The sequence below is a fragment of the Clupea harengus genome, chromosome 6, assembly GCF_900700415.2.
Source record: "Clupea harengus chromosome 6, Ch_v2.0.2, whole genome shotgun sequence".
NCBI lineage: Eukaryota > Metazoa > Chordata > Actinopteri > Clupeiformes > Clupeidae > Clupea > Clupea harengus.
Window position 1 is genome coordinate 22,336,339 of NC_045157.1, and position 288,358 is coordinate 22,624,696.

The window sequence follows — 288,358 nt, forward strand, 5'->3', positions numbered from 1 at the left end:
GCCAGGATGGCGTGTTGTCGTTAACAACTGTGAAACTAACCTTTGCTGAACTACAGGGATGTGTAGATGTCTCTGAAATTAAGTAATAGCCATTTGATACTCTATACTCTATACTGACAATTAGTGTTCAGACAAAATGCCATAAACAGTACAGTAGACGACTGTTGTCGTAGCTCAGTGAAGCAAGTGTTCTGTTGTTTCCCATTCTGATTCTAGTTACATCATTAGATCGAGAAGTTGTGAGATCATATTTTAACACAGTTTCTAAACCCTACTGTAGAATGCATTCCACAACAATACTAACTTTGCAGCACACTTAAGTCTGCAAAAAAACAATATACCACATAACACACATTGATTAAAAACACAACACAATATGTTTTTATTGTCCTCTGTGAGTGTAGTGTGTAATGTAATCAAGCTCATGCATTTTTTATCAAATTTGTATGACACTGTATACCTGAGAAACAACTACAAATAATGTGGCGCTAAACAGATGTCTCAGTCTGTGTGGGAGTATGCATGCTGATAGCAATATATTGACCTGCTTCTTAGATCTAATGGCAGAGTGCTGTACTTGTGATAGCTGTAATGTGGACACTCACTGTGAAACAGCTATGTATATTTAAGTGAATACTTGTGAGAGACCTAGATTTAGTGTCCATATCTGCCTTGAGTGCCGGCATGCTTTATTCTTTTATTCTTTATGTTTCCTGCAGTATTCTTTTAAAGGGAAGTGTGTGAACCGTGTTGCTAGGTGTTGGTTTGTGCTGGCTGTGCTAGTGCCCTCTCTGTGTGGCTCTCTATGTGACTCTCTCTGTCTCTGTCTGTCTGCAGAGGCTGAAGCTAGTGTGTTCCCCTCAGCCCGACTGGGGCCCCTTCCTGCTCAAGCACCGCGGCGAGCGCTACAAGAACATGATCGACCCGCTGGGCACCAACTCCCTGGGGATCAAACTCCCTCCCAAGGACTTCCAGCTGTCCGCCAAATAGCAGTAACGCCACCCCCCGCTGCGCTCCATTTGGGATTTTGGGTGAGAGCTTGATAGCCCCCACCCCACTTTTTTCCCCTAACCTCCTCCCTCTTTACCATTCATTCTCTTCCTCTTCCTCAACACCCCCCCCCCCCACCCACACCCCGCCATTTGCTCCCCCTGAGGAGGGTGGCATTCCAAAATCCCACTCCCACCAACCCCACAGTTCCAACTCCTGGCTTTGCTTCCCTTCCCCTGGTGAGCACCCTTACTCTCCTCCAGCACGGAGCGTCTCTGCCTCCCTTTACACAGGCACACCGTTCACAGCAGAGCCCTCTCGGAGGGAGGGAGGTTTCTCACTGAGGCAATATGACAGATCACCTGAGGAGGCAGCTGAGACTGCACAGGCAATATTCGACTGCAGAGACAGTCGGCTGCCGAGCTGTTGGTTCTTTTGTTTTTGTTTTTGTTTTTGTGTGTGTGTGTGTGTGTTTTTATTGTCTTTTGTCTGTGCATGAGTGATAAGGAAACCACCCACTGATACATTGACAAAATGAACACTGACAGACAGCCGGGCGCTGGTGTTCATCCCATGCCAACCAGATGGAGATGTTTGATAGTATTCCACCTCAAACCTGATTTGGCAAATATAGATCCAGTAGACGTAGAGTGTGCAGTTAACACTGGTTTATTTTTATGGCAAATATTAGCTATGTACCTATATCCTCTGATATCTGTAACTTGTGCCTCTGGACTCCTATAGATATGCTATATTGCATAGTGCTAATTGTTTTTCAATTCTTTCCTTGATGGAGAAATGGGTACATCTTCGCTCTGTCTGCCAGGGGTAATATATATCAACTTGTTTATGAGCTATCAGAGAAAAAAAAAAGCACACTTGTAGCGTAGGAAGCACTAGCGTCGATTCATTCTTTAATCTTTAAAGCAAATAGATGCACAGGCAGCCATACAAAGTTGTAAGTATAGTTTTAAATGTTTAAAGTAATTTTCTGTAGCCAAGTAGCATTGGTGCATTAATGTATAGACAAAAGTTATTGCTTAAAAATATATACTGTGATCTCATCATCCAATCTGTCAATCCTTCTGATATACGCAGCTTGAAATCAGAAAAAAAACTATCTATATAGTATATATATATATATGAGTGATGTGAGATGTGTATGACAAACAATTTTTCTTATCAGCTGTTGTGGCTGTTTCTTGAAAAATGTACACTTTTAAAAAGAGTTATGTGTGTTGACGTAATGTGTGCTAGTGATGTTGAATCCCAGCAATGTTATGAGCAGTTGCTAAAGGTTAGTTGAGTAGAGTAGAGTAGAGTAAAATAGGATTAGAAAAAAAAAATAGTTTTGTCTGAAATCCTGTGGTAGATGTATGGGGACCACTTCTCCATTTGAACTCTTTGTCTCTTGTACTATGTATCTTCATGCAACAGGGTCTCAGGTATACTTGATTTAATTGGCCTTATTTTCATAGTTGTACAATAGACATCAATATTTGGGAACCTGGGTGTGCCTCCAGGTGCTCTTAAATCTGAATAATCAAACCACAAAAAAGCTGAGATCTGAGATGTAACATGATTCTGTGTGATGTCTGTGTAGATCTTAAAAATAGCACCCAAATATGTTATTTGATTAGACACAAGATATTGATAATGGTTGGCTACATATATAGAAAGTCCTTTTTCCCTTTAATGTTTTAAAGCTGGTGGGAAAATGCATTGAAATGCATTCAGAAATCTTATGCTCATTATGCGCGTTAGTGGCCATGGACGTTGAGTTACAATCACTGCTCAGCATCCAGTTGTTGTGGGAGGTTGTGATTACTGCGAGCAGAAGGACCTCTTTCTGTGTCTGGCTTTGGTCTTCTCTGGTCAGATTCTTCCCTGTGCGCTGACATCATCCCGCACCAATCACGGGGAGCATTCCCACATTCCAAAGCAATCGGAGTGATTTGTTTAAACAGCAGACAAGGGAAATGAGCTTGCCTTCGCAAAACGTAAACAGGTCTTGATTAAAATGGCCCACTGTTGATTCATGGGACCGAGAGTCCTGGAGGCATGAGCCTACCGAACGGGCTGTGGAGTTAATTGGAGTCTGCGTATACAATGCAAGCAATATGGCAGCCGTAACACTGAGATTTACGGGTCCGCTCGGGCCGATGCATGCGTTTTCATAGCCATGAAATGAAGGGCAACGCACAAGCGTGTTCCACTAATCATGGCTTAACAGTGCAGTGACATACACATGAACCTTGAGGGACAAGAGGGACAAAAAATCGCTTTATTATATGTGCAAAAATGTTGCTTTTCCCAGTGATGTTTAGTGTTCTTTATCTGTGTTTTGTTTTGATTGTCTGTATATGTGTGTGTGTGTGTGTGTGTGTGTGTTTGTATGTCTGCGTGTGTATGTTTGTGTGTGTGTGCAGCTTTAGACGTATCTAACTGATTTCATCAATACTTAACCAGCCAACCAGCTCCGGGCATGGTCCGATGCAGGCCGGTGTGTTGGGAAAAAAAAGGATGGAAGCTGTAATGTATCTGCAATGGAAGTTCACAGCATATCTGTGAACTGTTCTTTATATAGTACAGTATTACTTATTTAAATGGTTGCCTTTCAGACCACCCTTGTGGATCTGACCTGAAAATAAATTCTGTGACAGATGCCAGAGGGCTGGATGACTGAAGCAGCAATTCAGCTTCTTTACTTATTCATCAGTCTTCGAAAACACCAGTGTGTTCCAGGGCTGCTCCAGTTGTTCCAATGCAACTGGTTTAACTGGGACCTGATCAACCTAAAATTCATACTTAAAACAGTTTACCAAGGTCAATTCTTAAGGATTGTGTTATCGGCATCGGCCAATAGTTTAAAAGTTACCATAGGTGCTGGTTGGAATGCGTTTATCAGTCCTTGTGTTCATATATTTTGTCATTAGGGCCTATTCAGTAATGCTAATCAAATACTCTGAGCAAATAGTTATCTGGCTTGCATGCGCTGTTTGTGTTGCTGTGTTCCTTTGTCCATGTGTGGTTGTGCCCAGCCCTTCCCCACTGCCCTTGCATGTGTGCTCTCACCAGCCGCTTGAGCTGAGCTTCCCATCACTTCCGTCCATGAATGAGTGAGGGGATGATGGTGTGATCCGATTTTTCCCTTCACAGCGATGAAAGTCATCACTTTAATGCCTATGGGACAACACTGGGCAGTAGGTAACCAAAGAAGGAGAATGTCATGAAGCGTTCTAATGGAAGACGAATGTGAATGGAAATGGAACAAATATATTCCATGTGTTTAGGAGACTGAGATACTGCCACTCATGTTCCATTTAGTGGTCATTAATCTTTGCCAATACGTTACAACACATCTTCAGGTAACCATTGGCCTTATAGATGTCCTCTGATATTAAACTATTGTATGTATTTCCAACATAAAGATACAGAGTAGCTTATAGCTGTCATATATATCAAAACTCAAATGTAATGTATGTTGTGTCTTTTGGCACTTTATTGTGGACCTATCACTGCATAGGTTAAATTTCTAATTACTTGGGTAATGTCATAAATTTCTGTGTTCTATGTGAGGTACACCTGCCTATGGATACAGACATGTACCTCAAACAGACCATGACATTCTTTGGTTTTAAAATAGAGTATAAATATATAATGAAAAAAAGTTTTAAATTCTGTGCCAGAAAAAAAGAGAAAGTTATCATATATGTGAAATGCATAGTTTATTTTAAATGTCATTAATTATTGAGGCCCTACCTCAGATTTTGTATTTATGTATAGAGATGCAATTAAAGTATAGTATCTTTGCCAATAATATAATAATAAAAATACCATAATTATCATGAAATGTATAACCTCTAAATCAATAAATAAATGTCAATGTTTTCAACTTAAATTGTGTTGGTATTGGTCTTCTTGAATGTTTACTCAGTTGTTCACCACGACTCCAACATGACCATAATGCACAGTGTGCAGTAAAGCGAACTTCATTTAGGTTTCAGAGCACTCCTCTAAAGTCAAAAGACCAGCAGATTCTTCTCCATGCTGGAGATGGGTCAAAGAACGGATTTTATTCTCAAACTGTCTGAAACTTCCAAAGGCAGGTAAGGTGAAACTCAGCTCTGATCGAATATGCCAGCAAACTGTCATGAAATATTTTCCCTTACCATGGCGGTGGGTCGACATGTACTTCTCCGATAGTTCTTAGTAAAAGTGTGTAGCTCATGTGAAGTTTCCCATCTACTGCATTATACAAACCATGTTATGGTTTTAAAATCTGATACACTGGTCCCACATTTACAACACTAGCCTTTGTAGTTGTTAACACTACATCATGTTCGCAGGCACAAAAATGTTCTGTAACATACACACACACATACAATATAACAGTGTCTCCTTCGTCGGCTAGGTATATCATAGGAGCTTGTGTTTGCATTGCACAGGTTTGTTGCATGTCAACAGGATAATATCTCTTGGGAAGCGGTTCCCAACACAAAGCTGAGTGCCACCGCTGTGATGGTTTATCAAGTCCTCATTATGCAGAATGCTCTACTCCAGGCGTTGGGGGAGCAGAAGGAGTTGTTTGGAACATCTGGAATGCCCATAATTTTAATGATGCACTCCCTGTCTACACGATCATTCATGCAGATCCTACAGTATATAGCATCAGACAACTTTTAATTTCTTTCGTCTTGCACACTGAATGCGGCATAGAAATTAGGCCTAGAGTACTACAGTTATATTTGATAAGATGACGGCGTTGCCCCAGCCATGAACCCCTTCTGAAGTTAATTTTTAACACAGCATCTGCAATGCATTTCTGATTTAGCTTTCTTGTGATGTCTTTTCGTCAGTCTTAGTGAGTGAGCGTGGAGTGACGGAGCGCTGCTTAACAGTCTCCGCATGTTCTTCGCTCGCAAGCTCCTGGTGTTTGTCTTGTCTGGACGGGCTGAACTCCACCACGTGGGCATCACTCTGACCACGTCCGTGGACCACGGCACTTGTTTGTTGTCAGTCTTCTCTTGACAAGGACGTCACTAATCACTGATGCCTTCACATCATGGAGCTCCCTGACCTTTGCCAGAAAGACTGTCTGTGAAATGATCACCTGGAATGGAAGATGGAATCTGGTCAATTCAGGGAAGGGCAGTCATTGTTCTAGGAGGTGGACCATTTTCCACAAATTATTTATTTTGCCTTTCAATGCAAAAAGTAAATAATAAATCACCATTTGTTCAAACGAAAGATAGGAATAGTTTCTTAATTAACATTAACTTAATAACAGTCAGTACTTAATACAAATACATTATATTACCCTATAGACTCATATAGTGGACTGTTTCGAACATCCCACCTACATATGTACAGCTAAGTTGTAGCTTAGTATTGCAGATGTATTTTTAATGTACGGTAAGATAAATGAAATTGGTATTCTGCTCTGGTCGGCAGAGATAGAGTTGTAGGGGGAATTAAAGAAGGGAGATGAGGGCCAGACAGACTTGATGCTCATGGCTTCCCTCCGGAGAGGAAGCTCCCTTTGATCTGTGCATCTAGGAAGACTGGCCTGTAAGTCTGTGCATCATCTCTGGCCCACGGTTCTGCAATACATGTTTTGTACATTCCCAGTATAACAAAACACAGGGCCTACCAAAACAGAAGGTTTCAGATGTACTATTTATTGGAATTGCCTAAGTCTGTATATATATATATATATATATATATATATATGAAGAGGGAGGATGGGAGATATATATATATATATATATGTGTGTGTGTGTGTGTGTGTGTGTGTGTGTGTGTGTCTATCTCCCATCCTCCCTCTTCAGTTTGGCCATCTGGTCATTAAATAGTGTTGTCATCTGTAAATAAGTACCTTCCCGTGAATGCTAATGCTTCGGGAACAGCTGGTTTAGATGGCATGCATTGTAACAATCAAAGCCTAAAATTCTCTCTCCATTAACCCATAATAATGATAGCCTTTCTGTATGTTGTGCCTCAGCTGTTGATCATAATATGTTAATCCGGTGTGATATTAAAGTGCCATTAGTTGAGCCTCACCTGTGAGTGGCTGCCGTCAAGCCACTGAGCCGTGCTGATGTGAAACAATGTGGTGTCAGTTTGTCACCTCCCCTGGAAGCTGTCACTAGCCGCTTTACCATTTTGAGCATATCTGCGAGCTGTCGGCTGTGTGTGCCGCACTGAAGGAGTGTGCTGGTAAACAGGTGTCCACTGAGCTGCTGCCCTTTCTCCTGAGTTCACAGAGGTGATTGAGGATCCCTGTGAAGGGAGACAGGTCCATGTAACTCTTAAGAATTTGAAAAGCCCTGGGAACGGTCTTAAAATTCAATGCAATGCCATTTTCTCTCTCTCTGTCTCTCTCTCTGTCTCTCTCTCTGTCTCTCTCTCTTTTTCTCTTGAGCAGTCCTAGCTCTTTACTCAGTTCATGTGTGGACTTGAAAGTACAGGGACGCTTTTTTTCTTTACTCCCCACCTCCGGAATATGGCCAGTTTTCGTCACACCAGAGACTGGAATGAAATAATCAAGGTGAGCATGTGGGAAGGTCTGAGGTCTAAATCACTGTCTGAATGTTAAAAGCAAATGAAGCTGCCTCTACTGGCGCAGCAGGTGCTGTGTTTCCAACAGCAACCTCCCTTAACGTCTCCACATGGATGCCTCTTTGATGGTCTTTGTCTTCCCCAGTCCCATTCTGTTGTGCTTTATTATATTTGAATGGATTTATTTCAGGTATTTGAGTACCACAGGAATTATTCTCATTCACGCATGTATAGTGAGGTAAGAATTAAGAGTATGCTGTAGAGGTAACGTGGGATATATATATAATTATAATATAATCTATATGATTATTGTTAGCAACAGTGCTGTGATAGAAGCTAGCATTTTCCCATCAAACTCTTCATTCTAAAGGATTTGCCAATCAATTTTATGGATCACAAAAAAGATCAATTTCAGATTATTCCTGGCAGGGGCTGTTTGGCTTTTCTGTGTGAAAGTAAGTGCCATTCCATTTGCTTTGCACTTTGCAAAAACATTTCTAATTAACCTTTTGCATTACCATTCTACATTACATTCTTAGGATTACCTTTATAGTATGCCACACCAGAGTTTACAGGCAGAGTTTGCATATGTGGTTTATATACCAATGACTGTCTTTTAAGCATGCTTTTGTGAGACTGGATGAATGTACAGACCCTGTTCAGGTTCACAAGAGAGGAGATGACCATGTGTATTGGACACTAATATCATAAGGAGCCCAGGCATTAATGGTTTATAATTTGATGCAACAGTATAAAAAAACATCTAGTAAATAGTGGTTAAACATAATTCTCACCATTATGTGTAGCTGAGGTGAAACCGGGTTGCAGAAAAGTATGACACATGCACAAAAATGATACACAAAATGTATGTCCCCTAATGAACAGTTTTCAGTTATATGCAGGAAAAGATGGTAAAATTATTCATGCTTTTGGCTGGGCACCTCCCACAGCGGCCAAACCTCTCACTGTCACATGCGAGTACTCATCCCCAAAAACCTAGCGTAAGTATGATAACAACAGGGTGCACTACAACCATCATACCACAATACTCAACCATACTTAACAACAACAACAACCACAACAACAACAACAAAGATACCTTCATGAGCATTTCACTGGACACCTCCAAAAGGTCTGGCATCCCAGATCCACCCACCTCTATACTCATGATAGGTTAGGACACATGTCAGTACCAGGGACAACAACACCTCTAGCTACACCTTGAAAATATTTCACATGTACATCTCAGTGTCTGAATGATTCACCGCCTAATTGTCTAAACATTAAGAATACCATGGCATTCATGTATGTTTATTTCCCATAGGGTATACTGACCAACATTGAGTAAGTTGTAACTTTGAGGTGGAATCTAGAGTAATACAGTATAAACTCCCTTTGGAAATATTGCTTATATGCATTCTAGTGGGATCTAGTCATTTATGAAGTATGTTCTAGTGGTTTTGGAAAGCTGGGGACATAAAGGATAGAGCCCAGCTCTAACTTATTATGTCTGCACTGAAAAGAATGGGGATTGTAAGAAACAGCCCCCTGTTCATTAAAGATAATGAAACACACATACATCCTAAAGAGCCTTTCAACAAAGACAGACTTGGGTGGACACACTGAGGGTGCTGGTTTCATGGGTCTGTATGTGTGCTACGGCGTGCTCTGTGATAACATCAGACCAAGAAGCCACTCTGAGGGTGTTACCTCACCAGCTTCAAAAGGAGAAGCAGCTGTGGATGAATCAATGACATTCCTCTCAGGGAATAGAAGAGGAGGGGGTATATATATCGTGGGCAAAAGGGTAGGGGGGCAGTTTTAAAGAGGGTAATTAATCAGAGCAGGGAGCTGAAGATTGCGCGCATTCTGAAGGAAACCCAGGAGCATCCTCACAGTTATTGTAAAAGTGATTTATTTGCTCGTGCCAATGTGAGTGTGTGACGTAGTGATATGGCAACAATACACTGCATTATGCAGTTGCCACGGTGCTCACTACGCTGTATGTAGGGCTGATGGAGTAAGTGGTGCTTGGGAGGAAAACACCCCTGGCCATGGAAGATTATGTTTCGCTCTTGTGCTGCATATCAAATGATAGGAAAGGCCTGCTTTAAATGTTCCTTCCCCTTCTGAACTAAGAACAGGAGTGTGAGGTACCCATTGAACCGCCATCTCTTTCAGTCTTTTCCCCATCTGGCCCATGATGCATTGTGTTTGTCTATTACACCCACTTGAGATAACAGATTATTTGTGGCCTGAAATCAATGGGTGCCGAGGACAACAAAACCTCCATAAATGAGGGTGTCTGTCTAAGGTTGCAATACACAGGCAATCCCTCTCCTGATAATTACTCTGTTTCTTCTATGGAGCCTAATGAAGGAAAACTTTAAATGTCAATGAATGGTAAATTGAAATCCTTTCCTGCCATTGATCCCGTGTTGGGGGGTGTCGCGTAGCAGTCGGCTGCGCCCAGTTCCCTGCAGGCCTGGTTATTGATGAGTCCTGGTACACAGGATCATTTTAAAACAGGAGAACATTCGCCTTCCCCACAATGCGCTTTTGTGCACAACATCATACTTCAATCGCTGCTTTTTAGGATTCAAACATCAGGGGTTGAATTTTCATGAGACTGTTTTCTCGACCGTGGTGCCTTTTGTATGAAACGTGATTGTGTTTAGTTTTAAATGTGCTTGTAATACTAAATAGTACTGGGATTCTGCCATGAGCGTTTGTAACATAAAAAATCACGTCATATCACATTCATCAGAACTTCAGTATTTAAGTGTATGGGGAATTGTGTCTGTAAATGGCTCCTGTGAAGGCAAAAAGAAGAATTACCCTGTCTCTCTCACACTATTACATTATACAAGACATCTGTTGAGTCAAACAGTTTTGTCATAAGAACCATTCCTCATTCCCTGTCTTTGTGCTCGTGCGGTGCAGTGAGCTGTATAATTTGTGATTGGTCTCTGTCTATCTCTCCACCTGTTCACAGGAAATGTTACAGCACAGAACTGAAGAAATATCAAAGGTTTGTAGTTTCATGCTGGTCTAATGTCTTTAGAAACAGCTGGATGCATTAAAGCTCAAAAAGATAGAACTTTAAACTGAATAACTTAGCAAAGACGCAGATGAGTTTGTTTTTGAGTGATTACAATGTGTGTGGCAAGAGAAGAGGATTTGGATTTTCTACATGTTTTTGTCATTCATGATTGTATGAGCAGGATTGATCAGAGTTCACATAATCTATAATGTTATGCTGTTAATCAGTTGCCACTTAATATTTGGAACTTTTTTCAACAGCTTCTATTGTACAAACATTCAATCAAATTGTGAGCTTGGACAAAGTTTGGGAGTCATGGACCAAGGCTGGTATAATACAAGGTATTACACAACAAGATTGTTTATATATATATACTCATCACTGTATCTTCACTTGTCTTATCCTCACACAGATGCTGAGTGTAATCTTGCTCTAAAGGCTAAAGGGTTAAACTTGGGATACCTTTGTCAGAGCTGAATTCTTATTTTATTTGCTGGGCGTTTGCATCATGGACTATGATTAGATACCTCCACTGCTCTACTCTACTGTCATACTTTGCTAACACCTCTCCCAGAAGGGTGGCAGGTGTAAATGAATCGACCTTTGTATACAAATGAGAAGCAAATGCTATGCTTGCGTGAACCTGTCTGGTCGTTTCAGAGCTAGAGAACAAAGAGTAATACAGCTATTGGAATTTCATTTCTAAAATGTCAGATTGAAGACCTGCAAGTAACTCCTTCTCATCTCCTCTCCTACCCCAAAAGAGGACGAATCATTCTTCTTCAGTGATCAATTTACACCTAGAATGGTTAAGCCCCTAAACTATGTGTACTGATGAATTAGCCAAACATGGTGATTCATTGCCTCCTATTGTTTGTCTGCATATTACTGTATTTCTGGATATTCCCCTATATCCCCAAAGGCCATCCCAATAAGCCAGTGCTCTATTTTTGCATTGTTTATTCTCCTTTGTCTCTTTAAAACCTTCAGAAATGAATTCTGAGAGCTGATTGAACAATAGCAGAAATAAGAAATCAACATCCATTGTGCTGTCATTTAGTCATCACTGCACTTTACACAGGGGCGACATAACATCCCCATATTCTCTTCATTACTGAGACCACTGCCCATTAATATAGCTCTTATTGTCCTCTGTAGTCCTTTCTTCTGTCTGAAGGCTTATGTTGACAGGGAATGGGGCCAGTTGTGTGTAATATGACCAGCCTGTTTACAGCATCCTCCCCTAATTCACTGATGCTCCAAGTGTCGTGCTCTGAAACGTCATATGTCAGCGGTGCTAGATTAGCTCCCTAATTGGCATCTCATCTCTCATTTTCCCCATGCTGGCAGAGGAGATGAGACTCTAATTCTCAGAGCCAGGTCTTGGGGTAAAGCCTGGTGAACTACACTCCCCGCTCAGTGTGAGCCTCTTATCTCCTCCTGGAGTGTTGCACCCCGTCACCAGGGCAGTGCTGCTTTCTTCTCAGTACAAGTGAGGTCAGTTCTGAGAACTGCATACGCATTATGCTTCTCAATAACAGGAAACAGGTTGTTTTTAGATCATAGTAATTCCATGAGCATGAACTTGGTCATCAAAACATGCACAACATTACAAGTAAATAGACAGCTTTCCCTAAAACTGTTCACATACCTTATTTGAGTGCACTCTTGGAGAGGTAAAAAACACAAGGGGGAAAAGGGCATACCCTTAATATCCATGCATACAACAGTACTATAAGGGCTACTTTTTTTTAAGGCAGTGAATGCAATGAGTAACAAATTAGGAAAATAATCATTGTCAGAATATGCAAACTAATATAGTACAGGTTGTACAGAAACTCAACAGTCCTCCCTCTATGCAGCATTTTAATTGAGACCAACGTTTGCAAGACCTTCTCATTTGTTTATTGCTTGCGGCAGCAAAGACGTCTTCACTTGTGCTTATTTGTATTAATGTATGTAGCCCATGGGCTTTATTACACTTGCAAACTGTACTCTTTTGAGTGTCTAGTGCATTAAGATTTCCGGCACCACTGGTAAAAACGGAAACTTCATCATGCAAGGCTTATTTTAAGTTATCTCTTTGATTTGTTGTTACTATCACCTCACTTGTAATTTGCTTGGATAAAAATGTCAATGCAAATTTTTATCTTTGCTGTTATGCAAAATGATGAGATTTAACACACAAGAAAAGTTTTGTTTTGTGATAATACAGGTGCTTTCAGAAATAATCCGTGTTCTGAAGAAAGCTGGGTTGCACAGAAGGATTCTAAAAATGGCAGCTAACTAGTTCTGAGGATTTCAGATGGGCAATGGATCAACTCTGTAGACTGTGACTGTCATGCATGAGGAGGAGAATTTCTTTGCTTCAGAATAGCTCTCACACAGTGTGTGTGTGTGTGTGTGTGTGTGTGTGTGTGTGTGTGTGTGTGTGTGTGTGTGTGTGTGTGTGTGTGTGTGTGTGTGTGTGTGTGTGTGTTTGTGTGAGAGAGAAGGAGACATGGGCATGTGCACATATTCCCATCCCCATTTTTTTAACTATTATATTTACACTTAGAATTGTGTGTTCCTCCCAGATATGAAGGTTTACACACGCACAAGCAAGGTAAAGTGAAGACCATTTAGGGCAAATAGGTAGTATATTATATTATACTTGAATGCTCTCTCCTTATCCAATATCAATTAATGAATATGTATCATGTATATACCATGTTATGTTTGTATGTACTGTATACATTTACCACATGTATGCTAGCATGCTTATCCTGATACGTGTATGAATTCATCTGCCATGTTTCTGATTTCTACCTCTCTCTCCGGCTGGCTCCAAGCAGATGGGCCCCCCCTTATGAACTGAGGTTCTGCTCAAGGTTTCTTCCTGTTAACAGGGAGTTGTTGGGCCATTGTGTTTGCTCCAGAGGGGTTCAGGCCCTGGGTTCTGTAAAGCGACTTGAGACAATTTTATTGTTTTGGTGCTATATAAATACAATTTAATTGAATTATATTATATATATTGTTGTTCGCCTCCCCCTCCAGAGTGGAGCGTAGGCCATCGATAGCGAGTTTCCACCGGATTTGGTATCCACTTGTTCTTGATGTTTCAATAATCCAGTAAATCCACTGAGCGAGGTATTGCCCCCCCCCCCGCCTATATTATATATATTGTATAGTAGAGTATACTATATACTGTATATAGTACTGTATATTTGGCTTCAATATGGTTTGCTATTTCACTGAATCTGCATCAAGAGCACAAAGTAAACACTGGCAATGCAATTCTTGCAGTTTATGTCTTGTCACTGAGTTTGCACTGCATTTTAACTAAAGGTGTGTTTCACAAAAAGAAAAAGAACAAATTATGTCATTTCAGGCAAGTGAGGGGTATTTTGTCTCCACTCAAAGCCTCCCGCAATGAAAGAGCTCTTGTATGTGTGAAAAAGGAATAAGTAAACTAGTAGTAATTTATTTCTGTCGCTGTGGGGAGATACTCAAAGACGTTATAAATAAAGCAAGACCAATGGTAGTGCTATGCAGTGATGTTCTTCCAGCCATAACAAGTCCACCAGTCCCATTTGAAATGAGAAGTCTAACAATAAATTACCTTTATCTGGAATTGATTTGTACCCCAGGTAATGGATTTTTCCCAGGGCAACCTTGTAAAAGAATTCCATTTCAACGCGAGCTCCGGCCTGTGTTGGAAGTAAGTGATTCTATGTGTGCTGGGAGTTTTGAAAGAAGCCCATCGAATCAAGTAGTCCCAGTGTTGTTAATCAGCTCATTCACAGGGCGCGCTCTGATGATGGGCTCCTGCCCCAAGTCTCTGCACGACCCCCCCCCCCCCCATAACAGATGTCTAATCTCAAAGTGGCATTCATTATTAATGAAATATCATCATTTTCATCATTTCATCCAAGTGGACATTTCTATTGTACTGGCTGGACGTGAAGGTTTGCTTCCAGTGTTTATTCATATATTCATGCAGAGAAAATGCATAGTCATACTCAAAATTTGGATTTTCAAAGGTATCTTACATTTCTACTCCCATTTTCTTTCTATTTGTGTAAAAGTGTGTGATAGTCATAGTGGTGACTAGAGTTCACACCTTTGCGTGTCAAGTGTATTGCTATCGAAGACAAACATTTATCACATACACATCATCATCAGTCTTTTCTTGCATGTAGTCTACATTGCTTTAAATGGAGGTCAATCTGATGGGCCATTGCTTCGAAACTTCCTGCCTTAGCCAATGTCAGGTCTGAAAGACTTCTGGCTGGTCTTGTTTTGCTTTGTTGGTATTTGATTACCCCCTGAGAGAATCCTGTGTTGTGCTCCTGACTTTTAGCAAAGGTGGTAAAGGTGAATTAATTTGGTTCATACAACCAAAACAGAGGGGGAAGTAGAGGGGAGCAATATAATCTTGGCTTTCTAACCAGCAGTGAATGAACAATGAACAATGAACAATGAATGAACATTATAACTGTCTGCAGAGTAAATGAATGCAATAAAAAAATGCATCACAAGGATTCTGACCCAGCAGCAGCATTTGTCTTTCTTGCACATCCAAAATGAGTTGTGTGATTAGAGTTTGCCCTTCCTAATCTGATCCCAGTGCTGAGCCCAGTGGTGTGTCTGTCACTGTCTGCGGATCATCAGATACACCCTCCATTTACAAATGATATAATTTCCAGCCCATTATCACACAGCATTGAAATGATCCCTTTGTTCCCTTGGTAGAGAGTTCTCACTTTGCTCTTCATGCCTACGTTGGCTGTGATTAGGCCCTTGTAAAAGAGGATAAGGGAAATGGGCTGATTAGATTGCACCTTTTGTGCTTCGTTAACGGGTACTTGCACTTTGTGTCTCCATATTCAGAATGAACACAACGGATCTGAGTTCATCTGGCCCTGATGACTGGACACTGTTCTGGTCACTTCTCGGGCCAGGCTTTTCATTTGGAAATTAATTTCAAGGAAGGTTATATGGTAGTAGATACCAGGGTTGTACAGTGGCCAACACTAAAAGTTAGGATGGCTCGTGGAAAAGCTTCTTAGGCTATAGCCTAGCACTGAACCAGAGTAGTGAAGGGCTGTGGCACCACAGCTGATACCCTGTTTTTTTGGCACTATCCGCACCAAAAAAGGAGGATTTCCAAATGATCTCATTCTGTCTGTGCCTACCAAGAGACAGGCTAAACAAGCTTAGTGAAGATTTGAACTCGTTCCCGCCGACCCTGGCCATGGGAAATAAATCTGCACCATGGACTTGGGTTTGTTCCATCAGTTACCACTCTTCGGATGTGTTATTAAAACTTTGCATGCCCTCTGTATGAACTACTTACCTCACAGAGGCCTGAGTCTGGCTGCTCCGCTCATTTGCATACATCAGACTAATGGGTTTGAACACTCGAAAATGGGTCTCCCACGATACCAGCAACCCCCTAGATACACTTCATGAAGATCTCAAGGAAAGACAGCCATTTATTCATTTTTACTCAGTCCACATTAGTCCCACATCCTTTCCTACTCAAAACCATTGCTTGGAATGTTGCAGACAAAAGAATGCTATCGTCTGAGCTGGAACTCTCTCATCTTAAAACGGCAGGGAGGAAATCACTGCTAAGGGGCACTGAGTTTCCCTCTGAAGCCTCTGAGGGGTTTGTGAAGTGCATGTGAAGGGGGCTGTGCGTTGCAATGGTGATTTGTGTATATTTTTACCCTCCACATCCACTGTGTTCAGTGACTCTCATACAACATACTGTCATGGTAGATCGGCGTAAGCCGATTATGTGTTGCGATTTTGAGCTGAAGCATGCAAGTTGATTTGTGGTGAAAGCACGGTATTACCATTATGGATGCTCAGCAGAACTAAAGTGACTTAGAATTATCCACCAGTCTTGGGAATGGGTGTTACCAGTGCTACCTCGTGATTATGGTTTACATTAAGGTGAGCATGAAACAGATAGATACATTAGAAAAGAGACTACTTTTTGGAAGTTCAACACATACGGCAGCAAAATTTAAGTTCTTAACTGGATGCTTCTGTTCTCTCAGTTTAAAACCACTTATTTGTTTTTACTAACTAACGTTCTATACAGAGTTCAGTGACAATAAACAGAAAACAAACAAAACAATACACTTTCACTGTTTATGTGCACATTATTATGCATGTTACTTCACATGTACAAGCCACCTACTTTAGCAAGCATAAACAAGAAGAGATAGTGCTGTGAAGCAATCTTACAAACAATGGCAGTCGGTGCCTTTTTTTTTACAAACTGGAACTTGCTAATGCTTGAAAATGCTAATCCGCTGCATACAAAATGACAACGGTCCCTTGCACACTGTATAGTGTAGAGATAATTAGGTTAACATGTTGTCTATGAAGGTTAAATTGTGTTAATGTATCAGGTTTAACTTTCATTGTAGCAATGCATTTCCCATTGTTAGCAGTAATATTCCTTTTAGAACAATTAGTTAAAGACTTTAGTTATTGATGTAATTTACCATTTGCTCTGTCTTGCCTGATTTCATGTAATATCTTTTCTCCTGCTTAAAGCACACAAACCACTCAAAAACTACATTCATGTTCACCAACATAGATGTACTGAGGAGAAAGATGCCTCTTCAAGAACAACTTCTTGCAACAGATGTGTAATTTGCTGATGTGTCTTGCCACCTATTAGAGGAAGGAGGGAATTAGAGCAAGGAAAAGCATCTTGTGGTAGAGCTAATATGTATATGCTAATCCAGCTAATCTTACAAATAGGGTTGTTGATTCTGCACCGACCTTGGTGACCTCACTCTCTGCATTTTAGAGTGGCATGCTTGCTTACGCTTTGATTTTGAGAATATGCTTTGGTGATAAAATTTGATGGCCGAGACCCTGATGCTGATTTCATACACAGTCAGCAAGTTGCGACAAAAAGGCTTGAACCCAACAACAGGGAACATGATGTATGAAGCACTATGTGTGTGTGTGTGTGTGTGTGTGTGTGTGTGTGTGTGCGTGTGTGTGTGCGTGCGCGCACGTATCCCTCCACTCTGATTGTGTGCTAATGCACAAAAAGTGTTTGGGGGAGTTAGCACGGTCATCCATCTTGATAACAGTGTTGTTCTCACTCTCACTATCTCAAAAAGCAAGGTATTGCAGATATGAGGGTTCATCCATTTTGGACTCTTTGCAGAGTGAAATGGCACTGACAGCATTTTACCTGGGATTGTGTAAGTAAGGTGCACCCAAACAGAGAAGTACTGCAACCGCCTGTAAACGATACAAACTGTTTTGTCAGTTTCTTAACAGAAATCAACTTAGTGAACTTCTGACTGCAAATGTTTCTTTGTAGGTTACTGGTTTATCTTTGATGAATTTCCATTTAAAGTATGACACACCTATCTCCTCTTCTTTCTTGAGTCCGATCATCTTGAGCTGTATCCTTTTATGAATCAATACATTTCTTGTTTGATTCATAACAGGAGAGTTTGTGTATTTTTTTTTATCTCTGTTTGCATAAATTCCTGATTCATTTCCGTTAAGATTGCATTTTTCACATACAGAAAACAAAAATAAAAGATAGTGCCCCAATACTCTGCAAAGTCAGTTGTCCCTGATCTTATATCATGCTGAATGGAGTTGCTTCGATAGTGCTGATCTGTGGGCCGCACTGCAGCACAGGCAGTTCCTCTCATGGCAGAGACCCCCTGCTGCGTCCTCCCCATGCAGCAACCCTGGGGAGACGCTGTCTAATCCTGCACACAGTCACCGCTGCTACTGATGGCTCGTCTCAACACCCTTCAAAAGGCTATGAGACACAGGGCCCTTTGCGAAGGCTATACCAGACCAAGTCAAGATTAAATAGCACAATGACCCGTTTTTCTTTTCCTCCGAAGATGTGCATGGAGTGATGAGATGTGTCTAATAACCTCAGCCATGGTCTCTTGTTGTGATATTTCTTGCCATTATCCTCTGTAACTAATCTGAGAGGCTCTGCTTACATGGTTGGCTTGGTGTTCATGTGAGATATGATGTGCAGTCTTCTTTCACTTTTTTTACTTTTTAGACAGAAATCTAATTCCTGAACAAGCATACAGAAGACAGACAATTAATAATTATTGTATTAGTGAATGTATAAATTAAATAATTATTGCAATTAATAATAATTAATAATAATGTAAGGGCCGAAAAGGCCTATACTAAGATTTACCACTAGGGAATAGTGAAGTAGCCGACTACGCCAGCCCAGAAGGGCAGTTATTAAATATGAATTAAGTTCACACAGGTTCGTTAAAGCTTGTGGCTGGCTAAAACACACACAATAGGCAATAGTCTAATAAATTGCAATTTAATGTCACAAACAGTAAAAACAGATACAAGAATACCAACAAGGGACAGTGGGCAGTCCACTAGTCCCCAATAAATAAGTACAGGCAATAAATAGTATAAATAACAGCGGTGTTCTAAATAGCAGCTAAACTCAATGTTTGGCAACCATTGGTAAACTGCCAATGCGACTAAGGAGGATCAGTCACAAACCTGGCAACCACACAGGCTACTCACGGAAACCGGCAGCGTCAATGACGCCCGAACAACAACAGCTAGGCCGGTTCCGATGCTCAGTTACACATACATAGTACCTTCGGAGGTCGAAGCCCGCAACAGGCGAGGAAGCACAGGAACCTTGCGTGCCTGATAGAGAAACTCTCCAGGCGGAATACAAGCCTGTAGCAGAGCTGGCTTGGGAGGCGCAATCGCCACGGAGGAAAACTGCTTTATACCAACATCAAAGATGTAGCCACTCAATTGCAACCAGGCCGCTCGTGGATTCCGGTGCTCCCTTCACAAAACGCCTCTCCTATGGATAAGTTCCCGTCTGCATTAAGTACTGCGTTCAATCACGTCTGAGGTTTACGGATTGGTGGAGCTAAAACGGAGGGAGAGGACAGCAATCAGTGGACAGCAGACCGAGAGAGAAAGAAAACAAGGCAATGGGGCAGTCCTACTACACGTCACATCAAACACCTGTGAATTACGGTAACACTACAGCTCATTGGTTACGTTTGTACACACAATCACAGCACTCTTATATTATACCACTACAACACTGTTTACATCCACAAAACTTGTGATACTGCACACTTAAGTTTACAAAGGCTACCCATTACAATAACACACAATGTGTCTACATCAATGAAAGGCTTAGTTTTCCAAGAACATTGTTTGTATGTCCACTGTATTTTTCTAAGAACCCCCTAAAGAATACTACATTTTTGATCCATCACTGTGCATCAAAGTGCTCTATACTGATGAGTCAGCTAATTACCCATTTAATTCAATTTTCACACAATAAACATAATGAATCAAATGGGTTATCTCAATTAATCATGTAACATATGAGAGCACAACAGTACCTGGTGATCAAACAGTAAAAAGGATAATACTTAGTATGGATAAGTACGAGCATCCCTCTCTTCCTGGAGAAAGCTTCTCCTTGGGTTAGACCCTACCAAAGCTATTTATTTGTATTCACTTTGTTGTTGGCCGCCTGTGGCTGTGCTTTGATTAGAGAATGTGTCTGTGGGGCCCCGGGGCACAGGGTCTCCCAGCAGCTCGTCTCTCCCGCCGTGCAGGCTGTCCTCCCTTTAGCGCGTAGCGCTGCGTTGGGTTTTCCTCCTCAGCGTTTGTCTGTGTGGAACGAAACAATGGGATTACAGAGACTCTTCTCCGAGGGCCCTCACTCGCTCACCAACAGACCATGTCCGGGGAACTTAAAAGCCCACCTAGTGTACTTGGTGGTTTGATGTGGAAATCAAGTAAATTCAATTTTGATGACAACTGTAGAAAATGTAGGCCGTGGGTCAAGATAGGTCACGCCGATGAAGCTATTGTATGTATTGTATGTGTATTTAAAATATGTAACAGAAAAACACGACATGGCCAGAAACTCCTGTGCACACTGTACTGGTGTACTCGTCTGTGCCTCTGTGCGCTTTAGCATTTACTCACAGGTTAAATAACCTTGTTTCAGAGGAGTCCCCTTTTAATGCAGCCCTTGGGCTCCATTACTCTGACTATTGTCTCTTTTCAGGGAAATTCTTACTGGCATAAAAATGCACTGGAGACTCTCTCCGTTGACGTGGCCTACTGCTCCCATTAATGAAACAAAAGAACAATAAAGACATCTATAGCTTCTTGTTATGCACAATTGTGCTAGGTGCATCATAATGGTGTCCAGAAACCCAATAACTACAACAAAAACAGCATTTGCGCCTTCCCTGAATGGTATTTCCCCCTGCCATTGGCTACGCTTTGACCATTAGTGACTGATAAACCAGACTAACAGCACAGATGCTTTAAGGTGGCGTAGGAGGACAGGGATCTGCATCAACAACAGCTAACTGTTGAGCTCCCATGTGTCTCATTTTCATTGTATGAGGAGAGGATTGGAAAAGTGATGCTGGGAGGCACATGTCCACTGAGGACAGGTAGGAAGTCCTTGTTTAATAGTGTTTTTGTGAGGTGTGTGTGTGTGTGTGGACTGGGTAGGGAGGTTGAGTTGTGTTTGTTGGATCTGTGTTTGAGTGTGTGTGTGTGTGTGTGTGTGTGTGTGTGTGTGTGTGTGTGTGTGTGTGTGTGTGTGTGTGTGTGTGTGTGTGTGTGTGTGTGTGTGTGTGTGTGTGTGTGTGTGTGTGTATGTGTCGGTTTGTGTGTGTGTGTGTGTGTGTGTGTGTGTGTGTGTGTGTGTGTGTGTGTGTGTGTGTTCATACTCCTAGTGCATTTACACTGAATAGGAGGCCAGGGCTGCAGCTGTGACAGTGGGGATGCAGACATGTCTGTACACACTGATAAGAGTCAGCAGTCCTGGTCGTCTGCAGCTCATAAACAATACAAATGCTAATGTCCCTCTGTAGACCTGAGGTGGCCTGTGTAAGACAGAGATGGGATTTGATTGGGTTCTGTCCGATCACAATCCTTTCTAGAATAGTGTGCATTGTTATGTCGCATTACATCAGACATTTTAATTGGATTCAGTGTTGTTTTTGAGAAATTTAGAAGAATCCTGATGCAGTTGACAGTGAGAAATCTTTGACAACCACATTTTATGTGTTTCTATGAGGAAAATGTACTATGTATACTACAGAAGTAAAAAAGAACTACTATTAATTATTCTGCCAGATGAACTGATCAATTAATGTTGTGCCAAAATGAGATAGGTACAACAGGAACAAAACAAGATATGCGTAACTGGCAGTGCTTCTGAGATATTACAGTAAGTATCTTTGGGATTCGGTGAGAAGGGAGATTTATTGTTTTGCTTACATGCAGGGGAAGGTCCAATGAAGAGGAAAACAACTTCTTCACAGCTGAGCCAGACTGCTTACTAAAGTACTTGACAAAAATATCCAACGTGACACGTAAGCTGTATTTGAGTAAAGGTACTACTGTAACTAAAGTACCTTTTCCATTTTTCACTCGTGAGTCTTGCATCAGTCAGATGTGATAATTACTGATCTGATTTTAGACCAGGGCGTCGGGTTAATTGCAACCATCTTGCCTCAGAACAATGCCAATTAGTTCTGTTTATGTAATTATGAGGACATGATGTGACAGCGGGTCACATTGCAGCTCCCTCTTGGTAATCACGGCTAATAATAGAGCAGATATCAGCTTCATAGAGGTCTGCTCACAGCGTTTTTTCCTCATGGATAATAATTCTGAATGTCACACTTGCTTTTCACACGAAATGTAGTACAAACTGCAAACGGTTAAACAGTGTGCAGTGGTAAAGTAAAGATGAGTAACAAATAAAAAAAAACTGATAATGAGACAGGTTGTAAATTTACGTTCATGAAAAATCGAATGTTTTTAGCGACTCCACTACATATATTGTTGAGGGTGACAGTGAACTTGTGAAATTATGTCAGTTCTTATTCTGCTAAAAACATTTAATACAGCATTTTCACAGTCAGTGCTTGGCTGCAATAATGGGAGCACCAGGACCAATGCCCCTGATGAGATCATTAATAAATCACACAGAATACAGAATGCAAGGCAGATGTATTACGATTTGCCTCCATGATCTTCAGATGCTTCATTAGCTGTTGAGCTGTTGCCAGAAAAGACCTTGGAAGGTGCATAAGAAAGTGTTCAAGTATTTTAAGCCTTAGTTTCCATGGTTTCCAGTACCTTCAGAGTAGAAGTCTTACTCAGATAATGTCACTTTAAAAAAAAAAGTACGAACAAAAGCCAAAGTCAAAATTGTTTTCAGAGCTATTATTTTTAATGTGGTGGTGTCGATAGCTTTTTCTGACAGAATTAATGAGAAAATGATTTACATAGTCACCTTTCACCATTGTTAAATTGCTGGGTGTGTGAGTTAATTTAACAGGCTGACCTTTAACCCCTTTTCTCCAGTACTCTCCATTGGTTTTGAAGTTCTGTAGATTCAATTTTCATTGGATACATCACCAAACAAACGACCACCTTTCTGCTGAAACAGAAGTATGTTGGTTTACTGAGTTCGATTCTATTATATTCTAATCTATTTATTCAGTTAGAGATACACACAGTCCATGAATAGGGCATTCTTTACAAATGTTCTGGTTATAGGCTGGAATGAAACATTAACCTTTGGTGTTTGTAACGTAATTGTCTTAAAATAAAAAAAATAAACATATGGCTTTCATCTCAAATGGATTGATTAGTTTCAGGAAAACAAGCTTTGAAAATGTCAACCCATCAAAGGTCATTAGTTTGACATTTCAAAACTAACAGTCCTAGTAATTGATTAATCAGATGGCTACACTTGTATTTCTTTAACCAGCACAAATGATTCTGTCAAGAATGTAAGGATTTGTTATCTAATCCCGTAGCTTTACAGACACACACATACACATGTAGCATTGATTGTGTGGGTTGGGTTATGTCATTGTCCAACTTCACATGAAGACATGGAAGTATTAATTTGACAGGTTGAGGATCAGGTCATGAGAACCCATTGAGGTGCTCTGTGAACAAGTCAGGAGGTCACCATATGTTACTGATGTTAGACTGGATCCTAGATGAAAAAAGCCAGGGAGCCAGGAAGACAGCAGGGTCTTGCTCTACACCTGGAACTAAAGCTCGCAAAAAGGTGCGCTGAGGTGGGTGAAGGTTGTGGCATCAGTCACCCTCTATCATGCTATGGAATGATTTCCCTTTTACCGTCTACTCAGTCATCAGTCATCAGTAAGATAGCAAATTGTTACATGTGATTGCAGCAGGAATGGTAACACAACAGCACTCACATTAGTGGTCCAGATATGACAATGTCTGTAAATAAGAAATTCCAAAAGAAAGTAACATGTAGACATGTGGTTTTGTTGCAGTGGTGGTTCTAGCTTGTATGGAACCCTGGGTGAAACCCACGTTCAGTGCCAAAATAAAAGCAGCAGTAGGTAACCCGTATGAAAATAACCTTTTGTCATATTTGTCACTGTGTATTGACAGTAGTACAGCAGACAGACAATCTGTGAAAAAATCAGGCTCCTCTTGTTCCACACAGTGCTCCTAATGCCAATTGCAAGAATCCACCGCGACCAAATCAAAACAACCAATCAGAGCCAGGAGGAGTGTCTGATGGAGTGTCAATCACTGCCTGTGAACACACTGTGGGCAGCCCCCCTCGACCCTCATACTCTCACTTTGTCAAGCTCAGTATCTTCAGTGAGTGGCTTCAGGAGCAAACGCAATGACTGATAAACAACCACCATTAATGAAAAAACTGCCCACCCCTCCTTTGCCAACAACAACTTACATGGCAAAGACAAGTGAACAGAAGAAGACCAATGAAGAAAAGCAAGCTGAAAAGAAAGAATTATACAGAGCCTGAGATAAAACAAGGGTAAACCACAGAAGTCCAAAGGCGATAAGGACAAAAGGGGTCACAAGCCAGGGTTCAGTAAAAGCACCCACCACAGGGACAGGAATCCAGGCACTTCTTGGTTTATAGTTGATGGTGTGATATAAGAAACTATAACCTAGCTCGTCAACCCAACACAGCTCCAGAAGAGAAGGATGGCGACAACTGAGGGAGTTGAAAGGCCTGAAATGTGATGCCATGGTTGCTGTATGTCTGTTGGACAGGTAATTATTCTTTGGTTTGTTTAGGGGGAATTTGCTATTTTACTGAGCTAGCTACTTACAGTGCCGCCCACAATTATTGGCACCCCTAGTGAATATGAGCTTTGCTGTTTATCCTCTTGGTCTTCCACTCAAAATATTCATAAAAATCTTATCTTTTCATTGAGGTAAAATAATTGAAAGAAAAAAAAAATGTTGACATTAAATAAATGTGTGCCACAGTTATTGGCACCCCTTAATTAAATGTTTTGTGCAGCCTTCCTTTGCAAAGATAACAGCTCTGAGTCTTCTCCTATAATGCGTGATGAGGTGATGGCACGGGATCTGAGACCATTCCTACATACAGTATCTCTCCAGATCCTTCAGATTCTGAGGTCAACGCTTGTAGACTCGGCTTCAGCTCATCCCACAGATTTTCCATGTTTAGGTCGGGGGACTGTGATGGCCATGGCAAAACCTTTATTCTGCGGTCGGTGAACCATTTTTGTGTTGATTTTGAGGTATGCTTCGGATCATTGTCCTGCTGGAAGGTCCAACCACGGGCCATTTTTAAGCTTACTGGAGGGGGCTGTTAGGTTTTCATTTAATATCTGCTGGTATTTGATGGAGTCCATGATACCATGTATCCTAACAAGATGTCCAGGGCCTTTGGAAGAAAAACAGCCCCACCACATCAAAGATCCGCCACCATACTTCACAGTGGGTATGAGGTGCTTTTCTGTATGGCTATCTTTCTGTCTACGCCAAACCCACCTTTGTTGTTTGTTGCCAAAAAGCTTTATTTTGGTCTCATCTGACCATATATCTCAGTCCCATTGAAAGTCTGACTTACATTTGGCAAACTGTAGGCACTTTAGTTTGTTGTTGATTGACAGCAGAGGCTTTTTTCTGGTAACCCCCCAGAAAATGTAGGTGGCGTCTGATGGTAGTTTTGGAGACTTTCTGACCCCAGGACTCAACTAATGTCTGCAATTCTCCAGCTGTGATCCTAGGAGATTATTTTGCCAGTCGAACCATCCTCCTCACGGTTTTTTTTTCTTTCAATAATTTGACTTACAGTTAAGATTGTTGTGAATATTTTGAGTGAAAGACCAAGAGGATAAACAGCAAAGACATATTTTTTCATAGCCTGTTTGCTCATATTCACTTGGGGTGCCAATAATTGTGGGCGGCACTGTATGTAGCCTGTGTATTTCCCAACGCTAACACTTGTAGACTGTAGCTATGTGGACACGTACCTTGTATGTAACCAGCTGTCCGCATTGTAGTTGTGAGCAACTGTCATTTAAGGATTCTTTATTTTTTTGGTTGAATACTTTGAAAATCTATCTTACACTTGCTGGTTTCTCCAAAATCACCTAACTTAGCTTTACCGGTTTCACTCACATCAGGAAAAATGGAACAACATGTCTGAAACTATGTTATTTGGTAGCATTCCGTAGTGTGAACAGGTTTTACTAATTGGACGGTACTGTACAAAATTAGATGTGTGCTATTTGATAGATTCCTCCGCTCGACCTGAGGTCAACCTACCCCTGACCCCTCCCCATCCTGTACCTCTGAAAGGGGGACCTTCCCAGGCAGTAGCTCACAAACTAGAATCAATGCAGCCACTCTGACAAGACTAATTAACCCACACATTGACGAAATCATTGATGTGATGTGCAAATAAGAGATAGAAAACCAATTGGGCAAATGTCATTACTTTTTTTTTGTGTGCGGGCGCCCCATGCCACCCCAGCAAGCTGCCACCCCGGGGTGCCTTTGTAGTAAGCGTTGTTGTCTAACCACCATTGCAATCTTGGTGGTTACAACTGTCGTTCAGCGTTTTGGTGTTTCTCTAAAGCATAATTCCCCCAATCAATCGCAAATATGGTTGCAAAGTTGGGTGGGTGGAGTGACTGCTCGAGACCAGTCATTTGAAAAACCACTAACTGAGAATTTCACTTATCATACATTTTAAAATGACATTCATTCATGTTGAGTCAAACATTGAACCACAGTGGTTAGAGAACAACGCTTTCGAGAAACACATCATTAGGCCACTGGATCTTCTTACCACGGATCCACTGCCCATATGTAGGCAGCTGATAGGCCGTGACAGGCTGTGATTAATAAAATGATGGGACCCTGGGTGGCTGCTCTTGTTGTCCATACCTCGTTCTGCCACTCTTTAGTTGTCAAACATGTGCTGCTCATGTACCTCATAGGCAGTGGCGGCGCCAGACATTTTTTTCTGCAGGTGCTATGGAGGAGCTCGGCGTTTTAGTGAGGGTGCTATGAAATGAGGATGATAGCCTATGTGTCACATGGTTCTCTACTACAACAACTTTACATGTTTGCTCTCTGAAGCGTCTTTGGGGTCCATGAAAAGCGCTAAACAAACCGATTGTATTATTACTATCATCTAGGCTTCTTCCGACAGACGCGCACATCTGCGACGGTCACTGACAAAAGGCATACAGCATGTTATAGAGTCCGCAATCCCAAATACTTAACTTACTTTAAAACACTTGTGGTAGTGAGGATTAAAGTTGGGCGACAGATGACCACTACCATGTCAAATAGAGTGAAATTAATCTTGGAATAGCAGATAGAATTAACTAAAACAGTCAAAGAGTCAGAAATGCTTTAAAAAGGTATATATTATTTCAGTTCACAATCATCAGTAATGATAGATCACATAATCACGTAATCACATAGAACCGTATGTTGTATGTACAGACTGCTTGTCTTAGGCTAAAGAGTCTCTGATTTTTTTAAGGCGGCTCCAAAAAAAAAGGCAAAAAGTTAAAATCTTCGGCAAAAAAGGGCATCTTCGTTGCTAATCAACCGAAACGAGTCTTCAGCGACACAGGGCAATCAATGCATGCAACAAATCAGACCGCTTTCATTAATGTTACACAGCTAACAATACCTTAGTTGCATTGTACTCCAACCACGCAAACTGTCCCAACTAGCTTTTACAAAAACTCCTTTGTTGGACTCCAAACATGCCAGGTGGATATTTCTGGAGTTTTGGTCTTCTCGGACCATCCTGAGCGTTCATGCTAATGTCACTGATGCTGCTAGCACCATGGTTAGCACCCTCAGTAGTGGTGGAGGGTTGACCTCCTTGACCACAACGTTCCTCTCCTTAAAAATCCACACCAGATACCCCTGGCATTTCTTCTTCTTCTACGTCACTCTTGTTTCTTAATCGTTCTTCCAAACATGGACATTTAGGTAGCAAAAACCGATGCATTGTTGATATTCACTTGAAACTACCACGCACTAGCTCGCTTTCTCCTTCAACTGTCCGGTAACGTCAACATTCAAGAGTGCAACGTGAAAGTTGGGTCAAAGGTTATGACAGAATGATTGCTCTTTGTCTAAAACAATCTGTTCATTTCAACCTGTTATTATTTTCTTTTGTGAGTTAAATATTATTATCACACAATAAATGACGCAGAATGAAATTAAATAACAATAATAAATAAACCATTATTTTCTTGGGGGTGCTATGGCTAATCCAGGGGGAGCTAGAGCACCCCCTAGCCCCCCCCTGGCGCCGCCCCTGCTCATAGGGAATGGTATTAGATAGTGTATTTGATGTTTAATTATTTATTTATGTGTATTAAGATTAATGCAGTGACTACTAAGCATGTGTGTATTGTAGTAACAACACAATTGTAGTCATGCCTTTTTATTGTCTGCTAAATGACTAAATGTAAATGTAAATGTATTGTAAAGACTAGTATCTTAGAGGCCCCTTTAATATGTTCCTTTAGAAGCTCAATGCCATTTTCCCTTAAATCTTCAATTAATTTCTTTCAACAGTACTGCACGATAATTTTGTGATATTGTGATGCATTCTGATATTTGTATCATGTATCTTATCATGGGGTCGGTGGTCATACCAAGCCTTTGATTTGAGGTCTTAAGTGACCTGTGGAAATGGTAAACTTGCCAATTCTGAAACTTCACAAACATAGTGTGAAGCTATTTCATTGCTCTGACATTCTTACACAATATGTACATACGACTATCTCTACACCTTTGCCTTGTGCAAGACCCTTCATTTGCCAGATCTCTTCAAGTTACTGATTGTGGTCACAAACTTGAACATTTCCATAAAATAATGTGACAAATGAAATGCATGAAAAGCAACAGCAACAGATGATGAGAATAGAAAACAGAGCACCGCAGTATCAACCCATTGGATGTAACCAGGCTGTGGCGCCTATTTTCAAAATAGTGACAGGAGTTTGTAAAGAGTACTTGCACAAATGTGAGGATCCAGTGATCCATAATGTGCTCAGACAGTCTTGCCTTAGTGATGGCACGATTTTGAATTGAAAAGGACCCTTTTATAATCCTCTAGGAGATTTTAATCACAGAAAATGCTAGATCAAAGACTAAAAGACCATTCTATTAGCCCCACAGCCTCTGGAGGCATTTGACCGGAGCACGGTTTAGAAAAGCAGGAGGATTAATGCTGAGAGGAGGAGGTCAGCTTGGCAGCATATTAAAAAGCCTTTATCATTCCCCACCCCTCTTTCAACTAACCTGAGTCATCAGTTGCGACTCCTTTTCAAGTGTTGTTGACTGTATTGTCTTGATGGATTTGCCTGTTGTGTGTGGATAATAGGAGGTTTGGGATAAGAGTTGTCAAATATGTGTATTAATGTTTCTTCAAAGAAAGGTTTCATTGCATTCAAAAGTCGAGATAGAAATTGTATTTATTTTCATTGCTTTTTCTTTCAAAGAATTTTGAATAGGAGATTTCTTCTTTGAATGTGATGTTTCCACAGGGCTGAGACTGTCGTCTAGGTAGCCTGCAAATCCCCAATGCGTTGTTCTCCTCCAGGTCAGCACAGAATGTCCTTGTAAGCCCTGCTGTGAGAGGGTTATTAGAGCACACCCAGGAATCGCACCACTGACAAGTGTCCCAGCAACCTTACACCTGTGGCTTCATCAGAAATGTATGGACTTGCTCCCAGAAATGTGTCATCAAATGAAATACAAGGACATGGTCTGTTGACCTGTGATGTCCCTGAGGAATTATCTGGGACGACAGACTTGAGGATCAGTCTGATGACTGGACTACTTCTCTGATCGCCAGGACATACATTAAACACATACATTGAACACCACTGCCTTGTAATCACCCCTCTGCTGTACAGTTCTAATTCAAACATGACTTTACAAAATACTTTGGTAAGAGATTTGAAGTATTTTGACAAGTTTCCAAATAATCTTATTATCATATTTAAACAGGAATATAGAAAAAAATAATAACCTCATAGTTGCACTGTCAGCACATTTACCCTAACCATTAATCAGATTCAGTCAGTAACCATTAATCAGATTCACTCAGAAATGTCAGTTTTGTTGCTTTTTCCTCAGGGACTCATTGGCGCCTGCCATTAGGAAGCTGTGCACAATACCAATAGATGCTTGGAGTGTGCACTCCTCCTGTAAACATTCTGGTCCTTTGGTGCCTTTTGGTATTTTTGGATTCATCTGGTTAGCAGTCTTCATGTTTTCTTTTCCTTTCCTTTTTTTCGCTTGGATGGTTGAAAAGTTAGTTCCAAAGGGGCTTTCAAAGCCGTGAAGAGCTGTGATTGGCATACCAAAGAAATGCATGTTCATTTTCAGATAGTGCCATCGACAGATGAGAGATGCTTCCAGTGACAGTTAATTTTCATTTAAGTGTTGTGGATGGCAGTTCCTTATCACTACTCCACCAAACTTGGCACTAAGTATCGTGTCTTTAATTGCGTGTACATCAGTATATAGATGGAGTGAAACTTTTCTTGGTGTCACATATCAATGCAGTTCAGCCACTTCCTCAACAGTGCCTGTACAGCCTTTCTTTGAAGGCCAATCTTCTCTTGAATGTCCATAGCACTCAGTCCGTATCACTCAGTTTCCAATTTAAAAAATAATTACTCACAATTTATCATTGCACTGAGAACATCTATGTGGATGTAGAGGACATAAAGTCAGAATCACATAAAGTTGTTGGAATAAAAAGACACAAAAGAGGTAAGGGCACAGAAAAAAAAACCATTAAAAGGATCTTGGACCCTGTCTTTGATACAAATGTTTAAAAAGTTTCTGCAAGACCTTTTTGCTCTCTTGTATGCTTTCCATAAGAGACTGTAATATATGAGAACTGGAAAAGATAAAGACTATCCATTTTCGGAAACTGTCATGTACATACAATTATTTATGTATGCCTTACAGGAACTTAGTTCAGGAAAAGGGTGGTTGTGCATGTACAGGAACCGGTTTCTATGACTCATGGCCTGAGACTGGACTTCAGTGACTGTCACTTTGTGACTTTGGGATGTGGATGATGGGTACATAGTTCAATGGCATGTCATATGTTTCATATGGATTTCTTAGAACAGACCGAAAGCACTTGCTAGTTTTATTGAAGATCATACTGTGGGTAACTGAGGTGAAAGGTTGTATTCACCAATTCCCCCACATTTGATAGCAAATTGGTGCACAACAAATTCTATTGCTTACTCATGCCGAGGTGATCATGCAAGTCATCATCCAGGGTTGTAGCATTATGCAAGTGTACAAAACACTTACACTCAAGCTGTTCTGAAATACATTTTATGTTGTTTACATGTTTACATACTGCATGTATTTGTCAGGGCTCTTTTGGATGCCCTGCAGGACATTATGTGGGTTGTCAATATAGTTGATGATGTGCTGTCCTGCTGTAATAGATCAGAGAAGAGAACATGCCGTGATTGAATATAAGTATATAAGGGGGGGTGTATGATGTCTTTGCTTAGGGGGATGGATGGGATGTCAATGAGATGATGTGAGATATAGTGATGTCTTTGTTTGGATGCTTGGATAGTAGGAGAAAGTGATCTGGAAAATAGGTAGATAGATTGTTTTTAGATATATTGATTATTAACAGCAGGTTACTAACCTACGCTGAAGTATTATTAAGGATTACATGTGGGCTACAATTGCAACTTTACAACATGCTCACGCTTGAAAGTAAATATTCTAATTTGAAAACAGGGGCTTCTGGGGGTATCGCTTTACGGTATAGGTTTAAACGCATACTTTTCAAGCATTTTGAGATTTAAAGGACCACAGAAATACATGGTTCAGCCTACTACTGCTAGATTGAATCCATATTTCTTGCATACCTAAGAGGCTACCCTATCTTTACTCAAGTAACATTCTACAACTTAACAAGATTACTATCAAACCAATGGCACTAAATGACGGGATAAATACTCTAAATCCTGTATTTGTCAACATCGGCAAACCGTGGTTAGGGCGAACAGAGGTGAAGTGAAGTGATTTAGGCTACTTTCCCTGTTTAAGGCTGCTAGCATTTACTGTCGGAATAGTATATAGCTTTGGCTGCTGATGTTTCAGATAGATTACAAAATACAGATGCTATTTTATTTTACAGATTGATTGGTCAGTGTCACCATGATGTGTCAACATTAGATGAACTATTCACCAACACTACTGAAGATTAGGGGGACTGAACTGAACTGAATAACTGAAGCAAACATAGCGTAAGCTAGCCTACTGTAAGACTTAGCACACAACCACATAATTTCTGCTATTGACAAACCATTACAATATGTTTAAAATGATTGTCAAAAATCAAACCAAACACATTTTTATTCAGGAGTTATGTATCCTGTACACAGAACTGTAATGGTGGTTGGCGGAAAGTGGGGTTGGTGACGCAGACAGGCCCGTTCACGGGGGGGGGGGGGGGGGGGGGGGGGGGCACTAGTGACTCCCGCGGCTGGCCAGGCCCCCCAGTGGCACCAGGACTGGTAATGTAAATTAATGTTTGACATTTTTAGAAATACATCATTCCTACATTGACTGACAAAAAGCCCAAGGCAACTGTGTTCCAACTGAGAAGTCAACCACTTGACAGCATCAGCAACTTTCGATAGAATCATTGCATCAGACTTTTGACCCCCCCCCCAACCCCCCTCTCCCCCACCCAATCCGTGTCTGCCTGCAAACCTGAGGCTCACTGTAAACAAGAATTCAGGTCCAATATGCATCATTCTTTCTGTATCTATTTTAATAAATCAACATGGCTGAAAAGATGACAGAGATTCAGATCCATTTCCCTCCTGCGGGCATGGAAATTAGCAAATCGTTGATGTCCCAGACTCTCAACTGATTTGTTTTTGAGGGTTCTGTGGAGCACTATGGAGAGATGAGTATCCTTTGGTGACAAACCAAGTGGTCTCTGTTTGAGAAAGGCAGCTGAATTTTAGAGACAGTTGTGTGTATGGCCTTCCATACAAAAATGTGCTTTGAAGACAAAATGTATTTTCCTTGACAGTGCATTGTTTTCACGCCTTACATAAAAGACACACATGCTCACATACATGTACATACACACACACATGCACACAGACACACACTTGGATGTACATAGGCTAACTACTTCAGTGTTGTTTACATATTACAGAAATATTTTTTAAAAGAGAAAAGCTTTAATATTCACTAACTTGAAATATGGCAGAAGCACCACAATTGCATGCATTTATTCATAAATTACTAAATTATACTGAAGGAACCTATTATTTTTTTCAAGGACAATTGACTACACTGCTCTGTGTAAGATGTGTAAAACATTCTATTGTAATGAGGTCTTTGAAATGTTGCAATGTTTGTAAAGATTACATTAAAAATGCATCACATATCGAGAGAGTCTCTACTTGGTTTGATTCCTTTCTCAGCTCATATGAAACATGTATATGGAATAGTATAATAGGGTGCCATGTATGGTGTGGCTAAGATTAGGTGGCTGTGGCTGTGGCTGCAGTCTGCTCTGCCATTAGCCATGAAAGGAGGCCATGTGCTCTGTGGAGAATTCTCTCCTCCTGAGTTACACCAAGTCTGATAATGGCATGTCACATTGCACCAGCCTCTCCTAGGTTACCGCCTCTCCTCTGTGTACAACAAAGCTGCCTCCATTACAGGGAGCCGCATCCCTTCTCTGCCTGCCCCACCCAACTTGTGTGTCTTCTTTTTTTCACATCTGCCGCACACAGCAGCGACCAACGCCTATAAGGAGCGATGGTGAATAACATGTGATCTGTAAGATCTGTTGCACCGACATTCATGACAGCTCAAAGGGGAAATGGGCTTTGGTGCAGCACGCACAGAATAAGCTTCAGTATCAATTGCCAAGATATGGAGCTTTTATCAGTGCAAACTGTGTTGTTGACATTTGCAAAGCATGTCTGTTGGTTGTTAGGGTGCTGGCTTGTTAGATAATAATAAATAAAAATAAAATAAAAATAGTAAATAATCATTCACTACATTACATTTCCTCCTACCCTTTTTTTTTACAATATGAAAGATGTCGCCTATGTAAATGCTGTCGTAATCCTAGTGTATGCTTCACTACATATTCAGCTGCTCTTCGAACAGGAATTGTTTACAAGACCAGAAATAATTGTTGGTTACAGCCGTTGAGCCAAACCAGGGAAACCCACAGGGCCGGCCCAGTGAACCACGGAAGGAGGATAAACAATTAGTCTGTGACACTTCACCTCGGGCACACTTTCACCCTGGAGAAGCACTCAGCAATTGTTTCCTCGACAGCAACATCTACTGCAGGTGAACAATTGCTGAAATTTTGTATGGGTGCTGTTGTATTTTTTTGGTCAGTACCACTGCATGGAAAAGTGGTATTTAATTAGCTGAGAGTTGGCAGCACGGCAGAAACGCATGTCCGTGGGAAATCGATCCATTCTGATGGGTTTAAACTGTTTGGGCGGCTGCCGTGGGATCTGCACTAGTGAGAGAAATTAGTTCAGTCCAGAAGGGACCGATGAGCACTAGAACTGCACAGTGTGTGCTATTGTTAAAGGTGTACACCAAGGTGTCATGCATGTTTCTTTGTTTCTTAGTAATTTAGTAGACATTTGGGATAATTTCCCATGTCATTGCTCTTTGTCTCACTCCAGTAGTTTTTGGCTGAACAAACTCTCTAATGGCTAGTTGTTTTAGCTCTGGCCAGGGCATGGTAGACTGTTTTGCAGTCTTGCCAAATAAAATCCCAGAGCTTCCCTGGACAGCAGAGAGACTGTAATAGCATACATGTGATGCCTTTTGTCTGTAATTACACTGTAACGTCTCCATCCAAAACAATGTAGCTTTGCTCATCACCTCAGACCCTGACCAGAGATTCTCTTCACAGTTTATGGAAATATTAAGGAGTGAGTTGGCAGATAATATGGCAGATTTGACACCATAAGGAACATTTTCAACACACAGTGAAACATGTCATCAGGGAAATGTGTCATTACCCTCCACACATATGTCACTGTCCATTACAAGTAACACTAGAATAATTTATCGGAAATATTAGACATTAGGCACGCATCAAATGTCACTGTGGTACACTGTGTCACAAGTGCCCTTTACTTATTTCTACCACCTCAGTTTGGCACTGTGTCACCACCACAAGTGTTGGGCATCATAGCTGTCAATCCTTCCAGGAGTCATGTTGCCTTTCACTGCCTACTTCTTTAAGGCAGTTATAGAAGAGCTCTTCAACAGGACACACAATAGGCTATATATCTGGTTTGGTTAGATGCTTTCCTATGAGATTACTACTTTTTATAATATGAAAATTATATTCAAAGAGAATATTCATAGAGAAAATCAATCATGCCTTTGATGCTGAAGGAATGTTGAGAGGATATGAAATTACAGCTGAAAGGATTTTTTTTCCTGGCCTAAAACATAGAAAGGCACAAAGGAATTATATTCATTGCATATAAAGTTTGCCTGTCTTTCAGATGCATTTTAAAGTTTTGGCGTAAGGGGCATTATTTTTTTTCTAAAAGGCGCCCTCTATTTTCATATTTACAAGTTGCCTTTAAGCACAGGAGTTATGAGTATTAATCACATGATTAGTGCCCCTCGGCCTGAGAGGCATATTTCACTAATAAAAAGGCATATTGGCACGCCGAGGTAAGAAGAGGAATAACTTTGACTTTACACTTAAGACGAAATCCACACAATTGTGCAGAACATTTTAAAATGATTTGAACAGGAAAAAACAATTATTATTTTTTCAAACTCTAAACTCGTTACAGAGGGCAACGGGGGAAAGCCATACATACAGCAGTGCGCATCTGTGTATTTCTGAGACTATGCCCTTTGTAGTTGTAACGCTACATCCTACCACCTGAGCCCCACATTGTCTTGTGATTCTAATGTCAAGATTAGGGAAAACCTTTAGCTGTGTTTACCACTGACACCACTGTGGGCTTCATACCTTGCAAACATATGTCACCTGATTTACCAGAAACATATGGACACTGACCGCGGTGCCCCTCCTCCCCTCAGAGCATGCTATGTGCCATTGACCAGGGCTCTTCTGATGGTGATGCCATCTGCGCCAACATCACCCAGGACCACCTGCACACCTGAAACCCCATGCCATTTGGGCCCTGGTACCATCTGTGGAGAAAAGGGTCATAGACCCATCAGACACAGTGTTATGCCAGGATCAGACTACACGAATGCACCCCGGTTTTTGACATGATTGTCACTGCCGACAAATTTCCAGCATCAGGCCTGAATATGAACTGAACTATTGTCTGCAACAATGCCGAACCACGAACGGGCCATTGTTGCGTGACATACTAGAAGAACAACTACGAGGCGCCTGGGACGTCCCACTACAGCCTGATGAAAAGTCTAGCATATCAGAATGTTTTGACACCTCCTACGCCGTGTTCCAATGTCGACAAATAGGATGACTGAGTACCCTCTAGCAGTGCATCTGTAAACATGGCGAAGAGAAAGAGGAATGCTGCTGTTGCAGCTGTCTGGTGTATTTACTGCTGTCTTGATTTCAGTGATAATGATCCTCATTTACCAGAGTATACAATTTCCAAAACCCAATAATTTTTTCCCTCCTCGAGACCTTCTGTGTACATACTGCAGTCATGATAGCTAGCTACATTAATGTAATGTTCTTGACAGAACACATTTGTTACCTCAAGTTGTCTTTGAAGGATAGACAGCACGCACTGTCCTCTTTGTGATACTCAGGAACGGGTCCACATTTGTTTTTTCTTTTTCTTTTCTGAATATTACATTAACATTAAGACCGCCAGCATCCCACTTAACACTTCTGTAGCCATGATTGACAACCCTCCTTCCCAAACGACATGCAAGAACGAGAATGATGATTGGTCAGGGTCAAACTTGTGGTGTTCCCAGTCTCCCAACCAATCTGACATGGTGACTATTGTGAAAGACAAAAAAGACTGTGAAGTCTGATTCTAGCATTAGGGGTTAGGGGTTGTCTGACAGGCACACAACAGTAGTGTGAATGAATATGTTTTATTATTTTTTTATTTCAGAGTTTTTATCTGATAGGGAACGGGTTGCCCACTAGGTGTGTTTACTTTACTGATGAATGTGAGAAGTTCTTGTTTTATCTGTCTTGGCAGTATTCCTTCCTTGGGTTTATTATGGTCATTATCTGACGTGGAGAGAAGGTGGGCATTGATGGGCCATGGGAGAATGCTCCCCTAGTGGAACAGCCACTGGAGGTTTATGCAGGTCAATAGCAGTCAATGAACGTGTAGAGGCTTCACATTATGAGACTCATTAAAAGCAGAGAGTGATGGCTTGGTGAATACATAATTAAATTCACTTGAGATAAAAGGCAGACAAAGCTTTATGAGACCTGCCAACACCTTGTAAAAATGCTTGAGATTTATACTACAGAGTAAAAGTAATAATTCACATAAGACAGGTCTGGTGCCTTTAATGGTGGTTCTTATTCCTGCTATAAATATTTTGAAGGGGAAAAAAATGAAGCACTGTGCTTTGTCCATGAGTGCCTAATATTTGTGTGGACTTCCTGGCAGGTAAACAAATCCACTTGAACATAATTAGAACAACGAGTGGCCCTTACTGTGTTTGTAGGCTAATTTGTGGTGTAGCGTGAGCTTTATGGGAGCTGAGAACAAAAAAAGAGTTTAACGCAGTAGAAGCTCATCTGAAGCCTGATTCGTCCTCTTTCCATGGATGCCACTGCACAACGCTGGTCCAGGCCGGCGCGGGGAACTCACATTAGCATGGGTGGCAGGTGGAAGGCAGGTCTTCAGAGAGATCAATGCAATTTGCAAAGTGCCTTCCAGACAATTTCTGTGCTGGATTGTTTCCAGTGCTCCGAGCACATGGGCACACGGCTCCAGAAAAATGGTTTTCAGCGCTGCTAATACATTTTTCTCTCATGCTCACTTCATATGTCACGGAAAATGCAGCTTAATCTGCAATTTCGGGTGGCTGCTGCAGTCTACTCACAGATGCTTGTGAGCATAGGAAATAGAGATCCAATCAGCTGTCTGGATAAGATTCATGGTGGCCACTTGGACCCCAGAGTATTCAGTAATACATAGGCGGCAGAACAGGTACTTGTTTTGTACTTTTGTCCCTATTTTCTGCCGTGGTCACCTCTGAACCACACACATATCATTAAGCTCTTTATTGACACAGCGGGGATTTCAGGTGACAAATGAAACAAATAAGGGTACTGTCTAGCAAAGATGCATGATTTATGTTTTTTCGACGGGCTGAGGTTATGCAGGAAATATCTTCTGAAAAGGCAACACCCTTCTTTATCCTGTTGTGAGGTAGGCCAGCCAGCTCATCTTTTGAGAAGCAGGTGGCCCAGAATTCAAATCTCGAGGGGGCATGTCTCACTGTAATTATATGCCGCAGCATTCCCAGGAGCAGGGCATGCGCTCAGACACTGACACGGCTCCGAATAGAATGTCATAGATGTGTGAAAAGGAAAAACCATTGGAATCTCACCGGAGGAAGACTTCTCCTGTGTTTGGAAGGCAACAGTGTGAACTGCCTTGTTTTTTTTTTCAGGCTCCCCCTCCCTTTGGTGCGCGGATATGGCCTTTTGCCTTCAGAAATCTCAAGGGAGAGTGTTAAAGCCCAGAGTCTCTCACTAAATAAAGTGACTGCATTTCACCACCCATTTGTCTGCCTCCATTGCCCCAATTTCCCTTCTGGTGAGAGAACAGTGATTAAGTCTCCTTTTAAAAAGAGAGTTCAGAATCAGTGTTTTAGACTAGTTCAAGGCTGACAATTTATTAAGGATTCTATAATCTTAAAAATCCTGATTGTATTTTATCATAGTCACTTAATAAATCTATGTATAAGTACTTAAAGTGCCAGTTTCAACGTTAAAATCAAGTATCTACAGAATGGGGCCAGTGAAATCACAATATATTACCAAAACTGAATCAGCTAGGAATGGAATTCTAATGAAATTATGTCAAGTATGACTGCGGTTCCCTTTTCATGCTGTGCGCCTTCTTTTGACACACTCGCCTACCACAATTTTGGAGAAAAGAGCGGAGCTTGTAGAAAGATGAGAAAGGGATTGGAAATATGGTCACTCTGGACACCACAGCAGAATTACACAACACTGTGTAACGCAACACTGTTGTAAAATGTGAAAGACCTGACAATGGCCCATTACCACCTCATTGCAGCGCTGGTCCTGGATCAGCACTTTATCACCATTAGTGCCATCCGCCCTCGCGCAATAAGACCCTAATCCGTGTAATGCCCGTAAACACAGTTATCTTTTCCTCATCTACCAGCAGGACTGGCTAAACCTTCCCCCCACCGGCGCAGTGGCACATTCCAGCTGGTCTCGGGCCTCTGCTGTGTGTATCTGTCCAGGCTGTTTTGGCCTGTGGCTCTGAAAGTTCATTACAGGTTTAGCCAGTCCAGGTTATGGCTGATTTATCTTTGCCTCAGTGCCTGTAGCTGTCCATTTATACTGTGTGTTGCCGTGAAAAGTGCCCCTTTTCATTTCTGCAGCTAATAACAGCAAGCATCGGGGGATCGCCTCTCTCTTCTGGAGTCTGCTGCTCCCTTGCAAGCAGCTCATTCCCTTCTAATCAACAGCAATACTGGTTCATTTCATGCATCATAACATTATTCCTTGTCCTTCAATTTAATACAAGCTTCTGTTGGAGCATCCTGAAGGATACCTTTTTCTTCACCTCTTCTATTATCATCTAGTGCAAATTGTCGACAGATGAAACATGAGAGCCAGACGTGGTCCCTTTTGACCGCTACGAATAGAAACAAATAATAAAGCTGTCAATTTATTTTCATGCTGAACTGAGGGGAAAAACAATCTTTATTATATGTGCATGCAAACATTGTGAATGTATGATGTTTGATATTGGTCTGTTAGATCCTGTCTGAATGACTTGAGAATAGAGTATGAATGATGCCTCATGATTGCTTTATTTCACCATTATTTTCTTTCATTACAGAAGTGCTTACATGAGGCATTAGAAAGGAAAGCAGAGCCATTATTTCAATTTCAATCCTGGGCCAAAGACTGCAAATTGGCTGAAGACTGAGGCTGGCTGGAGTTCAGAGCCTTCAAGGTAAATCATGATGTGGCTCATGGCTTATTTGTAGAGGATGTGATTTCTTTCCCCCCTGATTATTTGGACAAAGTCTGCACCCTCTCTTCAGCAGAGCTGCTTTGGAAGTCTGTGAGACCTTTTTCTCTTGTCATTATTTGTTATGTCCCCGGCGGTATGTGACTTTTTGTGAAGGCAGGAAGTAGAATGTTGTGCTTGTTGCTAGTAAACATTCCAGAGAACCAACATACCCCTTGTAAGTGTAATTGGGTGACTGCCTTCATCTAGCAATGGAGGCTTTGCAGTCACATACAGGATGTGTTAAGTGAGCTAGATAGAGAGCAACAGCTGTTTGGTTTTAAGCTAACATTATATTTTTTCATGGCCAAACATATAAAAACACTGATTTCAAAACAAAAGAGTCATGTTTGCAGTGCAGGAGCGATCTTTAGCAATTAGTGTTGTTGTTTTCTTGCCCAAAGCCAAATGTCAGTCTGTCTCGCTATTTCTTCAAATGAATCGTACTTTATATAAACCACCTAAAAATGTAGATGTGTGGAAGCTTATGGGAGTTGTAGAAATAGCATTGCACACTGTGAGCCAAGCACTATTTTGGGAAGCACTTAGAACTCAATCCCCTTTCCTTAGTGTCCCATCTACAGTTTGCTCACTTAGGGGAGCGTCTCATCTACATACCAAGGACATTCAAATGCTGCCGTTACATAATTTAAACACTGAGCTCTGCTATGAATATTAAGCACTGTGTTTTTTTTTGTAATTCCTTTACTTCTATAGGTTTTCATAGCGTGAGAATACAGAACGTCCTCTGTCAGATAAATGTCATTCCACATTCAAGTAAATACATGAAAAAAACCCCCGTAATTATTCATTCATTTCCATCAGTTCAAGGAAGGAAGAAATGCAGTCCTCATTTTAAGTAGATGTGAAGGCCTTGCACTGTGTGCGATTATACAGTATTGACACGAAAACCTGCAATTCTGCAGTTTATGTAGGTGTCTCAGCTGGAGGACACATCCAGTATTGTCAAATCTTCAACAATGAAGCATCAATGTGTGTAGTTCTCAAATAGATTTAATCTTTAAGATAAGATTGGCCCAAACGAGAGTGATGTCAGCACATGGACCCCAGATGCTCTTGGTGTGTCAGAATAATGGCTTCACAGAGAAAATGTTGCCAAAGGCAATGAAAGTCCCTCACATACAGCTGCCAAGGGCATCTCAACACGACTCCTTTATGACTGCACTGTGACTGTGTTGGTTTTACCTATTTATTGACAGCAGAGACTGATGGTGCTCATCACACCACTGGTAACCACCTCAGCCATGAACCTAGTGTACTCAAAGGAGATTTGCTGTCTTAGCTGAGAGCCATTATTATGTCCAATTGAAGGATTTTATCATGAGGTCCACTCTTTGAGTATACATTTGAGTTAACTTTTGAAAGATTTGATTGGATTGGATAGCACTTTTAACAGCAGTGTGGATTTCAGTTGTTAAAGGTAGAATTGGCAGAACATTCTGTTGTCTCAGTGCTCCTAGGTATCTCTAAGGCTCTCAGTGCAGTTAAAGGGCTAACTTCACAAATATGTGCTGGGCTGAAAAAGGAGCTCTGTGGGTATTATCTACATGCCCCTGAGATAGCATTCCATTTTGCTCAGTCACTGTATTTGTCTTCCAGTTCATTGTCTGTTTTCTTCTTACTAATCTTGCTCAGCCTAAACTCTGAGTTCAAACCTGCCCACCAGCACACTGTAAAGAGAACGTGAGATATTTACCTTAGTTTGGACCATGGTGTGCTGTGGGCATCAGTGAGTTTATGTGAAGGGTATTAGCAATCTCTGTGGGTCACAGGAAGAGTAGTGGTGGCTCAAGAGTGGGCTGATGTTCTCTGTGGGTGGTGACACTTAGGGAAGATGAGGGAAAACACTGCCCAGTCCTTCAGGACAAGCGATCTGGAGCATCATTTGGCACTGAAGTAATATACCATAACTTAAAAATGTCTCCGCTGTGGGGAGTTTAATGTACTGTATTTAATATTCAGTATTTCCTTCATTCAAATGCTGTTGTGTAACAGAAGGGGCATATAAGACACAATGATTCATTGCACCTTCATATGTTGGGTTTGCCTAATACACCTCTAGTCTAAGGTGAAACACTTGCATGGTCAATGAGAGTTTTAATTTGCATTGGAGGAAGTCAATTTGTGGAAGACACATTTGCTTCCAATAAAGTATCTTGGAGCAATGGGTGATACACTATTGAGGTGCTCCCAGAAGAGTCAAGTCATCACAGCTGCATAGTGGAGTTAAATCTCTGAGCTTGAAAGAGCTGGGATTCCATTATGCTTTTATATGTTGAGTAATCAGGCTGGGTGGTCAAACTGTCAAATTGCCATATGTCATTTTGTCTGATATCAGTGAAGAGGTGATAAAATGAAAGGAAGTAATGCTGATTCTGTCACAAGCCAGAACAAGAAATACCACCAGCCTGCTGAACACTTCAATAAGAAAATTACTCTTCTCAATTGAATCCATAAATGGATAATTAAATTGTATTAGATGCCACAGATGTTGCTAACCATGTTTTGATAACGCTCTTAGTAGCACTTTCAAACATTAACGAGTGTGTACCTGTTGGCTCGGAACAGTAAACAAGATCGCATTGTACATTTAGAGGAACAATTACAGCGACTCTCCATTTGTTGTCCCAAGATGCTGCTGGGTTTTGCACAATACATGCCTGTGGATTTTTACAGACTCTCCTAGTCGTATTGCTTGCCGAGTTCGGCATGGCACAGCACCCACTTGCATCAGCCTTACCTGGTGTCATGCAGAGATAAGTATATCTGCTGATGCAGAGAAAGGCTGACAGAAATATCGGTCACACGGACCACAACAAATAAGCTCCCACTCGTTTGTGTGGTATGCTGGATGTACAGAGGTGTGCATTCCATCTTGAGCAGGTTCTCTGATATGATCATTGAAGAATGTTGCAGGATCAGCACAAACTAATGGATATTTTTTTTTTTATCTGCGACAATGGCCTGACCAACCTGTGTGCACTTTCACCCAACAACCTTATCTTGGGTAATGCAGTCACAAAATATACATATACCTTTCCATATCCTTTTTCCGAGACATGCTCCAGGATTGTTAAAGCATACATTTAGCATTGCTAGGGCCATCAGTTTATCAGCTGTACAGAGACAATCATGTGTAACACTTTAAAATTGGTAACTGAAATTGTGGCCATAAAGCACCGTGGGCATATAACATGGAAGGGCAACAACAGGAAACCAGCACACTCTCACAAGTAAGTGAGTACTGATGTCAGCACTTTCTTTCATTGCCTAGAAGTGCTTACATTGGCCTGTCATGCTTCCTGCCCAGCTACTGATCTCTGTCGGAGAGAAGAGGTCCATGGACATGTCTCTCTCCTGTCTGGAGGAACAAAGATTTATTTCCTCTTGCTCTTGACTACCTCTTTGTGTAGCAATTGCATTTTCCTTCTTCAACAAATATAAGCAGCAGTGATTTTGGGGTTCTATCAGAGCAGAGGACAAAACATAAATCCTTCAGCTGCATTACTGAATCCCAGTTCTCATTGGTGTACTTGAAAGTATTCTTCACATCCTGACGTGCCATGCGAAGCGATGCATAAACAAAAGGACCACCATGCATCTGCTGCCCTTCAATCTGAATGTGAAGGAATGTCAGCCTTCACACCTAACCCCTGAGCTGCACTTTTTTTTCCTTTGCCGAAGCTCAAAATGTCAGTCTTCACATCATGCCTATAACGAGTCATTTATATGTGAAAAGCTCCTTAGGCCTCTCAAAATCTCACACCCTAGGTCACAGTCCTGACAATTACATGGTCCCTGAAAAGGTTGCCATAGATTAAGGTAGATGCAGAATGATGGGAGTCCAGGCTACTCCGAAAGGTTGCATTTACATTTAGGCAACAAAAGAAATAAATTGGTGGCTTGAGCCAGGAGGTGAGCCAGGAATCAACCTGGCTTGGGAATGGGCTATTTGAATTTGTTGATATTACAACAGAAGTCTCAGGTGGCCCTAATGGCATGAATGTGGAAAACTAAAAGATCATGTGCGTTATATTGATTTATAGCGATAACATGCTTGGTTGTTACACAAATAATTCAGACCACACGTATATGAAAAGATATCTCAGGCTACACTAATGGAGCCAACTGCAGCGGGGTGATTTCAGATCCTTTGTGCTAAAAGAGGCCAAGGCTGAGCAAGGAGCCGAGGGTTTCCTCGTCCCTCTGACAGATCAGTTTAACCTGCGGCACAGAGCAGATTCTGGTGCATCAGAAGATGATCATCACTGAGAGACTGAATTCTGCTTTAACGGCTGTTACTGCCGAAATGAGGTCCAGAGGGAGTGAAAACAACCTCGAATGTGAGTGTGTGTGAGTGAGTGTGCGGATGTGTTTCTGTGTCCGTGAAGGCTATAAACTGTATTATTATAACTCAAGTCTCCAGTACTGTAAATGTACTCCTCATGAGGTACTTGCAGAGAAACATCCAGAGATACTTGACCACACCGAAACCAATGGAAACTTGCTATCTATGAATTCTTTCATGTTTCCCCTTGCCTGATTATAAATTCAGGTCAGATGTTTAAACCGATATCAAAAGCCTCTCCTAAATAAAAGCTATCTGGCTTAGCACTATCCAGAGTTTGTTGCACCCTTTGGACCCTACTGAACCTTAATGATTAGCACTCAGATCAGCGCAGTGCTGCAGTTAAACTACATCATGTAATACTGGTCTTGAAGCTTCAAATCCTTGCCACTGGTATTTTAGATGGATTGAAGATGGGTATTGCGGCTGGTAGAAAAGAGACCTGCACAAAAGAGCATGAATACATTCTTTCAGTTTTTTGGTTTCAACATGCTAAATACTTCACTAAAATTCACTAAAAGTTTTAAAAGTCAAGCTGTATTGATTAAAGTCAGATTCTTATGGCATAGCAACCCATTTCAGTGGACTCCTTCAGTTTTCCTTCAGGACTCTATCAGTTTTTATGGCTTTTCAAATACAAAGGGTACATTTAGTTTGGAGAGCTATCCGAATGCTTCATAATGATGCAGTCCCTCAGAATTCATATTTAAGTACAAATGTAACAATGTTTTAAAAGCTTGGTACATCCCACACCATGGTTGTTCATAGTTTTTGATACCTCAGTAGTTTGTTTGCACTCTTACTGTAGGTCAAGAGTCATAATTATATGTGTATGGCTAGTGGAATAAAGGTGAAGGTAAAATGTTTCAATGACGAATGTTCAAGGAGCTTTTCTTGTGCACTTCTGAATAGAGAGAGCAGATTCATCACAACTTCCGTATGACTGCGCAATTTCCTGAGAAATATGTTGACTCGTTGAAATGTGGGAAGTTGAAATGCTTCTTGTGTTCTTGATGTCAGACATTCAACATTTGTGGTCAGTAAGTATCCTCTACGTATAAGCAGCTCGGTGTAATATTGCTCTTTGATAACATACATTGAATTGCTGGAGTCAGACGGAGCATTACTTGAGTGTCGAAGTTCAACTTTTTAAGCCAACTTTGTGATGTGGTGTCTCCCAGGCAGACCTTCTGTGTAGGTGTTGGAGATAGAACTCAATAACAAGCTCTTAGAGGAGCATATGGGGAGAAGAAGTGTTTCCGTTTCACCATCTCAGGGGTGACAGGGCTCTAATTGATGATATTCTTGTCCCTCAAATGTCACATTTGCATGTGGTTGCACACACATACGCATGCTTAATTGTACAAATTAATACAATTGTTCACCTACACGCACACACACACACAGACACACACACACACACACACACACACACACACACATACACATACACACACAAGAATGTTTAGACACACAAATGAGTCACTTGACCCTATGAAGGTGGGAGGATTAGCCTTCCATCACTGCACTTAGCAAATTACATAATTACACAAGCAATTATAAAAAGAGACATAATCACATGAAAAGATTTTTTTATGAACAATTCAGCATTGAAAAACATTGGTAATTTTTTTTTATGTTTAGCCTTGAATGCAACTACTAATCACGAGAAATTCTCTTGAAGTCTCAAGTGTATTTTCACTGATGACTAATATTTCATCTGATTACTGGTTTATCTTTGCGACACCCCTTGTTGACAACAAAGGGTGCTGGATAAAGCAAGGGTTCTTCTCCAGATGCCAAACAAAACAACACAAAAACGTGGTAAATGGGCTCCTTTTGTTTTTGACAGACAGCTTAGCATGGCACCCACCCTGGCCTAAAGTTCCATTCAACACCGCAGCCGTAACAGGTTGGCATGCAGTTAAAAATGGTCTTTGTCTGTTCAATTTTCAATTTTCTGTTCAAAACAGAGATCAGCTGTTACAACTACTGCTGACAACCCCCCTGTTTAAGCTAAGAAGTGATAACAAAGTTGGCTGAAGCGACAAATTATAGTTAAGACTCACGTAGCTACCCAGCATCCCAGTCAGGCAAGCTCTCTCTGGGCAGCCAGAGGCACTTATTTATACCCCACGGCTAGCAACTGCACCACGCAGACAGAAGCAGAGCGCAGGTGGAGTAGTAATTAATCGATGGCCACTGCGGAAAGCCCATTTGAAGCCAGGCAACACAAACAAAGCACAGCCAGGGTGACAGACCACCGAAAAAACACCCCAGTGGTGTTCAGTGGGGAAACGACAGACAGGCCTTATTGCAGTTTTACAGTGGAGCTACGGTGCACATCCCCCCCACCACATATCCCCTCTGAGCCCGACATGACAGCTGTGGTGCTCAGTAGGGCTATCTATGTATGTAATTTCAGCATTTTCATCTACCAGACAACTCTGAAAGACTATAATGATGAACATTGAACCTGTTGAACAGATTTCATCTCCAAGATCTCCAAGATCTGGAGAAGAGTTCATAATTTGTTTTTATTCTCTGTGCTGGCTAACAAGGCAAGATATGTTTAAGCCACTGAACATTGGTCATTTTCCTGTGCAGAGGCTGGCCCACACAGCTGCAGGTCAGTAATGATGGGTTAGTTGGTTGGGCTTTTTGACACAAGGGCTCAACAAGGAAGTAGGTTCAGGAAATAGTTATAGCAGAAAAATGATTCAAACAAGGCAGATTCATTTACACAAACTGTGTCATGGCAACTGACGTCATTATTTCCATGTTATTCCTACATGCATTTAATATCAGCCATTTTGCAAGCTTGAGCATTAACAAGAAAACTGTGAAGAAGCATTACACAAAATGGTGGCCGTAAACCTTAAGCTGCACCACCATTAACCTAGATAACATCACATGTCATAATTTGTAGGAAGACATGGGAACCCAACATAATAGTGGCAAGTTGCCAAGGGGATGTTGTTACCTAATGCTAGACCATGCTCAATGTGACATACGAAAATGGGAGATAAACTATTGGGAGGCTCTCCATGGATAGCCTCCCTTTGTTGATCTTCAATAAAGGCATTCCTACTCAACTAATCTCCGAACTCAGAATCTTCTTAAAGAAACTTCAAGAACCACTAATTAGAAACTAATTAGTTGATGAAATTATCCACAACACAAACCATTCAGAAAGAGTCAAACATATGGCATACTACAGTTAACACATATTGTCATTATACAGTCTACTCTGGCAAGACAGGATTTCTGTTCTGTTGAGCTGATTTAATACTTGCCAAAAACAAACAATTACACTATCAGGAACAGAGAGGAACAATGGCTCAGTATTTACTACTGGATTCCATCCTTAGTTTAACAAAACTACTAAACCTAAAGAATTAAAAATGCACATGGCAAGTGTGTTTAAAACAATGAATTCACAATGAATATAAACAGTATACTTACCAGTACTCTTTCTGCAGGAATGAAATCAAAATAAAAAGAGTGGCGTTGATTGTGTGGATGTAGTGGTAGACTGGTAGTGTTGTCGCAGCTGAGACATTTGCTCTGGGGAGGGTGATGCTCGTTCTCGCTGTGCCTGAGATAAACACCACCGGGAGTCAGCTGACACCCCTGTGGGACGCTCAAGCTCACCCTGGGCCTCCAGTCGCACATTCAGAGCTGGATACACCAGAGACACAAGAGCCATACTCACAGCAGCCAGCCTAGAGATGTACTGAGCCAGACTCACAGCAGCCAGCCCAGAGATGTACTGCGAGGAGCCATAAGGATCCTTTTCATGAAAAATTATAGGCTTTATGGTCCAGTAAGTGCACGTTGTTAAGAACACCGCCATGAGATGTTTGTGAAGTCGCTTATTATCATGTCTTTGTCACAGAGTATGTAGGTCTACAGAAACTCAGTTTCCCAAGAGAAGCACCATGCCCAGCTCAGGGAGTGAAGACAGCACTACTCCCCATCATCACTAGGTGTCCCTGATACCATGTCAGTTTCTCTTGCAGAGATGGAGAGATTCTCCATTGAAATGAATGCAAGGGTTTCCTTTTTGTGTGAATGAGGTAACCAATTTAGAATGTCTTGTGAGAATGTCTTGTGTCTGGTACCATGTGAGAATATGTGTACAACAAACAAAACTGTAATTACATGCACATAATGTTGTCCTATTGGTTTTTCTGGAGTACTATCCCATAGTTGTATCCCATAGCACATTGTAGTATATTTTGAACTGTCATTGAGCTCAGGAGAAAGTAGGTCGTGCTTTAGATGGGTGATGTTTCCAGTTAAAAGAAAAGAATGTGTGATCAAATAAAATGTAAAACATCTGACCGAATAAGTCCACAGTACTGCATATTTATCCCGTTGTGATTTTCACTGTGTTATAAAATAGAGAAGAGTTTTGTCAGAACAAATTTATCTTCATAATTGTTTGACAAGATGCTCACCTAACTAAATCTTTACCTCACAATCACTTTTGCGAAGAGTCAAGCAGTATGTTGGCATTAAATTCAGTGGAGCAATACATTTCAGGGGGACGTTTTTATGGCTCAGCCCAGGTCTTTCTCTCTGAAGGACAACATTAATCATTAGCTGTGGAAGTGACAGTCACTGACTTTCTAACTGTCGGTGACAAACACAAGTTAAACTATTGATCCCTATGGATGTCATTACGTCCACCTCTGGAGTGGTGCCTAGGTTTTTGGTACTGCCCTTGGAACTCACCCTCTTAAATGCTTATGGGAAGGGAGCTGCCAGGTCACTCTGTCACATTGACCTACAGTATTGTATTCTTGAATTCGGGATTTTGCTTTTTTGTACCACTGCCAAAGCAGCCCAGTGTGAGACATCCTATAGTGTGTGCTATGAAAACATGGCAGCGAATATGAACTTGCCCTGGCAGTGATTTGTTGTTTTAGAGTTTGATATTAAATCATGAATATCTAGGTTTATGCTTTTACGAAGTCCAATGACTATGTGCAGTAAAGCACTTAGATTTTTTTGATCAATAAATCCTTTCCCCACATGTAGTGCGGCTTCACTTTTAATGATCTCAAAAGCACTTTATAGCTCCAAAACAGAATTTAATGTCATTAGCATCTTCTAATTCCCTCAAATTCCAGCCGGTCATCTGTCACCTGTGTGTCCATGTGAATGAGTCCTTTTTCTGGTGCTGATGAGAGCAAAGGGTCCCCACCCCCAATGTTTGTTCTTGTCCTTTCACAATCAGGCTTGCAATATGAGTGGGTTAAAACACACTGTTTCATTAGACTGTGTTTAGTGAACACTGTGTAAAATGTCTGTGGCGGAATGCTAAATCACTTGAAACTGGGTAAACAAGTACCAATTAATAGCATGTGGTAGTAAAGGAGATGCAGAGAATTCTGAGGCCTTTGATTTTTCCCAAATGTCTATTCATTTTTTGTAATATTTTCCTTCATTTATCAACTAGAAAACTTCATAAACTTTTTAGTTGACAATGCTTTCATGTCAACACCATTTCCTATCCACTTTTTCCCCTGATATTTGCTTCAATTATCTAACAAAAATATGTATTCACATTCATTCTTATGACCCTTCTGGTAAAAAAGATGTTATACCTTTGTAAAATGTGTCAAACCATAAGCCAAATGAGAGAAGGTCTTTATAAGTATTTAACTCGTCTGGCCACAAATGACTGCTAAGTCTCAGTTCTGTTCACTTCTACTGCTTTTGAGAACAACCACAGCACATCTATGGTTGTATAGTTGTATGTATGTATGGTTGGTTCTACTGTATATAATACTGACAATCTTACCAATTTCCAGGTTCCTCCAGGGACAATATGGGAAAGAGAGGATTTACTTGTATGATTGGATGACCTACTTGACCTTGAGACTGTGCTTGTTGGCATAGTGATTTTTCCTTTCTGTAGAGTCCTGCTGCATTTCTCTGTGTTCTGACAGTCAGTACTGTTTGAACATAGGGGGCGTATATCTGGCATCTCTACGTGTTTGAATGTATTGAATCTTTGAGTTCTAGCTATACCAAAGAATTCCTCGGCACATCAAGTTTGCGCTGCATTGGTTTTGCAATGCATTGGCTGCTTCTCTTGTAATTCGCACTGACTAGGCGGGAGCTACTTCAACAAAAAAAAAATACAGATCCTCGCCATCTGCTCCATCACAGATTTCAACAAATGCTCTGCCTGCTTTTCAACAGCCAGCACTGTTTAATGACATAATTCTCAGTGGAGCTCTGATGGGAATAGTCACATCTCCTTTGTGATGCTTGGTCCAATTCAAATAATTTCTTTTTCCCTCCTGTGAAAGCTGCACTTTCAAAAGGTTGATTTGGTATCATACTGGAAGGTAATATTGATGATTGCTGCAGCTTTTTAATATAAGATATCTGATGTGATATCAGATGTATCTGCAAATGGAGTTCATTGCATACAATTTCTACTTTTATGCTGATACAGACAGATACAGATGATTGACCGAATCGACCAAATCAAAACCAAGACAGGCTTCTTTTGCTTTTGTGGCCTGTGATAGACAGTATTCACAGTGATCATATAGATTGATGAGCCCTATTTTTACCAAGGAAAAGAGTGATGAGGGACTTCCTCCTATGATCTATCCCACTGAGAAATCTGGCACAAAAAATGTATGGGAGCAGCTATTCTCAGTCTCAGCAGTCATGAAGTGAAATGTCATTGTTTTCAATGTCAGCTCTCTGTGAGCGGGTGCTCTTGTGAGGCATGTAACCTAGACAACATGACAATGCACACAAATTAACCGTGCAGTCGAGGATAGCAGCATGATTAATATGATCCTACAAGGACAGATCCCAGGAGGAAAAGCCTCGGAGTACCTGTGCTTATAAAAAGCCCTGAGATTCCCAGGAGTCAGGAGGAGATGGAGACAGACACTGATTGAGTTAGAGAGGGAGAAATGGGTCTGAGGGGGAGGCAAGACAACTGCCACACTGCTGGCAGCTCTCAATGAATTATTTTGTACTTACACGTGCAATAGGCATGTGCACTGTCCCTGTGTCTTTTGTGAATATACCACCACACAGAGAGAGAGAATGTCCTTGGTCAATGATGATATGATTGATCCATGTTTCAGAGGCAGAGGAAGCCACTGAGAGATAAAGCTATACTTTGACGTTACAAGTCTATGAAGCACATATCTGTAAATCTTCTGGTAGTTCATCGACTTGAAAATGAAATTTGGTCACCTATTGAAATGGGTTTGACTATTTTGTACAAAGGGGAAATAGTTTGATGTGAGCTCTGCATACAACGTCCAGAAAAGTCCTTTCATAGACTATATATGATACAGTTGAATTCATGACCAGATTCGAGGGACTGTTCATAACAGTAAAACTGCAGCCTTTCGGTGATGCTACATTATTACTTTACGCTCCAACGAATCCCCTATTTTAGGGGCGTGGAATGCTCCAAGTAGCAACATCCACAACCGGTGAGCGCAGAGGAGCTTCAGACAGAAGCAGGTCAAGTTTGGATATCGGCGAGACTAGACGCGCATCTTTTGGGTATTTTGTGGAACTCTATCGCATTTCAAACATTGGCAAATGGCTCATTTCGTTGTACTTTTCCCCGTCCTGCTTATAGCGAAACCAGGTACGTGTTTATATATTGGTGCTAAGGGTAACGTCAAAGAAGGGCAGATGCGTTGTGGATGGAATTAGAGGTTTTTTCGGACACTCAAGCACCTCGTCATTCCGTCTCACATTATTAGATTGTGGCGTCTTTCCTAATTTCCAACGGCACAGCTTTCTCACTGAATACATTTTCAAGCATCTAAACTTAAATGCAATCCTATTCGACATTTTTTTGTTTGTTTTAAAGATAAGACAGGACTCCTGATACTTGCGTGTGAAATTAGTCCAAGTGCAGTATCCATCATGAATTTTAATACTCATTACTTTTGAATCACTTGGGTTTCCCTTGTGAGTTTGAATGTAATAATTTCCTTTCCCTCTCAGCCAGAGAAAAGAGTGCTTGTAAAGTTCATACCTCTGTTACATATCTCAATACTATACGAATATAACCTGTTCGCCTCAGAGATAATATCGGAGGCTATGCTTGTCAGTTAAGATATAAGACATTGCGTTCCTTTAAGCCCCCTTTCACGTATATAGAGATGCAATGTATGTCAAGACAAAATCATATTCATTGAAGAATTAATCATATTTATTGCATGGTCTGCCTCAGTTTTAGGCTTTGGAATAGATCCTGACATTCAAATTGATATCATCAATGAGCTGGACACGGCAAACGCAACATTTGGAATAACCCAAGTTGCAGGTCTTTACAACCACAGCAAAGCTTTCGTATTTCGAGGTACGTATCAATTTTCTCCTGACTGCTTTCATGTGTATCTTCATGAACTAGAATGTAGTAATAGGTCTCAAATTATTTCATGTGTTGATCACCATAGAGCTCCGTTAAACGCATTATAGTTTCAGGTGAGGACTTCTTGTAAAACACGGGAGCCCATTTGGAGTGCGTGGTGTTGGTTCGATTAACTATGAGTTTTAATACACATGTAGTAGCAATGCATCAGTGTCTGATCTAAGTCAAGTGTCACTGAATTGCGCTGCCTGATTAGTTGAGAACGACACCAGAAGAAGGCTATTTTCTGTGTAGTGAAACAGTGGTGCAGGTGTTTAGAAAATGCTGGCAATGCTTATGTCGTGATGACAAGTCATACCTAAAATATAACTTTGGTTTCAGCTCTTGGGATTTTAGCTTGATGTAGTAAGTTTAAGACTAGCATACAATGCTAGTTTCATTATAGAACATAAGTTCAATGTGATAATATCCCAGAAAAAAAAACAACCTCTGAAGTCTTTACTGACACCGATAGGAAATTTGCTGGGCTTACACTTTGGACTCACCACCGCATGGTGAGCTAGATGTTAGAATGTGATTATAATCACCATTATTTGATATTTTAGAATGTATGGGATTGTGCAATGCTTTATGATGTCTTGGCAATAAGAGTTATTATAAGGTGCATCTTGTTGAAATGCATATATTTAAAATCACACCATATAGTCTGATCCATAGACGCTTTCTAAGTGATGGGCTAATAGAAAATATTCTCATCTTCATTCATCAAGGATGCCTATAAATGCCTCCCTCTCCTCTAATTTGGCTGTGGTCATGTGTGGTGTCTTTCTTAAGCCAACCACCTTGCACCAAACATCTGTTTGACCTCCTTTCTACTTTAGTACTTCCTCTCTGGTGGTATGGTATAGCTTGTGGTACCTCTCTGCAGACAGGGGGGGAATCTGATCTCAAAAGAGGCAAAGCTGTGGGGAAATCCATCAGCCTTACTGGCCATTGATTAAGTGCTGCCAGGATCCATACTCGCCTTTTCTTGGCTGAAGGGCTGAGAGCCAGGCCAGAGGATCCAGGCAGCCTCATTACAGCAGCCACTGCACAGGAGCAACCTTTAACCACTCCGGCTGGGTCTAAAAAAAAGTCCCTTTACTGCCCTTTTACTCTTCCCAGCACCTGGTATGCTCTCACGGGATGGTGGCTGCATTATGGGGCATTCTTGTCTCTGAAGCCGAAGAATTGTGGAAGCCGTCACGGCACACATGGGGATAGAAGAGGAAATGTCAGCCGCTTTAAATACTCGCCTTCAGCGTGCAATGCTTCCACTTGATGCTATCTGTGGTGCTGGGCTGCCCGCAATATAACAGTGTCAAGCGGGAGGACATTTTTGAGAAGCACACAGCTTAAAACACCTGCCATGGGGAGCGTGGACCACTCCACAGGCTATGTGTTGACATCTAAACAATGAATCCAATTCCTGAGTATCCAGAAGTGTAAGTGGACTGACAGGATATCCTGACAAGATAGTGGCAAATATTGGCTGATCTGTGGCAGGTTGTGGATAGTAATTGCCCTTCCATATACCATTATTGTTAGCAAGTGATTTATAAACAGCAGATGGTCAGTGCTTGGCAGAAAATGAGGGTTTTTATGAGCCCACTATATATTTGATTTAGGCATAAAGTTGTCATCTGTGGGTAATCAGTGAGAACCCAAATGAACGGGTAGATGCCGTGTGGCATATTCTCTTTGAAATTAGAATGTATTTCTGCAGAGAAGGATTGACTCACCCAACTGTAACTTTAAATACATTTCCGTGAAGTTAATTGAACAAATCTGTTGTACTATACTTGAATACTAATCGAATGTGCAATTTATCAGTACTGTATCAGCATTTTATTCTTAGCACCTCCTTGCTGAATAAGTCCTGTGTTCACTGAGCTAAACCAAAAATGCTCAGTTAGCATTTTATGGAAGTTAATTGATGAGCACACATTTTTTTTTACAATTTTCTTGGTGGATATATATTTGTGCTCGCACACACTGGAACTCATTGTGGTATATGACATTAGCGTCCGTACCATGGTGTCATGTTTTGAGTGTTCCCTTTTCAATTTACAATTGGAATCAAACCATTTTAAATGTGGAAATAGTAGGTCTCCATTTGGTGCATTTTTAGTACTGACAGCCTGACAGTTATGACGGTTCTTATTGTAAGTTGGTGTCAACCTGTCTACAGACCTGGTGCTACAGAGGAGCCTTCTACTGGAAAAAGGTAGACAGCTTGACAGACTGACTGCACATTCTTGACATTATTCCTTATTAAACATCTGGATCAGGACTTTGGCTTTTATGTTCTAAGCAGAAAATGGTTTTAAATTTGCTGAAATTCCATTCTCTATTGTTATCATTGTTATTAGCAATAATAATCATTTCAGAAGTCATTTTTTCATGGGTATGGAGCTTCGTGCTGACTTCAGTGCCACACAGTGTTTTGACATGTTGCCTGGAAGTAGTTGTCTGCCCTGAATTGGGATTGACTATGCGGGCCACTGCTGAAAGCTGATAACCATGTTTATGGAACCGTCCCCGTGGTAGTGCTGGTATTGTGCCATGGGACATTGTGTTACACAAGAATTCCAGCCACAAATATATAAATAGTCACTGATACCATGAAGGAAAGCAACAGACAGGCAGTGAAATTCATTTATTCTATTTTGGGATATTTCAGCTTGGATTTACCCGTATCAACCGTCCCAACTCTGCTGTCACTGTTGATAAAACAGATGATCAGTTCACATTTCAGTGATTTACTGTACATCTTTGTGACTGCATGACTGAGACTGAGGTTCATCACAGAAGGCAATGCTATTCCAGTCCTTCAGTGTCCAGCATAGTCATTTGTAAGTCAGCTATAAATGCGGTCCCTTGTCTCTGGTTGAAATGAGGGGAGACTCTAAGTAATCAGTGGATGCGGATTTGTGAATTCCTGCTGTTGCACTTGATTGCTAGTACCCCATCTGTTTCTGTGCAACGTTTGTTAATGATATAACAATGATACACGTGGGAGATAGAAGGGAATTCCTCAGTTTAAATGAATACACTTTCATAGCTCTCATGTTGAACCGGCCAGTCAAAGGAAGGCAATGGCATTATTTTATGGCATAATACCAATTGAGAGATAATTCTAATTTATAGCTCTTTTGCCCACTCATGCAGACATAGAAGCACACTTCATCTCTCTTATCCTGCACCATATGACTTTGAGGAGAGTTTTCAGGAGGCTCTTATCAACAACGACATCTGCTTTGTAGCCTTTAATTCTGTCCGTGTCTGGGATGCTCCCCAGAAGTACAGATTTCTCATGCATAGTTGGGCAATGTTGAAAGATTCACAACACTCTGGATGCCTGAAGTGAGTGGCATGCCTATTCAAAGAGATGTGGTGATGTCTGATGGACTGTGCTCTCTTGCACTCTGTGAGTTATGAGTTTTTGCAATCTATTTATTAGGACAGTTCTCAGAGGCTTGCTAGCCCGTCTGCTCAGCTAGGGAGGGCAATCAAAGTGTGGCATGAATTCTAAGATGGAATACAAACAGAATTGACTGTGACTCTTATCGCGCTTGCAATCTGTGTCACTCCTCTGCTGATGAAGGCAAGACAGCAGTGAAATCTTTCAGGCTGACACTTGTTTACCGAATTAACTTCGGACTACAGTTTCTTTCACAGAGTAGATAATCTTCACTTCTCATGAGATTTAAAAAATGTACCCTCCCATGCCTCTTGGCAAATGTATCATATCATGAGTTTTTTTTTTTTTAAAGTCAGAATGCACAAGGGTGTCTTTCGTAAATCTACGTCTCATGGTGAATAGAGTCATCCGACCAGAAATAAGAATAATCATCCTGTCCATGTCACTGCAAATGCCCCAGCAATTAGCTCTAATGTGAGTTTGTATTGAAATAGTTCCCTCAAACCATACATCCCTGGGTTACACTCATTATCTGTGTGGCTCTCAGTAAGAAAAATGTCAGCACTTGCTTATCTTGCTGCCAGTCCTGCATATGGAAATGAGAACACAAAAGCCTATTACACAGCAATTAAACTGCTTTTATTTAGTCAGTACTCAAAGGTTTGCATGATGGATTCATAAATTAGTTTCATATTCTTATCTTCATCGCCACCAAGATGTATTATTTTGGTATTGCTTTTTTTCCTGTTGGCCTTTGTTCTTTTCATTTGATTTTATCGGTCTTGTATTGGTCCTCATTGTGTTCCTGGTACAGCAGATACGTTTTAGTGATGTGGGCTTTATAAGAGATTATTTTTCGAGCAAATAGCCATGAATTACAAGTTGTGAACCTGCTGATTCAAGAACAAGCCATGGCGTAGGATCATTGTGTCTCTAACGTTGACAAGGGTAGATTACTAAGGAGCTCTGCCTACTGGGAGTGCCTTGTATACACAGATTTGAGAAATGTTGATCCTAATATACTAGAAATTTGCATTGAAAGGAAAAAATATTCTGTTACAAGTTGCTACAAGAAGAACTGAGTAAATTAATAATTAGGCAACAGTCTTAGATTTGAGATCCTCCAGATACATGGAGCAAGCAGCTATGCAGTCAGTAACAAAGCTACCAAACACATGACCGTTATTTATCACATTATTGAACTGATTTAGCTTTTCTAACTTTTTTTTAAATGTATGAAATCAGTTTCATGTATAGCATAAAACATAATCTGTGCCATAGATTCATTTTCACATTAATGACAGAGTGTGTTCAACATTTTCAAGGTTTATCCAGGGCCGGCCCTAGCACATTTGGCGCCCTAGGCAAGCTTCACTCCTTGCGACGTAACGTAGTTCCTCTGAGGGGCGCCCTAGGCAACCGCCTATGTCGCCAATAGGAAGGACCAGCCCTGGGTTTATCCATCACTGAATTTATAAAAAAAAAACGGTCAATATGAATGAAACATAGTGTGAAATAGCAAAAATATAAATCTGGTTTAGGTGTGGATCATGTTCCGCTGTATATACCTCACTATATTTACATTGGATTTATTGGAACGTAATGCAACAGGAGACCAAAGAATAGATTGAGACCATACCCCAATCAAAAGAGATTGATAGTGTGTTGTCAGAAAGTCTGCTCAGACAGAATGTCGGATAGCTCACCTAATATGCACTATACAACAAACCCCTATGACAGTGAGAGAGCTGTTTCAGATACACAAAATATATTGAATATGTGTTGAATGTACACTTATGATGTGAGTATTTATTTTAAAGTAACTTACCTTCATATGCCTTGTCCTACTTTCATTAGCATTTAGGTTTGTACTAATTAGCCATGGAGTTATCATGAATGCCTTGTCCTCTTCGTATGTATGCATTGGCTTTAGATACTACAGATATGAAAAAGAGGATGAAATACCTCATCTATTTTACTTAAATACTCAAAACCATACTTGAATTGTGATTAGTCATCTTCAGTTTTTGGTAAGTTCACAGGACTGTTATCTGTTAAGTGCCATTTTTTTGTTCTGAGGGCATAGTACAGTAGGTGGCTATTGATTGAAAGAAAAGGTCTCCACTTATTCATACCAGAGAGGGAAATGTTCTCTGAATGTTTGACCAAACACTATTGAGTTTTAGATTGGATTGCAAGCCACATTTTACATTTGTAGGTGCCACATGTTATTCAGAATTCATTTGTTGCCATTTTCCCCCCTTGACATCACATCGCTGATAGACATGCATGAGGAAAGAGGTATTGTGCACAACTGAGTTAAATTTTTTTCAGCATTCGCTTCCATTGTCATTGTGATTAATGCAATATTGTGCTGTTTGTCATTCAGTCTGTTTCTCACTTCACTTGTCTGCCTGACGGGTGGGTGAGAACTCTCTGCTGTTGCTCACCCTATCAGACCTCTGCTACTGCAGTCATGGCATTTTGCCCCCTTTTAGTCTCAGGTCGTTTGCAAAGGCTGAGCAGATGCCCCCACTATAACTGGCACGCTGAAAGCTAAAGCTTGCAAGAGGGGAGACCACAGCTGTTAGCACCGCTGCTTTATGCAGACTGTGACGCTGTGTCGTCTCCGAGCGTACTGCAGTGTTTGGTAAGTCGCTGATCTCCTCAAAACATCAAAGGCAGGGCAAGAAACACTCTGATTTGATTGCTCCTCCAGGCTATGTGCTATTTTGTTGGTATGGATAGTGTGAGGCAAGGAAATGCTGCTGCTGAACAGAATCATTTGTTACAACTCAGCTAACACTAGCTATTGAGCACATGATGTCAATATAGAACTTTGGATGAGAGAAACCTTAATCTTACACAGCTTTCATCTCTTTGACCTACACCATTGCATGTATGTCTGCAGGGGTGTGTATTTATGCGTATGGGTTTATGTATCTGTTTTTCACGAGGAAGCATTTCCTGTTGCCATCTGTGGCTTATCAGAACAGTAGCAGTACTGCAGCGTGTTGTGTTGTTGAGGATGTTGTGTGTATTGCATCGCTTAGGGAGTGCTGTATGCTAACTGTATCGCCTGAGATGCATAGCTAGAAGTAAAGGAGCCATTTGAGGTTTCCAGACCCTCGTTATGCAGAGCGCATATCTCCAGGCGTTTGAAAAAGTGAAGGAAGTTGTTTGTCAAAAAGCAGGAAAACATCTGGAGTGCCATGCAGTTTAATAATTCATTCTCTGTCTTGGTAATCAGCTATGCAGAGAATATGAATCACTGAACTCCTCGGCTTCCTCCCCTAAATTCAGTCCCATGTGAATAATCTGGAGGCGAGACGTGGAAGTTACCGACGCTGCCGAGTGCACCACCACGCTCTGTTTTGCATTTTTAGTCCTCTGTGTCAGATGTTTGTGTCTGTGTAGTTATGCCTCTTTTCTACTCAAACAAGTGCGCTGAACCTTTCCTCTCCTTGTCAGACAGACTTGTCTCGCTGCACTTTTTAACTTGCGTAAAAAAAAAAAAAAAACAGTGAAGGAATTACCAGGTTTTTTTTGTCAAGGTTTAAGGGCAGTGAATAGTGTGCCTCCTAGTATTCTCTGGCTGTGTCCTTGAAACATTCACCTCCGCTGTCACTGGCACATTATTTTTCTGTCAGCGTGCGTCTCATTGTGCTGTATGTTTATCGGCTTACGTGTCCGTAATGCACTAATGGTAGTTCCCTCAGCCACCATTTTCGTCACCACCACTGAAGGACATTCTTGGGTATCCAGAGATTAGATCAGAGAGCAGTTTGCTCAAGTCATTGCTGCCATGCCATGTTGGAAAACCAATGAAACGTGACATAATTATTAACGCAGTCTCATTACTGTACATTTATACACATGTACAAAGCCAACTTTCAAGTAACATAATGCACTCTAATAATCCTTTGTAATATCACCCTGTCTGTAGAGGCCTAATATAGTGTTGTTAATTGCAACTCTATAGCAAAACCACTCATAGAAGTGCATAACTTCTTTTATGCTGACTGTCAGCATAGCTTGTGAAAAGGAAGTGTGGGCATGTGTTGTGACATAGAGAGCATACAGGGTGTAATGATGTATGAGTAAAGGAGCAATGACTGATGCCCTGTGTGTCATGTGTGTGAAGTGGGTGCAACCAGCTGGGGCGGGTCTGGGGGGGGGGGTGTGGGTAATAATAAACTGTACAATATTAATAACCAAACTGTTTATTTTGTGTAAAAAGGAATGCAAAATAATCAATTTGACATGTGATATGAAGTGGCAATAGCAAATAACGCAATAATAACTAATAAAGAGTATTAGTGTAGTAGAAATTGGGTCTTGATCCCAGTGAGAATCTGTAGTAGTGTTTATTCCTCATTTCTACAGCTAAATTAGCAATCAAAGTGTTTCCCAACATAAAAATATGAAACACTACTACTAGAACATAAAACATTCAAATATGAAACACTACTACTAGCAGGTACCTTGTATAAATTATGATAGGCGGTATTCACAATTGAACACATAGCACAGGCAAGAAAGTGTGGTTAACCTAAAAGGATAAGTTCTAAAACTGTTCATCTTACCCTTACACAAAATGTCCATTTGTATGAGAAGTTGTATACGGTCCTCATTATAGGAGTTTTAAAGTTGATCTATTCTTATAACAGTTCAACTGTTATCAGTAAAACACTACAATGCTCATACATTTGTTTCTCTTTCTCTTTTTTGTGTTCATTTTATGTGAATAAACATTTTTAAAGGTGAAACATTGACCAATTACATGTTTTTCATTAAAATATCTGACTGGTCACTACCAGGTCCATTACTTCATGTCTGGTCACACAATGGAATATTCCATTATTGCATTAAATGGTTAGACAATAATTGTTTTCTTTTCTTTTTTTAGCACACATACAGTATTAAATATAATATAATGTATTAATTACTTTTCTTACTATTGTAGCAGTATTTCTTACTACTACTTACTATTGTTTGGAAAATAAGACAGCTGCACCTTAACATACCCTGACCTAAGGTGAGCCCAGCCATGGTTTGGCATTTTGGTCCCTCGCCTGCTCTTACAGTCCAAGCTTGCAACACATTTTCACCAAGATGTACCATATTGATTTCCCTGAAAGCCGGTTGAGGCAGCACTAACGTGTAATAACAGACCGGTCATATAACAGCATGTCAGGCATCATTTGTGCGTATCAGCTCTATGGAAACAAAATGCAGGAGGACCCAGGCATCATTTTGGGCTCCCTCCACTGAGCGAAGTGGGTCTGATTGAGATGCTAATGCAGCTGCTCCGCTGGGCGCTGAGGAGTCTGTAAGAGTGTAACCATAGGAGAGCTCCAGGCTCCCACTGATGGGCCTCTGGTGAAGCCTGGGACTCACTTCACAGGCAGAGATCCACCTCCCAGCCTACTGATGGGCGAGAGCAGGGGGAGCCTGGAGAGCTGCTACGAAGCGCCTTGCAAATCACTTCCCCCTTTTTATGTGAGCGCGGCAGAGCTTCATCAAGCCTGCCTATAGCAGGGGCCTGTCATTATCAATGTAGCCCCATATCGGGATTCCCTCTCATCATCTTGGGCAGCCAGAGGGACCCGTAAGCAGCAGCACAGTGTATGTGCCATAGGGGCCCCTTTTCAGTTGATTACAGCTCAGCGTGAGCTGTTTAAATGAAATGAGAAGTATGTCATGTGTACAGACACACACACACACACACACACATACACACACACACACACACACACACACACACACACACACACACACACACACACACACACACACACACACACACACACACACACACACACACACACACACACACACACACACACACACACACACACACACACACACAAGGTGCATTCAAACAAATACACACACAGTCACATGGACACACCCACACACAAGCACAAATAGGCAATATGGGGTGAGCTGTTCAATATCTTTTGAAATCTTTGAAGGATATGCTTCTGCAGAGGGCAAACAGTATGAGTCTCCTGTTGACTTAACTGTGAAACCAGTCACCATATGATGCCTCTCCCTGGTGCTGCGGATCTGGGGGCCATTTTAGGTGAATGTCAAGTCATCTTGCTACAATGTTGTCATCATGAGAACTATGTCATTTAAGCATAATTTCTTTTTTTTCTTCAAAATCTGAAGATTCAAAAGAACTCATCATTTTTTTATTGGCTTAAGTCACATTAATTTTGCAGTAGTTACAGAGTTTGTCACACAGAGCCATCTCCTGCCTGAATGACATTTCAGTTTAATTTAAATTAAAAATGTTTTTACTGGCAAGCCTGTTTTTGCATTCTCATTACCCAGTGGCAGACACAAAATAGAACGATGAACTAAAAACATACAGAATTGAAGTCAAAATTTCGATCTATGTTGTGATTATAGTCACCAGCCTTCACACAAAGACACCATGATCCACATGTTGCATATGGTGCATACAACCACAGCCATAGCACCACGTTAGCAACACTTGAATGGATTGATTAGCATCCTGGACAGGTACCGCTGTCCTCAGCGCGATACTCAGAATCTCGTTCAAAAATCGGACTAATCCTCTGGCCCAGACACTCTCCCAGCTGCAGTCCTGCCCCAGTGTCTGAGCCCAGAAATGCAGCCCCAGCCGAGCACATGTTAATGATCGGGTACCTGGCCGGCGAGGGCTGCACGCTGCCAGGAGTAGCTGAAATTAGGGCAGCTCCTCTGGGCTCTGCTGATAAGCAGGCATTGAGAGGAGCTTCCCTGGGCTGCGGAACTTACGCTCAAGTCACCACAGGCTACAGAGCTAAGTCCATTTATCAATACTACCCTGGAAGAAAACAGTGTTTTTTCCAAAGGTGAGGGACATTGGAAAGGAGCTCAGACACTATATCAGATTTTTGTTCTGGATCATTAATTGTTTCATCACTGGTCTGTATGTGATGACATAAATAGATACCTTTGCTTCATCAGCAAACTGGTTAAAAGTAAAAGGTTAAAAAACATCTGCTTATTGACCCTTTTATGCACAAAAATAAATGAAATAGACCTAAAAGAGTAAGAGTGTAGTAATAATCAATAATGTCCATCCAAAAGAATCTAACTATATACAGGTCAAAATGTGTTCTGTTAAACTATGCTGTTGATGAGCACATTTGGCCAATTTCCATTATAATGACAAGTTGGTAGAGTAGTGTACATGCTACAATTATGATCAGGTATGGCTAGATTGTCTTTCTTTCACAGTGTATCTGACATCCTTTCAGACATTTCCAGAATTTCAGTCTTAGATTAAACAGATAAGAACACCCATAGGATTTTTAAACGTTTCACCTGATTTCATTACTAGTAGTATTTCTCAAAGCATTAATGTATAGAATTTGAGTATGTTTGACAGTATATCCCAAGAGTGGCATATATATGTGCCTTTTTTTCTGTGACTGATGGTTTGGGCTGCAGAGTCAGTCATTGGGCAGAATACCAATGTTCTTAAAGGCAGAGAAAATGTAACACTCCAGATGCTGTGCTGCTTGACCTTCTAAGACAGCTTGGCAAACCAGTTCATGAGTGGAATAATCAGAATATTTCCTTGGTCATCTGATGTTGTGTGTGATTTTGCATAGGAAATAATAAACCCTTTCCCTTTATACACAGTGGACTAAACTACAATCTTAGAAAGCACCATACTGTTTATACTGTTTGCTGTGTCCTACAGATGGTGTGAGCCGTTTTTAGGTTTAAGTATCCCATGCTGTCCCGACTTCTACTGTTGAGTTAGCCCTTGGACCCTCTTCAAGAAATGTTGTTGACAGCTGGTGCAGATTCTAGAAGAAGTCCCATTGATCATGGGCCAAGGTACAGATGAAGTAGATGAAGACTCTAGGCACCAGAGAAGCAATCCACTGTCTGCGCAGAGCATCCCATTCAAATCTCTCGAGGGGTTTCCAGTCCTTTGTGTCCAATATGGGATATGGCATAATACACAGTCTGTGATATTGATTTATTACCTAATAGCTTAGACCAATTTGAGCTGCCACATGCTAAACATGGGCTATGATCATGTCAGTAGATTACAACAGCAGAAGCAGAATAGTAGTTAAGAGTTGGGACCTGCCCTTGTGTTGTCTTCCTGTGCCTTAGAATTCTGTGTTAGTATGTTGTCTCAGTTTTCCTGATACTTTTAATGGGTCTCTTGGGCAATGCAGAGTACAAGTTTGTATTACATGTGCTGCCATAAGCCCTCTGCCAGTCTGATGAGTTTGAACATTTGCAGACTTGTCTCTGTGATGTCTGGATAATATTCAAGTGTGTGATATGTAAATACTTGCCCCGTGTGCTTCTTTTAGATTGCCACCAGTTTGGGGCAAAAAAAGCATCTGTAGAACATGCTGTGTCACTCAAACTCATAAAATCCAGCAGCACATAACAGCTCCTTCTGCCTATGTGTGGATTCTTTTTTAGGGGTTTTAGCACAGGTTTTTTATGTAAGGGTTGGGTCTTCACTTCTCCTCTTCTCATTGGACACACATGACTGAGTGTCACGCCGTGCCTGTGTATGAGCATGCAAGTGACACAACGCCGGGAGTGCTGGAATTAGAGAGTGGTGAAAGTTTAGAGAGGCACTGGGTATCCTGAGGGTGACTGGTGCTGTTCTAAAACTTTAACTTAAACAGAAACTTAAAAGCTGGTGCATGTTTAACTTCTGCAGTAGTGGGAAAGCAGCTCTTCCACTGACCATCAAGGGTCAGTAAGTGGTATGGATGGACAGCTTTCACCGCCTTGGAACACCAATTCTCTCTCCAAAATGAGAGGAGAGTTTCTTGGACCCTTCCGGTTTTGAAAAACTACCAACTAAGAGTCTTCTTTGTTTTTGAGTGTCAGGGATATGGATTTGTAGAGAGCTCTTAGTGTGGCCTTCTTACTCTCTCAACCACATGGCAGCCCTGGAGTCAAACAAAGGGAACTCTCAGACAGAGGGGTGCACTCAGCCTCTAGAATCATTGTCTGACTCCATCCTCTTATATCTATGAAACCCACAATCAGCACAAAGGAATATTCCGGGCTTGTGCTTGTTCTCAACTCCCACCTACTATAGCTGTAAGTAAAAGAGTGAGAACTTGAATTTTCTGAACAGGCCCTCTGAACGTCTATCCAGAAACTGAACAACTAATGTAACTTTCATCAGCACCTTGTAAAAATCGACTAGACAGTCCTCCGTGTACTGCAACTATCACCTTATTTTTATACTGCGGTTCTGTTGTTACGCATTTGCATATGGATTATGCACAGTGTCCCTGCACACTAGTTTTGACTGTCCATCATTTATTTAGAGTGTATGCTCTTACAGAATGTTATTTTTTTTGTCATAACTGTTCTTCTGGTTTTATGGCTAGTGTGGTTTAGCACACTGAAGCTAAATATGAGATGTGGCTATAAAAAAAATGCAGTTCAGATGCAGACAAATGCAGTAATTGTAATAAAGAAAACGTATTATACTTGTATAACTGTAAAAACAGTCTCGTTATTTAATAGCCACACCTCCTATACATATGCTTAATTTGACTTATATAAAATATTAAATTTGAATCCTAATCTTTGTGTCGACCTTGATCTCACAGGTAGACCTATCAGTGAACAGACCTACCCAACCCCTGAAATCATGTCTAATTCAAAAGTTGTATCCTAACTAGGACATTTGCTGTGAAGTTAGAAATGACAAATACTTATTACATTTACAGCCAAACACAAAATATGTCAAAGTAATGTCCAAGAGGAAATAATTGCATTTTTAGTATGTCAAAAGGAAGATGTCTGTGTGCTGAGCTGTTCTGAGAAGAGAGTCCCTAAACTGTGAGATGCAGAGCGGTCCTCTAACAAATGTGCTTAAACCTACATTTCCTATCTGTTGGAAGACAGTACTGTTGCCCTACCTTACGATGCAGACTGAAACACATATCCTGATATTGACCAGTATTTTTAACTGAACCAATACTGTATGGATTGGATTCATCCAATGACAGTATTATTAGGGAGGGAAACAGCTTGGCTTGGTTGAAGTGTCTGGCCCATGAGGCCAGTGTGGGTACTGAGGCTTCCCAGTGCAAAATAGACATCTGTAGCACTATTGATTGATAGTTACACTGTGTGCAGAGGATTGTGCAGGTCCTTTCGAAGCATAGATTCCTGTGCCATGGCTGAAAGTGCCATCGTGTCGATATTGTGTTGAATGCTTGTAGTGGAGCCGATAGATAAGACCAAAATCAAACCCTCTTGGAGGAAATGCTGTAAACCTATGTTAGTGCTTAACACTGGTCATGTTGAGCAAGCAGACAAGCTGATTGAGCAGCACGGGTGCCCATACCTTGCTTTTTAAGTCTTCTACAGCGACCATATCTATATTTGTGTCATTTGCATGTAAGGGGAAACTGCATTTCACTTGTATTTTCAAGCAAAACATGAATTACTTTATGAATTAATTTACTGATAAAAGTGTCAACAAATTATAGTGTTGGAAACGTAATGCATACTGAACGTATTATGCTTTTTGCTTTCTTATGAAATGTTAGCAAGCTAACTACACATAGACTAACTTAAATGATTCCAACATTAATCCATTTTAGAATCAAAATCAGCTTTATTGGCCAAGTATGTCGACACACACAAGAAAATTGGCTCTTGTCATTGGAAAATGTCAATGAAAATATACAGGTTATATACAGACACAAACAGACAATATGCAGGCAATATACAGATAATATATAAACAAACCATTTATAGAAAGTGCAATTGTTTGTGACAATTTGAACAACAACAGGATTCATTGGTATGGGAGTGTAATGCTATTAAAGCAAGGTGTAATAAATAAAGAGAGCTACAAGAATTACAAATAGAAGAATGTATAGCTGCTGATTTACTGTGTAGATTAATGGGTAACTATGGCGACTAAGCTTTTTTCCCGACATGATACTTTGTTTGTGGCAGCCGAGACACTCAGTGTTACCAGACCATCTGCTAATGACCATAGGTTACTGTGTCAAGAAGGCCTGAACAGCGCTTTATGAGAGCAGTATGAAGAAATGCTGTTAACGTTTCATGTCAGTTTGTGTCATGTAGTAGGGGACACTTAAGATGCTAGAGAAGGATGGAAGTGTATAGGTATGATGAAATCATATGGAGTAGGGGGGGTTCACTTGTCAGAGCTTAGAAACCTACCAGTGTCATGGTAATATGGATCGCTGCGAGACAACAGTGAGAACATATTACTAATTTCATTTTCCTCATTGTATATACTGTACATAAAAACAACTTACCACACAAGTCAATGGGGACAAACATTTCTTGTTCTACGTTTATAAATGGCCGGATAGAAAAAAAGAAAAAAAAATGAACAAACATGGTGTGTACACCGTGTCATTCTTACACACATGCTATATGCAAAGGCTATTTAACAGTAAGTTGTTGAACAACATTTGGGCAATAAAACAGAGATTTTGATCAACGGTAAATTAATGTGTTCAGTGAAATGTTTGGCATGGTGTCAGCAATAAGTGTGCGCCCCTACGCACCCACACAAGATGAACCAGTTTATAGAGTTATGTGGGGATGTACTAGCCTGGATGCCAGACGAACTTAGCCACGCCCACAATTTTTTTGGTCGGGAAGTTCGGTCTGGTGTCGCTCCGTTGGGGAGAAATTATCTCCTCTCAAAAATCTGTGAGGAGATAGATAGACCAATCAAATTGTCAGGGCGGGCTTTATACGATGATGGACAGATGATCAACCCTAACGTAATCAACCACGTCACCAAAGAGCTTTTGGGGTGAATTCGTTTTCAACAAACATGGCTGCCGTTGGAGAGCTGAAATGTGGAAATTCGAGTCTGTTTAAGAAGACATTGACAGCACATTCATTTTGAAAGAGGAACAGAGAAACGCGATCAAGGCATTTGTCGATCGAAAAGATGTTTTTGCCGTCCTTCCTACGGGATCCGGTAAAAGTTTAATGTATCAGCTGGCCCCATGGTCTACGTTATGGTCATACTACGTTGCTCTGATTGGTTCTAGATATATCCAATTGAGCGAAGAGGCATTTTTTTTCCTGGTTCGGTTGAAACACGCCCCATAATCACAGTCCAACGGAGCGGTATCAGACTCATATTCTGACTAGAATTATGAGTATGACATCGTCAGGCTAGGGATGTACAATAAGGACTGTAGAATTCTCCGTTGGCGTTTAAAAGTATGATGAAAGTCCGGCGCGTCCGCCACTAGGTTGATTGCTAAGTGTTGTTTTAGTTTAAGGAGACTCTTGCCAGACAAAAGATTGTTTTGCTACTCCTCTAGACGGCAACTTAAATTCTAGGCAAAGCCTTTCTTTGATCATTCAGCTCTGAACAGACCATCTACTTAGTTTCAGTTGAGCAAGAGGCTTATTTTCTATCAAAATCACTCTCTCATTCAAGCATAAAACCAAAGGGAAAAATACTTGTCTGACCTATGCTTCCACGTTGATGGAATCTCAATATAGACGACAAACTTTAGACAAAGGACCACGAGGTGAATCAAAGGGTTCTGGAGGTGTATTTCAAGGCACTCCTGCAGGGAGTCAATTCCAACATCAAGGTAGAGGCAGGGAAAAGACTAAAGAGCATCACATTGTTACAGTTTATATACAAGTCAATCATGGGAGGTTACAGTGGGGTCATGAGTCAACATTGGGGGATGTGTTTACAGGTGAAGGTGGGAGAGGGGCATGTGAGTGGGTGGGGAGGGGAGGTGACCTTTCTTCGGAAGGTTCCGGAACACACACAAAGGCAAAATGGTGGATTGGTGATGTGTATTCCATCACCTGGGGCAGGCAAGATGTCATGAACATTGGTTCCTGTGGCCTACTTAGCAGAGGCCATGGATGTGGCTTTCCAAGGGTGTGCCCAGACCAGGGGCGGCCCTAGCACATTTGGCGCTCTAGGCGAGCTTCACTCCTGGCGCCCCCCCCAATACAAAAAAAAAATGTCCCCCACGAAAACGGAATTGCAACTTTCAAACGCTATTTTGCCCTGTAAGACTGAATTTCTTTCACATAAACACAACAACGATGGCGACGATGAACAAACAGTAATTCAAGAACAAATCACTGAGAAAATGTCACGCCTGTGCTGGACTACGCTCGAGCCACGCCCCCTGTTCAACTGTTTATGGACACACACATCTCCACGTCATCTTCCCAATAGCCTGCAAATAATGTTTTCTTAGTCTTCTAAAAGTGAATCTAAAATGATTTAACAAAAGTATGTATTATCATAATTTGTTAAATGTAGCTATTATGTAGTTATTAAGCATGTTGGTGTATTTGGACAGCCTGACATTTTTTATTCCAAGATGCATAGCTCTTGAATAGTTGAATCATGTCTAATTACTGGCTAGCTCGCTCCACCAAAACTAAAGCTGTCCAAATTTGATTACTCAATTTTTTATGACGCAAAATGACGCAAATTGCGGTACAGCTGAACTTGAACTGATGTTTCGACTAAATGGCAATAACAAGGAACGTCACAAGTCACTGGCTAGCTAGCGTTAGCTAACTAGCAAGATTACGTACAATCCATTCGCTAAAGTTGACAATTCATACTTGGATTTTTACCAGTATTCCTCACTTGTGGATCAAGTTGCCGTGTTTGGCTTCCTTAATGGGTGTGCTATGCAACGAGTAAGATATGTGTAGTGTTGTTGCACTGGCTATTGGCTTTATATGTGCGCCCCTATTTTAATCATGTGTTTTTTTTTATAATGTAGAATAAATGGACATATCATTTTTTATATACCCGCCTCTGTAAAATCCTTAAAGAACTATGTGACAGGGAGTAGGAAAACTTTCAATGATAAGGTACATCTTTTCTTCTTAACTCCACTAAAGTGCCGGGGGCAATTCACGCATTCGTCAACGTTTTCTTATCTGGAATTCATTCTAGGCTAGAACAGGATTTAAGGATTTACCTTTCTCTTTGGCACGTTTCTCTTCTTCTTCCTTTCTTTTCTTCTTAAATTGCGCCCAGGATGGCTTTTGCCTCTTCATTATTTTGTTCTTCAAAGTTTCTTGAACACACACACACTCTAACCAAACGCCTCACTGTGCTAGCATGTTCTGATAACACCAAGGACGTACAGTATGTACCCCTTCCGTTTTCGATTTTTGGCTCATTTTACCCTAATGTTAGATTTTTTTTTATGTCAAAATATTGGTTGGAGATATAGAAGGGGGCGCAAAAAAACCTCTGTCCAGCAAAAAAAAACCCACAATTCTTGTTTTTTTTTTTTTTTTGCTGGGCGCAGTTTTTTGCGCCCCCCTCTGAGTGGCGCCCTAGGCGACCGCCTATACCGCCTGTAGGAAAAACCGCCCCTGGCCCAGACTATCAATACACATGGCACACACACACACACACACACACACACACACACACACACACACACACACACACACACACACACACACACACACAGGAGAACATGTCACCTGACATTTGTCACCTGACAGCAGCATTCATAAACCTCAATTAATATTCAGCAAAAAACTTGAATGTCACCTGTGCTTCTGTAAATGTTCTTATAAATGGCGACGAGTCGAAGAGAAGCTTGAGCAAATGCTAGAATCTTACCACGACGTCTGCTCTACTAAGACAGGCCTGCCTGAGCTCAGCTTCAGGTTGTGTAAAGACCTATGGCTCACTCCCCCACAGCTCCATGTGGATTCTGTATAATGCAGCATCTGCTGTCAATTGAATGACTGATTTACCCTCAATGGGCTTTCTGGAGCGAGGGAAAGGGACAAACAGAAAATCTATGGTTGTGTGGTCGCTGGCTTTCTTAAGGACGTTTTTTTTCTCGTCACCCATTGGATTTGAGGACACGCTTACATAAATTGTTGTTCACTGACTGCATTTCCACAGCTCTAGTTTGGCTGTCAAGTCGTAAATGCACTTCTCGTGTAACCTGTGACAAATGTTGTCGAAAGACCGAAGCTGTTGACACTGGATGGGTAAAAAAAACACATCCAGGAGTGCTAAATCTGGAAGCTAATAGCTTGCACCTTCTGCTGGTTGTGTGTCTCTGTGCTTCATAGGGGTTGGACCTGGTAACTCAGATGTCAGATGCTTCTGGCTGTCTAAGCTGCTCAGAGATTTGCCACGCTTTGGAGTGGGTAGACAACTTCTCTATCCCATACTCATTTCAGAGTTTTTGCCAGCTTAACCATGACACAAGGTTGGAAATACTGTGACTAATGCAGACTGGATTGATGCTGACCCCATTGGTGATGCCATCATCAGGGATTTCTTGCAATTGCTCTAGCTGACATATAGAAGTGGGTGGAGGGGCCACTCATGGTTTAGTGTGCCACCCTGGGGAGCATTAAGGGCCCGGTGACAGAAACACAGAGACAGACTGCTGTCCTTTCTCAGTAGCCTGTCTGTCACACAACAGTGCATGTGTGAAGACTGGGGATACAGTATGTGCACACTATGCAGCAACACACAAATGAACACACACACACACACACACACGCACACACACACACACACACACACACACACACACACACACACACACACACACACACACACACACACACACACACACACACACACACACACACACCCACACCCACACCCACCCACAGGCACACACAATACATAGACCATGACATACATGAATATCAACACACATAAATCTGAGAGGTCTGAGAGTTCCCAATGTTATTTCCAAACTGTAGTTTTGGTATGTGAGGCTTGGTATTTTCTGAAACAACACTGTTTATATGTTGGTCTAATGATCAGTGTCACATCACCATTCATGAAAAAAATGTCATGCAGACCAGGTATTCTGAGGCAGGATGTTTTCTTTTGAATGAAATACGTAGCTCTCATTTAAAGCTGAATAAATGTTCTCCGTCTTTCACTGAAGCCTTGCACACAGTGAGTGTAGAAGAAATGATTACTTCACAGAGTAATCTCTGACCCAGAGGTCCACAGCCAATTAAGCTCCTGGGGATACCAGGGCTTTGAAAAGGCCAGCTCGGGCACCAGCATGTGATTTTGAGACACACCTTTGTAATCTCAGGCTGCGCCACCATGGTTCCCTGTTGGCATTTTAATGGCTTCTCCAACCTGCATGCACAATATAGCCCGAATCCAAAAGAGTATTCTTCCATCTGTCTCTGGTCAGCCTTGTTGACGTTGCATTCTTATGTCCTGTCATTGTTTGATTTCAGATGCGGGGAGAGCGGTTCATGCGCCAGTACGCATCACAGACAAGCTGCTTGAGCTCTTTAGGAGTAAAACAGAGTTCACCTTCATGGCCACCATACAACAGAAGCCTTCAACATCAGGAGTCCTGTTCTCCATTCACGAGTCTGAGCACAGGTAGGGTTACATCACCAATGAATTTTGTCATAACAAAAACAGATGTCTTTTTCTGTGATTAATGTTTGTCATGGTCTCCAACCTTGAAAGTGGATCTAGAGAGAAGTCCTTTTTTACTTAATGGGGCTCTGACTGTTTGTCTGGCTTTTCTCTGTCCTCATTCAGTATAGCTTGATGAAAGTGCGAGTATGTGGATGTTTGCAATCCTTTTTCAACTGTAGGATTTAGAGAAATAAACAGAGTCAATTAAAGTTCATAAACATGATGCCAAGCTAAATGTTTTTGTTGTCAGCAATATTCATAGCAAATTAGGTTTTAGAGGTTCAGGCAGACAATTTACTGCTTATCAAGAAAATGTTTTTTTGTTTTTTTATGTTGTCATTGGATTCAACATGAATTTATAATACTGTTATGACATGGTCAATTATAGCCCACATTCAGTTCTACCAATTTGTATTAATTTCAGTTGTCTGTATCCACTAAACAGAATTGTAGACCTAATGTCCAGCTGGTAAACAGTAAAGGAAATTATTACTCTGACGACATTTTCAAAATGAGCAAAAGCGATCAGTCTGAGTTTTACTATCCAGACGAAAACGAAAACATCAACAGCCATGAGGAAATACAGAAGAAGCAAAGATTTGTTATTGAAAGTGATGATGAAGACTAGAAACTATAGTTTGAATCACTTGTGTTTTTGCTTTACTGTTAGCAAGTAATTGGTTGCTAGGCCTGCTATCAAACTTCGGCTTTGGCGTATCAACCTGGCTGTCGCTCGGTCGATACGTTAAAGCCTCAGTTTGATATTTCCCGGCATGACCTCACTCTCGGTTAGTAAGTAGTTAGTAATTATATGAAGTACCTGCGTTTCTGCTTAGCCACCACAGACAGAAATGCCAGGGAAATGTTAAGCTTGGAGTGTTTAAGAAAAAGCTTTGTGTTGCGATAGTTACCACTCTGTTTGAAAAGAGTGAATTATCTTCTGTCCCGTCATTTGAAGCAAACCTTTGAGCTCCCGCATTGGTCTCCCATCATTGGTCTCCCATCATGGTCTCCCATCATCCTAGGTGAGGCACTGCCTCCCCTGTCTCCCATAGACATATATATGCTGCCTCCCCTGACCGCACGTCCCTCGCTTTCTCCCGTCTATTTGAACAGGACATGCGCAAATTCAGCGTTTTTGATTATAAAAATGCTCGAAATGATTGGAATCATGCAGAAATTACACCTATACCACAGATTAGAAGAGAAATATGAATATTTATTTTATTTTATAATTTTTTATTTTTTTTTACTTTTCAAGATGACAGGTGGCTCTGCCTCCCCTGCCTCCTCTGACCGCACGCCCCTGAGTTACAGTAATAGTGATACTGTCTGTCTTGTATTTTTGCTGAAGAATATAGTAATTCGACATTCTTTCCCAAATGGAGAATATCTCTAGGATTTTGGTTACAGTCAATACTGATTTTGATCTCCAAATTGGTAATGAGCATGGTTTCACTGTGAACTGTATGGTTTGTAGAAATCATTTTTCCTATTGGCGTGCCTGAACTTGGAGCTACATATTCACAAGCATCTGGTTAATAGTGTATAAGGATGGTATTATAATTATAATGGCTTTCTTTTCTAGGTAGGTATCAGCCTAGTGTTTAAATTGAAACATATTTCAGCAGATTTAGTGTGACACTTCGGTAGCTTTGAATGCAACTATTGTTAAATGAGCCAAGAATGTTCATCACTGAAACAACTATTTGTAGCAGAATGAAATATTCTAAAAGCCCAACAACTGTTATCTTTTTATCTATTTTAAGCAGATATGAGATTGCCAAACTTGTCAGCCAACAAGACAGCAAATCAATCTTGACTTACTTGCGTGACCTTGTTTAATTTTGGAACAAGCTGATGCAATGCATCACTAATCTTCATACAGAACTGGAAATGCTGAGGAATGAGCACAGTCTAACAAGACTGATTACCATTATCTCTGCTGACAGTGTCAACTGAAAAAGTCAAGTGCTGGGTTGATTTGGAATTGCCAGTGAAGCTTTGGAAGCCTGCAGTCTTTCACACATCAGTCAGTTTGTCTCTCAAACTCAACAGGGCTTGATTGACACTCACTGGCCGACACCGTACATAACAATAATGGAAAGGTTCAAAAGGTTTAAAAGGTTCAAAGCAAAGATGCACATTCCAAGAAAATAGCAAACTGCCTTGCATGTTTTTGTCCAAATTGACTCAAACGAGGAATCTCTGTCTGAGATGTTGTGTATGCTATGGAAGTACCAAACTGATTTTGCTCAGATGAATTAGTGATTGCTGCTTGTGGGCGGACCTTGCATTTGCAACCTTTGCAACCTTTGCAACTTGCAGGCCAATAAAATTATGCCCCACAAAGGTTTAAGGTTAGCAAAGGTTTGTAAATAGCTCAAAGGGATGCAGGTGTTTTCACCACATGACCTAAACCTTCGCACCCAGCATGTGTTAAGTTTGTAGTAGGATCATGGGGGGTGGTGATGAAGCATAAAGGGTTTGGATTATATGTACATGCAAATGTGCCCCCCTACCTACCACTGTAGTCTTACTCTGTTGATAGCAGTGCTACGTGCACCACAAGAGATCCCTTACATTTCACAGTGGTGTTCTGGAGCACACCACTGTTACAAGTACAGCCAGATCTTAAGTGAAATGCACACATTCTCCCCTCTGGCGCGTACTATTATTATTCTGTACGTTTAACACAGTGTGAGCAGTGTGCTCAGGTCGCAGTGTGGAGGCACACGCCTCTGCCACCGACGGCTCAGGAGAACAAAGGGCCGTTCCTTGCTCAGGCAACATTTTGTAGCTCTGCTCTGCTCTGCTCCGCTCTGCTCTCCAAGGAACGAACGGAAGTGCCTCTGATGATCCGCCTTTAAAAGCGCCTCCACCACTCGCCTCTGCTTCACAGAGGTGTGAGGACTTCACAGGGACTGGGGAGACTACAAAGAGAGACACAAGTGTTTTCTGATCATGTCTATGGCCCTCTCTGCTCTACACGCTCACTGTTTGGCGTTCAGTGTTCCGTCCCTCCAGGCTCTGTCGCGAGGTCATTCCCCTTTGAACTGTTGCTGTCTCACACAAAAATAAAGCCTGTTAATTTAGATGTTTCAGGCAATGGCTGATAAGAGAGTACAATGAAGCAGGTTTTTGGGAAAGTGTTTTGGAATTTGTAACACTAAAATGTAGGATTAAGCAAATGGGATACATGGCCATTTGTAATGATTTTTGAAGTTGAGTTATGTGGAATGTCGATTGTATATTAGAAATAATTCTGTGCAAATTCCTAAAACATCCTGTTTATAAGAGCAAATAACATCCAAGCCATGCCTACTAGTGAATAGTATATATCCATGTTCAGTCTCTGAATTTTGGAGAGCTCTGTGGATTTTCTATATCCTTCTGAGCTAAAATGAGATTGAGTTAGCACCCTTTGATGTACTTTATGTACTTATAATTTAATGTCTCTTGAAAAAAACACGTTCCCAGAGATCCCTGCTAATTTCCAGTGTTAATTGTTTAATATGAATGTAATATCAGCACAGGAGGGTGCCTTGGTTACTATGGAAACTGTTGAAAAAGAACAGGGGTCATTTGGTTGGGTGAAACATTTAAATTGAGCTTCACTCAACTCAACTGCACTCTAGGCGTTTATGAGTACAGACAGAATCACAGAATCACTGTTCATTTTGTCAACTGGAAATAAGATGGAGATACATAAATCATTTAGTCCATGAAATTACTTTTGATGCAATTTTTGTGTTCACTTTAATGTGAATCGTAAAATCCGAAATGAAACCTTTAATTAGTTTGTCCTTAAAAGACATTTTTGGTAAGGTTCCCAGAACTCCTCACCTGATGTACGTAACTGTAATCATCTAAGGCAGGCTTTGCGAATTGCAATACCATTTTTCAGTGGACTGTCTGATGGTATGTGTCTCTGCAGGCTGAGGTCTCACAGTAAGTGGCACCCTTGTTGTCCTCCTGGAGTGATTAAAAAAAAGATTGATATTCGAAAGCCTCAGCACAGCCGTGCTGCTATTCTTGGCCATCCCAGCAGGAGCAAAAAAAAAAAAAAACAGGAAAAAAAACGAAGGAGGCCATAGCTCTTAGGATGGATGGTAGATGTGTACTTGAGACATGCCTCTGTAGTCCAGTTGTAGTTCAGATGGGCTGGCTCCCATGACGGTCCTCCTCTGATCACCCTGTCGGTGGCACAGCTTTCTGCAGCGTGCGGGACTAAAGGCACTTGATGGTGCTCTCCCCTTTTTGATACTCTTGGCCTCGTTTTTCAGTAGCCAGGCTGCATTTCTCGTGGACTTTTTGTAATTATGTGTGAAATAGTTTCTATTTTCTGGGTCAATTACTTTGGTTTATATTTCTTTGCAAATAGAGAAATATGCCAAAGATAAATGTAATTTTCTAAAGCTTCCCGTGGTATTTTGCTGCCACGTTCTTCTGTGTGACCATAAATATGGATGAGCGATGTTTGGAGGTGCACCAATACACCATGATCGAGTGGTGGTAAAAAAATGATCCCTTGTGCACAGCTGATTAGTAGAGATTCTGTCTGTGGTTCTTCATTTTCAACACACACACAAACATACGTGATAACACATGCATCTTTGTCTCTATTTGTCACTGATGTACTTGGAAGCCTCTGTAATATTTTACCACAGGAAATGCTGGATGCCTTTTATGTTTCTTTTATCCTCTGAAGTCACTCAATCCCATTTCTGACTTTTTCTTATCCGCAGCTACTTTGAGCTGGAAAGCAGTGGAGTGAGGGAGGAGATTCGCTACCATTACCGTTTCAAAGGGAAGCCGCGATCCGAGTCCTTCCCCTACCGGCTGGCTGACGGGCAGTGGCACAAGATTGCCTTGTCCATTAGTGCCTCCCATCTCATGATCCATGTTGACTGTAACAGGTAATGGCAAAATTGTCTATTGAAACGTGTTTGAAAGATGCACAATACAGATTCAGAGGGTTTTACCCCCTCCTCCCAAATCTTCACTTGAGCTGAATGAATGACTTGGTCCTCCCCATTGCTTTGGGGATGCACAGTTGAAAAATAGCAAGTGGCAGTACTTTGCAAAAAGGTGATTTATTTGATGCCCCAGGAAGATTAGTAATGGATGTTTTTTTTTTGCTGGCTCTCATTGTATGACTGCAGCAGTATTCCTAGGGTCATTTAGTTAATTGCAGTATTGTATTGCCAAGTGTAACACACCTTATTCCGTATACAGAACACATTTTGAGCTAGAACAGGCATTTATTTGTTATAAAACCATGTAACACCATAATGTACCATTTGTTCACGAAAAACACAAGCGTGTTAGTATTGTGTCCACAAAATATTGAAGAGAGCAGACTTTTGTGCACAGAATACAAAACAGATGATTCATGTCTTATACAGAATTGAATGTTGTGCTTCGCTTTTTGTGGACAAAAGGTTGAATGCACTTTTCACTTTGTGCACAAAATGAACTCATTTTCATAGACAAAGGTAGGTCTGTCCACACAATAGATATCCTAGGCCACCGAATCTTCATTCGGTGGACAGAACACATTCTGTGACCCTTTTGTGCACATCATACTTTCCGTAATTTTGTAGAACTGTTATGTGGACAAAATGAACATTCGATGGCCTAGGATATCTATTATGTGGACAGAATTAGTTTAGTCTATAAAAATACGTTTATTTTGTCTACAAAGTGAGTAGTGCATTCAGCCTTTGGTCTCTGATTTGAAAAAAAGCTTTTTTTTTGTAGAGGCTTTTGTTGGCACAGAAGGTTTGTTCCTTTGTTCCAAAGCAATGAAAGTAGATGTTAAATCACGTGCCTCATCGTCTAGCATGGAGATTTTCTGAGAGTCATGGATGTTTTTATGCATGCGAACAGGCACGCTGCACTTTGTAAATGTGACCCGTATGAGTACAGGAATACCGATAGCAGTTTTAATGAATACTGAATCAGCCAGGAGCTTGCTTTGAAACTAATCGCTCACATTTCCAAGATTGTTTCAAGCCACCCATCAGCCTCTAATTTTTTCCTCCCATTTTTTTGCCCCCTTTAAATACACCTTTGGTTGAGGATTCCAGTGCTAGTGTCAATTGGTGGTTCAAAATGGGAATACAAAGGGCTGGATTTGTGCTGCATCGCCTCCTCTGCCTGCTATTGAACTGCCCGCGCAGGGGCAACAGTGATGTTACCGCCATAGCTGCACACTTTTATGGTTCGATAATCCCTCCCATGCTAAGCCTGTGACGCAGAGTCTTTTCAGGTGGAGTGACATAAGCCTTGACACAAAAGGGGTGTGATATTTTGAGTGTTCCTTGCCTGCCAGGTTTATCAGCGGAGGAGCATGTGTCGCTGTGACTTGAGAAAACTGATTAGCCGCGTGGTGTTACGATGGGAAATATTTGTGTTCAGGATCATTTGCGTTTGTCAGACACTGACAGCCTGCAGACAGTTTTAGTGCACTGCTTCATGGCATGTTTCTGTAGGTGTTTGTGAACAACACCTGCGCTGGTCTTGAACTCTCACTCCCTCTGCCCCCTATATGTTCAACCCACGTGTTAATTGATGCATGCTAAGAACTGATCCAATGGCTACATTGATTTGAAGCGTTGTTATTAAACAGTGTTAAGCATCAAATAGGGATTTTAAACGTGTTTATCAATGTTTATGGTTGCAGCTAGTAAGTACAAAAGCAATTTGAAGTTGCTCTCTATTTGCCATATCCTTGCCATTCAAAGGAGGTTTCTTTGTGGAAAGGATATAGCAAACCTCTTTAGCCCAGCAAAGCATAGAGATAGATTGCAATTTGTTGTGGTGTTTTCCCTAAATCAGTTCAGATACATTACATGCATGTGAATGGTGCTTGAAATACCTTACAACTAGAGTGGTGCTGTCTCATTTATTCATCCTTACATTCATATGTTACATATTAGACAACAATTGGCCTAAATTGTTATTTGTAAAGGTATGTTAATTGTTTGGTAACTGTCTCCATGGCTACATAGCATACATAGCATGCCTTTTCTAGTTTCATAACTGCAGGCCCATAGCAAAAAGGAAAACTATAATTTGACCTCCTTAGTCCCCCGGCGGGGAACAGAGAATGTACCATGCTGATTCCATGATTCTGCAGGTAATGTTACAAAACAATGAGCTTTTCATCGAAAAGTGAGCCTTTCTTTTGAAAAGCAAGGTCTGTTGTAATTCATACATTCATAACTTTTTTGGGATATTTCTGTAACAACTCAACAACTCACCTTGAAATGTAGTGCAAATGGCCCTAAGGTCTATATTGTGACTTTAGGGCTGATAATGCTTCAACACTTGACAGATATATTGAATGATAGCTTTAAGTGTTTAAAATGACATACCCTTCCCCATAACAAGTTTAGAGGAGTTAAGACCTGTATACATGTATATACAGACAGTATGCATTTATAATTCCTCCCAGAACCTGTATGTACGGTGTGCATGTTGTATGTATTTATATATCCCTCAAAACTCCTGTTCAAAGGCATAATACGTTGTTGTTGTTGTTGCATTTTTTGTTGATCGCTTGCCAAGTGTCATGTTATGATTTCATTATAATTCTGACTAATTATGAACATTTAGTTAAGTGCATCATAACTCATCTGTCGCAGATTTCTAAGCATCCAGTTTCTTCCTCCGCAACATTTTCCTGCTCCAGCAAAGCTATTTCAGTAGCAGTTCTCACGTCCTCTATATTATATTCTCTCTCACTGTTTCTTTCATTTGGGGATTTAGACAAAATAAACCTACAACAATCGCTCTCTATACATACACTCTTTTTTATGCTCTCTGAAGTTAGTAGCAAATATGGATAAGTGAATATACCTTAGAGAAAACTTGCATTTCTATTGACAGAAGGACAAAAGAAGATTATTCTCTAAATCCTCTTAAGTCCCAGGTAGTCTCCCACATGGATATTTATAAATGTTAAAGTAAACAAACCCACGTAGGCTTGTGGTGGTGATTGTAATTTGCTAAAATGGTCTGGAATGCAATTATTGTAATTTTGATGGATTTTAATATATTTTATATTAGATATTATACACATGATAAATATGGTAATTGTATGCATATCTCATGCTGCAGGCTCTTTAATTACCTGAAGATTCAGCCACTGTGGGACTCAATCCCATCTCTCTCAGCTTCATGTATAGGAGATTCCATAATCCACCATCTCATTTTTCTTTATTTGCACAGTGAAGATAGGTATCAGATAGCAGAGAGTTTGGATTATGTCAACATGTCCTACATGTTATGAAAAAATGCATGTAACTGAAATGAGGCATGGCATAGGCAATATTCACATACATTTGACTGTTTGGACTATACAAATTATGGACTGTAGTAGCAGTTTAGAATGACCTTATGCTAACACTCTAGATGAAGAAGAGGTCTAAAAGACTCAAAGCTAAAGCAAAACTGTTGGCCGTGCTTTTCAAGAGATGAACACTTATGTGTTTTTCAGAAGGCTAGGCCAGCAAAGTGTTCTTCAAAGTGAGCATTTCAAACAGTTTTATTTTTCATTACAGTAATTTGGATGGAGTTTAGGTTATTATAATGTCATTTGAGCATTTCAGAAGTTTATTTACAATATATATAACCTTTTGAAATATGAAATTTGAGTCAGCTGCTCATGAAAGATTTTTCTTGTATCTTGGCAACCAGGAATACATTACCATTCTTTTGTCTATCTATGGTAGAAAAAAGAATGTCCAATAAATATATTGGACTATCTTACACAGTGGAAATTGACATTAGCCATTTAAACAATTGTCTGTTTTGTCCTATACACATAATGTGATGGAAAGATATTCTGAAAAAGCTGAGTAGCTGCATACAAACTTTCATTCAGTGGCATTATGTGTAGAGAGTGGGCATTGAATAACATCCTTTGAAGGTGACACGTATAAATACACACTAAATAAGCTTAAATGACTGTTTTGTATGAGAAACAGCCTGTAATACATACATTTCTCTTGATCCTGTGCTCTTTTAGTAGTCACAGTTTCAACCCCCATTTGTGTTTGTATTGACTCCGCAGGTCTAAACTTTCAGTCTTTCTAACCCGGCGTACTTGTGCGTGGGTGTTCCGAAGCTGAGTGCCAATGTGCGAGATGATAAAATATTGTGGAAATATAATGAATCACGCCGCAGTAATCTGCCATTCTCATGCTGATTGCTGCGCATTGATCTGCAGCGTGGCACTCTGCAGTTTGTGGCTGTGGGCCTGTGGAGAAGCAGGAACTGTGGTGGGTGACATGTACAATAAAGGCTTGCGCTGCTTAAGCTTAAAACGCCCTGATGGCTTCATGCACAACTCTTGATCATCCCTTGCACAAAGACCAATTTCTGATCTGTCCTAGAGCCAAGCACTGAGTCAAAGTTCTGGGGGATGAATAGAGTTTTGGAGTGCTTAACAGTGTTTAAAATTTTAAGGGTTATATAACACCGTAAGCAAGCTCTCCCCCTCATGTTGTGGTCTCTTGGGTATCACAGCATTCATTTGAACAGTTTTCCCAGTCTGACTTGTAAAATAGATACTTTTAGAGTTAATTAATACTGTGTGTGTGTGTTTGTGTGTGTGTGTGTTTGTACTCTGCAGGGTCAGTGAGTGTATGGTCATTTCTCTGTGTATTTGTTATCTGTGAACATCTTGATAAAGCACACAGCTCCGTGTGAAATGGTTATCTCCCAGCTCAGCCTCAAGTCTCCATTACCCAGGCCTCCATGGGAATCACCCTGCATTGTGGTCAAAATTTCAGATTGTTAATTAGAGTAATAGCATTTGCTATGCCTGTCACATGCATTGCCAGTTTTAGCAGGAGGCCCCTGCATAGGAGCTCTCTTAGGGAAGCCTCTGCAGGGAGCTGAGCTGCAGGCTAGCAACGTCTATGGAAGGAAATAAGCCGGGCGCTCTATTGAACCCAAATATAACCCTATGAATTGCCTGGCAGGCAGGCATGCCTTTTTGGGAAGATTGTTTTGCCCATAAACAATGGGCAAATGGAGAAGTAATATAACATGAAGCAGTGACTGCGGATCTGTCCAGAGGAGAAGAGGAGCTTCTCTTTCATAGTGATGTGTTTCCCTCAGGGCTCTTTTTAAGTGGGCTCACAGCAATCATTTGTTTGCCCCTTGTGTAACTACTAGCTGCGTCTCCTAGTGTGCCGTGCAGTATACTGTAAACAAATCCCCTTTTTTCATCCAGTGTCTGTTTACAAATCCCAAAAACAACTTTATTGTGAACATTATTAGTTCGAATTGCAAGATTTGGGTTTCATCAAACCATTTTCTGTTTTCTGTTTGAGACATATTGACATAAGATGTATAGCCTTACATAACACCTGTGTGGACAGTGTTTCAAACGTAAATGCTTGCCAGTTGCCAGGCGCTACATTCAATGGCGAACAGCATGGATGTTTAAAGTAATCAGTGTAACTATCTGCCAGGCATATTTTTGCAAACATTCTGTGGGAAGATACCTGAGGAAGATCCATTCCTATCACCTGTGTTTAGTGGAGGAATTGATCTGAAATTCAAATGAGATGTCTGAGTCACGGGCCTTTGCTCTCTCTGCTCCCCCACGTCCTCGTCCGAAAAACACCCCTCGCGATTCCGAGAGAGTCTCCGCGCAGTCCTCGACTCCAGTGGGAGGTAAATGGACGAGGCAACCTCACTTGAACTGTGAGACAGCACTCTGTACACAGTTCATGTACATAAGAGGCTGTTTAGAATAATCAATGCAGGCACTTCGCTGATGGATAGGTGTGTTGGTGGTGGTGGTGGTGGTGGTGGTGGGGGGGGGGGGGGGGGGCAGTTGTGTGAGAGCATACAGCAGCCCAAATGATTTCCCATGTTGGATAATTTACTCACCGAGCCTCAGAGGTAATGAGGAATTATTGACCGCTCACGTCAACGATTCTGTCTCACCACCATTAACGCTTTTAATGTCTTTAAATTATGTTTTTTTTATTTTAAGGAGTGTATCCACAGGTTGGCAGTACATGCATTGCTTGTAAGAAAACCCGACAGTTAAGAAGCGATGATGTTTGAACACCACAATAGTGACTGCCAATAATAGTCAGTTATATTTCTTTAATTATTAATGGGCTTGACTCACAATACAAGGAGTCATACATTATTGATACTGTGCAACATGTTGACTGTAATTAACTGTCTTCCTGATCATGTACAGAGCTGCCACTTTAAAGTCAATTAGCAGCAACCTAGAATAGAATATGTCTGACTAGCACCATAGTATAGTATTTGCACATAGTATTTACAAAGCTCGATAGATCACACCATGTTGCTCTACCCCTTGAGAAACCCCATTACACAGCAAGAACAAACCTTATACCCAAGCTAAAAAAAATTCTCACAGGTAATGCGAGGTGTGTTGTTCTTTAGTGTTTAAGTTGTTTTACCACCTACCTTTTTATTTGAGTCTGCGAGTGTGCTAACATGTGGGTTGGAGAAAGCTTTACTCTGCCTGCAGGGTGTGTGGTAGGGTCAGGTCACAGTGTTATTACACTGAATTACCATCCATTACGCACATGGCTGCTCGTGGCCCGACTTCCCAGTATCAGCATGCAGGACGACACGGCCCGCTCGTGATGTGGGAATTACACCCATTAAGCCTCCGTGAGCAAGTTCGACAATATCCCTGGCTTGGCCACGAGGCACGTTTTTTCCCCCAGATAACTTTCTCGTCGGGACCAAACACGCGTGTTATGATCGTTCAGAAGTAGATTCGGCACTGCATTGTTGCCTAAGAAAGGCATTATCCATTGTTCATTGCTCAAAGCAGTGGGATATATAAACGTTCTCTTCACTTCCCTAACCAGGCTAACAGAGAGGAACAAGCGGCAGTCACAACTCCTGTGGATGGACATAATTAGGTGAAGAGGAGACTCATTATGGGATAATGGAGCATTAAATGAAATGAAAGCTCTGAAGTGAAGACAGACCTGAGTTTGCACATATCTCATCACTTTATCTCTCTCTCTCTCATCTCTTGCCAGCCCCCCTACACACACCGCCAAACGACTTTTATGACAGCTCAATCAAGGGGCATAGAGCTTAGCTAGGGGAAAAAAAGAAGCTCTGCTTTAAATAATATGGTGTAACGGACAATATCACCACAATTGTCTGTACTTTCCTGATTTCTGTCGTATGAGAATGTGAATAGATGTGAAAATACTTTTTGTGTTGAAGGCTGATACCAAAACCTGGACACTGCTCTCAAACGTTAACATGATGTACCTTTGGATCTCAACCTAAATACCTCTGTTGCATCACTCCTTTTGGGATGAGGTTTGTGGGTAGTTCTTCATTAACCTTCCCGTAATTGTTATTGTTCAACTAATTGCTGACATACAGTATGTTCCTATAGTTCTGCCAGTAGAGCAAGATGCCAGTAACAAGGTCATGGGTTAGATACCCAGACTCCAGGAAGCATACATACTGATAAGAATGTCTAACTGTACAATACTGCAAGTTGCTTTGGATAAGAGGTCCTGCTAATGGAATATACATTTATTTGTAGTGAATTGGAATGGGCCACCGATGTCTCTGAAATTGTTTTTAAATGGATCCCTTATCCTTTTCATTTCATGATCCTTTCCTTATCATGCTCTTGTATTATCAGAGATGCATCAACATAGCTAAAATTATTAGATTTAAAACATTTTGAGCATGTGTTATATGAGACAGAGGGAGAGAGAGAGAGAGAGAGAGTATTCTATTCACGGCAGAGTTATTAAGTAATGCAAAACTGGGTCCCCACCAATTATTGTTCAAGAAGTCTGAACTCTGCATTCCTTACCTTGAAATACCCATCAGTGCCTGTTTTGCCAGTGTCCCTTTGGTTCATGCATCATGCATGAGCTCCAAACCAGCAAATTAGGTGTGGCCCTGAGGCCTCACGATCAATAGAAAGACTCAGCAGAACAACTAAAACCGGATAAATGACTTTGGCCTACAGATAAAAAGAAGCCACAAATTTGTCCCTTGATAAATGCCCTTCTCAATGATAGCGCTTAATAAAGGAAAACTTTAAATGTCAATGAAGGGTAAATTGAAATCCTTTCCTGCAATTGATTGTCTTTTGCTGAGACTGTAAGGAGGGCAGAAAGGGGCTCCTGACCCTTTGAGCTTCTAGCTAGTTATTTTACAAGTCAAGGGTAACCAACCAGTCCCAAGGATTACTTAGAGTTCCATGCATGGTAATAGTTGTTTCTTATTATTCTCATTGGAAAAGACCATTCATTAAATAACAGTAACATGTGGTTTTATATTGGCTCCATAACACATGTAAATATGTAATACAGACTGACTCTCTTTTGACACCTGTTTAAGTCGTAAGCTCTGATAATCCATATGCAGGAGCTGATGTTAAAAAGCTAGGTTCAGATCCCTATAGCCTGGACTATATAGGGTGATATAAGGTCAGTCATTGGCTTCCCTGGGGCCACGCAGCATGTTTCTGCAGTCAGAATCAAAAGCCTTGTATATTTTATCCTCCTTATTAGCCTGAAGTCTATATCCTAAAGATTGTTCAAGGCTCAGCTGAATAGACCCAGAATGTTTAATCAGTTGTAGGCTGTCAGACCAGTAGGAGACAGGATGGTTAAAGCAGGATTCATTTTGAGAACATTTTATTTTCTGTCTTTTGGATTGCAATTTGAATTATACTATTGTCTTCTCATTTGACAGGCTATTGTGGTTGTTTTCCACTCAGCTCTGAACTTTATCTGTACAGGTGAATAGGGAGAGAATCATTTTAGTGAATATGAGCGTCAAAAAAAGTCAGAAAGTCATTTTTCTTAAAATGACTGCTTTCCCATTTGATTTTATCGAGTCATTCATTTCGGAGGCTGTCTGTGAACATCCTGGATTATGTTTTCGGTTCTGCACTGCTGTGTTTTTTTTTTTGCAATCAGGATCAGCAAGGGAAGTGACAATGTGTTTTAGAGCAAAAGGAAATTCAGCCACAGAAAGAAATTATGCCGATTCTGAGGCTGCACTTTCCCAGTGTGTGTGTGTGTGGCTTCAGTCGACACCATTGCCAGGTCTGTCAGCCTCCTTTTTGTTCATGAGCTGATAAAAGCCTTTCATGATAACGGCACGCTTGCATTTCTGGTGGCGTTACAGAGAGATTGGCAGATGTCCTTTAGCGAGATGTGATTGCACGCCGACTCTTAAGTGTGTTCTAAAGTTGCCATCCACTGCTGGAGGGCAGGATAAGAAGAGTGCTTGGAGTGGCGAGAGAAAAAGATTCATTTGATGTGTGTTTTACTAGTCAGGCACCTGTTTTATGGGCAACATTTCTGTCCAGCACTGGTGCACTTTTCTTTGTTTTCTGGGTAGATTATTTTTGTCTTGGCATTGTATGACATGATGGCAGTGCTACTTTGGCACAAAGGTGACTTATGATAGGATGTGGTCACGTAAACAGCCGATCTCAGCATCTCTGTGTGGCAAGTGTTATTTCTCTCAGCCGTGTTGCTTTCCCATCCTACAAGCATCCAGAAAGATAGCAGCCACCAGAATATGCCAAAATGAAATGGAAATATCCTGCAGCCAGCAGATGATCAGGTCAGCTCATATTTGTCATCCCCTGCAGACACTTTTCTCCACATTATTCATGTTCACACACATAAATTATGTCACTTTAGGCCAGACCATTTCTTTTTTTGTTCGCCATTGCTGTCTTCAAAGCAGCTCTGACTCACACCATGGCATTCTGGAACCTGGAAGTGATATGGATTTTGCACAGAGTGTGGGGATGGCGGTGGGGGGCGGGGGGAGTGGTGTGTGTGTGTGTGTGTGTGTGTGTGTGTGTGTGTGTGTGTGTGTGTGTGTGTGTGTGTGTGTGTGTGTGTGTGTGTGTGTGTGTGTGTGTGTGTGTGTGTGTGTAATTACAACCCAACAGACTTTAGGGAGATCAGTCAGAGCTGAGCTCAAAAGTGCTGCTCTCCAGACACACTATGGTCATGTGAATAACCGTACGGAGGATCAACATCACACTGGTGTTGGTTGCTAGAGGAAAATGAGGATTATGCGAAGCAACAAGTGTGGAAAATCCAGTGTTATCTCCCTTGTTGTCAGGCGCCTGTTGCATTTCTAATTGTTACAGTAGCTAGAGGAGAGACATGCTGTTGGAAGTTGGAACCAAATTAGCAGGAACAATTTTAGGCTTCAGAATGTGTTCTCATGTGTGCTGTTGAGCTGGCCCCTCTGGGCCCGTGCACACACTGTGTAAAAGCAATCACAGTTGTGTGTCTCTTCCTTTCCCCTCTCCCATGAGCTCCATCTGTATCCAGGGGGCTTTTATTATTCACAGCCATAAGTGTTATTTCCAGTGGCAAGATGGAGATTTATTCCTCCGTAACATGCTGTACCAGCTCTCCGGATCCATTTGTGCCCTAATGCAGCATTGTCGGCAGTGCCGTTCTTTATTATTCCTGCCGCCCGCTCCATTCCCTCCATTTTCATTTCAAGAGGGATATGATGCCATCGCAACCTTTCTCTATCACTCACTGGGAATCTAGGTCCAAAGCAGGCTCCACGAAAGGTTAACTGGAGGAATGTTAAAATAGACTTGGCCCCATTTCAGGAGTTATGAATGAAACTCCTGCTGCCTCTCTCTCTCTCTCTCTCTCTCTCTCTCTCTCTCTCTCTCTCTCTCCCTCTCTCTCTCCCCCTCCCTCTTTCTTCTCCCTCTTGCACTGTTTGTTTTGGCCCCGGTCTTTAATTCTCCCATGGTCTGTCCTCTCCCACTTTCCACATCTGATGGAGTGTGGCACTCTTGACCTTACCAGCGCATTGTTGTTTCTCCTAATTTGTTACCTGCTTATTAAACAGGAAGTAACACTGTGGAACAGGAGCCTCTCATGGATGCAGGTTTTGTTCAGGGCTTCACTGAGTAAACAACGAGTTGGACTGAGCATAGTAAACACTGAGAAGTGCCTTGCCATAGGCCTGCTAATATTATGCATTGTTAATGTTTGCCACCATCTCTTTGTTGTAAACCTAATGAAAGGCTGCTGATGTATGCAGTTATGTAGATATGAAAGTACGCAACGCATCGTTTGATGACCATGGGCAGAGTTTGCTGTATACTTCAGCAAATAGTCTAGTGTTAATTAGCATACAGACAGCCTTTTTTTAAAATAGTACGTCTCTCACAGTGCATTTACTGGTGGTTTGATGAGAGGTGTGGAACAGGTATGGAAAATGGACATGCAGAAAAAGATTCTATCGATGTTTAGAGAGTGTCTGTCGCTTCAGAACACACTCACTGATGACCACCACCATGTTTTTAAGCCTGTATCCAGGGGTTGTAGTTGAGGTTAAATGCTGTTTACTCACCTTTTTAATTACAAAACAGTGTTTACTAACCTTTCCTTGACCATTTACTCACTTGTGCATTATGCAGTTTAAGTAAGTCAGGAGTCAAAAATTCCAACAATTCCAACAAACTGGCACACACCCCCTCTCTCCCCCGTCTTTCCTCAGCAACAACGCAGTCACCGCTCGCAAGCAAGCAAATGAAGTTGCTGCGGCGTGCATGCAGACAAACACACTCGGACATCAGACAGACATTCCTAAAAAAGCATGGATAGGGGTTGTAAATGGTAAATGGGCAGGGTAGTTCTTTATTTTTCAGTAAATAAGATACAATTTGTTATTATCGAATAATGTAGCCTGATGCTCAAGCATGCTTTTTACAATTTAGTTAGCCGGCTAACATAACATTAACTAGGAAACTTATCTGAGTCAATGGAAACGTGTACATTGAACTCCCATTTCCATTTGAGCTCGCTGGATAAGAACTGATCTATTTCCACACTGAATGTACTTTGTGTACAGAGAGGGAGGCAGACAATAGACAAAGACAGAGACACAGCAAGTTGAAATTGAGAGGAACAGTGAAGGCACCGAAAAAGGTTTGTGTAGCACACAACACGCTAGCCTACCTGGTGGGTTGATGAGAGGTTACATTGTGTGTTTTTAAACATTCAAATATCACAATGTAGGCCCAATTTTAGATTGAATAAAGCAGGTGGAACTGGGAAAAGTTAGAGGCTTAACATCACTTTTGTTGCAATAATGGAAGTGAACAGAGGGCATTCTCCTTGGGAGATGGGGGAGCGGTGGCGCCGAGCGTGCAAGTGCAACTGTGTAGGTAGGCAGTGGGTACGCTACTGTGAAACTGCGTGGGTCAGGTAGTTCAGTTCATAACACAAAATTATAGACCATATGATGACAGAACAGTCCAAATAGTTAAACTGCAGAAAGCACTTCAGCCAGTAGGCAGGTACAATAACACTGAGCAAACATCAAGCTGCCAAATGCGCTCACGGAGAGAGTGTAGCATTATCGTCGCCTACCAATCCACCTTTGCCATAACTGTTGAAACTTCTACCCCGTGGGTAATATAGACAGATATATACAGGCTCCAACTACCTGGCCTGAGATCAGTTGTTTCTCCAGAACAATTTCACTGTTGAATTCTGAATGACTTTACTGAATACACTCTGTGTTTTACACTATGCTGCCCATAGTCATCATTTGTCTTCTTCCTATTATTATTGACTTGAACATACATTGGAATAGTCACTGTTGACTGATTACTCAGCCATAATCACATTTATAAGCCCATCCTACTACTACTACTACTACTACTACTAATACGTAATAATAACAATAATAATGATAATGATAATGATAATACTGTGATAAAAGATTGAAGATTTGGTTTGCTGTGGTATTTCAGTCTTGCACAGAGGCTAGGTAGTTTATCCACTTTTTAATGGTGCGTAAGAGTGTGTCCACTGACATTTATAGTTTACCCCACCCCACCCATTCTATACAGCAAGGATATATATATGGTAACATCAGCAGCACTTCAGAAAAACAGTTCAGTATGATGCATTTACTCCCAGGAGAAACACATGGTGTGCTAACACTCGTATACTTGAGCTTGATGTATAGATTCTCTGTGTCCATCATTCTGAAGTTTCACACTCAGAATGCACCATCATGTCAAATCGTTCCCCCTGTGTGAACAAACAAAAGTTTAACAGTGTTCATTTCAGTGCAGGAACAACAGCAGACTCTCAGAGATGAGTGCCTAGGCACTGACAACTGAAAAAGCTATTTTCTTTTTGTTGTTGTTGCGGTAGCTGTGTAGGAAACCACCACGATGGAGATATCAATACCACTGGCCAGTGTTATTCTTTAAGGGGAGTGTGAGACTGTCATGCTTGAGGAGACGTGCTTGGCCTTCACATCCCATTTCTTCGGGGGGAAGAAGAACAATTTGACATGCACACACTCTCCAGACCCTCTATTGGATTTGCTTACTATTATTTACACTTATTGGATCTCTGTTCCTGCCAGCCCCTTTTTGTATAGGAGATGACCGGTCTCTCAGTCCACAGATTGGATCTGTCAACAAGGAAATGTAATTTTTGGCACTCCACATCATTTGTTGTTTTCATAAATCATTCTTATAGAAAGGTAATATGTCGGTCTTGCTGTGAACATGGTTGTTAACTATGGTTGGATATCAGTTCATGTGTGTGTGTGTGTGTGTGTGTGTGTGTGTGTGTGTGTGTGTGTGTGTGTGTGTTTTTAAAGGCTTTCTATTTTTGTTTTCTTACAGGATATATGAGCGAGTGATAGATCCTCCCCAGATGAACCTGACTCCTGGTAGTGGAGTGTGGCTTGGACAGCATAGTCACAAACATGGCCTGTTCAAGGTAAATACACTATATTTTATTTATTGTATTTCTCCTTCTGTCACATTTTGACATTTATGTGAGTAAGTTAAGCAGGAGTACATGAAGGGAAGTGCTATGTTACAAGTAAGGTCACGGCCAAAGTTCAAAGGTTAAAGTTGTTTGTGACAATGCACAGCCTTGAGTGATCTATTGCTTTTAAAAGTTAGGCGTACAAGGTACAGTTTTCTTTTAATACTGCTGCCTTATTGTGCCACCAGTTGTTAGTATTTTCTGTGCAAATTCTCTTTCCTGAACTCGAGCCAAACATGTAAATATCTGTTTCAGTGTCTCCTTGCAAAACACATTTTTTTTTAATGCAATCTGCCTAATAATATACTTATATGAAAGACTGAGGCTAAATAAATCATTTATTGTGTAGACAGTGCATTAACTACATGTCAGGCCTCTTATTTCTGCGTGATACATTACACATGTTTATGAGACCAAATGTGCATGGCTGAAAGTAGGCACAAAAGGCCAAGAACATATGACCCTCTGTGTGGCTTAATGTGGACCAATAATACCAATGTCACAGATGTAAACGTTACCAGCAATTCTACAAGAAGGACCACAATCCCTGACGTTTGTGGATCCCAGCTGTTCAGGTTGACCTGGCAGACCACCCCCATCAACCACTGAATTAGCCTGGTTATTCATCTTCGTGGAGAACCATATTGATTCTCCCCCTCGCTGCAGCATGCCATGGATCAATGTGTGCTTCTGAAACACTGTGTCCTGAAAGGCTCCAGTCTTCTCTCTGTACTCACTACCACACCCCACACGGTGACATTAAGGGCTGTTGCCTTGCTCATCCTTTAATAATGAGGGCCCTTCTCAAAAGCCCTCAATAAGCAGCCCCTTCTCTCAGGTGAAAACACGAGGCTGTGAAAACACTGTGTGTGTGTGTGTGTGTGTGTGTGTGTGTGTGTGTGTGTGTGTGTGTGTGTGAGTGTGTGTGTGTGTGTGTGTCCACTGCGATCCTGTTTACCAGCAGTGTTTGCTCTTCATTTGGCGGGGTTCACCTTTGGTGCATTATGTACAACAGCCAGATGGTGTAAAACACCCAGAGACTACTGAAGGGTTTCATGTGTGAAAGAAAGAGGAGCGAGGCTCGTGGCTTGGGAACTGTAATTGTTATGATAATTAATCTGCAACTTCATAGGCGCCGCTATTAAAACAATAAGGCTCAATCTGTGTGCAACATGTGGAGCAATCAGTACCAAAATAATTTACATTACCGCTAATGGTCTTTACTAATGCTGGCAGAGGATGTGCTGTGGGTGCCCTGAAAGAAATGCTTCTGTCCTCTGGAAGTTTTGCATTTACTGTTATTCTGTCCTCATACTCATGCCTGTTAAAATAACTAGTCATATGTTCAAGAGAGAGAGAGAATGATTCTCGGAAGGATGAGGAGGCCTGTAGGAGCCTGCTGCCAAGAGCTTGACAGGGAGAGGGATGTGCAGTGTTGTACATCCGTTGTAAGATCAAGTCAATTGCTTAGTAAGGAGAGTTAATAAAGACAAGCTTAAGAGACTTTGAATAAAACTATGACTTTGGGCTGTGAGGTAGCCCATACTTTTCTATAAGCAGTCAAATCTTGCTGGGTGCTGCTGTTTGAAAAAAAGAGGATTGTAATAAATTATCCTTATCTTGGAATGATTATACCAAGGACCTAGAGCAGACAAGAAACATTGTATGCATTTTACAATGGCACTGGACAAGATAATGTTCCATTCTGTGGTAATATTATTCCTTTTGTAGATCATTGACATCTGTAGTAGACAAAGGATTAAAGTAAGAAGGAACTGTTTTCGTGGAAAAGCTTTAATTAGAATAAAACCAGAGGGGACCCTGTGACTTGGTTTTCTTTGTACTTTGCCTGTCTTTTCTGCTCTCTGCTTTTTTCCCTGCTATCTCTTAAGCCCTCTCTCCCCCTTTCTCTCTGTCTCTCTCTCTCTCTCTCTCTCCCTCTCTCTCTCTCTTTCTGCTGTTCTCTCCATCACTTGGTGGAGAGCTTGTAATTAGAGCTGGTGGAGCTGCTATGACTATTCCTATACTATAGAGTGTGTTTGTATTTAATGGGAAGGCAATAATGAAATAATGTTTCTCTTACCCTTCCATCCAGCACTGCCTTTGTAAAGTTCTGGGTTACTGGATCTGCTGCAGCCATCTGATTTATTGCATCTTTGCCCCTGAGAAAGTGTCTGTTCTCAGGTGGTGCTCTGAATTCAGGGTGTTCATCACAGTGCCCCACTGACTATATGTTGTTGAAAAGCAATAAAATGACTTGGTGCAATAAAGTACAATAATTACTATAAAAAACTCGATCCCCATTGCTGAATGACCTTGTTCCAGTTACACATGAATAAGGCTGTTATGTGAGCTGATGTTTTCCTCACTGACAGACACACACGCACACACATGCACACGCACACACACGCACACACACACACACACACACACACACACACACACACACACACACACACACACACACACACACACACTCACACACTCACACACTCACACACACACACACACTCTCACACTCTCACACACACACACACACACGCATGGATACACAAAGACATAAAAAGACAATTACATATTACACATAGTCACACCATAAGTCAGTGAGTGAAAGCAGTCTGCAATTGTTGCTTACAGTCATTCTCAGTAGACTGTGCAGGGTTTGCCACCCATGAGAAGAGCTGTCCTGTTTGCTCCTTTCCACTGTTATTTCTCTGGACTTGGCAAGACTGGAGAAAATGGGCTGTTTTTGTTCCTCTGTTGTCTGGGGACCAAACTGCCTCCTAAACATCAGAACAGATGCCCAGTCATGAGCCCCATATAGCATAATATGACCGCCATCACTCCTCACCTACCATTCAAAATAAGACTCCCCACACATTTCCTGTGGCACAGCAGACAGCCCAGGCCTTGCCTTCGATTCTCCCAAGGTGTCTCTCATAAAGTATTATTCTTTTTTTTTTTTATCTCCACACAGTGAACCACAAAGTCTTATGTATGAGACTTCTGGTCCAAGCTCACCAACACACACCCTCCCCCCAACCTACCCCAATAACTGCTTTCCACATATCTCTAAAGACCAAGTTTGGACAATAAATTTAGCATTGCATCCATCCAATGTGAAAGCACCAGATCACATTTCTCAGGCGCGTGTGTCTGCCTGACATCCAGGCGGAGAGGGAATGAGGTCGAGACTGAGAACGCTCACGAGCCCAGTGTCACTAATGCATGCGAGGCTGGAGAGCAGGCTTGCTTTAAAGAACAAACACACCTTTGCCGGGGGACCCGCTGCTCATGATTTCATTTCTCCTTATCTTCAGGGGATTATGCAAGATGTCAAATTCATTTTCGCTCCAAACGGATACATAACTCAGTGCCCAAGCCTCAACCGCAGTAAGTAAAAGAGAACCTTGGCTGTGTTCAAAATGCATGTCACTCACTCATATTTGGAATAATAACGTACTATTACAAAATGCATTTAGGTTATAATTAGTTTATTACATAGTTACTACTACATTAAGTTCTTCGTTATTCCACAGGTATTTGTAAGATTTGATTAAGGTAATTGTTTTTCTGGCACAGGCACAGATGGTGTAAATGTCTATGTGATGAAAGTCTGCCTTTAAAGTGACAAATTAAAGGCTGGGAGGTTTGTGAAAATCGCAGGCATGTTGACCTTGCCAAATGGCAAGCCCCTCCCCCCAGGTTTAGACAGCTGTGCTCTCTTCTCAGTTAGATATGGGCTCTCGAGCACGGCAATTAAATCCACACTGATTCCTTGTGGTATTCGAGGAGCTCTTGTTAGAGAGAAATCAACAACACAAAATTAATATAGTCTAGTCATATATATCTTAGAGCTAAAGTGTACCCCTGACATCTTCAGTTCTTCAGTTGTCTTATCTATAAACACTTGCTTTTGTTTGCTAGTTCACTATACAGTATCCTATTTTGCCAAACATTAACAATAGCACCAATTGTTACAGCAAGGTATTGTTAAAGCATTTGACCACATCCAGTCATGTTCCAGTTCATTTAGCCCATGTTCTGTACTCCCTCACTGTTTCCAGTACTCAGCACAGTTGCTCTACGTGTGTTGTTGTAATCATACATTCTTAATGTGGTGCCGTCTCATCCTGCATTAAGGTCTAGCCCAGGGGTACACAAGCTGTAGGACAGCTACAGGGCTCTTTCCCAGCCCACACAGCTACATGCACCTGACTTTTAATCAACTGATCAGAGTCATCAGCCAATTGATTAGTTGTGTCTGGTTTACATGCAACTTTTGACCATTTGTAAAGTAACTGTTAAGACATCATGAAGTGAAAGGGCATTACCCTGATACCTTGGCCTAATTGGAGGTGTTGTCATTCGAACACGATGGATTTCATTTTATAACTCTATGTTCTCTCTTTTTTCCCCTGCTTTATTCTCTCTGTCCCCTCTCCCTCTCTCTGTGTCTGTCTCTTTGCCGTCACCCTTCTCCTTTCCTTTTATCCTATTGAGCCTGTCCGACATGTAGTGATTTCTTAAGCCTCGTGCAAGGCATCATGGATTTGCAGGAGCTTTTGGCCAAAATGACACTGAAGGTAAGTGTGTTTCATACCTATCTCTCTCCACACACACACACACACACACACACACACACACACACACACACACACACACACACACACACACTCACACACACACAGAAATAGCTCTCCATTGGGACCCACTCTGCAGCCGGTCTCCAAGCGTTCTCATATACAGTATTCTCTGAAGAGGGTGAGAGACACAGAACCCAACCCAACCCAACCGCTGTCATCCACACACTCAGTTTTAATGAATGCCCCCACCCTCTCAGCCCTTATGCAGCAGAAGGAAGGCTCCCGTCCCCCATGTTCTGGGCTAGCCCATTCCCACCTCCCCCCTAGAGTGTTTGTAGAAAGGGTGGAGGTGATAGAGACAATGAATAATTGCTAAGCTCGTCTCTGTTCATGTTGTCTGATATGCAGTATGATGGAAATGGTGTTAGCCCATGCATAAATTAGCTAACTCTTCCCTACTCACATTCCTTGGGTGCATCGCTTTATCTTGGTCTTGTAATTGGAAAGTATCCGTTTTGGAAGATGGCATCTTCATTGCTAACTAGGTTGATAAACACTGATTTTATTAAACATAAGCTGTGGCAAACCAAAAAAAGCAAACACAATATTTCTTTAATTCTACAGAATGAATTTGAGGGCTTTAGTCAGGGGTTTCTAACACACTTCTTTCCTCTTTCTTCATTCCTTACGAGGATTCACAAAGGATCCTATTTATAGTTTCCTCTCATTAATGAATACCTTAGACTAGCCTGTTCCATGACTCTTCCTGGACAAACAACTGCTGATTGTAGCATTTTTCTCTGGCCTCTCTTATGTTAAGACAAGGAGAGACTGTATTCTGTATTGTGAATAAAGTCGTCTGATGTGTGCGAGCGTGCGAGTTCCTGTCATGTCAGGGATAAATATTTATTTTTAAAGCTGTCGCCAATCAAACATTTATCTCAGGCAACCTGCAGCAGCCTGTCTCAGATGTTGCGTTCTGTTGGGTCTCTATCACAGATCTCCTTCAGTTCTCTCTCTCTCTCTCTCTCTCTCTCTCTCTCTATCTCTCTCTCTCTCTCTCTTTCATTGTGTGCGTGATTTGGGAGCCCTTGAAATAAAATCATAAGCCTCAGCAGCTCACGGCAGTTCAGTCCTCCCTAAAAGCTCTATCATGAACACGGACATTTGCATTCAGGAGCAGCACACACATCTCAGAGGGCCTATGGGGACCAGGCCTATCACAGGGATTTTTCATGTAACCTTGATTCCTGTGTAGGGTCAGGAGCTCTGTCAAAATCAGTGAGGAAACACTCCACTCCTAAATCCTTATTTTTATGGTCAATAAAAAAACAAATCTGTGACTGCACAGAAAGCTTTGTCTGTGTGTGTGTGTGTGTGTGTGCGTGTGTGTGTGTGTGTGTGTGTGTGTGTGTGTGTGTGTGTGTGTGTGTGTGTGTGTCTGTTTTTGTGTATTTGTTTGTGTGCACCTTTGCTTTGTGTATGAAGTATGTACATATGTGTGTGCGTGAGTGTTTGTGTTTGCGCACACACCTTTGCCTGTGTGTGCGTGTGTGTGTGTTTGGAATGCAACCTGTGCCGTTCGAATGAAGGTCACATCCTTTACCATGCATCATCCCCAGCCATGTTTGCGGTGACATCTGTGTCCCAGAATTACAGCCAGTTCAGGGCAAGTGTTTGATCACCTTGGTGTCAGACCTTAATTTGCTCATCCATATTAGATTAGTAAGGGTTCAGTGCGAGCGCTCAAGGGGAATAATAAACAGTGTTTGTCATGAAGCCCTTTGATTAAGTCCCATCCACCCCTGTTGTTGTGTCTGTGATGCGTGCATGGCAGCTGAATTATGCAGAGTCCAGACTCACCCAGCTGGAGAGCTGCCACTGCGAGAGGACCTGCAGCATCAACGGGGTGGTGTACCGCGACAAAGAGCTTTGGGTGGAGCCGGAGAACTGCAGGAACTGCGTCTGCAAGGTAGGCGGCCAGCGGAACCGTTGGGGCCCGCGAGAGGCCCAGGATGGAGAGGGTACTGTATGTCCCTATTTGCTTATGTAAGCAGATCTAATTTGTGGGCTCTAGGAAAAACTGCTTAAAGGGTACTTTCTCAAAGATATGTCTTTGTTATTTTTTATTTTTGTCCCGCAGTAAAACTGCGCAGTGAGACTTTTGGAGAATATTTAAGAGAATATTCACTGCTGACCCAAAAGATCAATCTGTGCTATTCATTTGATATGCCTTGTGAAGAGCTCGTTCTTCGAGTAGATCTTCCATATGCCTTCTGCAGAATAACCACAGTAGTAGCTGTGCAGAAGACGAGTCAGATATTCCACATCCCGATATGCTGATGCAGGCACGACACCTTTGTCATTGTGTTATCTGAACAAGGTTTGTGTGTGGGTGTATGTGTGTGTGTGTGTGTGTGTGTGTGTGTGTGTGTGTGTGTGTGTGTGTGTGTGTGTGTGTGTGTGTGTGTGTGTCTGTGCTGAGCACTCATGTATGCTTGCACATCATTTGCAGAATGGCGTGGTTGAATGCCGAAGAATCTTCTGCCCCCCGTCAAACTGTTCAGAGGACTCCCTTCCCGTGCACGTGGAGGGAAACTGCTGCAGGAAATGCAGACGTAAGGGAAACAAAGAGGCCTCCCTCCCTTCCTCCCTCCCTCTCGCTCACCTTCTCTCCCCGCCGTGAACGCTTGCCATAGATGCACACTTTCAGGAGGCAGCTGGAATCTGTAGAAGCGAAGGGTTGTTTCATTATGCATTTCTCCCCTTTTCGCTAAAATGGCTGTAATTGCTATGGGCTCTGATGAAGCCTAATCAATCTTAGTCCATTAGCCAGGCCAGTGAGACACACATGCACCCACACACACACACACACACGCACACACTTATGCGCACACACGCCCACACACACACACACACACCACCACCACCACACACACAGAAAGACATGTGTAAGTACCTTTCTGGTTGATTAGTGCCAGTATCAGTGAAAGGAGCCATCTCAACAGGTGCCCAATGGAGAGGGCAGATCACCACCCAGTGTGCCCAGCGGGGGAAGCTCTCTGCTCGGAGAGAGAAGGGCGACGCTTCCTACCCCCATCACTCAACTCTCTCTCTCTCTCTTTCTCTCGCACTGCTCCCTCCGAAACTAAATTTTTCCTGATGCAAGCCAGCCCCATTTAGCTCAATCTTTTTCGGCAGATTCTCATCACTTTCTCCAGAATGAGCTTATTCTTGCTCTGCTGATTTCTGTTTCTTCTTTTACTTTGGGTTTCTCCGACCTGATCCTTTCACTGCTGATTGCTATTGTATTAGGGGTGCAGTGTCCTTTCAGAATGGTTTGGAAAATGTATCACATTTGAACAGTCACAGAATAATCACCGCTCTATAAAAACTCTCATGGTTACAAAGTTAGTCAGTTAAAACACAAAATAACAGTCGAATTTGTAGAACAGTAGAAGTTTTGCAAACTTTCTACCATTACTTATTAATGTAAAAATATTCCTGTACTGATTTATCAGTTGCTGTGTTTCATGAGTCCATTTCCCTTTCTTCTGGCAGCTACGTGCAGCTTCATGGGAGACATCTTGTCGGAAGGGCAGCGAGTTTTGACAAAGAGCTGCAAAGAATGCAAGGTAATTCATTTTCTCTTCTCCCTGCGTTGCGTCGGGAATGGGTCTGTGTGCTACCGAATTAGCCTGACGTCAGGTTTTTATAGTGGCAAGGCATCTTTAATCACTCCAATCTTTTGTTAACCGTGTTGATATGAACATAATTGAGTTATGTGCGGACATGGACAGTGCCACTCAGATAGATTGGTAAATCAGTACAAATCAGGGACGCAGAGAGGGCATCCTAGAGTGGACTGTAATTAAAGTCATTATTCTGCAAAGAAGTGCATTTTGCCTCTCAGTATCCATTTATCAATTATGTTTCACTGGGTGAAGAAATGAACGTTGGAATATAGAACCGAAAACCGACTGAAGACCTTTAGCACACATAGATATTTGAAACACTCTGATGCTGTTAATCAAGGCCACGTGTGCCTATGCTAATTAGCAGAGAATTCAGCAGGGTTGTTGTCTTATATTTTTCCTCTCTCTCTGTGTAATATATTTGGGAAAAAACTCCATTCAACATAATTGGATTGAGTGGGAATAATTGATAATTGAGACAGAGGGAGTTTAACCTGCCTAGGTGTGAGAGGTTGAACTCAGCGAGTCCCACTTACTAAGAGCTGCTGAATGATGGAGCATGTCCTCTATGTGCTGATTATGTCCCTGACCTTCAAGAGGCTCTCTCTCTCTCTTTCTTTCTCTCTTTCTCTTTTTCTCTCTCTCTCTCTCTCTCTCACACACGCACACACGCGCACACACACACACACACACACACACACACACACACACACACACACACACACACACACACACACACACACACACACACACACACATACACACACACACACACACACACACTCCCACACCTTGAGGTGTGAGGGGGAAACAGAACCACCACCATGCTCAATAAATCAGCCACCAGTGTTGAATACTGCATTGCACTGTCTGAATCATCAAACCAAGACATATTCATATTGGAGAAGCAATCAGCCCCCTTCCAGTGTTCCATGTCTACCCTGGCCTCATTTCTCCACTGAAGCTACAAGCCAAGCACCGGCCGAGGCCCCCTAAATGGTAGCTGGTTGGCAGAGGCTGGCCGAGGTGGGGGGGGGATGCGAGGGTCTGGGGAGCGAACCTGTAGACATTCAATTAAGATCAGAGGAGCATCAGCGGCTAGGGCTGCCGAGGCCGGGCCCTGGCTCCACTGTACAGCTCACTCGGGCTGCCAAACATCAAGCCTGCAGGCTGCACCAAAATCACCCCAGCAGCGGGTGAAAGATTGGGTTCTCACCGGCTGAGCAGGACCGGGTCCAGTCATATAGATGGAGGATTGTAAAGAGAGTGAAGGCGAAAAACGGTGTGTGTTTGGGGACGGGAGGTGGGAAACAACATCAATCGACAGCCGTAACTGGTAGCTGTTTCCAGGCTGCGCAGTCTCCAGCGGCCTTGCCTGTGTTGTGATGTTCTTCTTTATGCACGCTTGGAGTACGCTACAGAAAGTTGACAGAGACGTAGATTGCTTTAGCCTCGCATTAAAGAGATAAGGACTGTTATCATACGGGAGGAATTGTCCCTGGAGGAATCAAGGCACTTAAAAGTAGGAGGAAGCATCATTAACGCCGCATCTCATCATATCACGGGACAGAGAGTGGAGAAGAAAGGGGAAAAAAACAAGAGTGTCGCAGCACCAGATTGGGACATGCTGTCATACTTGCTGTTGTGTACACTGTGTTCTTCATTCCTATAAGCCCCCCAGGGAAAGCTAACGACACGCGTCTTTGCTGCCTTTTGTGTTTATCTCTGTCTTTCTTCCTCTCTCTATCCTTCTCTCTCTCGCTCTCTGTAGAACGGCTTGATGATAAAAGTTGCTGAGAGCTGTCCCATCCTCAACTGCTCGTCGGCGGAGCAGGTTCTGCCGGAGAACAGGTGCTGCAACGTCTGCAGAGGTGAGATCTTATGCCGTGCCGTCCACTCATCACTTGGCTGACAGCGCGCTGTCAGAACCCAGGCGTGATGGGCCTCGCTCACGCAGACCACAGTGGAGGCCTGTCTCTCTCTTCACTCTGTTTCAAAGCTGTCAATTTTTATATTTTTGTCAGATGGGGTCTTTCATCAAATTTTGGCTGCTGCTGCATGGAGCAGATTGGCCTCTTTTTGCGCTAATAATTTTGCACTGATGGTTTAAATTGTGCACTCTTGTTTTTGCTAAATTACTGGATCTATGGGTGTTCAAAATTTTGGGTACTTTTCAGAGGGACTGAAGAACGTACATTGAGAGAGTAAGGATTATATAGGGAGTATGTTTTTTATTCAGGTGATTCAGTTTTGAAGTTACATACCTTTTAGCAGGTTACTTTTGTGTTTATTCTTACCTTGCAAGGTGTGTGTGTGTGTGTGTGTGTGTGTGTGTGTTGTGTGTGTGTGTGTGTGATAAAGAGAGAGAAAAAAAAAGTCAAGAAGTGGGTTTGCCTGTGTATACACAGCTGGACATGGTGTGCCCTTCTTGCATTCTTCCACAATAGTAAACAGCAGTTCCGCTCAAAGGTGTGAAAAACAGCAGTTCTGCTCAAATGTGTGAAAAACAGCAGTTCTGCTCAAATGTGTGAAAGCACCACAGCTGCTGCAGCATACTCGTCCATTCACTCCCCCCTCCATACATTCTGTTTTGGCTGAGCAGTCAGGCAGGGCCACTGAATGAAGCGTCCAGAGGTTGGAGGCTTTCTGCTGGGCTGTGTCCGTGTGCTCTCCGTGCTCTGAAGCCTTGGGCACAAAGCCTGCAGGCGGCAGTAATTAGCCTGCCACTAATCTTTCCCCAGCCCGGTGTGCACATGTCTGTGCCGCTTGCTTTCATTCCGCGGCCCCTTTCTACCCACCCAGTCCTCCCTCCGCAATATTCCCCAGCCCTGTTTATTGTCAGACATTATCTCCTCACGGACAGGGCAGCCCTCCTTAAATTGGTTATTACCCACAAGTCATTAAATCGGCACATTCTTGCATTCGGCTTAAAAGTGGGGTTTAAAGGCTCCGCTGCTCAGCTGTCGTGACACCAGGGCGCCCAGTTCTCTCTCTTTCTCTCTCTCTCTCTGCCTTCATCTGCTGCATCAGTCAAAGATGAAGCCTGTCATTCCACCAGCCAGCACAGCTTTTCTCCATCAGGACTTTCATGTCTGTATGTGAGTGTGTGTGTGTGTGCCTTTGGGACAGAGAGAGTAAGAGAGAGAAAGATAGAGAGCGAGAGAGAGAGAGTGAGAGAGAGAGAGAGTGTGTGCACGTCTCACTTTTTTCTGTCCCTGATTTTGGAGGAAGAGAAGTTTGAGAAACACGCAGGAGGTGTGATATCTCCAGTTCTCTTTGCTTCTCAGCATCATTAGTCTTAAAGGAGCAGGGAGTCATTAAAGGGAATGAGAGAGATTGATCAGGCAGACCACTTAACATCTTGGACTGAGAAAAGAAAGAAGTATATGCTACAAATCACGTCTTTCAGAACATAGGCCTCAGTTCTTCTGTCTCGAAGTTATGATTCATGTCCTGTGGAACTTCTTTGACCCCTGCCGAGGACTCTGCTATCTGAAATAATAAGGAATGATGGCTGCCGCAAACACATACTTTTAAGGACACTAATGGAAAATAGCCTTGAGACTTGAGATGAAGTCCCTGTGTGCTCAGAAGCCTTCCACAGACGTGAAGGCCTATCCTTTCTCACATGGCACAATCATTTCTCCCGTTTCCTTGGCGCATTCTTTCATTGTTGAGTCACAAAGAATTTTTTTTGTCGTGAGACTGAGGAAAATATTAGCTACTCGACAAATGTCAATCCGAAAGAGACCTGAATGTTCACTGTATTTTCTTTTCAGGCTACGACTTCTGTGCTGAAGGAGTAATTTGTGGGGATAATTCCGTGTGTAAGAATCGCGACACCAAAGCCGAGTGTGAATGCAGGAGCGGCTTCGCCTCCATCCATGGGGACTCCACGTACTGTGAAGGTAAGACGAGTGGAACTTCTTAATATTCATCCTATGGAGTCCGGGTTACGTGACGTTTCCGTTGGCTGCAGTAAAGTTGTAATCATTTTCTCGTGGTACTCTTTATTGGATTTGCACACACAGTCACACAAATCTAATCGTTTTATACGCTTTGACAGCACAGCGTAGATTAATCTAGTTAAGAGTAAATAAGGAACTTGTGTAGTCGAGGTAAAATTTGCAAGCCATGGATATTGAAATATTAATAGTGCTTATACCTTGACTTGGATCTATCAGTCATTTTTAATACTGAAAGGCTGTCTGAAGCTCCATGGCAAATAAAAGGAAATGCACGGTTGAGCCATCATATCATTAATTTCATTAATTTTAATTGTTTAACTTTTATTGCTTATGTATGCTCAGCTTGTGATTTTCAAGTGTGCTCCTTTAAAGAGACAGTCTTATTGATATTATCAGCATACATCTGAAAAAGGTGCTGTGAGGACAAGATGAATATTATCAGATTTCCCTGAGAGTCCCTCTGAAGGGAGCTCCAGGTTAAAATGTGCTCTAGCAGGCTTTAAGGGTTTTAACGTGCAATGGTCTCCCACAAATGTAATGGCCCGTAGATTGAGTGCTCCTGGAGGCCTCCAGTAATATTGGTCATTGAGCACGGCATTGATGTTGAACAGGGCAAAAGAGAAAAGGTGGCTATATATGCAATAAATGTTACATTCTTTATTTCATTTCCATGTCCTATTCACATCCTATTGTGCTTGGTTATGTGGTGCACCTGAGGTATTTGGCCTTTTATGGGGTCTACACTTCCATTTCCAATCATCCAATCATCTTCTGGCTCCTTTTTCAATGCAGTGGAACACATAGCTATTATTTCACGAAGATAATTGGTTATGAAAATGAAAAATGTCCTTGGGTAAATATATACCGGTATTTTAATTAAACCAAGGTTTACATTTGTTACCAAGCACAGTCCCACACCAGACTTGAACTCACAACCTTGGGCATGGCAGGAAATACATAGGTGCTAGCGTATGTCGCTAGCACGTCCCTTAAGATGTCTGGGTGTGAAGTTTACTCACTGCACAGCACTGTTCCTGCTGTCTACTGATACACATTCAGAATACCCCAGTGCTGCACACCACAGCTCTGTCATTATTGCTGCTTATATTTCCCAGTAAAGCTTGCTCATTGGTAGACGGGCAACATACTGTTTTATTTCATTTCCATGTCCTATTCACATCCTATTGTGCTTGGTTATGTGGTGCACCTGAGGTATTTGGCCTTTTATGGGGTCTACACTTCCATTTCCAATCATCCAATCATCTTCTGGCTCCTTTTTCAATGCAGTGGAACACATAGCTATTATTTCACGAAGATAATTGGTTATGAAAATGAAAAATGTCCTTGGGTAAATATATACCGGGTATTTTAATTAAACCAAGGTTTACATTTGTTACCAAGCACAGTCCCACACCAGACTTGAACTCACAACCTTGGGCATGGCAGGAAATACATAGGTGCTAGCGTATGTCGCTAGCACGTCCCTTAAGATGTCTGGGTGTGAAGTTTACTCACTGCACAGCACTGTTCCTGCTGTCTACTGATACACATTCAGAATACCCCAGTGCTGCACACCACAGCTCTGTCATTATTGCTGCTTATATTTCCCAGTAAAGCTTGCTCATTGGTAGACGGGCAACATACTGTTTTTTCCCCTGACAGTTATGCCTTATTGCTCTCATGACCTCAGACAGTCGCTCACAGATACTGAGGTCAAATTGTCGCTCAAAGCTGGCTGGAGTTGATCTTGCATGATTGATGTTCTTCTGCATCATTTTGGATGTGGCCATCTACGTGCTGTACAAATCTAGGTGGGGTTCAGCAATGCTAGTGCTAGCTGCTCTGTTGGCTGAACTGCAGCACATGTAGTGCCTCTCATGGCAGGGACTTCCTGCTGCATCCCCCCCCCCCATGCAGCAACCCCTCGCTGATCCTGGGGAGACGCTGTCTAATCCTGCACGCAGTCACCGCGGCCACTGATGGCTCGTGTCAACACCCTTCAAAGGGATCCCAGACAAGGCACAGCGTCCACGCGTGTTAAGCTTCACCGACAGCCGAGACAGGTGTATCAAGATAGAGGCAACAGCCCATGAATGTTTCCCCTCCCTTTCATGAAAAAAATAAATAAAAAATAACACAAAAAAGCAGAGATAAGAAACCCTTGGCATATCCTCTCCATATTACTTTCCCCTCTGCTCCGGGGACGTCACCTGGACATGTGTCCTGCGCGCTACTACCTGAGCTTGGAGTTGTTTAGCATATATCCCTGCGAGCCTTCAACAGCATCACACCTGCAGAGCGAGCCCAAAAACGTCCCTGGCTCGGCTTAACGGAGCAGCCCAATCCAATTACTTTGGGCTAGTCCACAGGTGGATTTACCTGCCGCCTCAGGCCCCTCACAGGGGGACATGCCTTTTTCACAGGAGCTTGATTAGCCACACTGACACTGCATCAGGAAACAAAACTAAGGGATTACCGAGCCTCTTTTGCTACGGGGTCTTCAGATGAACAAGAGACGCCGAGGCCCAGCAGCGCCCTGGCATTCGCTATCGGTTTTCATACGAGCGCTGGAATGAGACAAGCTGAATCTAATTTACACAGTCTGGCATGATGGGTCAAAAATGGATTGCGTTCTTGGGGGCTATGTGCTCTGTTTATGCGTCCACAAAAGCCAACATTTTACAGTGCCTTTTAATGTGTACTTAAGTGTCATTTGAAAAAGCATAAGCTGAATTTATAATACCCATCGCCTTTAATGGCAAACAGAGCACTTGCCAAAAGCTGTTATCTCATGGGGTTTGCACTGGAGGAAAGTAGCCATTATTTCCATAAAACCTCATTCTCATCATGCTTTTGTGTCCTTGGAGTCATGATACTTAGAGAAGAGGTTATGTCGGTATGTCACTTTTGGCAGTAGTTACCATAATTCTTTTGTGAAAGTGGGTGTGCTACTCTTTTCTAATGCTGTTCTGGATGCTAATTCTGATCAAACTTGCTTTAGAGACGCCATATTCCCTAGGCTCTTTTACAGTGCTTTTCAGTCTTCTCTAATGTGGTACGGTCTGTGATAGGTCGTAAAGGCTTCACTTTGCCAATTTGAAATTAAAATGATGATGCAAGTTGCAGTTTGGGTTGCATAATGGAGCGCAAGTATGAAACACAATAACTGTTTGTCAAAGAACATAAGACACTGGAAATCGCTTCCCATATTCAATGTTCATTTTCTCTGTATGCCAAGTGACTCGTAGTTGGACTACCATATCACTATACTGTTAAGTGTATGAGTCATCATTATCTATTGATGACCTGTATAGCCTAATGCAAATGCACAGTCTAGCACAGAAAGTGCTGATACAGAGGTGGCCTAAATATAAGAAGAAGACTCAATAAGACTTAAGAATGTGCCGTGTGTTGATCTACATCTGTAAAACACTTGGAAGATTTTGCATTTGATTGTTGAATCTGCAGTTGTGTTTCTGATCAAAATCCCCCTGTCTGTGTCCTCACTTCACAGTAAAGTTGCAGGGTCAGGACGACTCATTACGACCATTTCTTTGAACTCATCTTAACTCTCTTCATGTTCTAATTGGCCCAATCAGTCAGGACCCTAATGAGATCTTCCATCATGAGAAAGAGAGGACAGAGAGCATGTGGTCATCACTCATTCGCTCTTCAGATTAACTAGATCTTGGCTCCATGCACTCCCACTGCACATTTCATAAGCGCTCAGCTGAAACTCAGGGAAAAGCCTATTTCCTGGTATTATTGGACGAAATTGCCCGATTACAGAGTGCCTCTGAAAGGTTGGAACTGCATATTGTTGAAGAAAACAAAAAAGGAAACTGATGTTAATAAAGACAAAAGAGAAAGTTATGAGATGGTCGTTACATGGCGAAGAAAAATAAGCATGAGAGATTAAAAATGTTAAATGGAAAGACATGTTAAAAGAAATGAAGGATAACCGTAGCTTGTTTTTGCATAAAACCACTGTGTTTTAAACCTTTTCAGCCAGATTTTCTTTGGTCGTGCTATCTAGATGGTTGGCAGTGCCTTCACGTGCATCTAGTCATGTTTGTGCTAGTGCATTCTCATATGCGATTGTGTGTCTATAGTTAGGCGCCTGCTGTTTCCCTACCAACTGTGTGTGCATATCAGTGTTGCAGAGGCTTACTGAGGAGGCTCAGCTCACTGTGCTGCATGCATGTCATATTTCAGTGGTGACAATTAAGTCTGGCAGTCTCCTCTGAGGCCAGCTGCTGCAACAGTAGTGATTTAATGTCTCACAAGAACTAAGACAAATTGTGGCATTACAGTGCCAAAGTAAAGAGTAAATCACTGTTCAGACCATGCCAATATTTTAAGGTCTTTCTTTTCCCCCTTAAACAGCTCTTTATGTGTGTAGGCAAGGGATGATTAAAAGAGCCACTGTATTTCTACCATCCCTCAGTCCTCTCAGGCTCCGTACAAAAAAAACTGTCATGCTCTGGCTAATACTTGATGCCCACACGCAAGCAAGGCTCACAGCGTTGTCAAGGAAGAGCTGAGTAAATCCCATAACTAGACGGAGCATTTTATAAGTAAGCTTTTATTTTCTGCGAAACATTTATTTGGATGTCAAGCGCAAGCAACGGAGCTGGCTTTTTGCCTTGTGAAGTAGCTTTTACAGCTGGTCTGTGCTGTGGAGATACTGTATGTGGATCTCACTGCAGTATATTCTCATGCCTTCCATCCCCTGCATAAGCCTTTGAGGGGAGAGGATGCATTGTGGACGCTTTACGCATTCAGGTCTCACAAGATATCAACCTGGTTTTGGCCAAATGTGCATTGATTTACACTGGCTTTAGCCCATCTAAGCTGTGAGCACAGCTCTGTGATCATTCATAATTTAGTGGGGTTTTTTTGTTGTTTTTTTTTGCCAGCACTGCAATCTTGAGGTGGGAAAGTAATGGGTAGAAAGTCAGTGTCCATTCCTTGGGAGATGCTTCATTGCAGTCTCGGGATGGTGATAAGGGCAAGCAGTGTGCTGAGCTGTTGTATTACAAACAGTAGAAGCAGGGATTGCGTTTGAGCATAGCCTTGGCACGTTCCCCTTTCCAAAAGCTGTAAATATTCAACTTGACCTTGACATGACCTGGGGCAATCTATTTCATCTCAGATCGCCACAATTACTGAGAATTTGTTCTAACCGTGACCTGCCGGAGACTGGACTCAATCCAGATGGGTTTTTAAAAAAAGAAGACTTTTTGTCTTCATAAGCGTAATGGGTAAATCACTAAATGTCAGGCGGAAGTGGTGGGATTGATTCCCCAAGGGCTTCAGAAGTCTGGCCATCTCATGTGAGCATTGTGTGGCTGTCTTTCCCTGGCACACCAGTGAAAGGCCGCTCTATTGTATTGTTATTCTACAAAGTATGTTGTCATGGGGATATTTAAATCACCCATGTAACCAAAGGAGATTATATACCAGAAGCTGAAAGCAGAATGGCAAAATATTGTGTATGTCAGCCATGTCAACATGTTACTATTAACAGTAATGATAGGGTGTAAAGGTATAATGAGCGACATGATCACTACAATGTTGAAACAGAGTCATTAAACTCATTATCCTGTCCCTGTTGACATGACAAATACCTTTAGCCGGGGCTGTATGACTTGAGCCTTAAATTACCTTTAAACCTTCAGTAGAAAATGCAGAGCTCTTTATTATATCTGTGTCGAGGGGAGTTTTAATCATTGAATTATACAATGGTTTCATGAGTCAATGTTGCATTGAATTTATTTTAATCCATTTAGATTCCATGATCCTCATTCCCATCCCCATCTTCAAGGCGATCAATTTAAGATGAAATTAGATCTCTGGTTTATAATTTGGGTCATAATGAAGCAAGCATATATTACTATTATACATTCTTGCCTCAGAAGAAATATTTCTTTTCATTGCATTAGATTGATCTTGATTGGTGCTTTGCAAATATAGTTATGTTGACTTTGTCTATATAATTAGTTATGACATGCATTGTAATTACACCCTCCTGTCAATTGGCCAGATTAGTCCTACAGAAACACTTCCTGATATATTTTAGGAAACCACTCATTTCCACTTGCTGGAGGGGGGAAGTGAGATGCTACTCAAAAAAAACAAAAAACATAAATTATATTTTAAATCCATATTGAGTTTTGGGTGTTCAAGCATCCAAATGTGGATTTCGGCTGCGTGGTGATTGGCAGAAGGTTAACCAGTTTCTTATCTGCAGGGCACACGGACGTAGTACTCATGCAAGGGACTGTCACACCCTCCCTCGAGGGAGTCAGCTGTGTCCACCAAGGCCTCAGCGAGGATCTCTATCTGGCTATTAATCGCCAGGAAAACAATGCGTGGCCTGTCTTCCTTCTGCTAATGCCTAAATGCAATTCCCTTATCGCGGGCAGCACCTCAAAGAGCCAGGCCACAGGACAGCCAAGGTCAGCGCTGCCGCTCGCCTCGCCTCGTCCCCCTGACCCTGACAGATTAATTCACCTGACTCATAAAGCATCAGCACTGGGGGGGAGTCACAGACATCAGGACAGCCGTCCGATCGCTTAAAAGGGATACAGTGGCTTTGCGAAGGAGAAGAAAAAACAGTAACATAAACCAACATGCTTCAAGTAAACACCACAGTTTTTAAGAGCCTGACTGAAAAGTGCCTGCATCTTCTGATTGCATAAGTGTGTGTGTGTGTGTGTGTATGGGAGAGTGTTTTCTTCTTGTGCTTGTTGTCAAGAACATGCTGATCCTCTTGCCAGTTTACTTGATTTACATAAAGCTTTTTTGATATTGGTTTTAATCCACCTTCAAGCCTATCGTCGACAATCAAGCATGGGAGTGGATTGCCAGCCTTCGCCTGTCTCTTTGATTCCTCCATTTTGAGGAGGATTTGGGACGGGGGCTGAGTGCGCCTCTGATGTGCTCGCCGCCACTCCCCCTCTCTCGGAGAGGAGGGCTTTGTGGAGACTCGGCTCCAGGCCCTTGAGTGCTGGAGCGCCGGCTGGCCTGGACATGGAGCTGCATGCATCCCCTCCCTTCCTCAATATCATTAGCTGCCTATTCAACGGGATTCAAACACATGTTTCATCTCTCTCATGATGTTGAGATTGTTTTGACATCTATGTTCTCTCCAACCCTCTCAAATCCAAATTCAAAAAGAGCTTTGTTGGCGTGGCGGTAATGCATGAAACTGTTATTAAAAGCACTGAGTATGAAAAAAAAAGAGATTTCTCGCAGCAGACTGGTGATTTGTGCCTGGGAAGTGTGTGGAGTTGAAGATGATGAAAGCTCAGGGTTTAGTTACATATTGTACTTTCTAACGTTGAGTGGAGTGCCCCTTTGGAGCGATGTAGTTCTCTCCAGTGTGTAGGCGTAACAATACTCAAAGGAACATGTTGGCAAGCTGTACTGCCAAAGTGGGTTGGCTGTATTCTAAATGCAGTCATTAACTCTTCCCCCATCGTGAGACTGTTGTTTTCCATGTAGCACAGTATTATCTAATCTAGGGATTTTTGGGGATTTTCCCCTGTTGTCCTATCTTGAACTCTTAGGTTTTGTATTTTGCAACTGAAATCAATATATACAGTTGACACTGACTACACAAATACTATGTGTGTGTGTGTGTGTGTGTGTGTGTGTGTGTGTGTGTGTGTGTGTCTGAATGAAAAATAGTGTAATGGCATTTGAGTGGGCATTAGTTGGTCCCAGGTGACACCTACAGCATCTGGCAACCTTAGCAAATGTACGCAATACAGCACAGTACTTTTACTGTTTTATTTCTGTCTTGTTAACTTTTTTGGATTGTGTTAGTATTCTATGGAACACATATATACTATACAATGTTAAAGGCTGTCAATAAAATCAGTAAAACAATGTGTCCTTAGAAACTGAGATGAGCGCTAATGGCTTAGCGACCGGTGTTAAAATGAAGCACAAGCTGTGCGTGTGCTTCCATCACCATTTTTTTTTGCTGCAGAGCCAGTTGACTGAGGAGGAAAGAATGGCACTTGTCATCTGCCCACTCCTCAGAGACCTGCCTCTTTCTTTCTTAAGCTCTGAATTTAAAATCTTCCTAAATGTTTAATTTCCCCAGCTGGATTCACCTTGAACCCAGCCAAGGAACCCTGAGCTGAAATTGGGCATATCAAAAAGTGCAGTTGAGATCTCAGCTCCGCACAGAGATAGGTCTCTACAACCTTCTGCAGACCCCATGGAACGCTCGCTTTAAAAAATGTAGATATGCTGTTGTAAATAGAGACATGAGGGCTGTTGCATAATCCAAGAGCTCTGCTCCAGCCTGGTAGCTTATTGCAAGCTTGCCCTGACATAGCTACTGCAATGAGAAACCACAGTTCCCGTGGAGGTGGTGAAATTTTAATACTTCTAGGCTTCCAGGTGTTGGATCCTGTGCGGACTCCTGTAGGAATTGTTCCACAGGGAGCCGAACGGAGGAAGGAAGGTAGAGACAGAAAAAGAGAGAAAGACCTTAGTGACAGAGAGCTCATTTCCGCCTCGACACTATATCCTGAATTTGTGTCCATAAAAACTAAAAGAGGATAAATGATTCACAGGTTAGGCCTGCTCGCTGCTCTATCCCCTCTCCTTCACTGATGTGCCACGAGTGCTGCCATACTTCCAGTGCGAGAGAGAGGAGAGAAGCTATGGCTCTAGGGGCATGCTAGTCTCCCCAGGTAACCAGCCAACCGGTTTCCACGGTTCCCGTGTCAGGCTCGGGAGCTCATTTCTTCCTATGTGACAATCGCATATGAAAAATGTCTCTCCTGTTTTTTCCGCGGAAAGACAGAATAATTGTGAGCTGGTTCTCTCATATCACACTGTGCTGCTTGCAGAAGTATCTTAGTGCGCCCCACACCAGCAGAAATGCATATGTTTTTCTGCACTGCTTGTTACTGCATTATTGATGGAGGCTGTGTAGTGTTTGTTGTGTAGTCTGTTGCTGTCTGCCTACTTGTAAAGCAGATTGTTAGATTAAAGAGTTTTTTGGTTTCATCAGAAAGAAACAAATGTCCAGAGAATTAAATTGTGCTGTGGTGAATCTTTTTGTGTTTGTATTCTGTGTCCAACACTGAGTCAAAACAGTTGACTGTTGTGATGGAAGACACACTGTGGTTAGAAATGGTTATTAATACTTAACCTTAATTGTAGTATTATGCGGATATTTTCCAATGGCCTTTACAAAACTAGGCATTAGAAGGCATTAGGAATTCACTGGATGTGGGGCTCTGGATTAGGGAATGAAAGGCTACAATCCAAGCCTTTGTGATACTCTTAATATGCTCTCAGTATGAAATAATGCTAACTGAGATGACTAAGATGATGGAGTGCTAATGAACCATTCAGCAAGGGCAATGGAAATGGAGATGCACCAGAAACAATTGCTGTCATCATGTTTTGTTTGTGGGAAGGAGTTGGGGGGGAGGAAGACCGAACACTGAACTGTAAATATCCTACTGGTGAGTGCCTTTCTGCTCATGGGGGGTTTCAGATAAAACGGTATAAAAGAACAGCACGAGTTAGGAAGCTGAAACAGCCTTAAAGGAAGGGCTGGGGAAGGGAAAAGCACGCCCCAGTTTCAATCCACAAGAGGCGACCATGGTGCATTTTATTTGAAAACAATGAAAGGGGACCAAATTAGACTGCAAGCCAGAGTGCAAACCTCCAGCAATCAATAACATGCCTGGGATGGCTGGGTACCTGTGATAGAATGGTTTCAAGGAAAGCAGATCGCCGTAATCCTCAGGAAGATTTATTTTTTTAATCGAAGGAAATGGTACATCAAAGACAACAAAGGCCACAAGAATCCCATGCAAGTTAAAAGACGGCAATCCGCTCAGAAAAGCATCAGGGATAATGAAGTGGAGGTCCAGGAAAAAGGGGAGGAGGAAAACGTCTTACGTGGTCCTGTACACCACTGCATTTAGGATTAATACCCTATTTTGGTGCCATATGATACGTTTTAGCATGCTAGCGACAGGAGGTGATTCCATTTGGACATCCAATCCAGATGTGAGGCAGTGAAGCGGAAATCCGTGTGGATTTCACTGCATGGCACATGGTTCCACACGGCCCCTTTGTCAGCTGGTTCATTAAGAACCTTTTATTGAATACATCAGCTGGATCAACCTAGACGCCGCACTGGGGCTCTGTTGCATTGTCACATAGAGGTTCCTTGAGCTATGACAGTGATCATTATATGCTCTGAGACTCTGTGTGTTTGTGTGTGTGTGTGTGTGTGTGTGTGTGTGTGTGTGTGTGTGTGTGTGTGTGTGTGTGTGTGTGTGTGTGTGTGTGTGTGTGTGTGTGTGTGTGTGTGTGTGTGTGTGTGTGTGCGTTTGTGTGTGTGTGTGTGTGTGTGCAAAAGACACAAAAGAGCATAAAGGGAAAGAAAGGAATATAGACAGACATGCAACACAGAAATGAAGAACAGAAAGGAAAAAGAGCGAAAGGCAAGGAAAGGATCAAACACCGCAGTCGATAGCGAGAGCGTCACGAGCTTGAGGCCACAATCAATCCTCCGCTGGATTCTCTCCTCTCCTCTGCACTCATTTTGCTGTTTTGTTGAAACAATGTTGTTGAGATCCAGATATTGTTTTTATTGTTGTTGACCTCAGGAGTCCACAGTGAGATTTGTGTCATGCATTGTCGCACCCCTCTTTCAAAGGTGAGCCGAATGATCAGTGTGAGCTCTTTATTGTCTGTTGAAGGCGACGGGGCTCTCCACCACTTTAGAAGCTTCTAATAAGCTTTCTTTAGATCTTGTCAGTTTCATTCAGTCAGATAAACGCATGTAGCCTGTGCTCTGTCCCGGTTTTACCTGAATACTGTGGGTTTTCTCAGCTTATTCAGGCGTCAATGTTGGGCTGAAAACAGCCCAGCAGCCCCCTTTATCCACTTGGCTTTGACTGTTGCTGTTTTTCTGCCTGAGCCGCCTATGAAATAACCACCTTTCCTGAGGGCCAGTCCTGGACCTCCGTGTAAGCTGTGTGATGAGAAGGTGTACGTTATTAGTGCACACCGAGGATCAGTCGGTCTTCGACAAGTGTCCTCCCAACCTCTCTCCCCGCTTCATCAGATATTTATGAGTACTTTAATAGTTCCTTCCACTCTCTGTTATCCGAGGTGAGCGCTGTCATGCTGCATTATGTTGAGTTGTGTGCCTTTTCTTTCATAATAATCTCAGATGGCACCGACTCACGTGGATGTCTTTATTTATATTCAATTAGGTGTCTCTGAATAATGAATTGGCTAACATGCAAAGATTTGCAAAAGACCTCCTTTGCTTCTCAGCTTTCATTGAACTTCCGAATGAAATATCTGGTAGTTCTATAGATCTGCATTTTTCTTATTACATTACTACACCATTTAGTACTGAGTAACACACTGCTTGTCTATGCGTGTTTGCACATCAATACTGTTTCAGAATCCTAGCACTTAGCTAGTTTATGTTGCTACAAAAGATATAATTGTGCTGCTTCTCCTTTTTACTCAAAATAGTATGCTGTTCTTAGCAATGAATGCTCACTTTCACAAGGAGGGTGAAATTAAAGTGTGACCAAATGTATAAAATTAGAGGTTTCTTATTTAAGTTGAAGTCTGAAATAGAAAGGAGGCCTGTTTGTTCTATGATTGACACTGCAGGAACATCAAGAGGAGCAGACCCACAGGCGTAGTTAGGATTAGCCTTTAAAACATCCTTTTTCTCCTCACTCTCATTTTCTCAGCGTGTTTGTGTGTGTGTGTGTGTGTGTGTGTGTGTGTGTGTGTGTGTGTGTGCGTGTGTGCGTGCGCGTGTGTGTGTGGTGCAGATAGACTGCCGTCGCAAATGGGTTTTTGCCACCACCGGTGAAAGATGGATCCACAAACGCAGAGTAAATGAGGTGATCTCCATCATGAAATAGAGCAATAAGTCTGAAGTGTGTGGAGAATGATGTCTCCGCTCTGCTGTACTGAGACCTTATTCATCAAGGCCTGAGAATGATGGAACATGGCCGCATACAGCCCTTTGCATAGCCTTCAGCACAGGAGAGGATAGCCTGCCAGCCATCTCTCTGTCAGGTCCCTGTAAGAACGCAGCTACAATCATCCAGTTCCAATTATTTTACTCATCACAATATACCACTAGAGCAGACACCAGGCCGTGTATCTGTGGTGGATGTGACCGTAAGCACTAGATTTGTAAATGTTCTTAATAAGAGTTGCAAAAACACCATAGATATCAATAGACATCGATTTGTTTGGGATTGTCATCATCATGACGTTCCATTATATGTTAAAATCAAAGAATTCCACACACTCACACTCCCCAGTCATCTGGCTATCTCCAGCGGAATACCCTGATGTCATTCTGATCATTTCCTGTTTGACAGAGTTGCTGCTACCTGCCGTGCAGTCTAGCCCTGGACCACTGCTAATGGCTTTCGGTACTAAAGTATCTTAGTGACTGCGCTCACTACAACTGCCTTTAACATTATATCGACTCTGGTAATACTCCCCTACCTGAATTCTCTATCTATTCTCTGTCATTACCCACTGAGTGGCCAGCTAACTGTTTCTATATACCTGGAAAGGACATCAAATCAAACCTTTTAAGGAAAGATTTTAATATCCACATGGACAATGGAATTAATAGCTTTGCAATTGCATGACTCTATTTGGTTTCCCCAACATGTAAACATGCCAACTCATTACCACAACCACATCATTGACCTTGTATCAACATATGGCTTAGAAATTGACCACCCTATAGTTTTACCTCAAAATACTGCCCTTTCAGATCATCACCCAATTACATTCAACATGTAATTAGAACTCTGCTCAGCATTGCAATTAACCCACTTCTAAGACTACAACAGAACTCCTGTCAATACTACCAGCCGCACTTGCCTCAGCTCTTACTCCTGGCACTGAAAGTGTCGTTAGTACATCCCCACCTCATATCGACCTACTAACAGATGGCGACACAAAGTGTGCTTTGCTCAACCCTTGACACTGTTGTACCACTGAAAACAACAGAAAAGACTTGCCCCATGGTACACTGACCAGACTCCTGCACGTAATCAAATTGCTCGGGAACTAAAAAAAAGGTATTTTACCTGGCATGGAAGGATAATCATGGAAAGAGCACTTTCTGATACGAAATCAGCTTACTGTTCTTCATTGATTGAAAACCCATTTATAGGATAACAAAAAAAACACAATACAATCGAACATTCTGTTTATACGACCTGTAGCAGTAACAAATTCATGAACTTTTTCAATAACAAAACTTTAACAATAAGAGAAGAAATTCACCCTCCATGACCCTATAGCCCTTCCAGGATGCACTATGACTAGACTAGAATCCTTCACACCCATTGACCACCCTGAGCTCAATTCCCTTAAGTCATCATCTTAATCCTCAACGTGCCTACTAGACCCTATCCCTAAAAAACGACTGGTTCTTCTAGGCCTTAGTACTGCACACGACACCAAAGATCATCATATTTTGCAACAGAGGCTTGAACAACATGTTGGCATCAAAGGCTGTGCCCTCTCCTGGTTTAGGCCTTACCTTTCTGATCGTCATTAATTTGTTTGTGTCCATAATAAGTCATCTAATCACACCATAAGTTATGGTGTTCCCCAAAGCTCTGTACTTGGACCCTTGCTATTGTCCTTGTACAAGCTATCCTTAGGTACATGGCATTAACTTTCATTGCTATGCTGATGACACCCAACTTTACCTATCCATGAAACGTGATGAAATTGTACAGCTAGCCAAGATAGAAGCCTGCCTGCAAGATGTAAAAGCTTGAATGACTAACAACTTCCCGCTCCTCAACTCAGATTATGCTTGTAGGCCCAAAAGTGTAATTACCAACCAAGACCTCCAACTTCACTCACACATTAAACAGATCTTAAAGACATAATTTTTTTCATCTACGCAATATTGACAAAATCAGAAAAGTCCTAAAAACGTATCCATGCTTTATGTTGCGACTAAACTACTGCAATGCTCTCCTGTCCGGATGTAGCAACAACTCAATAGAGCCTCCAACTTATACAGAATGCTGCTGCTCGCACACTTACTAGAACAAAAAAATATGAACATATCTCACCGGAATTTGCCTCTCTGCACTGGCTCCCTGTTGATTTCAAAGTATTCCTAACATACAAAGCCCTAAATGGTTTAGCTCCAAATAACCTCAAGGAATTAGTTGTCCCCTATTGCCCACCGAGAGCACTTTGTTCCCAGAGTGCAGGTCTCCTTGTAATTCCAAGATTAATAAAATGCACAATAGGAGGCAGAGCCTTATGCTATCAAGCCCCTCTCCTAGGGAATAATCTTCCTGCTTCCATTTGAGATGCAGACACCCTTTCCATATTCAGATCAAGTCTAAAGCCATTCCTCTTTAGTGCATCCCATAGTCATTAATAATGCATCAAAAACCCGTCACCTGTCGCAACGCTCTTAACTTCTTCTTGTTAGCCATGTTGTTGTGTTTAGCAGGAGTGAGCTACAGACAGCGCATGTTGTGCTGTGAAGGAGGGCCTTAATGGATCACAGGTACAGCATGTGGCTCTTGTTGCGGCAGTTGCCAGCTAGTTGTGCACTGCTATTGTATCCTACCACCCTTACTATGCATGTATAACTAAAAAAACACCTAGACAGCAAACCTAACTAAACATAACTCATCACAACTAAACACATACAATTCCCAACATCAATAAAACTGGGCTACAGACACAGTTGTACTGTAAAGGAACATTTTTATGGATCCAATTGTTCCTCATCACCATATCCATTAAGCACATTTACGCATATTGGCATTGAACTCTAAACCTTTCACTTGGTCTGTTGACCACTAAGCTGGTCTACAATACTTAAATGCTCTCTCCCCATCTTATCCTCTATCACCGTGTTATTTTTGTATTTTATTGTGTACATTTATCACATGTATGCTGTTTACATTTACCCTTCTTTTTCTATCTCTACCCGGCTGGCTTCAAGTAGATGGGCCCCCCCTTATGTGCCGCAGTTCTGCTTAAGGTTTCTTCCCGATTAACAGGGAGTTTTTCCTTGCCCCTGTTGCCATTGTGCCAGCTCTAAGGGTGTTCAGGCCCTGGGCGCTGGTAAGCGCCTTGACAATTTTATTGTTTTGACGCTATATAAATACAATAAAATTCAATTCAATTAAATTCAATTTAATCTTGATTCAAGCATGTTCTGTAGCACTGATAGCCATGCTGAAAATAAACATGAATGGCCAGTGGCAACTGTGCAATCTCTCGCCTAATGGCTTCAGCAGCCTCCTTTTGACAGGCAACACAGATGTATATTACATGCTGAAGGCGAGACAAGGGAGAATCTTTTGACAGCGCTCATTCGCTCCCCGCAACCAGTGTAGTTGCAAAATAATGCCTGCAAGGCTTCTATCAACCTGAATTGTTTGAGGTCCTCTACCAGCCCTAGCACTAAGATGGTCTTCATTTTGTAACTGTTTCAATTACATAATTGATGTTTTCACTAAGGGTGTCAGGAAAGACAAAAGGAGAGAGAGAGGGGGAATGAGAAAGAGAGATAGAAGGGGGGTGGGGTGAGTGACAATGACTCTTAAGTGCTCTTTTCCACAGAGAAACAGCGGGTAATGGTGGGAGGGATCAAATTAGATCACGAGAAAAATAGTATCATCTGAAGCCTGCCTCAGACACCATTCAAAATCAGTCTTCCATGGAGGAAAGTCTCATAATGTGATTTTAAATATTCAGGAGCAGAAACATAATCTAATAGATAATGATTCAGTAATTACAGTAGCACCATACTTACACTTCATCACAGTAGCTCAAATGGGTCTGATGGTGAGGAAAATGTCAATTTGGCTGCTTTTTCCCTTAGAGAATCTCTCACTGTTTCAGGGGGGGGGGGGCATAATTTAATTGATAGCACTGCTTTCTCTGTGGGAGAGAGGCAATCTTTCGTTCCCTCTCTCAGTTTCACTTTTACCCTCTTGATTGTGTGACTGTGCGTCTGTGTGTGTGTGAGACACTGTGTGTGTGTGTGTGTGTACTCCCAAGTGTCTTCTCCCCTCACTGTTTGTAAAAGTGAGCAGACCTCCCCCTCATTAATCTCTGTCTGATTCCCCTGTACTCTTTGTCCTTGTGTAGGGATATAGGCCATAGGGGTGGTGTGCTTCTAGCATTGACGATGGATTTTGGTCTGCACTCCCACATTTCCTTTCCCCTCGTCTCCACTCCACTCAACTCCTCCTCCTCTCTCTCTCCCCTCACTTTTGTAAAAAGGTGCTAAATGGCAGCTTCTCCATCCAGTCAAATACACAGGGCCATGCATCAACCGGTGTTTGTCGAATCACACTGTGAGTGACATGTAATTTCCCTCTGGCTGGATGGACTGAATGTTATCAGTGCTTGGCATTGAGCACCACTCCTTTAATTGCACTTAATATTTAAGAGGTTTGACAGATTGCAATACGGCCTGCGCTTTTGCAGTTTGGCCCCGTGATGAATTAAATTATATTCAAGTCATTTTCCTGCATGTCCTTCCGAGGCTCCTCAATGTCGTCCACCACTGGCTCACGGATTCTCTATCAGTTACATGGTCAGCTTGTGTGTTGCCAGAAGATAGTGTTCTGAAATTACCAGGAGGAGAACAAGATCAGATCAGTGTCAATCAGGGAAGAGACCAAGAGAGAGAGAGAGAGAGAGAGAGAGAGAGAGAGAGAGAGAGCAGGGAGAGAATAGTGCCCACTGGGTCACTAATCATTGCAGATGCATTGGCCTGGACAGAATGCAGATGTACATTATGAGCACTATAATTTTAGGCCCAAGACAGGAGTTTTAATAGTTTTAATAGTTGAACAGGAAATGGCTGTAATTTGCATCATTTCAAGCATCCCAATGATTACTTCTTCTGACAGATCACCAAAAATATTTGCCATTTTATCAGCATTCCATTAGACTCTGGCTGATAAGTGGACACAATGATAGAAGGCTTTCTTAAAGGTATTTGTCATTTTGACAGGGGGAGGCATTGTTTGTCTGTCAGGCTCCCTGAAACAACATCTATTTTAATTTGGCTCTTACTTGAATTCACACGAACACGATGATGAGAATGATTAAGCAGTCAATCATTTTTCACATTTAGGGTAAAAAACAATATGACAGTATATGTAGTGCTGTGGATTGGATTATGGTGTTTAAATTGAGAATACTGGAAAGAACATGTATTTGGCTCTTACTTGAATTCACACGAACACGATGATGAGAATGATGAAGCAGTCAATCATTTTTCACATTTAGGGTAAAAAACAATATGACAGTATATGTAGTGCTGTGGATTGGATTATGGTGTTTAAATTGAGAATACTGGAAAGAACATGCCGGAAACATATTGCTAGACTCGATATAGCTAGATTCTGATAATCCATCAGACAGTGCTTTGTGCTGTATGAGCACACACAAAATGACAGCAGTGTTTTGCAGCTATGGGAAAGAGAGCTACAGTGATACAGCCAAAGAACTTAAAGTTCCCCAATCTGTCAGTGCTGTGGCGAGTGGAGTGCCTTGCTAGGCATGACTGTCGCACTCTGGGCTGCGGCTGCATGCTGAAGCATGGATTTGAGCTCTGCCCATCTCCCCTCTCTCCTCGCCTCTCCTCTCTTCCAGCTGCTCTTTGCTCAAGCGAAACTCAAAGGGCCCTGCTTTAATTAGAGGGTTTGTTTAATTAAAGGGAAACTGTTTGATGTGTGCGCGCCATTTGCATTTGCTGTCCCAAAAGCCCGAGCGACCAGCGGAGAGATGTTGAGGGTGCTCCTTTGCTCCCTGCTCCGGCTTTGCCCTTTATGTGTCACAACACTACACGGCCATCTGCTTCCCCTCTCCAACTCCACCCCAGCCAAACGCACACACACAGACACACAGACACACACACACTTGGTCCATTGTGTGTGTGTGTGTGTGTGTGTGTGTCTGCCTCTCTCCCTCTCTCTGTATGCATGTGTGTGTGTGTGTGTGTGTGTGAGAGAGAGAGAGAGTGTGAGTGTGTGCGCATATGTCTTTGTGTGTGTGCGCGTGTGTGTGTGTCTATACGCGTGAACATTGATGCTTAGTGACCCTTCAAGGTCGGCGTCTCCACAGTGTGTTGACGAGAGTGGCCCTGACCAGGCGTTCACCTTTCAGACCTCCGGCCCACTGTAGCTGCAGCTGCATCGATTGCCCTAAACTCCCACACTGCTCCACTGCGCTGATAGTGGGACAGGAGCCCTGTTTCTAGGCCACCTCAGCAGCTCCCCTCCAGCTCCCTCTGAGCACCTCCTCACCATGCATATTCATTTCAGACATCACTTTCACACCGTGGATCACGTCTGTGAATGCCTGAGCTCATTTAAGCTAAATACATCTCACACTGCAGAGCAGTACAGCCCTATTAAATGTTTGCACTGTACACACACACAGTGAACACCAATTAAGAGATCAGATAAATGGGCTCTGTCATTTGCTTTGGTTGATATTAATCATCCCTATAGATTTATGTTCAAATGCTGTTGTGGTAATACATTATTGGATTTTTGTTTGCTATTTTCTTAGTTGCTGTTGTTGGTATCTCTAATTATCTGAGAGAAATAAAGGCAGGATTTCATTATCAGGATATGCGATATTCAAACTCTGTGTTTATTGTAAACAGCAAGGTAAGCCAAGTGACAAGCAAGGCAAGTGTCGGGGATTCCAATCAGACTTCAAGGCGCCCGGGCAATGAAATGGCATGGTTGCATAGCAACCCCTCTCTAATGGGCAGGTGAACATAATCATTGAGGTGGGGGAGGCTCTGAATAGTTTTAATGAGCCTCCTTGAATACAGAAAAAAGCAGGTGTGATGAAATGACTCGAAATCGGTGGCCGAAGCGGATGGGCCTCACTCCTGAAAGGAGTTATTGTGGAAACAAAAAGTTTCATTAGGATGTACTCTTTGCACATGAATGGCAAGAGAACAAGTGTTATGCTGCCATCTGCGCTTTATTAAGGGAGGCTTGGCACATCACCAGGCTCTAGTGCTGTTTTTAATTGATTGTCCTTCCTCTTCTCTCTCACGCTCTCTCCATTTCCCCACAACCACCACTCACACGCACTCTCGCTTTATCCTCAACTCTCTCTTCCCCCCTCTACCTCACTCTCTCTCTGTCTTCCTCTTTCTTCGAGTCCCCTGTTCTGCCAGGAGACGTGTACTCACTGGCAGTTGGCATCGCACTGACATGGCACTTGTCAGAGCTGTGTACCCGAGCTGGTTGCGCTATCAGAGCTTCTCATCATGGAGATCCAGCGTCTCCATACCTGAGAGGAGCTGTCATTGTCACCAGCCTGCCGCCGCCGCCGCCGCCTCCTCCCATCTCCCTTCTCACTGCCTCCGTCTGCGTCTCCTCACATGTGCTGCCTCCTTCTCCTTCATGCTCTGAATAGTACGCTGATGTGATGAGGCCTTTTTAAATGGGCTGCTTCAGTGGTCATGAAAGGCATTGTGTGACACAGAGGCTTAATGACAGCAGGAACATGCTTTAATGTAAAGCAGGGCTATAAACACAGGGTGCTGATCATCTAGGCCACATTTGGAAAGCTTTGTCTGGAAGAAATTATACCATTTCAAAGTTTTAAGGTGGTTGAGACAGCCAATACATGTCACAATATAAATACTTTCTTAGAAAATTCATGAATGGATAGATTGATGAAAGCAAATTGGATTACTGAATGAGGATGTTTAAAGGTGCTATATGTAAGGATTTAAGTTTAAAACATTCAAAACTTAACTAGAAATAGCGACAAATAGAGTTGCTATGAAGAAGAAATAACTATTTTGACGTAATGTCAGAAAAGCTTATGCACTGTGTTGCCCAGATATCTTCTAAAGTTAGCATGCTAACCAGAGCTGCTCCAGCCCCTCTCATAATACCATTTTGTACCTTAAGAAGCACTATTTAGTCACTGTAGTGAAAACAGTAAGGCGAAGCAAGAGTGCCATAACAGGCATAAGCCCACACTGTCAGGAATGGTGTTTTCAATTGCTAAAATTACATTTCAGGGGCTAAAATAATGACATTTAAAGTGTTAATTCATGGAGAAATGGAATGCTCCATTTTTTAACTACAGATCCTCAATTCATTTTCAGAGAGCTGGTTTGAATTTATGAACAGACCATATATTAAGCATGTACAACAGACCATAAAGTAAGCATGGCAGTAAGCATCCTGTTAGTATCAACAAGTAGCTCAGTTGGCCCATCAGTTAACATTAAAGGTTAGACTATCAGCTAGCTCAAAAGCTTGAGTGCTAAAATGTAGAACTGCAGGGTCTGTTTGCCTTGACTAAGTTAATGTAATTTATAAATATGAAATGATGTTGATGGAAACACTAATGTTAGACTAGATATCTTTCGATCATAAAATATTCAATCCCCAATCTTGGCCAAACTTTGTGTTTACTTTTGCAAAGGGAAAGGAGGTATTGGTGTACAAACATATTAATACCTTGCCCCCAATCTGCTTGGGGAGGAGAGTATCAAATAATTTAGCTTGCTAGCTATTGGTTAGACAGACATACACATAGTCCCCCTAACAGTGCTGTCAGTATATTTGTGTAAAGATGAAATGCTTGTAGACCTTAAAATAATGACTTATACATCAAGGACAATATTGGTCTCAGATAAGTAAACGCATATGTAAAAAGGAACAGAAAGACAAAAAGAAAGTGCACTATTTTATCATGCCTGAAGAGTCGTCGTTATTACAGCCATTAGCATTTTCATTTTTTGTCAACAAAACCCTCTTAGAGCACCTTTAAGAAAGCTTTTATCAAAATAAAAGTTCCCATACACAATACTAGTCTCCATGACATTCCCCATTGTTGAACAACCACAAAATGACATGGCCTTGACCCTTCGCTACAGGAGTATAAGTGATGCAAGTGTTGGAAAGCATATAACACCAAAACATTTTCATTTGTTTAATTCATTAATTGTGGCGGTTCAACCTTACGGATTGTTTATGAGGATAACTATTTTGAAGCTTTCTTGAATAAACTCATACAGTTCCCCATATTGCTTCATTGCCAAGCACATGGATGCTCTATACATATTGATTTATGCATTTCTGAATGCATTGTGAAGTGTTTGTATAAGGTTATGGGGCCTTTTCTGACTTCTCGTCTCCCTGCCCTTTGTAATATTGTAGAGCTGCTGTCCTCGGTGGAACGTGGAGGCTGAGTGGCCTAGTTTGCCCGAGTCTAGCCAGGGTCTGAAGCTCATCTGCTTTCATCACTCTGGGGACTCGGCACAGACAGCCTTTGTATTAGACCCCAGACACAGCTATAAGCCTTTATCATGCCTCTTCTCTGCAGAGGGACTAGGCATTTAGCTGGTCAGACTTTTTGGAGCAGATGCATCTCATGTGTAAATCTGTAGACCTGTGACCTCAGTAGGTAGTACCTGCAAGCAAAAATAATAACTTGCCTGATGCCTGAGCACATGTGTGAAATATTACATACAAGCTCATTGTTTAAATGGCTATTGGTAAGTTCACTTACTGATTAATTTACAATGGCCTCTGCAACCAATTCCAATAGCTGTAATTATACATACCTATTCACTCTTGTGTAGATAATAGATAGCAAAGACTGTATGTTGTCATGTTGCCTTAAATCCAGTCCAGATGTTAATTGTGCCCTCGTCTGCATGGTTTGCTGGAGTTTATATGTATGTTCTTGTTTGTGCCAAGATACTGAACTACTCTACATATAGATGGAGAGGATATCATACATCAACCAGCCTGTTGATCTCCAGCCACCATTTTGAGTCTGGGGTTTGAAGTGTACCAGCCATGGTGGGAGTATATCCTGTGGGCCCAGGATCAGGCATTCAAAAGAAACATTGTATTTTGACATTCAGTTATAACTATAATGGCACTGGAGAGTGGTTATTGGTTGAAGACTGATCCAAACACATGAAATGTAATCATGGTCTACACTTATTGCCAACTCTAGGGATGGAAACGGATCCCTCTGGAGCATTTTCAGGCCACAAATAATCTAGTGAAGCACACTGAATATGCGTCTGGCAATAGAAAGCCAGGCAATGTAAAGTCAACCTGAACATTTGTATTACTGAAGTACTATCCCTCTAAAAGGCATTTCGTGAAACAGGTTACGACATGAAAAACACGACTGATGTTTTAGTAGCTGCAGCTAATGATGCAACATCTTACAGGCTACTATGCAATCATGGAATTTTTTTTTGATGTAGCCAACCGCATAATAGTGCAGAAAGTGAGAGAAGGAGCAAGATTTAACTGAAACTAGGAAATAAAAACGTTGAAAAACATTGAAAAATGTATAAAAAGAGAGAATATATATATAAAACTGTAACCCTGTAAAGACAGACACAGCCAGTCCATTTTTTTAAGTTGATGTTTTTATTGGACCTTTTGACAAAATGCAACAACAACAAAATAAACATTGTCATTTACATATATGTTTTTTTTTGTATCATATTTGAGACAGCAGGCCTTTATGGAAATGTATTAATCACAATAGAATTTCAAAGAGGACCCTTTTACCTTGTCATAGGCACACACAAAAATTCGCAACACTCCCTAGTGGTGAAATGTGGCAACATTTGTGCACCACCTCAGGAAGGGGTCCTGAGTCCATGTACCAAGTTTCATGTCATCAAAGAGTTGCTGAGATAGGATCTTTCTGTCAGCATTTTGATTGATTTGCAATACAAAGCCAAATGTCCAGTACAAAGACAGATCAATTAAAATACGGCCTTTATTCTCAAGAATTGAAAAATACTAAATAAGATGTATTTGTTAAGCGATATTTAACCGTTCTGTGAAGACAAAATAAATAATAGTTTTAAAGTGATGTGCAGTTACTTACCTTTCCCACATTTTGACTCCAATATATTCCAGACCCTACCAATCTATTGAATCAATAAACCAAGGTTATTGACTGAAACAGATGTAAATAGGAAAGATCCCTAGGTTTAAAACCTTTAAGGAACTGTACTTTGTGATTGTATTGGCTGTAAACTAAAAGGGTGTGAAGCAGTAACACAATATGACTGCCTGTGCATGCGCAGGACAGGGGTCATAAAGTGAAATGTGAAATTTGTCAGTTGCAGCACCCCTTATGGACAAAATTTAACAAAATGTGGCATACATCCAGAGAATGTAGCCAAGTATAAGCATACCAAATTTAAAAACTTTAGCTGAAGCCGTTCTTGAGCTATTGAAATTTGCCAGTTTTAGCGCCCCCTATGGACAAAATTTGACATGCGAATGCACGTGTAAAATTGTATTAACTTTAAATCCTTACAAATGGGTTGTAATGAGCTAGGGTCATGTGCCTCCTAGGAGCCGACTTGTCATAGATTTGTATTGAGCATACCCCACTTCAGGGGGCTAACACGAAGGAACACAAAGCTTATATTCTGTTTCCGCAATGTAGGGCTACATTCATGCAAAGTTTCATGAGGATTTGTGAAGTGTAAGACCAAAAATTGGTGGGAAGAAAAGGAAAAACCTTTCACAAACTATATGGCCGCCTTGCAGGTCGTCTCCTGAAATCCATACAATAAAACATGAATTTTACTGGATGAGACAGATGTTGAAATCCCCTCAGGATTCAGTCCTGCAGTTCCATAGTTGAATGACTTGGTCTTGAACTGTTATGTCGATTTGGTCACTATGACCACTTGATTCTGCTGTAGTACATACAGTACATTTTGCTGCCACTGACAAGCTGAACAAATACAGATTTCTTTACATTACTCAGCATTGGGTAAAATAGAATTTTTTTTTATATTTACACGATCAGGTTGAATAGTCACTTGGCTATTTTTCATTTTTTCATTTTTTCAGCATCTGGTTAGATGGGAATTTCATTATTTTGAGAAATGGTGTGTGGTGTGATAGTTATTCAGAAGAAGAAAAAAATGCAAGCAAGAAAGAAATAAAGAAAAAATGGAAAGACAGAAAAAAATCTTTATTTTCAGATCAGTTTGTTTTCAGGCTGTATATAAGTGTTGTTTTTTTCTGTTAGTTTGCTTCACTGCAGACTAATCTTCCTAAATGAAATTCAGTTTGATTTCCTGTCTAAATCTGTAGCATTGCTTTGTGTCACACCACAGTGATGCGCAGTCACTGTCTTTCAGCAGAGAAATTGAATTTGCATTCTGGGCTTTACTTAGGAAGTGTTACAACAATATCATACCTTAGAGAGAATAATCCCCTCCAGCTTCTGGAGCCACACTGAAATCACACATTCAGAAATATGGAGGGGATTTGTCAACTTAACGGTCCCAGATGGCGTTTGTCGACCCAGGAAGCACGGTTGATAAAAGTCCATGTAGCAGTGCTAACCCCCCCGAAGCAGATGACTGCCCCACACCTCCCTCTGTCATGTCTGGCCATCAGTCTGCATTATGGCCTGGTAGATGAGCTCCGTTACAGAGCCACTGTTCCTCTCCTCGTCTCCCCAGAGGATGGCTGATCGCCGTGCCCAGCAGCTGGCTCCATTTCTTTCCTTTTGAGACCCAGAAGGAAGGGGCGAAGTCTCAGCACACCAGCTAGTGTACCGTGGCTCTTTGTGAGCGGCATTTATTCCCTTATCAGAGGGTGACTCACATTGTGCTCTTAGTCAATGGCAGAATTACAGTTTTTTATTGCAATGAATCATTGGCGGGAAATGAAGATAAGATTCTGAAATGGAGCAAACAAGGTGCAGCCAACGTCTTAAGAAAAGGCTAACCTTCGCATTTTGCTGCAATATTGAAGTGTCTCCTCTACAAGAAAAATAAGATAAGGGGTGGGACTGAAGTCAAAGTAATGAAATTCATGTACAGTATCACATGCTTAGAATAGCAAAGGAGAATGCTGGTGTGTTTGTGAGCAACTGTATGAGAACTGTGTGTGTGGAACTCAATGCAGTATTCACCGCATGAGAGACTAAGCGCCTCTGATCTAATCAAGTATTCATTATAGTCAGATTGTGTTTGGAAAACGTATTTCACATATCCTCTTTCTCTGTGAAAGGGCAGTGTACTTGCATATCTGCTTCTGGGTATCAGTCTCTTGGAGCCTGTGAAGTATACAATTCTGTGTGAGTTGAGTTGAAACACCTATAATGCTTTGTGCAACAACTAGGCATACTCGAGAGATGATATTGGTGAATGAGTTGGTCAGATCAGTAATAAAAAGAGGGAATAACCTGCTGCCAGTTTTCAGTATCAGTAAAAAAAAAAAGCCTTGTAATGCCTGCAAAGGATATAGTGTGCCAAAAGGTCCACAATTGGATCCTTATTTTGACAGAGAAGCATTTTGCCTTACTTTAGTTCACATTGTTGGTCAGATAATTGTTTGACCCAGGTTAGTAGTCTCTGAGCAAGGAATGGTACAACATTTGCCTTTGGGTCTCTTGAGCAGTGATTTACCCTTACAGCTGTGTTTTCTAGTAGAAGTATCCCATCGAAAACTAAATGCAATTACAAATCAATGTGTGTCGCTCACAATCCAAAGGAATTTATTCTCCACTAGTAATTATAGAGGATTCTGATTACATACTGGGCAAAATGGAGACTGATGAATACACATTTTTTTTGCTGCTGATTTTAATTTAGAAATGGCCAGCAGCTGCAGAATAATGCAGCTTTCCCAATCAAAGGAATACATTGATGTGTGTCATACCTACAGGTGTAATGCAGTACTTGTACTCAAACTCAACTCACTCACTCCTTTAAACCACATGCAACCCTACCACCTGAGATGAATGTTATTTGTAGTTATTGCCCTAACGTGACCCCATTCAGTTGTAAGCCGCGCCTATTTTTCGTTATCCTTTTCGCAAGCAATTGTCTTCCTTGGCCCTTCTCTCAGTTGTGTTCAAAGCAGTGGCCACACAGAGAGGTGAGTGCTAGCTGGTGTGGGAGTAGGGGAGCGCTGGCTGGCTGTAGTCATACAGGGGATGAGGGGGATGTGCCCGGGTCTTTCTGGCACACTCACGATTGACTATGGCTGCTTCGCGCCGCTCTATTCTAGGAATGGTGCCCCGTGTCACGTGCGCCCCTCTCTGCCGCCGGGGGTGCGGCCGGACACACACGGACCTCTCAGCCTCCGCTGCGCACTGTAATGAGTTTTTCTGCCTCAGACCTCAATCTCACACCTGCACTCCGCCTGCCAGTACAGCCGGGATCGAGAAATGACCCCGTGAAAAGCAATGATGGAAGCGTTCCCTCTCCTCCTCTAAATTCCCAGCAGGTGTCATCACATTTGCCCAGGCCCCATGGAGCAAATAATAACAGACCCAGCGCAAGTGGCCAAAGAGGTATAATTTATTAAAGTAAATAACTGTCAGTCTTTTGAGCCTTTTGTTTACAAGTGGAGCAGCGTTTCTGTCAGATAGAGCTGCTTTCCCTTTAACCCCTTCACAGCGGAGATTGCAGCAGCACAGCACTCATTGAGATGCATGTCCAGGACAAGTGCGTGCTGTGAGTCGAACGCAGCCTTTTATGTGGGTCTGAGACTCTGAGTCTCTAAGGACTGGGGGTAAAAACAGGGAAAAAAAGATTCTCCAGGCTGCTTGACTGAGCCTGGTGCAGAATGGCATTCCAGTTGGATCTAGTTTGGGAAATTTACTGTCTGCATTTAGTACGAAGCTTCATATAATGACCGTCTGAGTAATTCCCTATAAATGGAAAACTATTTAAGTCATGCCACCAAATGTCATGAGTCACAAATGGAATGTAAAAGACATTTGGGATTTTCAAAGGGAGGTGGGTTTATTACCGTACCTGGTTCAAAGTAATGGCCCTATATATTTCTAACTATATTGTGTCAGATGAAGTGAATCCCATGCACATACATGGCTGGGAGTTGTCCCTCTTAAGGTATCAGTGACAGCACTATTCTCAGGGAGAAATGTGCAACTTGCAGGATTAGATCAAGGCTGTGCGGCAGAAGCGTAGATATGAATCCAATATTTTACCTTGTAGTCATAGATGATATTACATGTCATACAGTATCGAAATAAATATGCTGACTGTATTCACCAACATCTTTCGTGCACTGCAGTAGAACCTAGATGAATCTGATGCCTGCAGATAAACACTTGCCATCTATGTATAAACGGACCCCAAGAACTGAGCCACGTATGCAGTATCTATATCTAATCTGTGCAGTAAATGAAGGGAATGACATTTCATTTGAGACAGTTTCTCTATTCAGCCGTCCACTCTAGAGGAATACCTCAGAGAGGAAATGCTTAACCTTCAAGAAATGATGTATGGATCTCTTTTGCTACTCTGTCTGACCTGATTCGATCACCAGTCGACTCACTCGTACAATGTCTCGCTTAATATGATTTGCAGTTAAACACTTATAAGGATGACTTTCAGGGTACATTAGCACTGGAATGCAGGGATTTTGAGAGCAGCGGCCTGGCTGATGTGGCCCGACCCACTGGAGACAGGGGGTGTGGTTCTCTGACAGAATCTCTACTTCATCGGGTGTCTCAAAAACAAGGCCATGCACTCTGCTGAGGATTCTTAGCTGGGTCACTCACTCTGTATCTGACCAAAATGCTGTGCCTCTCTCTCTCTCTCTCTCTCTCTTTCTCTCTCTCTCTCTATCTCTCTATCTCTATCTCTATCGCTATCTCGCTGTCTTTCTCTCCCGTGAATAAAAAAGACACAACTCTACACATGATGTCCAGTGAGCTGAGGAACATGTCACTCTGCATTAGAGCCTCAACAACGATCAGCCCAATTACAGGAATGCTATGCAACAATTGGGAACAGCACACAAATGATGCACTCGGTGGAGACATTCTGCCATTACTCAGTAGAACAAATCACCTTCTTCTTGATTTCAAACAGAGAGGAAGTAAGCATGCCAATTATTCTTAAAGCCCGACCGATAAGGAAGTGGACAAAGCTGCAGCAGCCATATATTTCTCACCGACAGCATAATCACATGGAAGGCTAATTTTATTGGTTCTCATAATGGAGTGCTTTTAATGTTAGTAATCGCATGCTACTGCAGGTCTTTTCAAGGGCACTTCAATTTTAAAGTACCTCATGACAGTCAAAGTGACTGTAACTGTTGAGTGCCTCAAGTAGCTTTTTTCCGGTACATACTTTTACTGCTGTTGCAAAGACAGCTGGAGATGATGTTTTGAAACTGTGATGTTCGTGTGACTCTCTGTATTGGTCTATGTGGTCTGGCCATTTACACTGTTTAAAATGCAGGCCTTACATTCTGCATTGTCGCTGACATTTGCAGATAATGTACAGGAGGAGTGGTTGGACAAACTGAATTTCCATGTTCAGCCATTTCAGAATTCATCGAGCTACTGTATGTAAAATGCTTAAAACATGAATAATTCATTGACGTCTCCATAACATTAACATTTTGTGGTCCTTAGCCAGAAATAGTGCTTCAAGTTCTCCTCCCAATCCTGGAAATTAAGTGGAATAATCACAACACTAATAACATAACTAAAACTTCAGCTAACACTTAACTTTAGTGCACTGTAAGCTTGGCATCTGTTGGCATACATGCCATCTATGACATTAATATATAATAATTAATTTACATGGATATTTGTAAAGGCAGATTTCAACTACTGTCATGAAGTACTAAGTGTCATGAATGCATCTGAAGCCCTAAAGTAATGTGGTACTAATTTTTTAAAGATATCTCGGATCCCTTAATACTTGAAGAACAATTTCATTTGGTGGTGTGTGCACATTTCAGGGAGTGCAGCTTTGACTTTTAGCAGAAGTGACTCTTTCGTGTGCCGTTGTCTCCTCAGATATAGATGAGTGTGCAACCCAGATGCATTACTGCCAGGCGAACACTGTGTGCGTGAATCTCCCCGGAGGCCATCGCTGCGACTGCCTGCCAGGCTTCATCAGAGTGGATGACTACTCCTGCACAGGTAGGCCACACTGGCTTCTTACCTTAGGGTCTGTCCACTGCATTTTTGTTCATGATAAGAAAGGTAGTAGAGCATCCAGGAGGAATATTTTGAAGTGATCTCACTCCCCCACTCTGCCATTCCCCTGCTTGCCTGTATTGGGAGTCTGAGAGTTGTTGAGTGCCATTTGCCAGAAGAGTGCAAGATGCTGCACAAGCCCCCTCGAACTCTTGTAAAAACACTTTGTACATCAGAAGTGCCAGACACATACCCTTCAAACTGGTAGAGACAAGTGTAAGTCAAATCTCTGAAAAGTGCTACTAAATCTTCATTCTGGAGAGCTGATAAGTAACCGAAGATTTATGAACCATCCAATCTGGATGTGTTCTTCTACTGAGTTCCATAGGACAGATTGCTGGAACGCAACCAAAGGTCATCATGTCCTCAGAATGTCCACACAATATGCATATACATACAGTACATACATGTCACTGAGCTTATATTTTTGTGGCAATATGGACACAGGTCAGTATGTGTGTGCTGCAAAATGGTCCAACCAGTGTTGGAATACAGATGTGTTAGCAATTCCTCTGTGGCATCTGTTTCTGTTGTTCTCTGTTTCAAGTTAATTGACAGTTATCATTACTATAAACTGATGCACAGTGTGAATACTTGAGGCACTTTAATGAAGATCGGAGTAACAGTTAAGAAAGTCTGGTGTATATAATTAGTTCTCACACTCATTTTGTGAACTCACTTAAATAGCATTCGGTATGTGTGTTTTCTTCAGTTGGTTTCTTACTAATTTGGTGTAACTGCTAATTGCACCAGCTATTGGATTTGGCCACAAAATGCTGACAGTGACAGTTGGTTACAACTGCAAATGTGATTAATGGTCAGAAAAAGCTTAGTAAAAAAGAACCACTCAACCCATGCAATATGGGTTGGGATTCAATTAAATTGATTCCTGTCTGAATGTCTGAAGTCAGTTCAGTATGAATTGAAATAGCATGTGGAAGCCAGATTCTTAGAGCTCCCAGACTTTATTTCCATCTCTGTGTGGAGAAAGCACACAGCAGATTGGATACTATTGGATGGTAAGATGTCTCAATTTACTTGTTCAGGCAAACACAAAATTGTTTTACAGCAGCTAGAAGCAACTTTCACATGCTCAACAAAGTCCTTCTTGTGTACCACGATAGAATATGGCTGAAGGAATCACATTGTTTTGCAGCTACATGAAGAATAAGTGTTATTTAATTAGCTAATACTTGACAGCTAAAAAGAAAAGGTTGACCAGAAAAGATCCATGTTGACGGGTTTAAACGGTTTGGGTAGACCATCGCTCGCTCAGGTTTAATCCAGATGACAGATTATTAGTCTCATTGCCTCCTTCAGGTGTGTGTGTGTGTGTGTGTGTGTGTGTGTGTGTGTGTGTGTGTGTGTGTGTGTGTGTGTGTGTGTGTGTGTGTGAAATACTTTATAGTGCCTTTAGCAGTTGTCGCAAATTTCTAGCTTAGCATTAAGGGCATTAATATTTCACCACGTCACCTTTTTATTCTTCTGTATGGGCAGGAAGCACTTTGTGCAATTGGAAGTGAGGCTGTTGGAAGTGATGGCCATCACCTTTACCTCCACCATTAATCTGACTATAATACAACCCATTGTAGTATCATAAAAGAAAAAGTAGATTTCTATAGTAGGAGTAATGGGCATAGTGATTTACGACATTATGGCAGAGAAAAATGAAAGGTGACTTGTTCTGGACCCAGCATTAAGAAAATACCACCAGGAGTCAGGGGAGCCTACTTTTCCCGACGTTTGAAATTGAGGCGAGTGACACTCAAAGCACCATCTAATTATATGGCAGTCAGTGTCCTTCATATTGTACTCTACTCAAATCTCTCTTACACAGGCCAGTTCTGAGGAGAGGGCACAGATAGCAATCATATTTAAGAAAAGGCACCCCCAGAGGGGCTAAATCCACACGCTTATTTAGTACAAGAAGCCTCCCTCCATGCAACTGGCCTTGACATGCCAGGGAGGTGTATCGTTTTTTTATTAAAACAGACACACACAAAAAAACAGTGTCTGCAAAGAAGAAGGCTGTCACAAAGGGTGTTGGAACATTTAAAACCGAAGAGTGGGAGTTCATATTTGCTAGTGCCATGTTTCTACACTTCTACACAAGTTTTGCGCAATGAAATTGTGACAATATGAAATATCCATTGATTTTAGAATGCAGAGATGGCAAGAAATCTCTCCAGTGTGCTGACCCACAAGTACATCTTGTATGATGCTGTCAATTGATCTCACAGATGAATATCTTCAAAATCGTTCCAGATAGAGACAGGCTGCAGGCGGCAGATAGCAATGTTTTTCCTTTTAAATTAATTTTTAATGGAATCGTATGCCCCACCTGCATTGGTCTCTGAGGGTAACTACAGCACAAATCACTTGTAGAGAGAAAGAAAATAGTGTAGAAAGGGTTTTTAAGTTGTCTAGATTGGGCTGGGCAGCCTTATCCACAAGGGACTGGTGTGGCTGCAACTCTTCAATCCAGTGAAACAAGTACTTGAAAAGGCTAATCAAGCATCTGAAGACTAAGATCATTTGTTTTGAGAGCTTCAGTCAGATGGCTGTAAAACCTGCAGTTACATGTCCCTTTGCAGTCACCCCCCCCCCCCCCCCCTCCCCTGCTTTGTTATGCACATTTTTAAAACAAAAGGTCAGAGAACATTAACTACAGAATTTATTTACATATAAACATCGTTTAATTCTACCTGATTCTACATATTACATATCGGTTGACTGAACCTTGCCCGCTTCTAAGCATTTCTCAAAATGATGCAGTGGGTGGAGCTGAGGGTGAACTAACACTTTAACTGGAGACACAGGCTAATATTATATACCTCTCATTGTTGATGTGACAGAAACTCAGTAGCCACATGGAGTTATCTCACAACGTATGTTAGTAGCCTACTTCTCTATGTGCAAGTCATGACGTACACAACCTCCAGACCAACTCCAGGACAGCGGATCATAGATTCCTCTCATCCTGTCACTCTATACGAACCCTTCAAAATGTCTTCAGGGGCAATGTGCAGCAGAGGCTACGGCTACACGTAACAATAGACAGATTTCATTGGCTTTACCTCAGCATCTGAGCAGAAGAGTGACACAACTGTAATCTTAAATTGTCGTTTTCATATAATTTCATATTTTTGTTTTCAGTGTTAGAGGGACTTTACAAAGTTTAGTAATTGCAGTGTACTGAAGAGCTAAGACTTATAAGACATGGGTGTGTGAGACAGACTTCAGTTTATATTCATAATGTGAAAATGTTTGTTCATACAGTAAATCATTTTTTGTTTAACTGTGTCTACTGAAAAAGTAACACAATTCTGAAATGATAGGCTACAGGCTCTTTTTTAAAATATATCTATTTGAAGGTAAGCATTGGCACTTTTATAGAATTGGCTTATTTGAATTTATGATGGAGAATGAATACGAATGAATATATAGATCAGATTGCATCGTATTACATCACATCGAATCGCGCCAATTTGTTCCATATTAAAATGTATCGTAGTCCACGTATCTAGATACATATTGCATCATCTTATAAGGGACAGATACACACCACAGTCTGTTACATATTCAGACAGCAGCTTTTCAGACTGAGCACAGCTTCTTCCAAGAGTTACTGTCTGTTGAAACCATGGAATAATTCTTGGCATTTGTGTGTTTGCACAGCTTATGTGAGAATCCTCTGACACTCAGCAATCTAAACAGCTCATGTTCCCAATGCTCTATGAACTGTGTGTGTGTGTGTGTGTGTATGTGTGTGTGTGTGTGTGTGTGTGTGTGTGTGTCTGTGTGTGTGTGTGTGTGTGTGTGTGTGTGTGTGTGTGTGTGTGTGTGTGTGTGTATTGGGCTGTAGCCGTGTGCTGTTTCTCCATGTTCCCAATGCTCTCTGAACTGTGTGAGTGTGTGTGTGTGTGTGTGTGTGTGTGTGTGTGTGTGTGTGTGTGTGTGTTGGGCTGTGGACATGTGCTGTTTCTCCATGTTTTGGTGAATACTGAGAGGTCTCAGTAATTGTAGTCATGCCTCACTGGCCTCCTGTTGAATGCCATCCCAAGTGGAACTGAGAACGTGCCTGGGAGACCATATCCTTGCAGTGATCCAAATTCATACCCGCTAATCCAAGGCAAGCGAAAAAGGCACACTATCTCTCAACAGGTTTCACAATTGAAAACGCTCAATAGCCAGATACAGCAGACTGAGATTGGTTTCAGGGACAATGTTATATATATACCCTCTTGGCATGGTTCAGTTGTGTGCTGGAAATGTTTTTGGCGCAGTGTTCCAAGTGTTTTCTATCAATATCACAGAAGTAGGGCCAAAGTAGACTTTTGTAAAAGAAGACTTAAGTAACTTGAAAAATGTAAACAAGTTTTGTATTTTATAATGGTTGACTAGATTAATTTGTTTGTTCAGAATGACCAATATTCTGGGGAAGGATTCTGATTCTAAAAACCATATCTGTACTGCAAAATATAATGAAATTGAATTTTCAAAAGTGAGAAGTCCATTTGAAATGTCTCAAATCCCACCAAATCGATTCAAGCTTTCAGGGTTATCATGTCACAGGTGTATTGGATCATCACTCTGTGCATTAAGTTGATTATCCCTCACCAAACAAGCATGAAATCAACACTCTGAAAGCAAGTTCTGCATGAAATTGTCTTCCAAGTAGTCCTACAACAGTGCACTGGGGGCAAAATCCAGAGTTCACTTGACAGATAGCCAATGTATCGTAACAGGTACAGAGATTAGTGTGTCCGTCGTCTTCAACTGGACACCGAGGACCAGGGCTTTTCATAGTCTGAGACATGGCTTTAATGATGTGTTTTTGCTGAGCAGTCACTTTATTGGGTATATAGTGTAGTCCCCCCGGCCAAGGAGAGCTTTCTGCGGTCCCTCATCGCATACTGTAACAAGCGATTACAAAGGCCACACTGAATATGCTGAAACTGCAGTCCGGTCCATGCGCCTAGATTATAATAGTCAAAGCTCTGAGGACCACGCTTGTTGTTGCTTACAAAGCAAGTATTGATGGGTTTTGAACATGAGTGGTTTTCAGTGCTAACCAACCAGTCTCAGGAAAGCCACGAGATTCATTTCATGCAACAGTTAGCACATAATTTGAAGCAGTGCCGGTTAGGAAGAAAATGCTTATTTTCCCCCAGATATATGTATAATGAAAGTTTAATTAGATCCAATTCCAATTAAGCAAGTAATAAATGTGTGAATGCAAGGTGTAAAGAAGACTTGAATCTTTTCCTGGCCCTGTAGGACTGACTGTGTGTCCCTGGAGCTATGTGCATTAAATCCTTCAAAATGAAGGTCACAGTAACTGCATTGTACTGTATGTGCTCAGAAAATAAATGAAGTATGAAAATTTGTGTTAAGATGTTATGCCCCTCTTTTTGCCCCTCTCCATCTGAGAAATATTCACAGTATTTATATTATGAATTGTGCTTGGTGACGTATAGTCCTTTACTGTCTTGTTTTTATATTCAACATAGTTGCTGTAACTATGGCAATGTTAGACACAGATACATGTAGGATAATGGAATAATGTTCCACAGGTACAAGGTGCTGCACAAAACTGCACAACAGCTTAACATCATAGACCTGGCGTGTTGAGGTCTAATGCTGTGAATTAGGGGATAGAAAACCCCAAACCAGCAGTGGTCTCTGAACAAGCCAGGCAATTGTATTGCTGAATATAAAGAAGATGGGGTATCCTGTTGAGAGAATAGACAGGTTGTTGAAAAAGATCCCGTAGCGGAGAAGGGAGGACAGCTGTTACAGCAAAAGTGAGGGCAAATTGATCCAGAGCATCCCCCCCCCCCAGGCCCAACCAAAGACTTGGCAACAGAGGGTTCCAGGGAAGGCAGAAGGTGTGGCAGGTCTCATTCCCTGTCAAGACCAGGAATGACCATTGGCAGTAACGCACCCTCTCCCCCGACCTTTTCCTCATTCATCTTACAGCCACATACATTGTCAGAGAGTCCCACAGAAATCCATGAAACGGAAAAGGAAAATCGTGGATTTGTATTTCACAATTTTATTCTTACATCTACTCCTCTTTATATGCACATATCAGAGGGAGAGAATTGCATTTTGCTTCAGAGTAAAATTGAAAAGGATGCGAATCCCATAACGGTGAGTAATTATGCAGGGTAATGCGACATCACGATTATTATCAGCCTTAGTTTTCAGGGATATTACTCCATGATCCACTACAGCAGCCGTACAATGTGGCAGCACTTCACTGAACTGAAAATGATTCATATGGTTAGGATTTTCTTTATAAATAGAACTGACTGCTAGGGACCTTAAGATTAAAAGCGTACATTTTCACAAAAATAGGAGATATTCGCCTTGCGTTTCTTATACAGGAAAACTCATTTTGATACACTGACACTCTGACACATTCAATTCCTTATGAACAGCATGAGAATGCTGAATTGACTTTATCCTGTTACAACAATAGTGTTACCTTGTGTACAGTCCTTGCACCTGCTGATGATTGTTTTGCGACGTTGAAAATATGGCTCAGGAATTAATCACTGGAATTTGCAGCCACAGCATTTTCCACTTTCAGTGGAGGGTTTCCCTCTATTTGACAGTTGTAAGACGTGATTTCCTAAACCAATGGCGGAATTGGTGTCCTTAATGTTTTAGCGGGTGTGTCTCTCTTCGCTTTGCTGAAAACATAGCATTTACTAAAGCACCCTTCTTGATATGACCATAATTCATTTGACTCAATTTTTTTTCTATTGTCCGTTGCAGCTTGTTCGATCGACTTGGTTCAGGGAAAGGCGCCAGGCTGCTGTACGATCTCTGTATGACCATTCGATCCAGTGCAGAGGCTGGTCGGCAATGATACCGCTGTATAATACAATTAACAGTTCTGCTGTAGCATGTCTAGCCCAGTTGAGTTAGCCAGGAACCTCAAGTCTTACACTTTATGCCGCTTTTGGTCTGAAACTAATCCTAGTCAGTCATTGCGGAAACACCGTTACCTACGTACTTCTCTAGTTAAGAATTTCTTAAGACGCCACAGTGGGTCAGAGTTTAACAATTTATTTTGTCAGGTACAAGTTACTAATACAGTTACATATTCAACAAGTATAATATGAATAATCTAAGGCTACAAGTATAAAAGGAACATACGAAACATCCAAACACTCAGAGAATATGAACAACATACTTGGCTGCTCAGCAGATGACTAGTCCTGTTTCCAAGATTTTTGACTATCTTCCCCTTAAGTAACCATTTAGTCCTGGTCTAATAACTCACAGAGATCAGAATTCTCATGTCTCTGAAATCCATGTTAAGACTAATCTATGCAGCTGTAGGACTGAGACCACTCAGACTGAGACCATTCAAATAAGTCCCAAACATGACAAAGAAATCATCTTCCAATGCAATTTTTCACTTAGCACTCTTAAATTAATTTCTCTGCCCCTAGCTTCACCCTGGCATAGAAAAGCACAGGGAGAAAGCCAGAGATAGAGGATAGAGATACGAGTCTCAGCAGGAGGGTGGGAAGATCAACAACTGGCACAGTGCATTCCTGGAATGTTTGTTAGGGGCACCATAAACCAACACCTAACCCACACCAAATGAGTAGTTCCAATCCAAAGATTTCCTTCCTGCCTTACACAGTCAATGAGTCTTGTCATGATGAGTTTTTGTACAGTGAAAAAGGGAGGACCAAATTAACTATACAAATAATAAAGCTTGGGATGAACATGCATAAACTATTTTTTTTGGCCAGATAGATTCTGCAGGCTGAACAGACTGCTTTGAATTGTTTCTTCAGCACATCCCCCCTGCTGTTCCCTCGGCACTCTGTGCTGGTCAGTGCTGACCTGTGGGCCTGCCTCTTCCTTTGTGGGAGCTTCTGGACTCCTCCTGTGGAATCTCCTGTGAAAAGGTCTCCAGTGATGGTCTGCTGAGTCTGTCCTTTGACTGATAAAGATCTTGACAGGTGGTCAGCACAGCCCATGAACTGAGGAGGAGCAGCGTGCCGGAGCAGCGTGCCGGAGCAGCGTGCCAGAGCAGCGCGCTGCAGTCTGCAGCTGAGCCTGTGCATATGCTAGCGCTGCTCCACAAACATGGCAGCCTGCCATCTCTTTTTCATCAGCTTGTCACCGGCCATTACATTTCAAATTATCAAGCTGCACTCTATGGTTTTTTAGACTGGTTCTGTTGGAAAAGAATACGGAGGCGATTTACTGGGAAGCCAGATGAAAATTAATCATGAACCGCCCGTCAGTGAGTTCTGTGTGAAAAAATAACTATAGTAGCAATATCTTTTTTTTTATTTATACAGTATATCTATCTCTCTTCCTCGTGCAATCAATAAATCAATCAATTAAGCAAATCAACCTGTATCTATCTATCTATCTATCTTTATATCTACCTATCTATCAAGCTTCAAGCTATCAAGCTTCTTTACTTTTAGTAGGTCAGTTGTATAACTCACACCTGAGGCCGGGCTGATTTGCAGACCAGATTGCCAAAGGGATGTATAGGGAGAATTCAGTTCATGTAATAAGGTGTTTAGCAGGAAATTGCCAATAGCAAGCCCAAATCCTTCCATTATGCTGCATTCATACCGGACAGTGACTGACTGCTCTCATTTGGGCTGCTGATGACCTGCCATTATGCATCATTACGGTTGGCTATCTCTGGACTGATAGTGCTCAATCTGCCCTGACACGGGCACAGCACTCCTCTAATTGCCGTGGGCTGATCAGAAATCAGCCACAGATTGTGGGAGTATAATGGTGTACATCTAACCAGGTCTGACTCATGTCCTCAGAGTCCAGGATTATCCTGTCATTAGCCACCCTTCTGTGACCCCTGACCTTCACTCTGAGATCTTTCAAGACCTCTTTCTGTTTCTAAATCAAGACCCACGTGTGGTCGTGACCCTCATTCAGTGGCTTGCCTTGGTATGGTGTTCTGAGAAAGCAAGCATTAACCATTTTGAGGTGATGGCATAGACTATTGCATGAATGATTACCTTTGACCAGAGATGTGCTGCACAATCATGAGTGATTCTGAAATGAATCACTGTTATCATTCTTTTGAATATTCATTATCTCAACTCGTAAATCATTCAGGTCAAACTCTTCCAGATTTGTCATACAAATTCCGAAATCTCATCGCCCCTGTTGACATTCAGCCTTTCTGCTCGGCATCAAAGAAATCCTTGAAAAACAGTTGAACAATGTACTCAACCCGCTTAAGGGCTCAATAAGCACAACTCATTAATTAGGGAGGAAATGTATTAGTCGTTATTAAGATGGCTGGTGCATATTGATGAACAGTGTGGTGCTGCTCTCTCTCTCTCTCTCTCTATCTCTCTCTCTCTCTCTCTCCCTCCCTCTCTCTCCCTTTCTCTCTCTCCCTCCTTCTCTCTCTGAGAGGAGAAGCCTCCAGCCATGAAATGAGTGTCTGGGGGGTGGGGGTGGGGGTAGGGGGGGGGGGAGGTACCGTGTCTAATTTGAGCCCAACAGATGAACATGGCTGGAGCCCTGACTTTGGTTTTAATAAAGCAGATGGTCTCCTGTGGGCTCACCTTTAGAGAACTTGCCGTGTTGCCTTATCTACACTAATTAAGCTGTGATGAGCTGGAGAGAGATTATACAAACAAAATCAACAACGTAGCAATGGTGGGAAGACAAAAGGCCTTATTGAGGAGGTATCCATGCTCAAGCGTGCAATGATTATTTTATGGTTTAGGAAATGTGACTGAAACTTTAATGACACTGATTTCCATGATTAGTCATCTGTAACACTTACAGGGACTCACATGAGTTTGTCAGTTAATTAAACTGGCTGAGGGGGTATGTCTTTATGTGGGAGACCTCAGGTAAAGAAGGGCAGAGAGACAGTGCAGATAGACTTCATGGCGTCATATTCGTCAGGTGAAGTGTTCCAGTGCCATGCTGATTTGAGAGCATAGTGGTATGGATAGGTGAGGAGGGGAGTCTGCTCCTCACATTTCCAGGATAGATGCAGGTTGTCTTTCCAACTGATCAGCAGCACATCTGGTTCCATCTGGCCCAGCCCTCTGCACACCTCTGATTAGTTGTATCAGCCGGATGAGACGCCCACTGTCTCCCTCAGCGGATTGGATCGCTCAGCCCTGGTGTACACTCTCCGATTTGCTAGGGTGCCCTGACAGCTTTTTCAGAGAACAAAGGCTGAAATAGGAGGGTCTTTTCAGTGTTGGTAAACAGTGGAACTGATCGTGTTTTATCACTGACAGCCACCAGTGTCTATTATTTCTGTGGAGAGGAGAGAAGCTGACTGCGGTGTTCCAGCTCAGTTGGGATGTTGGGTACACAAACCACTTGGGAAAGATGACTCACCAGAGCCAAAACAGTGCATTATATCCCACTCAAAAATAGTTTCCCTCTGTCTCACTTCTCCCCCCTTTTCCCTACCTGTCACTCATGCTGTCTCTCACAGGTCCAGAAACACATCGCTCTTGCGTGCGCTGACCTCTTTTCTTTCTTCTGTCTGTCTATCTCTCTTTTTTCCTCTCCCCTGTCTTCCTCAGAGCATGATGAGTGTGCCAGTGAACAGAGCTCCTGCGATGACAATGCCATCTGTACCAACACCATCAGGGGCCACCTGTGCACCTGCAAACCAGGTTATGTGGGCAACGGCACCATCTGCAGAGGTAAGGTCTCACCCCCCCGGCCCCTACAAGTCACTCTCTCTTTCCCGGGGCCTCTCTGGCCAAACACTCAAGCCTTCCGTTTCCTCTTCACTGCCTCACATCCTGCTTCTCTTATCCAGCACTTATTGGTATAGAGATGATGAGAAGGCAGCGATAGTGACCTATTCTCTCTCACTCACTGTGAAATCTGTGTGAAATCTGCACTTTTTATCTGTGATTTGTATAGTATATTATTGTGTAACTGCTTTGTAGTACATTACTGTAAATCACAAATGCATTGTGGGAAATTGTTAATCACGCTAACTGCATGTAAGGCTGTGCGCTTATCGGTTGTTTTCTTTGTTTTGCTTGCCATCAGAATGCTAACGAGCTGCAGACCTTACACATCGGGTGTACAAATCGTCTCATACTTTAATTACTTACTGTTTTTGTCTCGCAACATGCTACCTTATCATCAAACCACGGATATAAACTTGCACCGCTACAAGGGAACAATGTGCGTTCCTGAATGGCTTTGCGATTGTCATCGCAGGCAGTTTTCATGCCAGGAACATCCACCAATAAGCATAGGCAACACATATTTTAGTGCCTGTGGCCATCTGTTATGTGGTTCCTAATTGCTTTTTCATATGAATGGTGCCGGAAGTTAGCACTCATGGGACAATATTTTTAGAAACGTCGCCAGGCAATATCATACTTCTTGGGCTGGAGTAGCTAGCATAGCATCGGCTATAATTAATCTTGTGGATCTTCCTCACGCTCACTAGGTCTATGTTATACCTACATGGACAAAATCAATATAGCCACAACATGAGATATACCATGATGTGCTGAAGTAAAGTGTGATGGCTGTGATTATTTTTTAAGTTTACCAGTAAATGTGTGAGCTGTCTAGCTGAATAGTTATGATGGCCAACCAAAGCAGTTCTGCACAATGGATGGGTTCGAGATTTGTTTAAGGTGTTTGTTGAATAGTAAAAACACATAAGTAAGTAAAAAAAGTAAGTTGTGTTGGAAACCAAAAACTGGCTTTGATACGCTCCACCCTATAACTGCAGTTTCTCTGAGGTGAGTGCACTGAGAAGCAACCACTTGGAGGTCTAATGCTTGGAAGTGTAATTGTTTTCAGCCTTCATTGGTACATATTGGTATAATATATTAAACAGTATATCACTCTAAAACAACATTACAATAATTTTCTGGCCAATAGCAGCTGCTGTTTGTTTTTTATAGTAGGCAAATCAAGTAAACAACTAAACTGTGTTCAATAGCTGCCAGTAACTTACTGTAGTATTCACAGGAAATGTTTGAAAAAGAAGTGTTCTCTTATTCTTTCTTTTTTCTTTCCTTCTTTCTTTCTTTCTTTCTTTCTTTCTTTGTCTGTCTCTTTCTCTATCTCTCTTTCTCGCTGTGTGTACTGTAGAGTCAATTCTCTAACACCTTGCCTTTGCTGAAAGACTCTTACCACCCAGCCAAAAGGAACAAGCGAGGTGTTTTACGCAGCAGAAAGCCAATCCCCTCTGGCCGCTGCCACTATTAGTGGAGGGGAAGCAGCATTTCCTGCAGAGCCACCGTAGCGTAGATGGGTTTGGCAAAGTGGAATAGCTCCATTGGGAAATAGGCCAAGAGCATATAGCATACATGAGGTCAGTCAATAGCACTCCATGAGCTCTACTTTGGTAGCAGGCATGTTTCAGCAATGGCCAACAATGCCTTGAGGGGGTGGTCTTTTAGTGCCAGGCCTTCACTGTTGGGGTTTCAGGTTACCACCGCAAAGCTCTGATGACAAAGGTCTTATGACACAAAGCAAAGAGTTTTATTCATTGTCAGGAAAAGTGTTGCAGCCTCCGGGCATAACAAAGTTTTTAGTACTGAAACAAATAGGGTGAATCCAAATGTTGAGAACATCCCGATTGCACCTGCCAGTACAGCTAGCCATTACCACCCTTAAAGTAACACTATGGAGTTTCTGAAGCCGCCAGATAGGGGGCTACTTTCTGCTGGACTGTTCAGTAACTTATTTGCTTTCTTGCTTTGTCTTTTGTTGCACTTGCTTGATGCTTGACTGTGTTAGGAAAGTTGTTGCTAGTTTGTCATAAAAAAAGTAAGCAAATTTCAACAGGTTTCGCTAAGTTTAGCCGCTAGCAAGACATCTCGTTAGCGATGTTAGCAAGCTTGTTATAACACGCTTGGACATTGATGCTAGTAATAGGTGCTCTCTTTGTAATTGTATTGTGAGAGCTATGTTGGCTAGCTTGCCAAGAACTTTCCTAACACAGTCAAACATCAAGCAAGTGCAACACAAGACAAAGCAAGACAGCACATAACTTACTGAATAGTCCAGCAGAAAGTAGCCCCCTACCTGGCGGCTCCAGAAACTCCATAGTGTTACTTTAACATACAGTCATGGCTCAAAGTTCTCTGGCACTGTGCTGCAGGGCTGGGGCGGTTTTAGGCAGATAATTATATGTCTATGGAAAATATTCTTCACATTTAGAAATTATTAGATTTGATGCTCTTCTCTTTGTAAAACGGGTCACGGTATGCGCCACAGCCGTCATCCATTTGCCTTGTAGCCTACCGCTTGCTAGGCTATGTTTTTAGCATCTTATACCACCAAGTATCTCTAATATCTTTTTTGTGTTTTGTTTGAGCGAGTATACTTTGTATGTAACACGCACAAGATGAAATTTTTATCAGTTGTGGTAATAAACATTATTTATTAATTACTTTATTGGAGGAATGTTCCTTGCTTCAAGCCCTGTACAGTGCAATAAGAACACATGGCCTGTAGAACCCAACAGTGAAGGCCTGTTGAGACTCATTAAGTGAACTAATATGCTCACAGACTGGTTTATGTAAGGTTAAGCTAGGCTGAGCACTGTGGGTGATTTCTTTGTGCAGGGGTGGCCTCCGGCTTAATAAGTATGTTTGGGGAGAGGGGCACATCCGATCGTAGACTCGTGAATTACGTAGCTCAGTGAGTCCGTACAGCTGTTCATTCACAAACTAATAGCCAAAGCAAACAGTGTCCTCACGGAAGTCAGGAATTCAGTGCTGTGTCTTGCGCTGCTTCACACTGAGCGCTAATGTAAACAGATCAGTCTTTAATTAGATCTGGAGGACAAGGACCACTCTGTAATCCATACCATTAATTCTCTGGAGAACCACAGACCATGGAAGTGTTTGTGTGTGTGTGTGTGTGTGTGTGTGTGTGTGTGTGTGTGTGTGTGTGTGTGTGTGTGTGTGTGTGTGTGTGTGTGTGTGTGTGTGTGTGTGTGTGTGTGTGTGTGTGTGTGTGTGTGTGTGTGTACGTTTGTATTTTCACCCCAGCTCCCTCACGCACACGCACACGCACACACACACACACACACACACACACACACACACACACCCACACACACACACTCCCTGTTCTGTAGTCGCGTCTGCAGCTGCCTCTCTGGCCTTCTGTAATAGAGATATGCACTAAAATTTGTAGCAGGTGGAAGCCAGGTCTTCGGAGAGATCAATGCAATTTGCAAAGTGCCTTTCAGACAATCTCTACTTTGGATCGTTTCCAGTGCAGAAAACACAAGGCATACAGCTGCAAAGAGGCGACACTTACCTTTCCTGCCACACTCACATGTCCCACTCTTTATACCACAGTAACTACTTAAATGAGACGAGAAAAGGCACATTGTTAATTCATTTCTACACTAACTGGTTGAGACACAGAATTAAGTTCCACAGATGACAGGCAAGGCAGTGCTCTTTGCAGCTACTCTCTTCACAGTCAGATTGTGTGATGCATTCATTCATTATGTAGTGTGTGTATGATTGGATGCATTTAGGTTTAGACATATTTCACTGAGATCGAGACCTCATGTGACAGCCAGTCAAAGAAAGAAGGTCGTTTCCAGTTGCCAAGCTTCTTTAATTCTTCTGTTCCCTGTGAATTCATGTACAGAACACGCAGACAGTCTGCATCGTATTGAGTTTTCTTTATGCAGCGTCTTAATTCAGGCTCTCCAAGTCCTCACATATAAGAATGGTAGTTTCTGGAAGAGTAATAGAGACGGATGTAAACAGGGATATGGTCATGCTGGATGATCAGGCCTGGTTCTGCTCAACCCCTCTGAGATCTCATTAGGTCATGGACCACTGCGCCAAATACTGACCAATTGATCTAAGAGTCACACCAAAGCTGTTTCTGAGGCATTGCTCTGCTGGTAGAAATACAGACGAGCATGTTGAGTTAGGGGAAAGGGTGCGTGTGTGCGTGTGTGCGTGTGTGTGTGTGTGTGTGTGTGTGCGCGTGTGTGTGCGTGTGTGTGTGTCTGTGCGCGCTCCTGTAAGCAAATACACTTGTAATGAATGCAGGTGGGGGACTGGTTAAACCTGCTTGCCACTTGTATTCCAACACCTTGTGCTCTCTGGGAGTAAAGCCCCCAGTCCAATATAATATATCAGCAAGAGCTGCATGCTCTCTGTTTTTCCATCTCTTCACATCATGGGTAATTATCTGAACTGTATGCCATGAGTCCAAGGGAGCCATTTCCAGGAAAAGGGCTGGCACCGTGTGTGTGTGTGTGTGTGTGTGTGTGTGTGTGTGTGTGTGTGTGTGTGTGTGTGTGTGTGTGTGTGACGTGTGTGTGTGTGACGTGTGTGTGTGTGTGTGTGTGTGTGTGTGTTTGCACTTGAAGGGCAATGTGTTGTGAGTGTGGCTGTGTCTGTCTGGAAGTGTGTGTATGTGTGTGAAGGGCAATGTGGTCCTCTCTCTCTCTGCTCTGTTGTAGCCATTTGCTTTTGTGATCTCTAGGGACTGAGGCGCGGAGTTCCTCAATAAATAGGGCAGATGCTCTAGTCTACATTTCTCCTTCCACTGCCCTGCTTTACCTCTGCCTTGCTTTGGAATTATTTTTAGTATTTCTAAAGATTCTTGAGCAACTAAACGATTGCAGATAACCCCTCAAATCTTGTTTTCGTCTAATTTGAGCAGGCACAATTTGATGACACTGTCATCAGTTGCATTGTTTCATGGTATTGTCTGCACTGAGCATCTGAACTGACAAACTTAGTTTCTAAAATTTAGCAATATCTTCTACAATTGTGGTGTTGTTGGTCAAACATTACCTGCCAAAATAAGTAGGTCAGACTGAGACTGAATTTTCAGATAAGCGAAGCCAGTTGACACAGAATTAGAGAAATATACAGCACATACCAGTAACTGGGAATGCTGGTTTAAAAATGTTAAAACATCAGTTGATAATTGCTGTTTTATAATACAGTTGTAAACCATTACTGACCATTTATTTTGAGGTGAGAACATACAGTAAAAGATGGTCAGAACAGGAAGAATCAGTTTGTCAAAATGACCTGCCACAACCCATTTCAACATTTTCAGTATAGGCTGACATCATTTACACTTGGTTTACTAGGCTTTCGACTCATATCCTGACATTACTTGCTCGTTTTTTTAACTATAAATTCCTCTTTTGTTTGTTGGCCAATTTGCTGATATTTCATTGCTATTCACTGTGGCCACACAGATGTGGAGCATTGTGGGCAGATCACGAGACAGACCCCTCAAGAGACACACGAGAAGTGATGGTAGCCAGCACCGCCCACCCCCCACCCCCCCGTCTCCACACAGAGCATAATGAGCCCACTAGTGCTCGGTAAATCCTTGGTGTAGTGCAGAACAAGCCAGCTAATCTCATTAATCGTCCTTTTCTGCTGGCTGGTGTACGTAACAAAGGGGTTATATAAAAAATTGAGGGATTTCAGGGGGGGGCTAAAGAGCGGCTTTATTGAAGGATGGGGCTTCTGTCTCATTTGACTGTTAGAACTAATATTGCTGGCCTCTTGGATGAGAGGGTAATGGCACTGTTACACTCAGGCTAATAATGTAATGGTGCTGATGTGAGCCTGAGAGAAGGGGGGTAACGTGTGTGTCTGTACACGCGTGTGTGTCTGTTCGTATGTGTGTGTGTGTGTGTGTGTGTGTGTGTGTGTGTGTGTGTGTCTGTTCATATGTGTGTGTGTCTGTGTGTGTGTGTGTGTGTGTGTGTGTGTGTGTGTGTGTCTGTGTGTGTGTGTGTGTGTGTGTGTGTGTGTGTGTGTGTGTGTGTGTGTGTGTGTGTGTGTGTGTGTCTGTGTGTGTTTGTGTGTGTGTGGAGATGTGCTTTGCTTGCCTGCTAATGTTCGACACTAATACTTCCCTGTCCACTGTTTTTCTGCAGTGCTGTTTTGTTTTCTTCTGGGAGGGCTTGTGGAGGAAATCCATACCAGGGGCAATGTTTTTTTCATAACGTATTGCCCGCAATTGTGTTAACATTACAAGATGAGAGATGCTGATTAATTGAAAATGTAAAACTTGTTTTCGTATGCTGTACCAATTATCAAACTAATTATCTCCATCTTAAGGCTGCAGTCATATTTGCAGATGCTGAATCCTTGCAAAAAGAAACCCTGGACATTAAATTTGACTGTTTCCCAAACTAGCATTTGCCTCTCACTAAGAGAAACATCTCTTCATAGATAACAGACATTTCTTTGTGGATGCCTCCCTTTATCTTTATTCCGCCTGTGAATAAATTTGCATTGATATATGAATAACTCATTTAATCTTTCCCCCTGTGATGACAAGTCCCACCCTGACCAAAACAATGCACTCGGAGAAAGAAAAAAAAAAGAACCTTCTAGTCCCAGTAGGACAGCTTGGGCACAGATTAATTTGGATGTCATGCCGCTGAAATATTTATCTTGCTGAATCAGAGATATGGCAAGTCCTTCAGCTCAGAGCAGATAGATCAGCTGTTTTGATCTGTGCCCACTGATGGGTTCTGGAATGCCTCCTGCAAGTAGGCCACATGCAGTTGCAGATAAGAGGGGACCACCGTGGGAGACCAGTTAAAATGACATGGCCTTTTTTCAATTTCTCTGTCTGGACATGTGAGGCAGTTTTCACATGAAGCAGGCTGGTTTTTTTTATATGGTGGTGGAGGAATGTCTTGTTTCTCTTGCTTTGAGCAGAAGTAGACGAGGACAAGTTTAAGACAAGCTGATGGAATTCCATTTGAAGGTGCATTGGAAATCTAAAAAAATAAACTAAATTCCTGACACTATACTGTAAAAGCACGATAGCATCTTAGTGTTCCATTTAGGGAAACATATCAATTAACCTTGCGTCACAAAACATTCAGTGTTAATTCACTGTCGTCCCAATTTTAGAAATCTCAGACAGTGACCATCTTTGTATCTCTTTCTCAGTTGTCAAGTTATATTCACACTAGTTTAGCCCGTGTCTCTTGTCTCATTTGCTCATCTCCTTTCTGCAGTTTCTCTTTTGTAAACCTTGCTCCATTTAGACTTGATAGGGCATCCTAGCAACAAACTGCAATAATGTTTTCAGTTATATTGGTATTGCATTAAGGTGCATGTAGTTGCTTAGATACACTTGTATCCATTCCAGTTGTAGTTGTATGTGTGTACTGTGCAACAGCAATCAATTTGAGCTCTGAGGTCAAGCGGATCTTTTTTTGCTAATCACTGAATATACAAAAACCCTGTCCAATTATTGTGGAATCAATTTCTGAATTAAATGCAATTAAATTATTTCTCTTGGTACCATCTCCCCAATGCAATCAGGAAATATTCAGACTTGGGCAACTCTACTCTGAAATGTAATCATAGCAAAGTGCAATGAGCAATGTTTCATTCCATCTTGGATTTTTGAAGGGGTTGTTAGCTGTTTTGCTTTCGTCATCTAGTATGATTTGATCAGCCCGTCTACCATTGTGGAGCTCTCACTCTATGTAGACTTGGCAGAAGAATGCACAAGGACCAGCCAGTGCTCTAGAGGTAGAACAAGCCGCCTGCCCTTGAAAATTAAACTGAAATAGTGTTTACACAGAAAACCAGCGGGTCTGATTTCAAAGAGGCCATACATGACTGTGGTAAATCCAGAAATATGTCCAACTCTCTGTGTGAGAGGATATTCTTTACTTTCTCACTAGTAATGTGTTTAAACTCAGTAGCAATTGCTCTGCGTGTAAAAATGTAAGGATGTTGAAGAGGTGCTCACTCAAGCACTTCATTTATGTGCACACTTAGAATAATTAAGTGAATACATTATAACATGCCATATTTGAAACGGGCCATATACAAAGTAGAACTCGTATCAGCCTTGTCCAATGCTTGCCTAGAAAGTAGGCTGTAATTATTAATGCAGGGAAAGTTGAAGGTTGAAGTCTACAGTCAGAGGCTAATTTAGTGAGCAGAATACCATGGTCTTCCTCCACACCTTTGTCAACCACTCCATTCACACCAGCCACATTGTCGTAGCAAAGGGCTAATTATTGTCCATGTGGTTGTAAAAACTAGTAACCAGTTATTTTACAGTTTTGAGTCTTGTCTTTCCTACTTGGCCCTCCTACAAACATATTTTTGTCTTATGTTCTTCAGTAGTCTTATAGTCTTCTCAGACCCACATGTCCAACTTGTGACAGTTTAAGAACTTTGGTCAAACGTCTAAAGGTACAAAAAAGCTGCATCTTTCCTGAATTCTGCCAGTCGCGTCCTGTTTAGTTCCATGGCACCACACCGACTCACTCTGACTAATTCATCCTGCCCTGAGCTCTCTAGCCGTGCATCAGTCCATCAACTTACATCATGGTGCATTAGGCCAGATTAGACCAACAGAGACAACTCATTCAGACTGAGAGACTGATGGAGGGTACTGGGCTATTATTGTAGAGAATAAAATTGAGGTATTAAAGGGCTTAGCGAGAGAACAACACAGCATGTCTGATAAGTATAGTGCTTTCCAACCATTCTTTCATTACAGAACAGTGGCGACTCTAATGAAAATGATAGGAAAGCTCCTAGATATGGAGTAAACATATGGAATAAGAAGATTGACAGGAGTCAGACAAGCTTATTTGTTTTGTGTATTTCAGAATGCATGGGCTTATACAACAACAGACTGCAAAATAAAATGTTATAAGGTATTGTATATGAGGTGTGCAGAGCTAACTTGATATTGTCATTATTGGCAAGATCCTAGCAGGACAGCAACATTTTTAAATGCTGAAAACATAACAAAATGTGTATGTTGCCATTTATTTGTGGTTAATCCAGTGGTGGTTAGAGTTTTTGGCTGTGAATCATAGAGTTGCAGGACAGGATTTTTGCAGTTGTCCCTTGTTAACGCCAAAGTATATATATTAGACTACCAACTGAATAATATGGGATGCAGAGCAGAACTATACCTAAATAATGTCCCAGACGTGGGCTTACTATAATGCTCTAAGGTTCCAGTGGCTTGGATAAATGTAGTAATCAACTTTGATGATGTGATTGATATGTGTTAATGCAGTTGTTCATTTTTAATATTATTCAATCAATTAGTCCTGGGTTATTTATTAGTTACCAACTAACTAATCAATTTACTTATAGTACTTAATGGACCCTTGAAAGGGCTAAATCTGACTGGCTATTGGCTAGCGAGCTGAACATGGATTGAGGCTCTGTAGTTCAAAAATCAAGCATTCAACAACTCCAGCAATTAACAAACACTGTGCATAGGCGTGTATTACGTCAAAACGGTTATTTCTTCACATTCTGTTGCTCTTTTAAGTTCATTTTGAAACGTTTTAACTAAAATTCTTACATATAGCACCTTCAAAATACTACCTGTTGTAATTGTACTAGCATCTGGTTCAGTTACCACTGACATGTTTTTAATGGTACTATGAGTACTAATTAGATGCATGTGTAATTCAGGGATTAAAAACAAACAAAGAGCAACAAACAAACAACATTAAAAAACATAGAGCAAAGATTCATTCTTACAGTGTAATCTGAAATGCACAAAGTGTGTGGCATCTTGAGACTCACTGATGCAAGCTAATTAGTATTCTCTACAAATGCTTCCCAACAGTAAACCTAATCTTATCTCTCAAGTACAATCTGTCCCAGACAATAGTGTTGTCAGCACACAGATTCCAGATGCTCTTGGTGTGTCGGAATAATTCATAGAGTGCTGCCTATGGTACACTGCCCTCAGTTATGAAAGCCCCTCACACACGACTGCCAAGGGCATCTCAACATGACACCTTTATGACTGCAATGAGATGGCCCTTTCATGCTATATGACATGCAAACGCATTCAGTGCTAAATGATGTGTCGCATATCAACTAATGTGTTCCATCATCTGCACTCCTCAGAGAAATTGGTAGATAATTCTGATAGCTCTGGTGGCAAAGGCCTTTGTCTATATTCAAAAGGTACTGCATTCATTTCGGCCTAGGTGGATTTGCAGTTATCTGTGGAAGGTGGAGCAGTTTATTGTGTTCATTAAGGGTCGCTCCCCACGCAGTGTGACATTACACTGTCTTGGTCAGGCACTGGTAAATGGCATTCTGCAGTCATAGCAGATTGACCTGAAAGTGGGGTGACGCAATGTGTGAGAAGGACTCTCGAACAGATAAACATTCCAAGGTCAAGGAAGCAGAAGTTTCCAGAGGGTGAGAAGTTGACAGCATCTAAGCTAATACTTTCTGTATGAAACTTTCTTGCATGGCATTTGTTTTCCATTCCAAAGTCTTCATTGTACAGCACCTTAAAGAAATTCTGTAAATGTCGGAAAGGGAAATGAACCTTTCTGCTGTTTGAAAATAGTAAGGGATTGTAGATGGACTGCATTGATATAGTGCTTTTCTACTCATAGAGCACTCAAAGCACTTTACAGGTTATTGCCTCAGACATCTACCTATTCACACACACACTGATGGTGGAGGCTACTATCTAAGGTGCCAACCTGCACATCGGGAGCGGTTGGGGGTTCAGTGTCTTGCTTAAGAACACTTCGACACTTGGTGAGGAGAAGTCAGTATCGAACTAGCAACCTTCCAACCAAATAGTTACATTTCAAGAAAATGATCTATCTACTCCTCCACTGCATTGTGTTTGAACTTGGTTAACGACACTGATTTTTGTCACATTTATAATGTTGTGTATTGATGATGAATTTAATCACCTATGGTTTAATTTTCATCATAAAATTCACACTAGAATGGCAGTGGTTGTAAGTGTCCCTGCCATGGCGACAATATCCGAGTACTTTGTGATGAGTAAAGATAATTATTCTTGTTATGTTATTCCTCATGTTACAGATTAATTGCAGTGTTGTAGTGTTTGCAACGACCTGCTTAAACGTTACTATATTGTAATGGAACAATATACTATATTGTGTGTTCAATGGCCCTGCATGTTTCTGGAGTGATAACCGTGAAATTAAATGATATATGATGTGTTAGAGAAGGACAAGCTATTATTGTTATTTTCTATACTGGTTCAGATTGTACCGTGCAGTATGCATCCAGCATACGGTGACAGGTGTACTGTTGAGCGAAGGTGATGAGAGAGTCTTCCACAACTTTCACACGCTCAGCTGGGAGTGATAATGTAAAGTGATTGAATGTCTAACCTTGTGCTTACTGCTGCAAACAGTTTGTGTCACCTGCATCTGAAGGCATTTGTGCTATGACAATCTTGTCAAAATCACACAGTGCCTCGCTTTGCAATTAAAGGCTGTAAACAATGCAGTGTAACACAAAGCATAGTGTTACGAAAGTTGTTAACGTGAAATTGCTCGGTTAGCAGGATTTGCAGGGTTGAACGCCAGACCATACATTTGCATAAGTAGTGAAGCGAATGTTTTCAACACAGTAGTGCTTGTTGTTGAAGCAGAGTTTATCTGACAGTCACCCATCCATCTTCCATATGCCACCGCTGTATGTGGCCACAGTCATCTGAGAAGTTATTAAGATGCTAAACGCAATGTTTGCATATCTTGCTAAACTCTGCAAGCTTCAGCTACTGTAGCAGTTCAAGCTTTCCTCTGGTTCACAGGCAAAATTATTATCAGAAATGTTTGACTTCTTGTTAATACAGCTAAACCATACAGAGATGTTATGCTCCTGATTACGAAGCCCATGTGACTCATAGACATGTTCTTTTCCTCAACTCATTTTTTTTTTTAGATGCAGCATTGATCACAGTGTACAGGTAGACAGCTTACATATTTGCCCACAGCAGATTTAAATCCTCTGGCAGTGTTTAAGTAAGCGGTGTTTAAGAAGAAGTCAGTTGCCACCAGGGGAATTTAGACACTGGAGTTAACAGAAAGAGCTTGATGGCCATTATCTAAGTGACAACCTGATTAAAATCCATTAGGTTTGATGACTGTATTTATGCTAATTCAGTCATTACCACTATATAATCTACATTAACATCATTGGCATTACATTATTTATTTTTTGTTTTTACAGCAAGCCCATTGAGATCCTCTGCTTTGTGTCCTAATTAGATTTGTTTCTTCAATTAGAAGTTTGATCTCCCTCTGAGAGAATGGTTCTATGTTGATCCATCATATTGTGAAATAAATGGCCGTATCAGGCATGAATAATTCAGATTAATTCCAGAATTGCGTCTATTCGACGCTGCCTTTTTTCATCCTCTGAATTAATTCATTTTTATTTGGACTGCCTCTCGGTCGTCATGTTTCCTAATGTGGGGAATAGGCCCATGGATGTTCAACAGCTCATGAAGATTGCTATTAGTTGTACTCATGTGATTCTTAACCCAGATTTGGAAGATTAATTTGGGATCTTCTGCTGGCGTCATGTAACTCAGTGTTGGGGTTCAGAGAAGCATTAGCTCTTCTCTCACACGAAGGTCACCTGAGCTTCCACTGAGCTCCTCCGTCTCATTGAAGGATCTATCAGTGCGAGTGCAGGTCCCCAAAGTGCCCCACTGACAAGTCCCCACCCTCTCCTTCCCGACTCCTTTCTTTCATCTCGCCGAGGCTGCCACTGCTGCAGCTTTTGCCTCTGCCTCCACCTCTGCTGCTCCTCTTCCCCTCCATCATATCTCACAGGGTTGATGTGACGTGACAGATAAGGAGGGGAGAGTCTGTGCATCATCTGGGGACAGCACTGTGCACTTACATGCTGACCTCTGGCCCAGAGAGAGCATATGGGGCAGGTAAAGCCCTCCCATTGGGCGGCTCAGGCAGGCTCTAGTCCTTTTCCTCACTGTCTCATCTCCCATCAGACTCATGCCAGTAGCCTAGCCCAGCTTTGTGCTAATGGCTATAGTATGATAATTATACAAGTAGATAGATTGAGTCAATATAATTGTAATTCATTTTAGATTGTGCAGTTAATTAGCGGGAGAGGCAATCAGGGTCTTCATTAGGACTTGATAGAAGTTTTCTAAAGAGAGGGCCCAGTCAAATAAATGGCTTTAATGGCTCTTGGCATAGTGGTGTACATTTGTTTATTTGTTAATTTTTTTCACTGTACTCTAATAAATTATGTGAGTGGAGCACATTCCATTAAACACATCATCATGTATTGCTCTGGTAGTTCTGGCTGTTGGTCTCATTATACTGTTATGTACATCCTTAAAGTCTATCTTTCCATTTAGCCTCTTTTTCTTACAGTTACCTTTATACCTTACAGTTGTATATCACCTATGTTAACATACCTATACTGACTGGCAGAACTTGAATAACAATGATGATAATCTTTAAGAGATTAGTCTTCAGTAAAACCCTGCAGTAATTTCTCTGGATAGACCTTTCAGTCTTCTTATTTATAAACTGCAATAAACAGTTACATGTAACAGATGTATGTAATTAAATTACAAAATAAATGTAATTGTAATCTGTTACAGTTATGTGGAATATCACATTAATTCTGTTCCTTTGCATCTAGGCAGGCTCCATTAATTTGGCAGTATGCGCTTAAATTGTGAGTGTTGTTTTTGATTGGTTCCCTTGTTTAAATTTGCACCTCTCATCTGCCAATCAAAAAGTAACCGAAAGTAATCAAATGTAATTAGTTACACTACTTAAGTAGTTAGATTACTAATTACATTTTTAACAGGGTAACAAGTAATCTGTAACCTATTACATTTCAAAAGTAATCTTCCCAACCCTGGCAATAAAATACAATTAAACATCTTTGCAATGCACAATAGCACATCATTTTAAAGACTTCGAATTTTGTGTGGATTTATCAGGAATACGCTGTGTTTCAAAATGTGTGTTTATTTTAGAAAACAGACATGTCGTTGATCAAGTGATTGCAGTTGAAGGATAATGTTTGTTTTGACACAAGCTTTCGTCAAGGTAATATGTGGTCCTTGTCAGTCTCCAACTTGCCTTGTAAAATTTCTACCCATTGAACAGATAAGTGATCTGACATTTATTACAGGGCAGACAATAAATGTTCAGATGCTACCTGGCAACTCCGCAGTCTTTAACCTTGCCTTGTCTTTTTGAGGTGACATTGAACTTTTACACACTTTTACTTGGGGATACCAACTAAATTATGTTGATGTTAGCAATCAACAAACAATCATAATGGATTTGTGTGATTATTATTTGATGGATAAAAAATGATATGGACTTCTTGACAAACTTTATGCATATACAAACTGACAATGTTACAACTGCACAAAAAGATAGGTGATTTGACATTTTATTTCAGGGCACCTTCACTTCTAAAATACTGTGGAAATCTATTAATATACTGTAATGCTTTAGCATAAATGAAATGGCTGCTCAATTTGATATCTGTACAGCAGCAAAACCACTGTCTAGACTGCATTATGAATTTTCCAGCTTGAAGTGTTTCCGATGTGACCGGTTGCTTCCGCGTACATCTTAATTTAACTTATAAGCCTGCTTAGAATAATCAGTCTGCTTAGAATGATCAGTCTAAGACCATCATATGGCCCCATATGGGTTCACTCTTATACCACCATAATTCAATTTCTGTAGGTTTCAGCTAGGCAAAAGTCATTGCACAGCCATTGCAGAGTGAATAAATAAATGGATGTGCTGTAACCTGATTTAATTGAATAAGGAAGGAACATGTAATTGGATTCGGCAGCAATCAGGTTAGTGCTTACCTTGAGACTAGGAACCTGAAGACCAAAGCCCAGGTCAGAAATCTAGAGACATAAATAATTATAAAACTTATAATCAGTAGCTGTACAATAACTATATCTTTTACCCCAGTGATGAAATATGATATTTTCTCATTGGCTGGCTGGTATCCGATATTTCTGTATATACCTAGTAGATCTGGTAAAAAAAAAAATCAATCACCATTCTATATCAGTATTCTGGACACTACACATGGTAATCATAACAATCAAAGTAAATAATGGTTGATTTTTGTATTAAACCTGATGTTTACTTTGTGTACATTTAGGCTTAAACATGTGCCATAACAGTAGGCATTAGTAGAATAAAGCCTTCGAAGTGTCCCGATATGTAGGCTTAAGCATGTGTCGTAACATTGGGCATTTGTAGTATAAAGCCTTCGAAGTGTCCCGATATGTAGGCTTAATCATGTGTCGTAACATTGGGCATTTGTAGTATAAAGCCTTTGAAGTGTCCTGATATGTAGGCTTAATCATGTGTAGTAACATTGGGCATTTGTAGTATAAAGCCTTCGAAGTGTCCTGATATGTAGGCTTAATCATGCTCACAGATTTATCAGTGGCAGAGTGGGCTGCTGCTACTTTTCTTTTTTGTGATCATCCCACAGCTCATTCAGAATGCATAAAAAGTCTACTGAGCCTTGGTCTGCCCTTTATTTTGGGTTTAAAACAAATAAGAATCGACTTACATTCCCTGCTTCATTTCTTAGGTGGCAAATGCAAGTTATCTGTCCCCCGGGATGATTGGAAGATACATATTATTTGACTGGTGTTACAGCCTGGACTTACAGCATAGGGACTCAATAAACTTCAAAATATTCAGCTACTCAATTTTCATCAGTCTCCCTCTTTTTCAGTTGGGATCCTACTCTCTCCACTAACATCACCACCATCTCTCCCTCTCTCACACCTGACTCTATCTCTGTTCCCCTCATCCACCTCACGACTATGACATTTTCAACATGCACTGTGTGAGTCTCAGTGTGTGTGTGCATTCTGGTTTCCAATCCATCTTCCCTGATGGGCAAAATAAATGTTCAGATGCTGCCTGGCAACTCCACAATATTTAACAGGCAGCAGCACATGCGTTCCCCATAGAGATAGGAGCAGCGTGGCACATAGCAATCACGGCATTCAACATGTGTCAGGGGACGCACGCACAAAGGCAGTTCATTCACCCATTGCTTCCAAAAGGCAACAGATTTTGCCCAAAAGTAAGGGTTCTCCAGAAATGAGAAGTGAATTACATGCAATTTGTGAAATTACTTTGTAATGTCACCCCTTCAGGGACAGCAGATAGGCCATAATAAATGGACAGCAGATAGGCCATGATAAATGGACATGAAATCGATCAGAGCGTATTACTTTTTTATATCAAAGAGAGACACTGTCCTCGGTCTGTCCTCACTGGCAGTGCACTAGAGGTTGTGTGAGTGCTCGCTTTTTTCTCGCTTCCCTTTGAAATTGCTTTATCTCCAAGTGCTGCTCAAAAGCATTTGCATGCAGACAGTATGTGGGAGGGTTGGCTCTATGCATATAAAGATACATAAGTGTTGTCTTTGCCTTTTATAGGGAAAAGAAGTGTGAGCACAGTATAGCACACAGTTGCAGTTTTTTTTTTTTTTTTTAACTGTGGTGTGTGTGTGTGTGTGTGTGTGTGTGTTTCTCCATCTCAGCTTTTTGTGAAGAGGGTTGCCGCAGCGGAGGAACCTGTGTGGCTCCCAACACCTGCGTCTGTCCCTCCGGCTTCACGGGACGTCTCTGTGAGACAGGTAGGCTGCAGCACATTGTCACACACACATCTGCACCTCATTAAACACAGCCCGCAGTCCACAACGCCTATCTCTCCACGAAGCATCTGATAAAGCGTGTTAGTCCTGGAGCTTTTTTTTGTCTCCATTAAACATGGCCTCCATTTCCTGAAGTTGCTCCAGCTCCCACCGTTGTTGAATGCATCGCTGGGGCTGTTAGCAGTGATTTTTGTGAACGCCTGATCGAAGTGATGCCGTCATCAAAAAAGTAGCTGCCCGGCAGGGTGGGCTCTGGCATACAAGGGAGACAACACATATCTTTCAACACTGCTGGAGTGTAGCAAAAGAACCCCTGCAATGAGTTGGTGGGCTCTGTATTTATCTAGTTCCATTGGATGTTCGAATTTCTGTTTCTTTATAGATGATGACTGGAGATTTGAAAGCATATCAGCCTAAAATAAATTCTGCTTATTCCACACACTGCTGTTTGACCACAGGGTCAGTTAGCTTGGCAAAATATTGCAGTCAACATAGTATTCTGACTTAACGGCCTCATTGAAGAAAATGCAAAGCCTGCTTGTGTTGCGTGTGTCTGACTGCTGCGTTGCGGAACTGCTGTGGCTCGGTTGCGTGTGGGTCTTCACACCGGCAACGTTTTTGCTGCGGCGCCGCTATTGCTGCTTTCTGCATCAAGTTTGCCTTTGATAATGGCGGTCAACACACAATCAGTTTGGTATCATGACGAGTGGTCCAAAAAGTGAAGACCTGGAAGTTGTCCAGTTGTAACCTGAAAGCAGTCACATTCAGAGTGAGAGCGAGAGAGAGAGAGAGAGAGAGAGAGAGAGAGAGAGAGCAACTACTGCCCTTCACCTAATGTTCTGTTAACCTAATGTAACCTAACCTATGTAATTATAGCCTACATTGGGTTAATATTTAGTACACATGTAGCCTCTACTTTCCCCTTTCATTACATGCAGTTGCTAAAATGGTTACAAAATATAATATTTACATTTCTGTCATGTCTGTGACATATAACCCAGACATGGAAGCTGCAGTGTAAGGTGTCAGTTATGTAATGTTGCTGGTATGTTGTCAATATGACTATCAAAACCGAACCGCTTACCTCACACTTGAAAAATAAGTTCCACGTCGAAACTCTTGTTATGCGGCTGCAGCGTGGCTCGAGCCACACCTGAGATGTGTGACTCTTGCATGCAGTGTGCATTCTCTCACGTGTTAACATGGGTGCTACAATGATAATCAACAGGTAACACAGCCACCACACACAGCGCAGGCAGTGTGAATCGGGCCTTCTACTAATTACACCAGTTATTTTAATTCTTAAGTCTAATATGTAAATCCCACAAAGTAGCTTATTAAATTATATTATAAAGTATTCCAATTTGAAACTTCAAGAGCTTTGATCAGAATTTAGTTTCTGGATTACTGGCAGGCGGCACAGAAATGCTGGTGGTTTGCGCTTGATACGCGCCTAGAATTGAATTGATTAAAGACATCTCCATCAGAATATGTATTACTGAAGCACGGTGTGTCATTCCAGGAATAAATAAGTGATGTAGGGGATGACTCGACCAGGGATTACTCTCTGTTTGCCAACTTTCCACTACCTCACTGATCGAACAGCAAGCACTCCAGCAGAGGAAGGTATTACAAATAAGCCCACGAATCACCAGGAAGACAGTCAACAATTCAGGCTGACACATACAACTTGAAATTGTTGTCCCATTAGTCCCTACCACCGGTCCATCTTGCTGTTGATATCTTCCTTACCCTGTTTGCTCTGCTTTTCCCATTCAGAACAGAGGCTTCGTCATTTTAACAAAGATCAAATAGTTAGCACTAGCTACATAAAGCTGTAGTTGATTTGTATATTAATGCTATCTCTTTATCTCACTCACTCACTCTCTCACACACAGTCTCTCACTCTCTCTCTCTCTTTGTCTCTCTCTGTCACTCTCTCTCTATATCTCTCTCTCCCCCTATCTCTCTCTTTCTCTCTCTCCCTCTCTCTCTCTGCCTTGGATGCAACCCAACCATTTGCCCAACCGTCTATTTTCTCTGCTGCTTTTTATAGCCAGACACACCGACACTGCTAAGCTGTAGAGGCAGAGCAGCAGCCGAGGGCTGGGGGTGTGGTGGAGGGCTGTGCCTTCCTCCCCCTTCTCACCCTCACCGCCCACAATGTTGCCCAGACCCACCCCAGAATTGCACACCATAGGGGCAACAGCATGTCCCTCAGAACTCTACCCTTGAAAGATAAATGCAATATATATACGTGTGAGATCTTCCATTTTGGAGACCACCGCACATCTGCCCAAGTCCCTTCCCAAGCCCAGTCCAGCTCTTCGATGCACCCCTTTATGATCCCATAATAGTTTCAGACCAGAATCTCTCTAAGGTGGCTCTGACATTTGTTAGGAAATAATTAGCCCTGATTCATTCACTATATCAGAAGGTCAGACTGTATGGACAGAGAAATAGGTTCGATGTGAGGTGATTCAGTTACCCTGTACGTATGTGCTACTGAATACAGGCTTTGAGGCACCAGATGTTTATGATGGAATTACGAGTCTGCCTTTCCACCGTGCAAATGCATATGGCTTTATATCACAAAAGGGTCTAGCTGGGCAAAACTATTCCTTTCACACCAAAAGCAGGTGGAGCCTGTGGTGCTTACCTAATGCAGGGTATTTTCAGCCGAATTAGGTAATTCTGTAGAAACCCTCCTCTTCAGAACACATGCACACTGATTGTGTGTCTGTGCACGCGTTTGTGTGTCTGTGTGTGTGTGTGTGTGAGTGTGTGTGTGTGTGTGTGTGTGTGTGTGTGTGTGTGTGTGTGTGTGTGTGTGTGTGTGTGTGTGTGTGTGTGTGAGCGTCTCAGGAATCATGGGATTTTCAATTGCACCACCAATCCTGATTCCGCCTCCTGTCAATTATAAGGGTCTGCGGTGTGTAATTTGTAGATTTCTCTGTAACGATGAAAACCGCCCTGGTTCCTCTCCGCCTGTGCCTCTCTGCAGCATGCGGACTCAGAACCTGATTACTTTCTGCTCTGGGAGGTGGAACAGTGGTAGGGGGCGGGGGGTGGAGGGGTGTACAGAGGAGGGGGGGAGGGAATTGAGATGGAGATTGGTGTGTTCTCTCTGAGCAGGTGCCTTGTACAGTGCCGGCGAGAACATTGTCTCCATAATGAGTTCTCTTTCCGCAGAGCTGGCGTCCTTAGCCTGCAGTGCTGTTCGGCAGACGTGTTGTCTTTTGCTGGCCGAGGCCCGTCTGAGTGAGGAGCTCGACGCAGCCTTCCATCTGTCTTGCTCGTCTCTTATGTGGAATGAAACAGATCCATTTCCTGCCGCTCCTCAGCATGGCCCTCAGGGATGCGGCGATGCACTCCTGTTGTTTCACGCAACCGCTGAGGAGCCTCATTGCCTCTCTTGGCTACGCCTCACATAAGCAGAGGTTAAACACATTTGGACTTGGTTTCCCTCTCTTTTCTCTCTCTCTCTCTCTCTCTCTCTCTCTCTCTCTCTCTCTCTCTCTAACTGTCTCTCGGTCTGTCTGTCTGCCTGTCTGCCTTTCATATCCAGTTGATTTTCTGCTTCTGTTGATAGCTACAGGACAATGATTTGGAGCGGCCATAATCAGGACATTGTTATGGAGAACAGGCTTTAATGGAGATCTGAGGACTGTGGCTAATGATTTTGAAGGGTGAAATTAAAATACTTACTCTAGTCTTCTTGCCTCATGCAAGCCTGAATGAAAGCAATTGGTCCCCCATCTCCTTTTTGTGAAGTGAGTGATTTTAACATCCAGTGTGTTCAATTATTTTTGGCAAGCAGGATATTAGTATTAAGCACAGATGGAGGAGGGTTTAATTAATTTGATGGACCAATCAAAACAATTAAGAAGGGAAAGAAAGAGAACAAATGCACTGCTTTTAACTAAAAGACAGCTTTGTCACCTCTGGTTCCAGAGCATGCTATATTATATGGTGAAGGTGCCCTTTAAATAGTCTCAGAGGGAGTCTTGAGCAGATGCTATGCTATAGGTTTTTGCTTATTTATGATTTAATGTTTAATTTAGGACTCCGGTGGATGCATTGAAGGCTGTTGATCTTATGATAAATGAGGGAAGAGACCCCAGTGAAATTTAAGCGCAGTCTTAGTGCAAACATTGCTGCTAATGTAGACATATGTGATCACACTAAAAGGTTTACGGTACACACTAAATGGTTAAGACCCTTCAGACCCTTGACAATGTTGAATTAATTATTCATATGCTCTTATGATTTCTTGTGGGCATTGATGGCTTATTGCATTTCTGTCTGTAGCAATACTTGGATCATTATTTTACACTGAAATATATGATGTGCTGTTAATGAATATCTTGCTGTGCCTTAAGTACAGTGGCAGGCATTTCAGCTAATCAAAACAATAACTCTATTCCCTAATGATATCAGGCCAAGGGAATGGCCAAAACACCTCAGTCTGACATCTTTAATTTAATTATCTGCAGATGAGTAAACCATGACAAATTGCTCTAATCAAAATGCTCTCTTATAAATTTGAGATAGAGCTAACAGGCAATTAAAACATGTTTAATCACACAGTAATTATTTTAAAAATAATTTTCATGTTTTAGCAGATGGACCCTTTGACTTTGACCAATCTAGGTTGACATCTTAATGGATTTGTCTATTTTTTTGCTCTTTACATTTTCTCCTCATCCTTTAAGTAATCTTTCATTGTTCTCCTTCTTTCAAATTAGTTCCTCTTCCCATCTTTGAAGCCCCAGACTGTCATTATAACCCCAATGGAAAAATCCATACTTGCTTATTCAGTCAAACTCTTCAAAAAAAGATGTTCCGAGCCTCTGCTGTTATAAGGTGCCACAGACGTGCGTCAGTCATGACTGCTGCTCTCTTAGGGTAAAATGAGCTGTAATTTTGAGTGATGGCGTCGATGCTCTTGCCTCAGCTCCCTGAAGGTCACCAGTGATTCTCTGCCCATCTGGGTTGATGGCAAAAGCTGCACAGACATACTGCACCATGCACAGACACACAGGACACTACAGGAGTCATTGGTACTCGATAGGGCTGACAGTGCCGAGTGTGGTTTTATCGGAGATATACAACTTCCTCGATAGGCCGCCATTTTAGCTGGAGGACAGCACTCTTGTTTCCCTTGTTGTCAGTCACAATCCTCTCACTACTCCCATTGTGATGGCAGCGCGGCCCGATTTCGAGATTACTGCTCCCTGCGAGGATATTAATAAGAAATGTAAATGAGAGTCTGCGAATTAATGAAACACAATTGCTAGTGTATTAAAGCGAGTGTGGGCGTGAGCTTTGATGAGTTAATAACCAGCTCGATGCTCCGGGCTTCTAAACAATGGATGCTGCTGTGATAGCATGTAAATCCAACTACGACTCCAGCGTACGAATTCAGCGTGCCTATTGAACAAAAATAGACACGCGGTGGGCCCAGTGTAGTGACAAAAACAGAAGGCTGGCACAGCGAGGGGTCTCTGCAGTGCATAGAGTGGAGGCGGGGGGAGGTGCTCTGCAACTCAACATCTAGCAGGGGGCTTGCAGTGCCAAGGTCGTGCTGTCCATTCTCAGGAAGCAGACATGCAGGTAAAGTGTGTACATCCCCCAGTCATTGTAAGTCTAATGGAATAACTGTATCTGAATAAACATGAACAAAAGAATAAACTAAGGTGTACCATGCACTTTATATGTACTTCAGTAGTAGCTGGCAGCTGTGACATAAAGGATCTTTAATGTGGAGGTCGAACAAGGGAACAAAGGCTCGATGTAGAGCATGTAGCTGCCCTACACTATGACTGTCACACTGAGTGTAGACAAGCAGAAAGCATTGAGGGCCGACAGTGCCAGGCGAATCGCTGGCGTTCGCCACTGGTCTGGTTGGAATACAATGGCAGAGAGGACCGTGATTGTGATCCACAGGGGCTAACCAGAAGCTCCTCAAAGCCATTGTGCAAACAGACTGTCGCTCCCTTAATGACACGAACGGAGGTGCCATGCAAAACAAACACAATGGCATTGAATAAGGGGACTGACATCAACTCTTCATAGGACGCAGTTTAAATGCTACCCAGAGAGGCATTTTCTTGTCAAGAATTTTTCAGGTTATTCCTCTAAGAATTTTTGGACGCAAAGCTAATTGCTTTGACAGAGTGCAGGAACATACAGGAGCCGTCTCCCTTAATTGCTGGGATGTCAAAAAGAAAACTAGGCCGACCGAGAAAGCCGCATGAGCCACCATTACAGTCCCGAGACAGGAAAATCACTCGGAGCGGGCAGGTGGAGGAATAAAAATTGCCTCACACAATGCTTTTCTTTCATTAAGTGCCAGGTATAAAATAGTATGAATCACGGACTCCATTCTTTATTAGAGGCAGAGGTTTGACTCTGACCCTGTGCATAGTGCAGCCTGAATCACATGACTACTGCATGTGCTTTCCTGTCCGTGCCACACTATTTAACCGAGGCATACACACACACCTGCTGTGCCGACACCATGCTGAGACATTCACCAGACTACTGGAAATCGTCCTCACTGAACCGCCTCTTCAACCCCCATTGATGTGTTCATCTATGGCCCGGTACTACTCACAAGGGGAAAAAAATTAATCTTGTCCTTTTTGTTGCAAAAAGAATCCTGAAGCTGTCACTTTAAAACCACTTAACATGCTCATCTGTGCCCTTTGAGTGCAAACCACAGGAATACCCTCGACAAAAGAATGCTCTGTTATGCTACAAAATGGCTGATCTTTGCTAACAGTGTCTATCTTAGAAGTTTCCAACAAGTTTTGACTTGAGCTACACTCAGAATTGCCTGCAGTCTGACTTTTTTTTTTAGGAGAAAGGGCAGGGGCAGGGGCAGGGTATGGTCAGCTTTGAAGTTGAAAGCTTTGAAATTGTCATTGTTTTTTTTTTCTTTCACATCGGTGAAGTAGTGATGCCCTCCTGCTGCTGACAAGCCTCCTCTGTTCTGGATTAAGTTACAGCAAGGTTAACGCAAGATCACATATCCCGCATTAAACAACCGCATCCCTCTAAATGTCTGTTGCATTGACCTGCGTCCTCGCAGGATGGGCCGTGGAAAATGTGAAGTGACAGGTGGAGGAGGACAGCTTCAGCCGTCTACCCCAGGGCCCCTCCTCCTCCTCTCCTCTCTTCATCCTCTCCTCTCCTCTCCTCCATCCTTAAGCAAGCTGGGTGATCAGGGGATAAGAGTGGAATCACCAGGCCACGCCTCGAGGTCTCTGCTGTATGAAATGGATGCCATTCTCGGAAGGGTCATTTGTAAGTGCAGGCCAAACTGAAAGCACAAGTGTAGGGCAGGGCGGCTTTGAATCCATAATAAAAAGAAAAGGTGGGATGGATCACAGCCTGTCATATGCATTATTTATGACAGCTATTACAGCTTAGGGAGAGAAGGGAAAGTCTTTGTCACATACGTGTGTATACATGCATTCGTGTATTAGTGCTGCTTTTGTGTGTATGTTTGTGTGTTTGTGTTTCTAGCTACATGTTAATGGTACCTGGAACTCTCATCTCAAACAGCAATGTGCAGAAACGGGCCTGCCTTCCTAGCTGTGTTCTAAAACCTGCTTAATTAATATGCCTCCCTGAGTGTTCCTTAATTATTGTGCCGAAAATAGTTTGCAGTGAATCACTATGCCACATCAGTTGATACTAAAATTCAAAGTGTTTTGCTGTAATTCTTCTTGTTTGTTTCCAGGCTTACTAGCGGTGGGTTGTAAGTCCTACGTGAAGGGGCAAACAATGCTGTCATAAATGAGTCTCTGTGTGTGTGTGTCTGTGTGTGCGCGCGCGTGTGTGTGTGTGTTTGTGTGTGTGTGTGTGTTTGTGTGTCTGTGTGTGTGTGTGTGTTTGTGTGTGTGTGTGTGTGTTTGTGTGTGTGTGTGTGTGTGTGTGTGTGTTTCCCAGACATCGATGAGTGTGCCGAGGGTCTCATCCAGTGTCAGAACCACTCCCGCTGCGTCAACCTACCCGGCTGGTACCACTGCCAGTGCAGGAGCGGTTTCCATGACAATGGCTCCTACCTGCTTGATGGGAGCTCCTGTGTCGGTGAGGAATAATTAAGAGCACCTCTGGAGAATCTCTCCTCACAAACACACACACACATATACACACACACCCGCCCACACACACACACACACACACTGCCAAATCCTCCCTCCCTCCCCTATTAAGTCATTCATATTAAACTAATATCAGCTGCTGATCCAACAGCCAGAGCCCATGTACTCAACCTGTTCAGCAGAGATCAAACATTGCCTCTGTACTGATGTGTACTTTGTCTGTGGGGGTGTCTGCATGTGTGTGCAAGAGGAAGAAGGATGAAGAAATTGGAGGCTGTTACATTATAATCATCTGTGTCTATTACAATGCAATGAGTTCAGCCTATTTTAATTAGCAAGAGTAGTTTAACCTGACATCTGTGAACATGATCAAGAGAGTGTAAGAGTACAAAAAAAACAAAGAAAGCAGGAGGGAGAGAGGAAGCACGAGAGGAATCAGTATGCTTCACATGCTTCACCCAAAGCGAGCCTGTTACTCACAACACACATGTTGATTTCACGCATTCTGGAGAGCAGGGTGAATGACCTAAATAGGTGATTAAATATTAATATTCCTCTGCATTTCATTAGCAATGCCTGAGATGAAACCAAGAGTGTGAAAAAAAGACCCTGAGTGGCAGATTCTGTGGCACTCCTGACTGCCTCTGTATTTTGCCCCATTTTGCTCCAGGAGCAAAAGAACCCCAGTGGGTTGTTTGACAGTGGGCCCTGCTGTAGCTCTTATTACCCAGATTACATTCAGTTGGCTGTTACCTGGCTACTCTTGCAGGGGTTTGCGTTATAATCCTGCTTTTACTAAATGTCAATTGAAGCCTCTGTCATCATAACACTTTCATAACTATACCTTGAAGATGCCACGTCCTCCCCCTCATCATGATGTCCAATGATATAACAGTGTCTAACTACTATTATCAGTAATTGCCAGGGCACCTTCTATCATATTACATTATTATCACATGGAATTATATACCCAGGAGACGAGAAATACTCTTTTTTGATTGGCTTATTAATATTCTTAATAATGGGACACCTATGAAGTAGATCAGGTAGAAAAGTTCCCCCTTCTATATCAATGCTCTGGAAACTGAATGGTTGCTATAACAACTATAGTAAATAACGCTTGATTGAAAAGCTGTCCATCGATAGAGCCTGCTACAGTAAGTGTGTAGTCAGGGAAGCTAATGAATGAACAAAATAAATGTATTCTCTCATTTTGCCAAGTGGTCTAAATGCAATGAATTCCATGGTTAAATAACATGTTATCTGGAGAACTAGCAAGCGGGCAAGCCAGCAAGGACAGAATCAGAAACAGCTAGCAAGGACAGAATCAGAAACAGCTAGCAAGCTAAGCATTGGCAACAATGGAATCAATTGTAACAAAGCAATGTTATCCTTTGGAAGAAGAATGCAGTACTTCACACTAAACAAGCCTCTTTTTAAACTGCCCCAAATGTTTCTTTGTGGGCTATACATGCTTGCCTAAAAGCATATAAACGGGATAACGGCCTTTGAAGTGTCCCGTTGTACGAAAAAATGGGACTTGGCAAAGGAAACTTCTTTGCATCTGCCTCTTCCAATATTTTCTTATAAATAAGTGGTCATTATCCCTTACATAACACTAGCCAAAGCATGTTCATGACATGATTATGTTAATGTTATGACAGAGGAAGGTTTGGATGAAAGTCATGTCTCAGCCCTATCTATCTACCATTCATTTTGTAATTTTTATCTTTATAAATAACTTTGCCATCTCTTTAATTTTTTAGCCTCTGTCTTTCACTCACACTCTCTCTTTCAATCACTCTATCTATCTATGTATCTGTCTGTCTGTCTGTTTGTCTGTCTGTCTGTTTCTTTATTTCTGTGTAACTTAATACCTAATATCTTAATACCTGAGAATCATCTGGAGGAGAGGAAAGGAGGCACAGAAGTGGAAATTTGCCAAAGGGGTCTGGAGAATTGACCAATATTCAGGATAATCTCACTTCTAAGCGTGGAAGGAAAGATCTTCTTCAGTATGGTAGCAAGGCGGATGGCCGACTTCATCTCAAGAAACAATTGCATAGACATATTGATGCAAAAGGGTGGGGTCCCTGGAGTGCTGGGGTGTCTAGAACACACTGGAGTGGTGACCCAGCTCATCCACAAGACCTCAAGGTAATCTGGCTAGACCTAACCAATGCATATGGCTCCATTCCCCACAAACTGGTACAGACCACCATGGCCAAGTGCCTTGTGCCACACCACATTGTAGACCTGATCTTGGATTACTACAACCAGTTCAAGATTAGAGTCTCAGCAGGGTCAGTAACATCAGAGTGGCACAATGTGGAGGTGGGCCGGGGCCCTCTGACCTTATCAGGGACACGTCAGCCTCCAATCACAGCTTTTATGGATGACCTGAGAGTCACAATAAAGTCAGTGCCAAGTTGCAGGTTGATCCTTCAAGGGCTGGAAAAACTTTAAGGCTTTAAGCCGGCAAAGTGAACACTCATAATGAAGAAGGGCAGAGTCATGGACAGATTATGCTTCAGCCTTGAAGGATCACTGATCCCAATGGTCTCAGAGAAGCCAGTGAAGAGCCTGGGCAAGGTTTTCAACAGCAGCCTGAAGGCATTTATTCAGTCAGCCTGTCAGAAACTGGACAGCTGGTTGAGATCAGTCAACCAGGTTGGCCTTCCAGGCAAGTTCAAGGCCTGGACATACTAGCATGGTATATTGCCAAGGATACTCTGGACGCTACTTATCTACGAAGTCCCAATCTCCACTGTATAGGCCTTGAAGAGAAAGGTCAGTGACTGTCTCAGGTGATGAATAGGGTTACCCAGAAGCCTCAGCAACAATGCTCAAACAACACAAAGCTCCAGTTGCCCTTAAAGTCTTTGGAAGAGGAGTTCAAGGTGACACGGACAAGAGAGGTAATGATGTATGGAGACTCGAGGGACTGAAAGGTGGCCTAGGAAGGAGTAGTGGTGAAGAAAATGGAGGCAAGCTGAGGACGCTGTACCGGAAGCTGAGTCACGACTGAGTCACAGAGTGCTGGTGTGAGCAGTGAGAAGTGGGAGAGCGGGTCTGGGTATGTTCACAACACCATGGTATGGGAAAGGCAAGGGGAGGAGGTGAGGGCAGAAGGTGAGGTCGAGCAGAGCTGCTGGTATGAGTCAGTGTGGGGGCCTGGACAAGGTGAGAGCATGCCATGAACCTTAAAGTCACATGGACGGATCTCTAGCAGGCAGAGCCTTCCTGATTCAGGCGGTTTACGACGTCTTGCGGAACATCTTCAGATTCAGCAAAGTGGGGACTCCTAACTGTCCACCTGGCTCAGCAAGAGGCACGTTGGTGCACATAATGAGTTCCTACCCAAGGGCCGATGCACTTGGTGCCATAACCAGGTGTTGAAACCTATTGCAGAAGCCATCAGCAGGGGAATCAGCAGCAGCAGCAGCAGCCGAGCAATTCCTTTTGTCAAGGCAGGAGAGCAGCTAGGAGAAGGTAGCAGGGATGCTTGCGCCCGCTCAGGACTGGCAGCCCTCGGTGGACTTGGAGAAACAGCTGAGTTTCCCCATCAAATTGTCAGTACAACTTTAGGGCCAGATATCCTCTTTAAAAATGAAATCACTAAAAACATCATCATCATGGAGCTGACAGTGCCATAGGAAGACCGAATGGAGGAGGCTCAAAAAAGGAAGAGGCCCAAGTATGAACCACAGGTAATTGACTGTCACACTCAGGGCTGGAAGGCTAGATGCACGGCCATCGAAGTAGACTGCAGAGGTTTTATGGGGCACTCACTCCAGAAAGCCTTAAGTGGGCATCACAGGCGTAGCCAGGAGCAGAGCCATCAGGAACGCCAGCTGAGCAGCTGAGAAAGGCCCTGAGGTGGCTCTGGATCTGGAGAGGAGGTCCATGGTGACAAGCGAGTGCCACCACACACCACAAGCCGCAACCTAATCGACCATGGCTGGGTTGCCTGGGTGAGGGTGTCTGGTGACAACGACCCCAGGTTACATCACCCAGTTCAGGTGCATCAGGAGATGTATTTCAGAATCTAACTTCTCAATCTCTTCCATTTCTTTGTCTTTTTCTCTTTCACCCACTATTATTATTAATTTACTTCTCTCTCCCTATGTTTGTCTTTATCTGTGGTCATGCTGGACTTGACTCGGCTTCCCACAACACAGAAGCTGTGGCTGGTCAGATGAAATAGTGATGCTGGGTAATGGTCTCGCTCCAGCACTGGATGAGTGGGAGAGAAGCTGTATTACAAGCCCACTAGTAGACCTCATCCCGCACACACAGATCCATGCCACAGGCAGGCTGAACTGCCGACCAGGCTGGCTATGTTTTTATTACACCCGCCCCTTGCCAGCTCCTGAATAAATCTATATCTGTTTGGGGTTTGAAATGTGTATGCAAACAAATAGTGGTTTGGAAAGTTGTCTTTATTCAAATTGTTGTGGATCAGAGATAGGGGCAGCGCTATAGGGCTGCGGCTGATGAAAGATTAGCTTAAGCCCATAGTGCTAACAAGTGCGTAAACGCTGGATAAAAAACTGCTATTATGTTGGATTTGACCAAAGAAATCTTATTATGGGAGGAGCGAAGGAGGCAATTCTCTGTAATGGTGCTCTCCTGTTTGTATTTTAGATGGAGTTATCACAGCCCCTTCTCTCTCTTCTTCACTCTCCTTGTGTGGATGTGTGAGTGTGGGTTTGTGTGCATGCACGTGGATAGCGGCAGTAGGGGAACAGTCATTTGTGTTGCCGTAGTCTCTGTAGACAGCCATGCGTGTTTTTCAGTCGATGCTTATCATCCATATGTTTTAGGGCTGGGGATTTTCATGAGCAGATTGTGCATTAAGATCAGGATAACAGGAAGTAAACACATACTGCTGTGTGTACTCTTTCTATGTGATGTACATGACCTTTCCATGTGTCTGTGTGTTTATGGCTGTGTGGATATGAATATAAGGGAGAAAGTGTGAAGATCCTCTCTCTGTGTATCTCTCTCTCTCTCTCTCTCTCTCTGTGTGTGGGTGTGTGTGTGTGTGTGTGTGTGTGTGTTAAACTAGTTTACTCTGGGGCACAGCGAGTAGCACTGTGCAGAAATGTAGCATGGGCAACTATTAATCAGCAAAGAGTTAAGTTATGCCTCTCTCCCTGACGGCAGTTTCATTTAGTTTATGCAAATAGCTTGTCACAATTTTACATAAATTTGTCGGGTGTTTTTTTTCCACCCCCTCTCCCTCACTGAGAGAGGTTTATGCCGAGGCCAATTAGAATTTAGTTGCCTGTGTTGCTTGAGGTCCAGCTGAAAGCCAGAGAGAGAAAGAGAGTGAGTGAGAGAGAGAGAGAGAGAGTGAGAGAGAGAAAGCTTCTCTCCCACCTTTGTCACAGAGGACAGTTTCATTCCACCTAGGAGATAAAGATGATACTCAGTGGGAACAGCAATTAAAAGTTGAGATGGAAAAAGAAAAAGAAAAAACGCTTTTTCCTCAAGTAGGTTCTTTAGTATTATTTAAATGTTTTGACTCTCAGTGAAGTCCTTGAGATAGCGCATAGTTGTAAGAACCAATGATAGTGAAGGGGAGGCAATGTGAGACCTGACTCACAACTCATACTCGAATACGAGTCAGACAGTTTTGAGATTAAATAGAGACAGGAATGTGTAAGTCATTGTTTATCAACAGTGGGATGCTGCAGGCTACAGTCTGAAAGGAAGTTTGTCATAGTTGTTGAAGAGTTGTAAGATTCATTGCATTAAAAGAGAAAAAATCCAGTAGAATATGCAAGATCACACATAACTAAAGATAATTTATGGACATGCGCCAATGACAGGTTGAGTATTTCAAGGGAGACACAAAAAAATAAATCACAGCCAGATAAATCTGTTGGAAAGGTAAATGCACAAATAGCTATAAACAAATGTTTAAGAGCAGTCAGATTTATAAAGGAGTAGGCACACTATGTTATGCACCCTTTTCTCTGTAATTTTCACCCAGCTTAAGGTTGTCATTAGTTTTTACACCTCCCAAACTTGATCTCATGATTTTTAATGAGCTAAATAGGGCATATGAATGAGGGGTATGTGCACATGTTTCTCATTCAGTCTATTTAGTAGCGTGTGTGGAACACTGGTCATGGGTCATTAGGATATGGTGGAGAGTTCAGCAATACCCAGCACTGCCAAACTAAATAAGTCAACATTTCCAATTGGATTGAAAATGCACATCATCTAAATATTGCATGGCTGCACACATACTTAATTTAAATTGTCCTTTTTATTCATACTAAACGTTTTAATATTTTTAACATGAGGTCTTCTGGTGGTCTACTGGAAAAGAAAGCATTGTATTGCATTTTGCAGGAGAGATAAAGAAGGTTCACTGAAGGTCATTTTGATCAATTTGATCAATACTTCAAAGATAGTGTCTACTCATAGACATGTCCGGATTAATAAATCAATTTTGTGTAGTATATTTCAAAACAGCAAACATTTCACTGTATGTAGTCCACTTGTGTAAGTGCTTCCATTTCAAAGTTCTGTGCCTTATGTAATATGTGCCCTTGGATGGGAAAAATGTTTTCAGGTCTGCACTCACCATTATGAGAGGTCCGATAAGAATTGATTTGACTCATACCCACAAGGTATTACCGCCATTGTTGGCCTTGGTACAGTATGGCTTCACTGGACAGCAGCACTGATTTCAAAGGACTCTTGTCCACCAACACTTCTAGATGATGCCGTGTATAGAAGCGATCTGTGAAGGCTGTCTCGTGGATGTTCTGACGGATGACTGTGTGTGTGTGTGCCCTAGACGTGGACGAGTGTGCCACTCAGACCCACACCTGCTGGAACGACTCGGTGTGTGTGAACCTGCGGGGGGGCTACGACTGCATGTGCACCATTGGGCCCGAGTGCACCGGCGACTGCCCCCATGAGGACGGCCTCAAACGCAACGGCGAGGAGTGGAGCCTCAGCCAGGATCGCTGCTCCACCTGCTCCTGCAAGGTACACACACACACACACACACACACACGCGCGCGCGCACACACACACACACACACACACACACACACACACACACACACACACACACACACACACACACACACTAGTTCATGCACAGTCTTGTTGTTAAACCCTAAGTAATAAGGAATATGTAGGCATGCTCATACATACCTGCTCACCCATATGCCTACACACGCACACTTTTACACACACGCTTCTCCCTCCACACATGCGCAGATAGAAGTTTACACATTTGTTCTCTCACATGCTTGGCTCATGTCATGCTGATGTACGCACATTCACTTATTTGCATATGCACACACACCTACACACACACACTCAGTATAACTGAGTAATCTTTTCTGTGAGAAACGTACTCCCACTCTCATTTGCTCATCCTTCCCAACAGAGAAATGTGTGTGTGCGTTTGTGTGCATGTGTGTGTGTTTACCGTGGTATGTCCTGTCAATCTGCACTAGTAATAGAGTGGAGGTTCAGTTCACCTGCATTTGCTTCCTCAGCTGAGACAGTTGGAGTCTGTGCGTGTGTGTTTATCTGCAGGATCTGTGATGCCGTTTTTATAATGGCCTCTGCCTCTGCACACAATCATACTCACAGTGGGAATCTGCTATTGCACATATCACACACACACACACAAACATGAAAACACACATAAATGCAGACACACAAACCATTCCCCACGCACAACACACATGCAAGCAAACATGGCAGGTGCACAAATGCACACAAATACATTAACACGTTTTCACACACACACACACACACACACACACACACAAGTTAGCTCACACTTAGCGCAACAAAAATCAGAGAAAGCGGGCACATCTGATGCCGAGTGGCTCCCTCCGTCAGACATCAAACAAACCCTGCGGCTTTTGGTGAAGATCAGTGGGCTGTTAGTCACCGCTGCCTCTCTGTGGGGAGAGTGATAGCTGGGGCCGAGCAGCAGCACCTGAGCAGCCGGAGACGTCTCTCCTCATCTCGTGCCGCCATCTGAGCGTGCGAGGCGAACGCAGCACTCCATAAATGTTTCAATGCCAGCAAAAGCTGAAATATTGATTTGAGTTGTCTTGTGTGGAGTGTTGCATGTTTTTTTCCTCCCCCTGCAGTGAGATTAACGTCAGGCTGAATAAGACAGCGTTCCTCCCACTGCAAGTAAATGTATGTGCTTATGTGCTGAGGTGTTTTTTTCCTGCTCCCACACTGTACTCCTCTAGGAGCATAGTCTGGGGGTCGCCTTTTTTTTCTCCTCCCTTTCCTCATGTTATGCTGCAATTCTTCCCTCAACCTTGTCTTCCTGTCCTGTCTACCCCCTTGTCCGATGGCGCTTGTGTAGCGGCCGTGGAGATCTCGTGCAGGAGATAGTTTGGTGATACTATAGCCTGCATGGAGAATACCAAAACAAATTCCTAGTATCTGTATACATGGCGAAATAAAGTTGAATTGAATTGAATTGAAATGCAAAGAGTCAGATCAGACAGCACGGGGGCATTTAACCTGCAGCGAGACAAAGACGAAACACAACTCCCCCGCGCACTGTTTAGAATACTCTAATTGCCAGCTCTTACCCTGTGCAGCGTATATTATACTCGCTCCTTGTGAAAAATGCCCCAGCTAGCGTCATTTCAATAATGACCTTGCAGTTAATGATGGGGATTGAACACCAGAAGCACGGCTCAGCTAAGCCTTGGGTTCGGGAAGCTGAAATAAAGTCCACAGTCACGCAGTGGCACTTAAATGTATTTTTCGGAGCTTTTCGTGACTCTTTTCATACCTCTATAGTTTATCTCTGCACTTTGCCACCATCAAGCCTCTCTGCATGTGACTTCCTGCCAGATAGCCTCCTCTGCCTCCCTGAAAAGAAGACAGGAGGAGGAGAGACTGCACCGTGTTAGGGGTTACTAAATGCGTTGGCAAGCAGGGGTTGATCTGGCGCCTCACCGTTTTCTGTGCAGCCAGCTTTGCTGGAATTAGCAGCCTGACAGCTGATAAAGTGTTCCAGGCTGGTAAGGTAGCTAGTAGGAATCCCCAGAGATTCTATGTTCCAGTACATTTTAAAGCCGAGCAGCTCAAGAACAGTGACATGTGTGTGTGCGTGAATGTGTGTACATACAGTACCTGTACATACCTGTCTCATTGTGTAAATGCACACATGTATGTGTGTTTGGGTGTGTTTGGGTGTGTGTGGGTGGGTGTGTGTGTGCGTATGCGCGACAGATGTGTAGGTGTGCGCTTGCATAACAATTTGTGTATGTGTGTGTGTGTGTTTCCATATGTTCATCCATATTTGCATTCATACCACTGTTTCTCTCCTACTGAGTCGGTATTCTCTGTGTGTGCAGGACGGGCGCGTCTTCTGCCGGCGGAAGGAGTGCGACTGCGAGGACCCAGAGGCCGACCTCTTCTGCTGCCCAGAGTGTGACAGCCGGCTGAGCAGCCAGTGCCTCCACCAGAGCGGCCACACGCTCTACCTCAGCGGCGATCTGTGGATCCACAGCTGTCAGCAGTGCCGATGCCTGGTCAGTCGCCGCTCTCTCTCTCTCTCTGTCCTCAGCCTCCTATCCATCTTAAGGCGCTTTCTTCCCCAGATCGATTGTAGCAATAGCAGCCAGGTCACAGGGCTTCCAGAAGGGAATGAAATACCCCCCCCCCAAGCTACTTGCCCCAAGCCATGTGCTTTGTCTCTAGAGTTTTCTGGAAATGCCAGTAGAGGCAGAATGGGGTGATGTAATTCTCATTTTGACTTGTTTGTCTTCTTGAAAGCCACATGAAGGAAATAACACAGGGTTGCAAAGGTCTCTTGACTCAGGCCAAAGAGGAAATAAATAAATAATTGTGAGAAAGTCGCAGGGAAAGCTCAGCTGTTTGTTGTGAAAAATAGGGTTGTTCTGGACGTTGTAGTTCGCCACGCCACAACAGCGCTGCTCAGTCCACAGGAGAGTTCTGTTGGCCAGAACCATGATTTGGCTCTGTGACCTTGGCTCACAGTTGTTGGACGCTGCTGAAGTTCAACAGGAAATTCAATTATGAAGATGTCACTCTTTGGGCCTCATTTATAAAACGTACTTACGCACAGATTTGATCTTAGAGTGTTCGTGCGATCAAATCCACGTCTAAGTACAGATTTATAAAAACCGTCTTAGACGTAGAAAAGGACGTATCTCTACGTCTGGTTCTAGTTTGCGTAAGTACATTTCCTTGTGGCAATACTGGAGTACTGCAAGAATTCGGAACTCTCCGAGCGCCGACACGCAGTTTCATCATCATCATCGTCACCACCATTAGGGCTAATGGTAAAAGGCCAAATTAATGTTGCGCTCAATAAAATCAATTAAACAATTTGAATAATTCATACATTAATGAAATTCACGTCTAATGGGTATTAATTTTAATTCCACACGTGTAAAACATTTCGCTCAATTTATAGCCTATAAAAAGCCTGATAGTGACAGTTTTCAGTAGGAGATATGACTGCATTGGCGTTGTTAGAGGATATTATCCTTCTATGTCCGAAATTTATTATATGTATTAAATGTCCATACAGTGCCCAGGAACAGCGAAATGTGAAAGAGGATTTTCTGCGTAAAACAGGGTTCCCAATGGCTTCTCATCCCGATTGCGCACACTCAGACAGCCTAGGAAACCCACTTCAATACAGCACATGCCTGTGCGCGGTCGGTAGTGGAGTGCAGCATAGGCATGCTGAAGGGAAGGTGGCGATGTTTGGATGCATCGGGAGGGAGACTGCTATATGACCCCGAAAAGGTTTGCCAGATCATCCTAGCCTGTTGTGTGCTACACAACATCTGTCTAAGCCATGGCACAGAGCTAGGAGAAGACGAAATGCGCATGGACCAAGATGACCACCCTCCCATCCCAGCTGGCTGGAACACGCACATCACTGTGCTGAGAAGACGGGAGCTGATTCACCAACTATACCAACAGTATAAGAATAAATGCACACATGTTCATTTTCTTCAGAATGTTTTATTTAGGCACGTTTGTTCAAAGAACCCTCAATAGCGGACAGAGTTCGGCAACAACCTCACTAACAGACTCATTCAAGTCCCTTTGTGAATGAGAAGAGGAAGCTGGTGATGGCCGACGAGGCCCCGATGCTGGTGCAGCAGGAGCTGCTGCCGCAGATGCGGCTTCTGGTGCTGCTCGTGCCGCAGGTGCGGCCGCTGGTGCTTCGGAGACGTGTCTTCTACCATGCCACATACTTTGCTTTTGCCCTTACGCCACCCGACAGGCTTTCGAACAATGTTTTGGCCCGCATCTGCTACTTCCATCAGCAGAACGTCGATTTAAGCCTCACTATAATTCTTCTTTTTACATGTTTCTTTCTTGCTTGCCATTGTCACAGAGAGTTTGTGCATTGAGGATGCGCTCCGTTTGTGCATTGATAATATGCTAATTAGATTAAGTAGGGGCGTTTTGAGGGCGGAGATTCAGCTGCGCACAATTCAACGATCATTTGTGATTTATAAATGCAGGAATGGCGTACACGTGTTTTTTGGGCGTACGTTCGTTTTCTGTGAATAACACTTACGACCATTTCAGAAAACGTCTGAGATGAAATGTAGGATGGTTTCTACGCAACATTTTATAAATGAGGCCCTTTGTCTTCAGCGCTGGAAATCTTAAACATGGCTGTCGTACGCCATGATTCACAGTTTATGACTTTGAGATTCAAGTACGAGACTGAGAGCTGATGCTAGTATAACACACGAATGTTCATACTTGTTGAGGGTGATATGAAACCATATATTCAAATCAGAGTTAAAACAAAAGAAATACTATTTGAGTCCATGACACCTTTGTCTGGAACACTAAATACCTTGCTGATCATCATATCATTGTTTGGAGGCTGGAGTATGCTCACCATATGTCAAGGCTGCAAGTATTTTTCTCACACAGCGTTACATTCTTCAACATAGTACAGACAAATGGTAAATGCAATGTGACAATGGTGACAGAGTTAATAAGATGAATGACAGTGTTAATAAGATGAATGTACATTGTGGCCACACCTCAGTACAGATGAAACCAGAGCTGTTTTTTTAATCTTATATGCATCACTCCCATGACAGAACCATGATGTCTTCTTTGCCAGTGGAGTGACCTGTTATGCAGAGGTCCGTGTGGCTGGCAGGTCTGGCCAGTAATCGTGGTGCGCTGACAGCTTTGCAATTAATTCAGTAATAAGAGCAGTGTAGAGCGTGGTCCAGTCTCAGCGTGGGGAAAATAACACTTTTAATTGCTCCAGCCTGCAGGTGACTGACTCGTATGGGAAGGGAGAGGCTGAGTGGCCCAGCACACTCACGACCAGAGTCTCCCTTTCCCAGGGACCTCCATCGGTCTATCTGCTCCTCCCATCCCCTTACAGGGGTCAACGGCCAAAAGAAGCATCTTTTTTGACCCCCACTTTAATCTCCATCGCTCCATGCTTCCCCTCCCTCACTCTTTCTTTCTCTAACTCTCCCTCCCCCCCCCCCCCTGCCATCCCCGACATATTTCTGATATCCTTCAAGGTTGTGCCTTTTTGTAGTCAGAAAACTTTAAAGATTTGTGAAGCCTCTGAACTCCCTCTCTTTGTGTCGGTCTGTCTCTCTGAACTCTGCTTCTCTCTGGCTCTCTCTGCAGGAGGGGGAGGTGGACTGCTGGCCGCTGGCCTGCCCCGCGTTGCCCTGCGAGTACACGGCGGTGTCGGAGGGGGAGTGCTGCCCGCGATGTGTCACCGACCCCTGCCTGGCTGATAATGTGGCATACGACATCAGACAGACGTGCCAGGACCCCGCTGGCATCACCCGTCTGAGCGGCGCAGTCTGGCGCTCTCCCAACACGCCATGCTCCATATGCAAATGCAAGGTACGCCACTGCTCCCTCGCCTGCTTTGTGCCACATCAGTCACACAGAGGGCCAGTTCGCAGAGTCCCAAAAACACACTGTCAGACAATGTTATTTGAAAATCTGCTTAAAAGTGATGTTTTGAACAGGGGAGCACTACAGTCTTTCGGAGGATAGATTTCCCTCTCACTTTCTCTCTCTGTTTCTGTAGCCATCCGTTCCATTGCTTATTTACACTTTAGACACATTCTGTCTTGGCATTAGCATACTTCAATTAACAAACTACTTATTTAAGGAACATAGGAAATGCTAAATGCCTTGAAAGGATTTATTTTTTCCAGGAGAGACCACTGGTGTTGCAGAATAAGTTGTCAAAAGGATGTCAATCAGAATAAATTATCATTTTGTTTCAGTTGCATGTCTAAGGTCATTTCGGCATGGCATCAGTTGCACTAATGAAATTTCAGTGTAGAAATACATCATGTCTCTCAGAACAGTGTGGCTCGCCTACTAAACAAAGCTGAATGTGTCTCTAGCGACTGTCCTTTCTTTTAGCGCTTAATCAAATTTGATGGTTCCCATGGCAATAGAAAGTGAAATGCCCTGGGCGTGTTGTTTTCCTGGAATGACACTCTGTGTTCTCTGTCCTCCGCTTGCTTGCCTAGAACGGGAGCATCTGCTGCGCCGTGGAGTTGGAGTGTCTCCAGAACAACTAGCCAGCACTCCGGAGTGATACCTCCCGCCCATGGACCAGCGAGATCATCCTCTCTCAAGAGCCACCTTTATCTCTTAGTCCTTTATTTATTTATTTATTACCGTCCCTGGTAGGGAACACATCAGAAGGACTGTCACCCGGGCGTCCACAGCAGGAGGGGAAGGGAGGAGTGGAGCACAGTTTTATCAGAGGAAAGCTTGCAGCAGCCCACATAGACTGAGTTTGTGTGTGTGCATGTGTGTGTGTGTGTGTGTGTGTGTGTGTGTGTGTTCCTCTTTATCACCCAACCCCATCCGCCCCCACCTCCCCTCCCCCTCCCCCTCCCCCTCCCCCATGCCTCCACATGTGTGTGTGTGTCCATGTCAGACTGTCCCCTCAAGCACCTGGAACACCAAAAAGAAAAAAGGCACAAGTATCCAACCATGAACTCACAAGATGGGCACAATTAACCAATTAAGTCTCTCTCCTTTGTTTTCTTCGTTCCTTCGAAGCTCTCGTTGCTGTTGCTGTTTGCAATGAACGTTTAGGCAGCAAGAACCCGATTAAGGAGTCAATCCGGGTGTTTTTGCCACGTGTTGCAATCAGCACCAAGGTTTTGTGACGCCGCCCCCCCCCCCCCCTAAAAAGTCAGGGGTCCTTAAACAGGTGTCATTTGTTTGGGAGATAAAGATGGCACGGTGAACGACAAGCGGCCTCTGTAGAATAACAGATGAACCCTGTCCTCCCAGCGCGTTTGTCCTCTCAGGGTTCTCTCTCTCTCATCTCCCATGCAGACTTGGTTTTAATAGAGAGACAAGGTCCCTTGATTTTCAAAGAGCATTAGCATGTCCCTGACTGATAACAGTGTGACAGCGCGACTGTGGAAGAAAGCATAATTAAGGGGCGCATCATGCAGATGCAGGCTTTCATATGCCAGCAGTTCAGGAGGGGTCAGTCCTGTTTGCGTATTGGCAGACTTATTAGGAGAGAGAAGCGAGCGGCCTCTGGCTTCAGCACTGCCTCTTGCCACCTCAAACCCAACCGCTTTATTCAACCACCGCGGCACTGACAAAAAAGCCATGAGAAAGGCCACTCTATGGTGTGTGTGTGTGGCCTTCCCTCACAACAGTCCGACAGGCTTCCATTTCTAGAAAGATGCATTGTTAACCGTACGTCGTCAGCTACTAATTACTATGACCCTGCCATTCCGGCTGATTTCTTCTGAATTCCCCCAGTCCACACTTATGACTAACCTGGTGAGCTATCTCAGTGTGTGTGCTGTGCAGCAAGTGACAAGAAAAAAATTATGTGTTTTATATGGCAGCAGAGCAATGTTGTTTTAACTGTTTTTGATATTGTCATGAAAATATTTGTGGTAGAAATGCACCACTGTGCGTATATGCACATTGTTTGTGTGTGTGTGTGTGTGTGTGTGTGTGTGTGCACGCGTGTGTGTATGTTAGAATGCATGTGTGTGTCTGTGAGAAAGAGAATGTGGGAAGGTGTGCGTTTGTGTGAGAGAGAAGGAGTGTGTGCGTGTGTGCGCGTGTGTGTGTGTTTGTGTGCATTTGTAAAATGTGTAGCATTTGCATACCTAAACCCTTTGTGTATGATATGTGCCCTAAAGCTTAATCAGCAATTGAACTCTTTGTTTTGCAAATAAATGTTAACTGAAATAAAAGAGCCGAAATCTATTTCAGTGTTTAAAAACTAGACCTCCTACACTACATACTTTGGGAGGGCCCTACTGCAGTGTACATATACCGCGCCAGATACAACAAAAATGTCTACTTTGAGGACACTCTCCCTGCAAAATGACAGTCTGGTGGAGTGGTGTAGAGTAAGATACCATCTTTTGATATTTCCTTGGATTGATGCTTTTTTCTTAACAAGCTACTTTGTTCTTATTCTAAGATAAACGATTTCCCTCCTTGTAAATAAGATGTAAAGCCTGAGTCTATGTAAAGAAAAGAAAACACTATGCGAACCATTTTGTCCACTACATATTCTATAGGTATGTTTTTGTTCATCATTGACATTAGCATCACTGAGACTTTTGTTTCGTTTGTTTGTTTATTATGGCCTTAATCCATGATTCTGTTCATTGTGTTAAGCTATGGCCACACTACAACAGCAGGGAACTTGTGCAGTGTCTTTACATCCCGTCAGTCATTTACAAGAGCTGGGTTATTTATTAGATGCAAGAGTTGAAATATACTGTATAATTGTACAAATGTTAAATTCTCTCTGTTGTTCTTATTTAAACAAAGTCAGTCAATTATACGACAAATACTTTTGTTCACCCACTGTCAAAAGCCTTTTTTTCCCCCCTTCACACACATTTGATCTTTCATATCCCCTATGTGCTTGTGCATTATTTGAATAGAACTCAATGGACAACTCTACATATGTCCGTTTACATTGTTAATGCTCTGAACAAACTTCAAATTCTTTCTTGTACTTACAGGGTTAAGTGTCATGACTTGGAGACTGTGTCGTGTTAAGATTCTTCTGTAAGATTCTTTCTCCATTAATAAATATTTTAGTTGTCTACTTTCGTGACTAAAAGATTGATATCATTTTTGTAAAAATATCATTCTGAGATATACACAAATACAGTTTTCACTGCATTTCATTGTTCTCATTCAAACAAAGCTCTTGACATATCTGGAATCCTTCACATATAAGGCATGGTAACAACAAAGATTAAAAGTGGTTTAAGACTGTCAGCCTACTTTGCCACTTTGAGGTTTGAGTTGGAAGTTGAAGAAGCTTCTTTACCTTGAGTCAGGATTTGAGGATTATGCTTGAGCACACTGAACACTCATTTAATATAGAGATCTAGATCAAGGAGATCTCTGTTTTTAATATCTATTGCCATTTTGTCATCTTAATCCTTAAATTTAATACAATATTTGTCAATACAACAGATATTATCTATGTAGTAAATGCTATAATGAAATGGGTATACCCATCCAATATTGTTTTTCATATGCAGGTGATTACACACACAACTTGTTTAAAGCAGCAGTATGCAGGAATTAACCACTTTTTGAGGGATGTTTTTACAGGCAAACCCGTATTGATTGTATATGGTCATATGGCCCAGGCTATGCACAATGTAGAAAGGTTCGGGTCAGAAACCCTGCGAAAATGTAAGAAAAAAACGTTCACAGCATATTTTTCAGTGCCACCCGTGCTGTTGCTGGTGTTTGTAAGGTTTTTGCATGACATTTTGATAGTTAGCTCATGAGTTTTCAACCAAAGTGCCTTACTGTTGCTTTGACCACAATACCACCCACTGAAAGGCTAGAAATTCAATCACGCAAAAACCAGCTGTCAGTGAGGCAGTATGAGGCTGCCCAAACACAACTCCAGCTCTTTTATTTACTCTTACCGAAACTCATGACAACTCAGCAGAGCATTTCATCGCGTCTAAATGTGCCAGAGCATTCGTGACCTACGGTCTTAATGCCGTTGCCATGATGTAGGATTCCCATTACCCTCCATGGCCCAGCCACGCAACGCCAACTGGCCCGCACCGTCCCGAGAGATGCTGAGGTGCTTTAACATTCATGAATAGGACCCCTTGTGATTCTGAGGCCATTTGGCAAAGTGGAGGTCTCAGCATTTCCTCCGTTGAGTTTAGAAAACGGTGCTCTCTTCGGGTTTTGAAGGACCTAATTATACGGACTTAATACACAGACGCATGAATGACGCAGGAATGGGGGCAAAGCACCGGAACAGATGGGGAGCTGCACAAAGGAAAAAGGATGAATACTAAACATACCAGTACTGCACACCACCTAACCCACCACACATATGCTTAAACACACATGCTTACCTATTGATAGGTGTACTATAAATGCAAACATGTAGTTTGCTTTATTTGTCACTTCCCCTAAATGAGTTTGTAGGTCAGAAAATCATGAACAAATGACAACTACAGAAGAAAGGTCTTTTCAAAGACATAAGAGAATTTGCATTGGATTCTGTTCTTTTACTGTTTTGATTGTTCTGATGAACAAGCCGCAATAGTCAACAGCCATTTTGAAACATCATAATGCTTACTAATAGCCATCTGTGTATAAAAAATGACTCGGTATGTTGCAATCTCTCTTAGTTTTAACGTTGCACTTTTGTGCATACACTTAAGACTTAAGCTTCAGTTCCTGTATACAGTATACCATAGGATTGCACTGCATGTATCAATATAAACATGTTAATCCATTATATTTGTTGATTTTTCTCAAACGTAGACACTTTTGCTAAATCATGTTAAGCCCTTTAAATGCATATTGACTGTAGAAAAGTCAATTTCAGCATAATTAATGCTGACTAAATGTGCGCCAAATCGCACTGACTGCCTTCCAAAGTTCCAACTGGATACACAATATTGATTAGAATAAAAGTAAAATGGTTGAATTCTTAGTTTTTTTTTAAATTAGTAACTCAACCATTAGTCATTTACACATGAGTTGTGACCCCTTTGACCAGAGATCTAGAGGAGATAGGTTTGTAAGGCCTAAATTAAGTTTATATTAAATAAATAAAAATTATATTACATTTTACAATTCGCCCAGAGCTCATTAAACATACCCACACAACACAACCACACTCAACACCATCATCAACCCTGTAGTTTAATAGGGGCCCTTTTTCTAGCTTTCACACAATTTAACAGAAATGTCTCCTGGTTTTTTGCTATTTTTGAAACAGAGAGTGGGAGAAGCAGCGAGGGAAAGTTGCCAACTGTGATCCCACAGGCTACTTAGAGCTCATTAACTCAGTGTCGGGAGGGATTGTGGGAAGAGTACATTCCATTACGGCATGATCGAACACAAATCCGGGCCGATCATGTTATCAGAGTGTAATCACAGTAATAAGCAGTGTCACTGCCACCGTCTGCACTGCTGGGACTGCCGCTCTCAGGCCATCAGCCACAGCCATGCATCTCCGACCCCCGAGGGCCTGGCAGCCACACAGCTGCTGGTTCTGGACGGGCACAGAGACCTCATCAAGTTCCCCCCGCTGAACCCCATGCCCCCGCATTACACAAATCAGCACAACTCAGTGAGGTTGCACTGAAAAATAAGAGATGCAGTTGGCCACTCTCAGGAAGCATGACCTGTGGCGATGCATGTACTCTAGCAATAAGGATGTGGGCAATGCTTGACCTGATGTCAGCAGGCTCCTTGGGATTCTGTTTATTGTGTATTATGCTGATTTGAGCTAACAGGCACCATTAGTGAAGGCAGTAACAGAAAAACATTATGTTTCTCCCGAACAACAGAGATAGTTTGTATTATGCCATTCTACTGTGAACCTTGTGGAGGCTAACAACCCTGCTACCGCTAACCGCTAACCCCAGTAAGTGCTCCATGATCCACTGCTGTCTTAATAAGAATAGATCGTAGTTTTTATGGCCATGAATTTTGGTCACAGACACAATTCAAAAAATGAATGAAGATAGATATGATTGAGATATGAATTAAGCCAAAATTACCTTTTCCTTTGCCTACACCCACTTACATATTGAACATGTCATTTGTCTGCTTAATTGATCAATGCTATTGCATAATAAGGTACGACAGCAAAGTAATGGCCATCACTGTACTCCCTTCTGTGAAGGTCAACCCTGAGTAGTAAGGTTTGATTTTAAAATGGTCATAATCTGCAAGTCGGAACCTATTACAGGTGCTGTCAAGGTCATTCCTGAAAGCACTTACTGGTGAAAGAAGAAAGTTAATGGTTGTTGTTATGTTGCAATGCAAAAAACTGATTCAACTGAAATTGCCATACACTTACACTCTACTTAAGGTTCACAACTACAGCTGTCCAAAACTACCAGGAGATCATTGTTGTCCTTCATTTCACCCAATGGTTTCTTACCTCTACTCTATCTAAAAATGTAAATTAGAGAATGCTACAAGCAGTTATGAAATATGTAGTATGTTTGATGAAAGCTAACTGATGTATCGTAGCATTGTATTTTGATGCATCATGCTGCAAAACATATTCTTCTTTTCTGACCCTGAGCACAGAACTCTGTAGTGAAGAATATGGATGACATTTTTGTTTACATGTCCTTCTCGTGGATGTGTGCCATCAAAATAGACGGATGTTATAAAAAACTAGCTACTTACAAAAACCTTAAAACTGTAAGAGCTTTCATAATGTCACATTCATTTTATAATTCAGTCCCTCTCTATCACAATCATTTAGCTTTGGCAAGAGAGCTCTGAAAGGAAGCAAAGAGGGACAAAAGAAAGTATCTTGTCACCTAACTGTTATCTCTGAGCTTTAGCCTCAGTACTGAAAGCTTCATGTCCTCCACCATTTATCCGTCATCATTTCCCCAACCATGCCATTAGTGCAAAAATAATAATAACAGTGTGCTCAGTGGCCTCAACCAGCTCTCCCTGACAGCTCTGCCTACGCCTCACTGTGGACAGTCCTCCTTCACCCCACAGAGACAACCCTGATGAAATAACAATACAAGAACATTTCTAAAGCTGAAGGAAGATAAACACAGCTCATGAAAACATTATGACAAGCAGAACATTCTCGCGAATGCCCGCTAACCCATAACATTCAACAACAACAAATTCAACAGAAAGAAATAGACAACAAAAGCCCCAAAATGCGGCCCCTCTACCCCTTTTTCAAGACCTAAAAACAAGTGCTCTTCTCCCATCCCTCTTCTCAGGAAACCACACACAGCGCAGAGAAATTGCCCTGATGCAAATGCGTTTGCTTTGCGGGCAAGTGCGGACAGTAAATATGGCCTCGTGAGATGATATCCTGCTCATTGGGTAATGAGACAGTGAGCAGTATTCAGGCCCAGCATGAGGTGAGACATAATGAAGCATTGTGCGAGCGCACTGGAAAACGAGCCTGCCACTGCCTGATAACATCCTCTCATTTTTTGATGAGGGACAATGAGCCGTGGCAATAAACCCCCATCGAACGGCACACACAAATGGAAACCTGTGGGGAGCCGCGAGGCTGCTCAGCCCCATGCTGACCCTCAGGTGCAAATGGCCAAAACTTGTCCCCCACCCCAACCTACCGTACCCTACCCCCCGCCTCACCTGGAGAAGCAGATGGAGGCCATGTGGAGTTCTTACAAAATGCAGTGATTATTTATTTATTTATTTATTTTACTGTCAGTGAATGTGTCAGAAAGGACTAGCACCCCCAAGGTCAACACAGCAAAGCATATCATCCAATGGTGCTCGAGTGAAAGGAAATTATTGGAATACCATTGGGAGACCAATGAAATGAAATGTGAACCTTTGAAGTTTATAAATGAAATAATGAGAGGAAAGCAACAATACAGACCAGTAATATTTTTCCATTTTCTGCCCTGTGGCTCTTTCCACAAATGACCTTAAAGGCTTTTAGCTCAGCGCCTTCAAACTTTAACTCCCCACCCATAGCACTGAGTATCTAGTATCTAGTCTTGCCTTGTTCTTTCCTGTCAATTTACTTAACTTTTTAAAAGTTCAGTTTGGTAAATATTGCCAATGCAATGTGACATCAGTGAGAGCTCCGCATGAATGAAGGTGAAATTGATTTGAGTGGCGACTCCCCTTACCTAGTCACGCCGGCCGCAGAGTGCAGAGATGTCGTACTAGTCATTACAGAGACAACTGTGAAGAAGCAGTCTCTAACAGCATTACTCTGGTCTGAAGCCTGCTAGGATTCTAATAAAGCAAAAGTACTGAAAAGTGTTTGAAATGGATTCTGAGAGTCAATTAACCCTAGGCAGATGAGGTTACGAAGCAGTTTAATTTGAATGCAAACTTTAAATTATGTATCCAATACAAAAATATGTATCCAGTGTAATAACTGCATTCAATTTTCAAGCTTCCACTTGTTCAGGCAATGTTTGAATCATTAAATCCATTAATAAAAATACTTCAGGACTAACTTAAAGCTTTAACAAAATTGGACAAGAAATGTTTTTATGAATAAGTGACAGAAAGATGTCCCCTCAGCAAAGGGCAGTCGTGCAGCATACTGTGTGTCTTCCCCAACAGGATAAATAATACAGAGAGACTTCTGAAAGGGGGGAAATAGGCCAGAACAGAGTTGTTCATTTGACTCGGCCTCCAGACAAAAACCTTTGTGTGGCCTTTCCCAATTCTGCTACGGCTTTCATCTTTGTTTGATATCGGTAGTACAGTCCTTTCACACTCTTGCCAATAAACACTGGCATCGCCAGCCACATGTGTGAATTTGCTGTTGGGGAAGTGCTGTAAATCGATGCTACCAGTAGAGACCGTTCACATCCATTTTATTTCTTACATTTTAAATGTATACATTAAATGTACAGTCCACAATTCTAATGCAATACACGTCTTGTCAAATTCAGCAAATTGCTCCTCACAGTCCGATGGCTCTCCATTACGTGTGTTCGGAAAAAATAGCCTGTGTTTGTAGTCCAGGTGCTGTAAACAAACGTAGTGGTGCCGACCAAGCCATAAACAATTCCAGCAAATCAATACATTGCTTCAGAAGCACGGAAGGGAGGGGTGTAATTTCATTGGCTGTTGAACTCAAATATCAAAAACCTTCTGCCAGAATCACGAACTGCATGTTTAAGTGAGTACAAAGATTTCACCTTCTCAAAAGCTCCCCCAAAACACAATCCATGAAGAACCATGAATTACATTTAAATGGGCCCAGCGTATACTTTTGTATTGTAGGCCCCCAAGTTGTACACTGAAATTACCATTACGACGGTAAAACTGATTCCAAGGAACGGGAAGGAAATCTGCCATGACCTATCTGTCGGAGCCTGTCTGATTACTCGAGCCCTGTCACACAATGTCATACACAAAATATGCAACCTGCCGTTCCTCTCTCGGAATACGAACAACATGTCTGACTTCTTGTCTGGATAGGGCTACACACAGAGAGGGAAAGGCATGCCACCAACAGCCTCATTGCTCATGCAGCCATGCTTATGGGGCCATTCTATGCAATCTCGCCGACGCCAGGACTCCTCGGGGTGAGAACAAAGGGGCTATCAGCTCTGTCGCCAAAGGACGAGTGCGGATTCGTCGGCGGGGGGAAGAGAGCTTCCCGACACGTCGTTTGACATTTTATGACCTTTTGCTGCATTATCAGTGGCCCAGCAGGGTCTGTGGTCTGACTGGGGCTGATTGTGTTCAGCCCCAACCGAATTGCTCCCAGGGAGACGGGCTTTCTCGACCCTGCCAATCGCAGAGAGAGACACTCTCAGCCATTCAGCCGTCCCCCTAAGCACGCTAGGGGGGAAAAAGAAGAAGTGAGGAGCAGGGGATCCGTCCATTTCCATGGACTCTAAAGGTATGTGGCTTGGAGAAAGTGGTCCCCTCACACTGCGTAACCAGATTGAATCCATATTGGTCTTCCGGTGGCTTGATGGGCCCTTTGTGGGGTGAAACAGGGAGGGGATGGCAGTGGTGACAGAGAGAGTGGGGAGATTGGGGCATTCAAAGGAACTGCATGTTAGCCCCCCAATGGAGGAAAGATGGAGGACAGAGCACTCACTCTCTCTCTCTCTCTCTCTGTCCTCAGTAACTCAGTCACTGTGCCAGCATGGGGCGTGTGCCAAAGTCATTTCCATCATCATGTCCCTTTGCTTATTATCATGTCCTCTGCATCCCAAGCCTTGCCATCTCCTACAGTCCCCTCACAGTGGGGAATGGACATGGACAGAGATGGGGCATTTCTTCTTCTTAAGGGAGGGGGTGGGGGGGGGGTCTGCTGATTGCACTATAAAAAATGTCAACTGCTGCTCTGGAAGCTCACATATTTTAACAGAGGACAACCAGAAAGTGGTTATGGGCAGGAGAAGTCATGATGACGCCATGAAGCCATCCATAGACTGGTCTTAGAAATCAGTCATTGAACACGTTCTCCAGGGGTTCACTGTGGAAGATGAAAAACAATCTTTTCAGTGTTTAGAATATGGGAAATGTAAGACAACATGGAGCATGAATTGTAGATTTCTACAGTGTAATCTTAAAGAAATCATATGGAAATCTTATTTGCAGCACAGTCCAACTCTATTTTTGTCAAGATATGTTTGTTCAGGTATAACACAGAGCAATGAGACAGCACAGCACCTAACACTGATGCACTATTCTACATCTTTGATTGACATGCATCACTGTTGCATTGTTGAGCTGAAACACCACCTATTAGCTAACAAGGCATATTCATATTTCTAAGGCATAGAAGACACTGATAACTCGAAATAGCTTTTTTTGCAGCACAAATTTACAGTTTCCATGTTAATGTTTCAGCTGTGGCAAGCCAAACCAACTGTCATAGTACAGATTACACAACCATCTGTCAGGTTACAGCTTTGTAACCTGGTGTTAATTTGTTTTTACAGTTAAGGAGTTCAAAGCTTTGAGAATCAAAGACATCACAGACCATATTCGTTGTCGTGTGCCTACCAGTACTGCAATCACCTACATATCCATGTGATACATGTTGTCCTTTTAACCTCTGATATGTAAGTTGAGGAAGGACATATCCATCGGTGACTATGACGGATTAAGCACCTATGGCATGTGTGAATAGTGTCACATGACCTTGCTTGGTTTCCTCTCTTTAGCATGCTGTGAAACTGCATTGTACAATTTTGACGGTTCAGCACATAGGGTGAAGGGCAGAGAATCTAGGTTAAGCACATTTCCGGTGTTGAATGAGAACATCTCACAGTAAAATGCTACTACTATCCAAGAACATCTGGAATGAGAGCATACACTCATGACTGTGCTTCATCTGTGCTGACATTTTAAATCATACTGCACATCTGTGCCAAAGAGGAAAATGGTTCAGAAAAGAACAAAGACACCGAGCCACTTATGGAAAATGCTTGCAGCACATCTAACATGTATGCTTGCCACGCAATGTGAAGTGAATGTGTTAATTACTTCTGAGGATTAAGTAATGGCTGTTTGTTAATTTGGGTCCCGCTTGTTAAATTTATACTGCTGACCTACGGGCATTGTGGCGATGACAGCAATCCTTGGTCATCTCACAGAGACACCAAGGCAGCAGTAATCACAGGATAATTAGCGTGGAGAGAGTGGAGAAAGGGGGGAAAAATAGAGAGATAGAGATGGGAAGAAGAGAGCATGAGGAGAGATCAATACCAATTAAATGTGGTGTTAACAAAGTGCGATAGTCAGAGTGCTGGGTGCACACACAAGGCTCTGGCTTGATGAGGCTGGTTTAAACAAATCAAAAGAGATTTCCATGACAACAAATTACCAGTGTGGAAATCCACCGGCCATTATGATATCATAGTCATCCACGACTGCTTAGGTAACATTTCAACTCAAAGTGGAAAAAAGAGAACAGCAAACCGTTTCAAAACTGGGCTTTATAAACAGTAACTATCAACTGCTGAGAATAAAAATGGAAATGAAAAAGATGAAAAAGGTGTGTGTGTGTGTGTTTAAAAACAGGAATGTGGCAGAGGGTGATTCTCCTGCCTGGGGAAGGAGAATGTAGATCAACTCCTTCTTGTGAGATATCCATATTCATCAGAGGTGCAGCAGGGACAACCGAGACAAAAAAAGAATGGGTAAACAAGGGGCAAGTCAGCAGGGGAGATTACCCCCCCACCCCCACCCACCAAACCACTGGCTACTTGTGAAACAAACACTGACATTTAGGTCGTTTCCAAAACAGGAGACTAAGAGAAGAAGTGAGAAGCATAAGGATCAGGGCAAAGGGACAGCAAAGTGTGTGCCATCGTGCCGTGCTGGCAGAGTTTCTTGTTCTGCGGTAGGCGGCTTATTACGGTGCCAAGAAAGACAACTGTATCTCTGGGGCTCCCGGGCACGGGGCACTGTCCCCGTTTTCTCGGACAGGGGTCCCTCTGGACCACCTGCCACTCCTCTCGGTGCACCTGGGTGTTGATTAATGCATGAAGGGGGCATTCGAGCCCGTCCCCCTCTTGTCCTTGTTTCTCTCCCCCCCGAAAGTCACTTGCCCTTCTTTCTCTGCCAGAGGTGCCACTCGCAGGGTTACACGCATGGTGGGGGGACAGGTTTTAGCACACAAACTGGGCAGGTGACGGGAGCGTGTGCCAGGGTCATCGCTTGGTGGGCAGCAAAAAAATCGCCACATTTAATCACTCACGTTGCCCCGAAGTTGGCATTCCCATCCCATCTCTCTCCGGTTTTCAGGACATTAGCCGAGTTGAGGTTGAATGGGCCGCACTTGAATCGCTCACTGAAACGAGAGAGATGCTTCCCTCAAGGTTAGCGTTGTTGAAACAGGGTCAGGGCGTGTGCGTATAGCGATCTGCCAGTGCATACCCTGTGTGCAGTGTCGACTTGATTTATTCCTTGTGGCTCCCTTGGGGGGCACAGGGTGCTTCTACGCTGTGCACGCTCTCATGCTCTAGCTGCCTGCAAGGTTAGGCTAAGCTTGGCTCAGGTCAACCCACTAGTATTTTTGTTATATCTCCAGTGGTCCTTTGTTTTCCTTCTGTTATCTTTCATCTCTTTGGGTTCCAGTACAATGTCCACATTGACTTTTTTAGGTTGTATTTTGAGGAGCTTGAGGGAATGGAAAGGGACAATCAGCCAATGTGCTTATTTGGCAGCCCAAGGTAGAACTGACAATTGAGTCGCCGCAGGGTTGGCTCGGACAATGAAAGCTTTGGTCATGGTGTTAAGCTCGATCAATAAAGATGCAGCATATTCCCGTTAGAATGCACAGGTGCATTCATCATGACACCCTCATAATGTCACAAATCAGTATCATGTGGCCAACAGTCTGACATTACCCATTCACCCTCATGGCCGTAATAACCTAATAGGTTTCACTACCAGAGTTTTTTTTCAGGGAAGACAGCAGTAACCAGTGTTGGGGAGTAGCGTTGCTGCAAGTAGCAGCGTTGCTAGTTGAACTACATTTCTCAGTTGCATGGTGGTAACGTCGCTGTTTGGAGAACCAAATCGTTTTTCAGTATTGAAGGTTTTTTTATTGATCAAGTAATGTGGGAGCGTCCACACAAGCTACAATGTCCTGAGCATTTCTGAAGCTCAAGCAAGACGGAGCTTTCTGCTGCAGTCTGAAATAAAACAAAGGATCAGTACATGATACCACCACCATAATAGACGGACATATAAGTGGAGCCAACAGAAGCACTTCCGATGGTGACGTCACATAGTGCAGCTTCTGAGCGTCTCTTTACTGTTGGAAAAGATATTTTCTGACCAAAGAGAAAACCGTCTTTCCGGTGCATATATGAGTTGAGGTATTGAGTTTCGAGTGAACATACAGTTTATCCTGCAAATGTGCCCAAATCTAAATTGAGCATACCCACATAAACACAGGTTGACACACACACACACACACACACAGATGAATATTCACACTTTGCATTTTGTTATGGTTAGTTTTGAGATAGCGTTGACTTGGTGGCATGAAGTTGGGGGGGGGGGGGGGGGATAGAGATCATCTAATCTTTCTCTTGTAGTGGGCTTTGTATGCTCTCATAGTACGACAAGAAAGGGGTCCAGGTTCTCTTAAAGCTCTGTATGGAACCTTTCAGAGTAAATCTGATTTTTTCCAGTTTCAGGAGAGACATGGTGTCTCTGATCCATTTACTGAATGTGGGTGGTGTTTGTTCCTACCATAAGAGTAGTATCAGACGTCTGGCAAGCAGAGAGGTGTTAAAGTAGCTTCTGATGTAGTAAAACCAAGTGTAAAGTAGGCAACAGGCCATTGTAGTCTGAAAGCTCAACACACTGCAGCTTGACAAATACATGCAAATAGACAAAACACAAGCAAATTAAGAAAACATCTTCATCAATTTGACAACAGATGCGCAGCATTTACAAATTGTACAGCAAACTCAGACAACACAACACATTACAGAAACACACTGCAAATTCAAACAACACAACACATTACAGAAATTCACTGCAATTATACCATGCAACAACAGAAGTGTTTCCAGAGGACAGTTAAAAGTGATCTTTGGACATCTGGATTGTAAAACATGCTACGTTAGCTTCTTTCCTCTCGCTCCCCACTTGGGCTTCAGCAAACTTACATGACTTGTGATTAAACGTATCAAACCGAGACATCAGTACTAGCATCTCTAGCTGCAGGCTGCGTAGCCATGTTGTAATTTGCTGATTATACGCAGAGCTTCCTTTTGTCATCACCGAAGCCATTCCTCAAAGCTCACTGATTGGTCTGATACAAAATCTGAGCTCAAGTGATTCTCAGCTGGGAGTTTATTCACTTCATTTAGCAGTGAAAATATGTTTGCAGTATATTCCTGACAGTTTACTCCGACTATATGATATATGATACATTCCTTTTGCACAAATTCTATAGCTACTGATAACTTGATATAGTTTGAAATAAACATCTTATAGCAACAATAAACAAACTATTATTCAATTCAGTATTCATAAAATGGGTGTCATTTCATTACCTTAGCATCGTTCACTCCAACATGTGAGAAAACAGGTGCTGCTGTGGTAATCAGGGAGATCCAAGCAGGGGGACCTGTATGCATGCACATGTCTCTACATTGTTATTCAAAGGTCATATATATGTTCCAGCATTTTTGTTTTTTAAATCAGTGTTTTTGTGGTGGTTTGTGACGTTAAGGGTTAATAGGCATACAGGAAGGTGTAATGGCCTTTGGACTTCATCTCAATGTCTTGATCAAGGTGCAGTTTTGTTCACCCTTTTGCTAACAGTCTTTAAAGCTTTATATTCTAAATGCTTAAAAGGTTGGACTAAGGACCACAAGCACACACACACACACACCACGGTGGGGATGGGGGAGGGGCACTGAGTGTGAGATGAATATAATCACCGCCTTACTTGGACTTCAATCAGACTGGTGACACAGCTGAATAAATATCATGAGCTTTTAATCGATGGGATTAATCCTTCACACGTTTTCTGTTTAACTAATGTTTCAGATTCGTATTGGATGAATGCCACGTCTAAGGTCCACAGAAGGTCGATTCTGAAGTTTTCCTCTTTAATGGAGACCTTACCTGCAGTGATGCTGATGAATTGAATGAATTGTAAGTAGATGTTCATCAATCTTTTTTAAATTTCGGAATTTAGGCTTGTTAGAATAAAATTGCAGCTCTTTTATATTTATTAAGTGACTACAAGACCGTTTTGTCTCCCTAATTCTACTAGTAGAAGAGCAAAATATAGTGTTTTATATTAAAGAATTCAGTGAAGACACATAAATCCATTTATGTAAAATAACAATACTATAAATGAATGATGAGGTTAGCCTCCTGTGAAGTCATCTTTACTCAAGTCTGTGAAATCATCTTTAGTCCTGTCTGTGAAATCATCTTCAGCTAAACCAATGTATTTTACCAGCCTTTCACACAGATGGCACGGGTTCCTTAGAGTGGCCTATAACTTACCCTGTAAGCTAGCTCTGCACTCCAGGCATCCAAAGGATCTTCAGAATTTGCTAAATGAATCTGACAAGTGCAGTGGGATTGCAGTCTTAAGTCTCTGTAACCACATTCTGTTCACATTCTTCGCTCCATGAAAGCAGACTCAAAATGAAAGACAGTGATTAATGCAATGACCAGGGGGTTGCACACTGCCGTGTATGACAATAAATAAATAAGTGTGCTCGCTTACACAAAACCCACATTCTAAATACACAACCTGCTCCCTCAGACACACAGTGCTTTGTGAGCACACCGCAACAGAATCATGAAAAGGCGATTAACAGAATTTCTGTGAGTTATAACACTTTGTTTGACAGAAGATAGGAGATATTTGAAATGCCTCAAATGTCATCATTCATTTGAAATGCCTCAAATATCTTGTTAAATAGGAATTAAAGGAAAACACAACAGAATAATTGCTCTCAAACAGTGGAAAGTTAAGACTGAGGTGGTTCTGGCAAAAGGTGTCATGGCAAAAGGTGTCCGTGTGCCAAAAGGGGTCCGGGTGATGTAATATTGGCTTTCGAACGACTCTTGAGTGACAGTTGCTATACCAACGCTAGCATTACGTCACCCGGACACTTTTTTGGAAGTGACAGACTTGCATTAAATACCTCAATAACGCAATTTACCCCAGAGCATCTCGCATTATACTTCTCTACCTGAGACCAGCTTGCCTGTATTTTACCTGCCATAAACCAAGCAAAACAACCATGTGCTTGATGTTTGACTGTGTTAGGAAAGTTGTTGACTCGCTAGTTTGTTATAGTATCATATCAAAGTAATCAAATTTCAGGTTCGCGCTAGCATCTTGTTAGTGATTAGCAATTCCTGTGTTGTGTTGCTCTAAGAAAGTTCTTAATGTGTTGTGATTATTAGACATATCTGACGGCACCCACAATTACATTTTCACAAAACAGGGAATTGTTTGCAGCACCTTTACTTTAACTGTAGAGCACAACGAAGTAATTGCTAATCGCTAATGAGATGCTAGCGGCGAAACCTGTTGAAATTTGCTACAGGATACCTGCAAGGCAGGTGTAGCTAAAACTACAGCCTAGTCTCTTAATATTGTGCCTAACAGGACACTGTAACCCGGACACTTTTTGGCTATCAGTCAGATAGTCTCAAGAGTTGTTTGAAAGCCATCAGCTGCTTTTTAGTCGCTTAATATTGGCTGCCAGTCTCCTGTAAGTAAGCACATAGGTTTAGCCATTAGCATCTCGTTAGCGATTAGCAATTCCCCCGTTGTGCAACAATCTTAAGCGACTAAAAAGTAGCTGATGTCTTTCGAACGACTCTTGAGACTCACTGACTGATAGCCAAAAGGCGTTTGGGTTACGTAGTGTCCGTTTAGGCACAATATTAAGCGATTAAATAGGGTGACCAGATTTGAGTTTGTGAAAAAGAGGACACTTCGTTGCGCGGGGGGGGGGGGGGGGGGTAGTGTATAGCATGCCGCACCATGACCATGTGAATGCATACAAATGTCACAAATGAAATGACAAAAATGACTATATGAACATCTATTTATTGAACTTTAACAAAACTGCAAAGTGCAAAATCTTTTTTGTGGCATTTAGTCCAGCACTTCTTTAATGTGTCTTGTCCATATATTGAAGCAATAATGATAACAAATAAAAAATTCTAAATAATAAATACTTTATATAACCACATATTAAAATAAGAAAATGAAGACACTTTTCAGTCCTCCTCATATAATAAAGCAATAATAATAACAAATACAAAATTCTAAATAATAAATAATAAATTCTTTATAGGGCCATCTATTAAAATAAGAAAATTAAGTCGGCGATTACCGATCGAATAGGTATGAAAGTCCTTGCAGGTCATGTGTTTGAAATTGTACTGGGTGCACAGAATCCCCTTCAGCACTTCTTTGAGCTGTCACCGAATCTGGGAAAATCTTTCTTAGCAAACCAGATGTGCAGTCCATTGATCTGTAGCTGTTGTGATGCTTTATTGTATGAAAAGCAAGGGTACCCTCTGCAGCCGTAACAGAAGTGTCTGTTTTACTCACAAAAAAGTCTGTCACTTTACTCGATGACCTCTCTCTTGCTGCAGTTTTGTGTTTTGCAGAGTGCACGTGAGCTTCCAAATCGCTGCCACCTTTATTTGCCACCGACACGTAAGTGCCTGCTCTGCATGTCATGCACTAAGCTTCCGAAGCATCACGGCCGAGGCGAAAACATAGGTATTTTTTTTTGGAGTTCGTCCGTGAACTTACATTTACGTTTAGGCATGGCTGCAGATGTCATGTGCTGTAAACAATGCAACTAGTGGAGGCGGCAAGGTGCTCAGTGTTGCCAGATTGGAAATGGTGAAGTATCGTACCAAAGGCTCAAAATGGTCGTATTTGGAGGATAATTATCGTGTATCTGGCAACACTGAGATCAGTCGACCAATGACTGTTCTCTCTACAGTCAGAGCTCGCGCAAGAAGGTGGAACGTAAGGGAGATACCATTTCCAAAGCTTGTAAGGGCGTAATAACTAGTTTGTGAAAGACCCAGAGAAACACAAATATCCGACGAAGCAAAATCCCGGACGTTTTTGGAATCCCTGCCGGACGCATTTTTTAGGTCTCGAAAAGAGGACATGTCCGGGGAAAAGAGGACGTCTGGTCACCCTAGATTAAAAAGTAGCTGATGTCTTTCGAACGACTCTTGAGACTCACTGACTGATAGCCAAAAGGCGTTTGGGTTACGTAGTGTCCGTTTAGGCACAATATTAAGCGATTAAAAAGTAGCTGATGGCTTTCGAACGACTCTTGAGACTCACTGACTGATAACCAAAAGGGGTCCGGGTAACGTACTGTCCGGTTTACGTAATGCTAGCGTTGGTATAGCAACTGTCACTCAAGAGTCGTTCGAAAGCCATTATGACGTCGCCCGGACCCCTTCTGGTGCCCGGACACCTTTTACCATGACAGTTCCACTTGACAGTTTTGCTTCTGAAAGTCTAATATTGTCAAAAAAAAAAAACTTACAATAAAAGGTGTTTTACAAAAACAATCCTCTGTGGGTTTTTTTTTGTTATGTCTATTTCAAACTTTATACACACACTCAGCCAATTAAAAAATTGTAAGTGTCAGAGATTGGATTGCATTGATGGGTGACATGTATAGTCCAAAACTTGTAAACAGTGCCAAGACAAACACTTCTTCTCTTCACACATATTGTTGTCACTTCAATTCTTCATGTTCAATTAAAATTATCACAAGTGTGATGAGCCTATTGTGTTCAAAAGTGTACATTCTCTGCACTGATGTAAGTGTACGTTCTCTGCCCATTGCTAGTTTACATGTGATGTATGTCAAATATTAACCTACAAACTGATATAACCATCCTTTTGAAATGCCTAAAGACAGATAAAAGATTTGCTCATATACACTAGTTAGCTAGAATGATACATTCAAACAAGGTAAGTCTTGTCTTTTTCAAATATCTTTGCATTTGTTGACATAAACAATTGTAGGTAGTTGGACACCAACAATTTCCAACAATTTCCATCTAGCAGGGGTCATTGAACAACAAACGAAAGAACAGTTTTCACAGTTGCAATGACTGCAAGAAGCATTTGTGTTCACAAACTGCAACTGCAAACGCCATCATTTTGCTTCTGGTGTGTATGTACATACATATGCCCTGTTAAAAATGTAAGGTAATTTGGCTTTTTTCCAATAATTTCCTTGAGGAACACAGCAACCAGGATGTGAGAAGTAGCCTGAAGTGAACATGTGGTGAGTGTTACATAATTAGTGATGCAGAATCCAGAGGGATGGGAACTTTATGAACCCACTTCAATCAATCCATGACAACAGCACTCATGTGCACACTCCATGCAGACACACACACATACACACACACACACTCACACACACACACACACACACAGACACACACACACACACACACGCACGCACGCACACACACACACACACACAGACAAACACACACAGACAAACACACACACACACACACACACACACACACACACAGACACACGCTTTCATATATCATCTATACGTCAGCAGTTCTATCCCTAACTATTGCTCTGCTTTCCTTTGCCAACACATTGCTGTGAAGCTTACCTGATTTGCCCACAAGTAAAGATAAAGTAAAGAAGGAGCAATGAGCAGGCGTTAGTGGTGGGATCACACCCAATGCCATTCCTCACCTGTCTTTTCACAGCCATCTTCATCACTGCCGTCAGCGCAGTCATCTTCACCGTCACATCGCCATGACAACCGCACACAGCGGCCCGACGCGAAGCGAAACTGATCTGCCGTGCACTTGGACGTGGCTGGAGAAGGGTGGTGAGGGGCTCATGAGTGTAAGAACATACACACACATACAGTACAGCACATTACACACTTCTACTCAACCAATTACCCCAGTCTTTCTCTCTCTCTCTCTGACACACTCATACAAGCGTACACACTCGCGCACACACACACACACACACACACACACACACACACACAGACACACGCTTTCATATATCATCTATACGTCAGCAGTCCCATCCCTAACTATTGCTCTGCTTTCCTTTGCCAACACATTGCTGTGAAGCTTACCTTATTTGCCCACAAGTAAAGATAAATGATTGGGACAGCTCCCAACCCACTGCTCTTGGACAAAGGTTGCTTGTAACAATTGAACATAAAGGAACTGACATGAAAGGAATTAAAGCATACTCATTGCATTCAAATGTCAAAGCAAACTCTATATCTTGTCATATGCTGGCAAACATACAGTGCAGCTGCTTGTCTTTGGTCTTATCTTTGGCACTCATCAAAGTGGTCTCCAATGGCCTGCACTGACACAACAAATGAGGTCTGCATATAGCCCCAGCATAGCAGATCAACTGGCTTTTTAGTAATGCAAAAAAATTGCAGGTTTTCAAAGCTGGTGTGGATGGCAGTGTATTCTGAATACTATCACAGCTTCTGCAGCCTCGTCTTTGAAGTGGTGTGGGTGAAGACCAGGACAGCCTGACTCTTTTAAGTATTCCCCTGTTCTGGCAAATAACCAATTCAACTCTGAGTCGGAACTTTGTAGATACCTGCAGAGCCCAGAACAGAGGAGCTACGCTGACTTTATTAACTTCTTACAGGATGAGAGTTTTTTTTATTTATGTTGTTGTGCCAGTTATTTGCTGTTTATAAACATCAGAAGAAGTTGTGGATTCGTCCTCCAAACAGGGTTTGGGGATTGATTTCTTCAGTGAACCAAATTAACTAATGAAGATGAAGGAAATTCAGGGTGCTTAAAAGACAAAGCTGTAACACTTATGTAACGTGAAAGGAATATAATATGAAGGTAGCACAGAAATCAAAAGAGAACCAAATGGTGGTGTAGCCTAACAGCATGACCTTACATACATATTTTTCAGTCCAGCTGTACCCCATGTGGATACTGCCCTATGGGTGGACATATATGAAATAATTGTATACGATACATGTCAATTAATAATTCAGAACAAGTTCTGGGAACCTTGTGAATTTTTTTTATATGGTTTAAGTCTGTGACAGCATAGTTGCTTTGAAGCCTATGATCTAAAACAGTAGAGGATGAACTGCAAAGTGGAACAAGTAAACTGCTAAGCTGAACAAACGCCTTCCATACAGACATGCACACAAAGACATCTGTCGTTAAATAGTCCTTAATAAAATAGATGTATTTTGTAAGACCATCTTGAAGGCTAAAGTTGTGTAGGGAAAAAAGATACGCAAAGCTGTTAACTTCCTTCCGTCTGTCTGTGTTTTTCTACAGCTAATAGTTTAATGATCTAGAAAAACAACAAAACTAATGTTTAAACGGAATACACTGGAGATGACTCCAAGGAGCTTTTGATAATGACACGTTAATTTGTTGTCACATGTTCAGCCATGTATTGAATTTATTTTCCTGCACAGATGATGGAAATCCAAGTGAATGCTGTACCAATAAATAACCAGTCACTCCGTTTACTTCAACTTAACCTCTAATCTGCAATGGAAAGGTCAATATATAGAGTGGTGTTTATAGCATCTGAGAGGCTAACCTCAGCAGCCTTTTGTGCAGGGGTTACGGTGAATGGCTACGTATGAAATGGGATTTCTTTCCCCCTGAGGAATCAAGGGGTCAGAGGTGGGATCAGATACGGACTTTCCCAATTGATTTGTTGGATCAATGTGTGATGTCCAAACCAGGGGGATTCAACGCTCTGGTGGAGGGTAGCTGGATATGTGTGTATGCGGGTGTGTATTCTCATGTTTGTAGCTTAGATTTAGTCATATGCTGCTTGTGTCTTCGGGTTTTTTGTGGATTTGGGGTGATAGTAGAAGCACTGTGACAGCCTGGATATGCACTTACTGCACTCTCCCAATGTGGCCCCACACACCAAACAGGATCCTGATGGATTTGCCTGGATAAAGCAGCGTTGAAGATTTGCCATGCCACTGCCTGATGAGCAAATATTTTACCTAAAGACAAAAAAGGCGAAACATCAAATATCTATTCCAATCTTACAAGTAAACAGTAAATAAAAACGGTGATCCGATCTCAAATAAGCACGTCGATTTACATTTGCAAACAAATAGTGTGTGAAAAGGCCTGCAGTCAGTGTGACGGAAACTGCATGAGGTCCAACTGGCTGATTCCCAGCCAGTCAGTGGGGGGAGAGCACAGGCTGAGCTGACTGAGTGCTGATCTTGGCCTCCATGTTGTTAACATAGCACTGACACCCAGACACATACTTCAAGACCCTTGGATGACCACACACCAAATCTCAGAGAGAGAGAGAGAGAGAGAGAAAGGGTGTGGGGTGGTGGTGGTTGGGGAGAAACGATTAACTTGTCAAGTGTAGCACCCCAGGTGTGAGCTGAAGGGCTGGGTGAGCACTTGATTGTAAACACGGGTGTGTTGTCACCATGTGTGGTGAGCTCTCCCAGTAGGCTTCACCTGATTCACTCTTGTTATGATAACAGAACAATACACAGAAGAAGTCCTAAAAGAAAAAAAACAGTCTTTCAGCATGGCTTGGATTGTTGTGGTTTCATCACTCATGGTAGGTAGTGAGTGAAAAAGAGAGCGACAGAAAGAGAGAGAGATAATCAAAGACCACAGAGGCACCATATGACCGGACGTGCCATTATTAAATGGTTATCAGCATGAGAAGCTTATCGGAAATGAAATGTTCTTACCAGTTTGCATTCATCTGGGCAGCTGAACGACTCCCCCACCACCTTGCCCGTGCGTCTCGTGGCGACATGTCATTTGTTACTCGCCAGCCTGACTAAATACCATTGTCCTGGCTGCCGCAGATTTCCAATTCAGAGCCGATCAGGAGGAAAATGAGAGTCCCGCTGGGCTGTTTTATTTATATGCCAGGACCCTGAATTGGTCCATCCATATTCAACACCCCCTCGGTGTAACCCTATTCTAAAAACAGCATCATCCACATTTTCTCAGTGGAAGGAAACCGAAGCATTTCATAAATTTTTCTGTTGGAGAGAAAAAAGAGGATGCCCAGGGAACTCATACCTGTGATGGGGATTAAGATTTATAGTGATTCATTTCAATGATCTACAGTTTAATCATGCTGTCAAGGAAAAAAAGGAAAATAAAATAAAGTAAAGTAAAGGATGTGGGCTGTGTGTTTCGAGGACACAGGCGCGCCAGGCTTTAAATTACGGCGGGACAGAAGAACAGAGGGAGGGGCCCCAAGCCGTGAAATGTAATCGATTCCTGCATTCAACATCCAGTGCCCTGACAATAAATCAGAGCAAAGCTGATATATCATCTCTGCTCAATACAGCTTCCTCTCAACCTTCAAACTTATTTTTCAAGCATGGGTCCATATCAGAACCCATCATAGTCAGATTACTTGAGAGGATTTTCTCTACCTTAGTTTCACCTTTGTGATAATACTAGCATCCAATCCTGGTGTGTAGACATCCTCAGTCTACATTTTTATGAATAACTTTTTATTAGCAATTGTGGCAGATCTCTCAAAACAGATCTCTTTCTGCATTTTACTACACACCGGCCTCTTGAACAAAACTCTTTCCAAAACCTGACCCGCTTGTCTGACGGACTCATCGAGGTTTAATTTCATGTTCCTATCCCCAAAAGACTGTCAGAATCATAAAACACGGGACGAGATGTTAAAACTGTCCATTGTGCCAATAGATGGTATGCACTCACATGAGAATTACCGTGATGTTGAAAGAGTGGCATGGGAGGTTTAATTCTTAGACTGGGTTAAGATGTAAATTTTGGGACCCATCCTCAGTAGTGTGCCTTCGAATCAGTGGGTGTTTCGGCCTTTAATCACTAAACACCCTCATCAAAGGTGGCCAGCTAAAGGGTGATCAAGCCTTAGCTTGTGTCCCATGCCCAATTAAGATTTCCCACGGGACTATGCAAGGCAGGGGCGTCCTCTTCCCTGAGCCAGCCCTACAGCTGACCGCATACCTCATATGCCCTCCTCAAGTTGGAGGGATCTGAATCTGACGGTCTGCCGCAGAGCCTGTCCATGGATTCCAAGCTCTTTTAGCAACCTGATGGTGGAAGAAGCCACAAATCCTCTGCATCCCACTTCAACTGGCCAGACTTTTGCATTCCAGCCACGCTGAGTTGCGTCTGCAGCCAACTCTGTGTAACGCAGTTTTTTACGCTCGTAGGCCTCTTCAACAGAGTTTTCCCACGGGACTGTGAGCTCTATGATGTACACAGCCTTCCGTGATGGGGACCAGAGTACCATGTCTGGCCTAAGGTTGGTAGAAGCAATCTCAGGTGGAAAAATTAGTTGCTGGCCAATATCGACAAGCATCTTCCAGTCCCGGGCCATGGCTAGGTGTCCAGTTTCTGGCTTCGTAAGAGGATGCTTGGGCCCTTTCTGTCCCTCCCGGATGAATGTTGTTATTTTAACGGGATTGCTTGTTTTTGGAGGTAATGAATTGGTTGCACTCCTCTTGATCTCAAGCGCTGCAGCCAAGCTCTTGAGGACCTGATTGTGCCTCCAGGTGTAGCGGCCTTGTGAGAGGCTGGTCTTGCAACCTGTCATTATATGCCTGAGAGTCGCTGGAGCTGGGCAGAGGGGGCAGGTCGGGTCCTCGCCATACCATTGATGAAGGTTTTTTGGTGATGGAAGCACATCATAAACAGCTCTTATGATGAAGCTGATGTTGCTTGCCTCCATTTGCCAAAGCTCACTCCAGTTGATCTTTCTCCTCTCCAGGCCTTCCCACCGCGTCCATTGCCCTTGTTTAGCAAGAGAGACAGCCTTTGCACTTCTTGCAGTCTCCTCCTGTCTGCGCACCTCCTCGACCACCAGCTTCCTGCGTTCAGATATTGTTGCCTTATGGAATGTTGGTTTGCTTGCTGCCAGGCCAAAGCCTCCTCTTCCATGCTGGATATTCCCCACAATGTCTTGGTGTCTCAGGGCTGATGTTGCTTGCTGCACAGCCTTGGATGATGTCCATTTCCGTCCAGTTTGTAGGGGAGGTGCAGCCTTGCTAATGGTCTAGTCTTTGGAGTCCTTCAATGTCATCTGAAGTCTTACTTTAGAGCACTTGTACTCCTCCGTTAGACTTGTAAGAGGTAGTTCAAGGACCCCTTTGCCATAGAGGCCGATGTTACTCAGACATCGTGGGACGCCCAGCCATTTCTTCACGTATGAGGTAATGGTTCGCTCCATCTTCTCCACTGTTGTTATTGGGACCTCATAGACGGTGAGTGGCCACATTACCCGGGGGAGAAGTCCAAACTGTAGGCACCAAAGCTTGAGCTTCCCAGGCAGTAGGGTCTTGTTGATGTTCTCAAGACCGTCGGCGATGTCCTGCCTTATTTGCTGCACTTGATCTTTATCCCGGAGGCTTTCGTTGTACCATCTACCCAGGCTCTTGACGGGTTGCTCAGACACTGTTGGTATCGGGTCATCTCCAATGCAGAACCTCACATCTTTAAGCTGTCCCTTGACTATGGAGATGCTTCGAGATTTGCTTGGCTTGATTTTCATCCGGGCCCACTTGATGTTATCCTGCAGTTTTGCAAGTAGCTGCCTGGTGCATGCTGCGGTGGTGGTCAGTGTAGTCATGTCATCCATGTATGTTCGGATAGGTGGGAGACGGAGCCCTTCCTTAGTTCTCTCACCGCCGACCACCCATCTCGATGCCCTGATGATGACTTCCATGGCCATAGTGAAGGCCAGAGGCGAAATTGTACAGCCTGCCATTATGCCTACTTCCAAGCGCTGCCATGTTGTGAAGTCAGGTGTTGTGAAACACAATTGCAGGTCTTGGAAATAGGCCTTTACCAGTGTAGTGATGGGTTTTGGTACGTGGAAAAAGTTGAAGAATTCCCAGAGGAGTTCATGGGGAACTGAGCCAAAGGCATTGGCCAGGTCGAGAAAGATGACATAGAGGTCTCTCTTGTCCTTCTTAGCTGTTTGGATCTGGTGCCAAATCATACTAGTATGTTCCAGGCAGCCAGAGAAACCAGGAATGCCTGCTTTCTGTACAGATCAATGTACTTGCAATACACAGCCTCTGTGCTATTATACTGAAAAAGATCTTCCCTTCGACGTTGAGAAGGGAGATTGATCGGAATTGACTGATGTCTGTCGCATCCTTCTCTTTCGGGATTAGCACACCACCAGCCCTTCGCCATGCCTTTGGTATTATTTCCTTCTTCCACACTATCCTCATGAGCCTCCAAAGAAAGCGTAGAACATCCGGGGGGTTCTTGTACAGCTTGTATGGTACTCCATTAGGCCCAGGAGCCGAGGCCGCTCTTGCACGTCGGACAACGTTCTCTACTTCCTTCCATTTTGGAGGGTCAGTGTCCAGATTGAATTCTGGTGGTTGAATAGGTGGGATGTCATGTGGGATGATTATCTGCTCATGCCTTTTCGTGTCCTGGTGGACCTTTTCCAGATGTTCTTCCAGTTCTGGCTTTGGAGTTTTTAGGATTCCGCACTTTTCCTTTGCGAAGAGGTCTTTGAGGTGGTCCATGCTTTTATATCTTTCAGACTGTACTATTGTAATGCACTATAATCAGTGATAAGCCAAAGATTACTTTTTATGTTACAAGTAGTCCAAAATGTGACAGCTAGACTTTTAACTAAGACCAAGAAGTTTGACAAGTACAATTTTAGCAGAACAACATTGGTTTTGGCTACAAGTCTATGAATGGACTAGATCCAGCCTATATTTCTAATCTCCAGACGAAAGGTCCCCCGATGAGCTTTTTCTGGTTTTACCTTGGTCTAATTTTAAATCAAAGGGTGGTCGAGCTTTTGCTGTCATTGGTCCCAAATTACAAAATAGTCTCCTATTTTAGGTTAGATCTGCTGCCTGCTTGGACACTTTAAAAACCCGATTTTTCGTCTCTTATTCTATTCTTTAATTCTTATTATTTTTTATTGTAAATTGATTCACCCCGATTTAGGTACGAACCCTGATGTTTTAAAATGTGCTTTATAAATACATGTGACTTGACTTGACTTGAGAAAGGCAGGGATTTAGCAAGGCCTGAGATTGTGCAGGATCCACCTCTGACAGTAGTAAGTCCCTGGGAGACAAATAAAAGAGGAGGATTATGCTTGTCTCAGCACTGGGTGAAAGGAAATTGTGTTAGTGCTTTGTGGGAAAAGAAATGTGTCATTTATGGAGAGTCTTTGATCACAGAGGCAAAGGGACTCTCATGACACTGGGTTCTATGATATGCTGCTAAACTCTCAAATATCCCTCATCAGCAATCCACTACAGGAATGTTTCCAAAAACCCCAGAAGGATTATAATGATGTACATCTCAGCGTGAAACCAGTGGTTTCTAATGTTAGATTTAGTGTGGTGTGGTTTCTAATGTTAGATTTTGATATTTTGTTGAACTGATGAACTGGTATCACATTAAATCGCCTGTCAGAGGGCACAGTTATGACGATTTTTGTTATGTGAGTACAGTTGCACAGCTCTCAACTAAGAAATGCACACATACACTGCTTCTGTGCTTCATGATAAATTCCTCTCACATTCCAAGGTTCCCAATGAATACTACCATGTGTGTCAGAATTAAAGGAAAGTCATTGGAATTGCGCTGGCCCTGAAGTTACAATGTGCTGATGGGCTGAGAACGTCAGACCTGTAAGAGACAAGGCAATGGGAAGCAAGAGAGCAAGAGAGGCTTTGATCAAATCCTTCTTTCTTACACGGCCAGGACAATTGTTTTTCTACAAGATGCACGAGTGCACAGCAAGCTGTAAGGCAGTGTTTTGACCACTGCTTCAGTGCACCTGCAGCTCTCCTGTGACTCCTGCCATTATGTTAGTGTCAAACATGACAACAGTCTGGACTGGCAAGTGCATATTTTCTGACACGCGGTGAGGATGGACAGGCCTGAGCAGTCCCACCTCATCCAGCTAATCTTAGAAGGGAGCTGGAGAAAGGGGGATGCTATCTGTCAACCCATTCCTGCTCTGTTCTGTGCATTTTGGACAGGCTTTATCATGGTCAGATCTAAAAAAAAAAAAGGTACTGCAGATAAGGACAGAAAACGATCATTATTGTCAGCAGTTTCTAGCGCAGAAGAGATATAAGAAGTGTAACTACGAAATGGCTTGCTATAGACAATTGCAACCTATAAGTCTTCAGTGGCAGTGGTATGCTTGGCCTGTCGTATAAAATGTAATTAAAAGTCAGTGGCATTTACATGCACAGATGCATGTACACTGTGTCTTCAATGGAAATATAGCTCCTTGCATATGGATATAAAGAGACACACAGATGTAGCACAATCTGTGCTTCTGAATGGCTTCATTCACACACAGTGGCGGCTCCTGACATTTTTTTCATTTTGATAATGATTAAGGCGACCCATTCAGTAGGTACATTAAGTTAGCTGATTAACTCATACAGCAATACCTTTTTGTCCACTATTGGCAGCACACAACAGTAATATGTCCCCTCTTGCTACATAGCTAGAGTAGCAAGTTACAGGTGGAAAGCTATGGAAGAAAGTTGCATCATGATGTGGCTCCACATTAAATTATCCCACTTTTTCATTATCCACGTGTCTCAAATGTAGTATGATGTAGCATACCGGTAGCTTAACAGGACACATGATATGTCCAGTAACAACATAAAGAAGGGGTAACATAAGTCAAAACCAACCATATTTATTGACTGATCTTGAAAGTATTGGCTTACAAAAGCAAAATAAGTCATCACATAAAAAATAATTCAGTGTTAGTGCAAGAAGCGAACTGTGAAACACACTGTGAAACCTATGAAAAGTGACAGTGGTATATAGAAATACAGACCGCGTTAGCCACTTCACGACGCGATTTTCTTTCGTTCCAATTATTGGATGTAGGGCTTCCCTCCCTTTGTAGAAACCTGTTGAATGGATACATTTGGTCTAGGAAGTCCTAATTGTTTTGTTGTCAATTTATCTTCATTAGTACGCCGACTAAAAAGGAGTTTCTGTCAAAGACCGAATCGAGTTGTTGCTGTCGCTACCGGATGGTAGTCCTCTACCGGATGGTAGTCCCGGACATCGCGCATGCTCAGACACAAACGGTTTACGGCAGAAGGCTCAATGTCAACATATAGGGTTGTCTTAACGAATAATGTGGGTATATTTAATGTAATATTTAATTAGTAAAAGTGTGGAGACGGAGTAACGGTAAAAGGCAAATAGTTTGTATTATGAAGAAGTGAGAAAATATAGCAGTAGGTAAAACAAATAAAGCATTGATGTGCTAGCCAATAGAACTTGACAGGGAGAACAAAAGAGGATATCCAGTATATCTTTAACTTTTTTGTTATACAAACGTTAAGAACTTACAGCTGTATACAATGACCAAACTTCTTAAAGTATACCGTCTTTCGCGAACTTCCATCAGCTTTAGCCAGCGATTGTATTCCGCTGTCTACAGTGTCGCAAAGTGGCGCATGCGCGATGTGCGCGACTACCATCGGGTAGTGACTGATCGGGTAGTGCGCATGCGATTTTCATTTCGCCCCAAATCGCCCCCAGAAGGAGCGGGGCCATTTGAAGCACGACTTTAGGCTGACTGAATGACTGTTACCTGATTCGACAATGACATACAGAGGCAGATATCCGACAGAAAAAAAAATATTACATTTAAATTTACATGTCGTCATTTACACGACTTACAAGGATATTGCGTTTATACATCAGGAGTTTTTTTTTTTTTTTTTTCCTAGGCAGTGCGTCGCCCCAATCACCCTTATGGACAAGCCGCCCCTGTTCACACATAAAATTAATGGAGACAGTGTCACTTCGGCCCGCTTGTTTTTGCTCCTGATCATGTTATTTTTCCTGTTTTCTGGATTTTGACTCTAAGTGTGCACTTTGTCTGTTTGGTTTCAGTTTCCGTGTATTTTCTTTTAGTGTGTAAATTTCACTTTTGCTGTACTCCCGCCTCCTGAGTCATGCATTTGGGTCCTTTCTCCCACGAAGCGTGACAGTGCGCACCGCAGTGTGAATCAAAAACACTCTGTACTGTACCTTGGTCCCATTCTACTCCAGCTACAAAACAACAAAAACAACAAACAGTCAAATGAACTAACAATACTGTTTCTTGCATTGACACATACAAATAGAGAAATATAATGACACATGAACAGCAAGCTACACAACTACTACCTTAGCTTACTATCAATGTTGGCATTCAAGAACAATCAGACAAAGACAGCTATCTAGCCATCTCTGATATGCAATTTCACCTTTGTAGCAAACATTTCAGCCACCAACTGAAATGATTAGCTGTGACAGTGTCTGCAAATTTAAAACGATGCCTTTGTGACTGAGAAAGGGGTTTCAAGATGTTTATGAAATTTCTGTTTATACTGTTTTTGTTTGTTTGGGGAGTGTTTGAAGTGGCTGGAAGGTGTTGTAATCCTATGTCAATCAAAATATTAATATCCAGTGAAACAGTACTGACAGATGGTTGCTAAACCAATGAACGCAAGTACAGTGATGCTAAATGTGCTAAAAAAGCACCTATCAAAAATATACGAAAACTGTTATGACCAGCCATGACAGCATCTTAAAATCAAGGAAGTGAAGTGATTCAACAGAATTGGGCTTTTCTTTTCTCCTTTCTTATTTGACCTCACTGAAGCACTGTTTATGGAATTTAAAAACAAACAAATTATCTGAGGGCTTTCATTTGTATTTAAAATGACACCCATGAAGGATTAATTGATGTGATAGCTATGTCACTCCTACAGCCTAGTGGTTTTCCATGAGCATGTAGGTTAAAACCAACCCTGCCGTTTATCGAGCGCTTTAGTCTTGTAGTTGGTTCTACTGGTTTTAGTCTCCCAATTCGACAGGATGAGATGACTTTAATCCACAGATATCATCCAAAAACTCAGGACGACCACAACAGTTGGAAACTACGCAGACAATGGGGAATGGCTGAGAAGACTGAATGGCTTGCATTAGACCCCCAGAGGGACTTAAGACAGAAAGGCCCAAGGAAATCATAGGGATTTCAAACCATTTATCGTTGAGCTCATACACAAACCAGCAGCAAGCATCAAGACAAAAAGGCAATTTGTCTGTGACAAGTGAAATTAATTTGGAGCACTTATGCAGGGAAACCATAGAGCCAATGATTATGCAAAGGTTTGTTTGGATTGTGCAAGGGTGTCAAAAACCCACGGTGGTTATGAAATGCTAAATTCCTCTGGAGAATTAACAGTAATGGTCATGTTTTTTTAGCCGTCAAATATCATTGTATAAAGCAGTTGTGTTACGTGCAGCTCTTTCGCACATTTTCACACTTTTTAAATGATTACCAGAGTTACTTTTTCTTTGAGGGTAAAATGCATCCACTGCCATTGTATTATGATGATAAATGCTACAACTTCCACAAATGGCCATTTCCTCCTTCGGATTTCTCTCAGACCATGGCTTGTTTAGACCCTGATATGCTCTAAAATAAATGCATGAGTCTGAGTCAAGATTTCTGAAAAATGCCACCACCATATCTCTGTAAGACAGCTCATGCCCTAAAATGACCATTTGTATTCTTCCAGAGGTCCTGCCATCAAGATGCTTTTGTTCATTATTCAACTGCAGAAATCACGCCTCACGGCAAAGAGGGGGAAAAAATGTATAAAACTCCATTGCTGTCATTTATCCTGGCTCCAGTGTCCATGACTGAAGTGTAAATCATGTAGGCATATTTGAGACGGCACAGCTAAAGAATAAACCACAGAGTTTTGACAACATTGCATGAAAAGTGGAAGTCTTGCTCTGTGGCTTAGTGCGTAACTTTGCACAGAGGAACAGGGAGAGAAAGAAGAATGATTATGGGGTCAGAAAGCGCAGTGTAACAAATGTGTGTGTGTGTGTGTGTGCGCGTGCGTGCGTGTGTGCATAACAGAGAGATGGAGGGTTCATTCTGTATTCTCATCAGCAGTCAAAGTGCCGGCTTTCCAACTCTTGGAGCCATCATCATTTTCTACTCCCCATGGAAACAGATGTGACCTGAAAGTTGGAGCCATCTCTCACCTTAATGGAACAGTTGGGACAAAACCAACAGACTGTTCCGTAATGTTCCGCCTATGAATATAAGCCTCCTTTTCCTTTACATTTTCTAAATTAACATGGGTCACAGAAAGTTCATGACCGAGCTCCTGTCTGTACAATGAGATCCCATCCTCTGGCCGTTGATCAGCAGAATTTATAAATACATGAGGGAGGTGTTAAAAAGAACTTAGGTGCTGCAGCTGCAGAACGATTAAAAGATGAATACCTCATCACACAACCTCCTACGTAAGGTAGATGATTCACCAGGAAAGTCAATGAGAGAGGAAGAGACAGAATGGAAGAAGAGGGGCAGGAGAGAGAGAGAGAGAGAGAGAGAGAGGGGAAGAGAGACCTAATTCCCTGACCATTGGAATGGAAAAGGATATGCAAAAAAATTGGAGCACCTTTTAACAAGTTGCTGATGTGCCAAAGTAAACTGAATGGCTGTGTGGTCTATGCCCCGACGCAGCCAGTGGAAAAGTGCCATCCGGCTGAAGCCTTCCTGCCACCCAAGCATGTGATGGGGATGGCATTCGTCCATCCCCATATCAGCGGCTCCTCATTCAGGGGTTAATGAGGCAAAGGCTGGAGAAGGCGGGCGGCGGGCGGCGGGAGGGGTGCAGGGCGACTGTCGAGGACTGCTGAGAGGCGCTTAGCCCCAAGCAAGCCTGAGTGTGCACATTTAATTCTGCTAACATGGCCTTATTCAAGCACGCTCCGGCACAGGGTAGACTGCATCCCATTGTTTCACTCTGAGAAGTCAGCAGCCTCTCCAGTCCCATCCTCCAGCAACAGGACAACTTAAAAGAGCCACAATGTTCCCAGTAAGTAAACTTACTTCGGTTGGCTTAAAGAAGATGGCGCTTGTGTAGCGGCCGTGGAGATCTCGTGCAGGAGATAGTTTGGTGATACTATAGCCTGCATGGAGAATACCCCAAAAAAATCCTAGTATCTGTATACATGGCGAAATAAAGTTGAATTGAATTGAATTGAATTGAGAAGAAGATGTGAAATGAAGTGAAAACAGTGAGACGGCTCCAGAGGATGTATCACCCTTACAACAGAAAAGTAACCTACTGTTTTTACAGCGATATCACCACAGCTACTTACTGTGAAATCAAAGGTGCTGACCAAAGATTGACAGTGTGAAGAATGCCTCTTTTGATGCTATGTGAGGTCAGTGGTAAAGAGGACTGGCAGTCATGTGGAAGGGAAGACAGAGAACCGGTAGGAAAAGAATGGCCATGCAAAACAACAAAGTTACTGAACCTGTATCCTACACTGTCTCTTTCTTTCTCTTTCTCTCTCTCTCTCTCTCTCTCTCTCTCTCTGTCTCTCTCTCTCTCTCTCGCTGTATCTCTCACTGTCTCGCAGCACAGTGATCGATGATGGCAAGGAAGCAGGCTGAACAGATGGAGGGCAGTCAAACTGTTCCCCAGCCCTCCCCTCTCTGCCACGGAATGCAGCCTTGAACATATTCCTACCAGAGGACTTGAGAGAGTTAGCAGTTGCTTATAATTTGTAGATGAACTAAACTTTTAAATATTTCATTGTACAATTGCCGTGAATTTATTACCTGCTATGACATGCAGATCTGAATAGTACCGGTAATACCTATAGTTAGTACAAAGGATGCCATCATAATGACTACATGGAGGAAAAATGATGAGAACATAAAAATAATACAATGCCAAAGATTACTGCTGAGGAACAGATACGATATCATTGCAATGTCGTTGTACCATATACACATAAGATATGATAAAGACGCCTCAGTATGAGAAAAATAGAATGGTGGGCTTGACTTATGATGCCGCAGGGTGCCAGCAAAGGCTATTTGCTAAGGTTCTTCACTACCCCCACCCCCCTCCCCCACTTAGTTTCCCGAGCAGAGCAGCAAGGCACAGCCTTTCAATGTCCCATTCTGCAGAGAGGCTTCAGCACCCTGGACAGCGATCTGTCTGACGTGAACAGGGTTCAGGTGAAGCTTGTCCGAGCCAGCAGGCCTGGGCTCATTAGGCTCCCTCTCCAGATCCAAAACCACCGCTGAGGTCCATATGGATAAATCAGGTGATGACCGGTGGAAAATCAGTCGCAGTTGTTGTGTTTTTTTTTCCTCCCCGTTTACCACGCAATAGAATCATGGAGAGGCCAGATGGTCTAAGCTGAGCAGGCAACCCTATCTGCCCCAGTTCTGCTACAAAAACTAATTTCCCAGAATTTTTGTTTGTTTTCGCTCGCCTCAATGCTCGCGAGCGGCACTTAAACACTGACACCATTCGAGCAGGTTCTGCAAGTTCTGCAACTATATTTAGCTCTCTGAGCTTGAAATATGCCATGCAAGACTCTCCCCGGTATATTTAACATGGTAAACAAACAAAAAAACTGTGTTATCACAACAGAGGGTACACGACACACCGAGTCAGCTTGAATACATACGCTTGGCAGTGGGTAAACTGATTGGGGAAGGGTTGGCAATGTACCCCCTACCCTGACTGCCTGACTGGCATCAAATCAATGTCGACCTTAGCATCTGACATCCGTGACAGACACGGATCTCGCCGCTGTCAGATGATTTATTATATCAGTGACTTATTAAATAACGTGATGAAAAGACAGATGAAGCCCCATATGCTTTGCCTTGCTTCATTTTGATTTGGAAGACAACCATCTGAACAGGGGGCAAGAGAGTAAAGCAGGGTGAGGAGACCGGGGTGGGGTGGGGGGAATTGGGTCAGCTCTTACCAATAATGACGGCATAATTCGCCAGCGCAATCTCATCTGAGGCACCGAATAAATCAGAAACGCAACACCCTTCACAGATAATGACATTCCCTTGGTGCAATATGGATCCAGCGAGGAAAAAAAAGGTGAACAAATGAATCCTGTGCCTCTGACTACCCCCCTGACAGCGGCACGGTGACATTCACAATGACATTCACAATGAATTCACATCAAATACACCAAACCAAGACGGAGTGCTGGATAAAGCCTTGCTCCAGAGATTACGGGATAAGGTTGGGGCATCACTGCAGTCCCTGATCAGGTTTTAAGGATATGCACTTTAATGGCTAAAAATGCACCCAGGGTGACTGAGACATCAGAAAGAAAAGGCGATTGCTCATGTATCTGCATCTGTCAGAGAAGAGGGGGCTGGATGTTACTGTCCTGGGCAGTGAAGGCAGTCCGTGTGGTATTCCAGTCACATTGAAAAGCCCCAGCCATTGACCCTTCATATGAAATATAATGAAAGGGCCAGTTTGTTAATCCCACCTGCCCTTCTGGCTACACAAGTATCCTCTGTATGAGTTTTCATCTGCAATATAATGTACTGCTTCATGAGAACATTTTCTACATAAAACAACTTTTAAGTTTCCACATTACAATGCACACACATTACTTTAGGTTGATATGCACGTGGATATAACTTCAGGCACCAGGACCTAATTCAGTTGAGTGAACATGCTGATGCTTGTCAAATTTAGCTTGTCAAATCAAAGTCCCTTGATATTCTCTATGCAATCCTTTAAGAAAATACACACCAAGCATCTTGATCAGAATTCATCCCCCCAAATAAACAGATTCAGCGCATTTATATTTCAGAGCATTCTTTTTATATCAGATGTCACTACAGTTTAAAAGATTTAAGTTGCAGTTAAATAATTCATATTTCAGTCTCGTCTTTCATGCCACCACGTCTGAGTTCTACTCAAGCCTAACTCAAGAAAAAAAATATGAAATTCTAAACACATGCAATTGGATTCATGAACATTGCATGTAAAACATCTCTGCTTATAATGAAAGACCTACATGGAAAAGAGATTTCCAGCTGGGAATTTCTGCGAAAACTAAGTCCACTCTAGTAAATCACTGCAAAATGCAGTAAGGGTAAAATGGAAATTATCATTTTGGAATAATGAGGGAGCTGAACTAGAGAGCCCAACTTTCAGAGTAATGACTAGGAAAATGTGCTTAACAAACACTGACAACAGCAATACAAAAGTTTGGATTGTTTGTCAACTCTTAGTGCAATGTTAGTTTGGAAACATTTTGAACCTTGGCACTAGATTGGGCAGTTGTGACAAAACTGGAAATATATTTGGATCCTGCCACACAGAATACAGAAGTGGTGCTGTTGCATTTGCTTTCAGCATTGTCATTTGACATTCATGACCAGACTAGGTGATTCATCCAGTAATCCACAAATCTTAATACCTGACCAGGCAACATGATTTGTTACTGCAGTAGGACTATTGTGTGAAATCATATGAAATATTTAATTAGCATTTGTGACTGATTATGATAACAGCATTGGCGATACAACCCATATGTTTATATGGCCAAATGTACTGCAGCCTTTCCTAGGTTCATTATTGTGCTCGCAAAACATGTTTGTTTTTTTGGTGAAAAAATGCAATACTTTCTATACCGCTTTGCTCGTTCCAGTTCAACAGCAGCATCTGGCATAAAAAGAACAACAACAAAAAAACAACATGGCTAACATTTGTATCTATTTGCATCAACTTCAACCCATAGGCTAAAAAACATGTTCCTAATTAAATGCGCCACTGTTCTCTTTCTGTAACCTCCTCCCCTTCCTGCTGTTTCTCAGGCTCCACATGGGAGTGTGCATTGTACACAAGTCTGTGCCGCTCACAAACAGTCACTCTGAGGCATCTCTGTCACTGAGGCGAAGGCACAGGGCATTAACATTTAAATTTGTTTTCCCTTTTTTTTTCCCAGGCTGATGCATTTACATGTATATTGTGAAATTTCAGAAGTGCGACATGCTCTTGGTGCATTCCTCTGTAGATGTTACCCCTCTGACATAAAAGAATCGGAGGAAAGGGGGGGGGTGGGGGTGACGCCCGGAGTAGAAGAGAGGAGTTCAGCACCAAGCTGTTGTCTGTCACTTCTGAGTAGTTATTTCTAGCATTTATTTCCGTTTTTAGCTGAGGACTCACTATATCCATAACCACGGAAGAGGAGGCACAGTGACAGCATAACAACCAAGGCCCCAAAAGATTGACTTCTAGTTTCAACCCTGGTGAGAGGACATTTCAATAGTCAGAGCAGTGTTAATCTGCAAAGGATTTCACTGAATCCACAAAGCAAATTTCAAGTGGAATACAGTCAGAAGACATCCTTGGACATCCTTGGAGGAAATCATTTGGAAAGTTGGTGTGTTTTTTGGTGGCTTTGGGTGACTTCCAGAAACACTCTGAAGCACACGTGCAATTGCATCTGCTTGAAGGAGATCAATGTGCTTGCATATGCATGCACACATCTGTGCACAAGTGGAGTATCTCTTTTAAGAAGTGCCATTGTTTGCCTCAACAATTACTAGTAATGAAAATATACAAAGCTCCAACGCTGCTTTTTTAGTATCCCTAAAACTTCTAATTAACTGCGGTAAAAAATATGTCGATACATAATAAAATGTGGCCATGCATTGTTCTACAGAAAGCAACTATTTTACTCGTCCGTAGTATAAAGTATTCCTGGCAGCAAAGAATTAGCACATTTCTGCGTGAGATATAAACTTTTCAGGAAATTGGAGTTGTTTTTCTTCCCTGTTGTCAAAGTTCAACAGTTCTATTATCTACTGAATGTCTTGAATCTTCCTGAGGGAGAGGATTTTGTCTGTTTTCCCAACCTGATGCCGTTTATTAATGAGCCCATATGGAATATTATCTTGTAGATATGGGGGTGATTTGAAAAGTCCTTGGACAGTGTCAGGACAGATTGGTGTTGTTTACTTGAGCCGCACACTACAAATCCCCAGACACTGCTGACTGTCACAGGGCAAGTTGCTATGTCTATTGACAGACTGAGCAGAACATGGAGAGATAGGGGGATATGGGGAGTGATAGAAAATTCAATTAAGAGTACTGCTCCTCTTTTCACTGCATGGATAGCCAGCACCACGATGAGGCATCTCTTCCCAATCTTTTCTTTCATAAGAATATGGGTTGCTTGAAGAAAAAAAATGGCATTACGGACTTATCTTACAAGAGACAGTACCAAGTAATACTCTGATTGAGAATGGCATCAAACTACATTTTATTAATTTCATTGCCTTGAGCATCAACACAGACCAGGGTGAAGATGCAATGGCCACTGTGGACTGGAACCTTGACCAGCAATTACAGAGCTGGCCAAAGTGTGATGTAAGCTATTCCACATTTGGTAAATATGCACCAGATATACGTGCTTTGTTCCAGAGACAGAAAATTCCTCGATGGATCCGCAGCAATCAGGTGCCTGTTATTTAACAACAATATGCAGGTGTAATAACAACATGCAACATGGCAGTATTACCTGTCATGTTCCAAATTACACAAAAATTTGGAGAGGATTTTGTGTCACCCTGAAAATCAAACATGACTTTGGGATGAGGAGGAAAATAAGATAAGATAAGATAAACTTGTGAAGTGAAGGACAACAGGAATAGGAATCAAACATACACATAAAAAATAAAAATAAAAATAGAAACAGCCCAGCTTCCTCCGCGTTCTCTCCTCCCCAACCGCCACCAGACTATCCAGGTAGTCCACCACGAGCTCCTTGGTCTCTCCAACGCTGAGCTGGAGGCGATCGGTGCCACACCGCCCCACAAAACTCTCCACCAGAGCTCTGCACTCCGCCTCGCTGTAGTCCCCGATGAAGCCGACGATGTAGAACAATGGAGTTCCCTGGGGGGCGCCGGTGCTGCTCACCAGCACATCCGACAGGCCGGCCCTCAGTCCCACACACTTTGGTCAGCCGGCGAGGCAGTCCGCGATCCAGGCCACAAGGCCATGGTCCACCCGCAGGAGAGCCGCCACCTGACCACCTGACCAAGCAAGAGTATGAAAACTCCTCCTTAACAGGAGAGCTGTTTTTTTTTTTTAGCAGGAGAGCTGCTAAAACAGGCTGCGCAAACAGACTGCCACTCGCTGCGCCATGGCAACCAATTAAGTTATCAAAAGCCGGTCATGTCAGTTGCTCCGGCTGGTCTCAAAAAATCACGTCCAACCGGCCAAGCAAGACCACGACCAAGACCAAGACCACAATTAGGAAGAGCAGCGCACTATCCCAATACAAACAACTAAGAAAAGTAGACATTTTTAAGGAAGGACCTGCAACCCCATTCCACCAGCCTACATCCCACAACGTGGCCATTCTCACAGGATAATAATACACAATTTAATGATGAAATCATGCCATTCCACACCAAAATGGAATAGGCATCTCTTTTTTTCTCCTAATGTTTTATCAGCTCGTTTTCCTTTTTGAAAAGTACATGCTGAAACTGTGTACCCAGGAAAACAAATCACTGTCCAATCGCAGAAAAATAGGGGATGTGGTTGAGGTCCCCCGTGGGGAAAAAAACCCGTTATATCGCTTATTGTCCAAAAAGTCTTTGTATGGTTCATAGGCCCACAAACAACTTGAAAAACCGCCATTGTACCATGCAAGGGGTAACGGAGCTACATAATTAAAGAGACTGAGCTAATTCCTATCATGCTATGTGCTAGAATGGTGTGGATAACTGTGTTCTGAGTTAAAAATGTCATGTGTATTGCCCTCCTTTTGTGTCCAGTGTAACGTATTATTATCAGGGTTGGGGAGTAACTAGTTATTTGTAAGGGAGTTATGTTATTAAATTACAAAATAAATCTAATTGCAAATACGTTACAGCCACTGAGAAAAAATATGTAATTTAATGACAGTTACAAAGGGGTTACATTCGAATATTACCTGCTATGTTGCTTTGCATCTTTTCACCATCTAGACAGGCTCCATTCATTTGGCAGTATGCACTCAAATTTTGAGGGTTATTTTTGATTGGTTCTCTTAATCATAAGTAAGTTACATTACTTTGAAGTAATTGACCTAGTTACATTACATTTTTAAAAGCGTGACTAGTAATATGCAACCTATTACATTTCAAAAGTAGCTTTCCCCTGCCCAGTTAATGTTTCATCTGTGTGCTCTGTGGTAATGATGTGTGTGTGAGTGTATTAGCCTGTGTTAGCTAGTTATCGGTGCTCTGTCAGAGTCTTTGTTATGTCAAGAATAGACCTGTCTGCCATAGAGTGTGGAAGTGACCATCATCATTTTGTATGTGATGGATTAGCAGAGAGAAAGAATGGGGTTTTGGAAAATCGTCAAAATAACGCTCGTAAATAACTGCTTGAGAAACCCTGCATTCAATTCTATTCAATAAAATACATGAACAGTATAGTATGTCATCTCCGTATATGTCATCTCCCCACTCGTTTCGATAGGAGCCTGATCTTAATGGCCTGAAATAGCTGCCCAGAGGTGTTACCAAACTGGCTGCCAAGTGGTGAGACTTCTGTATCCGTATTTCCTGCTGAATGGCTTCAGAATTAAAGGTTTATGGCCAACCAAAGCAAACGGCTTTGTCTTTTTTGAAGAACCCAGTTCCAATACCACAAATCATTTTGTCTCCCAAAGAGGTTGAAGCAGTATCTGTCCAAGTTAGCCGCTATCATTCACCTTACCATGGACTGGCTGTCCACACCTTTCGCTAAGAAGACAAAACGTAAGGGCAGTAATCCATCCTTCTGGCCTGCTAGTTACCACTGGCCAGTTGCACTACTTGAACATAAATGTTGCCCTCCTTTCCCTCTAGCAAATTTTTCAATGACTGGTTAAAGTCTGTCATCTCAGTCATTGGTCTTGTTTCCATTGTAAGCATGGCCAATGCATTCAGGCTCTCCTGGGTAATGGTGTTTCTGAGGAAAGTTTTAAAGCTTTTTTCAAGCTCTCACTCTCATCATGTCCACACAAAGCCAACTCAAAGGCTCTACAACATCTCACACAGTATTATTCTGGACAAGGATGTGTGGACTTTTAGTCACCTCTTCGTTATGCAATCTAGTGCCAATCCTGTAGCCCTCACCTACAGTAGTTGTTTAGCAATGCGTAATGTGCCAAAAACAAATAGCTTCATAGTATTGTCTAGATGGCTGCAGTTACTTTCGTGTTGTTTGCATTTTTCAGGTCAGTTTTAGGCCTTGTACCCCCGTCATTGTTCACAATGCTTAAGTGCTTTGAACTAACAAACAGGGAAAGCAACAACAAACATAACTTACACTGCATCCAGCTAGCCAACTACGCAGTTTCACTTGAAGTAACCATCTCCTGAAAGTAACTGTCAGCTGCTGGCTTATGAGCGGGAGCAACAGTCGCACATTCGGTTGTTAATGGTGGGTGTGAACAAGGAAGATAGCGCTGAGATTTATCCAATTATATTAGGTCAAATAACATTAAAACAATACCAATTCTCTGCCAATAAAAGTGGGTGTGTCTGGGGCACAAAGAACTGTGCCCCGTGAAAAATCTAAAGTGACTAACTAAAGACCGGCCTAAGGTCATCTGCTTAGCAGAAGTTGAAGGAGTTCCATACACACTCATTACACTCATTCACCCAGGAAGTATGTGTTCACACAGGAATTAACCAAATACAATTTGGAACACATTTTGAATGAATGCTGACACGACTACCAGGTGCATTGTATGCTTTTTTTTATTTCATAAAAAAAATTAATTCATGTTTAACATACTGAAGTAGAATTTCTTGTACTTCCTTCACTGTATATGTGTCACCTATGTGTTATGAGCGTCTTTTTTCCATACAGTGAACATGCAAACACTGGATGTGGAGCAAACAACTGCACAACTTCATTTCATACTCACTTGTATTTATGGTGTTCACCATCAAGTTGTATGATAAGTGATTGACACCAAGTTTATTTAAAGATTAAAGTTACATAATTACATTACTATGATGTACGCTATATGAATGTATCATGAAATGGATAGTATTATGTAGTATAGCCTGTCTTGGTGAAGAATATGTGCACTCACGAGAATTGTTCTAAGACTTGAGTCTGAATGGCTTCATAAGCATCAGTCAGGCTCTTGAAAGGCATCTATAATCTTCATCCAAGAGACTTGGGATTCTAAGACAGCAAATTGACTAGTTGAGTGGAGCTGAGTGGATCAAACATGCACACATCACAGGGCCATATAGATGCTGTGAGTATGCTTCACTGAATTTTAGCAGAGCCCTGGCTTTCAGAGACACATCATCTCAATTCATTACCATTCCGTGGTGTCCTTTTCAGTGGAGGTGAAATCACGTAAGAAATAGTCTGATTTGACATGTTTTTCCCTATTTTCCTCTAATAAGCCCTTATTTAAAACGTATGTGACTTTTGTCTCGGCTAACCTCTGCTTCACATTTCACCATCAAATACTAAACAATGTTTATGTTATTTGTGTATATATTAATCGACTTACAACAAAGCACAAACAAACACCCATGCAATGAGTGAGTTACAAAGTATTTCAAATTGTAACACTGCCATGTCACAACATGGACAATGGCGAATTCTCTGCTTCAAATAAACCACAACTGCTCATGAAAATCAAGTGTCAGTGCTCCCCGCAATCTGGTTTTCAAAGGTCAGAGAAATCATTTGGCATGTTATCAGACACAATTTTCTATCAGTATCCACTTGTAGAAACATTGGTAGTCCATTTGGTCCGTCGGGTTGTTCAACATCCTTTAAGTGTCCATGGTGCAGCATAACTTTATAAAGTTTGTGCGCAAGCGCGACGAATCAATGCGCTTTAATGGGACAATAAAATGGCTACCTACTCTCGAACAAGGTCGTCTGAGTAGATGCGGCTGAACCATTCAAGCGCCTTACGGAGCAGATAACGTCATACATTTAGTCTCGTTCCATTTCGTCCGCATTTTCCCAGTTTTAAAAAAATTAGTATAAGAATGCGTTCATCAACAGTGTAAGATTCTAAAATTCCACTTCATTTTCAATGGACCCAGATATTCTTTTGAACATTCATTCTACATTCTTAACACACTGGTGTGACAGTACCTGCTGAAGGTTTATACACAAACGCCCTCTGCAGGACAAAATAAAACAGCAATTTCCTGTATGAAGTGAAACGGTAAAACTGATACTACACGAACTCCTCACCCTGCAAACATAAAAGTATAAAATATAAAAATAAACTGATTTGCATCAGATACTCACAAATTCCCAGACACCCTCCCTGCTGAAAAACGGGTCGAAGTTAACGGAAATATGTTTTTCTGTTGACCTTACAGTTGCGTCAATCAGCACCAAACGCTCCGTTATTAATAGGCCTAATCACCGTCTACACAATAGCCTTCGCTTTTCCCTCGAACAAAACGAGTTACAGGGTTCTGATTAGACCTGACTCAAATCTAAAAATCAGGGGGAAGAGAATGCCAGCTCTAGTTAACCTTAAACGACCTTCAACAAGCAGAGGGTAGCCATGCATTGACGTTCCAGCTAGCTCTTGACAAGAATCGTACTTTTAGTTTACGCTCAGCAGCCATGGAGATTACATAACTAAACCTCCTGTGAAATAAAAAATAGGTTGTAGTCAAGTAGTCACTTCATGGCTAAAATTAGCATAAAGTGGTGGAAAAACTGTTAAACACTGAAGTACTGCAATGAACAAAGAATTGTACTATATCTTAAGGCTCACTTTTTTCCTCAGGCATAAATATTTGATTCACTCAGAACACAGCCCTCATATTCAATAATTCACTTCTTTGCTGAAAAGAGGAAATAAGGAATTGGTGATGCTTGTGATTCACAAAACAGTGTTGCACTTATAGTCTGCAATTTAACATGTGCATTACAATCGGATACATAAGATACTCAGAAGCATGCACAACAGGGCTGCGGGCGTTTTAGGAACCAAACAGATGTGAGAATAATGGCAGAATGGGACATCTTGTCCGTGCAGTAGTGCATCTCAAGGATGCAAGTGTAGTTTTTAATTGAAGACATCATTACTTTTAAACTAGTCACAATGACAAGGAATTCATTATGGAAATACCTTTAATGATGATCCAAAGACCAAATGTGGCAGATACAAGTGGCTTATCAGCTTCCCTAACTAATATCTCTTTCTCACCAACGACCAGGGTAAGATCAGGGTTATTTGACCCAGGTTCAACCCTTCTTTGGTCAATTCACACCAAACCAGTCAACACGGGTTATTCCCAGGTTGTGGGAATTCAGGTTAGACTCGGGTCGTAACCTCGGATTGATGCATAGGCTAGCCTACATAATCAACTCCCAGGCTACAGCGGGAGGGGGATTTAACTTCCTGCACAGTGCCAGCTCAACAAACAATGAAGACAAGAGTAGAGGAAAGGCTTGTGTTTTGCTAAATAGAAGATGTTCATGGTACTAGAAGGCTCTCAAGGTAATAAATTACATGAATTAAGAAGTATAAATAAATAAATAAATAAATAAAAACAAATGTTTTTAAAGCGGCAAAACGATGGGCAGTTTGTAACTCACCAGTGGACAACCTTAAAACCGATAAGCAACAGGGGAGTGGACCCCCAGTGGGTTGGCAGTAGTCCACTGGCCTTTTGCTATCTGGATGTGATCTTGCAAAATTTCTCAAAACAAAACACGAATGGCTCAAATGAACACAATCTATAAATGTTTCAGAAACATTGTGCAGGAATTCTGTCTACTGTTGTGGAAATTTACATTGTGTAGTAGCCTAGGCTTGTTACTCACTTCCCCACAGAATACTCAGTATTCCATTTTCCTCAATCATTATCCTTGATGCCACAACAACAGTGTTGCACATTTGTTGTATAGGCTACACTGTTGCTGCTTACTTCCTCGAAACAGGGAGCTGCTCTCGACTCTGCTTCTGTAGCCTAAAATGCGTTTAAGTTGAATACACCCACTATTACGAAGGTGACTTCAGCAGCATTAGTGTCTGAGGTCAGATCAGGTTTCTATAATGTGTCTATCATGACTGGCATCGATTGATTGAAAGGTGCAGTATGTAGGATTTAGAGTGATCTATCTGCAGAAATGAAATATAGAATTCATAATTATTTTTTCATTAGTGTATATTTACCGGTAACTCACCAATCATTGTGTTTTCGTTAGCGTACAATGAGCCCTTGGTATCTACACAGAGAGCGGGTCCTCATCCACGGAGTCCGTCATGTTTTCTACTGTAGCCCAGAATGGAGGAATGCAAACACTGACACTGGCCTTTCGCGTTTGTATGGCACCTGACAGCCACTATAGCTTCGGCTACACACTTGGAAAGGGAGAAGTATTTAGTTAGTTGCAATTTGCAGTCTCACCGCTAGATGCCACTAAATCCTACATACTGTACCTTCAAAATTGAAGATAGTTTTATCTGTAAAGATACTTTCACCAACGTCCAAACCTTTCCTTTACAAATTGTATTGAGGGAATAATGTTAGAGAGCTAGCTAATGCACGTTTAATTTCAATAATTGGTAATGTAATTAAGCTAGGTTCATTATGAGAAGCAGCAGAGCTTCATTTAAAATAATTCACTGGAAGTTCTAAATATCATAAAAAACTCTTAGTTTACAATTGATTACAACATTCTGAGAATGTAGCCTAGGCTACTTATTCTGGGCATTTTGACTTGGGAAATGAGTGAATCTAACGAAAACATTTGGATAGGGTTCATTCTCACAGAGGCCAGAGGGTGCTGGTGTAATGAACTTAAGTAAACCAATGAGACTAATTTGTACTACCCTGGTCGTTAGCAACCTGAGGCGTGCCATTCACTGACATTTCCGTTCTGCGCCTGCGTTTCAGGCCACTCTCGCTCACCAGACGGTTACTTCTAATTGAGAATGTCAAATACGTTGCAAATGGCACTGGTTGTCAGTCCTTGATATCATAAAATAATGGAATACTACAGCAACAGGCTATTGGGGCTTTCCCGAACATGCGTGAAGAAAATGAACTCAGATTTAAAATTTTCGCTCGGCTTTTTTTTGTGTTCAGTTCCACATGATGAAAGTACTGATCAGTTCTATCAATCAGTGATCTCGCCCACAGACTGGCTCCATCGCAGATTCAATAAGCTCATTCGGTCGAAAAACTGCAAACGGGTCCGCCTAGTATACCAACGGTGTGGAACACCATAAAAACTAGAGCCAGACTCTCAACGACAGTCTGACATGGTGTCACAGGCCTAACCCTTTCTAACATAAAAATCAACGTGAGTTGAACCCTGGTAGAAGCGTTGGTAAGAGCGAGAAGCCCAGAGCAGTAGAGGAAGCCCAACTTTGACCTCTCTTTTACAGCCACAGCTAAATAATTCAGAATTAATGTTGTTTGAATTACATACAAGACACCTCATAAAGTGTTTAAAATCAGTTTTATTTCAAAACTGTACAATTGCAACGATACAACAAAATCATTCTAAAACATTCAAAAGTCACAGGCTGCAGAGATCAAATCGAGGATAAACGAACAAAAAGAGACAAGCACAGATCAGACACATACATACATACATACATACATACATACATACACATACATACATATCAAAAGAGAGAAGGGGGGAAAAATACAAGAAACATTTTCATGTTTTATTGGCCTTTATTCTTTCCAGTCTCATCATGAGCTCGCTGAGGTTTGGCGGGGGCCCTCTGGGACCGGCAGGTGCGCTGGAAGTCTGGGGTGCGCTAGAAGTCTGGGGTGCAGCCTCTCGCCGGATCAGCTCCCGGGCCTCCTGCAGCTGGGATAGTTTGCTCTGGATCAGCTCCATGGACGAGCCAACCACCGGCTTGGAGGGAAGCGCAGTCGGCGCGGGCCTCTCCTCTTCAGGCAGCTTCATAAGGGAGGAGGGAAGGATGGGAAAGTTGTTAAAAAAAAAAAAAAAAAAGGCAGCTTACATTATGCTTAACATAAAAATAGCTTTGAACCTAATTGATAAGATGTCTTCAGAAAAACTTCAGTGAAGTGACAAGAATCAGAAATGGATAAGTACTCTTGTAATGACAAACTTTATCTTCCGTTTCATCTCGACTTTCAGGTTGAAACAGACCATTTGACTGTCATTTTTTAAGATTTCGTAATCCTGTGCTGAACATTGAGTTTGGCTGTTAGAGACGACCTACCTGATCTCCTTGGGTGGTATTCTCCTGGCCCCAGCGCTGCTTTAGTATTTGGAGTCTTTCCTGGAAGTAAGCAGGGGTTTGCAGTGCTGCGCTGGAGCTGGGATTTGAGACCGCTTGTGAAAGCTGGGGACAGCCAACGGTGGTGGACTTTAAAGGATCTGAAGGGGGAAGGGAGAGAGGAAATAAATCCTATAAACTAGTTTTAACCAGATATGTATACAGGGGCAAAACAGTTGGGTAGCGAAATTAAAATGAGATTTTAAGTTAAATGCTCAATGATCTCGGAAACCAAAATGAACAAGGAACTGCGCCGAAATTATTATTATTAGCAGCTAATCCATCATAAAAGCCTCATTTGTCATATGGACACGAGTTGGTGCCGAGCAGAACAGAGATGGAAGAGAGCGGCATTGATGAGTGGCAGTACCTGAGGTGGGGCACTGACTCCGAGCCCTAGTCTCCTTCTCCTCATTCACTGCCTTCAGTCCATTCTCTACTAGCCCTTGGAGGTTTGTGGGCAGTTTCTTCAGGTAGGCACTCAGGTCTGTGTGCGGGTTCTTCTTCTTAAAGTGCAGCAGCTTAGTTAGGCCCTGGGTGGAAATGGGTTTGGTGAGTAAACAGTAACCTCGCCTTAAATTGGAATCTGCCCGCCACCAAAGACACAGAGAAAAAAAAAAGGTTACCTCTTTTGAATTCTCAGTGGAAACGATCTTCTTGAAAATCTCATCAAGAGTCTCGTTTGTCCTGGATTTCTTCTGGTTTTGGGATGAAAGATGGTGTGGAGGGTCATTAAGTGACGAGATCAAGATGGATTTCCAAAAGCAATTACTAAGTCTGTGTGCCGATCAAGGCAAATAAGCAGACATACCGAATGAGCGCCATCTTTGTCGTTGGTCACCTTCTTCAGATGGTTCTCCAATTCAGATGCTTTTTTGTCCTCAATCAAAGTCAAATGGTTCAAAATCTGCCAATTTAAAGAAACAAATAAGCATTGCTTTTAGCAAATCAACACATGCACAAGATAATCATATCTTGAATAAATATGTCAAACTTACCCTGGGTCCCACCAGTCTACAGAGGGAGTGAAGCAGGGTTTTAATGGTTCTTTGTGGCATGTCACTCTTCAGGTGACTGTGCTTGCTTCTGGGAAAGGACTTCATGACATTGTGGATGTCCAAGAGTACACGATCTAGATTGAGTTGGTCGATCTTCTCAGGAAGGAACTTAATAAGTCGCCAGTGACACTGAAAGAGTAGTACAAGAACTTTAAGCACACCCATCAAACATCAACATCATATCTGGTTATCCTGGGAAATGCCATACCTTCATGACCATGTCCGCAAACGCTGAAGATACAGGGGTTGCAAGGACTTCCTTCAATTCTATTATCATTGCACTAAAACAAGAGACATAAACGAGCAATGAAATAATCTTCCATGACTAAACCAGTGAACACAAGGCTGATATACATTGAAGTTTAGCTGTCAAGGTTATTATTGCTGGCAGAAGACAGACAACTGAAAGGGACATGTAAACCTGAGGATGTTGGTCTGGTCTGCCTTCTGCAGCAGCTGGGCAAGGAGTACATGCACCGTGCGGATGACCTGGGGGCCGTCCTCCCCTTTCTCCAGCCGGGGATCCAGCATGAGCAAGATCAGAGCATGGGTCAGGTCCTTCAGCATAGCCGCTGAGGCCTCACGCACTGGGTCCACTGCCATCAACTACACACACACACACACACACACACACACACACACACACACACACACACACACACACACACACACACACACACACACACACACACACACACACACACACACACACACACACACACACACACACACACACATCAGAAGAGATATGTTAACAACTTTTTGTCAGGTGGTTCCACAATATGTGCCATTGCAATTGGTGTCTGGTCAGATGGCCCCTGTCAAGGTCGTCAGAGGAAATCTGCCTGGAGTGTTCCGACACTGCAGAACATCCAGCGAACAGGTCATTTTCATCAACCCAGACACCACCACACAGTTTTCACACAGGATCCCAGGGATACAAACCATCCTGACTGGTCAAGAGGGGTCTGGACTGACAAATAAAAATGCCATTACTTTAATTTCCCCTGCACAAAATTTATGAGCACAGTCTGGGGGGAAAAAAATCCTCCAGATTTAAGGTGCCCTAAAATGGATTAGGATAAAGTTATTGACCCGAAGTTTCATGGCAAGTTTTATAGGAGACTTCAAACATTAAAGCAACTGCAGCTATATGCCTAATTGGCCTGAATGAGTTCAAGTTTATTATCATTTACTCATAAACAGCATTTATCAGTAAAGAAATTCTTTGTGCTCAGTGTCCGTTCAACTTAGAGAATAAATAAATTAAATACTGGAGAAAAAGGGTAGGAAAAAGAGAAAAAAATTGTAGTGCAAAAAGATATTTCAAGGACAGTTCAGCATCCTGATGGCATGTGGGTAAAAACTATCCCTGTATCTGCTGGTACGGGACCTTATACTCTTGTATCGCCTTCCAGAAGGCAGGAGGTATGAGTAGACTTTTATGGATTATGCTCTACAGTAAAGGGGGCTGTTTTTTCCCCCCTTGGTGGAGGGAGTCTGAATGACCATGAGGAGTCTGTACAGCCTTCAGCAGCATCACACCCCTGAGACAGGAGAAGAGGGGAGAGAGAGAGAGAGAGAGAGAGAGAGAGAGAGAGAGAGAGAGAGAGAGAGAGAGAGAGAGAGAGAGAGAGAGAGACACACACACACTGCACAGGAGAACACGTCTGGCGGAAGAGGACCCCTGCAGTGATGCAAGCTTAACGCAAAACTCAGTAACTGTTCAAGTGCCAGAGAAACATTGAATGAGTGAGGAAAGGCACGCACGCACCGAGAGCATGGTGCCGAGGAGGCAGCTATAGAGCCTGAAGACGTCGTGACGGGGCAGCTGTTCGTCCCCCATGTGGCTGGAGAGCCAGCGCAGCTGCATGAGAACCACGCTGAGGAACTGGTCCACGTGACCGGCCATCACCTCCGCCTTGCCCTCCCGCCGCAGGACCTCATCCAGCTGAACGGGCACAGAAGGGACACAGGGGTCAAGCAAAAAATTACAAATAAACACACACCACAATGTATCAAACATGTTTCCCCACAGGACACACTCTATGTCAATGTGCACCTTAAAGCTTTGCAGTGGGTGCCAAGTGGCTTAGTTACCTGTGACAGGGCTTGGATGCTTGTGTTCATGTCCATGCTGGCCATTTGAGCGATGACGAAGTTTATGGTGGAGTCTGTGCTGCCCTGTTGGTCCTCATAGTGGGTGGGGAGCGGACGCAGCCTAAATAAACACAAAAAGGAGGGGTGATCATGTAAACTGGTTACAGTTTCCAAAAAGGCAGAGAAGTTGTTGCGTGTTAGCTTGTATAAGGAGAGATCAAAAGAAGGGTCACACATTAACAAAGTAACTATGTGCTGAAAATGTCAACAGATCTCGATTCTCATGGGGAGAGGCTAAGGGGTTGGGGTTTGGACAGTGTTCACTGCAGCTTACTTGGGCTCTGGGACCTGCGTATGTTCCAGGAGAACATCAAGATTGTGCTGGACAAGGTCAGGCGGCACCACGTCCCCCATGTCGTCCTCAAACAGGGACAGGTCCAGCTTGAACTCCTCTGGCACTGAGGCGAGAGCCTGTGGCTCTGGCACACTGGGCAAAGACAAGTTATATTTTTTAACATATACATATGAAACATTAGGCAAAGAGTCCCAAACAAGATGAGACTTATCTAGGGATGGGTACTGAAACCTGCCATTAAACGGGCGTGAGGGAGTGTCTTGGACGTACCTGACTTTGGGGGCCTCTTCATGGACTGGCTTGCGAATGCTGTTCCTCCTGACCTTCTCCACCACTGGCTTGGCGGCTGCAGGGGCCTTGGCAGAGCGCTTGATCCTCTCCTCCAGCATGCTCAGGTCCTTCTCATTCAGCTTCACAGGTAAGAGAGAACCATGATCAGAAACACCTCGCTCAAAAAGGTCACCAAGGCAACGACAAACAACCCCTTTGCACAGTCACAATCAACAAAGCATTCAGTTGCTCACATTGCCGATCAGTTTGTAAACCTGTTCTCCACAGGTATTGTAGGCGATCACCACCGTGTTGAGGGCGGCGTTACGGACAGATGTGTCACGGTCTCCGATGTGCACAGCGATTTCTTTCAGCGATTTGTTGCCATGCTGCTGGGAGACCGACATGCCGAACGAGGAGATAAGGGAGCCCAGCTCCTCCAGACACTCTGCACAGAAAAAGCATTTGTGAATGCATTTGTTTCAATGCAAAATGACAGCAATGGCAGCAGGAGCTGGAGCTCAAGCAGAGCGGTGCGTGTTCCTGCCATTCACCTGTCCTCTGCTTCGAGTTCTTGGATTTGGTACCATCCATGAGGAAGGGGAAGAGCTTGCTGGCAGGGTAAACCTTGCACAGCATTTCCAGGATGGCTCGCACATCCTTGCGCACCACGTCTTTAGACTCGCCCATCTGGGGGGGAGGGGAGGGTTAGATGATGTGAATAACGAGCTAGGGGAAGCTGTGGATTAGCAGCAGGGATGCAGTGACAAGGTTGCTGAAGCTGTGGCGAGCCACATCATTGTTCACCCAGCAAGGAAGGCAACAGTCAGGATTCAGTGCTACTTGAACTAATATCCAAAGCAGTAATGTATGACGAGGTCTACTTATCAGAACACAAACTCACCAGACTACCTAAATATTTAGAACTCAAAGCTCTTAAACCACTGCAGGAGAGGGAGAGAAATAGAAAAAGAAAGGGGGATCCCAACCTTTAGCACGAGGTAGGGGACAAACGACATGGCCTCGTGGTCACTGAGGTGGTAGTCTTCCTTGCTGAGGGCCATGAAAAGAAGCTTGAGGTACTCCAGGGCCTTCATTAGCACACTGGTGTTGGTGTCAAAGAAGCGCAGTGTGAACCACTTGAGGATTAGATCCAGACAGCCTTTGGTCACCTCCTTTTCCTCCTGCAGGTTCTGCAGTAGAGAGAGATGTACATACAGTGAGCTAGACTTTTAGTTACTGGATCCGCATCATTGGGGGAATTTTAGAAAATACATATAATTACAGCATACAAAATATTCCCCCCATTTGAGGGTACAGACTTTTGAGAAGGTCAGCCCTGTGGACATGATTGTGCGTGGAGTACCTCGATCATGGCTCCGACAGCTTTGATGTGCTGGTGGAAGTCTGAATGAAAGAGCTCCTCCAGCAACCACTTGGCTACACAGGGGGTCATTTGAGCCTTCAGCTGCTCGATATACTCCTCCCGCGGAGTTTGGAAGTTCCATTTCAGCACCTAAAAAACACACACACACACACACACACACACACACACACACACACACACACACACACACACACACACACACACACACACACACACACACACACACACACACACACACACACACACACAGTTACTTCATCTGTGCGATAACTGCATTTCCCACCTCCTCCTAGTATGGTCCTAGTCACACTTGCCTTGAGACTCTTCTCATCCTTAATCCTTTGCTCTTTGCCGTTGGACACCAGGATGAACAGGGGGCCCGATTTGTCTTCCTCCGCAGCTGCCTTACCTGCGGGTTTCTTACCAGCTGCATTCTGGGAGATAAAAGAGAAATGCATGACACAGGTCACCAGTGTTGACAGGAGCAGCAGGAGACAAAGCATCAGCTCCTCCACTGAACTCTACCACATTCCAGTGTGCACGGAAACAAATGAATGACACCATTCCCGTGACGGATCACCAAGGCTGTACCTATACAGAATACTGTCTCTCTACAAAGCCCCTGTTAAGACAGCAAAGTCAAAGAAACTGGCTTAAACTTAAAATGCAGTAGCCGTAAACTTTTTAGGCAAACACCGTTTCTTGCCGTCTTTAATAATTCTCTGCTGTTAGCAGTACAGACGTGCTGTGGAAGCACTTCAATCCCCCCCATCTAAATAGCAGACAGTTTGTCTGACCCTTCAGCCCCACTGATATTAAGCTCTATACCCAGACTTGCAAAACACCTGTCCAATCCAAATTTGAGAAATGCATTTTTCATAGCACATCTTAATATACTGTCTGGGAAACTGAACAGGGGCCAGTGTATTTGGTTAACATAATTTGGGAGGTTTGGAGGCCCTAAGGCATCATTTTGTTTTGGTAATAGCAGAATATTAGCCAAGTGACCAGCCCTCCGTGAAAAGCTAGAACGTGCTCACCCCGATGTGATGAAAGTGGCACAGACACCAACCAAGGCTCTGAGAGAGCCAGACAAAACCCTTTGTGCATGTAAATGAGAGCGTGACACCCATCTCCCTACAGTGGCAAGCGTTTTGGGACTTATGCTACCTTCCGCTTGACACCCTTTCCACTGGAGCTGTTTTTAGAGTCATTGAAACTACCGTCCATGCTGCTCGCGCTCTTGTTCATCTCCTGTGATTGTCTCTATTCAGACAAAACAGGCATGTTCATCAGTAAACAGCGAACAAGTCAAAGGCCAAGGCCAAGGCAGTCTCAGGAAGCAAGACTTAACCTATTGATTGGAGCCTGTGCAGCATAATAAATGCTGGAAAGGAACAAGCTGTTATTTGCAATGCGATATGACACTTAAAATGCAGCAGGTAGATGGTGAGTGGAGTTTTACCTTTGTTTTGTCTCCAGATCCTGACTTGACTTTCTTAGCCTCAGGGGCCTCATGCTCCACTTGAGTTGGCTGTGGCTTAGTTGAACCTGGCTCTGAGAGTAGAAAAAGAATGTTAAAGGAGTCATTCTAAATTCCCTGGTGTACACACGGGAAAAATAAAATACAATAAAACAGATCGGTCATTTATTATAATAATTGGACTCAGCAGCCAATCCTTCCAAGTGTGTGAACAGACCTGAAGCAGGTTTGGTTGCAACAGCAGATTTAGCTGGAGCCGATTTAGCCGGAGCTGCAGGCTTAGCAGGCATGAGAGTTCTGGCCTTCTCAAGCATTGCCGACACCGGGTCTTTGGAGGCTGTCTGTAAAGGCAAATTAAAAGGATTTAATTTGAGCAACCTAGAAGTGCACACAGTAGTCGCTCAGGGTTATAGTAACACACACATTTGGACACACACACACACAAAACAATATAATGCTTAATATAAATGCTTGTGGTTTTACAAGCAGTATGAGCACCTTGAGTTTGCCTGTGGCTTTGTTCATCTTGTCGAAGCCCAGGTGCATCATGAAGGTGGGCAGGGCCTCCTGGGCCTTCTTGCGGACGTCCGCGTTGCGGTCCTCCAGGCAGGCGTAAAGGGGCAGCACGCACAAGGCCAGGTCCGAGGGCACGGAGCGCAGGGTGGGCAGCTTCTCCGCCAGCCAGCCCAGCAGCTGCGGAAGGGCAAGCACACCTAAGTTATGACCCCCCCTCCACCAGCGCTCACGATAAAAGCAGAAGGGCAAAGAGGTGAAGCATCAACATGGCAGCAAGACATGGGCTATTAAATTTACATGCGCCCGTGATGGGGCCGCCATTATAGCTGTAACGGGGTGACAATGCGATAATTACGCCATTACATCCCCCACCGTGGCCCTGGAAACTGCTCAGCGATGACGAGAGCGCTATCAACAGGAGACGGAGGGAGGTGTAAATGTCAATTGTACGAGCCCTGCAAGAGCACTGAGCGGCGTTTATTCACAAGCACGTATGCATGGCATTATAGAACGCGTTGATGCATTTTAAAGTTGTGCTCTCTGTGGGGAGTAGGGTATTTTTTCGAACCTCTTGTCGGAGGAGGGGGTTCTCCTTCTTCAGCTCGTCAGCAAGCTCCTCGCCCTCCAGCCACTCCTTCACACCCGTCTGCTCTACCCAAGCGTTCAGGGTGGTCAGAGCGGAGGCACGCACTGCACTCTGGAATACAGGTCATAAATATACAGCGTGTTGACATGACACCTGCCCAGGTACACACAGCATACCAAATAAAACACGGTTCAGCAGCAGTGCGTGTGTGTGTGTGTGTATGCATGTTGACCAACCTTGCTGTCTGCTAGCACAGTAATGATGGGGAAGCCCAGGCCCTTAACGTGCTGCTTCAGGGCAGGACCCATGCCTGTGGCTATCTGCTGCAGGAGTGCCAGACTCTGCATGACCTGAAAAGAAGAGTCATGGGAAAATGTATCAACAATAAACAGAAATCTGTACTTATTTTACTCATTATAATTCAAAACTCCAAATTGAAATACCAGTATCTTGTTCGAGTCAGAGAGTCTGCCTTTGAGGGCCAGCGGTAGGTCGCCGAGGTTCGGCTTGATGAACTTGGCCTCAGAGATGACTGCCGCAGCTTCATCAAGTCCCTCCTTGCGGATCTTCCAGTTTTTGTCACCAATCTTTGACACCATATCTGAAGTGATCTTATCGCTGCGCACAAGAGTTGGCATCTTCATTTCCAACACAACTAGACGTGCCGTTCTGAAGGACTAAACAACTGAGGTGAAATGGTCAGTAAACTGTGCTAGGACTCACCTAATATCAGCCCTTGGGAAGAGGTCCACAACATCACCTGCACCTCCCTCCTGTTCATTCGGCCCGTCTGCCTCGTCTGCCGCCAGATCACCTGCTGCTTTCTGAGAGCAGCCTCTAATGGGGGCAGGGGCGGACTGGCCCTTCATCTGAGAAAAACCCACACAAAAGACTTCACACAGTGCACCACATGAGTCAACACATAGGACAACAGCAGAGGGCTGGGAACACAGTTTGTGCTGTTGCCAGGACAGAAATAACCATTATTACATTACACAATACATGCTGCATTTCAGGCAAACTCCATCACAGTCCAACATTTCTAAGAGACTTTGCACACCACAGAATTGCCACCTTTTCAAATTCTGAGTCGATCTGCGTGAGCAGGGCTGCCTTCTCGTCTTCAAAGAACATCCGCAGAGCAGCTCCCATATAGAGGAACATCACACCCAGCAGAGAAATGGCCGCTGTCCTAACAGCCTGTGGGGTCAGAGGTCAATAACATGCCTTAAGTCATCACTCTGGAGGCACAGCCAAACAGACTTCTACAAGATGTTTTATCAAGAACACCCTTTTATATAGACATCTTTTCAAAGGGAGGGAGGATGTAATATATATGCGTATGAATATACTATATATATATATATATATATATATATATATATATATATACATATATACACACACTGTATATATTTTACACACATTAGTTTTGTAGGGGTGCTTAACTATTGCAGAAAAAAAAAATCTATGTAAAAATCAAAGAAGGTGGCAGACGGTGCATACTGCAGAAATGACTCACAGGATTGCTAGCTCCCAGGGCTGTCTTGACATTATTGATGAAGGACTTAACATTTATGCTGCAAGAGAGGGAACAGAGCAAGATCATTTGAATTTCAAATCAAATCTAACTCAGAGGGAGAAAAATGAGCACTGACAGCAGAGATATGTCAGAACTCACCCTGCAAACCCAAACTCCTTAATGGCATTAGTCAGCCAGCTCAGGGTCTCCGCTTGGATTTTGGGGTTCTTCTGGACAAAGGCCACTGAGACAGCCTGCAGAAAAATTAAATAAAAAAAAAATGTTACCCATGAGCCCACTGGTGTTCTATTTAATATGCCATTAAATCTCAGCAAATACTGAAGTACCTGCTCAGCAGTCCATGGCAGTGAACAGGCTTCTGCGATGACACTCAGGGCCTCCTTGGCCTTCGCGCCGCTCTTCACATCCCCGATCTTCTCGACCAGGGCATCCAGCACGGCCAGAGCGGAGGTTTTCGAGAAGGAGCCCCTCTGTGCCACCGTGGCCACCACCCGCACCTTCAGCTGCATCACCTAGAGCCAGACGTCACAACACAATAGAGCATGACGACAGAGACAGGACGGGGAGAACAGAGTACAAACAGCTGGGTTGAAGCACTTCACAAAGGATGAGAGATGACACACACACACACGCGCATGCATAGCGATACCACAGAGATGTGGAAATGAAAGGGTACTTTCTGAACAAGATGTGGGCAAGTGTCACCTGGAAGTTGGTCTCCTTCCATCCGGGCTTCTTGGCTAACATGCGGAGGAGAGCTTGGCAGGGCATCTCGCTCGGTTCCATGCAGTCAACAGCCTGCGGGGGGGAGAGAGAGAGATGACCCATTTAATGCCAGGGAACATGGGGATCGCTCCTGACTACCAAACAGATGTACAACACCAGTGCCTTTCCAAACACACACACAAAAAGTCACCTTAAGGAATTCCTCCATGCTGGCCAATCTCTCCTTCCAGTTGGCGCTGTCTAGCAGCTGCAAACAGGAGGCTGGAAGAACAGCTGCAGCCCTCTCTTCACACACCTCAGGCTAAAGAACACAGGAACAATAATCACCATAGCCGTTTTCCCTACTCAAACAAATCCCCAATTGAATCAAAGTGAAAAAATATTCATCACGACAGACAGCGCAGTTAGCCAAAGGCACTCCATGAAGCTAGTGGTCACTCACAGACAGCTCAGCCTCCACTGTCTCCTTGGCCTCTGCTTTTTTGGCCACGTTTTTCTTGGCTCCTCCTCCTGCTGCTGTTGGCTTTGCCTTTTTGGTGGTTGCTGGCTAAAGGGCACACACACACACACACACACACATTGGTTTCAGAGGCCATTGATCTTGGATTAGGATTTCTTAATAAAATTACAAATGTGTGGTTCTCCAAACCCCTCACCGCAGCTGCTGGAACCTTCTTAGGTGGGGCCGTGGGGGCCTTTGGAGGGGGCTTCTCCTTCCCAGCAGCAGCACCTGCCTTCCCTCCGGCTAGCTCCACTTTATCGGCACACTCCTTTATCTGTGGGATTTATAATGAGCAACGAGACTTTGCAATACAAAGCAACAATGCAACAGCATGGGAGGACCACAAGACATTTTTTGCTTTTAAATAAACATGGCCCTGAAGATGCTGTTAATTGGATCGGTATGAAGGCACTTCAAAGCATGGCATCTTCATTTTTAAAGTGGTGCCTGAAAATGTGTCAAATGCAGACAATCAGATATCTCCTTTGCCAATCGACACAAGGAGTCTATCCAGACTTACCCTGTCAACTTTGAGTTTGTCTAGGTCTGCGAGGAAGGGGTTTACGGCCCGCTCACCCAAAACCTTCATGGCTGTTCCAAGAGCCTCAAAAGCGGCATCTCGAACCTCAGCTGCACTGTCATTCACTTGCTGCAAAGAACAAGGGGTGTGGTGCAATATGTTATTGGGTGGTGTTCGAACATGAGTGAGCAGTAATTCAAATGTTCTGCCTCACATAGAATACACACACTCAGAGTTCAGTTCTGCACTCCAGGACAAAGACTTGGGCATACTTCTACTACTGAACAGTTGCATTTCGAAGGTCTAAGGTATTTTATTCTCTCCAACCGAGCTATACAGGAAATACTGAAAGACATTTTATTTTTTATAAAGAATAATTAAGCTAGCTCGCTTCCCCTCACTAACAGTCAACAAAAAATGCTCTGTGAAAAGGTCAGTGGGATTCTGCTGTGCTCTTTAGTAAGTAACCTCCAACATAATTAAAAAGAAAACAGCGAATTATTTAGCATGCACAACACACACTGCAGGGAAGAGGTGGACCCCTAGTGCGATAAAGGTTTGGGGCCATTATTGCTTACAGCATCTTTAAACACAAATAAACAGTGCTACACTTGAAGGGTAGGATACCTTGAGGAGTGCAACACAAAATGGTTTCAGCAGGCTTTTCGGCAGATTAGCTGCAGTGCAGCGGCGAAAACATCGGGACAGGAAGAGAGAAGTTTGTTGCTTGATGGAGGGGTTCTTGTTGTCCATCACAGATAGGACACTCTCACTCAGATTCTGAAGCGTGGTCTGGGTGAGAAATCAAGATACGAGTGGGTAAAAGGTCACTTGTGAGGATATGTTTACTGCACTGGCAATAAATGCCTTCTTGGCTAGTGAACAAGAAAATGCTTATTGCTGACTCATTTAGCTTTACCATTCTACTCACTTGAGTTGGACAAATCCTTACATGCACGGACACAAACTAATCCCTTCGATTGCCTCCATAATTCCACACTGCACATCAGCAAGAATTTCACTATGAACAAAATCACGACTAATGACTCTAGCTACTCAATTATACTAGCCTGTCGATTTCCAAATGCAAATGTTATTTGACTTGATACAGCAATGCATGGTACACATTGGGAGTTATAAGCTAGTGGTTATTTACCTCCTTTTTAAGACGCATATGTTGACGAAAAAATTATATTTCTGCAGTACATGAACTGCTAAGCAAAATTCTAAATTTAGCTGACTTCCATCTATGGGTGTCAAAATAAATTGGAGGTGTGTACTTACAGAGAGGAAAGCAGCATCGATTGCTTCCTGCAATGCTTGAACCACCAGAGGTTTCTTCTCCTTGAACTTCTCTAAAATAGTTGGCACCACCTATAAAACCACACATTTTCATAGGAATAGGTTATCCTCGAGAAAATACACCATATATATATATATATATATATATATATATATACACACACACATATATATATATATACATACACACACACACAGAGAATGGGGATACCTACATGACCAGCATATGTTCCAAACTTTGTCCTGAGTCCTGTGGCTAGTCCAGCCATACATTTGGCTGCGAGAGTCACCAGCATGACATTGCTGTCCTTCCCAACAACCTGGGATGACAAAAAAAAAAATGTAAAAAAAAAAAAAATGGAGGAAATATGTATGACCATAGATATACTAAGCTAGAATTGTAGACAATACCTTATTCAAGGCTCGAAGCAGTTCACCAAAATCTCCACTCTCAATTCTGGGATTTTTGACCAAGGCCTCCAGTGCATCCAGGGCCTCCTTCCTCTCTTGCCATTTCTTTGCCTCCTATAACCACACATACATCACAAAGATGAGACACTCATACGGATACCAAACTGAAGACAGGCCAATGGTCATGCTCATAAAGCCTCTAACAAAACTGATGGACTACTTTATATCCATGGCAAGTACACTGGTGCACTAGAACAGAGCTATAGGAGCATTGCTATTCAGTCAGAGAATGAGTATTAGAAAAGGAAAAGATGAAACCCCTACAATTTTGTCGTAGAAGTCTTTAGGGAGTTTAGAGAGGATCTCAACGGCCTCAAGGTGCTCATAAGGGTCTACTGGAGGAGCGTCATCTTCAACATCTTCACCTGAAATGGCCAATGGTCATAAGTTAGACCATTTATAAAACAAGACCTTAAATATTCTCTAATATTAAGGAAGATAAGAAAAAAAAAAGATTAAGTGTAAAGTTATAATAAATTCAAGACGATCATGTAAGCACTCATCCCCCAAAAAGTTCAGTCAAAATCCTGACATGGGTCCTGCAGTCAGAATACTTTAATAATAAAAAAAAAAACTTTCCAGTGTCAGAACAAGTTTGTTGTGAAATCTCTGGGCCATTGAAAGTGCGGGCGCTCACCATCAGCCTCGTCTCCTCCTCCTCCGGCCTCCTTCAGCTGCTGCTGCTGCTGCTCGTGCTTGGCTTTCAGGTCCTGCTGTGAGCGCAGGAAGCGGCTCTGTCTGGGCGCCGACGCTGGCAGCTTCGCCCACTCCTCCTCTAGCTCTTTCAACTGGTGGTGGGACAGACAAAAACACACCCACGCCCCAAGTAAGCACAGCGAGACACAAATTAACCAGTTGGGAACTAATCAATTAATCATGTTAAGGCACAGCTGCTAGCTAAAGAAAGCTTGGAGTTTACATGGGGGAAGACTTTACTTGCTGTGAGGGGGTGCAGCTCATCAGCATGTGTACATTAAAAATGCATATCCGACTGGAGCCAGAGGCAAGACACACACACAGACTTTCTGCTGCATAAAGGAAGACTGAGCTAGTGCTCGACTGTGCGTCAGCAACCCTTCCCTGCACTATTTGACATTGTAGAAAGGGGGGTGGGGGGCTCCCACAGTAAGAACACGAACACAAATTTGGTTCACTGTCTGAATATTCAAGAGCACACCATGCAGTTAATTTAAAAGGGCTTGCAGCAAGAGGCAACAATGGAATGCGATGTACACACACACACACACACACACACATCCATTGTTTAATGTCTGCATCCATAAACAGAAACATGGTCTCACCAGAATGGAGTTGATGTTCTGAAGGCCTGGCCGCACTGCTTCCCGGATCCATCTGTACACTTCAATGGCAAGGAGTTTGGATTCATCCCTGACAGCCTTCTCTCGAGACTCAAAGAGTTTGGGCAGAACTTTCACAACTGGCTTCAGAGTGACTACTTTTGGGCCAAATTCACTGTAAAACAAAAGTAACAATAATGATCATAACATAGCTCTTATGGAAATTCATTTAACATGTTTCTGTTAACATAATAAACACAAAGTAAGGCCAAGTTTTACATTTTTACCATTAAAAGTTGATATGTTTATGCCATTTGCCACGGCGCATACCTGAGTGCTTTTCTTATCGTCTCCACACAGGTCACTGTGATTTTGGGGTTCTTGTTGTCCAGACCTTTTAGCAGTTCTTCCTGAACTGCCTCTGCCTTTTCAATCTCAATGTACATCAGGCAAATCTCCTTGCCAAGTTCTTTGGCTCGGGCCTTGGGCTGGTTAAACACTTTACTGACCACCCCAGACACCACCTCACCAGCAGTCCTGAGAGCAAAGGAAAGCTATTACACTCTATATATTTGTGTGTGAAGTGTTAGCCATAGAATATGTCAGACAGCTTCAGGCAAAATTAAAACCTTAACAAACCTTGACGCAACATGTGCATTCTCAATATATGCCAAAGCAGCCTCCAGTCCTTTGAGCTGGGCCACCACGTTTGAATCTGTGACAAATTTCTTTATTATCCCAATATATTTGCCCCACTCTGGACTCTTCTCATCACATATTGTGGGAAATAGTTTTAACACCTCTTCATAGCCATGGAGTCTGGCTTTCCAAACCTGCAAGATCAAGAGAAAGTGTGTACAACAGAGGTCACAAACAGCAAGTTCATTCAAATCATATTTCCCGCTTTAGACAACATAGGCAGGGGCCAAGGAATGGTTTTCATCGATTTTAAAATCAGCTGTGGATGCACAGTTGAGGTATTAAAAAAACTGGAGGAAAAACAAAAGAAACACAAACCCAAAAACTGAAAGAAACCATGTCAAACAATGCCTTCAGACCACTACAAGGACTGAACCATACATCACCTTATGTTCACACTTCTGATCTGCTGGCAGCTTCATCCATTCACTGTCATCCCCCATGATTAATGTGGCCTCTACATAGAGAGAGAGAAATATAAATAAAAAATAAAAACATTTTAGTCCAACATCCAGCATGGTGATAATCAAGTCTTCTGGGCATCTACACAGAATTAATTGAAAGTGGCTAGGACTCCCTGTCTGCCAACTAGTCTGGCATTGGCAGACTACAAATTCAGACCATTGTGCAATTCCACTGAAAACTAAGTTGGCCCATAGGCATTCTGGCACTACCAGCATAGATGTCCATATTGTACCTGAAGTGGTTCACAGTGCTTCTATACTTCAAAATTCAAACTGAACAGGAATCAAAACAATCACTTGATAGGACACCATATACACACTTGCACAAATTCCAGAAAGTAAGTTGATCACAAAACAGCACCACCTAGGCTAAATCACAATAGACAAAATCAACTGGTGTTGAAGACATGAAACATGTAGATCATCTGAACATGCAGTGCACGGAGTGGGGTGATACTCAAACTCATGGATAAATCTGGGATGCCTTGCATACTAGTCTATTACTGGATGGTGGTATTTTGAGACCAAATGCAAAAATCCAGGAAATTACAAAGAATTCAGAACGTAGGCGACTATCAACTTAAATAAACCATTAGCTAGCAAATAACACATCAAGGGATAGTTGGAGAAACACTAACTTAGTAGATATGGGTCAATACCTCTTTGCTCAGTAGCTGGGATGGTGATGGGGGGGACTTCAGTGGTTACCAAGCTGGGAAACTAGTAAGTTCAAGATGTTGCATGTTAGTTTTCGCGGTTAGCTAGTAACTGCCTTCACATTCAATTCCGCTATCTAGATAGCGAGCTAACGTTACCGCTAACATTGTTGACCATACGCAGGTTCTTTAGCATGGCCGACCCGTTTCCAAGCCATTCCGGTTGCCAGTCATATTCAAAAATACACATTCTAACGTAAGTGTGTGATTTTTTGATGAGAGTTCAACAAGCCTTGCTAAAATATATAAGGTTACCGCTGGTTACTGTCTTTTTCGGACACACGTAATAATGTGTGAACATCGCAGGAACAATCCTCTGGCTAAATTCTAATAGGTTACTATTCTAAGTGCTGATTTTTTAGATTCCTTAGTAAAATATAATCGAGAACTTACTTACCCGAACCGCTAAGATAGCTTTTTCCCCAATATATCGCTAATATTTTAACGTTTGTATAACAGCTTACTTTCTTGCTTGTGTGTGCGCAGCAACTTCTCACTTCTGGCGTTTGAAAATGAGTTCGTTTTCGGTACTCAAATCTGATTGGTTTAAATCTGTTAGGGGGTAATATCATTGGGCAATTTGAACCGGCTTCCGGCTCCAGGACATATGACAGAAAACAAACGGTGCGTAAGCAGTTAAATGCCTTGCTAGTGAAATACACATGACAGAAATGAGAAACATATAACATATGTTTTGCTCTGCAGCAGCCGTAATACTATATTGCATAATCGCGTGTCTATGACAAAGATATAAAACAGGTAGCATTATGAATAAGTCAGTCATTGGTTTTGATGCATTAAACATAACATTTTAGCTTTTGCTAAATTCTTAGATTATGTGCAGAACGCTTTTACATGTTTCCATCACTTCACATCTTTCACTTGTTTTATGTACGCTCAGGGTGCGATTTGTTGGGGGGATTTACCCCCCCCCCTCTGGTTTTTACATCCCCTACCTCAGCTGGATGAATTTCATCCACGGGGGGGACAACGCTCAATTTTATATATATATAAAGAAAAAACAGGCAGGTTGTGACAGAGTTTTCTTAAACTTATAGCCTACATCGCTGGCACTAACGTTCACCCGACCCGAACTGTCGGCAGTCTCGGAATTCGCGAACGTCCCCATGCACATTATACATTGTATACATAACAATATTACATACACGGAAATTAGCATAGCCAGCTAAATACTGTAATACGAGGGCAAAATTAAACGGGTCCAGAGCAGCATAGCGTCCTTCTTAACAGGACCCGCACACAAAAAAATCTACACAACATAACTCAGTCTGCACAGTGGAAGAAGTTGAAGTGAATGCCCCACCCCAGCAGAACTCCGGTGAGGAAGAGAACTCCGCAATGCTGGTAACGTAGGCTATAACCTAATAGGGCCTACCGTTAACCTGAAAAGAATTAGGCCTATTTATTGCTTTTTTTTTTTTTCATGATTAAAAAAATTAATAAATCCCCCCCTCTGTTTTTTTTTGACAAATCGCACACTGCTGTAAGTAAGTTGATGTCTTTCGTGTAGAAATATGGCCTACTGGTATTAAAGTTAATTAAATGATATCACAGCTATCACTGATTTCGAAATTTCAGACGAATTAAATGCTAGAGCAGGCCTACAACAACAGTGTGAGAACAATAATAGCCTTTGGGACACTAGGTAGTACTAGGCCTACGGTTAATGAATGGGCCTATACATTTGGAGGTGTCAGAATGTCCACTATATAGACTGTTCACAGTGACAAATCGCCCTGCAATTAGGTCAAAGTCAAAGTATGTTACTATGGCCTCTTCTTTGTGAAACTTTATTTTCAAAATTGCATTCAAAAACTAATATTGTTAAGGTCTCAAACACAACAACAATACTTTAGAGGCAATGGCAGAATATGAGCATAGAATACATTCAAGCCTGAAGACTTTGACATCAGTTTCTGAGAAACTGAAAGTCATGTGGGTTTGTACCCAGCATATGTGAAAAATGTTTGGAGTTCAGAATAATAAAAACAAAAGTACAAATTTGAGTTAAGTCTATGGTGTTGGACAAAATAATGTGATGTGTAAATCCATAGATTACATTGGCATCCCCAATAACTGTTCTCACTGTAGGCCAACCTAATATGTTGGAGCAGACTTACTGTAAACTGGCTCACACAGGCTCAGAATTGGGTTTGTTCATCAGCTGTCGTCAACGTTTTCTGTCTTCAAATTGTGAGTTACTGATAGGCCTATACAAAATTTCTTCCATCCCCAATCAAGTGAGGCCTATACTGCCTGCTTTTTCTTTTTTTACTTACTGTATACTAAATGTTTCTCTTTTGTAGGGCTTGCATTTCACCTACAAATATATCCAAACCTTATTGGCCTGTTTTCTTTCCTCATCAGTTTGCTTTGTGGAATGGTTCTTAAGGAATATTTGATCACTGTGCACAGATAGGACAGGAACAGCATCATGTAGAGAGGAGCAAAGATGTTCTTTGCATCTTAGGGTATGTAAGATGTTCTCCAAACATTTTGGTAGGTAATGACATGTAAAAGGTTAATACATTGTATACAAATACCATTACGGCATCATGCTGCAATTCTGCAGACAATCTTAATCTCAGTTTAACAAATACTGTTTCTCCAGTACTCACAGACAGAGTCTTGTATTACACAGCAGCTTTTGAAAATATAATGTTCTAGAAGCCTGGGCCTGTTCATGTATAGGCCTGTACTTGGCACCACTGTCTGCAATCACCTATGACTATAGCTGCTGCTCAAGAATACTAATACAAAGTTATACACAGATTAACATCAAGATTTTATATTTAGACAATACACTATATGAAGGCGGAGATGATGCACCAAATTGCAGAAATATGTGGAAATCTTTGTGTCGAGCATCACTACTTTGATCTAATTCCTTTTTAATGAGAAACATCCACCCAAAGGCGTTTTGTTTCAGATGAGCAGATTATTGGGAATGTTAATGTGGCACTGTGGTAAGCCTTACACAACACACCCTCATAAAAACAGACAGAAAAAAATGGGTCACAAACAGGCGGCGTTCTTAAGGACATCCAGCTACTGTCTGCCGGGAGTCCTGTACTGAAAATGAGCATGCCATTATTTCTTTAAATGCAAATGCAGTTTTATATTAAAAAGATAGCAAAGGTGTAATTCACTATAATCACACAACACAGCTTGTTAGTATTGCAACAGGGAGGAAGGATACATATACAGTCTTTTCATATTTACACATAAGTGACAACCAAACAAATGAATTATAAATATCTCTTTCAGTTAACTTTACAACAGTTATATGTGACCAATAATTTGTAACATAAAAGAGCACTCTATTAAATAACTGGCATAAACCCTATCATTCACAAGGTTTGGAAACAAAGTGGTTAAATAATTCAGAAAAAAAATTTCCTCTCCAGTGAGTAAAATTAATACAAACAATTCAAAACAAATCATGAAATCCCTTTGTACAAAAGACTCTCTATACAATAAAATCAACACAATATCTTCAACACATACAAATGTTTTTTGTTTGTTTGTTTGTTTGTTTAACTTCTCATTGTGATATCTGTACAAGACTGATTGTTAGCGATTTTTTTTTTTTTTTTTTTTTTTTAAATCTGTGAATAAAAAGCAAGCAGGTTAGAGTTGCTATTAAACAGAGCACTAGACTAGATTCTCTGGGCGTTTGTAAGAAAACCATCAGAGAGCTTAGGTTAAGTAGCTGCCAAGACCATGAATCATTGGCCTCAGTGCTGAGTATGTGTTTTAGCAGCGAATCAGCACGATGCTGAACTTGTTGAAGTTACTTCAAGATAACTGGTTTTGAGAACACCAACCCAGACCTGTTCACAACTCTCTAAGCATTTTCCACAACAATTACAAAAAAGTACAAAACAACGCACCATCAATGCATCAGATATATTCTTTTTCCTTAGAAATGAATGTCTCGGTATGGTCAGTGGTATAATTTTAGACATGTACATAGCCCCATGTGTTTCACAGAAAGCTGCATTTAAAAACTAAATATTTATAGAGTATAGACACTGCAAGTGCATGGTGCTTTACAGATTTTGAGATGGTGGATCTAGGTCAAACCAAAAGTAGAGGAAAAATGCAAAGAACACCCATTGACCTCCATGAAATATAAATAACTGAAAATAAAAATGTTTGGCACTTATTCTTCATTGAGACTGCTTTCCCCGAGGACCAATAATTTTTGCAGCTTTAATAAAATATCTCCCATTTCTTTCACGTATGCCAACCATACAACACAAAATTTAAAAACACAGTTAAAAGTTCAGGGTGAGCCCAGAGTTTCTTTTGTAGAGGAAAGAGATGAGGAAGGAGATGCAAAAAAAAAAGGCAATGTTTAAAACATATCCACACTCAGCTACTACAGCTAGTTGAAGTATTCTCTGCATTCCTCTGCAGTATACATTAAACTTGAAGATAAAGAAAGCACAGAGGCACTCTCTGAATAAGTAATCACTCTGTCCTTTGGCACTGTCATAAATACAGATAAGTCCTATGAATGGATGCAGGCTTAACAGTTCTTTAATTCGCTTCAATACTCCAGAAATCGACAGACCAACTCAGACGTAAAAAAAAGGAGTTCATAAATAGACTTTGCAAAAAAAGACATGGCATGAAATGAGTGTCAACCGAGAGAGAGCGACGTATGTTACATAGTCCACGAGAAGATACTTTTTGTTTTCGTTTTCAAAATGTCCAAAAAAAGAAAGCAATATCATACACAACAAAGCGCTGCTTGTTTTCAAGCGGGATTCTTCTATCTTGAGGCTCCTGACATGTTCATGATTTAGCTCATTCCTCTCATCAAGGGTCCAGCTTATGGCCATCCTTCAGAAAGCTTTGAAATGCAGTTCAGTCTTTTGTCTGAAGGGGGCTACCTTGAGTCAGTTGAGGTTGGAGGGGGAGGGAGGGGGAGGCTGAAGGGGGGTGATGGGCCTTATGGGGTGAACAGGACGGAGGGCCAGCATAGAAGGCCGGTTGATCTCCAAGGAACAGTGGAAGGTGTGTGTGTGTGTGTTATTTTGTCAGGATATCTATTCATTAAAAGCAGCAGAGGAATATGAATGTGTGTAAAAGAGGCTTGATGTGTTTGTGTGTGTTTGTTTGTCGTACTCAAATATGTTCCATTTGCACCAGTCATATATTGTGAGACATGGAGGGCTTGCGATTGACTGACTGGTTAAGGTTGTATGGTCGGTATGGACCCAGATGACTTGTGTATGTGTTCACGTATGCATGTTCCGGCGTGTTAGGGCCTAACGACGACGATGACGACGACTACGTCAGACCTCGCTCTCTGTGGAGGGCTTGCGGTTGGGGGCCCAGCCCGTGTCTGGGAGGTGGGTGGAGGCGTGGCGCTGGGGGGTGGTGGCCGGGGCGGTGTTAATGCTGGAGCACTCGGACTGCTCCTCTTGCAGCAGCTGCTCGGTCTCGCCGTCGTCCAGCGAGGCGCTGCTGGCCTGCAGGGAGACGGTGTCCGTGCGCATGCAGGCGTGCAGCCCGCCGCCACGGCACATCTTCAGCTGTTTCAGGTCCTCCCAGTAAAGCTCCTCGCCCGAAAGCAGGCACACGCCCTCCACAATGCGGATCTTTTCCTTGGTGTAGTTGTTGTCGCAGGTCGCCTGTGGGAGAAGAGAGCGCGGGAGGAAGAGGAAGAGGACGAGGAGGTTAGGATGAGGCAGGGTGGCTGGAGGCTTCACTCGCACAGCTAGATGGGAACGGCTAACACTCCAAACAGCAGGAAAATAACAATCACTGACGCTGCATTTTCAGTAGTCATGTTAGGTCGGCAGGGTATATTCAGCACAGCAATCAAATCACACTGCAAACATGCTGAATTATTTTCCCAGTCTAGAATTCGTCTTGTATAGATCAGCTCTTCTCTCAGTGGTGAGTGTGTTATTAATTATTCATTCCTAAAATGTATAAAATGTAAACCTAAGATTTATATAATTTGTCTGTTCAACATTCCTAAATGGGTGATTGTAGAGTTATAGACAGAAAGGCAAAAGAGAAGATATTAGACTATAACTGCCAACAGGCAGTTGACAGATGTATATATTTATGCATCACACCCACACACACCTGCTCATGCACACAGCAGTCGCCATAGGTGTAAAGGTACAGTTGCCATGCAGTATGGGTGGGTACTAAATCTATCAGTATGGACTATATAGAGCTGAATTAAGTAAGGAGGTCCAAAAGAGCAACAGTATACTTGTTCATGCATTTCAACTACCTCATCAGTGGTTTGGATGGAAAATTAAAAAACAGGTCAAAAGATAAAGGGAGAGAGGGAGTTGTAAGGATGAGAGAGCTGTAGTGAGGGAGAACAGAAACACATGGAAAGAGATGAGCAGGAACGACGAATGTTTTTGTACTTTTACAAATGATATAATACTTTTTGTTATTATATAATCTACTACACGGCGCACAAACGTAGGAGCTAATTTATCCTTCTTAGACAGGTCGTGATCATACCATACCACAACATAGCTAACTAGATATTTTTAGCAGTCATCATGTTGAGGTTGACAAGCATTAGCCAATGGATTCATTAGAATACATCCAGTCACCCGTTTTTTTTAATTTATGGTCTGGACACCCACAACAAGTCAAGACTTCATATTAACAACCAACCGTACCTCTTTTTTATATCGTAGCTGATTGTAAATCGGAGGTTTCTGGGTCGTCTCTATTTTGACTTCTTGCGTTGACGTCCTGTATGATGGGTTACTGTAGGTCAAGTTACTCACTCCTGGGTCAGCAAACTTTGACTTTTTATGCCTAGAGATCATAGCAATCAAGGAAAGAAAAACATCTTAGTTGGTGCCTATTACCGAAATCCAGACAATCACAAGTGTATGCATGGTTAGAGTACTGCTTCTAACAGGAACACTCACTTGTATATGATGAATGCAGCAATGAGTATAAGAATGGCCAAGATGGTCAGAGCCCCACCAATGACATAACTGATATGGAGTCCCTCACCTATGAGAGGAGACATTAGTTAGCAAACATCATACTGACAACCACAGTGTTTGCTTCATGTTCCATGTAACATTTGCACCAGGATTAAATGAAATCGGGTAATGTGCTTCATGCTTACCATGTGGAGCAGTCACCACATTGCTCTCTATGCATCCCTCCACGCTGAGGCTCTTATCTGTGCAGCTGTTTGTATTGAGACAGGAAGTGAGAACTTAAGTACTTGATGTAAGTAGCCTTGTGTAATTACTTAAATCATTCAGCCATTGTAGCAGTCAACAACAGGGTGTCAGTGCTTTGCTCCCATGTATAATAAATCAATCAGAATCAGCTCTAAGCTGCAATTTCCTTACTTGACCACTGGATGTCCTCGTTGAGGCTTCTCTGTGGGAAGTTTAGGGTTCTTGTTGGGTGCACGCGTAATGGGGTTTACACCTCCACTGGGAACAGCAGGCACATATCCTGAGACTGAAGAACAGATACAAGTTGAGTGCATGTTGGAATGAATCATTTTCAGCATTCTTTAGCTCTCTACACCTCTTCATAACCGCACTGTACGCCTCATTCACTCATTTACTCTAGCTCTACACTTCTCCCATAGAGCATGGAGAGCACTGTACTTCATCCTCTGGCCTTTTCTACTTGAAACTTTCTACTCAGACTTGTAATAGGGTTGATGACACAGGTGTAACTACACTCTAAGTGGTACTAAAACAGTCATAGTAAGACAGCAGTATATGTCATGTTCTACAAATGCATAAGTAACAGTATCGGTAACAGTATTAGTAATCAATGGCAGGAATTCGTGAGCAAAAATGATCAGGTGCATTTTGCTGGTTCTACCGATGAGAGTGTCGTTTTCAGAATGTGTATGTGTAGTTGTATCTAACTACCAGGTCAAAATCAAACACCTAGTCAACATACACAAGCAGTCAAAAACACACATTATGTGACTCTCTAACACACCAAAAGGTTTTTTCCCCCCAGAAAGTTTTATTTTTTAAATTATTTTGGCATACAGATTACCCTAACAGCATCACACTGTCAAAACAAGACTATAATTAAAAACCTTTGCAACCTCACAATGTTTTCAATCTTTTGTTCGTAACAAGCAAATGTGCTGATTGATAGATCTATACGAAAAGATAAACAAATGCAGCATTATTACAGTAGAACCAATCCACACCATAGCATAAATATATAAATAAAAGTACTCAGCATCATTCTCAATACTGTAACTACTCTCTGGTCTGCATCAGGATCACAAGCTGGAACTCCTCTCTAGACTGATTCAGAAAAACAAGATGTCTGCCTCTGCCAAATACCGTGGGAAATATGGCATGCTGTGCATAGTCTACGCGCCAAGGACAAATGAGGAATATGTGTGAAAAGAAGATCTGTGAAATTGGGATGGTGACTAAACCAGGCGCAAACCATAGCAATCTGGTCGAAACGACAGTAACATTATCTCCAATTATAACACATTGGGAGTGCTCGGGTTGCCCTGGTTTGGACTTCTGACCTTTGGCATTTTTGATAATGACTGACTACTGAAAAGCAGTTTATTGCTCATCCACAGAAGTAGTGTCTGCCTTTCAGTTTTATCAAAACAAAACCATAATTCATCATTTACTGATCCCACCCATGACTGGGGAATTCAGTTGTAAATAAAGCACAATGAGAACAAGGTCCAAGTGTAGTCCTTACATGCACTAAAAGCTTACAGTACAGTACACATATTGCAGTTACAGCAACGCAAAATAGGTACAAAATTGATGCCTTTGTCAAATTGCTCACTGTAAATTTGGCTGCACTCAGCTTCATCATAGTCATCCCATGTAAAAGCACATGACGATGGATAATGATGAATTTAATCTGAAACTCTTTGTCTTTGTCATTGTGGTCTTCCTCTTCCTCTTCCTCATCCTCTGTGTGCTTGTCCTACCCTGTCCTAGAGGTGACCCCTCTAGTGTCTTGCCATTTCTACATTGGTGTGCCAGTATGCTTTAGAGCAATGGACCCTACAATGTCCCTTATGTATTGATTCTGCAGTTCTGATTGATTGTGTTCATAATGTTGTGGCTAAGTGTTTTCGCCCATGAAAAAGGTGTGCTCATTGAGTTCAGATGGTGATGCCTTGAGTTTATTGTATTGATTGCATGTGTTTACTAAATGAGCATAAAGGTCACACATCTTTTGAGAACTGAGGCGAAGCTATAGTTTTGTTTTGTTGAGGGAACCGGTTATGGTGTGTTAGCGATCAGGAAAAAAACTGTAAAAAACTAGTATATTGGGGTGAAATGAAGGCTACAGTGTAAACAGAATGTAAATGTACTCTATACAAAAGAACATTATACTTTGTTTTCAAGAACCTTCGGGCAAAATGTAGGGCTGAATAAGTTACTGTGCTGTGGTAGCTATCTCCAGTGTGGCCTTAGTTTATGCAGGATATTAGATTCACTGCATCCTGTCACTTGCATATATTGCCACTTAGTGGTGACTTTTGGCTTTCTGTGCATCTTTTGTTGTCTTCTCTCACTGGGTCTAGTGGTCCGTGCTCTACCTCTCCCACTGTTGAGTATAAAACAGTGTCTCTGCATAGCAGTGAACAGCTGACTCTGAAACAGATCTGTGCCGGATCCGTGCCACATCAGGGCCAGATCCGTATCCCAGACAGCAGCTATAAGGGCTGCTAAAGGCCTGTTAGACTCACTGGTTGAGCAGGGCCTGTCGTCCGGCTCATCGGGGCAGGCACACGCAAAGCTGTTGGTCTTGGCGAAGCACAGGTGTGTACAGCCTCCATTATTTACCCCACAGTGATTGGTGCCTATGGATGAGGGAGCAAGAGAGTAGTCAGACACACAGAGGGAAACAAGAAGGGGAAAAACTGATGGGAGGAGTAATAGACGTTACACAGTTTAAGCAGTTTGAAACCAAGGATATCAGAGAAAGGCCAAGGATATCAGAGAAAGAGAGAATCACACACAGAGATGGACCTCCAGGGGAATGGAAAGGCTTCAACACAAAAAGCAGTGACCTCGTGAAGTTCTCGAGGCCAAGGCCGAGGAGTCATGAGAGGAGTCCTCAGAGATGAACCATAACCCCCTGCTCTTACCACTCTGCCGCTGGGGTGACACCACGATGATGTCCATGAGGCCCTCTACGTTGGCCAGCACGGTCTCCTTATTGCGGCCCGCGTGCTTATCTACCCGCTGAATGGACTTGGTCTGCCAGTCCGTCCAGTATATCCAGCGGTCTTGCTGTGAGATGCGGGAGAAAGGAGTTAGTGGGGAGGAGACCGGCTTCAACTAGGAAGAAGGTGGGAAAAAAAGAGGAGAGAGAACAAAACAAAAAAGAGGGAAGGAGGGGGCCAGACAGGGGATGGGTAGGGAACGGGGGAATGGCAGGACAACAGGAGGACAGAGGAGAGGGGGGGAAGGAGAAAGAAAAATGAAGGTCAGAGATGGAGGGTCGCAGCAAAAACGGTATAGTGCGTTAATGAAATGATTGGATGAGAGGATGGCAGAGACTGGGTGAGGGAGTGAGTAAGTGAGGAGGAGGAGGGTTTGAGGGGGAGAGGATCAGACATTTAAGGGTGAGGCCAGTTAAGTGACAGCCAGATAGGTACCTGTGTGAGAGCAAAAGGGTGCGACACTGGGCTGACCAGGATTTGCCTGAGATTTCCATTCAGGTCAGAACTCTCAATCCTGTCCAGGTGAGCATCCACCCAAAATATCCTGCACATACAGGGATTACAATACATGGCATGTTTCCTCTGTGTATGACACTTTCAGTATATTTATTATCGTATTTCAATCCTGACAGGATAGATTTGACACATGTTAAAGTTACATTACCATTTAAAAAACATACTGTACCATTGCAAAATGTGTCAAATATTTCATTCATTATTCTTGATTATCTCAATTACCTGCGTGTGTCGTAATCCAGTGTCAGGCCATTTGGCCAGCCCAAGTCGGTGTTAATGAGGACTTTTCTGTCGGAGCCATCAAGGCATGCCCGCTCTATCTTTGCAATGTGACCCCAGTCAGTCCAGAACAAATACCTGGCAAATGGCAAAAAAAAAGAAATGCATGAGACTTGCGCGAAGGTCAAACACAATGTGAAACGGACACATCTCTGTGTCAATCTCCTCACCCTTTGCTGGGGAATACAGCGATTGCCCTGGGCTCGTCCAAACTGTTGTTGATCAGAACCTTCCTTGCGGTGCCATCCAGACGGGCCACCTCAATAGTGTTGCGGCCTGTGTCTGTCCAGTACATGTTCCGGGCCACCCAGTCCACAGCCAGACCATCGGTCGTTTTCAGTCCCTGGCTAATCACCGTCTCCATACCAGTGCCATCCAAATTAGACCGCCTGCAGTGATACATGGAACGCAGCAATGTGAGGCTGCAGCGTTACAGATACACATTCAGTCACTAGTGCTACTTTAAGGTAACTCCATGACTTGTACAGGTTGTACTGGCTTTTAGCTAATCAGTAACTGGCTGTTCATTAACAACGGTGTCCTGATTGAAGAGGTACGAATGGATGTGCGGTACTCATCGTGTAGCCTTACCTGATGACATCTAGCGAAACGTCAGTGTAGTAGAGCTTGCCGTCGACGCTGTCGTAATCCAGGGAGATGACGTTATGCAGCTCTGGCACGGGCACGTGCACGTCCGTGTGGTCGTTGGTATCCAGGGAGATGCGGCGCACACTGACGCGGTTGGAGAACAACAGGTAGGTCTCGGGGCTGTTGTCACATGAGCGGCCGTCCGGCTTGAGCAGGATGCCGGTGGGACAGGCACAGGACGTGCCATTAGGCCGAGGCAGACAGAGATGGGTGCAGCCGCCATTCCTCCGACTACACTTATTAAAACCTACGAGAGGGAGGTGAATCACATGAGTTTGAGAGTATATGGGATACCGGTGACACAGTAAGCGGTGGTAATAATGAAATACTGTATGTTCAAAACCCCCAAAAACTACAATAACACATGTTAGAGTAATTATTTAAGCTGCAATATCCTTCCTTCCATAGGAACCACACACTCAACCACATTGTAAATTCCCTTTAAATTGAGTCAGGAATAAGTGGTTCCAATATTATGGCAATGACATACAACAATATAGAATACTGTCCACACATCCGTGTGCAGCCTCATGAACTTATAACTTCTGGGTCATGGTGACTCAAGACACAGAGACACATTGTTCTCTGAGATGTTTATGTCAATGGATTTAGCAGAGATGAGAGAGAGAGAGAGAGATAGACTGACAGAGAGAGAGATTGAAAAAGAAAGGCTGAGAGAGTTAGAGTAACAGAGAGAAAATGATTCAATTCTGGTGTGGGAAACAGAGACATAAAAATTGTTTCCAGACAATCTGCCTCGACTCTTCTGATTACACAGCCCTCTTCTCTTGGCAGGGCTGAATCCCGGCTAAGAAAGAATGAAGGGGGGAGGGACTAATTTGAAACACAGCATGTCCTGTGTGCGACCACAATGGCAATAATCTGCCATCTCTTCCCCACCCTTACTCTCTCCCAGCATGTGACTTATTGCTAACAAGGAATGCCGAAGGCCTGCATCCAAAGGGAACCAATTTGTTCCTGCAATCACATTACGTTCAACTGCCTTGGAGACGGCCAGCACGACAGGCCTCGAAGGACTACCGGAACTGGCTCAATCCATGGGACACAACCCGTGAAATGCACTCAGCATATTAAGAAGACAAGGACATGCTTATAGAGACATGGCTCTTAGATGTTGTGTGTGTGTGTGTGTGTGTGTGTGTGTGTGTGTGTGTGTGTGTGTGGCTCAGTCTGGACGGTTTGCCAGGAGACAAAGTCAAGCGGTTTGCAAAATCGAAGAGTTAAGAGGAGGCCCCGCCGTGTAGAGGTCAAACTCACGAGAGACACTTGAGTTCCTGCAAGAGGAAATGGGGAGCAGGACTGAACACTGCCCTCAGACTGCTTGTGCTTTGTGGTCGATGTTAATTTAGTATGTTTCAGTAAAATAACAAGAGGGTATTCCACAGCACTGGCCAAGCCGTTTCACAAGAGTAAGGACTGCAGGATGAGGGAGGAAAATGGAAAAGAAAAAGCGAGCATAGCTGAGCCCCTAGATGGCAGTATTGCACTACAGTCAACACAAACTAGACATTGCAGACCATCTGAACAACGTCACTGCCCATTTGATTGAACAGTAGATCTATGATGCACACACACTTCACCTAAAAGGCCACAGAGTCAAATCAATATTCACACATGAATATTTTAATGAGAAATGGCTGTCGGCCATTGTGAATTTCTGACACTCATCTCTGGGCTGCATATCTCTGCATATGTACCAGGAAGGTTCACACGGGAAAAATGGAATCCAAAAACAGGCCAAACACCATTTCAACATGTTGATGTAGAAGACAAAAATCATATTCATGAATTCATTATACGTCTCTTGGCAGGAGTCACTCACCTAGAGGCCTCTCACGGTCCACAGCCTGTATGTCCATGAGCCCGGGCAGGTTGGACCTGACGGTGATGGTGTTGGTGCCAGTGGTCTTGTCTGCTCTCTGGATGCTGCGGCTCTGCCAGTCCGTCCAGTAGATGTGCGGCCCGAGGAGGGTCAGCCCGTACGGGTGTTGCACCGGAGACACCAGGATGCGGCGGTTGGAGCCGTTCAGGTCGGCCACTTCAATGCGCTGAGAGGAAAGAAGAGGATCTCGATCACGGACTAACTATCGGTTGTTGGAATCTATTCTATTCTAACTTCTTCCATGCATGGTATTCCTCCTGGGAGATTGAAAAAAAATCTTTCTCTGTTTCTAATTATCATTCAGTCAAGAGTTGTGGAACAGGCCCCTTTTTCTGCTGGAATCATCTCCGCCACTGGGGCTTTCCAGATAACAGTAAGTGAAGGGCATGTCAGCCATTATAGTGAAAACAGTTGGATGTCTTACCTCAGTGTGAGCGTCGGCCCACAGGAGCTGAGAGCCGGCCTTGTCTATTGCCAGTCCGTTAGGCCAGCCCAAATTATTACTGATGAGAACCACCCGGTCGGAGCCATCCATTCCAGACCTCTCCAGCTTAGCGTGCTCACCCCAGTCACTCCAGTACATGTACCTGAAGAAGAGGAGGAGAGATGAGGCCCAGTCAGTTTGTCATCCATGAAATGCAGGCGGACAAAGGCACGGTAATGTGCAGAAAACCAGCACTTTTTCAAACAATGTAAAATCAGATACTGCTGTAGGAATGTAGAGGCAAGAACTCACCCCATCTCGTGGTAGAGAGCAATAGCACGAGGACTGTCCAGGTTCTGCCACACCAGGACTTTACGCATGGACCCATCCATATTAGCGACTTCGATGCGATTGGTGCCGGTGTCTGTCCAATAAATCTTGCGGCCCAGGGAGTCTACAGCCAGCCCGTCAGTTGTCATGAGCCCTGAGGGGTAGATTCCTGTCAGACTCGGTGCATTCATCATGATTATGTTTGTTTTAGTCAACTTTGCGGGGAGCAAATGACAAAGATGCTCGGTGGGCTGAGGCATATGTTTAGATTAAGAGTGCATAACAACATTCCCCCCATTATCCCCCTTCCCTGTGTGTCTGTAAAATCATAAAAAATTGCTTTCAGACATTATGGGACTGCTTACTTCGTACTTAAATCGTAACAATGCGCCACAATTATAGCAGACAAGACTTTCGTCAGGGGCTCTTTTTCCCTCACCAGTTGCAATGATGTCCTCCTGTCCTGTCCCATTGATGTTGGCTCTAGTGATTTTCTTCAGTGTGCTGTCTGACCAATACACTTTACCTGGAAGAAAGGAGATATGTCTTTAACATGGCAATCGATCGCTAAAAGTGCATCAGACTGCTTGAATCTGGGACACGTACCCTCTTTAGGGTCCACCCCAATGGCGATGGTGTTCTTCATGGAGCCGTTGACAGCCAGGACCACATCAGCAAAGTAGGGGATGTCCAGAGAAACCATACGGATGTCTGTGCGTCGAGCAAATATCAGGAAGCTGCTCATTCCTGTGAGAGAAGAAATTCAGTAGATGTTTTATTATAGTTTCAGTCGAGGTGGAATGGTTACAGCAATTGAGTTTGATAAAGCATGCCAGATACGCAGGAACACAAAGAACCACGGTGACCGAGATACATTTTAGCACCTTGTTTAAACTTGAAGATTAAGCTACTAATGCACATTCATGATGCCACACTGCATTACACAAGCCACAAACAGCTGAGGGTTGATCAGCTTGTGTGATGGATGCAGGCATCAAAGAGGTGCTCAGGATCAGGGCTTAACCCTCAGAGATCCAGGGAGAATGTATGGGGGTAGTATTTCAAAGGGCTTCCTGTGCTCTTTCCGCGAAGGCAATGACGTATGCTATGGAACATGCTTCTGTGTCCCTCCACTGAGATACAGGCACAGCTGATGGACAGGGCAAAGGTCAAAATGGCAGAAGTGTGTGTTTCTGTGATGCATTGGTATTCCGTAAACGCACATGTGAATACAATCATCTATGGTTTTTTCAGAGGATTACCGGTCACACTTTATTTTTTCAGTAACCTTGTACTACATAGCTACTACATACTAGTATTTCGTAAGCGAGTACATTTTGAAAGCTTACCATGGGCACAGGTCTTCCCATCCACCTGGAGGTTGATGCCAGTGGGACAGGCACAACTGGAGCCTTTGGGAGGGGGAGCCAGGAGACACAGGTGGCTGCAACCTCCATTGTTCACAGCGCACGGGGTCCGCACTACACAGAAGATGACAGATGGATATGGTCAAATGGAAAGAGACTAGTCAAGTAAACATAAATATAGTACTGATAGCACTGGCTGGTTTTCAGAGCGCTTATAAAACAAGAACATAAAGAAAGTGATGGATTCAACACAACATACCACAAATCATACCGGCAGCTCTTAAAAGTGTATTTTGGATCTGTGTTTATAGCAGTGACATCAGTACCCATGCTTAGCACTATAGCTCAACCATTTCCAACCCCCAACATGGGATCAACTCTCCCTCTGTAAGCAGGGGTTGTATGGAGGGCAGCAAGTAACTGAGGCTGACGAACGTCACAACAACTCCAGACCCCGGGACCCCACAGAGCCAGAGGGGGACCCCATACATCACACAGATCAACCTGGTATGAGCCCCCAGGTGCTTCGTGCTTTCTGCCCCAATCTCACAGGCCTGGGATCAGTTTACCCCAGCCCTAATCCCCTCAGTGAAAAGACAGGACACTGGATACAAGACAGGGGCAGATTATTCTAGCACCTTGTCATGACATAGCCAGAAGGTAATGAGGTCACTCACAATAGTGAATACCCTCACACATGCACTTGCTACACACATACAGACAGACAGACAGACACACCCACACACATAAAAAGCAATAAAAAAAGATATACACACACACACACACACACACACACACACACACACACACACACAAAAAGCAATAAAAAAAAAGATATACACACACATTACTTCATACTCCAAATCAATCTTGGAGCCCAGAGATACTCAAATAATGTAAGTGCGTAACGACCGCTGTGCAGTTATTATTTCCCAGAAGAGGACAGTGACAGTACCTCCCAATTAGAGGCAGGAAATCAATTCAACATGGACCACAAATCCATAGCCACCGGGAAAGTGGATCTCTGATGATGATAAGTGAGCACTGCATAAAAGAACTGCAGCATTGACTAGGACAATTATAGAGTGCTATTCAAAAATAGAAACCGCACACTCATAGCATTCCTTGATGGCAAACCCACTTTTAAGACAACACGGCGTGGTTGAGTTAAATCAGTTTTTAAAACGTTCCCCACCTGACGAGCGATGGCGGTTGAACATGTGGATGTCCATGAGGTTCTCCAGGTTCTCCACCAGTGTGGCACGATCCAGACCCGTCAGCTTGTTGGCACTCTGGATGCTCTTGGAATGCCAGTCCGTCCAGAAGATCCTGTCCTCGTGAAGCGTCAAGCCAAACGGGTGTGGCAGCTGGCTACTAATTAATATCTGTAGAGGTAATGAGAAAATTAGTGTGAGACAACAAGTTTGATGACACACTTAAATGTTTTCACCAACTGAAGACCATTTGTACCTGTCTGTCAGAACCGTCAAAGTTGCCATACTCTATGGTCTTCATGCCGGCATCCGCCCAGTACAGTCTTTCTGTTTGGTAGTCAATGGCCAGGCCGTTGGGCCAGGTCAGATTGGTGGAGATGATGACGATGCGATTGGATGCATCCATTCCAGCACGCTCGATTTTAGGGCTGGCTCCCCAGTCAGTCCAGTACATCAATCTGTGGAAACATTAAGAAGTCATTACATGGGCTGTTAGCCCAAAGCATGTGCAGCATGTTTTTTTTATTAATGTTTGCACAGGACAACCTTCTCACTGTTAAAAACCTAATGCAGCAATTCAGCATTCAGAATTTTGGTGTTGATGTTGGAATTAGTGAATTAGTGAACTTTCTACCCAGCATACAGAGACACAAAGACAGCTTCACATTCCTCCCTCTCTCCCTTACTTACCCTCCTATGGGATCCACAACAATGTCCCTTGGGCGATCCAGATTCTCCCAAATTAGCACAGTGCGCATGCTGCCGTCTGCATTGGAAACCTCAATCCTGTCTGTGCCTGAGACATGCAGCAGAGGACCAAATTACTTCCAGAGAGCAGTAATTATCCGGAGAATACGAGATCATTATTTTCTATTTGTCAGCTATTTATTACCCAAACGCAGACATGGTCTCTACCTGCATCAGTCCAGTACAGTTTATTAGTCACCCAGTCAATGGCCAGACCTGCAGGGCTCTCAAGGCTGGTGTCAACCACAACCTGTAGTGCAATTCATCACAGTATTAGCCTTTGAAATACCATCAATTTGGTTACATAAAAAAATCTATACATAAATATATGACATACAGTAGTTTGATACATGCTGTACTGTACCAATTTTGACAATAGGTGGCGATATTTTACAAATTTGGTTTGACGCGAGTAAAAAAAAGCTATTAAACTGCAGCTCCTGCTGCCCGGTGGTTGTCTCCACTGACCTCCTGTTTGGAGCCGTCCCACAGCGCTCGGTTGATTGAGTCTGTGGTGACGTCAGTCCAGTAGATGTGGCCGTAGCTGGCATCCCAGTCCAGGGCCACGGCGTTGCGAACATCTGCCAGTTTAATGACAACATCGGACATGTCCTCTGTGTCAAAGCTGATCCGACGGATGTCCGTCCTTCGGGCAAAAAGCAGGAACTTGTCAAGACCTGATCAAAGACCAAAGGTCTCTTGTCAGTCTTCTAACAATGGGGTCATTCATGACAGCAACACAGACACAAACTGACAGTCACAGTACAACTCCAACTAAATCAAACTTACAAATCAGCACTCTGTTTTTACGATTTCACAGTATAAGCATATAACTTAATTTTGAGTATTTAAAACATATTTTTTTACTTAAATGTAGAAGATAACAGAATGTGCTATTTATCTGAACATGATTTTTCAACATAGCACCCAAAAGGATCTATATACTAGAAATATACTTGAACATGCCTGGACACAGAAATTATTTTAGAACTCACTCAGGGCACAGTTATGGTTGTCCACTTTCTTGAAGCCTGTGGGGCATTCACAGGTGTAGGTCTTGTTGCTAGGGAGACACAGGTGACTGCAGCCTCCATTGTTGTTCCCACAGCGATTTAGCCCACCTGGAGATGACGAGAAGTCAAGAGAGCGCAACGGGAGTTACTTCACCACAGTTATCTCACCAGCCATATCAGCCACATACTGGAATCACCCAGACAGAGTGACCATAAAGAAGTGTGTGTGTGTGTGTGTGTGTGCACGCGTGTCGGACCTGCTGGCTGCCTCTGGGGATGCAGGGTGTGAATGTCCATGGGGAAGTGCAGCTTGTTGCGGATGATTTCCTGGTTCTTGCCAGTGAACTTGTTGGCGCTGTTGATGCTCTTGGTGTGCCAGTCTGTCCAGTACAGGCTGTCCTCAAACACAGTGATGGCAAAGGGATGAGGGAGTCCTAGAGTGTTGCGGCAAAATGAAAAGAAAAACAAAAAATGAGGAAGAAAGTGGGAGTGAGAGAAAGGGAAAAAAACAACTGTTTGTTGTGTGACTGGAGGAAAAAAATAACAGCACACAGTTTGGCATTGTGTCTCAAACGCAGTTTTCCACCAGCTCTGGTTTGGCAGATGCCAGTGCCTCGCCCAAATTAATTGCCGCTTCATGAATTAGCCTGCTTCTGATTAGCCTTGTTTTCTGCTATTGAAAGCAGCTCAGCAGATGATTTGCTAATGTTATTGGGAGTGTTCCTGGGAAGAGAGGTGTCTGTGGAAGACTTCCAGACTAGTCGCTACATCATGCCATTTATTAGCTCTTGTCGAGGGTTTTGCATTGGCTGCTCCACATCCCCGAGCTGCTGAATAAGCAGTGTCAACGGAGGGAGAATGTGTTTGTCGGAACGCAATTGTGCTTAGGCAGAAAGACTGTGGTCGGATGGCATTGAGTTATTATGCACCATTGGCTTTCTCAGACCGTTTTTCTCAGTGAATAGGCTCTGGGTGGCAGAAGGGTTCAATTCCCTCTCCGGTTTTTCTTTCTCTGTCTAAAATGTTTTTGGAAATGGGGAAAGTGGATTGTTGGGTTGTCTCGACTTAACACTATCGCTTAACACACACTCGATATTTAACACTAACACATTTTCAAATCTGAGAGAACAAAATTCCATGGGAGTAATATGCTCTCCTTCACTTTAATATAAATATCATCTACAGTATAGGGGTTATATCATATCATCCTTGAACACATCACCTATCAGTCATGTGTTACTACCCTCATGTACTGGTATATTTGTGTGTGTGTGTGTGTGTGTGTGTGTGTGTGTGTGTGTGTGTGTGTGTGTGTGTGTGTGTGTGTGTCTGAGATGCTGGTGCCTCCTCTCTGTCTCATCTCCCTGACAGCTGGGCCAGCAGCTGCACGAAGCACAAAGGCTCCAGCAGGGGGGTCTCTGTCTCCTGCCCTGCTTCCCACCTCCCCTACCCCCATCGGCCCTACCACTCCTCCCCCTCCCTCCGGGACCACCATAGCCCTGTGCCCTCAGGTGCACAGGTTTCCTGCCCCAACCCTCCTTATCTACCCCTCTCTCCCACAGACAAAAGTCTTCTAAACACTGTCAAAGGTGACAGCTCAACAGTCAGTCCCCCCCCCCCCCCCCCCCCCCGCGCACACACACACACACACACACACACACACACAGACGCCTTCACACACTGTTTGTTCCCCCTGTTGTTTGAGTAAAGAGTAAGGCCTGACAAAGTGAGGTCAACACAATTAATCCCTCTTATCTTTAGGGCACACATTATTAAAGGCCATCACTGCCAGCTCCACTTGTCAATGTCCATCTTAAGGAGCCCTAATACCCTCTTCTCTTCCTTCTTGACCCCTCCTCCCACCCAGCGATCCATCCATCCCCTCCTACCATCCTTCTCTCCCTCTCTCCTTCTCTCCCTCTCTCCCTTGTTGCGTGGCAGCTTTAGTGGTCTGTGAGTTTATGCTGCAGGATAGCGGGCCATTGTTGGCAGTGCTGATTTGCTCCTCAGGAGATTCCTGATTCTAGCCCGGGCGGGAGAGGGGCGGATGAAATAAAATAGACTGTCTAGCTCACCGGCACTCCCCGGTGGTTTCGCAGTGCCTCTGCCGCGCCTCGCCTCGCCTGTTTAATTTGTGTCTGCCGAGCAGGAATTCTCTCGCCGCCGAGACGGAATGCTGGGGCGGAATGCCATGCTGGAATGCTGCTCTGGTGGAGCATGGCTTGTGCTCTGCCCATAAACAAACCCCAGTGACAAAGCCTTCATCCCAGATTGGGTTGGCTCCAATAAGCTGATAGATTTGGGGTAGCGCGCCACCGGCCCTCGGAGGATCCGCAGGGGTTTCAATGCACCCCCCACCTCCACTTCACAGCCAGCCCTGCCATCACCATGCCTGCCCGGACTTTGAAAGATGAGATTTAAGGGGACTTTGCTTGATGTTTTTTTTAATTTTTTTTACGAGAGCTCACCAGGCAGCACATCGTTCAGCGGGGTTAGGGGCCTCCTCAGCATGGCCTGGCTCATTTGGCTCCATCTCTCCCTCTCTCTTTCTCTCTTTCCCTCTCTCTCTTTCTCTCTCTCTTCCCCTTTCTAGCTCACTGAGGCAGCACAAAGGAGGCCTGGCAAAAGCAGCCCTCTCTGGCTGACACAAATTTAATTTCCTCCTCTCCGACTTTATTTGTGAGGGAGGTTTCAGAGCACTGGGCTCTGTCTAACACAGGTAACTAGAGGCGCTGCATACTGTGGTGTCAGAGAGACTGTGTCTGTGACGAGCTGTGACAAAAAGAGAGAGAGAGCGGCTGCGGGACAAAGTGTTGGGAGTGAGAGCTATACCTAACAAAACTACTTACTGGAAAAAGAACTGCAATTGGCATGGATCCAGTCATTTGCACATCCCTTACACAGTATAACTACAGAGGTCAACTTATATGAATGTCTTGACTGTGTGTAAGCGCTTTTTCTAAACCTGAATGCAATGTATAGTGTTTGGTCAATTCAATCTAAATCTCGTATTTACCTTGGCTAATGACAGCCTTCCGGTTCTGTCCATCAAGATCAGAGCGCTCGATGACGTGGTGCTTGGCATCCACCCAGAAGACGCGGCGGCTGGCGTAGTCAATGGTCAGTCCGTTGGGCCAGAATAGATGAGTATCTGCGATTATTTTGCGGTTTGAGCCATCCATGTTGGCGTACTCTATGCGAGGGGTATTTCCCCAGTCTGTCCAGTAGATCTTCCTGGAGGTGGTAAAGAACAAGGAAGAAGGAAATTATTTTTATGCTTTTCAGGTTTTTCCATGTTCTTTAGTGTGTTATATAGCTTTTTGTGCATATAAACGGTCTGCAAAGTTCAAAAGTCCAGTTCACGTTAGAGGGAGTAACTAAATCTGACTAAATCTCATTACACAATCCTTACTGCCTGCCTAGATGACCAATCAGAGTACACTGGGCTCACTGGTTGGGCTCTAACAGAGTGTTTCAGACAGGTGAATAGAGATGTACAGTAGGAGAAAGATAATGTGTTTTGGGAACATTAAAGCATGTACATCTATTCTAGCAGATGTGCATAATAATGAGCATAATAGGTCCTCTTTAATAGAGCATAACACACATACAGAACACCACATAATACAAAATCAGCTATAACATGAAGAACACAAAGTACAGTCTAACAGTTATCAAGCCCAGTGTGGGGGGTAATGGAACAGTGAATGAAGGCTCATGGGTCCGCTCTTACCCCTCGATGGGGTGAAGGGCAATAGCCCGGGGCTTTTCCATGCTCTGCCACAGGAGGACCTTGCGGTGTGTCCCGTCCAGATTGGCAACCTCGATGCGTGACGTCCCAGAGTCCGTCCAGTACAGCTTGTCATGAATCCAGTCAATGGCCAGACCACCTGTAGCAATGACACATTCCAGTTACAGCTCCATGCTCATGTACTTCTCAAAGAAACCATGCAAAACTATATAATCCAGCTAATAATACTGTATCTCATTTCCTCTTATTGAGCTGCTGATGACAGAAAAAAAAATGATTTATCAAAGGAACCACTGCAGAGGAACTTGACATAATTAACAGTTTATTTGAAACTTAACAGTTTGATTTTCTATCTTATGCTATGCATTTTATGTATTCAATTTTATAATTTGAATTATAATTATTATTTGATTTTTTTAGCACTATATCTGAGTTATGTTTCTTTGATGTCTATTTTTATGTGCATGTCATTTCTTTGTGCATATTATGTATTTGCTGTAAAGCACTTCTTTTGCATGAAAGGTGCTATATAAATAAAGTTTTATTATTATTATTATTATAATGAACAACAGACTTCCTCCATAGAACATGTCATGCAGGGTCGTCTGTTTTGACATATCTGTATGGGATAAGGAAGGATGTGAGCTGCTCTTCATAAATCATGTCGTCAGTCAGAGCACAGTGCTGGGGTACCTGGGCTCTCCAGGCCAGTGGACACCACCTCCTCTACGTTACTGCCATTCAGGTTGGCCTTCATGATGCGGTCCAGCGTCACATCGGACCAGAACACCAGCTCCTGGTTGTGGTGGAAGTCCAGGGCGATGGCGTTCTCCAGGTTGTTCAGCAGCAGCGTGTACTCAGAGCGGTGAGGCAGAACCTGGCGGATGTCGATGCGATTGGCAAACAGCAGAACCGGTTCCGGACCTGGATGAGGTTGGGGAAGGAGGGGTGGGGGGTAAGGAGGGGGTTGAGGGGTTATATCAGGGACAAAACTGCAGACTAACTTTAAACAACCCGAAGACAAACAGCCAAAGTAACACACAGTGCTGCCTTTCGGATGAACCACAGGTGAAAAAACAAGGAAGAAGACTGACCAGAGGCTGAACATCAATGCATTACACGCAGCTTTCCAGAGTGATATATTGACAGCACAGCCCATGTGAACCCTCGCCATTTAATCCGTAACAGACACCCGTTAACTTGACCCTCCCACTGTAACCTGACCTCAACCTCGGCACAAGCCCCCTGTCGAGGTTTCGCAGTGGGGGGAGGGATACAGTTGTGCTCAAACATCAAATGTGTTTTAAAACATTCGGGGGCTACTAAGGTAACTGTCGAATGCGTGAGACGAGAGAAAGGGGGGGGGGGTTGGGGGGGGGTTCGTCTTGACTCACCCAGCGCTTTGCAGGTGCGCTTGTCAGGCCTCAGCTCGTAACCCTGTACACACCAGCACTGGAAACCCCCCTCCGTGTTGGTGCAGCCCTGGCTGCAGTAGCCTTCCTCTGCACACTCGTCCACATCTAGGAAAAGTCCACAAACAGGGAGGGAGGGAGCAGAGGAGAGAAAGAAAGAAAAATAAATGTGAATAAACAAGGCATGTCATTAACACTGCTTGTCAAAGCAACAAATCAAAGTTGTTCAGTTGCACTGAACTATGAACTAGGCTGCTGAGTGACCTGGAAAGTTGCCATGTTTTGGCGACAACAGCTCTGGAAAACGTTGTGTATCAACACAGACATAGCTACCTAACAATCCCCTGACAAACACGACATACCACATTCTCACTCACCGCCACCAAAGAGGTTTGAAACTCTGTGTTTGTGTATGTGTGAGAGACAGAGAGAGAGTGTGTGTGTGTGTGTGAGTGTCAGTGTGTGTGCATCTGTGCGAGTATGTGTGCATGTGCTTGCATGTTTGTGTGCGAGTGTGTTTGTGTGAGCGTGTCAGTCAGTGTATGGGGCAGCATTCCTCAGCGGTAAGGTCAGAGACATTCCTGTGACACCATCTGAAGGGACTCGCCCCTCTGTGGCCCAAAGTGAATAAGCAAGCGCAGGAAACAGAGAAGACAAGCAGCCTGCCTGCCTATGTTTACACTGGCCACCGCTCAGCTGCCTGAAACCAGAGATGTCACCCAAAACAAACGGGTGACAGGCTCCCGGAAACGACAACACACTTTGAAGACGGGGTCAGGGAAAAAAAAACGGACATTCATTTTCTCAGTCCTGCGAGCAAGGCCGAGTTTGCCGACTGTCTGTGTCTCCGCCTTTGTCATGACGACCAGGCGTGTTTGGCCCGGGAGCTGTGAGGAGACGCTCTTTGATGTGGAGGGTTATCTGAGGGGCGTTTGGCCCTGATAGGGTGTAGGTAGACGGCCTGTGTTTGGTGTCTGAAACGGTTTAAGGAGCTGCAGCTTTACCAACGTGACGAGAGATGAAAGCGTGTGTGCTCTGGGTTTTCGACAACCTGAGGGAAACGGCGGGGGAATGTCGGCGCATTCCGGACCTTACCACAGCCGCTCACATTTCTTTGCTAACCCCAAGCAAGAGCAGGTTTGAGACTAAATGATCTACATTGTTTCGTAATCAATAACCATTGAAAAATCATGACAGGTTCAGCTCAGAGTGTAGAGTCCAGCCCAACCCATGCATTTGCACCACAGACATTCCATCGAATGCTATATCACTGGTGGTATATTGGGTTGTATTGAGTCATTTTGGTATTTAAGGAGTGCTCAAGCATCCCCTGCCATCTCTCACCTTCGCATGACTTGCGGTCCTCCGTCAGCCTGTAGCCAGTGTGGCAAGTGCACTCGACCAGGCCCCGCGCCATCTGGCACTTCTGAGAGCAGCCGCCGTTGTTCAGGTTACAGTTCCCTTCACTGGACCTAGGGCCTGGACACACACACACACACACACACACACACACACACACAAGACAGGGACTTATTAAGAGGTTCAATGCTGAGAATGTGCAAGGATTGCTGATGTGAGGGTGAGTTAGGGTGTGTGAAAGTGCTCACTGCAATGTTGTGGTTGGTAGAGCGTGTGAATGTGTAATCTCGAGACAGGAAGGGGAGAGAGTGTGTGTGTGTGTGTGCGTATGTGTGTGTGTGTGTGTGTGTGTGTGTGTGTGTGTAAAGAGAACCTGTGTGTCTACGCATATGAGTGCACACTAGTGCAAACTTACGGCAGTCTTGGTGCGGGTCTTCGTCGGTGCCGTCTCCACAGTCGTTGACCTCGTTGCACACCTTCCTCTGGCCGATGCAGCGGCCATTCCCACACATGAACTGATCTGAGGCACAGGGTGGGGTCTCTACAGAGAAGAAGACAACAGCAAAGCTCTTCAGCATCATAACAGAACATCACATAGGGCTAATGTCTGAGGGTTGCTTGATAACCAACATTAATTTCCATGAGAAATTGTTGGCCTAATTTGTTTTATATTTAGACTGTTCTCACTGTGCCGTGCTCATGCTTATCCGCAGCCGTGTTCCGTGCCAATCTATGCATCCAACGTGCTCAGCACTGTTGTCATGGACACGGACAGCTATGAAGACTTTCGAGTAAGACATTTAGAGCTTGTGTACATAAAGCTCCATGTGGTCCTTGTGTGTGTGTGTGTGTGTATGTCCGACAGTGTTGAATTATTGTGTGTGTGTGTCTGCAGAAGCTCCTTCTGCACATGAAGGAGCAATGAGCAGGCGTTAGTGGTGGGCTCACACCCGATGCCATTCCTCACCTGTCTTTTCACAGCCATCTTCATCACTGCCGTCAGCGCAGTCATCTTCACCGTCACATCGCCATGACAACCGCACACAGCGGCCCGACGCGCAACGAAACTGATCTGCCGTGCACATGGACGTGGCTGGAGAAGGGCGGTGAGGGGCTCATGAGTGCAAGAAAATAAAAACACACACACATACAGTACAGCACATTACACACTCATACTCAACCAATTACCCCAGTCTCTCTCTCTCTCTCTCTCTCTCTCTCTCTCTCTCTCTCTCTCTCTCTCTCTCTCTCTCTCTCTCTCTCTCTCTCTCTCTGACACACTCATACAAACGTACACACTGGCGCGCACGTAGGCGCGCACGCAAGCTCGCACACACAAACTCTGGCTCAATCTCTCAATCATTCCTCATCCACTCTCTTACACACATACACACACACATACACAACAGAAGTCTGGCACTCACTGCAGTTCTTCTCATCAGACTGGTCGTCACAGTCAAACTCGCCATCGCACCTCCAGCCGGCATTGATGCACATCCCACTGCTGCACATAAACTCAACCGAACGGCAAGGCTGGTGGGAGGCTGTGGAGAAACACACACACCCAGGCACACACAGACACACACACAAGAATGTGAACAGGGACTCTTGTATGTTTAATCATATTATATGCAAGGGCCACGGGCTACTATGTTCCATAAACATGTCAAGTGAGCTGCACATCTCCTCACGCAGCGATGTGAGCTAATGGAGGCTAAGTTATATAAGCCCTGTGTCTCTGCTCTGGAGCGCTCTCTCTCCCTATCTAAAGAACGGCTCCAGTGAGAGACAACACCAGTGAAGATGAAACACATGAAGGACGGTACAGAGATAGGGAAGGAGTGAGAGAGCAAGAGAGAAGACCCAGTGAGAGAAACACAGACAAGTCAGAAGAATAAACAACAGAGAGAGAGAAAGAGAGGGAGACTAACAGAGAGAGAGAGAGAGAGAGAGAGAGAGAGACAGGGAGAGGGAGAGGGAAAGGGAGAGGGAAAGGGAGAGGGAGGGAAAGACATGGGTGCTGCTCTGTTCTCACAGACACTTTGGCTTGTACCAGCACAGCGAGGCAAATGCTTATCAGTCTGACGAGGGCAGAGCAGCCACCAAGGGACAGGAGAGACGAGGGCAGAGAGAATAAAAGTCTCTGTGGTAGTCCCAGGGTTTGCCTGGGATGTGATGGGGAAGATAATCAAAACACCAGGTGGGTTTTCAGAGGAGGTACAGAAAGGGAGGTTATCCCCAGACAGAGATGGACAGAGGGGGGAACGAGTCATTTAATGTCACACTGATCTGTTGGGGAAAGCCACCTTTCAGGCATTGGCATGTCTGTCAGACTGACCGAGCTCATTTGCAACAACTCTCCCCCTTCCATAGGGAGGAGGAGGGGAAAAAAAAGAAAAAGAAGAGATAAAAAAAAGACGCCCACACACAACGAGCCGTTTCATCTCCTGTACTGTACGCCGGAGCCAAGAGCAGGCTCCCTCCTCCCTTCCCCTATCTGTCTCTTTCTCTCTCTCCCTCTCTATTCATCTCTCTCTCTCTCTCCCCTTCTTTCTCTCTGTGCTAACAAAGCGCCCTTCATGGTGTCTTCAGATCCATGGTCACACAGCCAAGGAATTCCTTCTGATGATGGCTTCTTCACTGTGGAGTGTGTCTTCTCTTTATTTTTTCCACTTCAGCCCCCCACCACCACCATCACCACACATCTTCCCCCCTACCAATCTTTTATCCTTTTTGATGTTTGTTCAAGTTTCCAAAAAATGCTAAACATGTCGAGATCTGGGGCAATTAAAGATTGCAAAAAGGAGGGGAGAGGAGGTGTGTGTTTGCATGAGTGAGCGAAGGATGCAAACGGAAGGCGCATAGATTAAACTTAAACACACGCTTAAAAAATAAATAAATAAGGAATATATTCGGACCAAAACAAGAAGAAGAAGCAGAAGAAGAAGCAGAACAAGATGCAGAAGAAGAAAAAGAACAATAATAACAAGAAGAAACAAATATGACTACTTCAAGGTCTGTTTTTGATGTTCACCCCTCCTCCTCCACCATCTTCTAAGAAGAGCCTTGGAAGAGGGGTAGAATGGGTTACTGCCATGTGGCACAGACAAGCGACAACAACCAGCAGAGTGAGAAGAGAGGAGAGGAGAAGAGAGACGAAACAAGAAGAGAGGAGATGAGATGAGATGAGGCGAGGCGAGACGTGACGAAGCACCACAGCTACTGCTGTGTGTGTGTGTGTGTGTGTGTGTGTGTGTGTGTGTGTGTGTGTGTGTGTACATGAGCAGATGGATAGAGGGAGAGTCATGCTAACTAGTGCAGGTCCTTATGATTCTCTACTCTCTACATGTGTGAGAATATAGGAGAGAGACCCAGATGGAATGTGCGCTCACACACACACACACACACAGTGATTGGCAGACAAAAACTCACAGGGCAAAGATTCTGGTGATTAAGCCCTAAGGTTCCAACTAGCATGAGTTTGTTTGCACTCAGTTGGCATTCAGGGTCTGACTGGCTGTATGTTGCTGTATGCATGCACACGTGGTTAGGTGGGTGGATGAGAGAGGAGAGTGGTGCCCTCTCTCTCTCGCTCTGTCCTCTCTCTCTCTCTGTGTGTGTGTGTGTGTGTGTGTGTGTGTGTGTGTGTGTGTGTGTGTGTGTGTGTGTGTGTGTGTGTGTGTGTGTGTGTAGGAATGTCTGGCATGTAGCAGGGAAAGATGAAACAGGGATGAAACACTTCAGAGAGCAGTGGTAAGCACAGGTGTCAATGATTAACTACCTGCTGAACATCTATATGGAGAGATTGCAGCAAATCACTGAAGAATGAGACCCCGGCCAATGCTCCTTCCTCCCTCACTCTCTCTCTCTCTCACACACACACACACACACACACACACACACACACACACACACACACACAGGTTATCTGGGAGTAGCTCTTACTTATCACAAATAAACCTGCATTTATCAGATATGCCTAAAAAGGGCATTGATTTGAATAGTAAAGGTTGAGCAGAGGTCCAGAGAGAAGAGGTTGCAGTTGTCAGTGTCTCTTCTACTCACTTCATTTTGGTTGTTATTTTGGAGAAACATGACACAAATGGTTTTCTTTATGCCCCAAACAAAACAGCAGGGAAGCTGCTGAAAAAGCTGAACCTGTCAAAGCTGCTGTGGAGACACACACAGTTCAAAAGTCATGCTGTTGATGTGGGTTTGATACACATGTCTGCACGACAGAGTCCTAGGACATAGAGACATAATGAAAAGCCTTTTGTGTCAGGCAAGATCCTGTGAAGCAGCTGGAGCTTTGAGAGGATTGTGAGGGCATCAGTTAGGGGATATAAGTGAGTGAGAGTGTGTGTGTGTGTGTGTGTGTGTGTGTGTGTGAGAGAGATAGAGACACAGAGAAAGATAGTTCCTTACAGCAGTCAGACTCATCGGACCAGTCTCCACAGTCATCATCCCCGTCGCAATGATAAATATCTAGGATGCAGCGGCCGTACGCACACTGGAACTCTTCGGCACTGCAGCTGGGAGTTGTGACGTCAGAAGCTGCACAGGGAGAAAACAACGCCATTAAAACACACACAGACAGACAGACAGACAGACAGACACACACACACACACACACACACCACACACAGCACACAGCACACACAGAACACCAAACAACAAGCCAAAAGCCCACACACATATTTACTCTGAGAGTCTGTTACTAACTCATACCATTATGAAAGCTGAGAGGAGAGACGCTAATACCTCCCATATGAGGTAGACTGCCCCAGCGGCTGAAGTTATAACAACAGCGTGTAACTCCATCCATCACAGCCAGCACCGACAGACACCCATTAACTAGGTCAATAAACTGTTGGATTTTAGAAAGTCTGGTTCCTTGACAGAGCCTGTTACATGAGAAGATGCACGCAGGGAAAAGATACTTTTGGGACGGGGTTGGGGGCTATAAAAGAGGGTAAGAGGGGGGTACATTTTGCCCTCAGGTAGAGTTCTACTAAAGACACGCAAAAGCCTCCCCTCATTCCCAAGGATTACCTCGTAGGGAGCCATTTGCTGAGTTTGATTTCAAATCCAGATGAATAATGGCTCCCCCAGGAGAGAGGGACTGAGGGTTTGAATAGCTGCAGCCGCTGAATGAAAAAGGTATGCCTTTATGTGTGTGTGTGTGTGTCTCTCTCTCTCTCTCTCTCTTGCTCTCTCTCTCTCTCTCTCTTTCATGTCTTTGCATTCGTTGAAGACAACCTGCTTTGAAATTGTACACTTATCTCCCATTCTCCCTGCTTTTCAGCCGAAGCTGTCAGATTGGAATTGGGCTGGGTGAGTGTTAGGTGCCTTTATGCAGCATGTTCAAAAGTTGCCCCAATGCGAGCACTGGCACAAAGGACACACACACACACACACACACACACACACAGTTACACTTTACAAAAGACCAAATCCTGCCTCAAGCATGCACCTGCACTTAAGCCCCTTTGAAGTCTGCCTTTTCTAGCTGTCAAAGATCCTCTGGTTACACAGAGGCCAGGATTCAGTGCAGATCTCCAAAACCACATCTCTCCACTTCTGACGGACAAGCGGGAAGCAGGAGGCCTCATAAATCACATCTCTTTGACTTAATTCTGCTCATGCCTCTGGGCTAAGGAAGCCTCTGGGATATTCACCCCATATCACTTGCTCTGTCTCACACACACACACACACATACACACACACACACACACACACACACACACACACACACACACACACACACACACACACACACACACAGAGACACATAGTGGGATAGCTGTGGAAGTTGGAGAGCACTGCGAGCCATCTGCACCAAATGACTCCCACGGTGACTACCGGGCAGGAGCGATTCAATCCGACTGCCGAGATCACGCCGTGGCTGATGATGGCAGGAGATGAAGAAAAGGATTGTAAAAAGGTATTCACAGGTCTGACAGGGACGCAGGACGGCTGAGGAAACGAAGGGAGAGGGATGAGGGCGCTGTTGGGGGGAGGTGTGGTGGGGGATAGTAGTGATGGCAGGGGAAGAGGCTCATTTTGGCAGCAGCTGCGATAAATCTCAAGATGACCACTTTTTTTTTTTTTTTTTTTTCCTTCCCTCTCTCGCGTTCCTGAAAAGCTTGGCCTCAGCGCGAGCTGACAGTTCGGTTCGATTCCATTTGGAACAGATTAAACAGCATCCAAAAGGAGGTGGGGGAGACAAGTGGCAGCCAGGGAGGAGATATAGCAACTCCTCAAGCCCTCCTCCGGCCCCCCTCCCCAGAGTAGAAACACTAGCTGGCAATCCTATCCCATCTGCACTCTGGCAACACCTTGACACCCAGTGAAATGTTTATACATAAAAAAAAATAAAAAATCACCACCGAGCTGAACCACACTGCCAGAAGGGTAGTTTGGGATATTGTATTGTAAAAACAGACCTCACATTGGGAGGGGGGGGAGGACTTTGATTACAGAGAGCAGGGAGAAAAATAAGAGTAGCCCGTCTGATTGTAACTACAGAGCAGAGGGCCCTCCAAAGTCCCCACTGACAGTCGTCTCCCCTCGCGAAGAGCAGGGTCCAAAAGGGAGGGAGGAGAGGGCCACATGCCAGCACCAAAATCAGCATCAGATGTAGACTACAGCTACAGGCTCTCGCACAAGCGTGCACACACTCACTAGTGCACAGACATAAACACTAACACACACACACACACTTTCTCCCTCTCCCTCCCTCCCTCCCTCTCTCTCTCTCTCTATTTCCCTTACACACACACACACACACACACACACACACACACACACAAGCACGCACACGCACACAGACACGCACAGAGAGTCTTGAGCCCACTGTAGATCACAGCCAGCTGACTGGAGCCAAGCTATTTAAAACCAATCAAAGAGATGTAGGCTTTATTGGGCTGAGGGGGGGTTATGGAGTCCCTACGGTTTCTGGCAATTAGGTCTGAAAACCACACAGTGCACAATGCCTTCACCAGACCTGAACCTCATCAGCAGTGTTCTCAAATGCAAGTACATGCGCGCGCACACACACACACACACACACACACACAAACATACAGGTAAAGATACAGTCCTGCAGGCACAAGGCAAGACACAAGCATGGAAAAAGGAGTGTGTGTGCCTGCTTGCAGATGATGTTATGTGTGATGACAGATCTGGCCTCCTATAGAGCACAGAGAATACAGCTGCCATGCCAGACATTCTGCACCGCACCGCCCCCCCCCCCCCCCCCCTCACCCCTCACACACACACACACACACACACACACACACACAGTCCCCTCATACTCAAGGCTACACCACATGGCTGGATCAGGCTTTCAAGCACAGACATTTACTATGTGAGCAAACATGGGCTTTAATCAGCCTTCAAGTTGAAGTGGCTTCTAAAAACCTGACGTTCCTGCACAAACATTTTATACACATTGACTGAAAACAGAGACCACTGGGGTGTGGCCAGAGAACACACTGAAGTAAACTACAAAGACTTCCCACTCGCATGCACACACAGACAAAGAGCACATTAACAGTTCATTGGAATCCTTACAATGAGTAACGTAGGTGTCAGTAAGGATACGACAGTGTGCTGAGATTCCAAATGATCACAACCACATGTCGGTAAACAAGCGAACACACACATACGCGCACACACACACACACACACACACACACACACACACACACACACACACACACACACACACAGACACACACAGAGCAGTAACTCACGGCAATTCTCCTCATCGGTTCCATCTTTGCAGTCCGTGTCTCCGTCACAGTACCAGTGCTCAGCGATGCAGCTCCCATCAGAGCAGCGGAACTCCTTATCAGAGCATTTCCTCATCTCTGTGTGTACAAACAAACACACACACACACACACACACACACACACACACACACACACACACACACACACACACACACACACACACACACACACACTTTTTACAACCCAGACACAAAACAGCAGGACAGAACATGTGGGATACGGCTCATGCCTTTAAAGACAATCAGATGGCCGACTATCCATGCCTGGACAATTAAATAAATCAGGCCCTGCCCAGGCCAGAGCCACGCTCCACGGGTGCCCTGGGCCATTCACATCCCACGCATAAACACATCAGGCAGCCAGGGGCTCACAACCTGAGCTGCTGGGGGTGGAAGTCATTATGGAGAGGGGCTGGGGTGGAGAAAGGGGTGTGTGTGTGTGGGGGGGGGGGGGGGCTGTTCTGAGGGGCCCCTGAGGGCCCAAGACATAGGGGCCACAGCAGAAGAGTCTCTACAGCATAGCAGATGCAGAACAATTAGTTCCTTATTGAGAGCACGCTTGCCCTGGAGAGAGACTAGCATCCTAATGAAAGAGAAGGGGAAACAAAGTGGAGGAGTGTGAGAGGGAGAGAGCAGAGGGATAGAAGGGTGAGCGGGTGGGAGGAGAAAACAAACAAGAGGCAAAAAGAGTGTGAGAGAAAGAGAAGAGAAGGGTGTGTGTGAGTGGGGGGGGGGGGGGGGGTAGAAAGAGAGGGGGTGGTCTGTTCACACTTTTGTATTTGGGGTGGGAGTTGGAGGGATTTGTCAGCGATGGGGGAGAGATCTGCAGTAGGAGATAGGGTTTCACAAAGCTGGACTGCAGCAGAGCGCTCATCACCATGTGTGGTGTCGAGAGGGGCCCAGTGATGGAACTTTCCAATGTCAGAATGTGTGTGTGTGTGTGTGTGTGTGTGTGTGTGTGTGTGTGTGTGTGTGTGTGTGTGTGTGTGTGTGTGTGTGTGTGTGTGTGAGAGAGAGTAATGTATCTGTTCGTATGAGTAAGTATTTGTGTGGTGTGTGAGTGTCTGTCAACATGTAAGTGCATGAGTGTCCATGTTTAAGTGTGTGTGTATATGTGTGTGTGTGTGTGTGTTTGGCAGTGTGTATGTGTGTTTGGCAGAGTGTGTAGGCTGAAGGGGGCTGTGGGTTGTTGCAGTTTCATAACAAAGTCATTTGCAAAGAGGCTGTTCATTTGGAGTTTTGGAGGAGAGACACACAGACTGACTGAGCGGCCTTGCGACCAATGGACCTACCGCAGTGCTCGTCACTGTTGTCCCCGCAGTCGTTGTCACCATCGCAGTGCCACAGGCTGCGGATGCAGTATCCATTCTGGCAGTGGAACTCATCCTCCTCACACTCTCGGGGAGCTGCAGAGACGAGCGAGACAGAAAACACAGCCATGAGTACAACACTGGTGGTTGGGGGGAGTTTGAGGACCTGTGGGTCGTGAGTCGTACACAACATCTACAGAACACACACTGTCAAGGGACCAAGACAGAGTGTGTGTGTGTGTGTGTGTGTGTTCAGGAGAGTGAGAGTGTGTTAGAGAGAGAGCGAGAGTGTGCGAGAGTGTGTGAGAGAGAGAGAGAGAGAGAGAGAGACAGTGTGTGTGTCTGTGTGTGTATGTTCTGGAGGGGCAGAGAGAGTGAAATGTGTGTGTATGAGCGTGTGTGATCAGATGTAGGTGATCAGTGGAGTGTGTCCTCCTGGCTGCACACTTAATACGTGGCCGTCAGCCATCAGAGACTCACTAAGCTGCTGGAGGAAGCTGCGGGGATCAAAGTGGACACTAAATAACACTTAGAGGAGCGTGGTCACAGCAGGGGAGGTAAATTACACATCAGAGAGACACAGAGAGAGAGACAGAGAGAGAGAGGGAGGGAGGGAGGGAGGGAAAGAGAGAGGATAGTTTACCTTGACCCCTGAACCCTATCATATTTCTCACCAATAAAAAAAAAAGCGAGAATGCCATTCCACCCATCGAATGCCATCCCAACCAACATGACACTGAGTGATGGCTTGAAGCAATGATTTCCCCCCCCCTATGCCTCTCCCCCTCTCCACCAAGCTCTCCCATCAATTATGATGGTATCTAAGAGTGTGTGTGTGTGTGTGTGTATGTGAGTGTGTGTGTGTGTGTGTGTGTGTGTATTTGAGTGTGTGTGTGTATTTGAGTGTGTGTGTGTGTGTGTGTGTGTGTGTGTGTGTGTGTGTATTTGAGTGTGTGTGTGTGTGTGTGTATGTGAGTGTGTGTGTGTGTGTGAGCGTGTGTGTGTATTTGAGTGTGTGTGTGTGTGTGTGTATATGTGTGTGTGTGTGAGCGAGATGGCACAATAAAAAATGTGAGTGAAAGAGAGCACCTTTAACGGCTTCCATTAGTCTGGTGACAGCCTCGTACCACTCCAGGAGGAAAAATACTGCCCTAACCCAAGGCCTCTCCAAGAATTGTCACCCAGAAACGAGGCGCAACACCAGCCCACTCTCAGCTGCGATCGATAGCCAATTACGGCGCTGGACAGCAAACACACACGCTCTCTCGGCCAGTGTGGAGTACACTGGTTAGCGCACTGACAACAGCCCACAATGCATCTGTGAGGGCATGCCCTCAGATTGGATAGATGTATTATTCAGTGGTTCAGGAAGGGATTGGGGGAGAGGGGGACAGTGGGGGGTCATTAAGTATTAATCTAGCCTACTTATACCTGCCTTAACAAGGCCCCCCCCCCCCCCCAGACACACACACATTTAAAACAAGCACACACACCTGGTGATTCACAACAACAAGAAGAGACACAGAATCCTTTGTTTGCCTTAAAGACAAACAAATCAGTGAACAGTGACTCGTTTTAAATGTCAAATCAAGTCAAGTCAGTTTATTTGTATAGTACCTGTGGCTGGCCAAAGGGCTTTACACAGTAGAAATGAAGGAGAACTGAAATGGGGCAGATAACACAAAGACAATGACAGAGCAAATATAAACACACCTCTAAATAGCTAGAAAGCCAGAGAAAACAAGTGTTTTTTAGCCTGGATTTAAAGCATTCGATGGTGGAGGCTGATCCACATCTTGGGCCCAGCCACAGAAGAAGCATGGTTAAAGCATTGAAGCTTTGAAGCTTTACGCCTCAAACGACAGTTTGGGATGGAAAGCAGCAGCTTATCGGATGACCGCAGTGCTCTAGGAGGACCGTGGTGATTTATAAGGTCACTGAGATATGCTGGAGCTAGCCTGTTCAAAGCTTTAAAAAACGAAAAGTCAAATTTTTATGTTAACTCTGAAGTTCACTGGTAACCAATGCAATGATGCTAAAATCGGAGTATCATGGCACGATTATGTTACAGTCGTGCCGCCACATTATGCACCAGTCATGGTAGTCTGACTGACTGCGAAATAGGGCACGTTGCAGAAGTCCAGGCAAGAAGAAATAAAAGCATGGATTATTGTCTCGAAATCTCTAAATGTGCAAACAGATGCTGCCATCTTTCTCCCAGTCGGCTGAGGCCTCACCAGCAGATGACTTATGGCATATTGATTGCACATAGCCATAGATAACAGACACGAATGTGAAATAAATGTTGTCAGTGCGAAGGCCACTGATGACAAGAGGGAAAATCAATCATCTCCTTCTCGCTTTTTTGGATGGCTCTAGCATAAACGCAGAGACGTGTGTGTGTGTGTGGGGGGGGTTCTGGTTAGGAGAGGGAAATGGGACTTCCTTATTGGGCTGTAAATAGAGAGCCCACTTCCCTTCCCAATGACAGACTGTGCTGAGTTATGACCAGGCCTAATCCGAAGCAAGCCCTCATGACAAAGGAGACACTGTCTATCTGTGGATATCCATCAGGCGGCCAAAGCCAATTTCTCTTCGGCGGCCACTGTGTCAAATAGTACACAAGCAAACGCACGTGCACACACACACACACACACACACACACACACACACACATACACACAGACACAGTACATGTAATATGTACATACATACAGTACAGTAATATGTACATATATAGACTACACATACGCACATACTAATACATATGTGTTCATGTTTTTTCTCCTCTTCCTGTGTCAAACCAAGTCACAAATCCGACATCTACCTTTTCCTGTCAAAAACAACCTAATGTCTTTCTCCTCTTTCCCCCTGCGTACTTCCCCCCATTTTATCCAAAACACAGGCGGGGCAAGAGGTCAGCCTGGGCTGGGGGTAGAACATCACTCAGGGAAGCAGGCAAAGGTCAGGGGCCAGCAACAGGGGGGGGGGGGGTATGGCAAGGGGGCTCATTTTCTGGCACAGCACTGGGGCTGGCTGCGCTGGGAGCAGTAGCTGCTGACCTGTGGGCCCACGTGCGTATTACTGCTCTAATCAAAACATACCTCTGGCCCACACTGCTCACAGCAAGATGGAATATGAGAAATGTCTGCACTCTCTTCTCCCCCCCCCCTCTCTCTCTCTCTCTCTTTCTTGTTCTCCTCTCCCTCTATCCCTTGTTTTCTATCCCTCTCTGGCTCTTGGACTCTCTCATTCCTTCTCTCAGTCTCTCTCAGCTTGTTTCTCCTGGCTTGTTATTTCAACTTTGACAAGTCGCAAGGCTTCAGTGGAGCGTGAATGATTCTGGTCCCTGGCTTTAAATAATGAAACTAAGAGGAGGAATCAGAGAGAGCAGGGGGAGAGGGGAGCAGAGGAGTGGGGGGAGTGAAGTGAGTGTGTGTATGTGTGTCTGTGTGTGTGTGTGTGTGTAAGGGGGTGCATTAAAGTGTAAGTGGGCCAGGGAGTGAGGGAAGGGGAGGGGAGATTTACACGGCGGGGATGAAAAATTCAGCGATGGCTCGCTCCAGACGGACCCCCTGTAAGGTTTGGGGAGCGTCACCACCCTGCCAAAGCGCCCAAAATATGGGTCAGACAGGAGAGTTCACCCTGCACCACTGACCGAGCTCTACATACAGACACAGACGCACAACCACACACACACAGAAACACACACACACACACACACACACACACAGGCACAAACTCACTCATTCACACCCAAATAGGTATTAATATGCGCATGCATGCATGATACATGATCCATACATACCCACGCATGGACAAACATACATTAGACACCAATCCCAAATGAGTGCACACTCACAACACACCACTGAGTAGAGCCAGAGAGTGTGAAAAAAGGGGGGGGGGGGGGGGGGGGGGGGGGGCGCATCCTTAGTGTAGAGGAACAACAAAGAAAGAAATATTGAAAGTCAGAAAGAGGCCCTAGAGAAAATGTGGATTATATATAATAGCTTGAGATCAAAATGAACATTTGGTCAAATACTTTCTTGATAAAGCAGCTGAAATTATTTCTGTGTGAATGAATGTCTGTCTGTGTGTGTGTGTGCGCATAACAGCAAGGAAGAATGAGGCATTTAAAGGTGACAGGATGTATTCATCCACTCCTCTTATTTTTAGATGCTCTTTCAGGATACACGAGTGTGACACTGACTCTGTCTGCATGTGTGTGTGTGTGTGTGTGTGTGTGTGTGTGTGTGTGTGTGTGTGTGTGTGTGTGTGTGTGTGTGTGTGTGTGTGTGTACGTACACCCCACATGTGTGAGATGGGGATTAGTGCGCGTCTGTGCTGGGGCGCCTACGGGGCGTCTGTGTTAATGCTGAGGGATGTGGCTCCAGCAGCACATTATAGAGCCTCTTATAGCCCCCCTGTCCCTCACATACTCCAAACCTCCTGTAGCTGGCCTCACCCCCACATCCTCCAGCCCCACAGCCTCCAGCCCCAGCCTCACCCCCACAGCCTCCAGCCCCACGGCCTCCAGCCTCCGTCTCCTAGAGCAGTGCTACTCATTCACAGGTCCATGGCACCTTCAAGTGCTGTGTGAGATGTGACTTATCTTCTGTTCCTCCTATTTCTGGTCATGTTTTGATAGATGCTATGCAATCTTCAGAGTACAAATCAGGGATTGTGTAAGGTTTTTTTGCAAACCCATCATCCTGTGATGGAATACTGATATATATATAGATATTGTATATATAAATAAACAACTTTGCAGATATAGACATTTCACTTACGCATGGCACTGAGAACCTCTGTTTGCCAGCTGGGGACTATTTCACTCACACACACACACACACACACACACACAATCACACACTCACACACACTTGCCAAGTGCTCCCTGAGGCCATGGCGGAAGTGTGCAAGCAGCAGGGTCAAAGGGCAACCCCCAGATTTCCCCAAAAGTCAGGTGTCGTTACTATGGAAGCCTTGACCTCTCGTTTGGGGCGCTGTGCAAGTGCTCTGCAGGGTTGTGAATCTAGCAGCCTGGGCTCAAAACAAACCCCCTCCAAACGAGAACACAGATGTCAACATGTGTTCAGCCCCCCCAATAACACATATAGAGGTCGACTGACCAACATCTCATGCATGTGTTGCTGACTATGACCTACAATCGGGGGGAAAACCACCGCAGCTGTCCAGCTCTCTATATATAAGTGTATGATCGAGTTGAGTGGCTTGAGTGGCTCTGGAAACATGAGAGTAGAAGAAGGGTGGACTTACGGCAGTCCTGTTCGTCAGAGTCATCCTCGCAGTCGTTGTCCCCGTCACACACCCACGAGCGGCGGATGCACTTGCCGTTGTCACAGTGGAAGTCTACTGGAGAGCAGGTGGGTAACACTACAGCCAGGGAGAGAGAGAGAGAGAGAGAGAGAGAGGGAGAGGGAGAGAGAGAGAGAGAGAGAGAGAGAGAGAGGGAGAGAAAAAACAAGTCAGTGTGAAGCAAGAGCTTTCCTCTGTCAGTGTTTCCAGGCTTTCTGATCATGTTCTACAACAGGGATTGGGCAGATCACTGACAGCCGCATTCATACAGCAGGCCAGCGATTTGGATGAAATGCGGGATAGAGGCGAGCCGGCCTGACAGGTAAGCCCACCACTCCGATGAATCCCCCCCCCCACACACACACACACACACACACAAACACACCGCTCAGAATCTCAATCAGGCATGACGGGCACCGCAGCCCCGGGATGGAAAAGGTTACGGCGAGTGTGTAAAGCTCCCAAGAACAAGCGGTGAATCGCCACACAATGCTCATTCCTCACTAACTTCATCTCCGTTCCTGAGCCCCCTGCTCCACGTACACTGCGCCTTTGTGAGCGGAGACGCGATCGGTAATTGTATTAAAACGGGGTCGGGGTGGAGGAAGAGAAGGGATGGGTGATGAAGAGGAGAGCTTCTCAGAGCATTCGGCCACTCACTTGCGCCTGTCAATACGAGGCATGAAATATTGACCGTTTACTACGAATGCAATGAAAAATGCATGACGTCATGGCCAGGGCTGGCTGGCGAGAGAGTACACGTCTGGGCTCTAGGACTGAATAAATCATTAGAGACTGAGACAGAGGGAAAGCGAGACAGAAAGTGTGTGTGTGTGTGTGTGTGTGTGTGTATGTATACAAGGGAGGGTGAGTGGAAGAGAGAATGAAAAAGGTAGTTCTACTGACCTACATTTAAGACCACCACCAATGTTTGCTTCACACTGAAAACACTTGCACATATACAGTAGGTGCTGTTAGCACACACATGCATACACACATACTAACCCAGACACATACAAACAGATGCAATTTTTTTTTTTAGAATCCACATTTTCAATCTCTTTGTTATGACCTTAATGAGCCTCTATAGACCGCTCTTATTTCATCTGAGACAAGCACACAGCCTAATTCAGAGCAGGATTATGACCGAGTATGATGCTGTTGAGCTCAAGTGAACTAAGAGTCCAATAAATGAAGTGGAGCTCAAGGTTGGTCGTAAACAACAAAGGCTCCTCTCCGCTTAGCAGCACCTAGCCCATCAGCTAATTATTTAGCATGCCACAAGGCACAAGACCGGTGCGACCACATGGTTCGTTTCAACTCATCGTTTAGTCTAACGATATAAAGGACCTGTTGAGAGGAAACGAAGGGGGGGAGCGGAGGTAGGAAATAAAGCTCAGAGAGATGGCTCCTTTTAGCCCTGTTTACTCCTGCTTGGACGGAGCACAAAGAATCCTTGTGCTGGAGCTTGTTCCAGGGAGCCACACGTAAACACACGTGGCTTCTGCAAACACGCACAATGCACGTGAAAGAAATGTCCAGAGCTCCCAGAAGGATGGGTAGGATGTGAATAATCTAATTAGGGCATTGCATAAGGGCTAACACGAACATGCCCGCATATGCATAAACATAAACACACCCACACACAGCAGAGACCCAGAAAGTGACATGGCTGAAATCTACTATCTGTATATCAAAGGAGCGCAGAGTTGACGTGAGGTCCCCTTTGAATGGTGATATCTGCCCTTCATCGTGTGACAGAGAGCTGAAATCACGCTATCGTCACATTCTTACCTACGAGAGAGAAATGGAGAGACCAGACACTAATCCTTAATCTCTCTCTCTCTCTCTGTCTCTGTCTTTCATTTTGATTCAGTCTTATTTTGTCTTCTGCTTCAGGTATGAAACCAGAAATTCCCATCAGCACAACTGAATACCAAACACAAAAAAGATTTCAATTTAAGGCCAGGATTTGCATTCCTCTTTGGGGAATACTTTGGGGAGTTGAAACAAAATTCACTTCATAAGCAATACATGCCAGAAGATATTAGTTTTTGCCTAGAGCATGTGTGTGTCTGTGTGTGTGTGTGTGTGTCTGCGTGTGTGTGAGTGAGTGTGTGTGTGTGTGTGTGTGTGTGTGTGTGTGTGTGTGTGTGTGTGTGTGTGTGTCTGTGTGTGTGTGTGTGTCTGTGTGTGTGTGTGTGCACGTGCCTCCATGTGCCTTCAGAGGCATTAAAAATAGGTCGTAAAAGATGAGCAACAGTGTGTGTTGGCGGCTCTTCCTCCCTCTGCGTCTCAGCAGTCACAGGCCGCTTGCTTTATGGAGGCCTATCAGCCTATCAGAGACACTTTAAAGCCGCTCGGAGGTCCCTCGCTAATGGGCTCCCATTTACCACTGCCGCTCAGGATATGGGATGCCTAATGGGGCCAATTCATCTGCCTAAACACCGCACAGGCGTCGGGGCACGGGGGTGTTTGTCAAAAACCAGATGCTTGCTCCCCGCTGTGAGCTGCGCAAAAGGACGACGCGTCCCAGCGAGGTGCCGTGTCCTCTGCTGCCGTGTCTCAAATCCCCCTCTTCCTCGGCTGCCCTGGCCCCCCCGTTAAACCTTCCTCCTCCATCCCCAGAGAGCAGAGCAGAAAACACAGACTGGCCCTGATGAGCGTCGGGCCTCAGCACCGGAGCCTGCTGGGGACGGTCTCCAAGAGACGGTGAAGGGGAAGGAAGGGGTGGAAGTGAACGTGGCGCCCAGGGCAGAATGCATAATTCAGCCGGTCCGTGCGGCTCAACAGCCTGCTCTGCTCAACCGTGATGTTTAAACCAGTCAGCCTCAAATAAACACTTCAGTTCAATTCAACAGCGATGACTTTGAGTAAGAGTCACCCTGGCTTGTTTGGTACCTCTCCCGGTGTCTGTGGAAGTCGCGGTAACACCGCCTCAAGTCCTAGGAGCCCAGCGGCTTTATCGGAGATGGAATTATCTCGGAGGCCAGTTCACCTGGTAAAAAAGTAGAGCGAGTTTCTGCGCCCCGGTCCTCTCAGATCGGCCGCACAACAAACAGCCGCTCGGCGCTCCCCTTTCAGCGCCGATCCTGACAGAGCCGCTCTTATCTGATCCTTGGCATGGCGCCATCGCAGGGGCACATATTTCGGGGGCAATGGGGGGGTGGGGGGCGTTGTAGACTGGTGTTTCTTGGCTGTGTGCAAGCCTGTCAGACACGCTTTTTTGCGCACCTTGGCAGCTCGAGAGAAGCCAGTGTGCAGCGACGTGGCACGAGTGCACAAAAGAAGCAGAAATATTTCAATGTGATATAATTTCAATGAGCTTCGCTGATCAGAACTAACTGCACAATATGGT

At 43.0% G+C, this 288,358-nt stretch overlaps 4 protein-coding genes across 9 annotated transcripts in view; 2 read left to right on the top strand and 2 right to left on the bottom strand.

Moving 5' to 3' along the window:
• The window catches only part of slc6a5 (solute carrier family 6 member 5), a 16,889-nt gene extending 13,533 nt beyond the window's left edge, over positions 1–3,356 (top strand). Inside the window, exon 16 of the mRNA XM_012830658.3 lies at positions 838–3,356. Within this exon, the coding sequence (XP_012686112.2) occupies positions 838–990 (153 nt within the window). The 3' untranslated portion in view covers positions 991–3,356. The remainder of the gene's footprint in view (positions 1–837) is intronic.
• Positions 3,357–52,026: 48,670 nt separating this feature from the next.
• Positions 52,027–182,561, top strand: LOC105902974 (protein kinase C-binding protein NELL1). The gene is made up of 20 exons (XM_031569435.2): positions 52,027–52,247; positions 52,842–52,970; positions 72,718–72,868; positions 77,659–77,829; positions 91,623–91,719; positions 95,091–95,163; positions 96,274–96,356; positions 98,194–98,328; positions 98,872–98,974; positions 99,918–99,991; positions 101,823–101,922; positions 103,831–103,959; positions 132,913–133,038; positions 143,673–143,795; positions 160,476–160,571; positions 168,549–168,689; positions 175,521–175,714; positions 178,078–178,254; positions 181,382–181,606; positions 182,251–182,561. The coding sequence occupies exons 1-20, from the start codon at positions 52,199–52,201 to the stop codon at positions 182,299–182,301; spliced, it is 2,427 nt and encodes an 808-aa protein (XP_031425295.1). The 5' UTR covers positions 52,027–52,198; the 3' UTR covers positions 182,302–182,561.
• Positions 182,562–228,566: 46,005 nt separating this feature from the next.
• On the bottom strand, positions 228,567–245,892 carry LOC105902975 (cytoskeleton-associated protein 5-like). Of its 4 annotated transcripts, none has more exons than XM_031569438.2 (46): positions 245,781–245,892; positions 245,327–245,387; positions 244,590–244,660; positions 244,144–244,337; positions 243,835–244,041; positions 243,508–243,679; positions 242,844–242,994; positions 242,471–242,571; positions 242,147–242,260; positions 241,951–242,055; positions 241,718–241,807; positions 241,061–241,225; positions 240,434–240,562; positions 240,068–240,187; positions 239,854–239,958; positions 239,602–239,712; positions 239,391–239,483; positions 239,012–239,197; positions 238,824–238,918; positions 238,665–238,722; positions 238,217–238,342; positions 237,866–238,011; positions 237,586–237,760; positions 237,379–237,492; positions 237,125–237,253; positions 236,539–236,733; positions 236,258–236,381; positions 236,023–236,114; positions 235,728–235,823; positions 234,872–234,991; positions 234,537–234,686; positions 234,160–234,363; positions 233,725–233,860; positions 233,425–233,618; positions 233,171–233,310; positions 232,880–233,032; positions 232,546–232,666; positions 232,220–232,396; positions 230,867–231,051; positions 230,654–230,726; positions 230,386–230,574; positions 230,199–230,294; positions 230,014–230,085; positions 229,758–229,920; positions 229,331–229,488; positions 228,567–229,041 (listed from the first exon to the last, which is right to left on the bottom strand). In XM_031569438.2, exons 3-46 carry the CDS (start codon positions 244,644–244,646, stop codon positions 228,793–228,795), a joined length of 6,030 nt encoding a protein of 2,009 aa, XP_031425298.1. In that variant the 5' UTR covers positions 244,647–244,660; positions 245,327–245,387; positions 245,781–245,892; the 3' UTR covers positions 228,567–228,792. The 4 variants fall into 4 exon arrangements, with proteins under 4 accessions (XP_031425298.1, XP_012686115.2, XP_031425296.1 ...); XM_012830661.3 differs by having other exon boundaries at positions 245,848–245,864; XM_031569436.2 differs by lacking the exons at positions 245,327–245,387; positions 245,781–245,892 and adding an exon at positions 245,306–245,324.
• A 2,605-nt stretch (positions 245,893–248,497) lies between these two features.
• Positions 248,498–288,358, bottom strand: part of lrp4 (low density lipoprotein receptor-related protein 4) — an 87,217-nt gene continuing 47,356 nt past the window's right edge. Inside the window, exons 3-39 of one of the 3 annotated variants that reach the window (XM_012830679.3) lie at positions 284,962–285,078; positions 279,661–279,774; positions 278,330–278,446; positions 274,997–275,125; positions 271,996–272,115; positions 271,539–271,664; positions 270,987–271,112; positions 270,557–270,691; positions 269,195–269,320; positions 268,494–268,724; positions 267,783–267,939; positions 267,066–267,283; positions 264,307–264,483; positions 264,032–264,157; positions 263,505–263,713; positions 263,205–263,286; positions 262,980–263,085; positions 262,546–262,747; positions 262,271–262,460; positions 261,058–261,189; positions 260,315–260,455; positions 260,148–260,234; positions 259,691–259,862; positions 259,379–259,541; positions 258,895–259,120; positions 256,995–257,298; positions 256,574–256,792; positions 256,347–256,481; positions 256,044–256,152; positions 255,531–255,723; positions 255,129–255,242; positions 252,769–252,883; positions 252,537–252,601; positions 252,331–252,418; positions 252,073–252,214; positions 251,667–251,744; positions 250,963–251,049 (exon numbers count right to left, since the gene is read on the bottom strand). In XM_012830679.3, coding sequence (XP_012686133.2) covers positions 251,703–251,744; positions 252,073–252,214; positions 252,331–252,418; positions 252,537–252,601; positions 252,769–252,883; positions 255,129–255,242; positions 255,531–255,723; positions 256,044–256,152; positions 256,347–256,481; positions 256,574–256,792; positions 256,995–257,298; positions 258,895–259,120; positions 259,379–259,541; positions 259,691–259,862; positions 260,148–260,234; positions 260,315–260,455; positions 261,058–261,189; positions 262,271–262,460; positions 262,546–262,747; positions 262,980–263,085; positions 263,205–263,286; positions 263,505–263,713; positions 264,032–264,157; positions 264,307–264,483; positions 267,066–267,283; positions 267,783–267,939; positions 268,494–268,724; positions 269,195–269,320; positions 270,557–270,691; positions 270,987–271,112; positions 271,539–271,664; positions 271,996–272,115; positions 274,997–275,125; positions 278,330–278,446; positions 279,661–279,774; positions 284,962–285,078 — 5,255 coding nt within the window. In that variant the 3' untranslated portion in view covers positions 250,963–251,049; positions 251,667–251,702. Of the gene's footprint in view, positions 251,050–251,666; positions 251,745–252,072; positions 252,215–252,330; positions 252,419–252,536; positions 252,602–252,768; positions 252,884–255,128; positions 255,243–255,530; positions 255,724–256,043; positions 256,153–256,346; positions 256,482–256,573; positions 256,793–256,994; positions 257,299–258,894; positions 259,121–259,378; positions 259,542–259,690; positions 259,863–260,147; positions 260,235–260,314; positions 260,456–261,057; positions 261,190–262,270; positions 262,461–262,545; positions 262,748–262,979; positions 263,086–263,204; positions 263,287–263,504; positions 263,714–264,031; positions 264,158–264,306; positions 264,484–267,065; positions 267,284–267,782; positions 267,940–268,493; positions 268,725–269,194; positions 269,321–270,556; positions 270,692–270,986; positions 271,113–271,538; positions 271,665–271,995; positions 272,116–274,996; positions 275,126–278,329; positions 278,447–279,660; positions 279,775–284,961; positions 285,079–288,358 lie in introns of all 3 variants that reach the window. The other 2 variants (XM_031569439.2, XM_012830678.3) reach the window with 2 other exon arrangements.

What these genes read in the sequence shown, in the direction of transcription:
- LOC105902975 (XM_031569438.2), bottom strand. Translation starts at nt 244,646, where the DNA reads ATGGGGGATGACAGTGAATGGATGAAGCTGCCAGCAGATCAGAAGTGT. An exon ending in TTTGTGTTGCACTCCTCAAG is followed by an intron (nt 240,563 to 241,060) that starts GTATCCTACCCT and finishes TGTTCTTTGCAG; the next exon opens with CAAGTGAATGACAGTGCAGC. An exon ending in AGAAGGTTCCAGCAGCTGCG is followed by an intron (nt 239,959 to 240,067) that starts GTGAGGGGTTTG and finishes TGTGCCCTTTAG; the next exon opens with CCAGCAACCACCAAAAAGGC.
- LOC105902974 (XM_031569435.2), top strand. Translation starts at nt 52,199, where the DNA reads ATGGCTCATTTCGTTGTACTTTTCCCCGTCCTGCTTATAGCGAAACCA. An exon ending in ATCCATGTTGACTGTAACAG is followed by an intron (nt 77,830 to 91,622) that starts GTAATGGCAAAA and finishes GTTTTCTTACAG; the next exon opens with GATATATGAGCGAGTGATAG. An exon ending in GGACTCCACGTACTGTGAAG is followed by an intron (nt 103,960 to 132,912) that starts GTAAGACGAGTG and finishes TTGTCTCCTCAG; the next exon opens with ATATAGATGAGTGTGCAACC.